The sequence below is a fragment of the Anoplolepis gracilipes genome, chromosome 1 (assembly GCF_047496725.1).
Source record: "Anoplolepis gracilipes chromosome 1, ASM4749672v1, whole genome shotgun sequence".
Lineage (NCBI taxonomy): Eukaryota > Metazoa > Arthropoda > Insecta > Hymenoptera > Formicidae > Anoplolepis > Anoplolepis gracilipes.
Window position 1 is genome coordinate 21,207,680 of NC_132970.1, and position 273,021 is coordinate 21,480,700.

At 29.2% G+C, this 273,021-nt stretch overlaps 14 protein-coding genes and 1 non-coding gene across 26 annotated transcripts in view; 8 read left to right on the forward strand and 7 right to left on the reverse strand.

Annotated features, from left to right (window-relative positions):
• The window catches only part of Rpi (Ribose-5-phosphate isomerase), a 1,846-nt gene extending 1,810 nt beyond the window's left edge, over window positions 1-36 (forward strand). The window contains exon 6 of the mRNA XM_072890258.1: window positions 1-36. This exon is cut by the window's left edge and continues 209 nt beyond it. The gene's annotated coding sequence lies outside the window, so the exon portion shown is untranslated.
• Window positions 37-1,161: 1,125 nt separating this feature from the next.
• Trnak-uuu (transfer RNA lysine (anticodon UUU)) lies at window positions 1,162-1,234 on the reverse strand. Its single transcript has one exon. It is a non-coding gene; the product is annotated as a tRNA-Lys (tRNA).
• Window positions 1,235-5,289: 4,055 nt separating this feature from the next.
• Window positions 5,290-8,499, forward strand: LOC140669066 (uncharacterized). Its single transcript, XM_072898553.1, has 4 exons — window positions 5,290-5,470; window positions 7,525-7,602; window positions 7,911-7,989; window positions 8,242-8,499. The coding sequence occupies exons 1-4, from the start codon at window positions 5,465-5,467 to the stop codon at window positions 8,448-8,450; spliced, it is 372 nt and encodes a 123-aa protein (XP_072754654.1). The 5' UTR covers window positions 5,290-5,464; the 3' UTR covers window positions 8,451-8,499.
• Window positions 8,500-9,334: 835 nt separating this feature from the next.
• On the reverse strand, window positions 9,335-14,327 carry LOC140669421 (uncharacterized). Its single transcript, XM_072899262.1, has 5 exons — window positions 14,160-14,327; window positions 13,367-13,501; window positions 12,560-12,781; window positions 10,224-10,468; window positions 9,335-9,586 (listed from the first exon to the last, which is right to left on the reverse strand). The coding sequence occupies exons 1-5, from the start codon at window positions 14,284-14,286 to the stop codon at window positions 9,335-9,337; spliced, it is 981 nt and encodes a 326-aa protein (XP_072755363.1). The 5' UTR covers window positions 14,287-14,327.
• A 15,855-nt stretch (window positions 14,328-30,182) lies between these two features.
• On the reverse strand, window positions 30,183-36,079 carry LOC140668085 (uncharacterized). The gene is made up of 8 exons (XM_072896677.1): window positions 35,928-36,079; window positions 34,397-35,014; window positions 33,068-33,532; window positions 32,457-32,646; window positions 31,814-31,957; window positions 31,500-31,578; window positions 30,897-31,288; window positions 30,183-30,464 (listed from the first exon to the last, which is right to left on the reverse strand). Exons 2-5 carry the CDS (start codon window positions 34,981-34,983, stop codon window positions 31,871-31,873), a joined length of 1,329 nt encoding a protein of 442 aa, XP_072752778.1. The 5' UTR covers window positions 34,984-35,014; window positions 35,928-36,079; the 3' UTR covers window positions 30,183-30,464; window positions 30,897-31,288; window positions 31,500-31,578; window positions 31,814-31,870.
• A 6,183-nt stretch (window positions 36,080-42,262) lies between these two features.
• On the forward strand, window positions 42,263-44,074 carry LOC140665158 (nucleoporin Nup43-like). The gene is made up of 7 exons (XM_072890917.1): window positions 42,263-42,470; window positions 42,596-42,700; window positions 42,778-42,902; window positions 42,987-43,108; window positions 43,217-43,368; window positions 43,495-43,741; window positions 43,836-44,074. The coding sequence occupies exons 1-7, from the start codon at window positions 42,357-42,359 to the stop codon at window positions 44,006-44,008; spliced, it is 1,038 nt and encodes a 345-aa protein (XP_072747018.1). The 5' UTR covers window positions 42,263-42,356; the 3' UTR covers window positions 44,009-44,074.
• A 371-nt stretch (window positions 44,075-44,445) lies between these two features.
• On the forward strand, window positions 44,446-49,540 carry LOC140665150 (putative pre-mRNA-splicing factor ATP-dependent RNA helicase PRP1). The gene is made up of 9 exons (XM_072890906.1): window positions 44,446-44,629; window positions 45,167-45,525; window positions 45,759-46,453; window positions 46,558-46,788; window positions 46,898-47,117; window positions 47,350-47,472; window positions 47,560-47,750; window positions 47,840-48,002; window positions 48,113-49,540. The coding sequence occupies exons 1-9, from the start codon at window positions 44,577-44,579 to the stop codon at window positions 48,238-48,240; spliced, it is 2,163 nt and encodes a 720-aa protein (XP_072747007.1). The 5' UTR covers window positions 44,446-44,576; the 3' UTR covers window positions 48,241-49,540.
• An 811-nt stretch (window positions 49,541-50,351) lies between these two features.
• On the forward strand, window positions 50,352-53,103 carry Rangap (Ran GTPase activating protein). Its single transcript, XM_072911578.1, has 5 exons — window positions 50,352-50,816; window positions 51,045-51,464; window positions 51,536-52,347; window positions 52,428-52,655; window positions 52,732-53,103. Exons 1-5 carry the CDS (start codon window positions 50,711-50,713, stop codon window positions 52,951-52,953), a joined length of 1,788 nt encoding a protein of 595 aa, XP_072767679.1. The 5' UTR covers window positions 50,352-50,710; the 3' UTR covers window positions 52,954-53,103.
• A 271-nt stretch (window positions 53,104-53,374) lies between these two features.
• Window positions 53,375-57,404, reverse strand: LOC140676483 (phosphatidylserine lipase ABHD16A). 2 transcript variants are annotated; one of them, XM_072911588.1, is made up of 11 exons: window positions 57,032-57,404; window positions 56,889-56,942; window positions 56,393-56,703; window positions 55,820-56,001; window positions 55,615-55,729; window positions 55,406-55,541; window positions 54,986-55,150; window positions 54,785-54,912; window positions 54,132-54,328; window positions 53,887-54,038; window positions 53,375-53,805 (listed from the first exon to the last, which is right to left on the reverse strand). In XM_072911588.1, exons 1-11 carry the CDS (start codon window positions 57,119-57,121, stop codon window positions 53,701-53,703), a joined length of 1,635 nt encoding a protein of 544 aa, XP_072767689.1. In that variant the 5' UTR covers window positions 57,122-57,404; the 3' UTR covers window positions 53,375-53,700. The 2 variants fall into 2 exon arrangements, with proteins under 2 accessions (XP_072767689.1, XP_072767699.1); XM_072911598.1 differs by lacking the exon at window positions 57,032-57,404 and having other exon boundaries at window positions 56,794-56,919.
• Window positions 57,405-57,944: 540 nt separating this feature from the next.
• On the forward strand, window positions 57,945-61,049 carry Mbf1 (multiprotein bridging factor 1). Of its 2 annotated transcripts, none has more exons than XM_072911624.1 (4): window positions 57,945-58,509; window positions 58,633-58,684; window positions 59,333-59,496; window positions 59,595-61,049. In XM_072911624.1, exons 1-4 carry the CDS (start codon window positions 58,435-58,437, stop codon window positions 59,748-59,750), a joined length of 447 nt encoding a protein of 148 aa, XP_072767725.1. In that variant the 5' UTR covers window positions 57,945-58,434; the 3' UTR covers window positions 59,751-61,049. The 2 variants fall into 2 exon arrangements, with proteins under 2 accessions (XP_072767725.1, XP_072767734.1); XM_072911633.1 differs by having other exon boundaries at window positions 57,969-58,509; window positions 59,336-59,496.
• A 184-nt stretch (window positions 61,050-61,233) lies between these two features.
• Prosbeta6 (proteasome beta6 subunit) lies at window positions 61,234-62,548 on the reverse strand. Its single transcript, XM_072911610.1, has 4 exons — window positions 62,358-62,548; window positions 62,014-62,203; window positions 61,686-61,922; window positions 61,234-61,583 (listed from the first exon to the last, which is right to left on the reverse strand). The coding sequence occupies exons 1-4, from the start codon at window positions 62,453-62,455 to the stop codon at window positions 61,398-61,400; spliced, it is 711 nt and encodes a 236-aa protein (XP_072767711.1). The 5' UTR covers window positions 62,456-62,548; the 3' UTR covers window positions 61,234-61,397.
• A 3,340-nt stretch (window positions 62,549-65,888) lies between these two features.
• Window positions 65,889-72,324, forward strand: LOC140668228 (nose resistant to fluoxetine protein 6-like). The gene is made up of 11 exons (XM_072897060.1): window positions 65,889-66,268; window positions 68,094-68,320; window positions 68,634-68,851; window positions 69,190-69,460; window positions 69,930-70,090; window positions 70,229-70,397; window positions 70,472-70,668; window positions 71,071-71,209; window positions 71,296-71,491; window positions 71,794-71,936; window positions 72,060-72,324. The coding sequence occupies exons 1-11, from the start codon at window positions 65,944-65,946 to the stop codon at window positions 72,186-72,188; spliced, it is 2,175 nt and encodes a 724-aa protein (XP_072753161.1). The 5' UTR covers window positions 65,889-65,943; the 3' UTR covers window positions 72,189-72,324.
• Window positions 72,325-73,570: 1,246 nt separating this feature from the next.
• Hrb27c (Heterogeneous nuclear ribonucleoprotein at 27C) lies at window positions 73,571-137,660 on the forward strand. Of its 6 annotated transcripts, XM_072897136.1 has the most exons (9): window positions 73,575-73,770; window positions 75,314-75,521; window positions 75,713-75,899; window positions 78,625-78,707; window positions 79,364-79,754; window positions 83,041-83,241; window positions 86,303-86,458; window positions 110,984-111,174; window positions 112,816-113,985. In XM_072897136.1, exons 1-8 carry the CDS (start codon window positions 73,733-73,735, stop codon window positions 111,106-111,108), a joined length of 1,389 nt encoding a protein of 462 aa, XP_072753237.1. In that variant the 5' UTR covers window positions 73,575-73,732; the 3' UTR covers window positions 111,109-111,174; window positions 112,816-113,985. The 6 variants fall into 6 exon arrangements, with proteins under 6 accessions (XP_072753226.1, XP_072753237.1, XP_072753245.1 ...); XM_072897125.1 differs by lacking the exons at window positions 110,984-111,174; window positions 112,816-113,985 and adding an exon at window positions 106,098-106,537 and having other exon boundaries at window positions 73,571-73,770; XM_072897144.1 differs by lacking the exon at window positions 110,984-111,174 and having other exon boundaries at window positions 73,578-73,770.
• On the reverse strand, window positions 115,085-144,409 carry LOC140668235 (uncharacterized). 5 transcript variants are annotated; one of them, XM_072897093.1, is made up of 14 exons: window positions 144,206-144,408; window positions 130,172-130,379; window positions 127,932-128,035; window positions 127,669-127,767; window positions 127,292-127,390; window positions 126,407-126,613; window positions 121,580-121,777; window positions 121,168-121,266; window positions 120,846-120,944; window positions 120,517-120,615; window positions 119,096-119,191; window positions 118,499-118,733; window positions 118,045-118,185; window positions 115,085-117,326 (listed from the first exon to the last, which is right to left on the reverse strand). In XM_072897093.1, exons 2-14 carry the CDS (start codon window positions 130,275-130,277, stop codon window positions 117,241-117,243), a joined length of 1,668 nt encoding a protein of 555 aa, XP_072753194.1. In that variant the 5' UTR covers window positions 130,278-130,379; window positions 144,206-144,408; the 3' UTR covers window positions 115,085-117,240. The 5 variants fall into 5 exon arrangements, with proteins under 5 accessions (XP_072753194.1, XP_072753204.1, XP_072753174.1 ...); XM_072897103.1 differs by having other exon boundaries at window positions 118,045-118,173; window positions 130,172-130,411; XM_072897073.1 differs by having other exon boundaries at window positions 130,172-130,411.
• Window positions 144,410-149,626: 5,217 nt separating this feature from the next.
• Window positions 149,627-178,179, reverse strand: LOC140665889 (neuroendocrine convertase 1). Its single transcript, XM_072892477.1, has 14 exons — window positions 177,953-178,179; window positions 177,289-177,454; window positions 163,391-163,492; window positions 162,898-163,116; window positions 162,388-162,534; window positions 161,856-161,916; window positions 159,601-159,872; window positions 158,049-158,258; window positions 157,160-157,260; window positions 155,968-156,033; window positions 154,908-155,060; window positions 152,808-152,974; window positions 150,534-150,667; window positions 149,627-149,746 (listed from the first exon to the last, which is right to left on the reverse strand). Exons 1-14 carry the CDS (start codon window positions 178,021-178,023, stop codon window positions 149,627-149,629), a joined length of 1,989 nt encoding a protein of 662 aa, XP_072748578.1. The 5' UTR covers window positions 178,024-178,179.
• Between the last annotated feature and the right edge of the window lie 94,842 nt (window positions 178,180-273,021).

The following is a 273,021-nucleotide window of genomic DNA, read 5'->3' on the forward strand; positions in this document are numbered from 1 at the left end:
ATGTATCAACAAATTACTATCATCTTTGGGCAATAATATTTTGTCTATAGCCTTATATATAATATTAGCAGCAAAGAATCTTTAATAATTTTTTTTTTAAATATTTTTATTGCATCATATATATATATATATATATATATATATATATATATATATATATATATATATATATATTATTTTAGTTGCATTGTCATTTTTTTATATTGTTTTTATGTTTTTCTTATTCGTTTATTATATATATAATCTCTATATATATATATATATAATAAACAATATATATACAATATATAATTATATATAATTATATATAATTAACTATATGTAATCTATATATATCTATAGATAGACAAAATTATCACAAAATTATATATATATATAATTTTGTAATAATTTTTTCTACATATCTATACATATGAATAAATTGTAATTATTTCTATAGTTAATCAAAGTTTGTCTTCTAACTTAATTGCTCAATATTCTTAAAAATATGTTTTGTGACAATGATACACATTGTTATGTATGAAATATGAAATTTATAGTACAAAATGATTACCTCAAAGTATATATACAATATACATATAATTATTTTAGAATGTGTGTATATATATATATATATATATATATATATATATATAATTATAAAATAAAACTTTAAATAAAATATGTACATGTTTACAAAATATATATTTGTTTATTTAATTTTATGCATCTAAAGAGATAAATGAAGATACACTCTATGATGTAAAAAAATAACATTCGGATTATATGTATATATATTAGTTTGCATCCTATATAGCACAAAAAGGTCAAAAGCATCTGAAGGATGATAAGATGTCTTTAAATTGTTTTCTAGATTTTTAGGAATAGGTGCTATGTGGGATCTCTTAGATTATTATTTAGATATATAATTTTTCAAGCACTATTGTATTGAACAGATGAGAAAATAGAATATGATAGCTGTATTTTTTAAAAATGTTTTGATGGGTTAAGTGAGATTAAGTGAATTGTGAGAAACAAACTTTAACATACTATTTCTTATTTAATTATTAATATTTAAAGCATGAATAAAGTTTTTAAAAATATATTACAGAAAAAGAAAATATATATACATCTACTGTGTAAATAGTATATATATGTTATTAGATATCACAAAAAATAAATCGCCCGAACAGGGACTCGAACCCTGGACCCTCAGATTAAAAGTCTGATGCTCTACCGACTGAGCTATCCGGGCGAACTTGAAAACTGTGTCGTTAATATTGTATTGCTAGTTTTGCTCACGATCGGTTATAGATAAATTATATGCATATATACATATATACATTCAGAATATACCAATTAACATTGTAATATTTTCTCTAATATTTGTACATATGTCATTAATATATTTATATTAAGTTAAAATAAGAACTGATATATATATATATATATATATATAAAGATTGATAAATATAAAATTCAACATTTTTACAACAATTTAATATTAAAATGACATTAAATAATATATTAAATGGTAGAAATTTTTTATATTGATAATGTACATACGTTGCTTTTTATATTCTATCATGTAAAAATAAAGTTTAAGAAATTGATAACAATTTGTTTTTTATAAAATTATAATAAATTTCTAATTTTTGAAATTAGAGAAATTGTTTTTAAAATTTTATTATTTTATTATATAGCTTATATTTATTTTAATTCTCTATCATCAAATAAAATAAATTTTTTTTTTCTGAAAAGTAAAAAATTTGATATTCCAAATTTAATAAAATTCAGATATATCTTTATTGAAATTGTATTCTATTTTTAATTCTATTTTTATTATTAAGTCTATTTTAATTATATTTATTCCAGCAATAGCTGTCAGCAAATGTTTTGAGAATCATCTCGTGTTTACGTATAACGTATAGACTGCTATAAATGTATGTATTTATTTTCCCCTTTATGTGAGATAGTTTATATATGTATTTTACATAAGGCACATTTCTTATTCATAAGTGATCTATTATGCAGTAAAGTGTAAGGAGCATTAAATGATTTACCGTTGTGCATTTACTTTAGTGGTGGCAGCATTTATATCTATCATAAAATTAAACGTCACTATTTATTTGAATAAAGCATTTTGGCTTTTCACATTATTTAAGCATTTAATCACAGCAATATACTATACAGCTATATATATAATATCTTGCGAGAATGATAATTTATAATTAAGTATTAAGAGAAGTTACTCTTTGCATAAATATGACTTTAAATATGTATATTGCGCATATGTGATTGAAATGAGTAATGTTTGAAATGTTGAACAAAATTACGAAATTTAATTCGTTCTTCCTGTCGTTTCATCTCTTTCGCAGTTTTCAAACATTTATCGTCGCGTCAGATAAGCATGTATAGTCGAAAATTCCAGCAAAAGAAAATAAGAAAAAATGGACAACCACTGGCGAACTAGGTTGAACGATTTAATCGTAACTCAGCGGGCTCTGATGTGGAAACGGTGTAAGTACTTAAGCTCGATTGTTTTTTCTATGATTTTTACACGAGGACTCTTACCCGGCCGACCTGTTATACTTCGCTTCCTGGCATCGATTTAATTGATAACTCTAATCCTCAGTTTCGATCACTTCACTTTTGACCTTTTTTGCATAGTCCAAATTTTTGTTTGTTGTACGCAAGTACTTGATGAATCCTACGTATATGAAATATTAGAAGAAGGTAATATTACATTTATTTATCATTCCTGTAAAACGTTTATTTGCATATCAATCTCGAGATATTATATGTACATACATCATACATATGGCCAAAAAGATCTCAATATGAAGGTAGTGTTTGATGTTTTCGTAACAATTATATAAATTATCATCTCTTTTATTTTTAATTTGTGTACCTATAATTATCTACAAAATATATTTTATAGATTTAATAATATATAATGCAGTATATATATGTAATTATATTATATACATTAAAGTAATTATAGTATAAAATATAATTGCTTTTATAATATTTTTAAAATTTACGTTACGAAATTTATCTCTGTTTTATAATATCTGATACAGTCTACGCACATTACATAACGTACAGCATGGACAGAGCTGATTTAATTTTGAAAATTCGTAAACTAACATTTCACTGTAGTATTAATTTTTCATATGTAAGAGAGTGACTTCGTTATTTATGATTTTATTTATACGTATGCGTGTACGATCCCCCGTTTCATCTACATTAAATTTTAATGACAGCCTCTTTGATAATTCCGAGTAAATTTTTGTAAACGAAATGTTCCTCCTTTTTAAGGGAAGTCGTCATTTACGAAGTGCAATTTTTTAACTCACAATTAAACAGCTAAATATAGTTAAATATAGTTAAATATAGAATTAAAATTGTATTAATATAACAAGTTCACTTAAATATGTAAACAAAAAATAAAATTTTATTATCTATTGACGTATGTTAAATTTAACGTGCAAAATGCTTTTTTATTTTAAATGCTTAATTCGAATCTATGAAGTATTAAATTGTCTCAAAATTTTTGGAATATATTTGATTTCAAATTGTCAGAGAATTTGATCAATATTTAGTACAATTAAAACGAATATGTTATATATTTTATCAAGTACTTACGCTTATATAGTAAAAAATTGGCCATGAAAAATAGATTAAAAATAGATATCGAATTGAAATCAAAATTGATTAAAGTAAAAGCAGGAAATAAATTCAGGAAAAATGGTATTTTAGTAGTATAGTGTTTCAATAATATAGTGTAATAATAATAACGTATAGTTCAGAAGGTATATTGGTTAAATGACCAAACTGGCACAATTAAGCTTATATTCATTTATTTGATGTTAAAACAAGCTTCTCATGATAACGACGACATTTCGACCTTTGGTTTAGGTCCTTATCAAGTCTTTTCAGACGATGAGCAATAATTATTACATAGTTATATATTACACATCACAAGCACACGTCAGAAAACCGACAATACGTATAGTATAATAATAACGTATAGTATAATAAAATTTTGAAATAACGTTTAAAATTAAATCACATTTGGAAACAATTAATATGTTATATGTGTACTGATACACAGTATGCTCTCAACAATTTATACAATATACATTGATTTTTATTTCGTATATTCTTTCAACATATAATTCAATTTTTATAGATTACGCGTTATATGAACAAAAAAAATCTATCACTCGTTATTGTATTGCAAAATAAATTTAGATGCAGCGTATCAAATTGCTCTGTAATTTGCAACCAATTAGTATAGTATCATAACGAAGTGCGAGAACGAAAATTCTCTCACGGACGATATATAGTAAAATAGTAGGATGTCAATATACTGTTGAAATTTCTGTTAAATCGTGTGACTTATGACAACTTATGATCCGTGAATCTTAAGGAGCAACATGTTCTGGATCTACCTAGGAATTGCATAAGATGCATATCCCGTGAATAGTCACGAATACAATATAATCTAATATCTAATAATAGCGGAAAATTATGCGAACTAAGAGAGTTATGCAAATATATCTTCCGACAAACAGAAATAGAAAATAATTTAATATCTTTTAAATATAAAAAGTTTTAAAGTCTTTTAAGTAATGGAAGAAAAAATATTCTTTTCCTTCTCTCTCTCTCTCTCTCTCTCTCTCTCACACACACACAGAAAAAAAAGAAAATAATTTACAATTACATGAGGTTAAATATTTAAATGTATTAAGAAAATTCCAATAAAATTTAATTTATTTATAATTTTTTCTTAATAGAGAAAAAGAATGAGAGAGAGAGAGAGAGAAAGAGAGAGAGAGAGAGAGTGAAATAATGACTTATTCTGATTATTTATATTCCAATTATTTAAATTCTCCTTTATTATATAAATTATATAAATTCTAGTTATATTCTGATAATTATAAAATAACCATTATATTGTTATTAATATTGTATATTGTTATTAATATTACACTTTATCTTCCTCCTCTCTGACTCTATGCAAAATTTCTGTGCATCTTTAGCAGAATTTAACAATGAAAGAGGAGGATGCTTGCGAAGTTAAATTAGAAGTACATTAGTAAGTCAGCTACAAAATCTAGATGCATCCTTGGTACAGAAGAGTGTTTTGAAGTGTGAAATATGATCGTTGCCCGCGCTCTTGCGGTCATGCGTTCTCCAGGCTTGCATTCACCCCCGTGGCGTTTATCGCAATGGAGGGGTTAACGGGGTTTGTATTTGAAGAGCAGCCGCGCGATTTTGCCTCTCAAACGAGACGGAGAAGCCACGGCTTCAACCGCGCGTAATAACCTTTTGGCAAACGAAATCCGTGAAATCCGTACTACTGATAGTAGATTGAGAACGTAATTTTTGTCGAAGAGTTGTCGCTTCAGGGGTGCGCTTCAGAATCTTGAAGAATCTCAAGGTTTTGAAAACTTTTCGGTCAAAAGAAGATCTCAATATGAAGGTAGTGTTTGATGTTTTCGTAACAAGTATAAAATTGTTAAATTCAATTTTACACATTTTTATATAGTGACTAAAATTGATTTTATTCAATATTGTATAATAATACATTATTTCTAATAGAAATATTTCTAATAGGAAATGTGTCATATGTTTCAACAATAAAAATAAATTTTAATATATTAATTTTTTAAATATACAGGGTGTATCGTGCAGGGTGTATCGTGCAGGGTGTTACATGATGTTACTAACCGATATTCTTTTAAAGGCAGATTGCCAAATCTTTAAAAATGATTCTTCCTCAGCGAAAATTTTGTGACAATAATTTTCGAGTTATAAATGATTGAAAAAAGGGTTTCTTGAAAACTAAACTTATGGAATTAAAAGATTAATATATTTACAGTCTTCAGTTAATTTCAGGTGGAATATATAATAATTTACTTTAATATAATTTTATTTTAAGGTTTATTATTAGTTATAAAGATATATAATGACAAAAATTAAAAGTTAGTTTGCAAGAAATAATAATTATGCTCGACATTTTTGCTAAAGAAAAATCGCCTTCAATTGATGAAAGAATCCGTTCTTAAAAAGATATTTGACAATTATGGTACACTTTGTATATATATGTTATATATTTCCTTGAAAATATTTTTATTAATATACAAAATAAGATGCATATATATTTATGTAAAAATAATTTGTGAAATTTATTTCTTTATAAAGATTCTAGAAAATACATTTTATTATAATCAAAAATGTAGAGAGAAAGTAGATAAACACATAAGTATAATTTAACTCAAAAAAAAGAATTTTTTTAATAAGAAAAGAAAAATATAATTAATTAATTAAATACATATTAAAAAATTTATTTATTTTTATAATTGATTCTATATATATAAAAAAATTGAAAGGAAACTCACATACTTTACAATGTAATTTTGAATACTCTTTCACGTTTTGCGAATGCAATGCCTGCAGTTCTTTTGATTGCTAAAGCTATTATTTTCGTGATATATGTATACATATATATAAATTATTTAAACACCTGTCAATAGCACAAACTAATTATTTTAATCAAATACATAAATTTAAATGCATATACAATAATTGTTGTTTTTATTGAATATTTAAACTTATATAACACAATGACTATCAGTTTCAGTAAATATAAATATAAAAGATCATATTATTTTTAATTAAATAATTGAGAGAAGTATAGTAAATTTTAAATATAGATAGACAATAGTTAGACAATAGTTAGAAAAAAAGAAAATTATATTCTCGAATAATTAAATAAAAAGCTTTTACATTTTAACAAAAATTCTACATAATTGTGACTTATTTACTAATACATTTAACATTAGTTTTAAAAAATACTAATAGATTTAATATTATTTAAAAAAAAATAATATTTGCAATGTATTTTAATAATGTTGTAAGTAAAAGAAAATCATTTCCGAACCAAAAAAATACATATTTATTGGAGCATAAAAATGCTTCATACATATATATATATATACACATATTACTATTAGAATAATGTTTAATATATGTTTTATACATATTGTGTGTCGATAGTTTTACTATGAAATAACAAAGATTTCCGAAAATTTTTAAAAAAACAGACGCATATTTAGGAATAATACTAGAAATAATAATAACTTTATTTTTTCATTCTGATATTGTACAAATTGATTACTGGGAAATTCGCTTGTATTACATTAAGAGATATGCAAAGAAAATTATTATCGATTATCTTCTTTAAGTTAATTAAACCAAATCAAGTGTGTTTTGTATGGTGTGTCAAATAATGCTATAACTTTACTAATTGTTAATTAAACATTGTGTAAATTGATCTAGAAAGCCTAAGCAGCTTAACAGTCGGATTTACGGGATCTGTGTGATGCTTACATAACTAAATATTTGTTACAAACGATTCACATAAATGCACTGCTTGCCTCCGTCATTATTTTTATTACATCATTCGCAATATTATTATAAAAAATACCAAAAATAGTTTTACATTTATTAATCTCTTTTTTTTTTGTTTCGCAGATTACTGAATATCTTTGTTGCATGCTGGCTTGCATGTGTCTACTGCAGATGGTAAATACTGAGATTTCGAGAGATAAGGTAAGATTTTAACGAATAATTTTTTCAATTTATGTCTGTTTAGTGCATCTTACAAAAATATATTTCAATCAATTATTATATACAGAAAAATCTTTTAAAATTTAGTAAAATATGACAGAAATATCGCGAGAGAGTACTAAATTTTATTTTAAAACATACATCTTACATTTAGATACATAAATAATTTAATAGAATCTGAGAAACATTTTGCATATCAAAGATATCGAATAACAACGATTGAATTTGGCGTCTCAAAAAGATAAAAGTATTGCTAATAAGGATGTGATTGACAGAAATCACTTTTGCAGATCGAACGTCAGCTTTTAGATGCTCTTATGATGGAGAATACAATCAAGCCAAAGAGACCGTTTTGCAATGCTTTTACGGGTAAGAATTAATTTAAATTTTTCAACAGCTATACAATAATAATTTATAAATATTATAATTTTGTAGTATAAAAATAATTTATGTTATAATATAAATATTATTAATTATTTTTTATAATAACTAAAATTCTTTGCTAGAGTTTCTATAAAAATACTTGTATAAGATGAATTATAAAGTAGCATACTCTCTCTTTTTCCATACAAACTTTAGTGAATAAAAATTTAGTAATCAAGTACTTTCGGTTTCTTGTAGGATGTGGCAGATTTGTTTCGGAGAAGAAAAGAGAAGAGACGAAGGAACGTACTTCTACGCTGCTTCATTTATTTAAAACGCTCCTGAATACCGCTAAGCAAAATAATTGGAACGCGATTGATCGTGAGGAATATGACAATCAATTACAACAGATGCCGCAAGTTTATTTCTCGAATCGAATGCCCCTACGTAACAGACAGGAAAGTTAATTTTGATGGACACAACTCGACGCTTAAGTGTCGTCAGTATTCTCTAAAAGACAGAATTATATATATTTTTTTATTTCTAAATGTATGTTATATATATTCATTTATAATATTAATATTATAAGATCAAAATTAATATTTATTTATTAATATTAAACATATTCAATAAAAATAATGTTATCGAAATAATATTATTGGTTTTATATAAAATTTTTTTTCTCGAAAACATGGATGTAATTATAATTATGTATAGTTTCTTTTGTAGAATATAGTTATATCTCCTTGCATTTATTTTACATCTACCTCTTAATGACTATTTATTATACATATTTAGTTTTGCTTCTGGTTATAATTAAACAAATGCAAACGATAGAATTATATAATTATGTCATTACATTTTATTTTATTTTACATATAACTTTCAGGGGAATTTTATCGCTACAAAATGTATTGTCCACAAAAAAAAACAAACATGTAATCATTATAGTATCGGTGCGCTATAGCTAGAATAGAATTAGAAATATTTATTTACTCTATTAAATATTTATTTCTTTATAGAGGCTTTTAAATAGTTTATTTATATATATTTGTATGAATCTTTTTAATCATCCCTTTCAATTATCTCTTCAAATGAAAGCTCTTAATTAATTTGCTGTTAGTAAGCCAGATTTCTTTAATAATTGTTAAGTTATATGGTTTATACTCATTAAATCCTATAAAATCTCTTATCCAGTTAATTAATATTTAAAATAATTTAATTAATTAATTCGTTCTTTTCTAACTTTTTTTAAAATAAATTATAACACATTTTTTTTAATAATAACAGAGTATACTTGTTGTTTAACAAGTGTTATTTTTTGAAAATTAAGTAACTTATCTTAAGTAATTTACAGATAAACATTAAGTTTTATTAGCACGCTTCCATTCCACATGTATTTTACATTCTTTAAATATTCTTGCGATATGGTTGATAACGATTTTGATCGAATAACTTGTCTGGAAATACTCAGCCCGACACATTCTGGATTATCTGTCTCTCCGGCGGGTCTACCCCAGAAATATTCTGTGCAAAGTGTAGCCGGATCCCATATTCGAGATCGTCGATCTTCGCGCACGCCTTCCAGAGAATGATCCAAAACCTGCCGAATCGCAATATATCAATATATTTAATACATATAAATTATTTTAAATTAATTAATTAAATTTTTTTTACATTTTATCCGCGTTGGCTCTCACTAGACTATTTTATCATTAGGTTGTAATATTTAGAGCCTTATTTGTATTGTCAATTATTTTTTATTAATTATTTTATTTATTAAAGTACATTGCGAAAAATGTCACATCTAGATAGAATATCTTGGGAAAACAAGAGAGTTATCATTGACTTTAATTGACTAATTTCTTTAATAATATTTAAAAAATTATAAATATATATATATATATATATATATATATATATATATATATATGTCACAACTTTTTAATTTGTTTTGAAATCATTCGATTGCATTAGAAAGTTTTGTTTGAGTTTGTTCTTCGACAGTCTTTCGTACCGCAACCGTGATAAAGATTTGATACGACGTCTCGATGGCCTCTTCCTGTTTTTTTTCCCTATCGAAGAGCTACCCACTCGCAGACTCTTTCTCTTTTATGCTTCGCGCAATTGCATTACTCACAATCCCTTGTGAAATCTTACTTTACTCGGTCGCATTACCGATTTATTTCCGAAGTCGTCCAACTCGGGAGGACATTCATTCCCGTTGTGCTCTTACGTACCTCGAGACGGATCCTGTGTGGAAAGGGCCACGTGAGAATGGCATCATAACGACCGCGTGTTAATCCGACCCCCACAAAGATCGTGCCGTCTGGAAAATATTTTGGCGTGATTTTTAGATACATGGCATAACCGCTTCGACCTGTGTAAAAAGTAGAACTGCGTATCGAGCGGCCGGTTTGCCAGTTCATCAACATCTCGTCAAAGTTTTTTACCTGCCAATAATAGACGAAAGCATTTGCCGGACCTGTAGATAAGAGTTGCTTGTTAATTTTGAATTTTACTCTTAACAGTCTATGTTAACGTAACGTTTGACAGTCCTCTTCCCTTGTTTATCTTTTTTTAACTTTCATACGAAGGCTTTTGTGATATATATCAAATAATGTATTTTCTAATATATCTCTCGTAGTTTTTTTTTTTTTTTTTAGTAAGTTGAGACTAACTAAGCTTTAGATAAGAAACCTTTTCAATAAATTTGAATTAATTTGAAGAATTTGACTGGCAAATTTATTTAAGATTAAAAGTTAATTTAAAGTCAGTCTTAAATATTAAGCAACGGCAAAAATCAAATATCTTAAATATTAAACATTTAATCAATTAATCAACTTTTTATTTAAAAAGTCTGTCTAAATATTAGAAGATTTTTCATTAAGCTATACAACATGTATGTGAATTTTGAAATATTTATATACGTAATGCAAAAATAATTTTTTATGTTGACATCAATGTTTTTACCACAATCGCCCATATTTATTTATAGATGACATCTAATAAATAATGTTTATCAAATATAATAACGGTTATAGTTTAATAATGTTATTATTTACAGTAATTATACAATGGCTTTCACAGATTTCTTAGTGGATTACGTTTTTCCTCTTTTAAAACAATAGAAAGAGAATAATGTAAAGTTAATCGTATACTGCAACTCGAAATAAATCTGGTACTTTGTTGTACCATTCATTTCGATTGAATCATGTTTATTCTGACTAAGCTTTAGCTTTGTCACGTGGGCGCTTTCTACGGACAAGGCGAACTTTACGCAACGTGCCTCCAACAAATCCACATTTGCATGAAACCACATATCTCTTACATACAAATGCTTAGCTTAGACTCGGAAGTAACAATGCATATTATGCAAGAAATGCAAGAATTCTACACACGCAGAATCTCCATTATATTTTTGGTCATTATTCTAGAATGACATTTACATTATGCGATAACACATGCGAAATTAAAATATGTTTTGTAATGTGCTTAACTTTAATTTCTTAGAAAATAGATTATATATTTTTATTTTAATTATAAGCGATTAAAAATAAAGTCTAACGAAGCAAATATAGAAGCATAGAAACAAGAAAAATAATCCTAGGTATGAAAATAATCCTATAGGTATGAACAAAACAAAATTTTGAAAACATAAAAACGCAAAAAGTTAATAAGAAATAATAATAAAAAAAATTAACAGAACACTCTGAAAAAATATAAGTTATAATAAGCTCAGTTTACGTCTAAACGGTCCTTAGTGACGAAAATATAAATTTAAAACGGTATAAACAACGAAAACATTGAATATAAACGATAATTGAAAATAACAATTAAAAACGCAGATATACAATATAATTAAAACAATATTAAAACTAATAAATATTATTAATTCATGTTAAATTTTATAAAAGTTTTTTTTTATTTGAAAATGAACTCAATTTAGCCTTTTGTACTTTTGGAATGCAATCATATTACTAAACTGCTTGTCCACTGACAATTTTAACTCATGTTTTAATGATCATAACATTTCATATTAATTATTAAATTTTTTGAATAAATGATATTTTGATTTATATTTAAAAAATATTTGCAAATTTCTTCTGCAACATATGCAAACATTGATTCTTGCAAAATCAAATTTCAATAATTAATATAAAATAAAATTTTAAAAATTATTTTTAGTTCTTTTTTTTAGATACTATACAATATTACTATATATTTAATTGTAGTTTAGGCCTATTATAAAATGGTTATTTGTTCTTTAGCAATCAAGTTTATTTACGTATGTAACTACTATCACTTATATGTGCGTTACAGAATAGAATGTTACATAGTAGCAGAGGCACTTGCAAAGTTTTGAGAACTTTAGACCCACCAGTTGCTGAAGAACTACTCTGTGCTTAGCTGAGAGCGCAAAGTTAACTTCAGGCTACTGTTATTAAGAACTGCATGTTAATAAACAGGTGTTTTTTCGTCTTCAGAAATTTTCAAAAATTTATCATATAGTAATCTTAATATTATTTTTATTTTAAAATATATACTAGAATTAATTCATAATGATTGCACTAACCATTTGCCGTTGATAAATTTTGTACAGTGTTGTTGAATTTATCGATCTCATCTTGCCTCGGTGACAAATAATCATCTAATGTTCCTTCATAAAAATTAGCGTTTTGCACATTTTTTAAATAATCTGGCTGCTGTTCCAAAATATTGTAAAGTAACCATTTAATATCCGCAAATTCTTGGATTAATTTTTTTTCCAGCCTCGCAAACTTTTCATCCATCGCCTCTAGAAGCATATATTTTATAAATTACAATTATAAATTATAAATTACAATTAAACTTTCTCCGTGTATACTAAGGATTATCTTTATTTTAATAAAAAAATGTAATCGACTTCTAAAGTTCAATTTGGCATTGAATGTGATTGTCTTTATTGAATATTGTATTACTTATTATAAATTAATATTTTTCTACAAACAGTTAATATGAAAACAGAGCGATTAAGAGAATTAATATTTAGTTTTGGTACACAAGGTTAAATTCGTGCCCGGTGCGCCAATCAATTTCGCAGAATTTAATTTCTGCAAAACCGATGCAAAACCATCCACGTTTGGCTCTTAATCACTTTGTTTTCATATTAGTTATTATTTGTAAACATTAAAAAAGCCTTATTAGTTTCAATAATTTAATATTTTTTTCTTATTAGATACCAAAATTATACAATATTATTCTATAATTCGTTCTTTTTTATCTGATATCATATGTTAAAATCGGCTTGGGAAGTCATAAAGATTTTAACGCAATGCATTAAGTATATACATTTAATATATTAATTAAACTATATTTAATACTTATTTTGATTTTCACTCACTTGCCTTACAAGCTCCAGTGAGTACTGTTGTAACAGTAGCACGTGCATTCGCGACTACATCTTCCGTTGCAATCTTACAAATAGTATGCTGCGTTTCTGTGACATCGTCGTTGGTGACATTGGCCTCAATCGTGGCTAAAAATTGCAGTAAAATGTATCGCAGATATATTTACTAAAAAGCAGAAAGAGAGAGAAAGAGAGAGAGAGAGAGAGAGAGAGAGAGAGAGAGAGAAAGAGAGAGAAGGAGAGTGCACCAAAGATTAATTAAAAGAAGTTGTGGATAAATAAATATTTATTTTTTAAAATTATAAATTGTAATTGTGTGTAAAATTATTAAATATACTATATTTACTATATTTTATTATATTTACTACAATTATTTTTCTCAATATATTTTCAATATTTTGTATCTTTCTCTATTTTTATTTTAAATTACTGCGAATTAAACAAACTTGTATTATTTAACATAGATGTACTATATAATAATATGTTAGGCATACACAGTCTTCTTCATCTTAAAATCTGTTTGAACCGTTTATGAAATAAATGTAAGGAATATTAAAAAAAAGAAACAAAATTAGTTATAATTTTTATTCTATTATTTTCATATATCAAGTTTTAATTTAACTTTGTAAATTTAAAATTAAATTATTTGTCAATGTTTAAATTATCTTTTTAGTTTTGAGTTACAGCACAATATTAAGATAAAAAGTTTTCAATTAAATCAATATTTTATAACATCGATTCTAATTGAAAATAAAATTACACAAGATTAATAACATTTCACACTTACGTATTTTTTGCAAAGATTCACTCGAACCACTGCATGTCAAGTAAAACGTACCAAGATAAAACAATAATATAAAACAATGCATGATCGTCGACATTTTATCGCACGTAATTGCACATTGTGAATTCATCTTCGATGAATCGTTCTGTGACTGAAATTAAAAGCGTTTGACTCCGAACGATGGTAGCTTCGACTTGCTCTCAAAAATAGATTTTATCGTCTTTTTCCCATTCGATAAAAGCGCAACGAAGAAAAATTATGTAGATAATGTAGATGATTAAAATTTTTCATTAAACATATTTAATATATTTAATAAAGATTAATTTTTATTGCGTGACTCATATGTGTGATAAAATTTTATTTTTTTAATAATAATATTTTTGATATTTTATAATATTTTTATGTTTAATTTCTGAATTGTAATGTATTAAATGTATATTTTTAATTAAAAAAGTAAATAAATATTTAAGCTAAAATATTTTTATTTAAATATTTTTATTTCATTATTTAAAGAAACGAGAAGTTGAATAAATTATACATAAAATATCTTTTCTAACGAAATTGTAATTTACAAATTATGAAATATATTGAATGAAGAAAAAATCCTTAATTATTTTAAAAGTTTCACGTATATATCAGATTAGATCTATTTACATTTGAGTTATATGCTCACTGTTTTTGATCCTTCATTCTATTTGGATATTCTTTCTTTATCCGCATCTGTGTTGCTAGTTGTTAAAATCTGCGATAATTGACCTTGTTGATTTTCATTGTCTTCTTAATTTCTATACATTAAATATTGACAAAAATAAAATTTATTATTGGATTTATCACATACAACTGAAATTAGAAATAAAGAGAAATACGACACACACACATATGTGTGTGTGTGTGTGTGTGTGTGTGTGTATATATATAATACATTAGAGAATTATAAAAAAATTATATAGATATAATAACAACAAATTCTCTCTAATTAATTTTTTGCTTAGTCTATAGCTAATTGTAAGAGATTCTCTGTAGAACTCTTGTTTGTCATAGAACACTAAACTTCTTACATTGTACCTTTGTAATAAATCTTTTTTTTTGTAATTCTAATCAATTAGCCTCGTATAATTTTAGTGCAATTAAAAAATTTAAATCGATTTTTGTCATCTTCCTGCAATCATGTTATTGTTAGTCCAATTTACAGTGAGACTTAATAATTGTTAAGTCTCACTGTAAATTTATTTTGTGGAATATTTTGGCAGGAATATTGTATACTTTTAAAAATAAATGCCATAGTTATTATACTCAAGACCCAAGGCTGTTTTTTGTTTTAATTAATATAAATAATAAAATTTATAATTAAAAAATTTAAATCGACAATTTTGTCATCTTTCTAAAATCATATTATTGTTAGCCCAATTTACAATGAGACTTAACGATTATTAAGTCTCACTGTAAATGTACTTTGTGGAATATTTCTACAGAAATATTGTATACTTTTAAAAATAAATGCCACAGTTATTATACTCAAGACCCAAGGCTGTTTTGTTTTAATTAGTATAAATAATAAAATTTATCATAATACTACATTCTTGTTCTTAAAATCTTTCGTTAGTCAATCGATAAATCATTGAATCCTCTGCAGTGGACCACGTTTTAAGCTGCTGCTTCCATTGTCCGGACACGTCGGAATTGCACAGTACTAAAGCGCGGTGTTTACATACTGTATGTACAACAGGCTGTTACTCCTACTAAACTTTTACCAGTGTCTACATTTAGAATAACAATCACAATTATTATAAAAATACAGTTTTTTAAGGATTATATTATATTGATATGACTGGATAAGAATTTTATCAAACACTGATAATTTCGGATCTAGCTCGTCTGTTTCTTGTTTTTACCAAATATTTTCCGTAAACTTTTTTCTTGATAAGGTCTTAGTAAAGTTGACAGTTTTGAGTCGACATTAGAATATATTACAAAGCTATTTTAATAAAGTTCTCTATTAAACCAATAATAAGTGTGAATATTAAGACTACTCAACACCTAATGAAGACTATGGTATGATATTACATATTGACTATATTCCCTGACGTTTTTAATATTTGACGTAACTTGATGTATTAATTAAATTTGTAATCTTGCGACTCTCATCTTATTCTAATTTGCGCTGAAGATGGCTTGAAAGATCAGCCCGAAACGTCCGCCGGTTTATTCACAGTAACTTTATACACTCATTATTTTATCTAATTGTGTCATCATTTTGTATAAACTTATTGTATCCTTTGATTCAATACGCGAAATTATTTTTCAATAAATATTAATGGGAATTTTGAAAGCGTTTTTGGTTTTTATAACGTATATACAAGAAACGAAATGTATTACTTTTTATTATTATTAATATATATGACAGAAAAGGCTTTAATAATAATAAACGAGACATAATAGAAAAGCAAGTTAACAGAAATCTAAATATAAAGTTAAAATTAAAAAAACAAAGAAAACGAACGTGAAATTTAATAAATTAAATGTCATACAAATTTATGAAAATGTCGAGAAAAACATAAAAACATAGCGAACAAAACACAATGTGATTTTAAAATTATAAATGATAAATGAAATAATAGGCATATAAGAGCAATTTTAATGAATTCATTTGAGTACAAACAATAAAAAATCGATATTAACGGTAATATTATATAGAACACAGAACATATTAAATTGTTAAGAAAGAATAGGCCTGAACGTTTCGATCCAATTTTTTGGACCTTTATCAGCACAAGCATATAGTACATTATCAATTAAAATATATTAACAGTATTAGGTCAATTATTAAAAATGAGGTTGAAAATAATTTTATACTCTAACGTTTCTTAATAATATAACACGTTGGTATCCCCAGACGTTCAATTAAAATCATGTACGTATAAAGATGTGAGTAAAAACGTTATAACAACGTGAAATAAAAATAATAATAAAATGTACCGCTCGATTACATAGTCAGAAATAAACTGTATAAAATTGCTCTTTTATACCTATTATTATTATTATTTTATACCTATTATTATTATTTATACTTATTATTTCATTTATTATTTATATTGAAAGAGCTATTCTGTACATTGATTAAAATTATAAGTCATGTAACATTCAACTTTGTTGATTGTAATTGAACATTAAACCTTTATTAAGACCTATCAGTGGAGCTATTCTGTATATTGATTAAAATTATAAGTCATGTAACATTCAACTTTGTTGACGGGTAATTGAATATTAATAAACAAGTACTTTTGAAAACGGAAAGACTAAGAGTCTGATCGTTGTGCGTCAATTTCTCCGAAAATAATTTTTCTGCGAAACTGATTGATGCACAGAACACGAAATTTACTTGGTGCTTATATCAAGCTTTTATATTCTCTTACTTGAAAATTTTGTAAACTTTCTTTACCCCCCTAATGAGACGTAAGCGAGAAAAATACCAGGGTGATTTTATAAACCCCTTTAACCCCCTAATGAAACGTAGGCGAGAAAATCAGTTTCGCAAAAAAACTATTTTCTGCGAAATTGACACACAACGATCCGCGTCAGGCTCTTAGTCTCTCCGTTTTTAAAAGTACTTATTTATAAACATAAAGGGCCTTATCAATCTTAATATTCTGTGAATTGAATATTAAATCTTTATTAAGACATATTAATTTAGTATTATTAATAACTAACATTACTTATTGTTAAACGATAGAGAGTTTTCTTATTTTTTAAATATTTTCTTATATCTGTATCTTGACCTCTATTATATGTATTTTATCAGTATTAATCTAAACACTGAAGAGAGTCCATTCAAGAACCGAAACGCGCTTTTTATTTTATTTTATTTTGTTATACGTATTTTTTATTGTGTTTTTTCGAGTTTTTTATTAATTTTTTTTGTAATCTGTGTCTTTTTATTACATTTCCGTTAAATGTTATACATAATTTTAAATTCACATATTTTGTTCTCTGCGTTTTTATGTTTTTCTCGACATTTTCATACATTTGTATGACTTTTAATTTACTAATTAAATTTCCGTTATATTTTTTAATTTTAACTTTATTTATTATATGTATTACAAATAATCTATTTATACAAAACTAAATTAAAACAAATAGAGGCGAACGTTTAGGATCGTTTTTGGGCTTTCTTCAGCGCAAAGATGGTGTCGTATTAATATAATGTTAAAAATGAAAAATAGTACAAATTTGAGAGATGATACAATATAATAGCTGTTAAACTAATTTGAAATAAATCAAATACATATATAATAAGTAGTAAAGTGAAAGAAAGTAAAGAATCAAAATATAATAAAGCTCAATAGAAAAATACTTCGTAGTTTATAACCCAGGAAGTATGTATATTGAGAATAGTGACGTCCCAGATAGCACAGAGAAATCAAAAAGAATTTTTTTTAAATTCCCAAATGTTTCCCATTTTCAAAAATTCCCATTTCCAAAATTTCCATTTTTAAATGAATTCTTTTTCCATCCACTTCTGTTCTAATAATTAAATTTAATCCCATAAGATTTTTTTATAAAATAGCCCGAGCAAATTTCTGGCACTAAATATTTGTTATTAACAAGACCGTTAGTATAATGCATATTTACATCATGTTAACGCGCAAATTTATAGAAAAATAATATTATTTAAAGTGTATGTCAATATTTGCTAAATTGTCAACGCTATAGTACAAGAGATTTTTAAAGCCCTAAATTTTTTATGGTACCAATAATGATGCGAATTTTTGATTAGCTGAGATTGCAACATAAAATATTTCAAAAACTTGCATTTTATTAGCACTAGCATTCAGAAAATATGATTTTATTGAATGATAAAAGAATATTATTTATATAATATATTATTTAAATGTATTATTGAAATAAATATTATATTATATTGTATAAAAGATTAAGACAATGAGATTTTTATGAAATAGTTCGAATAATTTTTATGGCGCCAAATTATTATTATTAGGAAGACCGTTGATATTAAGGCATATTTACATCTTTTTAATAATTATATTGTATGGAAATACTAATATTATTAAAAGTTAATGTCAATAAGATTTTTTTTCAAATTTGTTAACGATATAATAAGTACTTGAAAGAACGCGGACTCTACCAGCATTACACGTTTTTCATAACTTGATAAAAACAGTACATAAAGGCTATGCTTACACGCTGAAAGCGTCATTCTATCTTTCTTTGACGTATAATAAGCAACAAAGATAGAATAATGTTTTCAGCGTAAGCGTCCAAAGGGAACGCAGTCAAAGTACTTTAAACTCATATTTAGCACAAGAGAAATAATTGTGTTAAATAATAAAATAATATTTGAATAATGTATTAAAAGATTGAAATAAAGAGATTTTTTTATGAAATAGCACGAGTAATTTTTATGACGCCAAATTTTTGTTATTGGCAAGACTGCTGATAAATAATATGCATTTACATCGTATTTACAACAATATAAGTTCTAAAAAGACATCGTTTTGACGCTACAAATAACATTTTTTTCGTCAGTTGAGATTGCCAGGAAATGACGTATTTAATATTAGTAATAAAATATTCACAAGATTAGTATATTTTTTTTCAAAATATTTTTGTTTATTAATAAATTATTTTATCCTAATAATCTTTTATTAGCTTAATTTGTTAAAATCTTAACGCTTCTGTGATACATCAAATATCTTTTGACAATATATTATTTATGAAAAAAATCTCATAATTTATTTCTCAAGATCAAGCCAATATTTTATTAGATATGAACGATAATGGGTATCACGATTTAGAAACAACAAAAATTTACATCATGGAATTTAAAAGCTGCGTTCCTATATTTTATTATTTCTATTATTTATATACGTTTGTGTGATGATCGGTAGATTTCTACATTTTCGTTGATAATTTATTTAAAATTTTTACCAATTTTTTTAAATTTTGGTGGAGAAAAAAAAGTTTTTAAATGTTTCTTTTTCTCTTGCTAGCACTTACAATTAGTAAAAAGTCAATGTAGTGTCGGTGTACAAAAAACCAACTTTTTGACAATTGATTTTATTTTCTATATTTTCTAACTGAAATTAAGCAATTTTACAAGTTTTTGTTTAACATTTTGCTCGATAAAAACGTAGTGGCCACCATAAAAAAATTCTCATAGTTATTCGGCGATTTTTTGTCAAATTCGGTGTACTTTGTTAAAGGTATAAAAAACGTAAAGAACGAATTTTTATTGTTGTTTCATGCAATTGTTTTTTAGGTTAAAAGGAAATATGGAAGAATAGATAATTTTTACGTTATTTTTATCTATTAATAGCATGTTTAAATGTTTGTTTAAAAAAATCTGACTATTATTCCATTTGATAGAGTAAAGTTTCAGCTTTAAGAATCTTTTCTGCTTATTGCAGGACGATAATTTTTAACAGAGTTATGAGCAATCAAAGTCAAGGTGCTCACTTTTTATTTAATCGAAGGTAACTCAGTAAGAAACAATCGTAGACAAATTTAAAAAAAAACGATTTTTTAGGGAAAACTTCAAGCTTTTAGAAAGATTAGAATTGTCGCAGAATTTTTTAGAGACGTGACAGACCGACAAAGTGAGAAAAAATTTCGCATTTGGTCTAGCTCGTAGTTTTCTGCATATAAAAATGATCAAACTCACAGAAACATGAAAATAACGGTAAGCTAGTAGAGATTTCAACATTTAAAACGCTTTTTTTTAAATTTAAATTTTGTTCATTTTTAATGAAGTTGCAGTTGATTGAATTTTGCCTATTTTTCAAGAAAATTTAGGTATTCCTTTAATTGTTGTGAGGAGTTTATACCTGACAATATTCTTGCTCTCTAAAGTCTATTCACATTTCAATTTTACGACCAAAAGAGCAATTTTATATATTTATTCTCTCTTTTTAGTCCTTTCCTCTTGTTTAGAAAGTGGTGTCTTTCATATATATCTGCAGATGTATCCGCAGCTATATGGAATCTACTCCGAGAGGTGCCGATCGAATAAATTCGATGTTTCTTATCGGATTTGAAACCGGAAATTTTCAGTTTACAGAGAGCAGACACATAACTCACTACATTATGATTATACACATTTATTTATTAAATATTATACATTTTAATAATTTTGACGCGCAATTTTTTGAGAATACCTCTTTATTTTTTTTCCGTTTCGACGAATTGAAATGATAGGAATTCGATTCTAAATTTTGCAATAAAACATTTGTGTTTTTCTCTCGTTATAGAAGCTTTTATACTTAAATTTAAGATAAATTGCACATTTTAAGATGCGTTATATTTTGGGAAATATACACAACTTTATTATGGATCCGTTTTCTGTAATATCTCTCGCTTTTTATATTATATATTTATAAAATGAATTATATGTGAGTTTAGTCAGATATTAAAAAGAAAAAGAAATGATAAAAAATTAAAAGAAAAATAGAAAAAAGATCAAGACAGAGTCAAAAAAGGAACAGAGATTATCTATTGTAAATATATTTATTTTATTATATTATTTATTATTTTCGTGACGGATGCTGAAATTGTGTATCTGATTGGTGAATGTATATTGGCGGTTTACAATTATTCTTCAGCAAAAATTTATTCGATTGCCCGACAAGCATTATGTAAATATCATTTATTGCATTTCGCCTAACAAGTAAGTAAACTATACATTGAGAAAAAAATAAATACAATAAATTTTAATTAATTCAACCTTAATTAATAAAATATACTTGTTTGTAACTTGGTAATCTAAGCGATAATATAATATTTTAAACGCCCGACCGTTGTACCGCGTGTTTATTTTGATAGCGGAGTTCTTCCTTTATGTTAGCTACTTAAGAGTCGAAGTCAAGATGTATCAGAGGTCACCCCCACGGGAATCTCTTTTCGCGTTTTGCGGATATATATAAGAGCGGAATACGAGGGTCAGGGATGACTCGTTGCGAAAAAAAAAACAGTCGAAAGAAGGAAGAGCTTTCGAGTTTATACAATTAGTAATAAACCGTTATATTACAAATTAAACCAAGAGAAATAAATAGCTTTCCGACCTTCCGAAAAGAGAGAAAAGAATCAACTTTCCTTCTACAGTAAATAATTTTTTGTCAGAAAAGTCTGCGAAAATTTACTACAATTTGAATTTATTTACTTGAAAAAAAATAAAATTTATTTGTTATGTTTTTATCCAGTAATCTATTATTAAGTTTAATACGAATACTATTGGAAGAACATTCTTAACAAAAAAAAATATTTTTTCTCTTATAGAATACAATTTAATGAATTTCGTGAATCGATTTCAAATAGTGTATGGTGACCGTCGTGAAATTACTGCCAAAAGCATCACTTCCAGAAACCGTGAAGAAAACCTGAGTTTAATTCCAACTCTACAACGAAAACTTATAATTTTTAACGAGGCATCTAACTACAAACGTCGCAGATACGTCCCACAAAAACCGACGAGAAATAATGCTTCGCGATAAAGATTGTTTCGATTCCCCGCCAGTACAAATTGCACATTCGGTAGCGTCCACTTAATGAGGAACAACGATAAGTTCTTTTCGTCGAGGCAATCGTGTCCTAAAAGACAGAAAGACTGCAATATTCGTGAATGTAATTTATCGTTCAGTGAATATTTAACATAAAATTCACGAAGTGCGTCTAATCAAAAATAATAATCAAATTATTTTGTTTTGCAAATTTTTTTCTGCACGTTACTGATAATATTTAATGACAAACTTTGCAATATTTTATTTTAAAATATACTAATGTTTTTGCAATATTAAAAGCGCAGTTGACAAAGTTCACGAATAAGAAGCTAATATTTAATCGAAAAATGTAATTGCATATGATACATTTAAGTTGCGTTAAATTATATGTATATCTATTATACATATATTTTGTATAATTTGTATATCTATTGTAAAAATCTATTGTATATTTTATATTTCATATATCTATTGTAAATTACACGAAATTAAAAGAACACGTAGAAAATTTGTCAAATTAACATTTGAATTAACAATTGAATATTTGATAAATATTCAATTCTATCGTTTTCATTGTAGAATTATTAGGTTACTTTTTTTATACCAAACAAATATTAATAAATTCGAGAAAGATTATTCTTTGTGTGGAAAAATTTTGACAATATTTGCAATTACAAAATTTTTAAATAAAAGTTCCTTGAATTTATTAATATTTTTAAATTTTTATACGTAATTTATATTTAATTTATTTTATATATTTTTTTTAAATATTACATTTTTATTTCTTTTTCTCTAAAAATAAATTTAATTTAATTTTAATTTTATTTTAATTTAATTTAATTTTAATTCTTACCTTTTTTACTTTTTTTAATAGATTTTTTAGCTCTAGCAGACTTAGTTACTTTATTTGCTGGCTATGCTAAAAAACCGTGATAAAGTGAAATTTGAAGAATCTTAAGTGAGAATTCGAGATAACGCAAGATTTGGAAATTTGTGCTCACACATATCTTTTACCCATTGTGGCCAATATTAACCACTTATTTTCAAGCCAGTTGGACCTACCTTTCGATGTTCCTGACTATTCATTCTGATTCGATTTCTACGAGCCAAAGGTCAAGGAAAAAGTATAACTTTTTCTTGCCGGTTAATTACACAGTAAAAAATAAAATGTTAATTTTTACATTTTTTGCATGTCTCAGAAAGTCTATTCTAAATTTTAAGTTAAAATAACTCATTTATTGTGTATTATTTATTGACAAATTAGAAATGTTAACTAATTGACACAAAATGTTACATTTATTTTTGTTATTGTAACTTGAATTAATTACTAAATACATACTACATGAAAATGTGAACAAAAATACATACATACATACATAAAATCCTACACAATTGTAATTTAAAGTAATATTTATATTCATATATTAAGAATTATTGATTGTGAGATATTTGTGTATTTTATTTTGTGAATTTCGTATACATTTAATAAACAAAAAGAAATCAATTTTCATGTTTTCTTATATCTGTAATTATTAATTTTTAATCTTTACACGTTAAAAAACCTCCATATCAGAGTGGTTTTATATATTGTTTTTATGTAATCTGTAAATAATAATTTATGATTATTCTAATTATGATTATTTTAATATAATATATTAAAGTCATTTTAATTATGTTAAAATCTCCTGTCGTTGTACGATAACAAAGCTGACAAAGAGAATATTAGCGCACTATAACGTAAATACATCACTTTATTTTTAATTTATTGTCAAAATATTTGAAGTACTATTACATATGTGTTTATACGTGAAAAATATAAAATTATAATATTAAAATATGTATTTTAAAGTCTAGATTAATTATCATTTGTTGAACGTAATATGTTATGAGACTTTTTGTTACTTAAATTTTAATTGCTTGAATATTATTTGATTGCTTATTTTATTATTATTTATTATTTAATTGTTTTGCGTTCTCACTTTGACTTAAACTTAAATCATTGAATAATACAACATCAAACAAAATATATTTAGTCTAAATATTATTAAGGAATTATATGTGACCTATAAGGAAATAATTATGGCAAGTCACAACAACTTAAGAATATTAAAATTATAACTTAAAAATATTAAAATTTCTAAAGCTGTATATGTAACTGCAATATCCATATTATGATTGTTATATAAGTAAATTAAAATTTTATAATTTTGTGTTGAAAAATATTCTAAAACAAATTAATTTTGTAAAATATTTATTCAAGGATATATTTATTTCCGAATTTATATAACAAATAAACATACTATTTGTATAGTGAAAATAATAAACTAGATAGGAGAGATATTGCTATTATAAAAATTATAATATTAGATAATTTATTATAAATGGGAAAATGCACACATGGATACATATACAGAAATTTAACTAATAATATTAAAAATATAAATAAATATTATTAATTCTAAAACAATTATGTTCGTATTATAACTATTAACTAATTAATTAAATATAAATTATGTGATAATATATGTATATTCAAAATAATATTAATAAAATATATTATATATAATATTATTAAACAGTTGTCATTGCTACAAATTTATTATTTTATTTATTATATACACATAGATAATAATTAAAAGTAATTCATATAATAATATATTAAGAATAATATTAACAAAATATTATGCTTAATAATATTAAACTGTTATTATTGTTACATGTATAAGTATATATAATAATTTAATAGTATAAATATAATATTATATATATATATATATATATATATATATATATTGCTGTAATTATGATTATTTACGATTAATTTCTTTTGAAAAGTTCTTAATATTTTAAGGAAAGAAAAACTATATCTTAAAATATTTTTTTATTTCTTCGATTTCCTTTAAACGTCTGTGTAGTTTTTGGTCAGCATTCAACATCCATTCTTCTACAAGATTTTTATACTCGTCAAAATTAATTTTAATAGTTGCCTAAACCAGATTATTTTAAATTAATGTAATAATTTTGTGCCATCTTAAAATTTCACATAATTAAAGGACAAAATACTTATGACATATATTACGAATATAAATATAATAGAAAACTTAATATAAATCTAATTTTGAATAAAGTTTACCATTTTAGGACAAGTTCCATTTTTCTTTCACATACGTTTATTATAATATTTGAATGCTTCTCTCTCAATGATATTTCTCAAAATATCTCTCATGTAGTTCAAGTTCTATGTAGAATAACTTTATTAATATTTTTTGTCAATAAATAGTAATTTCATTTAACAAAATTTTTTTAATTTAACAAGAATGTAATGGAATAGTATTTCGGTAATTAGTACAATAAAAGCATAATATTTAAAAAACCCTTCTTAATTTTTGCCAAAATAGTTCCTAAATTTTTGCCAAAAATTTCTCTTATTTAAAATCATATGTATGTCTGTGTATCATATATACGTATATTTTATTTTAAATATATTGAAAATAATGGTAATTATATATATATGCATAATAAAGGGTGACTTCAAAGATTTAAATGGCTTTGACATATATTATGATCTCACAGATTTGAATGATCTTAACGTATAGTGTTATGACCTTGAGTAATCAATAGATTTTAGGCATCGGTTATTGTTTATTAAAAAGTTATAAAGAAAAGATTTTTACAAATTATAATAATTTCCAGATTTTAGGGTACAGTTTTAAATTGTGAAAAAGGTATATTAAGCTCGATAATCTAAATTTTTTCAGGTATGAGACCATCATTTTACGACTCCTTGTACATTTGAGAAGTAAATATATGATGTGTGTTATACAAAAATATATGCAACATAACTCAACCTGTACATAACTGTTATACTTATATACGTTAATAATTTTGATCTCGCTTTGCGTAAACAGTTCAAAACTCATATGGAATCGTGCAGTAATAAATCTAGTTTTGCACTGAAAAGAGAGGTGACGTCGCAATAGCATTCGCTCCGCTAAGGATTTTGGAAATCCAGAAAGTGAAAAATGTGATAAAATTAAGAAAGGTTCATTTATTCATTTGTAGTACATACTACTATATATTAAAAGCACATTTTATAAAATGTACCTAGCGTCGAAAATTACATGAAATTCGTTAAAATTACTTATTCTTTTGCTTATAATTTTTTAATGAATAACGAGCTACGAAAAAATCTTTTGGATGTTATTCAAGGTTTCTTACAACATATTTCAAGATTATTCAAATCTCTGAATATGCTTTTAATATGCTCTTAATATGCATAATTATCATTATATCTTATTTTCAACATATCTATAATAAAATATTATATATATATATATATATATATATATATATATATATATGTAGATATATAGATATATAGATATATAGATATGTAGATATATAGATATATAGATATATAGATATATATATATATAGATATATAGATATGTAGATATATAGATATGTAGATATATAGATATGTAGATATATAAATATATAGATATAGAGATATATAGATATATAGATATATAGATGTATAGATATGTAGATAATAATTCTAAATGAAAGCAATAAATTTTAGAAGATAAAACGTTGAAAGTTAAAAGGGGTTTTTATACATATAAGCGTATATTCCTCTCTCAGCAGTTATATTCCTTTGTACAGAAAAGTGAAAATTAGGTTCTTATTTTTTTCCTCAAATTTTAGACAAGTTAAAAGAAATGAAATTTAATGGACAATTTTTACCACTAAAAAAATACTTATTTTTTTTTTAATTCTCTCGTATTGTTGTAAAAGAATAAACCTATGTTTTTTTATTATTAAGCAATCCTCATTCAATTTTTTATTAGGAATGTTTAGCAACCTAGAATGTCATCATTTAAAAATAAACGTTAAAAAGTTTGATTTCTTTAGAAACTTCTTATTTGTTTTATTATTTTTGTAAAATCAATAATTCAAGTAAAAATTTTTTAAGTAAATAAATAAATACAATATCATGCACAATATTATTCTTTTATTTAATAATACAGAAAATTTCAAATATATAATAAAAAAATATCCTTTTTGTTAGTGAAAAATTACCATCAAATTTAATTTTTTTAATTTGTGCAAAATTTAGGAAAAATAAGTAAAAACTTAATCTTTACCTCTTCTTTTAGAAGAGTGTATTTCTCAAGAGAGCGATATAGGAATATATGATTATATGAAAGATCATTATTATTTTTCAACAAAGAATTAACTTTTAAAGTAGTGTGTTACAAACACTTTGTAAATCTTTAAATGCTAACTTATAGAGATTCGGCGTTTTATAAAAAAGCTCAGTTTTTTATACAAGCCTTCAATATATATATATATATATATATATATATATATATATATATATATAAAACAATTAAATGTGGTAAATTTTATAGATCCGGTTAATTTTTTTATTATTAAGCTTATTTGTATCTAATGTATACATGTGTATATATATATATATAGATACATGTTTACATTAGACATAAATAAGCTTAATAATAAAAGAAATAACGGGATCTATAAAATTTATCACATTTATTTGTTCTTCTGTTTATATATATATATATATATATATATATATATATAAACATTAGATATAAAAAAGCTCAATAATAAAAAAAATAACCGGATCTATAAAATTTATCTTTTTTAATTGTTTTTCCGAATACACATGATTAATAATGACAATAAATATGACAACTCCATTGACACCTCTATAAAACAACACATATAGTTATTATAAATAATTAATTTTTGTAATAGTAAAAAGTATTTGTCCAAGAAAAAAATATTTCTGGTTATTACCTTGGTTTTAATTTATCAAAATTTTCCAATATATTCAAAAACAATTTATCGTGCTTTACATGTTTTGCAATAATAAAAAGGAAACTAATCATATCTCTTGATTTGTGTTTTATTATATGTTTCATTTTGTTTGAACATTATTGATTCTAAATATTCTTTCATAATTTTACTTGAAGCACAAGCTAAAAATTCTAAATATTTATCATTATTATAATTTTTCGTTAAATGTTTCTTCACATTGTGCCAATTTTTACTCTCTGCTAATATCAAACTTTTACTGTATATTCACTCTTTCCACCACGGTAAAAGTCTACAACATTCAAAAATAAAAGTTTGATTAAACATATTTAGCGCTATAATATATATTTATCTCTTCATGTAAAAAACAGTTAAAAAATTTGTATGTCTAGCTTTGTACGAACACGATTCGAGTGGAAAATTAATTTGTAGAAAAAGAAATGAATCTCGTTTTATTCTCAACATTATCCAATTAATGTATTAATTTTAATCTCAAATTTAGGTGAGAGCGTCATATGTTAACGTAAAAAAATTGTGTTTATACGTATAAAAACTATTTAATTTACTAAAAAACGTTCGAACAAACAGAATAAATGTATTTCACTTACTGAACCAATATGATTTAATTCAGAAAGTTAATTTTTAAAATTCCGGTAGTTTTTCATAAACATTCTGAATACATATATTTATATGTGTGTGTGTGTGTGTGTGTGTGTGTGTGTGTGTGTGCGTGTGTGTGTGTGTGTGTGCGTGTGTGTGTGTGTGTGTGTGTGTGTGTGTGTGTGTGTGTGTGTGTGTGTGTGTGTATATATACAGTGCTTGACAAAAATTTGAGCATAGGTGTTTAAAAAATAGTTAAAAATGTTTAAAAAACGTTCAGTCAATTTTGCAACATGGTACACTCGACTTCTTTTGTAATATAATTAAGTGACCGTATAATATACATCTTTAACGCTCAAATTGGCATATCGCAGGACCAAAAGTGAAATGGCAAACATTATTTGTGATATTTCAAGCTTATAAAACTTTTATAATATGTAAAGTATTTACATTAAGTCGTTGTATTTATTTCAAATCACAGCGCTACAAATTTTTTTATATCGAAATAGATATATTTTAATAAAAGAAATTATACATATCTCTCTGTTCGTTAATACGGATAGCTTTAGTAAATATCCACTATATTCACAATACAGTTTAGTTTGAACCACAGACATACATACAGACATAGCGTACGCGAGCGAGAGAGAACGTGAGGGCATAGTTCAGAGTGTGTCTTTTTCTACGTTTAGCTTACTCGCACGTCTTCTCGAACGTCCACTTTAATTTATTAACAACATCTGATACTCTTACAAAATTACCGATCTTTTTTATAATACTATACGTACATTTTATTACTATACGTACATATTATTTTAAATTAAAATTTTAATAGTAAATTACTTTAAAATACGAAAAAAATAATTATTCAAAAATCTAATGGATGTTTAACAATTATAATATAAAACTGAAATAAAAATTTTTCTTAAATAAAAGAGATTTTACTTTATCTTAAACAAAAATACAGAAAAACATACTTGAAACTTTTTAGCTACATATATTTTATTTTCTTAGGAAATATGATATAAAATAATTTAAAAACTCTTCAACTGATTAATTTTATTATTATTTACCTTGATATTTTGGACTCCTTTATCTGAAAATGGAAAAATGCTCGACATGTGTTCAATAGCTTTTATCATAGGATACCATGCTATATAATTTGTCTCTTGTCCAAGATAGCTCGTCAAGGTCCAGAATAGGGAAGAATTGAGTTGGCCATTTATCATAAAATAAAATGAATCGTCGATGATTTTAGCACGATTAAGAACATGTATTTTTGTATATTCTGTAGAGTTCAAATATTCTGCAATTTTTTGCCAATTTTCAGGATCGTAATTAACGCGATAGTATCCTGTAGTAAGTAATTTTTATATTATTATATTTTCACTTAATTGATTTATTAAATTTATTAAAAAATATTTATAATTATCTGCATTTTAAATATTTGAGTAATTCAAAGTATTAAAAAAAGCAAATTATAATAATTTAGAAAAACATTATTTTGGAGTGATATTTGTAATAATATTGCGTAGAATAAAACTGTATAAGAAATTATAAATCCATTAATATTTATTTTTGCTTAAATAATAATATATGCAAAATTGAATTTATTTCATGTTAATCGATAGTAAAATGCAGAGAATGCGTACAATATACAATATTTTTAAAATATTATATAATGTTACTATGTATTTATTCATAAAAAAGAATATAGCTAACATTATATATTGGTTTAATATTTTAATTACGTAGAAATGAAATAAATTTATTAATCAATATTCACCAGTTTGTCGTAAATTGAATATTATCCAGCCTTTATCTTTTATTGAAACTTGGTAAGTTGGCTGGGACGACGACAAAACTATTAATTTTTCGTCGTAAAGCGAAGTTCTAAGCTCTCTAAAATCTGGATTATTCTGGGAGGCATATGTTACAGGTACCCAGAAAGCGTATTTTTTAACTATTTTATAATTTTCGATTGTTATATTATATACATTTTCTTTATTTGAAAAATCTTGCGTTATTTTCAACACAGGATAATTTATAGATTTCATCCAATCATTTAGTATTGTTAAAGGAAGCATGTGTCCTTTTTCAACATTTGGATTGATTGAAACGGACTGCCTTATAATCCACAAACTTTGGAGATGACTGGGAGTCTTCGACTTAATCTCACTATATTTGTTAAAATTTGACATTATTGACACAGTGAAAACTATACTAATTGTAAATTACGTATCAAAAAATATCAAAGTTTTATTTAATTTATACACTTTATACAGCTAACGTAATTGCAGTATTTAATATTTTATATACTACATTCTATAATGTATAAGTAAATAATATATTAAAATAGTATATACAATATATTTCATAACATACTCACGCGCTTAAATATTCATAAACTCTTCGTTGAAACATTTTATCTGTAATTACATACTGCAGCGTGCGTAATATTAAGGGTGCTACAATTCAAATCATACAATGTCATTTATATATAAATTGGTTTAGAAGTCTTTCAACTACATTTTTCATAAATTTTTTAATTTTAGTATACTATTATATACATATGTATATACATATATACATATATATATACATATGTATATACATATATACATATGTATATATATATATATATTTATATTCAAGTATATTTATTGACCTGATTCATTCAAATAAATTTATTGATTTTTTTACCTTTAACGTAACGGTAAAAAGAAGATAATTCATTATTTTCGGAAAAATTGGCTTCCTTTATAAGAAACTGATGTGTGTCTCCCAACGAAGTGATTCGTAATAAACCTGAACTATAAATAACTTTATTTGGGAATTTTTATAATACTAAAAAAGAAAGATTTAATATGATAGAATAAATATTTTGTCGAATGAAATATTAACGGTACACACTTAATGCTTTTATTGAAATAAATAATATAAAATTTTTTATCAACGTTACAAATTATAGTAAAATTTTTTGATAAAGTAATGTGTAGAGTGTAAAATAGTCATGTCATTTTTAAGACTATTTGATATAATTGAAAATTATGGTATTATTTCTCTCTACATTGTAAATTTTGTAACGATTTGATAATATCGAGAAGCAGTATCAAATTTAGTTTTTTCAGATATGACAAAAATTTATAAATAGCTTTAACATTTTTTATACAACATATTTAATGTTAAAAATAGTGTAAAAATTTTTTATTTTCTTATAATAGCAAAGATTATATCTTCTTATATAAATAAAATAATATTTTATTTAACATAAAAACATAAGAAACATATTAAAATATATAATTGATAAATTAAGAATGTTACTAAAAAGAAATAAAACAATTACCAAAATAGAATCGATAGCATCAATTCCATACAATGTAGTAAGACCATCGATTAACCATAACTCAGATGACCAAAATGGATTAATTATATCAGCAAACCAATGATATGCCATTTTGCGCCCTATCAAACGCGCTACTTCTATTTTATGCGCAACAGAATCCAGATTTTCATCGTAAATAATATCTGTTTCTCTAAAAAATATAGAAATTAAAAGCTAGAGTTTAGAAGTTACATAAATTTGAACAAATAATAATAGTTTTAATGTATAATCTGATTTTTAAAATTAAAAATTCTAAACGGATGATATACCCGATGTGGTATAATTGTATATTGTTTTGTACCGAATATAAAAAAATTGTGACATAAATTATTGTCATATACGTGATATATATATATATGTATATATGATTGAAATCAACTTATAATTAGTTATAAAAATATATGTATAATAATGTTTATGTATAAAAATTTTACATTGAAACAATTATATTTTAATGTATGAATTTCTAAATTCTAATTTTATATTTTTAATTTAATTTAATTATTTCTAATTTTGCTTCATATATAAATTGTATTTAAATAAATTGATATTTTTTCTAATTTTTGAATTACCTATTTAACAGAAGACCCCAGTTCTCATTGTCATATAGCAAACTATGGATTGCAACAAATTGCACTTTTGGTATTTTCAATTCTTTCCATTCATGTTTAAATTTTGTCATTGTTTTGGTTGCTATCATTTCAGCAAATTCCATATGATCTAAGTCGGGTCTACGCCATATAATGATTCTAGATTTTTTCGTCTCAAATTTAATGACATCTGTTGACGATATTACAACCGTCACGATATAAGTGGACATTGGAGGAGTAGTATTAAAGCATGTCCATTTCATATATGTTTCATTTTCATGCATTTCATGTTCGCATGTTTTCTCTTCTTGTACCGGCATATTTGAAAAAACTTGGTATTTACGATGATGCTTTATGGAAATGTTGAAAGTGGCTTTGATTGTCGGTTTTTCCCAGCATGGAAACAATCGTTGGGCTTCAATCGCTTGAAAATGTATTCTGTCCGACCTACGACATTTTAATAATATTGATTTAAATAACCATGATTTTTAATAATAAGTAGCATTATATATACAGAGTGTCTGTCCGTAAATGCCCAAACAAATGTCGCAATTGATTGAAGTTAGAAGAAAGTTGAATGAGAAAAATTTACATGAGTTTGAGTCTGCTACAAAGTGCATATAAAAATATTTTCTTTACTCGTTACTTTTTTGAGTTATAAAAGTCATTTTCATTTGTTTAGCGATTTTAATTTTTTTATATTATTGGATTATTCGCAATATAAACTTTTTTACTTTAATTATACATAAACTATAAAATATTTATTTTTCGATTATCAAGCTTCAATATTTACGAAAAACTTTTCTTATTTAATCGCTTTTAACTCAAGTTATTGAACTGATGTCTCAGTATTTTCGCTAAGGGAAAATTATCTCTAACATGATTAAAAAATTATGGCTCACATAAAAAATATTTAGTTACGATTTACCCTGTTATATATATATACATATATATATATATGTATATGGAGCACTTGCGCGTATAAAGGTACAAAGAAATTCTATATTTTATTTCATGCACATACGTAATAAAACAAGATAAAGTATAAATAATTGCATTCCCATCTAAACTATTCAACTTTCCATGATATATTTTTTATATTTATATATTTCACGTATTTAATAATAAATAAGATTAATTAACAATTAAAACATAGTATAAAATGTTATGATGACATTTTTGAGTAATATAAAGTAAAATAGAGATAGTGATGTATAGTATTATCTAATTAAATATTATAAAAAAAGGATGAAAGATGCGAGAGCAACAATGATAAAAATTTATATTTATTGTACTCTTAATATTACTCACATTTCGAATGATTTTCCTCTTTCGACTATAGTCTTCAAAGAAGTAATAATGTTTTCCGTGTTATTAATTGCAGTGACAAATTTTGTATTTAGTCTGTAACGTCCACTTGATAAAGTTTCATTGAAATATAAAATGCAAATTTGCTTTACATGAACACAATAAATATTTTGCGCAAATAAACGTTTAACATTGGTATCTACAGTCTTATTTTGTAAGTCTGCAGTATACATAAATAAATCAATTGTCAACACTCCAGATAAAAGAATTATTAATGCCGTTGAATTTAAAGCTATTTTTGTAAATGAACGCGAAATATCGATAATGGCACTTAATTCGCCGTAGAAAACAAAGTTGCCCTTTGTTTGATACTTTTCTATATTTGTTTTATAGTCTTCATATTTATACATTTCATGCTCCTCGTCTTCTTTGAAGTATGGTATTAACTTGACGTCGTAATGCACTGGTGTTATATCATCAAAGTTATCATTAAACGCAATCGATGAGTTTTCCGTATTTTCACCAATTGAAAATGTTATTATAGTGCTAAATATAAGACCGCTATAAAATAACAGTCTTAGAAATGCCATGTTAATTTTTAGGTATCTGTAACAACTGTCCCTGTTGAAAGAAAAATAAATATAAAATAAAATTTAAATAATAAATGTTACAGCAAATAAATTTATAAAGTATTTTCTAAAATTAGTTTTCTTGCGTAATTTCATCCGTGATGAATAACAGACCGATCTATTTATATAAATATGTTATTTTTAAAATTTGTTGTTTCGTAGATGATCATATTTTCAAAAAACTAATAATAAAAATAATCAACGGAATAGTCAACGGAAAATTAAATTTTTTTCGACTTTGTTGGTATGTCTCTTCAGGCATGTATACACACATACATATATGAGAGCGGGGGCTCGCGCGTGTGTGTATGTGTATATGTGTGTGCGCGCAAAAGGTCAAAGACAATTTGAATGTTTTTATATGTCTTATATATTATACATATTTTTTTAGTAACGAGAGAAACATTTATCGTTTGTTCATTATTTGCTTAAATAAATATATCGAATCAGTAATCGATTTAGTAACCTCTCAAATTATTATTAATATTACAAAAAAATATAAAACAAACATATGTACGGTATTATATTAACATTGTAATTATCAAATTTTTATTATTCATTTACAAATATTTGGATTAAATATTTAAAAAATTTAAAAAATATTTCTTTTAATCCTTAAATTTCTAATTCAAAGACGTTCTATAACAATATTATAATAAAGAAAGATTTATGTTTTTGTCAGATATAGAATATATGTACATAAAACTTAAGAATATGTATAGGTTTATATAAAAAATGAAAGAAAAACAAATAAAAAATTAATAAAATGTTCAACAGTTTAACAATTTTGAAAATAATTTTAAAAAAATATACTCTTATCGTATTTGTTCATATTTTAATACAATTTAAATTACGTTTTATCTTTAAAGAAAAAGTTATATAATATTCTGTTTCTAGCAACTCACCTTGTATACTAAAAATGCTATGTTAATTCTAATACAATTCCTTTTCTTCTCAGAACTAGTTAAAGTTGATACTTTATCACCGTAAACCGTTAATCTGTACTATCGTAATCTTAACGTTTCAAGAGGTAATCGAAAACTGGCAATGTCGAGGTAAGAGACATAATAAATATATATAGAAATACAAACATATTTACAAGTTATATAAGGTCATCATATCCTACAAAATTTAAATTTAGAATTATATTTATGATATTTTACTTAATATTTAAGATATTTTAAGATTCATTGAATATCTTAATTTTTGACATTTATTTATTTATTATATATTTTGTTAATTTTATATACGATTTAATAAGCAATATAGAAAAATAAGTATTTATGTCTTTCTACATCTATAAATAATAATTTTTAATCCTTACATGTTGAGAATTAAAGCATTTCCATATCAACGTACTTTCATATATTTATATTTTATGTAATACGTAAATAATATATTATAATTATTCTAATTAATATAATATGTTAAAGTCATTTTAATCATGTTCAAATGCTATATATTTATCTCCATCATCTATATTAATTATAAAAGTTAAGTACCTATTCATTAATCGTACAAACATTTTTTTAACAACGATTGAAAATAAACATTTATCGTTTCTTTTTCACTCGTTTTGAATAGGTACATTGAAGCAATATTCGAATTAATCTTGCAAATCATTGATTATATGCCATTACGAAAAAGTATATAGAATATATGTGTGCACGATATTAAAAATTGTAATTTTTAACATTGTAATTTTATTATATCCAATTTTTTATTATTTATTTAAAAATATATGAATTAAATATAAAATATATTAAAAAAGTTTCCGTTCTTGAATCTTTAAATTTTTAATTTAAAGACATTTTATAACAATATGCAATATTATAATAAATGAAATTAACGTTCTTGTCAGATGCACACTGTATGTATGAAAATTTAGAAAATTATATAGGTTTATGAAAAAAAGAAAAAACAAACGAAATAGAAGACATTATTAATAAAATGTCAACAATTTTGAAATTGATAACTTAAAAAGACTTAAGATAAAGATTAAGATTTATTAGAAATTAAGATCTCCATAAAAAAATTATAATAATTTACAAGTTATTTATGTTGCTATATAATTTATGAGTTACTATGGATATAAATATTAAAAATCTTCTAAACTAATATTTTTTAAAAATATACTTTAAATAATATAATTTAAATATACTTTAAATATATTTAAAAAATATAGATGTTATAAGAATATATTAACAAATAAAACACAAAAATCATCAGTAAATTTATTTTAATCTATATTAAAATATTATTTTATTGTTGATCATTACAAGACATAAATATATAAAACAATATCGGTACGTTTTTTGTTTTAGTTTTTATTTATGCGTATCAATTTTACAGAGAAGTCGAGCGATGCCTTATTAGAAATAAGAGATAAAATAAAGCGAGAAAGATGCAAGCAGAAAATCTGAAATTTTTCTTTTAAATCAAAAATCGAAAGAATTATGATCATTGACTATCGAGTCAGTGTGAAGTATTTAGCTCAAGACGGACATATAAGATCGAAATAAGATGTATTCGCGAAGAATGCAATAAATATTTCAAGTTTTGATTTCCTTACTGTGTGCGAATAAAATGATTATAATTATTGTTTACATCTATGGTTCCAGGAATTAATTACTCTACATGTTAATACATATATGTACAAACTAAGAATCTTTGCTCGTTTTTTGCTATCTCTAATTTTATTTCAATTTTTATAACAAAGAAAGAAAACACCGAATTTATCACAGCGCGAACTTGCATCTCACTGCAAAATTAATTCCTCACTACAGAAAAAGTCACAAAAATAATTTTTATTAATCTAGATACCTTTCTTTATATCTATATATAACTAGTATTAAAATAAGCAAAATACAGGGTTTAAAAAATATCTTAAACTCTTTCTTCATGTAAAATATATGTTCGAATTTTCTTTCCATTCTAAAATTTTTCATTTTACTTATAGTCTTTATAGTAGCATAATATTTGCTATATAATCTAACTGAATTATAAGAAATATAACATAATATGTAACACATTGAATTAATTTTATTACAAATATATATTACAAAGTATGATATAATTTTGATTTGGATTTAATTTTATTTTTAATTTTAATTTTGATTTTAATTTTAATTTTAATTTTAATTTTAATTTTAATTATAATTTAAATTTGAATTTTAATTGTAATTTTAATTTTAGTTTTGGTAATAATTCTAGCCTTCAAATCTAATTTGGGGGTCACGTTGTTGCGTTAATGTTTTTGCAGTTTATATAATTTATGATTTATGTTTTATAGTTTATAATTTGTTTTATTATTTATAATCTTGAGTTCATCCTCGCACATATGGACACAATATAAACACAAAGTAGACACAAAGTAGATACAAAAGAAACAAATTTAACAAACGTAAAAAAAACTATAAAACATCCAAAGACGAAAGGTATGGATTAATAAATAAATAAATATTGCAAAGTATGGTACAAAATTAAATATAAAATATTATACAAGAGAGTATACTACAAAATGTATTACAAAATATATATTATGCAATTAATTCTATTCGTTGCATAGAATTAATTATATTATAAATATATTTTACAAGATAGGATACAAAATAAAATTTAATACAAAATATTATTTATTATACGAAAACATCTAAAATGCGTTCAATATAAAATTTATTAGAAACTTTTAGATCAAATGTAATTGATAGTCTATCAAAAAAATTATTAACTTATCGTCTCTATCAATTAAAAAAACCGAGAATTTTTAATGCATTTTGTAAGACTTTCTAAAGAAAATATCAGATGGCGTGAAAAAATAGATGAAGTCTCGATGTTAAATCAAAGGATAAATCGCGATTTAAATTACGCAAATGTACAAGACGAATAAATAAATTGACAATAGTTATAATATTTAATTGTAATACTATAATAATCAAAACATAACGTGCGCGTATATGGGCGATATATAATTATTATTTTATGCGCGATAAATAATTATTATTATTTGCATCAATAAAAATATTTCGACATTTGGAGGATATTTCATAATCTGTATATGCGTGAGAAATTGAACGCAGATGTAGAATCCGATTTATTTTCGAATATATGATTTTATATTCGCGATTCGCGAATTCGCAATCAAAACTCAGATATGTATCTTGTTTCACGGACAAACAAAAACAATTTTGTAAAACAAAATAAAAGATACTTTATAATCTTTAAAATAATCACATCACCGCATTCTAAGGATGATAACTGGCCTTAACGATTAGATCAGGTCAAGATCTCTCTGCCGAATGGTACACTGTGTTAATATTTTAGAGAAAGAAAAACGATCCTAAAAATAGTAAGAAAGCGGCTTTAATTTGTCCCATTTATTTTTATGTCAGATTTCGCAAAATCGATTCACAAAGAAAAAAAAAAAGTGATTCATTAAACGTTGGAGTCCCGCTACAGAAGGGAATGAATCTTCGAACTTCCTGATTGCTTCCAATAACAGTGATTTTGGCAGCGAGTTGATTGTCGCCGTAATCATCATTTTATTTAATACACAAGATAAAAATTCGCGTGAAAAAATATGTTCTTTTACTTATTAAAAAATCTCTTTATTGAAAAATGGTTGGATATATCGATTTTTATGTACATGTGGTTACAATCGAGTATAAGAAAAATAAAATACATGCGCTTTATTTGTTGTTTGGTTAAATATGTGAATACAAATAATATAAGAGTACCAAATGTATTCGAGACGAATTAAATCCGATAACAACAAGATTTAAAAAATAAAAAATTCAATTTGAATATTTAGCAACCTCAAATGAAAAATTATCAATCAATTAATTTTTTTGTAACAAATAATAAATTAATTTGTCGACATCTTACTGATATCAAAGTATCTATTCAATTTGTCTCAAATTTTTTAACTACTCACACATTTTACATTACATTTATGATATAATATTATGTGTAATGTAAAAATAATGTAATATTAAATATAATTTAAAAATGAATTTTGTTAAATATATATATATATATATATATGATAAAATTTACGTATGTATTTTATTATTGTATGTATATATGTATAATCATCTATAAACTAATCTTAATATTCATATCCTGAAATAGTGAAACGCCTAGTGTCTACTGAAAAATGAGGTGAAAATGATTTCAACTTCAATCAATTCAAAATTAATTAATAAGATATACTTGTTTGTAACTTGGTAAATAATTTTTTATCAGAAAAGTCTGCGAAAATTGATTACAATTTGAATTTATTTACTTGAAAAAGAATGAAATTTATTTGTTATATTTGTATCCAGTAATCTATTATTAAGTTTAATACGAATACTATTGAAAGAACATTCTTAACAACAAAAAATATTTTTTCTCTTATAGAATACAATTTAATGAATTTCGTGAATCGATTTCAAATAGTGTATGGTGACAGTCGTTAAATAACTGCCAAAAGCATCACTTCCAGAAACCGTGAAGAAAACCTGAGTTTAATTCCAACTCTGCAACGGAAACTTATAATTTTTAACGAGGCATCTAACTACAAACGTCGCGGATACGTCCCACAAAAACCGAAGAAAAATAATTCTTCGCGAAAGATTGTTTCGATTCCCCGCCAGTACAAATTGCATATTCAGTAGCGTCCACTTAATGAGGAACAACGATAAGTTCTTTTCGCCGAGGCAATCGCGTCCTAAAAGATAGAAAGACTAAAATATTCGCGAATATAATTTATCGTTCAGTGAATATTTAATGTAAAATTCACCAAATGCGTTTAATCAAAAATAATAATCAAATTATTTTGTTTTGCAGATTTTTTTCTGCACGTTACTGATAATATTTAATGAGAAACTTTGCAATATTTTATTTTAAAATAAATATACTAGTGTTTTTGCAATATTAAAAGCGCGATTGACAAAGTTCACGAATAAGAAGCTAATATTTAATCGAATCTCGATACTCTTACTAAAAATGTAATTGCATATGATACATTTAAGTTGCGTTAAATTATATGCGTATCAGTATATCTATTATACATATATTTTATATAATTTGTATATCTATTGTAAAAATCTATTATATATTTCATATTTTATATATCTATTGTAAATTACACGAAATTGAAAGAACATGTACAAAATTTGTCAAATTAACATTTGAATTAACAATTGAATATTTGATAAATATTCAATTCTATTGTTTTCATTGTAGAATTATTAGGTTACTTTTTTCATACCAAACAAATATATTAATAAGTTCGAGAAAGATTATTCTTTGTGTGGAAGAATTTTGACAATATTTGCGATTACAAAATTTTTAAATAAAAGTTTCTTGAATTTATTAATATTTTAAAATTTTAAATTTTATATGTAATTTATATTTAATTTATTTTCTATTCTTTTTTTTAATATTACATATTTATTTATTTAAAAATATGTGCACTTTGTGTTATTTACATTATTCTTTTTTATGAGTTATTTTAATAATTTGACTTGAATTAACAGAATAGTAATATATATTAAATTAACAAGTAAATATGTTAAATTTTAACATAAAAATTTTAACTAACAAAATTTTTAACAACAAAACACAAATTTTCCAATAATAAATTGTTTTGTACAAGCGTGTACCATCAAAAGTTGCAAAAGACGAATATAAAGAAGAATATAATGTATACACCGAAAAAATTTGTGTGCTAAATGTATACTTTTTATAAACCCTTTTAATAAATATTTTTAATAAAGGAAAATAATTTTCTTTTTTACATGATATTTTTTGAAACACCTTATTTATAAATTAAATTAAAACTATTGTATATATTTAATTTGTCAAAGTCTCAATAAGTATATAACAAATGTCCATTTGTAAAATTGTTTTTTGTCATCATTAGGATTAATAATATCAAATATTAAATAATATAATGATAAGAAACTATTCCATTCAGTATATATTCTTAAGAACAATATCTAAAACTACTCTACTCTTTAGAGGATTTCTCTCTTGAACTAAGAGTATTCTTTTGGCGCTTATTTTAAGGAAACATATTATAAAGGTAAGTAAAATATTCTATATTATGATAAAATGAGAATATAATTTTTTCGGTGTAAGTATAAAATATATTAACATGCATATTAACTCCTCTGCGGATCATTAAAGATGAAATATTTAATATAAATATACATGCATGCGCTTCACGGATCTGATCATCAGTGCGCAATAGTGACGCTTTTAACATTTGAGCGGCCAACTTAGTCAGCTGATTCAATAGTGAGGTTGTCAGACGTTCGACTCTTGTTTAATTTTGATTTTATCCAAAAATGGGCGAGAATGTACAAGGGACATTTGTATCTGAGAAAATTTCAAAAATAAGATGGCAACATAGAGATTTTACAGAAGCAAAGAATTTCTTAACCGGCAGTTGGGATAACCCGGTAAACTAATATCTGATACTTAACCTATAATATATAGCTTTTATTTAATTTTATTTAATAATCAATAACGATAATAATAATAATAGATAAATCGAGTAATTTTATTTGTCAATTTTATTTTATAGGTAAATAAAATAACGTATTGGACATTTAGGACAAATTATGACGAAGAACCATCGCCTGTAATTCTATCATCATATTCATTCCTTGGAGATGTTACTGAATTAAAGGTACTATGTTATTCTTTTGTGAAAATTAGTAATTTTATCTTATACATTAAAAGTTCTAATAAAATATAAATTTTTAGTTTATCAGCAAAGATTTCTTTGTAGCTTCTTCATCTTTAGGTTCAGTAAGATTACTGCAAATTGATGAAGATACCTGTACTGAATTTAAAGAACACATGGCATGGGAATTTATACATAGTTTTAAGTGAGTAAAAAACTTAAATAAATTGGTTTTATTCAACTTTAAAAATAAATTATATTATTAAATTTATTTTTAATATTTTAACAGAACAACAGATTATGCTTCCTGCACTGCGTTATCTACTTTTGAACAAGATGTAGCTTCTGTGGGAGAAGATGGAAAGCTTAATCTTCTTACAGCTGCAGAGAAAAAACCAGTGAGGATTATTGGTAAATGTTACAATATTGCAAAAATATATGTACTATGACAGTATATCCTTTCATGATATATAATTTATTTATTATAATTAAAAATACATTTTATTATTTTTTTATCAGAAAGTGCTGATAGTTGCTCTATATATTGCATCGATTTTTTAAAACACAATGAAGTACTTACGGGTAATTCAAGAGGACACATGAAGGTTTGGGATTTAAGAAATGATCGAGATATACCTGCATCCACTTTTATGCTTTCTGATCAAGTTAAAGTAAGTTACAAAAATTGTATGTTATTTTTTAATTTTCTATATACAATATACAAATCTCTTTAAATACTTTAGATAATACTTTAGAAATCTTAAAATACTTTAGATAATGACGAGACATTTTTATAGACAGCAGCTACGAGTATTACACATCATCCTACACAAAGACATATTGTGGTTGCTGGTGGAGATGATGGCAGTTTAACTGTATGGGATTTGAGGCAAAATACTTATCCAATGTCGCAACTTAATGCACATGCGAAAGCTGTTAGTGAAATACTTTTCCATCAAGATAGACCTGACAATCTTTTCACTTGTTCTATCAGTGGAGAATTGTGGCATTGGAATAATGCACAAAGTTCAAAACTGAAACTTGGTAAGTTGTAATTAATTATTATATGTGATATTATATTTAGAGCTGATTCTAACATTTGTTTTTTTTTTTTTTTTTTTTTTTTTTTTGTAATCAGATTCTACAGATACACATTGGTTAAATACTATTAGTGCAAATGGAAAAGTTAATGTGACTTCATTATGTGCTGCTTTGCATAAACCGATAAATAGTATCGATATCAACAGATCAATGTTACTTTTTGGATGTGACAATGAAGCAATATATGTTGTAAAAAATGTCCTTCTGTAATATGTGTATGAATTTATATTGTTCTTTATATCTTTGTATTATCCTTAATAAACAACTGTCAACATACACATACAAATATTTTTGATTTTTTTCTTGTTAGAAATTTAATTAGATTTTTTAATTAGATTTGTTTAAATTAAAAAACATTAAAAATCTTTGTTATCAAATGTTAAAAGATATTTATTCACATGAAAAGTTTACTTTGAAATTTATTTAAAGAAAACAGCATTTAAATCTATTTTATAAAATGATTGTCTATTTTCAAAATGATGGATATAATTTATAATTTGTTAATAAACAATTTATAGAAATTGCTTTTTTTTATTTCTAAATTCTCGGTTACACATTTTATTCATATATGCACTTCACGAAAAGAACCTGCACTTTTGTAACGCGCCAATCGACGTCGATCGCAACAGCCATCTGCTGTCACCTACCGTTACCACAAAGACAGGAAGCTTCGGGGCCGCTGCTGGCGCTTGCTTGCCATTTTGACTGACGCCTTGTCTGAATTTTCGTAAATAGTTTTAACTTTTGCTTGGCCGTTCTTAGAAGTGACGAGGACGCTATGTCGAAGCGTAGGATCGAGGTTGTGGACCCTTACGTCAAGCGAAAAGCTACGTGAGTGCACCAGCGTGTTTTTCCTTATTTCGGGCGACCTGATGACGGATCATCGACAGTCCCCGTTTGCCATGTGCAATATTCGCGGTATTATCGGGCTGTGCGATAATTTACCACGCGCGATCGCGCACGTCAATTTTTCTGTACCATACGGCTTCGGTCGCACGCTTAGATATTGTCTACACATTACAAATCGCGAGCTCCTCTCATTATTTTCAACGACAAGGAAGGCTCGCACACTTCGTTCTCAACGGTTCTTAATGTGGTCCACTTTGAAATTTTGCGGTTGTAAAAGACGAAAGACGTCTTTGAATAATTACTTTGTCGATCAGTGCGTAATTAAAAATTTGGTACCCCCCTCCACATCATCATTAATTCATCATTGATTTTGCACATGTATCTTAATATCTAAAAATTACTCCATTTTGTACAGGAAATCTTTTTTCAAAGCGTTTACAATCGATCTGTATGCGTCTATTAGGAAATACAAATTATCATTTATGTAGAATAAAAAATGTTGAAATAATCATTTTACAGAGACAGCTCAACGTCCAACAATGCAACGACTGCAGCATCCACGGCTACAAAGAGCCAAGTGCAATTCAATCCGTACACTATGCTGCCATATACGCCGAGATACTATGAGCTGTACAAGAAAAGGATAACTTTGCCTGTATTTGAATATCGTGCAGATTTTGTGAGATTGTTATCTCAGCATCAATGTATTGTTCTTGTTGGAGAAACTGGTTCTGGTAAAACCACACAAATACCACAATGGTGTGTAGAATATTCAAGGAGTATTGGACAAAACAAAGGAGTTGCCTGTACATCTCCAAGGAGAGTAGCAGCTATGAGTGTAGCTCAAAGAGTTTCAGAAGAAATGGATGTTGCCTTAGGTATGTATATGTCTGAATATATATAAGTATATATGTATATAATTGTGTATTATATTAAAAATTAAGAAATATTTTACTATTGATTCTTTTATATTTACAATATATGTATTTTCAAAGTTTATAGAGATATTTTTTCTTTTAAGTTTATTTTATCTGTTATGAAGATTGTGTAGTATTATATCAGAAACAATACTGTGCAATAATAATTTAAAACTTATATAATTTATTAATAGGCCAAGAAGTAGGATACAGTATCCGTTTTGAAGATTGTAGTTCACCAAGGACTGTGCTGAAATATATGACTGATGGTATGTTACTTCGTGAAGGCATGTCTGATCCCATGCTAGATGCATACCAAGTGATATTGCTCGATGAAGCGCATGAAAGAACATTAGCTACCGACTTGCTTATGGGTGTTTTAAAAGAAGTGATCAAACAGAGACCAGATTTAAAACTTGTGATTATGAGTGCCACTTTGGATGCTGGAAAGTTTCAGCAATATTTCGATAATGCACCACTTATGAATGTGCCTGGCAGAACGCATCCAGTTGAGATATTTTATACCCCAGAGCCAGAAAGAGATTATCTGGAAGCTGCAATTAGAACTGTCATTCAAATCCAAATGTGTGAAGAAATTGCTGGAGATCTTCTATTATTTTTAACTGGTCAAGAGGAAATTGAAGAAGCTTGCAAGAGAATTAAAAGAGAAATGGATAACTTGGGACCCGAAGTCGGTGAATTAAAGTGTATACCGTTGTATTCGACGCTACCACCGAATCTTCAACAAAGAATATTCGAACCAGCTCCGCCCACTAAACCGAACGGTGCTATAGGTCGCAAAGTTGTAGTTTCGACTAATATTGCAGAAACATCGTTGACTATTGATGGTGTTGTTTTCGTGATAGATCCTGGTTTTGCTAAGCAAAAAGTAACTACAACATATTAATTAGATTATTAGATTTTTATTTAGAATTCTTCTATAATTAATTCTATCGTAAAATTTATTAATATTGAAATATTTTTTGTAAATAGGTGTACAATCCCAGAATTCGTGTCGAGTCTCTTTTAGTATCGCCTATTAGTAAGGCTTCGGCACAACAACGAGCCGGCCGTGCTGGCAGAACAAGACCTGGAAAATGCTTCAGATTGTACACAGAAAAGGCATACAAAAATGAAATGCAGGATAATACTTACCCTGAAATTTTACGTTCTAATCTTGGCAGTGTTGTATTGCAATTGAAGAAACTTGGTATTGATGATCTGGTATGTTTATTAACCGTATTGTATTATTAAAATAATGATTGATGATTTGATTGAGAATAATGTAATTTTATAGTTTTAAATTACTGATTTTATTGGACGTGCTTTACAGGTACATTTTGATTTTATGGATCCACCTGCACCTGAAACTCTCATGAGAGCTTTGGAACTTTTGAATTATCTGGCAGCTCTGGATGATGATGGAAATTTGACAGATCTTGGAGCAGTGATGGCAGAATTTCCATTGGATCCCCAATTGGCAAAAATGCTTATAGCTTCTTGCAATCATAATTGTAGCAATGAAATACTCAGTATTACTGCTATGCTCTCAGGTAACGTACTGAGGTTTGCCGTAATTACGTGATAATATCGTATAATTATTTAAGTCTAATAATATTTGGTCTATATTAATATTTTTATCTATTTAAATTATTAGTCTTAATCAGAAGTTTGCTATAAAAGTTATATGTAAAATATATGAGAATTTTAAAAGAATAAAGTATAATAGAGTCAAAATCGTGGTAAGATGACATGGTAATATATTGATGATTGACATGGTATTAGTCCCACAGTGCTTTGTGAGACCAAATGAATCAAAGAAGGCTGCGGATGATGCAAAAATGAAATTTGCACATATTGATGGTGATCATTTGACGTTACTTAATGTATATCATTCTTTCAAACAACGTAAGTATTTATTATTATTTTATAAGATAATCTTAATACTTATACCACCTATACCACTTTACCCTATACACTTATTTTTATTTGCAGATATGGATGATGTCCAATGGTGTTACGATAATTATGTCAATTATCGATCATTAAAAAGTGGAGATAATGTGAGACAACAATTGAGCAGAATAATGGACAGATTTGTATTAAAGCGTACTTCAACCGACTTCAATTCAAAGGATTATTACATTAATATTAGGAAAGCTCTTGTTAATGGGTTCTTCATGCAGGTAATTTAATATCAGCTTGTGTATCAATTTAAAAATTTTTTATCATACCCGTTTCGGCACCTTATATTTTATTTTTATTATATAAATAGGTAGCGCATTTAGAGAGAACAGGTCATTATCTGACTATTAAGGATAATCAAGTAGTACAGCTTCATCCAAGCAGTTGTCTGGATCACAAACCAGAGTGGGTTATTTATAATGAATTTGTGCTTACTACTAAAAATTATATCAGAACTGTCACAGACATCAAACGTAAGTTTTCTTATATAATTATTATAATGAGTACATATTTATATTTTTTCTCAATTTATTTACCTTTGTTAAGATAATCTTTTTTTTATTAAGTTTTCATCTCTTTTCAGCCGAATGGTTGCTCATGATAGCGCCTCAATATTATGATCTACAAAATTTCCCTCAGTGTGAAGCAAAACGACAACTGGAAATGATTCAAGCAAAACTAGATTCAAAGCAATATCAGGAAGGCTTCTAACCTCTATACACTTTAGACATGTTTGGAAATGGCAAAAAACTGTCAAGAGTATTCGGTTAAGCATTCTACTTTTGTCATGCATAATGAACTTTGGCACTTTTTCACTATCAAAGTCACATCACATAAAATATTGTGAAGAGTCACTTTCTATTCATCACTTATGATACAGAAGAAATATTGAAACCTTTAGGTTTTTATACAAGTTTAATTGCTTGTATAATGTAAAAATTAAATATTTCAATAATATACTTTGAATGCATAAAAGAAAGCTTGAGAAAATGAAAATGGACAATTAGCTTGAGACACAGCAAAAAAACATAGCATTAATCAATAAAAAGATTATTTATGTACATTTAAGAGAAGATTTAGTTTTTAAGTAATTTTTAATATAGTAGAGTTCACATTACTCACTATTTACATTCGGACGTATTTGGAATGTCGCTACAGTATAGTTTAATTTACTGTATAAATTTATATCTACGTACAGACTGTAGATATAATAGGTAATTTTTGTATTAAATGTTGACTATATATTGTGAAGGATATACATATAAAATGGCCACTCTATAAAGAGACAAAAAATAGTCTTCTCATATTTGCTTAAAATTCTCTTAAAAGGTTTGATTTTTGCTAATAGGCGATTTTTGGCGATTATTTGATACATGTACTAAGGTTGCTTTTGGTAAGTTTTGAACAAACTTATTCTGGTATTATATATCACAATCAGTATGCTAAAGCGTACGTTCTTTTCTATTCAAGTTGATTCCTGCTTTCATTGTTTGGTATAGCTTGATATCAGCCAGTTGAACACCAAAACATCTAGACATGCTTATATTACAAATTACTAAAAACGTTCTGATATGGCTTGGTACACTTTGCTATACCAGAGTCACGCCAAAAATCGCCTAATACTATTATTGCGCTCTCTATCTCTCTCACACACACGCACATGCTTGCTACATAAATAGATGTTTTGGATTTTATTTCCTTAATTTATAGAATGTGTCATGGTCAGTATATGGTGACATATTTTAGTAAAATGAGATCAGGATAGAGAGAGAGAAACTATACATGTTTAGTATAAATTCTGATTTTGCAATAACTTTTGTCTAAATTGAAAGATAGAAAGAGCAAATTTTAAAGAGATAACGAGAAATATTTCTGAACATACACTACCATCTAGATCTAAAAAAATCAAATCATGGAAAAAAATATTTATGATATGTATTAGTATAATCAAAGTAAAAACAAGAAAAAACCCAATGAACTGTGGCCACACACAGATTATGAAAAGCAGCGTTCAATGTAATAAAATACCTTTATTAGCATCTGTAAAAGACCATGTGAATTTGATTCTATATGTTCATCGTTGATATTATTCAACACATTCTACCCATACACATAAATAATAAATACATGGATATCATTTTAAATAAGAAATTCAAATAATTCGCTCGAATGTTGTGAATTCTCTGTAATTAATCGTAGTTCTTATAATTAGCATTTCTATTTCTTTTGCTGGGGATATAATTACATACTTTTCCGATTTTGTAAATAAACATACGAAAGATTTAAAAATTTCGTAAAAAGCGTGAAACTAATTATTGCAAATGATGTTTTATTACAATATATCATTTCATTCCAATAAACTGGAAATTTATATATATCTTAATATAAATTATTATCTATCTCTCATATTCTTGTTATCTCTGTCTTAATAATGTTTGACGAAAAAGAAGAAGTAGGTAGAAATTGTCAGAAGAATTATAAACTCGCCGAAGCTTCCGATGATATATAAACAGGCACAGATATCAGAATATAGTTATATGAGTATATAAAAGCAATTTTAAATAATTAAAAGTAGTATTTTCTATAAAATACTGATTTATATAAAATATTAAAATGAATAAAGAAATTTAAAAAAATTTTCAACTTTTAAAAGTTGTACATAGCAAAATATTTAGAATCTTTAAAAAAGTCATTAAACTATATAATTATTAACATAAAACTGAAATGTCTATTTGAAAATTCAATATAATTACCAATTATTTTTGAAGATCTTTTGATTCAAATTTACATTTTTTTTAAATATGTGAAAAATGTCAAGTGTATTCGAAGAAACGCTAAAAACTTTGTTCTATTTTTGTTCAACTTTCAGTAGTATGATTTTCTGAACACACCTAGTGAAACTCCAGTTTCAGGATTGCCAATGTTGAAAAATTCTCGGTCTCTATGTTTTCTTTCCAATGTGGCGTAAGTTGGTAGAGGTTTCCCGCGCACATACATATTATTTACGTTGTTTACTACTTGTGGAGACGTGCGATGTATGTGGTGATTTGAAAGTGATATCAATAAGAAAATAAACCTGTCAGTCTATCAGTACCTTATTACTATTATAGCATACGTCGAAGGATTATCAATAAGGATCATTAACAAAATTTTAGTGACGCACACAATATATACGAACAATATGTTTAGTCTGGGTGAAATTAGCGAGCAACTGAAAGATGTCAGCCGAAAGTCGGTTGGAGTCTCCTTTGCCGGTCAGTCGCTCGTATTGGACACCGCAGATAATGGTAAGCAATAGAATTGTTTTTTATATACATATACTTTCCGACATTTTCTTCACATATGCACAAAGCGCACGAGGTTATATAAAAATTATGAAAAAAAAAATTTTATTTTTTTTACAAAATTTTAGCTTATAAAGTACAATCATTATTTTTATAAAATTTTACTTGCTTACAAATGTTAATTTTAGCCCAATTTACCGGTTTATTATTATATTTTTTTTTATACTACAGCTCTTGAAGTGATAGAAGCGATAAAGGCATGTCCTTGCTTGGAGTATTTGGATTTAGAAGGGAACACGTTGGGTTCACCAGCTGCAGAGGCTATAGCTGAAGCATTAAAAGAAAAGGGAACTCCATTGAAAAAAGCTTTATGGAAGGACATGTTCACTGGTCGTTTGAAAACGGAAATTCCAAAAGCATTAGAATATTTAGGAGCAGCATTATGCGTAGCCAATAGCCAGCTTACTGAACTCGATTTGAGTGACAATGCTTTTGGTCCAATTGGTATTCAGGGATTAGCAAATCTATTGACATCAAGCCCATGCTATACGCTTCAGGAATTGAGATTAAACAATAATGGTCTTGGTATATCAGGTGGAGAAATGTTAGCTAAAGCATTGGAAAAATGTCTCGAGAATAGTGCCAAAGAAGGTGAGATATTACAGAATATAAATGTATAATCACATATCTTACAAGTATTAACAAAACAAATTTTATTATAGGTGCACCACTTGCTTTGAAAGTTTTCATTGTTGGTAGAAATCGTTTAGAGAATGAGGGTGCGCAAGCATTAGCATCCGTATTTGAAAAACTGAAGACGTTAGAGGAAGTTGTAATGCAACAAAATGGCATATACCACATAGGTATTGCGGCAATTGCACAAGGATTATCCGCCAATCCTAATTTGCGAGTATTAAATTTGAATGATAATACAATCGGGTTGAAAGGAGCTACAGCACTTGCTAAAGCTTTACCAATTTTCCAAGATCTGGAGGATCTAAATCTTGGAGATTGTTTATTAAAAACTAAAGGAGCTTTAGTTTTAGCAAAGACGTTAGAGATTCACGGCAATCATACATCTCTTAAATATCTAGATTTAAGTAATAATGAACTACGTGTCGACGCTGGGATTGCTATTGCTAAAGCCACACATGATAAAACACTTTTGACAAATTTACAGTTAGATGGCAATTGTTTTGGAACGGAAGGACGCGAAAAACTTCGACAAATTCTTACAAAGTTGGGAAGAATTGATGCGTTAAATTCTTTAGATGAAGATTATACTGAGGATGAAGAGGAGGAAGATGATGATGGTGATAACGATGGTGATGAAGATGATGAAGAGAAAACGAGTGAAGAAGAATGTGAAAGCGATAATAATGAGGATGAGACAAGCGACAAAAATAAGAAAAAGCAAGATAATGTTGCACAAAGCACAGTCGTAACAGTAGCAGAATTTTTAAAATCACCGACGGGTGAAAAACTATTGCTACTACAAGATGATAATATGCAAGTTTTTACTGACCATGCAATGGTATGTATTAATTATATCAATACCATATTTAGGTGTAAATACCAGTATATTTCTAACAAGTTTTATATTCTTTATTTTAGAACTTGGCAAATCAGAGTAATGTAACTACAGAGCAGAAATATATAGAAGAGCTTTTACAGATAATCATGAAAATATCAGCATTATGTGATAGTGGCTACATGAATGTGAGAATAAAAGCAGAATTCTTATCGGATGCTTTGTATGCAAAGCTATTTTCTTATGCACTAGAGAATAATCAAATCTTGAATTTGAATAATGCTCTACTAATAAATCTTGGCTTAATAAAAGTAAGACAAAAAAATGAGAAATTATTTATTTAGAGAGAACAAATAAAGCAAATAATAATTTACAATTACCTTTTAGGCTGAAGACAAAAGCAGTGGTAAAATTGATTGGAATTTGGAAGGATGTTTCAAAGCTTTGGAAAAGATTACCCAAAGGGACTATTTTTTGGCACAAACAAGAAGTGTGTTAAAAATATTTCTAGAGCGACCAGTGAAGCCTGGTCGTGCAAATGTAGTAGATCCGTTTCAAAATGCTAAAGCTGATCTTAAAACTGTCCTGAACAATATTCAAGTTACATAAATTTATCTGGAATTATTTTATTAGGCATGATATATACAGTTATTTATTTTAAATCATTTGAAATATAGAATATTTCGTGTAATCAATTCGAACTAGAACTCTATTATAGAAAACCTACAAAATCTATAGATAAATAATCTTTAGTGATTTTAAAACAAATTTTTTTTTACTTTTAATATTAATTTTTTTAATACAAATATATATACTTATAACTTTTATTATCTTTATGTTATGATAAGAAGTTTAACTTCTTTAAAAAAATTAGATAATTAATATGAATAATTATATAATTATTTATGATTGAAATAAAAAATACATTTATTATATCTTACATTGTGTATTTATTTCAGAATTCTATAATTCTCAATTTAATAATAAAATAATACATAAATTTTAATATTTATATTGTAATAGAAATAATTTTTTATACAAATAGCAGTATTTGGTGATGTACCACTTGTATAATTAATTTGAAAAATACAAGTAGTCATTAATTCAGTCAGAATGTTTTTACTGTAAATAAAAAATGAGCCATCTAGTACATAACATTTTTTTCAATAATTTCTCAAAGATTAAGTATAAATTAATGTGGAATAAATAATGCTTGTGTACAAGTGCTAATTAAAACTTAGCAATGAAATGCATTGAACATTGTTACCGCTTTTGCTCGTTCGTATTGTACTAATAAGAATTTCGTATTGTACGAATAAGGATTTCTTGAAACTTTTAGAGACTATCCAGAGAAACCTACTTCACAGTGATTGTAGATGCTGGATCCCAACCTGGATGAAAGAGATCAACAGTCAATGGGACGCAGTGCGATGACGATTGGTCTTTCATGTACATTGTTGCCTAGAAACCATGAAATAATAGATTCAAAATACAATATTCTTATTTTCTTTCATTTTAGATTTATCTTCGTGTAATACACACAAGAAAAAGGACCAACTGTGATTTTGTTTTAACATTACAATCTTGTCCTAGAGTAGACGGATAACTTATTATCCCATCGTTTTTTCGTATATCAGCTGCTATCAGCTCTATGCAACGCTTTTCGTCAACTCTTAACGATTCCAGTATCGATGCTGTAATAAATGTAATAAATGTAAAAATCAACTTAATAACTATATTTTTTTTAGTTAAGATCCATTAGCATCATCATTATTCAATTTTTTAACCTCTGTCAGAAGCTTCAATGGATAAGAATCTCGATAATACAGTTCCAGATTCGGAGGTTTCAGAAAATAAATGTGGATAACGTCTGAGAAGCAGTTTCGTCAGCAACATATTACCACGATTTCCAGCTAAGCTGTTACTAGGTATACAAATAATTTCGTCATCTGTTCTTCTCACTAATAATACAGTTCCGTTATATCTATCAATTTAAAAAAATACAAATTATATATATATATATATATATATATATATATATGTACACACACATACACGCACACACAGGGTGTCCCAGACTTATCATATCACCTGCTAATGGTGGATTCCATTTAGAGACGAAAATCTTAATACCAAAATGTCGAGGCTATAATAGTTTAGAATAAATTAAATACATAATTTATCGATATCATTTCAATGTCGATAATTAAATTTAGTGTGAAGGCGCTTTCAATATGCGACGTGCCTGAGTGCGCCAAGTTTTATCATGTTAATTGGTCAATTTTAAACCCTTACCATTTGAAAACTTATAGCCTCGATATTTTGATATTAGAATTTTCCAAATGACCTCAGGAATCCATCATTAATAGGTGATATGGTAAGTCTGGGACACTTTGTATATCTCTGTCAATACTTAAAATAATATCATTGTAGAATATACCTATTCAATTGTTCTGCTATATTTAAATTGAAATAATCTCTGATTATATTGCGGACTAAGCCTTCTAAGGACGGTGACATTGTTTTAATAGCTAATGGAAGAATATCATCAAATGTTGCATCCAGTACCTGCAACAATATATAATCATATTAATTTATAGAATTGTATGTATGGAATCAATTGAACTACATAAAATACTACCAAGCTTTGAATGGAAGGGTAGTTCATAGCAGTCCAGGTAGCGGTATACCCTCCGATGCTCCATCCATATAGGATAATACGTTCCTCGGGAAACTTTAGACGTTCGATTGCAAAACGCATTATACAATCGACAGCACTTTCCTCTTGGTCTGGATATGGTGCACCCTTTGTGGTTATTACTTACTATTACTGTTATACGAGATACAAATCGGCCCCGAAGAAAAAGGCTTGCCATTACTCCATTCATAACTTTGCATTTACTGTCTTATACGTGAATGACAATAACTGCAACATTTTGATAAAATTTTAACAATAATTGTTGCAATAATATTAAGTTTTTATAACAGAGCAATAGCAATTCTTCCCCTCGGATTGTATAAAATATATGTAAAGTTTAATTTTTTTGCATATATTACTTACAGTACTGCTGCCAAAACCCGGATGATTCCAACCTAATACCGAATAGCCCTTATTCAGAGGAGTAGATATAATGCCTGTTTCATAGAAACCACAGTTTCCTTCACAAGTTATGACTAATATATCGCCATTAGGATTTCTGCGAAAACTATACATTAGAAAACGGTTCGTAAAAATTCAGTAACTATTGATAAAGTTATTGTTTACATTACTTGTTGCGTCGATCGACGAACATTGCATCAATTTGATTTTTATCAGCTGTCATCAGCTTAAATCTTTCTCCACCTTGTTTTATCAAATCTATTCTTCCTTTTATTAATGTAGAGCCTTTAATATACGTTATACAAAATTATCTCAGTAGAATAAAGATAAATAAATATATATATAAATACAATATTAAAATAATAAATGTTTTACCAAGTGCCCAGCTGACAATAGATACACTGCCAGGATAAATCAATTTGATCGCAAAAGTATGTGCTACTACATAAGAAAGTAATTTACATGGTATGGCAAATAAGAAATCTTTGCCACTTTGACGTCTCGGACGTCCACTAGCTTTTGCAATCTTTTCTAGTGTCAATTTATCTGTTCCATCACTAAAACAAATATAGATATTTTATTTACATATATATATATATATAAGACTATCTTAAAATCTTTTAGTTTTGATTTGAAACATCTTTTATATTTGTAAACTTAATCTTTAATTAACTTCTTTAATTAAAATATGCAAGCATCAATTTTCCAAGTTTTTTCAAGTTCTTAAAGAATAAAGATAAATGAAATGTTATTATTAAAATTAAGGTAGATTTTACTCTCCTATAATTTTTAATCTTAAAAAATATTTTTAATATTAACTATTAAAAGTTTATAGAATTTATAGAAATTGATGTAAAAGTTTTATTAAGAATTTGATATTGAAATAAATATTTGGAATTGTCTAGGACATCCTATATAATTATTATTAAAAGAATATGTGTATCTAACCCTTTTAATTCCGATATATCAAAATCCACAGGCCATGCCCAAAATTCAAAGTCATATTTATGAAGCTCTTGTTTTATCCTTTCATTATATTGTAAATTCGCCTCATTTAAAGTTTGTATAAATTTTACATATACTGGATTGTTAACTCTGGAATAACCACGTGCAGCTAACGAAGCAATGAGAATTGCACCAGCACCAGCTGCCAATTTACTCAAACAAAAAACATTGTCTGTCAAGGAATAGCTACGGTGATACATGAACGTGGCAATAAGTGGTACAGCATAAAGACTTATGGACCATATTGCTGCAAACTGTAAAATGCAAAAACAATTTATGAGCTTCTTACAATGTAATATAGTGATATATAATATGATTATATTGTGATGAAATTTGAAGATTACGTTTGCACATAGAAGATTTACTCGTACAACGTAGCAGTAAAATTATTTAGCAAACTTTCAATAACATCTTCTGAATTATTTTGTGAAACACTTACGGAAATCACAATTTGATCGCCCCATCGCTCCAAGTTTCTCGGCTCGTAGGATTTCTGTAATTACATACGCATAACCTCATCTTAAGCAAATTCCCACTGACAATGAGAATATAAAATAAGTACATACTGTACGAAGCACTTACGTCAACCAGATGACCGATCCACGTTACCTCGTAAATCTTGAAAAGCCGTGGACTGAATGTACACCTCCATAAAGATCTGATTAAGGACATTTCGCGCGATTTTCAAGCAATCAGTTCAATCTTATCGTTTACAAATACCTATATGTTATACTGCGGAGTCGCGATGCGGATCAAGTTCTCACGACATCAAATCGAAACATATCTGACGTCTGACTCTGACTTCTACCACGTCCGTCGAACAAGCGCGTCAGCTAGATAGACGACGAATTAATTCTCGTCGAGAGAAATTTTTTTCCCATTCCAGATTAGCACAGTCATTGTTATTGTTGAATTAAAAATCTATCCTTTTCTTTTTTAAGTGCAATTTTATAGTACATGACATATCTGTGATTGTGACAAGAAGTTTAACTAAAAGTTTTAACATACTAAAAAACATTGATATAATCGAGATATATATATATATATATATATATATATATATATATATATATAATATACATATATTTATATACTGGAACAAGTATACAAATATATATATTTATATATGCGCATATCAATTTATATATGCATTATGCATCTTCTTCAGATGCCTTCATTTTTCAGATGCCTTCGTTTTCCAAGAAACGTCATATACTATTTCTCTCCGTCAAATTAACAAAATGCCAAAATTCGATGAATTTTCATAAACTTTGATGAATGTAAATTATCTATTTATTTATCCATCAAGTCCAGTAGGTAAGTTTCATTTATGTCAATTCGGACCTTCAATTCTGCTATCTTATTTTCATGTGAGAGATTGTTTTTATTTATATATAATGTATAATCATGATGTAATAATATTTATTATTTATATTTTTTTACATTATAATAATGAGAGCAAGACGATTGCGCGAGCAATGTAAGTTACATTTTTCTGTCTATATATAGCATCGAAGAATTTGAAAAAGACGTTCAGGTAGCCGGCGAGGTTTATTTTTCCATTATTATGACCGAGTCTGTCACCTGTCACAAAATTTTAATCTCAAATTTCGCGGTTGACAGAGCTCGAAAATTTCAAGGATGGCGATCTATCGATCGAGAGCACATGGAAAATAGCGACGTGAACGTAAAATGTAAAATTCGACGGAATAACGGGTATAGTTTTGCTTCGAAGCGCGATCCGAGATCCGAGGTGATTCAAAGGCTCTGAGGTTCACAAAATTGTAGCTTCGCGCCGGTCGATCGAGCGGCCGCGTCGCATGACTTTCGGAACGTCCGTGAGAAGGACGAGAGAACTTGTGCTGGAAAGCGACACACGGCACAGCAAGCAGCAAGTAGGCGAGCACAGAGTGTAAGGAACAGCGGCTAATACTGGGAAGACGGTTCGCGATAACACTGAACGTTCGCAGCGGTTTTTGCACAACATGTCAGATTGGGACACGGCGCCTATTACGCTGCGTAAACGCGCTCCCAAATCGTCGACGCTCAAAACCGAGAAGGTCTGAAAATTCTCGAATTCCCGGTGCGCGGTTATCACGTTTATTAGCAGGAGGGATCGCGATGTCCGTATTTGCGTCGCACGCGATCTTGTTTATTTTCTATAGGTTTATTATTATTTACAGGCGGTGAACGATGCGCGGCGACAGGGTTACACCGTGGAAACACAAGCGAAATGTGAGTAGAAATATCTTTCTACATTTTTCTCCGGCTCTTTACTTTTTTCCTTTCGGTCGTTCGCGATACGTGTAAACAAAACGATGCTCGCCACTTTAGGCGACAGTTTTGCACATTCTTATCAATGATAACAGTAATTTCAAGTTACATCACACCACACAATTTTCTAAGAATAAAATAGAATTTTATTGCAAAGAGAAATAATAATTATCATGTTACTTTTTTCCTTAAAAATGAAAATATTTAAATTTTACCAGATTTTTCTTCTCTTTTTTATGTTTTTATTATTAAGAAGTAATATAATCAGAATTATTGTCATGTCATCATACATACACAGATGTTATATCACAAATAAAAATCTCAATTTAAAATTGATATGTTTATGTAGAGATTAAATACACACAAGTGTGAAGAGTTATTATATTTTATTACTATTAAAAAACAAAAAAAAGGAATCAAGATTTATATGAAATATTTTTTACATTCTGATAGACTATGTTAAATAATATGCTAAAGATATATTTACTTAACAGAAAAAGATCTATTATGTTTTATATATATATATATTTTTTTTTAAATAATTTTATTGAAAATATAATAATGAATTATATCTATGATATAATAAACTTTCAATTTAAAATTTTTGAGTAGGGGGTGGTGGTGCGAACAGACAGCATGTAACCACAAAGAACACAGCCAAATTAGATCGTGAAACAGAGGAATTAAAACATGATCAAATTCCACTTGAACTTGGTAAACTTATCCAACAAGGACGGCAAAACAAAGGATTATCGCAAAAAGATTTAGCTACAGTAAAGTATTTGTGTCTTTATAATTAGAAATTATTTATTATCAGAGAAATAAAAAATGCAACTATTTGTTACTAATAATTTTTGTATTTTCTTTACAGAAAGTAAATGAAAAGGCACAAGTCATTAATGATTATGAAGCAGGACGTGGAATACCAAATCAAATGGTCATTGGCAAGATTGAGCGAGTGCTTGGAATTAAATTGCGTGGTAAAGATCGCGGCAAACCGTTAACGACCCCCGGGACGAAGAAGTGAATCTCGGGGGGAAACAACTCTACTTTCGATCCTTATATACTATTTCCAAGAAAGAACTATGAGAAAGATGGTAGAATGGAATGCAACAAATAAACCCCTAACCTTCTTTCCTTTGATTACATTGATATTGAATGATAAAAATGGGTTATAATTAACTTGCCTTTATGGTAAAAGATATATTATAATATAATATATATATTATATATAATTATACTATAATATATATATATATATTAAGATATCGTGAATACGTGAATTGTATGCGAACACAACATACAACACATACGATGCATACAATAATATAGTAGTATAACAGTGCTGTTCTCAATTTGCAATTTTCAAATGATTCACTCTTACTGCTACCTGACTTATTCACATATTAATGACGATATGTGGACCGTATATAACTAAGAAGCACCTATTATTAGAAAGTCATATTACTATGTACCAATGGGCCAATATGTCTCCAAACGTCACAAAAGTTTCCAAATTTTTTAAATATTTTTGTATCTTATTAATAATTAGAATTATATAATTAAAACAGATATTACATAATTGAAATTATGTTTGATAAAATATATTATTTTTGTAATTCTATCTGATAAAGTAGAATTGAAATTATGTAAAATTATATAAATTTTTTATATTGAATTATAGATAATTTTATTAAATTTTATATAAAAATACAGTTTTAATTATTAATAAGATATGAAAAAAATAATATATCAATATTATATGAAATATTACAAAATAATGTATTTGAAAACTTTCGCAGTGTTTAGAAGAGGTATATTGCCCTATTGCATTTGCAATATGGACACATGAAGCTAAATGCCGCGTACCTTAGCAACAACTCTATATATAATTTTTTTTCATAATGTCCAATTGGATTGTAACTATATATACATCCTTTTCCATTTTCATCTAATCCAACAAGTATATTACTGATATAACAAGGAAATAATCTTTTATGATACAGCATTATTAAGATCGTCTGTGCTGCTACTGGAGTTGTCATTTCTTTTTGATGTTTATGTTTGTACATTTAAAGTAACGAGTAAGATAAATTCGGCATTTCATTGTAGACTTGTAAGAAATTGGAGCAGTAGTAGGCGTGAACGAAATCTAATTGAACGTTGCAAATAGAGAACAAAACTTTCTACATTAAACAAGGCTTATTGAGTTACCTTTGCGTAATCATTATTATAGATTTTCAAGTGTACATTACTAATGCTAATTATGAAAATAAGAGCGAAATGTTTGAATGACTAAATAAAATTCTTAATTTATGATAAAGTACCCGATATTTGTTCACTGAGCACCATAGTACAGAGAAGTTGTAATGCAAGATTTATTAAAAGTATAGAATAAGTATAGATAAGGTGTCCACGTATATAGAGTAGAAAATATTGTGTATAAATATAAAGAACGCCTATTCAAGTAATACTATGTATATTTTGTATCTTTTACATTTTGATGCATATGTTTTTTTACATCATTCAGGTATTCTATATATTTAATAATTATTTCTTTATTCCACAAAAAAATATTATAATTAAAAGTACTTGAAAGAGAGAAAAGTTTGGATAATGAAAAATGTGTTGATATTGAAATAAATTTACACGATATAAATGCTTTTCCTCCTTTTTAATCTTTTCTCAAAGCAAAATTGGATTCTTTTATTCCATCCTTGGTAATAATTTTAATATTTATTCCATCACCTGTATATATATCTCTCTCAGCTGCAGAAGTGAAAACATCTTTCAAGATTGCCACAGCCTTTTCTTCAGTCAAGACTGTAGGAGTGACTCCTTCTTGATTTTTATATCCAATCTAAAGAATAAAAATGTTACACAATGCAATGTATATATAAACTATCTAATTTTCTTAAATATTATATTATAAAGATTGATTATATCAGATTAAAATATATACCTGATTATCAAGAAGTGGCTGCAAAAGTGCACCTGCTGAACCACCAGCTCTATATGTAGTTTTTTCACAATGTCCAATTGGATCATAACTATATATACAGCCTTTCCCATTTTCATCTAATCCAGCAAGTATATTACTGACATAATAAGGAAAGAATCTTTTATGATATAACATTATTGACAACATCTGCGCTGCTGCTGGAGTTGTCATTTCTTTTTGATGTTCGTGTTTGTACATCTAAAATAAAGATAAATACCGCATGTATATCTGATAATTTATCATCATATATCTATATGATTGCATTTAATTGAATTTATAACATTTGTACCTGCATACGAGCAGACAAGAGACGAGTTAAAGTCAAAGTATCGCACCAACAGCCAGAGCATCCTAGAATGGTGGTATTTGACAAAGGGAATAATTTATCCTGTTCTCGAGTATAAATTGAAAATCCCGTACTGAGACGTGTATCCGCAGCTATGACACAGAAATCATCTCCTGCGAGAGCCACTACGCTCCTAAAGATAAGTTAACGTTTTAATAATATCCTTCACGAGTACAACGCACTTTATTCGTGGGAATAAGAAAATAAAAATTAAAAACATTAATTATAATCACTTCATCGTAATAATTAAAATTAGTAGAGGTATAGGTTACATTTATTTTACTCACCCTCCATTATCGGAATATGGACTGAATCTCACTTTTCTTGCTCCCGGTACCTCGTAATCGGGTAGACATCCTTTTCCATTTTCTGTTAATAAAGCCATCGTTGTATTTTGTTTATAAAATTTCAAATGTAATCACGTTACTCGTCACATCAATTAGAATGACACTACAATTTCAATCGAGACAAGCTGAGACAAGCATAAAGGTGCCTTTTCATGTTGACGCTCGACTCTCATTTTTGGCGTCAAAACAGATCACGTGATCAAAAATAAAAATACCAATTCGTCAATTTTGATCACGTGATCTGTTTTGACGCCAAAAATGAGTGTCGAGCGTCAGCATGAAAAGGCATCTTAAGGCCATACACAAGGCGCGTTCCGATATTCACTGCCAGTACTAAAAATCTATAGTGTACGTGACGTAAATTATAGATTTTCAGTACTGGCAGTGAATATCGGAACGCGCCTACAATCTAAATATATGGGTGCGTTCGAATCATATTCGATTATTCTTCTCTAAAGTCAACTGTAATTGGTCAACTCTGTCGACATCCGACTTACGACAGCTATTGTGGAATCACCCTTAAGAAATTAATCAATCACAATTGAGTTTAGAAAAGAATCATGAATATGATTGGTTAATTTCTTAAGTCTTACGTCTTAAAGTCTCATTGTAGATTACGCTTTAGGCCGAGTCTACAATAGCTGTAGTAAGCTTTAAATCGTAAGAAATGAACCAACCATATTCATTATTCTTCTCTAAGGCCGGTTCTACAATAGCTGTCGTAAGTCGGATGTCGGAGGAGTTGACCAATCACAGTTGACTTTAGAGAAGAATAATCGAATATGATTGTTGTAGACCTGGTTTTAGGCCGGTATTCAGCAAGAAAAAAAAACCGCAAAAAATTAATCAATCACAATTGACCTTAGAGAAGAATATCGAATATTATTGGTTAATTTCTTACGGCTTACGACTTACACCTATTGTAGACGGCCCTTAGGCCGGGTCTACAATAGATGCAGTAAGCCTTAAGGTGTAAGAAATTAACCAATTACAATTGACTTTAGAGAAGAATAATCAATATGATTGGTTCATTTGTTACGACTTAAAGCTTACTATAGTTATTGTACACCCGGCCTTATCCTACGACATTTTCGGTCCGGAATCTTCCCCTTAAATCTTTGATCCTATGACAAAAATTTGAGAGTGGGGATATAATTCCTCTTTCGCGATCGTAGCATGAGAGGATTTTTTGTCGTAGGATTAGAGGTTTCGTAGCATAAGAGGGTCGTAGGATAAGAGGTCCGACTGTAGTCTATAATACGTGAGAGTAAACTTGGAGTAAGTAGTAAGAGCGACGTAAAAAGAGCTGGAATAAGCATATGAGCGAATAAAATATTTTTATTTCCTTACTTCTACTCCTATTCTAAAGCCCCTTACACAATGTGAGGCAACAAGAAATAGGAACAGGGAATAACGTAGGAAAAAAAGAAAGAGAAGATATTTTTCGGGGGCACCAAAAGGATCATTTTTTTGTAAATAAATCTAGGGTCGTCACTAAGGTCAGATCGAAATCACCTTGAATTTTTTAAATAAAACCGCCTAGTTTTCATTGCATATTTTTGTAGCTCTCTTCGAAACCTTTTCAAAACATTATTATCTACTTTGGATCAGCTGGTTCAAAGTTATTCAGTTTTTCTTCCGACCTTTTTCGAACACTGTGTGCCATAGTGCTGTAACGACACGTTTCCGACCCTAGGTTCATTTGCGAAAAATGATTTTTTTGGTGCCACCGACAACCTCTGAAAGTTTGTTGGTTTAATTTCCGAACATCCTACATATTGACAGCAACTTGACGACATCTTGTTGTTGTCACCAATTTGTTTTATATATATTAAGATTTGAAATCTCTTGTATTAGGATTGTATCAGACATTAAACTGATGGAAAATATTATATTGTTACTAGCTATACTTTGTAAGCTTATTTATATATTCTCATAAAAAAAATTTGATTATAAAATAAATAGCGCATATGCGACTTGATAATCAAATAAACTTTTTACACGAACTCTTAACTTATATGTATTGTTTTTTGTCGTCAATGTATAATAATTTTAATAATTCGTTAACAACTAGTTACGATCAAAAAACTTCTTCATAAGAAAAATATATTTATTGCATAAGGAAATATTTGCAATAACAAATATGGTTTTCATTTCAAATATTTCTTTATACAATAATAAATATATTTTCCTTATACAATGAATATAATTGTGCCCAGATAGCATGCATATCCAAAAAACATTCAGAGGACATTTTAAAGATATTCTTGAACGAGAAGATACTTTCAAAATAGCCTCTGAACAACTTTTGAATATGTATATGCTGTCTGGCATATTTGATCCATTTATTATTTTATTTAATCATTGAAAAAAAACATTTGCCAAAAAGCATCAGGGAATAACGGTAAAATATATTAATATCTTCCGTGACATCCATAAATTGTTAATACATTAATCATGAATAACAAATCGGTGACAACAATAAGTTGACGTCAAGTTGCTGTTAAGTTTTCTGTTTGCGGGTAGTAAATCGATCTTAACACATTATCAATTTTTATTATATAATTTTCGATTTTTTAATTTAATTTAATTTTTAAAATTAAAAATTACATATGTTTAACACAACAAACATAATGCTGTCGCATTTTGTATTCAATTTTTTAAAAGTAGCTGCTTCAAAAATTGTTGGCAACATGAAGCAACTTTATAAACTACTGACTATCTAGGAATAAATTACAATTAATTTTGTCATCTAAAAGAAATAGTTTATTAGAATTTTACTTTTTATTTTTGTATAATTTATTTCAGTGCTCGGAGTTAGTTGCCGATTTCCGAGGCGACGCCTCCTTTCTCCCACTAGCGCTCGAGACTCGACGGCCGAGCCGCCGAATCGCTTCAGGTGCATCTCTGTAAGAAATATATTGGGATCCATATGTTAGGCACACAAATCGTCACATCATGAAAGTTTTTCTCGCTAAATAATTTTTTTTTTTTATAAATAATTATAAATAAAATTATGTCAATAAATAATAAATGTAATAATAATAAATAATATAACAATAATATATGTAATATAAAATATATAATAAATTATATATATATATATATATAATATATATATATATATATATATATATAATAGCTTTACATAACATATTAATAATAGAATTTTTAATATTTTTACTTATAATTTATGTGTGACGATTTGTGTGCCTAACATATGGATCTAAATATATATCTTACAAAAACGCGCCTGAAACGATTCGGCGGCTTGGCCGTCAAATCGCGAGCGCTATTGGGAGAAAGAAGGCGTCGCCTCGAAAATCGGCTCGAAAAAGGCAACTCACTCCGAGCACTGATTTATTTTATGAGATATGTTCTTTGAAGCAAGAATATAGGTGCAAGATATAGGTAACTCTGGCTCTTTATGATGTAGTGGGGTAAGGTGAATAAATAAGTAGACATAACAAAGCTAGAAGCTTTAGTTTATCGTAGTTCGTTCATCGTTGACAGTCATTATTTGATAATGTTCAAACAAACTGTGCTAATTTCTGTTAGCACATTATTGTTGAGAATATCAAGTAGTTTTGCCGAGCAGGGTCATTCTGCATCAGAACAATGGACATTAAATGAAAATAATTTGGATCAGCCAAATCTAAACAATATTTTACATACCGGTGGTTATAATAATGAACAGTGTTTTGCAAATACGGAATCACTAAATCCTATCAATCTACCGTTGTTACCTATAATCTTCGCTCAGTCCGAGGATTTGCCAGATGGAAAATGTAAAGAAGACGCACAAAGATTTTTAAAGGAATTACAAAATGGTACACTGTGGGCTGTGCAAAGTAAGTATGTCGAAAATTACGAAACTAAACTATTAAAAAATTTGTATTTGTAAAGAATTATTGCAAGGAATATTATATCATAATTGTATATTCTTTTATTAAATATTATGCGGGAAAAGAGAGATTAGTTATTAGAGATTAGTAGAAAGTAATCTTGCGACAATTCCATCTTGAGGTTTTATTCAAGTCTTCACTCACTTCACGATTACTTTTAAAGCATTATCGGATTTAATAATTTTACGAAATTATCTGAAAAAATCTCAAAATCTTATTTACTGGTTTATACCAACTTTCTCAAGCGATATTTCATGTACATAACAGAAAAATGATATTCTGAATATAAAATATTTAAAAGAAATACTAACCATCATCAAAATGTAAGTTCGATCATAACAAAGAAGATTAAAAAAGTAAAAGTTAAAATTAATTTTTATAAAATGTTATAATATTTTATGTAAAAATTATAATTAATTAAATAATTCTTTTGACTTAAAAAAGTAAAAGTTAAAATTTATTTTTATAAAATGTTATAATATTTTATGTAAAAATTATAATTAATTAAATAATTCTTTTGACTTAAAAATAATAAAATATGAGTTAAATTGTCATTTTTATTTTTTTTTTCGTGTTCCACGAAATCGAACCAGTTTTTGTATAAATAATATAAAACAAGATTTATCTCAATTTTTTTAAAGAGAATCACTCGAAAGATTCATTAAAAAAATTTATTTATTTTCTTTATTTTTTTGTGGATTAGTTTACTATATAGACATCTGAAAAAAATATATAATATAAAGTAAATATAAAATATTATTATGTTCCCCTTTATGAATATTTTTTTATTCAATTATTTGTAACCGATCGTGAAATATAAAATATTTTAGTTTTTTAACTCTGGAAAGCTAAAATGTTGCACAACACATTTATTCATTATAAGTTATTTTCAGATAGCTACTATTACGTTAGATTATCTTCGGGAACAATTTTATCATAATACAATTTTATCATAATTATCCTACTTTTCTTTGTAATATTTAAGAAATATATGTTATCGTTTAAATACTATAATTCCTAACAGCACATGTGTATTGATAAGGATTCAACTACTTTAGTTTGTAAAAAAATCTATAAACGGAAGGAATCCGTAAACCGCATGTCATAAATTCTTTGAGAATGCGGAAGACATTATTACTCTCGCGTGTACCCGCAAGTACAATCAGGTGGTTTCAATCTTAAATTTTAAGTAATAATCAAGATGTATGAGCAGACACATTAGAAATTTATATTTTATTTTAATTTATGACGATTGTTATTAAAAATATGTGGTTACATGGTAACTAAAAAATGTAATATCTACACATAATGAATTAAAAAAGAAAATTGGTAATAAAAATTGAAATAAAATATAAAAATTACATCCACAAGTAGAAGCAGATTAAAAAAACTTCAAAATTGTTATAAAAATAATAAATTATATATAAATATATCAATGTCAGAAATTTACATCTCATTTTATTTTTTATGATGATTGCTATTGTCTATAGTTAAAAAGTATTACACACATAACTAACTAAAAAAACAAAACATTAGTTGAATAATAAAAATATTAAATAAGCAATAAAAATTAATAGTGTGATTGTTATGCGTACACATACATACACACGCACGCGCGCGTGTGTATGCATAATTTTTATTTTTAATTTGGATCGTTCATAATTCTGAAGCGTTTTATTGTTTTAATATTTCTACGTTAGAATTTTTGGAAGAAATACACAAATAAAATATCCCATTTTATTTTTAACTTAGTAAAATTTTATTTTATTAGTGTTTGATTCTTCATCGAAATATCCTGATGGCATATTATATGGTCATACTAGACATTTGGGTAATTTTGATGAATGTTACAATTTGCAAATTGATGCCGGGGAAGAAAATGATATTGCTGGTAGATATTGTTTAGTCGATCTTGAGTATAAAAGGAAAGATACACCGATTTCTTATAAACGAACTATTGATTACAATCCAAATGAGTCTTTTTGGGAAGCAATAGAGGTATAGTATTATAGACATAGATTAATTGTAAGAGTAGTATTACAATATTTTGCTAATGAAGAAGAATATTTTACTAGAATAGAAAAAAAGAAAAAGAAACAGAAAAGGAGAAAGAATCAGAAAAAATTTCTTCTCTCTTATTCGTATCTGCATAATCTTTAATATATAAAAGAAGATATACTTTTCTGATTGTTTCTCTTTTTTTCGTTTATTTTTTAGGCATAATTTGTTTATATATACGTATTAGGTTTAAGAATGTTATTAGTATAATTATTTTTTTTGTTTGAAAAATTGCATATATATATATATACAGGAACGAGGAAATATTCATCGCGTTCGTCGCTATTTGTTGCAATTAGCTATATGTGTACCATCAACATGTAGTGCAAAAGATATAGAAATAGCTTTAAAAAGACCTCTAGAAAAGATAGGTGCAAATCACAATATTTATATAGAGACTGCAGTTCCGACAAATTATTGCCAAACAATTGAGGAAGCGCCTAAATTTACTCTTGCTGCAGCAATATATTGGTGAGTAATATTAATATCAAGACCCACAAGTTTAAGAAAATTGTTATATAAAAAGAATCATTGTTTTTTATTTAAAACTATGAAAGTATTAGATAATTATTAAAAATATTATTCAGATTTTGCAAAAGTTATTTATTTCTTTTTTTTTGTTTCTCTCTTGTTCTTTTTCTTTTATTTTTTATCGTACACATATCTTTAATAAAATGTTTCGTGAAATATTGTATATATTATATTTTTTATAATAAAGCATAAATATATATATTTATTGTATATAATAAATTTACAAATTTTAAAATAATACTGATGTGTATTATGATAGCATCTTTATAATTTTCCAGTATCATACTATTAAGTTTGCTGATTGTAATATTTGTCAGTACTTGGTATGAAACTGAATTAAGTAGTGGAAACACATCAACTATTCGAAGTGCATTGCTTTGTTTTTCACTTCGAAGAAATTTTAAAAGTGTTCTTCAGGTAAATTACTCGAATCCGGGACTCGACAGCATACATTTTATACGATTTTTCTTATCAATTATTGTACTAAATGGTCACCGTGTTATACAATATTATGCTAATCCAACGGTTAATGTCATAGATTTTGAAAGAGTAAGTATTGCAATTTTAATGGATATATATATATATAGTTCTAAGATTTTAGTGTTTTATATTTAGTAACATGTCATTTTATATTTTATCAATATTAAAAATAGGGCTAAGTGTGCATGAAGAAAAAAGTTGTGATATTATATATCAATATTATTTTCAAAATTATTCTCGCGAATTTTTGCGTTCAAAATTCATCGAAAAGAATTTATTGTATGCAAATTTTGTATAAACAATTATATAACACATTGAAACATTTATAATATAATAATATTTGAAGTCGATTCATAATATTAAATTGATATTTTGCTTTATTGAATAAAAATATCTGCATTTTCCATTTAATATATTTTTAAATACTTCTCTCTTTATTCTCGCTTAGCCTTCAATTATAACTTGAAAAAGGATTCTTAATTATTTATATAAAGTTTACATATAAAATTTAATTTGTAAATTTAATATTTTTTTGTAGTTATTTGCTCTACAACCAATAGTCTTTTATTTAAATGGAAAAGTTGTGATAGACATGTTTTTTGCTTTGGGTGCTCTTCTTGTTACATATCATATGTTAGCGGATTTAGATCGAAGGAAGCAATTCAATTTTTTCAGTGATGTTATAACCAGATATTTAAGGTAAATATGAAAAGAATTACACTATTTTTCCTCGATACTTGAAATTTTTTTTAAGTACATGTATGCAAATTAGCATCTAAAGACGTATACCATTGTTTGAGACTATTAAAATACATATTTTGATTTATAAATTAATAGATTGACACCGTCCTATGCTGTAATAGTCTTCTTTCATGTTTGGATTTTACCGCTTCTCGGTTCGGGACCCTTTTGGAAGCACGAAATCATACAAGAGAGCGAGGAATGTGCCACTAATTGGTGGACAAATCTATTGTATATTAATAATTATGTAAAATCAACAGAAATGGTAAAATTGTTTATATCGATCGATATACAGGTAAAAGAATCGTGAATATATTATATATCTATCTTTTATTTTAGTGTATGTTTCAAACGTGGTATTTATCTGTCGATTTCCAATTATTTATTCTTAGCCAATTTGTAATTTACGCATTTTGGTGTATGCCCCGTAAAATTGGATATTCTTTTCTCGGAGCGTTAACAATCATCAGTTGTGCTATACCATTCTTCTTAACATATTTATATAATGTACCGCCTGTTTTTCTATTTACGCTGCGGTGAGTTATGCATCTATTATTTACATTTTACATGGTATAACACGTTTCGTAAAATATCGTATATATTTTTTATGATGGCATAAATAAATAAATAAATAAATAAATATATATATATATATATATATATATAGAATATTATAAAATATTATTTTTATATTTTTATATCGTATATATTATGTATTGTATACACATATATACATATATATATATATATATATACACATATATGTATATATGTGTATACAATACATAATATATACGATATAAAAATATAAAAATAATATTTTATAATATTCTATAAAAATAATATTTTCTATTATGTACACACACACACACACACACATATATATATTTGTCATTAGATACAACGTATATTTTACTAAATCATAATAATTTTTCTAGCTTGCAACACTTTAGCGAAACACCGGACTTTGCGACAAATTATATACACACATATATACGTTTTATTGCATATCTTGTTGGTATAACTGCGGGTGCAATACTTCACGATCATAGAGGAATAAAAAGACAAATATCGACGGTATGATCTATATTATTTTGTATGACGTTTACAATACATATCAAACAAACAACACATGCCAATTAATCGCATTTTATATTTTATAGTTCCTGTCGCATGTATTGGTCTTAATACTGCCTCTAACTTTGACTGTCACATTTCAATTGTGGGCGCATAGATTTTTTATGCCATATTTCGAGTGGTCACCTTTAGAAGGTGGATTTTGTGCATTCTTTGAGAAATTATTATTTGCAGTTTGCACTTGTGGAATAATAGTTGTACTATCCATTGACAGTCGTTTAAGTACGTATATAATAAAATGGTTTAATAATTTACACACACTTTGTGAACTAGAGATGTTTAATTACAGTGTATTTACAATAAGAAATATTATCAAGAAATTATAATCTCAGTTTAAATATTTATAAGTATTTCATAATAACTCATTAATTCTCTGAGGTAATAAAAAATATATTTAACATATTTTTTAATATATTAATTGTAAGTATAAATATGTAAATATACATACTTTTCACGCAAAGTGTTAATATTAAAATATTATTTTTTTCAATCTAATATCTTTAATATATATACATTTTTTGTAGCATTTTACCACAAATTTTTGACGCCTAGTTGGGTTCAAATATTAGGAAAATTAACTTATGGAGTTTATCTTATAAGTGATATATTTCACATTTATAACAACGGACGAAGAAGAAACCCTAGAATGTTTTCAATTTTTGATGTGGTACGTATATGAGGATTCTTTTACAAAATTGCAATCGTATTAATCATATTTTTTTCGAATATTATCTATTTAAATAATCTTACAAAAGTAGCTGTTATTATTATATAAATTTTTTTCGTCTAGATATGGGATTCCATTCCAGACGTAGTCTGTTCCTTTTTGGTTGCTTTAATTCTTACATTATGTGTCGAGATACCATTTAGAAAATTAACGCAGATACTTCTTCCTTCCAAAAAAGCTGTCAGTAAATAAGTATTTATAGTACATAAAAGTACTTTCCGATATTATTTCTTATTTTTAAACAGTATATAATATATTATAAATATGTATATAATATAACTGTGTTATGTAATTATTAAACAATTAAATGATCTGGTTAAATAATAAATTAATTGCAAAATTCATTGTGTATATATATATATACATATATATATATCTAGTAAATATTTCTTGTACTGTAGCAATTCGTCTTTTAAAACATTTTCAATACACTAGGTTAAATCAATGACTATATAATATATATGTGATTACGACTTATGATATTAGGATGGAATAATATAGTCATTACAAAGCTAGTCGTTTTATTATATTTATTCCAACTTGCCTTATATTATAGTCATCATATCATGTAATAAAAATAATCTGATTTTAAAAATCCAAGATTTGTATAAAACTAAAAAAAAATAAATAAGAATATGAATAATATATATAGTTTATGTTCTTGTGTAATATTTATTACATTTTATCGTTTTTTACTTTTATTAATATTTATGTACAGTGTATTTTAATTGTATTTAATAGGTTAAAACCTTCTTTGAATACTATTTCATATGTGAAATAATTTTAATGTAAATAGATCAGTTTAGACTATACTGAGATAAATATACTGCACGAGGTGAAATCAGTTGGCGACATCGGTCTCGTGAGACAAGTCTGAAGGTGCACATTTAAATTTCCCTCCATTACAGTCTTACCACTTTAGGTTAAAAAAAAGACATCATTGCCAGATGTTAGGTCACCTCTTGTATTTTCGAGAATCATATTATCGGTAGTTAATTTTCATCGATATCGATAGTCTTTATCGTGGTTACCTTAGAAATTTACATAAAAAGTATTTAGCTGTTAGAAAGTTCTTTCCAGGAACTCTGTGACGCAGCATACCCGGCGCATAGTGTGTGACGACAGATCGTTGAACTCCAAATAACTGACGTGTTCAGGTAACCTTTTAAAACATGTGCTTTCGATGCGTAGACATCAGATGGTTTTGAAATTATAAATTATTATTCGCCAGTGTGCAATGAATATATAGTCTAAATGTCAGATAAAATGTCCGCGTGTAACGAATGAACGTTGTTCCACGCAGTGTCGTACGTGGTAAGGGAGATACAATTCTCTGCGATTTGTGCTTACATCAGCAAGGTAAAAGATAACCCTTTTTCGATTTTTATGCACATTTATTTGTTGATTTATGCAAAGTTACATTTTCTTTTCGCGACGGGATGCAATATTATGCTGTGCGAGAATTAAATTCGATTTGCAAAATTATATGTATATAACATAGAATTTTTTTTTTTACAAAACAGCCATCGATTGAGACGCTCCTGAGTGATTGGTTGCTGATTTGATTAGCGGCGCATCGACGGCGGAAGTGACGCGCGTCGCTTCGTTACGTTTACATTCTGTTCTCGACGTCGCGTTGTACGGAGCCATTACCCTCGTCCGCGCTAAAGCATCGTGCCATATTCCCACTCGCGCCCTAAAATAGACAGCATTCTCGTAGTTTTAAGTGAAATATTATGAGAGTGAAGACCGAAATGGACGACGACGAAAAGGGGTAAGTACCTATGTTATATCGTGATCCTATTATATTGTGGTCGTTTATCGGAAAAACTGCGATGTGTCGTGTTCGCGGGGCCATCATTTTTGTGCGGGAGCTCCATTTTCGCGTCATCGTGATATCGCTCGATGATTTTTTTCCGCACGTTCTTTCTTATTTTCGTTCTCCTGTTCGCGTCTTCTACTCGTCGCTAGCTGTAATACCCTCGTCGTTATTGAAAGCTAAGACATATCTCGTCGAGAGATGCGCTGGTCTTTTTCTTTCTTTTTTTTTTTTTTTTTTTTTTTTTTTTATGGTAATGATGATGCGTGACTCCACTTTGTGAGATTCGCCGGTTAAAGTCGACTCGGCGTATTCGCCTCGACCGATTTTGCTTCGTTCAATCTTCGCTCGATCCTCCAAAATATTGTGTGAAAATCTAGATTCCCCTCCCTTTCACCTGCCCTATCGTATAAGCACATTCTTTTATGGCAGCACCGCGAAAGCGGTCTCACTCGCGTTCGTAGCCTATTCGATTCTCTATTTTTATGCTCTAATTCCCGATAGAGACTGGATAGTTTGCTTTGTTACTCGTCTCTGGAAGATTTATGTGCCTTTATAATTAAATAAAGTAATACATATGTAAATAAAGTAATAAGCAGATGTCTATTGAAGTAAATTGAGTTGCTTTGAGTTTGATTGAATTTTTTAAATAGTAGGCAGAGAAAAAAAATGCAAGTATTATTTGATTTTAATATTTATACGCATTGTTGATGCTTTCACTATGCTTTATATAAGTAACATATACTTTTATTATTTTCTTTTTTTTTAGAAAAATACTTTTCTTAAGAATTAAATACTTAAAACTAGAAAATTCTTTAAAATAATTTATTTTATTATATATACATTTTAAAATTTTTATTATGGTATTATGGTATTCATATCTGTGTATATGTATATGTATATATATATATATATATATATATATATATATATATTATATTATATTATATTATTTCTATGATTAAATTATATTTTTTTTAAGTTGGTCACATGTATATATATATTTATATAATAGATTTATTTATTATTGTAAAATATATATATATAAATTATTATGATGAGTAGCTATAATATATAATTGTTGTATTAATGTGTTTGTTATACTACAAAATTTTTTATTAGAATGTTAAATTGACTTAGCACGAGTTTGAGGAAATGTAAAAATAAAAGCCATATATTTTTTCTACAATTAAATATTTTTAAAGAAGCTTAAATTAAAAATTAAATTAAAAATTTTATTTTTTTATTTCTAAAAATATTTCTTTTTATTGAAAGTATGAAAAAAGATAAACATACTGAAAAATATGATTCAAATGTGATAAATGTGATAAAATATTTTTGCTTCAATATAAGCATTTAAGTGAATTTATAAGATTTATAATGATATATCGCTCACAGATGTTATATGTTATTTATTATTGCTAGTGTGTTTTATGTTTTTTTAAATTATGTAATGCATATGTTAACCATATTAAAGAAATATTGTTTCTTGTTTTAGTAAATTGTTCGTTGGAGGGTTGTCATGGGAAACAACCCAAGAGAATCTCCAACGTTATTTCGGCCGTTATGGCGAAGTTATAGATTGCGTCGTTATGAAAAACAGCGAATCTGGACGCAGTCGGGGTTTTGGATTTGTAACATTTAGCGACCCTGCTAATGTTTCTCTGGTTCTCCAAAATGGTCCTCATCAACTTGATGGACGTACGGTATGTATTTAAATTTCTTTTTTATGAAATACATATGTATTTTTTTCTGTAAACTAGATTTGCAAAATAAATTACTTATATAGCACATTTAATAAAATTGTAATGACATGATTAAAACGGACTTATATGATTTTATATGTACATAAGAGAATTAGATAAAACATGTTTTGTTGATGTTTTTCATATTATAGATTGATCCAAAACCATGTAATCCACGCACTCTTCAGAAACCAAAACGCAGTGGTGGTTTTCCGAAAGTTTTTCTTGGTGGATTGCCAAGTAATGTTACGGAGACTGACTTAAGGTCCTACTTTACACGGTTTGGCAAAGTTATGGAAGTGGTTATAATGTATGATCAGGAAAAGAAGAAATCTAGGGGTGAGTGTAAATTAATTTTTTATCAGAATATATTAATTGATATGTTTGATAGTTTTCATGTCCTTATTTAAATAATATTTCTGTCAATATTACATATATTTGATTCTTTCTCTCTTTCTTTTTTTTTTTGGAGTAGAAGAATAAAATGTATGTGCTTTAAATTTAAGTTTTAAATTATGTTTTTTTTTTTTTCAATATTGTGTATTATTTAAGAATAAACTATGAAAACTATTGAACAATATATCAAAACAGCTTTAAAATAAGTTTCTTTTCATAGTTTTTATCTATGATATTATCAAAATTATAGTCAGAATTCTTGAATTTTTCATTTTATAGAAGAAATAATATATAAGAGATTTTCCATATTTATTTCATACATTCTAAATCTATATTATATATGTGTAATAAAAAAATATTAGGTATACATATGTGTAATATAATTTAAAATAATTTTATTTTGCACATGTACAGAATAAATATGAATATGAAAGGAAATTAAATATTTTTTTTTATTAATTAAAGATAGTTTTATGAAAGTACAAGTTTTTTTAATCAATAATTCTGACTTTACTGCAGTACCATATCTATTATTATGATATAATAAAAAGTGATATTAAGATCTCTCAATAAGAATTAACAATTTTTAATGATTTAAGCAGTTTATTCTCTAATTTTATAAGATTAAATAATAAAATTTAAAATTATCTAATATTGCGCAATTATGATATCCAGCTTTAATTTTTCTTTTGTAATATATCTTATTCTTTTGCGAGGATTATGTTACACATTGCAGTACTTTACATTAAATTAAATAAAACAGTTTATGTATAGTGCGTTTTGGCTAAGTTTTATTACATATAAGGCTCTATCAAATTACACTATTGTTAGTTACGCATAGCTTAAGTCTGCTATGTAATTAGTAAGCAATCCCATTTTTTAGATATGCATTTGTGATTCTACTTTGGAAACTTATTAATGTAATTATATTTTCATTTATAATTATTTATAGAGTTGTGTGTAATATTATTTATATTAAATTTATAAAATATAACCTAAAAATAAAAATAATATATTGATAATAAACATAACATAATAAAAATAATGTATTATAATATATAATATATAATTATAATATATAATTATAATATATAATATTATAATATAATAATATAAATAACGTAATAATATACTGTATTTTAAAATAAAACTAAATAATTATATTTATAGCTGAAAACTATTGGCTAAGCATCACTATTATATTTACAAATAAGGTTGTGACTACTCCTTTGTTAGATTAGATACAAACATTAATTATTTTTAAATATTTTCCAACTACATAATAGCTGTGTTTATGGTGGTTGCATTCAAGAAGTTGAAATTTTGACTTTGTGTGTGTTTGCTTATCTATTGAAATAAAATACTTTATTCTTGCTAAGCTTCTTAAAGTCAGCCATCATTAAGATTGTAGAAAATATAAGCTATTAAAATTTTATAATCTTATAAAGAAGTGACAACAAATGCATTCATTGTTTGATTATTATATATATATATATATATATATATATATATATATATATATATATATATGTATATTTTATTTGCTTCATAATGCACATTATATAATATTATGACATATTATATTCTACATAAATGTCGTTCTTGACAGTGAATGCATTAAAAACGATTATTATAGTATCAGAATTTTAATACACATAAGCATCGGTTATAAATCTAATGCACACAAAATAATTGTATTTAAGCTTAAATCTTTTTTTTTTTTTTTTTTTTATCAAAATTATCATTATTTGCGGCTATTTATCAAAATTTTCGAATAATGTAATTTCATCTATTTAAGATATATTATAACGATTATAGATTAAGAATTAAAGATTATAGATTAAGAATTACAATTATCTCAGTTGCGTAATTATTCATACTAATTAACAAAGATTAGAAAAAATAAAGAATTAATTTTTATTTTATAATAAAAAATAGAGACGAATACAAATTTTGAACTAGATTATGAATACATCACAAAATATGTTATTATGGATTTTCATAATCTGTAAAATAATATATAACTTTTCGCATTGTTTTAAATGTTTGTATCATTCAAGAAGTCTAATTGAATTTATTAATAATAAAAAAAGTCACAACATTATTTTGATCTTATTGTGAAATATAATTTTGTTGAGAGGCGAGACAACAGGCTCAGCCAATAGTCGTACAGCACTAAAATTTTTCTTTCTTAATCTCTTGTCTGTTTTTAATAGTTAATCTTTTTTCTTTTGTAGAAATACATGCATTAAATATATAAATTAATATATATTATTAATATATACATTAATATATATTTCTAGCATTCTAAATTTTATAAATTAATAAAATTTTAAAATAAATATTTGAGAACAAAATTTTGATTTGTACTGTAGTGTACTGTACTGTACTGTACTGTATTGATATATAATACAATAGACAATCATACACTCAATGAATTGTAAAAAGATTTATATTGCGCAATATAAAAAGCGATTATTTTATTAATTTTATAATATAAATAATAAAATTAATTATCTAATAAGTATTATAAGACTGAACACAATATAAATATCTGTTTGGGTTTGTGATTGCATATATTTTACACATATTGTATTGTAAAAATTGCTTTCTCGCATTGTTCTGGCGAGCATTTTTTTGATTATACTTTCTCACGTTTGGACGACAGGATTCGGCTTTCTCAGCTTTGAGGATGAAGAAGCAGTGGACAGATGCGTTGCGGAGCATTTTGTCAACCTAAATGGAAAACAGGTATAACACATACACCATCGTCATGTAACTATGATGCTGCATAAGATCATGTATTATTATCATGACATATGATCTTGTGTGGCAAATAGAAAATGGGTACATATATATGTACATTGTTAATATGTATTGTTCCCTTGCAATTAGAAATATTACATAGGAATTTTAGTCACATAAATTATTTATTCAATAATTATTAAGATTAATTCAAGTATTAGCATATATATAAACTCTATATATTGAATTGATAGGGAGATACTACTTTTGTAATTTGAATAGTATTAAGTGTGAACTGCTCTTAATATGTTACTATATAAGTATATTATTATTAAAACATGTTAGTTTATGATATAAGTATACCATTTAATTAATGACTTTCTATTTTATAATTAGAATTAAATCTTATTTTTATTTAAGAAAGCGAATATTATATGAGCATTATAATGTGCAGAATATTATATTTATTAATATAAAGTAATTTATTAATCTAAAACATATACAATTAATAAAGATGTTTGTAAATGGTATAATGCGCGTATACATATATTACTAAACTTTATTTCAAAATTTTAGTTTTAATACAAATTTAGAATTTTTCTCATCATTTTTAATAAAAAAATAATTTAACAATACATTTGCATGATATCTGTGTTTTTCAGGTTGAAATTAAACGTGCAGAACCACGAGACTCTTCCAGCAAGATGAATGATAGTCATCAGGGTCAGTGGGGTCCACCTCAACAAGGTGGCCCGCCGATGGGAATGGCCGGGAATATGGGGCCTATGGGTGGCCCGAATGGGCAAATGGGAGGACCTATGATGGGAGGACCGATGGGTCCGCCTGGGAATATGATGCAACAATATCAGGGTTGGGGCACTAGTCCCCAAACCGGTGGATATGCCGGATATAGTACCCAGTACAATGCTCAAGGCTGGGGTGCACCACCGGGACCACCTCAACAACAACAAATCCCACCGCCGCCGCCGCATCAGTGGGGTAGCAGCTATAATGTTCAGCCTGCTGCAGCTACCCAAGGCTATGGAAGTTACGGTAATTTCCGAAATAATTACTAAACTGTTAATCACTTAAGATTGATCAAGATCTTTCTTAATTTGATTGATCGTATGAGATCATTGAAAAGTAATTTAATATTCTAAAATAATTCAATATTTTTCTGATAATAATAATAATACAAGGTTCAGCAAAGAAACCAGACCTTTTTAAAATAACTATAATATGGCCGACAGTAGTCAGAGGATCACGTGCTCGATGGCGTTGAACAGTACATACGACGCCATTTTGGAACACCATAAAATAACAGTTTTTATTTGATGTGGGTAGTTTATTGATGAATGCTTTTCTTTTAGAGTAAAGGAAATAATCGCAAACAATCCTCCAATAGAAGGAAATAATAATCCTCTCAAATAATCTTTTTTAAAAAAAGGACTGATAGATCTTTATTTTCAACATTTTATGAAGATCCTTATTTTCAACATTTATCCCCCATATATATAATAATGCTTCTTATTACACTTTTTCTACACTGTTTTTGCTTTTTTAATCAATTGCTTTTTAAACATTTTTCTTTTTAAACATATGCCTAAAGTGCTTATTAAGCACTATTAATATGTGAAGACATGGGCGGATTCGATACTGAGATCCTGCACACGACAAGTTTGACATTCTACCATGGAGCCATCTTGCTCCTCCAAGAAAATAATCAAAAACAGAAAAGTTAGGCACCCGATCAAGCAGACCATGGCAAATAGCGTTAAGAAATGACATGACTGGAAAAACATTTCTTTAATAACTTTTATTGAAGCTCTTGTTGTATGAGCAGTCGCTATGTTCGAATAATTGAGCCATTAAAAAAAATGTTTTGATTACAAAAAGTATGATATTGTGCGTTCTATTGCTCCAAAGTGACGTTGTGTGTGCTGTTCAACGCAATCGAGCACGTGATCCTCCGATCACTGTCAATTAAACTACAGTCGTTTTAAAAACGTCAAAAGAGTTTTTCTGCTGGATCCTATATTAATAATATTTGTTGGCCGAGGTACAAAATTTGATAATATACATATTTACAAAGAAAGTTTGTTTCTCTCTATTCTCTCTATATTCTTTCAATCCTGTTGACGTAAAAATATTAACATTGATATTTAATTAGCAAAAAATAACCAAAGAGATTTTTATAAAATTAAAATTATTGATCATGTTTAATATACAATAATTTTTTATTTGTATCAATTAACAAATCAAAATCGAAAGGTCTTCGAACTCTTTATATATTAAACTTATAAAATTTTTAACATTTTATGAAAAAAAAATAAAAATTATAAATATTATCTTATGATACAAAAAATCATATTAAGAAATATTAGAAGATATTAAGAGAAATTAGCATTATTATGAAATATTGGAAAAATTATCGCTGTATCTTATCATTTATACAGGGTACATGAGACAGTGAACGAGGTTGATATCAACTTTGCGTTCGAAAAATACAATGACGATATATATATATATATATATATATATATGTAATTATAAAGCGCTGTTGGAAAATTTTAAACTTAATTCGATTCTTTCAAAATTATTGATCTCAAGTATCAACTTCGTTTATATCATGCTCAGGAATAGTAGTGATAAGGTCTTAGCTAAATATAACTTTAATCCTGCTCCACTCCTTTCCACCTCCATCCTGCTTGGAGAGGTTAGAAGAAGAAAGAAAAAGATAAGAACATGAGAAATCTACAAATCGCATATATAACATGATCAATTTGCACAATGCCCCCTGGAGGTTAATTTCGAATGAAAATACAATAGGTCAATTTTAACACAAAAAAAAGTTAATTATGTCAGTCCAGACTTATATGCGTTTTACTTAATATTATTACATAACAAGTATAGATTGTAACTATTTAATTTAAAACAGCAAGTTATATACATATAATGTTTCAAAACCCTTGGATGTTTTTTTGATAAACTCTCTGATCAATGTGGAGTAGATTTTTCTTTAGTGAAAATATCGAACAATGTAATTATTTTTTGCAAACTTTCAATTTTTTTTATTATCTTATTACATATATATTTTTATAAATCTCAAGTTAAAATTTTATTAAAATCAACTATTATATAATATTACATATTATATAATTTTATTTTTAATATAATTATATATATTCTATTAACAAGTTTTATTTGAAATTAATTCTAGAATATAATTTTATTAATTACAAATTTTTCTTTTATAAATATAGTTTGTTTCTTTCAATCACTTCCAATTATAATTTTAATTTGAAAACTATTGATATCTTGACATTTAATAAACAACTTGTTACTAAATTGGTCAGAGAATCTGCTATTAAAAAATACCTGATGTGTTGAAAAACTCTGTATGTATATACACATATATACATACATACATATATAAACACACACACACACACACACACACATATATATATATATATATATCTATATATATATATTAAAACTCTTTGAGATTTGATAAAATATAATATTATGTTTTTAATTACATATATATGCATTTATAATAACTAAAAAATATGTATGTAATTATAATTATTATACATCCTTCATTAAGTACCTTAAATATTTGAATAAAATTTTATCATTTAGTTTGGATTGACATAACTACATATTTCATATACATATTCGAAATATTGGACCTCATAATCTTATCTATGTTTATGCTTGATTCTCTTCAAGTTTAATCCTTTTTCTTTGTATTGAAGTTTACTATCCCAGATTTTTATTCTGCTTTTCTCACTAAAATGGTACTTACAGTTTTCACTCTACTTATCTATAACATTATAAATTATCTCAAAGCACACAAATTGCTGTGTTAAAATGATATGCTTAGATAGCGAATGCTAACATTGGGTATGATAACATGTTGCTTATATTTTATAATAAATAATTTTATAAAAATAAAATATTATACCCATGTATAAAATAAAGAAGCTACACAGACACACTCACACATATATATGCTGTTATAATTGATATTATAATTGAACACAGCAGCATTTTTTGCAAAAGCAACTTTTATATACAATTATCGTCTATCTATCGCTTTCTTCTTCTTCTTCTTCTTTTTTTATACAATATTAAGAGAACCAAGCATGAACGTTGAAATCGTGCAAGAGACATTCTTATGCAACGTTAAAAAAATAGAGACACATTTTAAGACACTTTTAACAGTTAGAAATAAAGATAATAATAATATAAATAAAAAGAGCGCTATAAGAAAAGTGATTTGAGGTATGACATGCGGTCGGTGACACGTATTTTGTGTGGTTGATGATCGCAGGTGGGCCGGCGGCGGCCGCTTCAGGGGGCTACGGGCCCACGGCGGGTACTGGCGGGGCTGCGGGGGGCGGGCCCGGGGGCTCCTGGAGCTCCTGGAACATGCCACAGAATGGGCCCCCTCCTGGGACCCAGCCCCCACCCCAGCCCCCTCAGCCCAACTCCTCGCAGCCCAACTCCAACTCGAACCCCTCTGGCCCGCAGGGTGAGTCTTCAAGCTCAGTCAAACAAACTCTCCTCTTTCCACCCTCTGGCATCGCAAAATAGTTCCAGTTTGACCTAATTTTGAACCTAGCTAAAGCAATGTAATCTTTTTTGTTTTTTTTTTTTTTTTTTTTTTTTTTTACATCAACCTAATTTTATATGTCTAGTGCCTTCGGAAAAATTAATGCGCTTCCAATGGCAGTTAGTTTATCATTATTTGCTTGTTCCTGATGTAATAGTTCTTCAAATGTCGCAGCTGAATTTTGCTAACTGTGTGAACGATTTTCATAAATATTATAATATTAATAAATTTAACAATTGTAATTTGAATTAATTTAATAATATTTTTAATATGGAAGAATCAAATGAATTGATTTGATAACATTACATTTATTAATATTTTTGCATAAAAGATCTTGCGAACGATGACTTTTGATAATGTAACTACATTAAAAGAAAGGTTGAAAAATATATATTAATTCTGTGCATAAATTACATTTCATGTATAATAACTTTATGATATTGTGACAAAAATGACGTTAGTATATTGTGCTTAATTGATTTCTTTATAAATATTCAAAAAATTAGATACATTTGACCTATAATGTGATATCTGTTACTGTGAAGATTGAAAAGGAAGTAGAATAAGATACTTGTATTATTGTATTACACATTTATAATATGAAATAATATATAGGGCTATAAGTCACCGTATCTTACGTGAGACGTAATTTGATATTCTGGGAGATATCAAAGTGGAAAACGGTGCATAGATATTAGCTTCTGCTCGAAGTTGAATTGTAGGAATAATGGGATACGTTCGTTGCATATTTTTCAATCCTTAAAATCGAAAGCAACGCTTATTATATATGCTTGACGCACTGCCGCTTGCCGCTATTATCTCCGTATCTGCTTTATTATCTCATGTTTTAATTCATTGGACGATATTATATATTATCCTTCGAGCATGAGACGATAATTTTTCTGAGCTGTAACGATAAATTAAGATTATCTTTTTTTTTTTTTTTAATCCAAGAATCCTTTATATCCCGATACTCCATCTTTGCAAAATTTTTTATTGTTATTATTTTTTTACGCTTAATTTTTTACATGTAGATAATCGAAAAGCATGTACCCTGCTAGTACATATTTATTGGATATATATTTATATAATTACATTTATAATTGAAGTATTAGCATTCTGTATTAGATACAACAGATTTAGAATAGAATTTTCAAAATCCGAAGAGACGAAAGAATTCCAAAATCCGAGCATGTTATAAAACATAATAATCATTATATTTTATAAATATTAAAAATATATTAAAATTATAAAAAGAATTAATATTTTATGATTATTTGCCATGTAGGATAGTATTCACATGTTCTCCGACCTTTTATTTTCTTTACCGTTGTCCTACCTAATTAATGACGAATTAATGTCTTCTCCATTATGGAATAACAAATATGATCCATTGTTAAAAATATTAATCACGACGACTTAATTGCGTCAAGCGATAAAAATGAATTTTATTAATTATATTAATTAAAGAAAATAAAGGTTATAACCGACATCAATTCGTCTTTGAGATCCTGAATATCAGTATACTGTTAATATCTTCGCTTGTGTGTAATACATGTTTGTCTCACCTTAGTGCTTTTTATTGTTAACACACAATATGTGTGTGTCATTATATCATATATAAAACATATATGAACTGAAACTTTAATCTAAATTTATTGTTGTGGAAAAATGAGTTACTTTGTGTATTTGTGAATGTTTTTTTTACTTGTTATTTACTTGTTATTTAAGATAATTTTTTTTACAATCACTGAAAATGAAAATTGTATGAATAAATGTATAATAGTTCGAGAAACTTAGATGTTAAAAATATTAAAATAGTTTGTCTGCACCATTTACTATTATATTAGATGATTTTATTATCTGATATAAAATGCATGTGATTATGTCTGAAGCATACATTGCTTATTGATTGGTTTAAAAATTGTAAACTTTAGTAAAATTTATATATTTTACCAATTGTGTATTTGAAAAATCTTTGATATTGTGTTATAATTATACTTTATCATTATCATTATAATTCCAAATTTCTATATAAAAATCAATATTTGGAGGAAATGAGATTAATTAGTCAAATATGTATAAACCAATATATGAATATCGATTTTATTATTTTGATATTAAGAATAGCAAAGTTAAATGTTGTATATATATGTTTATAAAATTTTCATATACTGGGTGAGATACTCTTTTTACACACAAAGTAACAAAATTCACAAAATAAAATTTTACTGTTTTCGATATTTACAAGGATATGTTGATATAAGTAGTGTTCATATTGTTTAAGGCTGAATTCACATCTTGGCAGAAAAGCAGAAGCCAATCAGAATTTGTATTGGAAATAAGGAAAAGTTTTTCGTTGTATTGCTTATTTCCAATACGAGTTCTGATTGACTTCTGTTTTTCTGCTTTTTGCTTTTCCGTCAAGGTGTGAATTCAGGCTAATAATAATTTTATTATTTTTTTATTATTATTAAATTTTCTAAAAATTGCATTTAATTATAAAGACGGACATCTTTAAATAGATGATTGCTATTGTATTGTTTCAAACAAAAAAATATCAAGAATATTGATATAATTGAATAGTAAAGATATTTTGTTATTTCTGTATCTTTTAATTGTAATATTGATAGATATAGGAAAATAAGGTAAATATTACACATAGAAAACAAAAAGATATATATATATATATATATTTATTTTTATTTTTTTTTAAATTTTATATTAACTATTCTTTTTAATATTAGATTCTTTGATTTTTCAAGATAATAATTTTTAAATAATAGTACAAAAAAGAATATGTATTGTAAATTACAGATTGGAAATAATTAACTGCAGTATTTTCTTAAGCACAATTACGTTTTAATTTACCTTATTTTTTTTATATCTTTTTTTTAGTCGTTAAGAAATTAGTCCTCTCTTTTTTTAAGCTTTTGATTAGATGAATGTGATGATTTAATGTTACGAACGAATGTTCCAGGTGACATGTACTCACGGCAGAACACCGGGTCAGGTGCGCCTGGATCCAGCAGCAGTTCGGCTAAGACTCCAGATTACACTGGGTACTCCGCGTATAGTAATTACGCGGACACCACTTATCCTCAACGTTCGTATCAAGGAGGAGAAAGCAACCAAGGTGGGTATGCCGCCAGCGCTCCTAAACCCGGTCAGCAAGGCTTTGATTTTAAAGAGTGGCCCACCTCATGACCATTTTAATTGACTTATGGTGGAGAAATGCGCTGAATGGCTTGGCCTTGCTCGTGGGTTATTTCTTACTTCATATTCAAGAAAACCGCAAATGTATTTGATCGTGAAATCTGCGCTATGATGTGAGACATTCTTTGTCGTTTTACGTCACTTATCTACTTACTATATATGCGTTAGGAATGTCATTATTTAGAAAAAGTATCTTGTTTAAGGAATTATGCGCTACATAACATATTTTTGTAGAAACTGTAAATTAGAATTACGATTAGAATGGTAAAGTTCTTGCTGAAAAAGTTGCTAAAATTCGCAGGCGTAATTGACGATAGAATACCTAAAGAATGTCTCTTGTTCAAGCCAGTATGTCGTTCGCGAGCGGTCGTATTTATAAATATCTTTTTTGAAAATATCAAACTGCAAACTTGGAAAACGGAAGCGTCAAGGAATAGAAGGGATGTTTAGGAGTTCTCTTTCCAGATATTGATTTTTTTTATTGATCGCTCGCGAGAACGGCCCATGATCTTATCGAATAAAAAAAAAAGAAATTCTCTTAAAGTTACATTAAATAAAGTAGAACGAGCACCTCGACAGAATTAGAATAGACACCCATGATGCAAGCGAAGTTTGTATGACACTAGGATAGAAGGAAGAAAGCGCGATATAGAAGTATATTGTAATAATACGTCTAATATCAGCAAACTCTCTATAGAAGAGAAAAATAAGTGAATAAAATAAAAAAAAAGCGAGCGTAAAGAGTCAGGAATGCTAATCATTTAATCGATATAATGGCATTTATTATGGAGGTGAATAAGATCTAAGTTGGAGACTATTTCTTCTCAGGACAGGCATAAATTTCGATGCTTGTTCACCTCCTGATCGTTAGCAAGCACTTCGGTAACACAAACGATAAGAATAAACGAAAGAAATATTTAAACTATAGTCTCTGATGGAAAGTCAGCGCGATGACTTGCACATTCGAGACACTCGTCCCTCCACGATCTTGTATTTATTAAAAAATAGTTGTTATATCGGATATATAATTGAAGAAAAAAAAATAATAACGAGAATAATTAATCAGATAATTAAGTAAGATGATCACAGGCTGACCTACGACTGTAGAAAATAGTGTAAAATATCTAGATCATTTTAATATGGTGTTTGTATAATCTATATAAATCTTGACATTCTCTCAGCAGGATGCGGTTTTTGCGGGCGTCCTTTTTTACTTTTATGTCATATCACTAGTAGTATCTTAAAAATACGTATTTCTTTCTCAGTTCCTTTTTTTCTACTCTTTCTTGTTTATGACTAATTCCTTAAATTAGTTTAGCGACTGCTTTCCTACTCTTCCAAATAATTTGGAAATAATATCAATGTGCGAAAGGGAAGGGATAATAAGAAAAAAAAAAAAACAAACAATCACAAATATTTTTACAAATTGTATTATAAGAACTTAGTGTGGTCGTCGGACTGGCTTCTGTTCGGCCATACCATAAAGCACGTAAAAACTGGTTTATATTTTACCTCCGATTTATAATAGCTATTATTAGGCACGTTTAAGGCTACGATTATTATTGTTACTATTATATATAATTAATTATATATTATTACTACTATATATACAAATATTATTATACTCTTATCACTATTGCTATTGCTACTATTACAAGTACTACAACTGCACTATTACTATTACACTATTATTATTGTCGACGATAATTACGAAATATTGTACGATGATGTGCTTATAAGTGTTTAAATTTTAGATGATTAGAACAAGATCATTGATGGATAAGGTGGAGGGAGGGGTATATTGTAATCGTGTGGCTATATCTCGGTAGGGGACATTGACCTGAAAAGTTTACCTGATTAAATATATGACTTAATTATATTTACTCTGTAGGATTTACCATAGATCTAAACGAGGAATATTTCGGAAGAGTGCTCTCGAAATGCTCATGTTTAATTACCGAACGGGTCGCGTTGTGTCTTATTTTGTCGATGATGGCGAGTATTACGCTAATATATTATTAATATATAATTCACCAAGTAACTAGACTTTTTATTAAATAATTACAAAGACCCTTTATTACATATAAAACTATATAATTAATAGATTACAGTTACAGAGAATCGCAATTTCGTTAAGTATCGCAAATCTGATCTCATATAATGTAATTTATCATTGTCCATGTGCTTTTTCTTGTTCATCAATATAAATACAACAATGTAAGATTTTATTATTAAGCGCAAGACGATCGACTGTTATTTTTCTTTTTCTTTTTCGTATCTTTTATTGTACGTCTCCCATTCATACGTCACATTTTACTTTATTTGGTATATATAATATATATATATATATATATATATATATATATATATATATATATATATATATATATATATTCTGACAATAGTATTGAATATTATACATTCAAAGCTGTAGTATAAGCTAATTTTGTTTATTATGATATTTTTTATATTATCGGTATATCAATTGATATATCGAGTTCAAATATAAAGTCAATTTGCATTTGATTAGAAATCATGTATAATGTAACTTGTTTTTCATCTGCGAAAAATATATCGCGGAGGGAAAACCAGTGTTGTAAATCGGATGATGAGAAAAGACGAGCGAAACGTTAACAAACGCGACTCGTGTAAACTTCTGGGATCAACGCAATAACACATTTAATTAAACACATAATAAAACTAAAATGCGATTAGAGAGCTCAATCAAACAACCAATTTTACACATTAATTATTATAATAAGACAGAGGAAACACATACAGATAACATATACACTTAAAAAACACTTATTCACACGTACAACACTTCTACGCGGATAAAAAAAATAAATTAATTAACTTTTCGACAGCACGTAAAACTATTTTTTATTTCAAGTCACATAGAAATGCATTACAATTACGACATACTGTCCAAATTTATTCTGATTATATATATATATAAATAGCCGTAGATATAAAAGACATTACTATTATTTTTCGCTCTATTTCTTACAAATTATTTACTTAAATTTTTATTTGATTATACTGTAGAGAGAGAATTCGCAATTTAAAAAAAAGATTATGATTATTCAGAACCAAAAAAACTTTTAAGTAAATTATACATTAATTAATATTAATATATAATATTAATATTAATATATAATATTAATATTAATATATAATATTAATATTAATATATAATATTAATATTAATATATAATATTAATATATAATATTAATATTAATATATAATATTAATATTAATATATAATATTAATATTAATATATAATATTAATATTAATATATAATATTAATATATAATATTACTATTAATATATAATATTAATATTAATATATAATATTATAATATTAATAGTATATTATCGAAACAATAAGAAAATTGATAAAAAAATACATAATTGAAAAATGACGAAACATTTGATTGTCCGAGATAAATAACACGTTTAATCAAACTTGAAAGAGAGCGGCAAAATAATACGACGTGTTTTATGTCTATAACTGTTTTTTGCAACTTATTTCATAAAGTAATACCAATAAATAACGATGCAAATTAAGAAATAGTATATTAATTATATTATTACTACTAATATATGTATTTCTTACTATTATCTCGATTTTTAATGACTGAAGTTAAAGCAGGAAGCGTGTGCTAGTGATTGCAAAACTGAACATCGATCGCTAACGTATAGAACTGAAGTTAAAGTGTGAATTTTAAAGTCTTTAAGTGTACGCGAGGTATTAAAAAAACGCGATTATTACATTTAATTTGTACAGAGCACGTAAATATAATCGATGCGTTTGTTGAGGATTGGTATATAAATGAGCTAATTTATTTATAATATTAACGAGTCTCTCAGACGGATAAAATAAATTTAAATATCTACTAGAGCGCGCAAGGACGGGGAAGGGAAAGAACTATAAAGATTTAATGGTTGCCTTTGGCAGGACTGTGTATATACATACATTTTAGACTATTACGATAATACAGTTTTGAAAAATGCGCAGTGGAATTTAATGGAAGACATATATATAAAAAAAAAAAAAAAAAAAAAAACAAAGGCAAGATGCTTAGAGCGAGGGGAAATTTGCAAATTTTGTTTTAAGTAAAACGTAGTAAAAAAAAAGTTTCGGAAAATAAGAAAGATATTCCAAATATTGCACAAGACGCATTACACTCTCATTAGAAAATTAAATTTAACTCTACTTAGCAATAAAGACAAGACTCTTGTTATTCAATTTATCGTCAAACGCGAATAGCACATCGACTGCGATAGTGGGTACCTCAAGATATTTGATTGTTCGCTTGATCAGAAAGGCATGCACGGTGAAAAAACTCGTATCATGATTATGTTTGGATTTTTTTACGAATCGGAAATTAAGAGAATGCAAAAAAAGTCGTCTTTAAACTAGAAAGGGCAAGATTCTATTCGAATAATATTGACGATTACTCTAATTGTACAACAGATAATATATTTATATTTAACGCAATATTATTAGTATTTTTAAATACGAAGATGACGCATCTAATTAATGTAATAGGTAGCATATATAGAAAAGATATACTTTGATTCTAGCCGTTGTTACTGTATGCCTCATTCGCGGTTACGCGAACTGTACGGCTTGCTCTCAGGGTTGTTGTTGTTCTCTTTCTTTATTATTGTTTTTGTGCGAGTTCTTTTTTTCCTCCTTATCTTATGTTCATCTATTCTTATCGAATCGTATATATTTATTTATTTATTTTTTTTTGTCTTTTAAGCAGGCACTTACACTTTACGTTATTTGCCAAGTATCTCGCCAAGTATCTCGTAAAGAGGTTCAGTATTAAAAAATCTTTTACGCGATGCTTTCCACAGTTTGTTATCTCTGTTTAAATAGACTGAGGCATCTCTCATTTTTTTTTTCTTTTTTTTAACGTTAAATGTATCTGCAAAGAAAATCAACGTATCCGCTGGAGACTGTTATCCTGTATACTAATAATGACTTTGAGAAACAAGGAAAGAATATGTCAAATATTGAAATATTGTCATATTTTCTGTTAAAGTTTTCATTAAAAATTGGAAGCTAGATTATTTTATATGCTCTCTTAGAAAAAGAGTAGATAGATTATAAAATTCATCAAATTGTTTACTTTTTTACGTTTTTGATATGTGTACACGAAAATCAATTATCTATACTAGTTTTTGATACAATTTATTATAACTTATAAGCTGATGTGAGTGCATCGCCGATTTTAAGAAACATATTTATAGTTCTTGTCTTTTACGTTAACATCTCGTTTTGCAAGTCGCGGAAATAAAAAAGTTTACATTTACTTTTCATAAACAAATATGTATGTCTGCCTCTCTGCGTTTTTCATGCATTTCGTGTTGATTCATTTTTTTTACACGTACGATTAATAGCAAAATATAAAAAGGAAATAAATTAATAAATTATGAATATTACAGCCACTAAGTTAAGTCGTTGTTTTTTTTTCTATTAACTTAATTAGGTAATGCGTGGATTGATCTTGTTTATTCTATCACTAAATGCATAGTATGCGGGTTAAGTTTTTGCAAGACACGTTAAGTATTTCGATATTTAAATAAATGTCCTTAAATATATAAATATAATTCCCGGGGACGTCGCGAATTGTCTGTTTTAACGTTAAGCGTATATTTTAGCGTCCCGCACACTAAAGACTGGTCGTATAATTAAATATTACACTTAACTCTTATTATTCGTATCGTAATCTATTATGAAAAAAACACTTTTTATTGATACACATGAGTTTCTCCTGCCGTTTTTAACTATTAGTATATGTCTTACAATTAGTTGGTATCATATAATGATATGTAATCATTGGCTATTGCATTTTTATCAAGCGATTATTGACCTTTGAACATCGCGCAGTTCCTCTTCTTTATTATTTATAGTATTTGTATCACAATCTCGGACACAATCGCACCTTTTGAACAGTGAGACCGACAGACAGGAAGATGAACTTACTACCAGAGAAATTAACCGTGATAATAAAAGTTCTAATTGAGAAAAAAAAATAACATTCTTAGCAACAAGATTATCAAATCTAAAATTTTGTCAAATTATTTCGAGCAATTAATCGGCAAACAATTTGATGTCGCTTTTTTGTAGAGAATAAAAAAAAAAAAAAAAAAAAAAAAAAAAACAAAACTCGACATATGATTCTCCGTCTGAAATTTCGATAGATCAAACTTTTATTAATATCTTTTTTTTTTAGTCACATTTGTAAGATGATATGATCAGATAATAAAGAAGAGGTCGCCGGTATATTGTACTCAGGTAGTGTGATAATCGCCCGTGCGTGTTGGGCGCGGTATAAGGCAGTAAAAATAATGATTTCAAACGGAATTAATATAAGAAATAAATGTGTTACACATACACACACAAGATATTCTAAATTACGTTTATATAGAAGCAGTTAAGGTATTAAATTATAATTACAAAGTGATTTTCTCCTGTGAGTCTGATAGAGCAAGGTAATCATTGTCTTAAACAGATATAGTAATGCGAAAACACAATGTAGGGATTTAAACAAAAGTGAGTTTCATATAAGGAAAATTCTAAAATATATATTTATGTTAAGATTTGCACAGTGAGCGAAAGATATTTCAATGTTACGAAAGAAAGAGGAAAGAGCAAGGAGAAAAGGATGGATTAGTCGATTAGCGGGATAAAACACACATACAGGTACACATCTATCATACATTATTCTTTTATACCCACACACACACACACACACACACATATACACACATACACAAAGAATCCGTAAATACACACAGTACTAAGAAGAAGTGAGTATATCGGGAGAGTGATTAGTGATTTTTGATAAAGACCACGAGTGCATTAGTGAATTGGACAAATTAGCTAGAAGATGAAATAATTAAATAAAGTTCTATAAAAAACATGTAATTATTAATTATTTTGATCATCAAATCTCGAAACATATGATCGAGAGATTAATGATTCTCAGATACTACTAGATCGTTATTTGAGAGCTGCTAAAAAGGAAAATAATATAAAGTTGAATATTTTTAATTTTTTTGAACGCGAAGGGAACATCAACGCTACCGTTTACTTCGCTCGAGAATGACCGAAAGGTTATTTCGATTTTAGTGGAATGGAAAATTCCTACAGTCGTTGAGATGCTTTAAAATAAATATCTCGCACATGGTACGATGAGAGAATCGATCGATCTACTTTTATCATATTTTAGTGTGAAGTAATAAGGTAATAGACGTAAAGTTGGTAATGATTGTAACGATAATAAATGAAATTATTAACTGTAATAACATGACCTGTATACTTGTAAACTTTTAGCATTGTATTGGTAAGGTCGTGTGTCCCCTTACGAGCTATAAACGTGAATAGAATAAAAATAGAGAATAAAAAAAAATGAGAAAAATTTATGGTAGTAAGTTTAGTAGTATCACAACTGTGCCGCATTTGGCTCTATTTGCATATGCGATATGCGATTTTTTGGAAAAGAAATGCGATGGGTATCTTATAACGCCCGTCTCGAATATTAAGGATATACTTGTTAAATGACATCTTTACGCTCGCGCGCTTTCTATCCGTCTTATTCCCAGTGTCTCGAATTTAATGTCTCTTTGTGTTGAGAGAGGATGTTCGACTTTCCGCTTTGACATTGCATCGAAATATTGCTGTTAAATGCGAAAAACTTACAATTAATGTATCTGATTAATAATAAATCAAATTGTTACGAGTAACAATCGATGAATGCAAAACAGTATGTATGCATAAAAAAATAAGTCTAGAAACATTTTGCACAATAAGGAAAATTTATGCTTGCGATGAATATGCTGCCGAAAAAAAAAAAAAAAAATATTCCATCAGTCTATTCCGCTGCAGTATCGGTATCAAAATTATTCTCGACTAACTTGTGCTGCAGACAATACGGTAATAATTATATTTCGCCTTTTGGCCAACAAAACTTGGCATATCTATAACACAACAGCAAGTATATAAGTATATATAAGTATATAAGTTTTTTTAATAAAGATATTAAACTGATATAAAATTAAATTTATTATAAATAAAGTAATATCAAAAATGTTGGATCTCTAGTCGCAATTTTGGACGACACGTTTCAAACGTTGTGCAACCACATTGTCGAGTTTCATTATTTATATTTTAAGCTATACAATTAAACTTTACATTAAAATTAAAATTATTATTTAAGGAGAGATCAGTCACTTTGCGGGAGTGGTAAGAAGGGAGAAGATGTCTATGCTTAGGTTAGGTGAGATAATTTTTTTTGTGTTAGGTCCATGTATAGATCTTATCTTTAAAATTAAATTTCTCAGACACTAAGTGTCAAACCACTTGAAATTTAAACATTCTATTCAGCATTATTCTGTTAATAATGTTTGGCAAAAATTGTGTATGATTCTGACTATTTTGATACAACTGACCAACCTCCTTAAATAGGTTTTATTATTTAAATAAACTTATATATAATAATTATTAAAAACCAAAGAAGACTTATTAAAAAATGAATCTTTTTTTTTTGTTGTTTAAAAAGTGTTTTTATCTGTTTTTTTTTTCTGATTATTACATTATCGGTTTTTGGCGAATTTATCTTGTTTTTATCTTGTTTTAACAAGAATTGTTGTGTAAAAATATTTATGAATTTAGAAAAAGCTTTAAATTTCTCCCTGTAAAAGTTTTTAAAAATATTTTAAAGCTTTTATGTTTAAAATAAAATTTGTATTTAATTATGCTAAAGGCTTAAAAATAATCGATATATACATATATATAAATATACATATAAGATTCTTATGAGATGTGAAGTCGGACATCCTTTAAACAACACTTAGATGTACGTTCCAGGCCAAAGCGCATGGTCTCTGTTTAAATCTTTTTTTTGCATGAAAAAAAAAAAAAAAAAAAAACCAAAACAGCTGCGAACTGAAAAACAGGATAGGATAAAAAGAGAGGAAGGAAGGATGTAGAAGCTTGAAGAGAGAAAGAGAGAGAGAAAAAGAAAGAGAGAAAGAGAGAGAGAGAAAGAGAGAGAGCGAACGAGAGAAAGAGAGAGAGGGAGAGAAAGAGAGTGTGAGGATTAAAAAACACGAAAGATATTTGAGAGCATAATTTTTTTCGCACTTGTATTAATGATAATGATTAATGAATGATGAATAATCAACATAGAGATTATGTTGACAAGAACACTATTTACATGCTACGATATATACTCTATCATGTATCTATATATATTCATTACGACATATGTGTATGTACACGCACTCGTATGTCAGTTCGTGTAAATGTATACCTTTAAAAATATATGCGTATTTCGGTAGGGGTCATAAGTATTTTTTTAAAGGTATGTACATTGTATGCACGATTATTTGTGCACGCGTATGTTCGACATATACATATATGTATATCACACACATACACAAACATACACAGGTGCGTACATATATATAATATCTTGATACATACACACAGTCACCACATACCAAATACATACACTATATTTTTCTTTTCGTTTGTTGAAAAGAAGAATAGACGAAATGTTACTGCTGTTGTCGGAGTAATGTTGGTTGCAAGAATATTTCTCGTCAATCGTTGTAGAAATAAGGTTTAGGCTATTCGACGACGCGTTATACGATCAATAATATGGATCGATAATATGCATAAATCGAGACTGATGCTTTCAACTTGCTTAATCGTAGACGATTATCCTTGTTTAATTATGGAGATACAAGATAGGCAGGTCAGGATGTATTTGAAATTGAGATTTTAGTGACTGTATGCGTAGGATAATATGCATATATAATAGAAGAATAGGCAAATATAGAGAAGGAATTATCGATCTTTTGTTAGGAAAGTTGGATCCACACATCTGTCGTCTTTTCTATATCTTTACACCATGAATCGCGTCCAAGATATTTCTTGCAACTGAGACTACTGAAGTTTGAGGTAGAAGGAACGGTGACATAATTATATTTGGAAATAACAATCGATACAATTGCCATTGTCCATTATAAACATTATTTGTTTTGGCATATCTCGTGATATTACTTGACACGTCACATTTGCGATCGCGTCACGTAAACCGCGAAAAGAGATAGGTAGATATATATACGTATATATATCTCCCAATCGATCTGTCAGGGTGTATTTTAAGCAAAACTCGAAAATAAATTCCTTGAGAACCAGTCGGAAAGTCTTAGTAACATGCAGTTAATCCGTTCTCTTAAGTAAGCCAGTCTCTAAGTCACTTGGGACCCGAAAAGAAACACTTTCTTGTTTAAGTACTAGTTAATTAATTAATAGTAACTCTTAGAGGTATCACAGGGCCGAGTGGGAGTATCACGTGTAACACAATATTCGATTCCGTTTGAATGAATAAATAATTAAGTCTGGCACACATGTTTGCTTACGTAACATTGCCAGAACGTATAACAATAGCTCGATGTAAAGCATACATAAACTAGTTGTAATTCGTAACTTTACTAATTGACGAAAGAACTGACTGCGCGACGAGGGTTTCATATAATTATTGGATTTATATTTAATTAGACTTTGGTTATATTATATATATACTATATGAACTTATTCGAGGATAGAGATATAATACGTGTAAATTTTATTCTATGATATATAATCGTCAAAAATGTGCGATGTAATGCATTTTACAGCTTAATAAGAGAGAGGATAAACGAAAACTTGTGTGAATCAATAGTTCATCTTTCGTATAGAATGTCATGTTAGATGGTACGTTCAATCAGTAATTAGATTATGGAAACTTAATTAAGGAACTAATGGCTAATTAAATGACCAATCGTGATTATATGTACGCGAACAAGAGTCCTATATTATCATACAATGGTTGGCAACTCTTTAAATCTTTAAAACTACTATATCTTTAAAATACTTGTATATTTTCATAATAATGTAATGACGTTCTCTAAAATAAATTTTATACACATAATATATATTTATTTTGATTTTATTATAAAACATTTTTTCAAATTTGTTTTATTTAATTTTACAGATACACTTTGGAAAAGTGCCTGATTCAATTTTTTTTTCAGGAATTGTGTTATTCCAAAACTTTGGAATTGCACAACTTTGCAGTTAAACATTTACGGCGAAAGTTGTAACAAAGTTTTTGTCAGAGAAATAATAAATATCATATATATGTATAAAGGCCTATGCGCAGATGTTGCATAAACAATTTTTTAAATTTAAATCTTCAGATTATTGAAAATCATTAATTTTAAATTCCTTAGCGTTCTAAACTTTTCGGGAAACTCAATTATGTGAATAAAATTTTATATTCTTTATGCATGTATTAACATTAATTTCGACGTATTGTTCTCGTTTGCATTAACGTTGCATAGACTTTTAAATTAACGAACTATTTGTGATGCAAGTGATGCAAACGTTTATCAAAATATCTTCGTAGTATTTTATTTTTATTTACGAATAAATTGAATTACGTTTATAGATATGTATAATTAATTAATTATTTTTTAGTTTTAATTATTAGTTGTAAAATCTATACATGTTGCCGACCATTTACCTAGCTCGCTAATACGTCGAACCTTTTGCATTTAATGAGAATTCTTTACACTTGTGATTCGGACGCGACGCAAATGTGACATACCATACGGGAAATCGATTACACATATACAGCGTCCTCCTAGATGCTTTTTAAAGTGGCGCATATATGTGAAGATTTATATACAAGCAACGCTTGAAGAACTTTACTGATTAGGATATCGTGTTTTCTCCTATATTGGTGGGGTCGTACACATCATTTACTAAGCAAACAATAGCGGATACATTAAGTCGAACTACACTGACAATGAATATAAATAATATTTACGAATCTGTATGCGCATGTACTAACTAGATAACTGTTCGTATTTTAACGAGTAATATTTAATGTTTGATGTTTTCATCCATTACACACACACATTATATATGTGTGCGTAAATATAGAAAAATAATCAGAATGGAGATGTCGAGTGACCCAGCTAGCCTAGGGTCGGTTGGTGGTTGGAACGCATTTTCGGATATTGTGTAGTGCGCCTTGTGTGCATTTGCTTTTTTTTTTTTATCAAAATTTTAGTTCGTCCAAATTTTTTTCATGTGAAAAACGGTTTGAAAAATTTATCAAATAGGAGAATAGTTGGAATTGTTGTTATCAAAATGGTTCGTATTGCAATCTTCAGGTTTAATTATCGATTACGGTATGATAATTATCTGATAATTGAGGTAGAGAAAGTTCACAGTTTGCTCATTCCAGAATTTTGGTTTCGTCAAAACGACGAGAAACTAGATTTCGCTTGTAAAACTAATATATTAGTTCTTAATTTACGTTTTAACAGGATATACGCTAGAGTTATTTAGTTTAATGCATTATTTCGCTAAGTGAAATACGTCCAACGACCACTGCCCTTCGTGGAGAGACACAAGAGCGGCGGGGCCCTTTCCGTGTCTGGTACTTTTTGAACAGGACTAGTTAGGAGGGTCGCCGCGAAGTGCATAATATGACAAGTAATCAGCGTATTTTATCGAGCTGAATAAAAGAAAATCATTAATAACAATCGTGCGTTTACTGTTTCTTCTCGCGAGTCACGTGCTCGCGCGCTTCAATTCGATTTGGAAATATTGCTGTGACACTTAGGCTTAGGATAAAAAAAGCGGAAAAACAAAACCTTATTAAAAGATAAAAGAAGTGTCAAAGAGAGTACTGCTACAATTATCACTAATTAACTATTAACTATTAACGCGTTAGTACCATTAAAACGAGAGGACGGAAGGATAAGAGAGATAAATAGAGAAAACTGTACTGATGTTATTAATTTCTATTTGTAATTAATTAATTAATTGTCAACAGCCATGGCTTTACTATTTGCTTAATAAAATACTATATTGACAGCTTCTTGAGGCTACGGAGTAATAAGGCGCGTGTGACGGGAGAGCGTAGCTTAGATTTAATAAGGTGGGCGTGTTTAACGTTAACTAAGACCGATGAGAGTGAGAAATTATAATTGGTATCGTTATGCTGGGTAAAAATCCTGTACAGCCAAATGCTGCGTAAGTATCGTGTGAGATGAGAGATGGGTGCAGTAAAGATCTGGACTCGGTTAGGTAGATAAATAGACGTATATAAGACGATCTGGAATAAGACTGGGAATTAATTAACACACATCCTCGGAATAATTAATTAGGGAAGCTGGCTGTAAGGTCACAAACGACTGTTCGCGTTTATTGTTATTAATAGTTAATGAGCTATCTCTAATGTCTTACGGTCTAGTTTACTCGATAAATGGACAAAAAAAGTTGTTTAAATAAACTCGTTACCTCCGCCTAAGGATGATAGCTATTACGAAAAAGCAATCGTAAGGTTAATTGAGTAAGGTCGAAATCACGTTAAAATAATACGAGGATAGAAAATACACACCGAAAGTGCTACACACAGATTTATTTTTTTTTCGGATGATGTAAGCGAGATAGTTACGGAGATAAGATAAATGCGAAGAAAATTTTATTCCTCAATTAACGATTAATTTGACGTACAATTAATTACTTTTTTTTTCGAGTGCGGTTCTCGACATTGCATCACGTTGGGATTGACGGTAACTTCAAATATTTAGCTGGAACATTGGAAAATAAATAAGTTTTTGAATATTTAAAAGCAAGCATTAAAGCAAATACTAAAAATAAATTGCTCTAGCGTGAAACAAAGTTAACCGCTTATTTTCGTTCTCTCATATCGATACAAATATTATTTCGATAGCATGGGCTCTTTTCGAAATCGTGTCTTAAAATCGTGACGGTACCGGTCGTTGTGTGCTCCCTTAACGGAGGTGCGACGACGTTAGGCGTCGCGATCAGGGGTGGCAGAAGACAGATGGAATGAAAGATGAATGAATGAAACTTGTGGAAACTTGGGCGAGATGTCATAGGAGTAAACCTCACAGATATAATTATTGATTAAGGAATAAGTTGTGTACAAATGTATTATAAATTAACGATTATATATCTCAGAGTACCTTAACGCAGAAAGGAAAAAAATAATTAATGAAACTCACTTGACTCGTTTTAATTATCATAAATACAATATTATATATATAGAGGCCCATCGCCCCGCTTCTTTCGACTGCGTGGGCGAGGGAGAGTACGGCGCATATAGGGTCAATAATTAAGGTATCGATTATTATCTAATTAATTAATTAAACTCGTAACTCTCGAAATAAGGCCGTTGTAGACAAGTATTAAAATAGGGAAAGTGAAATATTTTTAATGAAACAACAAATGCCAACCATTGTGTTCTCATGAGAATCATAATTATTCCATAATTCTTAAGTAAAAAAGGAAAGCGTATCTAAGTCGTTGATTATATAAGTCGTTGTAATTTAATTCTTTTGTTAGAGAGCAAGATGATGGGAGAAAGTAAAAGGGAATATATGATAAATTACAGGCAGAACGAATTACGAATGAAACGAATAATTGTGTGCGTGAAACGAAAGAATGTTAGAGTGACTGATGGGATTTGAAAGATTATGAATTGGTAAGTGCGATGACCGAGCGACTGATGAGCGATGGATTGGAGGAATCGAATAAATTCGTCTTTTTTTAAAGAGTTTTTGACAGGAAAATTTATTAAAAAATTAATATATATCGAATAATTTAATGAGATCTATTAATTGATATTATGTCACTATCAATTATTATTTTTGTATTTTTATTACAAAATTTAGTGAATCTTTTCATTAATTAAAATCTTCTCAAATAAAAAAATTGAAAATTGTAATTACAAACTTGAATTTCATGTCAATTATTTAAATTAATAATGAAAATAATGCATAGTTTACAATTTTTGAGAAAGAGTTTATTGCAACAATACAAAATTTAAAAAAGACGTATAAATTTAATTTTTCAATAGAAAGGTTGATATAAAAGAATTATAGGGAGAGAAAGATCGAGCAAAAGAGGCTGTATGATTGCACGAATGATTACGAGATGACGAGTCAGCATAAGCGTAAATATTCGACAACCAAACGACAGACATATACAGTTGTTTCACATATGCAGAAGTTTTATTTTAATTTCCTCAGACAAATATTTCGAAAAATATGGAAGATATAAAAAAACTTTTCAGGCAACAATTATTTAGCTTGAAGGGAGACATAAGATGGTATACCATTAGTTTGACCTTGTGTAGCGACGCCAAGATCGGGGTAAGGTCACCTTGAATTTTTCAAGCAAAACATCATTTTTTATGGCGTATTTTTATTAATTTTATCTATTTTGAGTCGCTTTGAACGATTTTATCAAATTTTTTATGGTAAGATATAACCCTTATCGAATTGTTATTATCGAATAGAAGTCTCGATAGGAGTTTTACGAAGATGATATAAAGCGAAACATAAAATAATAAGATTTTTACTAAAAAGTTAAATAAGTTAATGTATCCAGTATTGAATACTGAAAGAGAAAATAATTTAATGTCTATATCATCAGCGTGTAAATATGTTTATACTGGGAAGTACTTTTGCCAAAATCGAAATACCACAACGGACGGTGAGAAAGCATCCCTTAAGAAGCTTACATCGTACAAAGAAATTGAATGCCATTAGGAGAGTCTACGAAGGTGAATCGAAAGCGTCAATGGCACGCGATGTCAGAGGAAAGTACGAAACTTTCAAGACCTTTGTGTTTTCTTTGACAAAAAGAGAACATAAGACACAAAAGAGAAAAGGAGAAAACAGCGGAAGATTCAGCAATGCGATCATTGTTGTCATTCTTATCACCGTGAAAAACTTTCGCCTGAAACCTAAAAGCAAAATAAACTTTGTCAACTTTGTCTTACCCAAGATTCGGGACGAGGCGGAATTGATTGACTTAAGATTATAACAAAATAAACTTTGCATAATGAATGATCGCAACGGACGGCGGAAAAGCGAGCACTAATGCCGTAAACAAACTCGTTAAGAGGGTTCACGAAGATCAACCCAAAGCATCGATCACGCGGGATATCGGAGTCTCGGAATTCACTTTGCGAGAGTGGTATAAAACAAAACGCAAAATAATAAGATTTTTACTGAAGAAAAAAAATTGAATAAGTTAATGTACCTATATATCATCGAATAACTGAAAGAGAAAATAACTTAATGTCTCTACCATCGATATCACGTAAATATGTCCACACTAGGAAGTACTTTCAAAACGGAAATACCGCAAAAAAAATGGATACCATTAGGCAAAAGTACTAAAACGTTCTTTCACAGAGAAGATATCTCATCTTTCCTTCGATTCGAGTTCGGTTGATATACTTAGAAGTCGGTGGCGAGAAAAGTATCATTGACCCGATGGTTCCTTTCTTTTTTCGGTCACTTTCATTTCACCCCTTTAATCTGTCTATAGGTACCATCAAAGGTCAAATTAATGGTACGATTTTATGCCCTCTTCAAGTCAAATAATTTTTCTCTGAAACCTTTTTCTATATCCTTATTTTCTTATCCTTATTTTTCGAGATATTTGCCTGGGGAAATTAAAATCAAACATTCTGTGTACATGTGTGTGTGTGTATATATAAATATATATTTATATACACACACTGAGAGTGACGCTCACACACACTTTCTAGTAATACAGGAGCATAGATTGTACGGGGTACAAGTGGCGCGCGACCACGCGCGTTCAGGTTTAAGGTTTGCCAAATCTTACTAAGTAAAAATCCACGCGAAACAGAGTAAAGTTTATTAAGCTGCATTACGTATAGTATGTAGAAAGTATTTGCATTAAAGGAAAAAAAAACATAGCTAAAAACCGTTAGTGCTTATTAAAACGAAGATGTGATGAAGAGTGCCGGCGCAATATTTCCAAATCGACGCCCCTCGAACCTGCCGTTCGTCGGAAGGAATCCTCTTCCAATCTCGAACGAATCCGCGTATAAAAGAGAAAAAAAGATTCCGATCACCAATCAAATAAAAAGAGATCCTCGATCATTATTGCATTTCTCTCGCGATCGTATCTTTGTGTCTCTATTTTTTTTTTTTTTTTTTTTTTTTTTTTTTCCGTTACGTATCTTTTTGTCGATAGGACATTTCGTAGGTTCGTAGAGGGCATGTGCGTGACGTTAGTCGTCAAGAGAGGGACAAGGAACGGTTGTCAAATCGAATTCGACTGTGTCGGGACGCTAGCGTTCTGTGTACACAGGCAAGAACATGGCGAGAGCGAAGAAACGGAGGAAAAGAGAGATAGATTGGTGGGAGAGAGAATTACGAGTGTAATTAAAAAGTAATTAAGGATCGTTATCTAATTTTAGCGATGTTATCTCTGACTCGATCAGTGAGGGGGAGACGGCGGAGGATTGATGTGGACAAGAGGGAATTTTTAGAGTACACAATCTTAATTAATTTTAACTATTTCTTGCGAATCTTCATACGCCATCGTATTCAGTGATATACGATCTATAGATATTGTAGACATATGAGCGGCAAAAATATTGAATGCGGATGACTTAATTAGGATGGTAGTGGAAAGAATACGTTATGTGATGTAACAATAAAATCAGAGTAAACGAGTTATTAAGTGAATCGTATCAAAATAGATCAAACATGAGTAGGAATGTGAAATGTCAAGAGAAATGTGTAGAAATGTTGACGTTGAAACAGATACTACTTTGAAAAGTAGATCACATCGATGACTGGTATAGGTTAGATTCGGGTTAGGGATAAAAAGGGGTTAGGGGTAAAAGGATCGATGAGAACATTCGGAGGAATTGAAGGTCGAATGATTAGATGAAAAAGTGCGAATCAAAGATAGGAATACGTACTCGAGGGAAAGAAAGTGTGCGAGAAAAACATGCGCATTTGTCTCTTTTTACGACTGCGGCGAATCTTTCATGTAGTTTCGACAGAAAGATATCAATTAGGTTGATGTAATCATTAAAGGTTTCATAGGGTGATTTCAGAGAACGGGAAGGTTGATGTCGACTCATTTCGCTGATTTCCTCTCGTTGTTGCCTTCTGTTTTTGACACATACCGATACACTTGCCGAGAAAAATTAAGAAACAAATAAATTACTTACGAATTGTTTAATATATTTATTCATTTGCATATGTAACTGATTGTATCAAGTACGAGACGTATGCACTTTTTATTTTACATGAGACATATTTCTCGTACTACGATCAATTAATTGCATATATAATTGAGCAAATAACATGTACATAATAATTCCTAAGTAACTGTTTCGTTTTTTGATTTTTTTTTCGGTAAATAAGTACAAATAAACACAAACACATACCTCATACATAAGACGAACACATGTTTTTATCACACCCTATATATCATACGAGTACGTCATACACCATAAGCTCTTACTTCCTCCTCCCACTCTCGACGACACATAAAATAACAGTACTATTATGATAGTTACTGTATACAACTTATTATTACCGCTATTACTATTACGACTATTACAACCTACTACTTATATTATTATTATTATGATTATTATTACTGCTATTATTATTACTATTATTATTATTCTTCATTAAATACACACACATATAAATATATATATATATATATTAATATGCTTAATGGTGTTTCTAGTGGATTAATTGATTTAATTGATACTTAAGATATATTAATAATATTAATATAATACGATATACAATATTATATATATATATATAATATACATAAATCTATATACATATATAATGATATAATGATAATAAGTTGATATGCTGATTATTATAATATAATATAGAGAAAAGAATGGATCATTATTCGTAAAAATACACACTGGTATAGAGATTATGAAAAATGAATTAAATAGAAAATGATATTGATGAAAAAAAAGTTCTATTTTATAAATCGAATTAATTTTGATCCCTTCACTTAAATTAGATCGCACCTTACGTAATTACTATATAATTATTAATTATTAATTATTTTCCTACTATGCGCCTGAAAAACTTAAAACACTGCACAGCATAAATTTTAATTTTCAGTGGCGATTATATATAGAATATATTTGGAGTTATTATCGCAGGACGCTGTGTGTGAGGGCTAGTGCAACGATTAGACTGAATAAATTTTCTTTCTTAAAGGGACCCCCTACTGTGACAGTCCGAAAGACAGTTTTTAGATGCGGATCATAAAAAAACTAAGCAACGTATTAAATTGCAGTTTTGTATTTCATTTTAGAACATTACAAACTAAAACATTTTTCTAAACGGTGTACCCGATTTCTCAATCTCTATTGATCCGATTCCAATCTGATTTTGCACGCATCTTTGTTATTATATTCTTGAAGCATTAACGGACGATTTTGTTAAATTTTTTTTTTTTTACGAAAATTATAAACAAACTAGTGACAAAATTTTTCGCGAAAATCGGCATTTTTTTCAAAACTTTGTTATTCAGTCAATTTTTAAAAAATTAAAAAATGGCTCTCTTAATGTTTAACAATTGAAGTATAATTAATGGAAACAATTTGGATTTTTGGTTTCAGATAATCCAAAATTGAGTTGTCAGGTACACCGTTTGGCCTTTAGTAAAAAGAACCCATCAATTTGGAATTGTTTTAAGTTGGAGTCATTTATAACAATTCTTTTCTTAATTATGACAATTGTTTTTTATAGTTTGTAATGTTCTAAAAATGAGAAATACACAGCTGCAATTTAATATGTTGCTTAGCTTTTTTATGATCTGCATCTAAAAGTTAGCTGTTTTTTCGGACCGTCACAGTAGAGGGGGTGGGTTCCCTTAATCTTTTTTTTAAAGAAACAGATTATTAATGTGCGAATGACAGCAAGCATGGGAGAGCGCGGGAGAAAAGAGATTATACGAGTTTGCTTAGAATCTTAATTATACGGCGATGATATATCTGTTCGCCGATCAATTTCGTCGATTGTTCCGGATCGGTGCATTCGACACTGATATATGAGGTGACCTTCTACTTTCTTTTTGCCGCTTCTGTTTTGCAATTACCTCATGCATTGTGATTTCCACTGTGCATACGTAATCGTGCGCGCAATCAAAAAGTCACTCTTAATATTGTACAGAGGATATTTGATTAAAAATATGATACATATCTCTATGACAATTTGACATAAATTTTTAGCACGTGCCTTCTAAATTAAAAAAAAAAAATTATGTATTGATATCGCGACAATTTTCGTATGCATGGTGTTTCTATTATTAACGTGAATAAAATTATAGAGGTGGTCCACTGTTAAAAAATGTCAAATATTTTTTTTTTTTTTTTTTGAGATTTTTTTTGAGATGCTGACGGTATCGGAAACGGTGGAGAGAAGTTTTAAATTGGTGCAGTGTTTTATGCGCGTCCCAAAATATATCTCACCATGTTCTCTCGAATCTGAGACATGCAATTTTATAGTGAAAATAGCTACTATCCTGTAAATAATTTGTCTTACTAACGAGAATTTCTTTCACATTTTTTAAATTGCAATATTTTTTTTGCATTTTTCAAATTGCAGAAAGTCTCAATTTCGAGTTGGCTTGGTATTGACATGTGGATGTCAGTACTTTTTTCGTATATTTATAATTAAAACTGATTATTTTACATACAGGAAATTTGAAGTTACGTAAATGAAGTAAATTTTTAGTTTTTTTAACTTTATAATATAAAGATTTCATTTTAATCTTTAGTGCTGACATGACCATAAATCGAAGCTTAATAATAATAATAGCTCTCTAAGTATACCGTAAAAATTAACCCATTAACCGGGCAGGTAATTAAAACATTTATCTGACATCCGTAATTTTAATATATGTGTAATTTTCATACATTAGAATATATAGTTTCATATTAGTTTTGTATTAGTATATAGATATAACTTATACGTATATATAGATGTAGATATACGTATGTAGATGACAGTCTAAAGACCGTCTAAAAATGCATCGATATCAAAATGGCACGAAGTTAATTTCAGTTAAGTAAAATAAATTTTTCGATAATACGATGTATTATCTAGAAATTTATAATCTGCAAATTATTTGCTACAATAACAATTTGTATATTATATCGCGTGGTGCATTTAAATTACCTTCGCGTCATGATAATATACTTAAATAATAATTTTAGATAAGACTTAGACTAATAATGAATATATAATATATAGTATAGCGTAATTTATATAAAAAGAAAAACTCGGTTAAAGGGTTAAATTAGGAGCTTCGAGAGACCGTGTTCAGCCACTTGGACTAAGACCGTTCTCAAAGAGAAAAATACCCAAATCTCTCTCCCCTTTAATTCCTTTTCTCTTATTTCGTACTACCCTCGACTGTTGCGAATCTCACTCGGTGTTTCTCAAGTGAGGAAGTGCCACTTGAGAGAGAAAAGTGCATTTCCAGAGATGAAACGAGCTTTAACGATCTCTCCTTCCTTTTTCCTCCGCAGACGTTCTCCCGATCCCCAAATTCAAAAACATCGAAACCGGAAGTCCGACCTTCATTCCCAACGGAGACGCAGCCCCGGGTCCCCAACGGTTTTCCTTGACCCAGCACACGAATTACCATCCTTATAGACGTTAAAAAAATGCCGATGTCATCTGAACGGCCGAGAGAAACGCACAAGAAAAATAATAAGTTTCATAAGTGCGCGAATGACAAGAAAGAGAGGAAGAGTGATAGAGAGCGAGAGAATGGATGCAAATAACGCGTGTAATTTCCGGCCGGAATTTCTACGTCACGGGTATTACATATATCCGTAGTTTTGATTATATATTACGATTTGTTAATTTTATAGAACGGTGACTTTTTTCAACTCGTGTCCAGCAATCGAGATTAACGCGCAGTAAGATTACTGAGTAAGGATTATTAAATTAACTTGGAATGAATGCGCTCGCGCGGTTTATACAGTAAGATTAGCTAAGCCACCGTGTAATGTTAGCTGTACGATTTCATTATTAAGCTAACATTAAATTTTATCACTTAACCTTTAGAGTGTAGTAGCTTTTTTAGTAAGTCCTAAGATGTGTATCGCTTTTTTTTTTATAGATATACATGTGTTACTTTTAATCGTGATAATGTCTTTATAAATGTCTTAAGAAATTAATAGTTAAAAAATAATTTAAAAGTATATAATATATAAGTTATTTAAAAAGATAAAAACGTAAGGTGTATCCATTTAACGCTTTTTAATTGCAAATATTATAAGTTAGCAAATTTACGACTAATATATCGTGAATATTTATTGCAATATCTGACGAAAGAAAAGTAAAAAAACTCGACTTGTTAATTATATAATTATTTGTATTATTCTTAATATATGTAATTATATATTTACATATATGGAGAATGATAGATTCTCTTATTTCTAATATAAAATTTAAGTTTTTTATTCTCTTCTCAGAAAGAAGATTGAAGTTAGATAGACTATCATGAGCACACAAGCTATCAATTGAATGAGTTATTAAATAAGATATTTTAATTGCACGTTTCACACCACTTTATTAAATTTGAGAAAGTTCTTCAGATTTAATGACTTCTAGTCGAGATATTTTTGTACATGCGAAGATGTCATCTTTAATATAGGTGAAATTGAGTTGGAAAGCGTTAAAAGGAGATCGATAAATCGCCGACGTGGTGATGGTGCTCCGGTTTTGTGCCTGCGCCCCACTGTGAACGGAAAGGTCGGTGTGCGACCCAGTTGACCCGTTTTCGGGCGTTCCTTTTTTGCAAATTAGTCGAAGCACGAAGTCGTCGCGCGATTCAAAAATCGTTCAAAAGTTCCTATGAGTCAACCGCTGTGATGCACGCTCGGATCTCTCGGATCCAGCAAGAAGATGTATGTAAAACTACTTTCGAGACTCTAGATGATCGGTGAGATTAGTCTGTTTGTTCTCGAATTCAAATTATTCCCCGCAAAATTCTATCCGTTCCACCTAACCATCCATTCATCCATCCATTCTGCGGCCCGGATCGTTTCATGAGAGATATATACCCCAAATAGTTATCCCACACATAATACTACCACGACTACGTTTTCAGTCTGCTTCCTTCTGATTTCACTTTAATTCACCCTGAATGAAATTCGCTTCGATGACTTTAATTTTCTACCTTCCTTTTTTTTCGTTCTGTGTTTTTATTCTGTTGCCTCTTATTTTATTTTATTTGCCTTTTTTTTATTTGATGCATATATGATTGTAGAAGAGTGATTTTGGAGTATATTTCACTATATAAAATTTGACAATAAATATTTATAAGTAAAAAGAAATATATCTCTAATAAAAAGAAATAATATTTTAATTAATTTTTTTTGGTTTGCACATTTTTTTATTTATTATCTTACCTAATTTTGTTGCGAACGAATAATTTCTAACATTAAAAAAAAATTTATTATGAAAATTGGTTCATAGTATGTTCAAAAATCCGCGGTATATTGTCAACTTATAAAATATAGCTTTACATATTGAAGTTAAGTGCAATCTATTCTTCTCATATTTTAATTCTGAAAAATACATAAAAAATATATGTTTGAAGTTTTTCATCTAACTTTATATCATGGATCATACTTTTTGCTTGTTAATTTGATCAATTTCACTACATTCTATCTTCTTAATTTTTTTAATAATATTGTTTTTTAAATTAATTTTTCCAATTAGAAATGTCTTTATAATTACAATAAACTGTTATTAGTAACAAGATATAAATTTATATATCAAATAATAAATTGTCTCTATCCATTATCTATTAAATCTTACAATTAGAGTTGTGGAAGCCTTTTAAGGGCGATTGTTTTGATTGCTTTTTCCATTCTCTTCTCTAAATCGACTTTGCTTTTTTGCAAATTTAATTCTTCAATTTCAACTCTTTGCAATTTTATATATCACATTAAGAATATTATTGTATTTTATTTAAGCACCTGCGATAATCCCATAATTAATGATACATTAATCTCTCTTTTTAATAATAATCTTGAATTAACATGGAAATTGTAAATGTATTTAATCACTTTAACTAATTGTAATAAAAATATTTAATTATATATAATGTAAATTTAAAAAATTTAATGTTATATATATATATATATAACGTTAGATTTTATTATTAATTTTATTAATAATATTTATATATCAAATTTATGTTGGTGACTAATGTAAATTCGCGAAGGGATTAAATGTGCAGATATATGAGAACATTATTTGATTACAATTTATTTTTAATTATTTACGTATTCATGTTACTTCAGATTGCAAAGAGTTAAGCTTCCTTTACTTTCCACGTTCAGTCATCAGATTTCCTATCAAAGATCAGTCTTTTGAGTTATTGTAAAGTAACACGCGCCACTTCTGTACCACCTACTCCGGTTTCGTCCTCTCGCCACGTCCTGGCACGTAGTACTATGTTCTTTTGTGCGATTCTATACAGGATACGGATCTTCAAGCGTTCCTGCTGCACCAGGAACAACGGACAACTACAGTGGTGGGCCCCAAAGGGGGGGTTACACAGGATCTTCGTCCAGCACCAACAATTATCATCCTTATCGTCGCTAGGGGGATAAATAAGACAAAATCAACATAATAAGCTGCAGTTCGAGATCTCTCACCCCTTCTTACTATGTGCATATATACATTTTATATATAACTAACTATACTTATTACAATAAATAGTTTATACTAATGATAGAACTCGTCTAATTTTGTTTTCATTAATCTTCTAATGCACCTCAGGTCTGTGTTAGAGGATTCGTGAAAATAAATCGGTATCCGTTTATTTGTAATACAAGCGCGAATTAAGAATTAAGCGCAATAATAATTGGCAAATAAGATACGATATTACTTGAGCTTATTCGACTTTGATAAAGCGATACATGATGATTGATAGCGAGAAAGAAAAGATGAGAAAAACTGCGGAACTTGCGATGGTGTTAATGGAAAATAAATAGAGAAAGTTTGCGGATAAAAAACCGCAAAGTTGCTCCATCTGTTTTTCGTTTCACGATTATTATGACAAAATGGAAAAAAAAATTTGCGTGAAGTAGACTTAGAGCTAATATTATATTTCATTGATTGGCCACTCACGAGGACATATATCGTGAGACTTTATGTAGAGCGAGCATTATTCTTATTGAAGTTGAAATCACCTTTCTACTGGACTCTTCTTAGATTTCACATGAAATTTATCATCTAATTTTTTGAATAGAATTTTAATAATAATCTTGATAACTTGCATAATTTTTTAAATAAAATTTGAATACTATTTACTTTTATTCAACTTTAATGTCTAATTTTATTATATACATTATATGTGTAATAATCACACAAAGATTACATATAAAATAATATATCTAATAAAATTTGAAAAGTTTTATAAATTATATAATAATTAAAAATTATTATATAATGTAAATATTACATATATCTATACATATATATAGCAATTTATAGATATATATATATGTACTATTACAAATAATAACGATAGCTTTTTTACAAAAGATTAAAATTTTTCCAATAGTGAGATATTTAATTTTATACGTTTGCAATGCATATTTATTGAATACTTCGTAAGAAGTTATCAATGATTTGTGACTAATGACGTAAATTATATAAAAATATTAGTGTTTGATTTATCGATTATTTTTCTCCATTTTGAAATGCGCGCGCACATTTTTCTGCATGTTCGAAATAAGTAATTGACACAATATTCGACATAATATTCGACAGCTAGACATTTGATTTCTACGAATGCAAGCAATCTGAAAGATGGTTTTTGCGAATGCACGTTGACGTGCATGATCGCGGATGCGATGGAGATTGAATGTACATAAATTAGCGCTATGTTGCGAGTAGAAATGTCGATTAGGATAAGGAGGAGTAAGCTAATTTATCATTAGTGAAAATATTGCATAGCAATAAGGAACCAACCGATTGGACAGACGACAAATTTCATTTAGTTTTGTTATAAAAAAGACACGACAACGATAACAGAAATATTTTTTTATTTATAATCCGAATATTCAAGAGTTGTATAACAGTCGTATAATTCAAGAATTTCAGTTTGATTTATTTTTAGCAATTAATTGTAACGACTTTTATTAACTTAAGTCTCTTATGAATCTTTTTACTTTCGTTTGATTTGCGCGAGATTAAATTGTTATTTCAACCTTTCGTGTTTCCTTCTTTTTTTGTCAATTATAATTGCCGCGACGACATTAAAATATAGAACCTAATATTTTTTTTTTTCGATTTCTGTCGTAGGAAGTTTAATTCCTAGACGTCCTGTTCATTTTACTGACTGGATGACGCGAGGCTTGTGGACTTGAGGTAAAAAAAATTTACAGACGCGAGTGACGTTTAACATAGAGCAAAGATGTGCCCCGATCTCGATGTCTTTTTTCCTTTTCTTCTTTTGCAATTCGACTCGCTTTAACATTTCGGCATCCGATATAAGGGAATATTTGAATTCTTTATTACAGTTAAAATTATATTTATGTTAGAAAATTACATTACATACATGTCTCTTATTAACGAGAATGCAGTGATGCATTGATTTATAAAAAAGTTACAGAATTATTTATTTATTATTTATTAATTAATCATTTTTAAGAAGACATTCAACGTACATATAGAAATACAGAGAGATAATCAATCTTTATATGTCACTTTGAAGTTCTACTTGTTCTACGAATTGAGCCGAGATAAATAAAAAATAATTTTTCATACAAAATGAATAAAAGTTTATAATTACTTGAATGCACAGCATAAAAATGTATTCGGATTTACGTTTATTAATCTTTCATCATTAGCTTGTAACTGAAAAAAGAGTCATGACAAAAACGAATACGGGCAGGTTTGTAAAAAGATAGATAAGATTAAAAAGAACGCCAAAACATATTTAATAAAATTGCGATAGCGGAAAGGGATAAGTATAGTGGTTAGATACGGAGATATATATTTATATGCATGTACGGCTGTATCTTATGTTAAAATGTAAGGCTCCGTATATATGTCACGGATGCATCTAAGAGTCGTATTGATTTATATTTCGAAATGCACTTGCGTCCTGGCATCCGTACTTTTTATAATTTTTTTTTCAAAGTTCTTTTAAGGAATTTTGAGAAAAGAAAATTACAACAACGAAAGAAGCGCGAATCAACGCGTATGGTATATGTAATATTTTTAATGATAATACTAGTGTTATTGATTAAGATTAAGTAATTATATGGAGTTATTCAGCGTGGTATGATTGCTGTTGATGGCACCATCTCCATTTTTACTATCCATTCTCGCCTGACGCTGTATTATTGTTTAAAATATTTTGTTACATATTGCGAACCAAGAAGTCAACGACACAAATGCATTCTTTTATAGCATAGAGATAATTAATATTCCGTACGGATTAATAAACGTTCACATTTTTAATAGAAACATTTAAAGAGCGAAGTTAATTATTCAGATTATCTTATCATAATTTATTCCTTTCGAGCTTGATCCTTTTCCCTTTCAGCTTTTTTTTTTTCAGTTTTCTATTCATAATTTAGGAATAAGATATATTTATTTATTATTTTTTTAAAGAAAAAGATATATATATATATAACAATTTTTTGTTTATAATAAATAGGTTAAAAGTTATGTTGATCACGCTCTTAATAGACAGATTGTATATGGAATTTATTATTGTTCAAATTATTAAAAAAAAAAAGTTACACACACACACATACATATAAATATATATATATATATATATGTGTGTGTGTGTGTGTGTAACTTTTTTTTTTAAATAATTTGAACAATAATAAATTCCATATACAATCTGTCTATTAAGAGCGTGATCGACATAACTTTTAACCTATTTATTATAAACAAAAAATTGTTATATACTACTCAATCAGTATTACGACGCTTTTATATTTACATGTCGTCCAATCATCACCGTTATCAATTATTGCCTGTCATCTTCAATCGAGGCATGCTTTCTATCAATTTTACAGCATATCCTCGAGATAGGGATCGCCATAACGAACGAATCTATTGAGATAATTGTTTTACGTATACACTTTCTTTATGTAGGTACATCTTCATTCATTCCGCAGACATTTTTAATAGAATTTGCATCCGATGATGGCCAATTTAATGTTTCGATGTCATGTTGTTCTTTTCATTAGTAAAGACGGTCCGATGTTTTAGATCATTAGACTTCAGTGATTTTTGCTTTGACTTTTCAGCAGATGGTATTAATGCTCTTTGGTAAATTTTAATCATTCATTTAAATGCTCTGTAAATAAAGTTACAAATCCTCTGTTTAAAAAGCAGATTCAGATATGCACTTTTACTGGTATTTCACGTTCCGCTGGAGAAATTTGTTTGCTGAGATAGATCCAGCTCGATTGGTAGTACTTAGGGTCCAAAAAGAGGATTAATCAGAAAAATTATATTCTTTGAATCGCGATTAATATTTTCATACGCCTGAGCCATTGTTTTTTCGATGTATTTTTCTAGGAGAAACGGTTTCTTTATTGTCCTTCGATATTTGTGGTTGGAAGCTTGTAAATGAATTGGAATATTCTCATTAATTGATAAATTAATACCTTTTTTCAATTCAGCTTGTCCATGACGCAGTGATAATGTAGGATTGATAAAAAAACTGTATAATTTGTTTATCCTTTTTTTAATGATTTCCGCGATCTGGCAGCGAGGCATTTGTCTCATACTGTTTTATCACTTGTTTATGATTGCTTTTGACCTTTTTATTTAGTAGCCGCTTCTCGCGACATTTTCTGTTCTTTTGGACGCGCACAAAGGAAGACAGCTTTGACTCTTTTATTGTAAGCGACACTCACCGTTAAATAGGTTGTTCTCGAGAAAAATATGGACAATGACTGGAGTTTCTTTTATAATGCGTAGTAGGAGAAGAACTTCTCAAATTATTTAACTTATAATAAGTCATACAGTAAGTCATAATTTCACAGATTCGAGTTATTTTAGACAATTGTAACAATAATTAATACAACAATACACAGAATATGATGATTTATTACATCAAGACGAGATATGTACATTGTTGTAAAATCGTACTTTCAGAAAGCAGCTTCGCAAGTCCATGATTTTTTTATCAAGCGGTAAGTATTTAGTCTATCTACATTTTATACATTATCTTTATCGCTATTCTTATGCATTATCGCTACTCTTTGTTAATAATTTGTTATAATTTTATTAAGAAATCATAAATACAGAATGCAGATCATAAGTACAGAAAAAATATTTTTATACTTATTTGTAATTGTAATTATTTTCGATCTTCCATTCTATTTTTAATGATATGACTCTTTAATCTTTTAGAATTATATAAGTTAAATATAGTAGAAAAAGAAAAAAAATTTGTGTTTCTTCTCTTTTTCTCTCACTTGAAAATTTATTGTTACGAACTCGATTTTATCGAAAAAATTTTATAATTTTTTTAAATTTATTAAATATGACACGTAATAAAGTTAAACACGTAATGTTATTGCCCGTAGTTAATTAAATATAGCTTTGTAAATTTTGGATATGTGTAGATTGTCTCTCTCGAGAAATGTGCGTGTGATAGTCGCTATCGAGATTTTTTAAATATTTTTTATCGAAATCTAACAATAACTTTGTATCACATCAAAAGCCCTGCAAAATTTATTTTCATACTTATTCTATGCGTTATTATATCTATTCTGAAGAATTCCTACATTCGATTGTTACTTTGATTTTACAATTGTACCGTTTTTTCGATGGCTTTTGTATACTAACTATAATCTTGTTTCTACAAGTACGGAGGCGTACTGCGTTTCTCTATAAGAGAATCACGAGGATAACGGAATTATAATAATTGTCTAAATTAGGATCAGCTTAGGACGGCTTGGTTCCATACGTATATAATTGTTCAAGTATCTCGCGTTTTCTTTAAATATTTTTTTTTACATAATTTATGTCGTATGTGTTTCAAATATCTTCTTCACTGTTAGGTTCTTCATTGTTACATATGTATATATATATATGTGTGTGTGTGTGTGTGTGTGTAATGATATTTAACCTGATAGAATAATTCAGAGAAGTACATCATACTTTGTAGAATGATTTATTCTAGTCAAACTATATCTTCAGTCAATTTTTCATGCAAGATAAATTATGCAATCTGTTTGGTTTGAAAAAGTTACGAGAAAGTAATAATTTGTTATTTATGTGAAAATTTATTTCTATAATTTCTCCGATTTTTTATTCGCATATGTAATTTTCTATCGAAGCACTGACGGATTAATTTTTATCATAACAATGCGTTTTTTTGTTGAGTGTATTAGACTGCATTTTAAATTTCGATTTGGTATATAAAATTTGTCACATAAATTTTGTCAAGTATGATCATAACGTAAAGAAAATTCTGATTGTTTTAAATCAATATGATAATGATATCTGCGTATCATAATTTAATAATCGTATTTCTAGAATTTACGAAACATTTTGTGTATTATTAGTACAAAAGATATTATTTATCATATGTAGTTTTCATCTCTATCATAAATTATGTTTGCCAATTTCAAATTTTTTTACTATAATTTTGGAAATTTCCAACAGCAACAGTTATTACGTGAAAGTTACATTCATTCCTTATATTTTATGTATGTGCAGAATTTACGTGTGAGTTTGGCACTTGTAGATTCATACGATGGAACATTTGTGACATCGTTGACCTTTCGATTTCGCCTTGCTGTCATTTCTCTGTTCCATTTGCTTATGAACGGAATCTGAAATAAATGCAAGAAAACAACTTCCTTTGCAAGAAATTTCATTCAGAAATATTATATTTGTCATTTTTATTGTCTTTGCAAACATCACTGTAATCCATTAGCTTTATAAATGAGAAAAATTTATTTTGCATTTGGTATATATAGGGTAAATCACTAAAGTTTTGTTACAAGCTAATTTTTGAAATTGAATGAGATATAAAATTCTTATTTTCCATCGACTGTTTGGTATCGAAACGGGCATTATAATAAATTTAATTTTTTTAAACGAAGTTGTTAAGGTTATTTCAAAAAACACTTTGCTTTTTTGAATTAACTACAATTATTATATAATTTTTATTGTGCGCAGTCTCTTCACGAGTAAAATAACCACACATAATCAAAGTTATACCAAGATAATATTAAAAAAAAAAAAAATAGTGTAAAACGGCAGAAAATATTCAGTTCTTGTTGCAGTTTTTAAAACAAATGAAATTATTGCTATTCGCAAGTAAACATGCATTCGATCGATACTAAACAGTTGTTGGAAAACAAAAATTTCATAGGTATCTCGTTTAGTTTCAGGAATATTAGCTTGTAACATTTTTAATGAGTCACTCTTTATAGAAAATTTGTTGAAATATAAAATAATAATAAAAAATATTATAATAATAAGATATAGAATAAGAATAAAATATATAATAATACATACATACAATAATAATAAAAAAGAAATTACCAGCAAGTGTTTTCTTATCCACCGCTGACAATGCATCGCAGAGCTCTTTTACTAATTGTACGTCGGGATTTAATCCGGAAGCCCAAATCATTAACATTCGGAATCCGTGCTCTTTATAACTCGAAGAACCTATAATTGGAGCTTTATCGTCCTTTTTATAAAACTGCTCTAGGTGCACTATAGAAGAACATCGAGGCACAAACACATGTGTAAACCGAAATTAATTGTATGATTTTAATCATCTCTTATATTAGTACAATGTGTGTTATTTATATGTTCTTTGATTAATATTTTGCGATTCTTACTTTTGCGCCCCGATTATGGTGAGACCTATGTTTTGATATAATTTTCAAGATAAACGTCGAGAAAAAAAAATTAATGTTTTTATTTTAGAATGGCGTAATGATTCGCGACAAAGAAACTATACTGCACAAAACACAATGCCTTGATTTACCTGTATATTGGTGCTCGATAGCTTTGATCTGTTCAGGAGTGAAAGCCCAGTGAAGAGCTAATTTTTTCCAATCACCGGGTTGCAATTGTTTATAGGCCAATTTCCAGAGAATAGATCGAACATGTTCAGAAAGACGACCGTTGTTGGTGGATATGTTGCTACTGCATGATCCTTCTCTCCATCGCCTTCGCGCTGGAGTCAACTCTCGGACCTCTTTGTCCGAATTCGATATTTCCTAAGATTCGTAGTAAATTTCCATAATTTTTTTGATTAAATCTAATAAACTAAAATGGCGATTGGATTTTTAATATGAATTGATTCTATCTTTTTGAAACATGATATTTGCAACAATATAAAATTTTTCGTACACGAATTTAATAACAAATGTCACAAATACTGGAATTTTTGCACATGAAAAATATTATTTAAATCATGTAGTTTAATTATTATCGAAGCTTCAAGATTTATCGTAAAAATAGGAATTTTAAGCATTAAGTTAGAACGAGCTTTACATAAAAGGCGACAAAATGTATCAAAACGCAAAATAAGAAGACAAAAAATTTTGACGCTAAATGAAATTCTTGTCGGCGTACCTACCGGAGTCGGATAATCCAATCTCGCAGTTTTAATAATCATATCCACAATGGCCGTGAAACTGCCTCTCGCTGCAATATAAAGTGGCGTTCGACCGCTCTGTAAATGTCAAGATAAACTTTGCTTTAACTTTATTATCAAATTTTCGATAGGCCATCAATCCGGCACCCCTATCGTGTTAACTTCAGTGAGATTAAGATAAAGTGTTCGAAGCTTTTCTACAAATAGCACGAATCAATTTCCCGTACCATGTGTAATATTGTTGACAATTCGTGTCGTATAAGTCCGATAAACCTTTCGCCAAAATAAATTAAGATCATAATTAGGATTAAGTGAGATTAAGTGTGTATTATAAGCGTATTATTATATTAATAGCTTTACACACACACACACACACACACACACACACACACACACACACACACACACACACACACACACACACACACACACACACACACACACACACACACACACACACACACACACACACACACACACACACACACACACACACACACACACACACACACACACACACACACACACACACACACACACACACACACACACACACACACACACACACATAATAGAGATCATATTTTTTATAATGTATTTTTATGAAAAAATAAATCTTATTATCTCCGTTTTCATTAACGAAGAAATAAACGAGTGCATGAAGGAAATTTATTTTTTCAAAAAATTTCGTATTATTATTAAAATTATGAGTATATTAGTTTCTATTTATTCATTTTATATGTGTCATATATAAGTACTTTTATAATCAATTCATAACGTAACAATATTATTTGATTGATATAACGTTATTCATTTATATGAAATAACGATAATTACGTTGTTTACATGAAATAATAATAATTTGTTATATTACTATTTTGATTAGATTTCAAGTATTGTAATGTCGGAAGTTAATATTAAAGTGGATCTATTGATTACAAACTGAATAATATTGATTGTTACATTGTTGATATAATAATATACAAGCAGTATTTACTTTGTTAATTTATGATAATATTTTAATGTTATTTTGATTTACGTAGATTTAATTATAAATATTCTTCTTAATTAGCTTATATTGGCATCCGTGAACTCTTCTTTCACATTTCGCAAAATATAATTTTATTTGTTAAGCGTGAATAATTAATTTATGTAAGCAAGATTTAATTGCTTAGCGACTGATTTGTGTTTAATATTATTCGAGCATATTGCGAACTTCGAATTTATATCATTTATCCGCAATTGTTTAATGGTGGATTTGTTTAATAATGAAAATAATAATGTCTATAAATAATTTAGTCAAGCGTTGATAATATGTTTAAAACATAAACGGATTGAGTTAATTATATCTTCAAAGGATAACATCCGATTTCATTTTTAAACATTTTGGATAGTATTTGTACCTGTTCTTTTTGTTCGATATTCGCGCCCGCTGCAAGAAGTAATTCACAAATATCCGTATGTCCCATCTCGGCTGCAATATGTATCGGTGATTGAAGTCTCTAAAACAAATCAATATAGAAAACGAAGAAGTTAACAGTATAAATTTTTTTATATCTTTCGAGTGGAAGCAGAAAGAATCCTTGATAATGTGAATGTGTATTATAAAAAATTTAAATCTTATTTTTGAAAATTGATATGTAATATTATTAAATAATTTAAAACTTATTACAGTTTATTTTTGATTGAATTATAATATTATTATGGGTACAGAAATATATATTTTACGTACCAGATTCAGACAATTGAGATCGACACCTTTGTTAATTAATATTTCTACCGTTTCTACTTCGTTGTTTTGACAGGCCAGATGCAAGGCTGTGTTACCATTCTATAACAGATAATTGAGAAAAAAAACTTGTTGACATATTTTTCAGGAAACATCTTTTTGGATATCTGCTTTTTTTTTTTCAATATTTTGATTAATTGAACTCGTTGCATCATGCTTGCATGGCTATCGAACATTCATGTATTTCTATGCACAAATAATGCGTCGACAAAATATTGAGAACTATCGTTATGCATGCAGCAGTTGTCATGGATTATATCTGTACCTTACACTGCTTGTTAAGATCAGCACCGTGCTGAATCATGGAGTCGAGTATTCCTTTGCATCCTTGACTCGCGGCAACGTGAAGGGGAGTAAAACCCTCCTGAAAATATAGAAAAATAGAGATAAGTCGATACAGATTAATCAAACATGATATAAATGCGTCTGTTATTACGATAAAATCTCGTTTCTATGAAATATGTCGATCCATCCAATTTAACAAAAAAAGCTTTTTTTTTTACAATAAATAAAAATTTAAATATTTTACGATAGATATTCTTACATATATGTGAATTTAATATCGAAATTTAATTGATATAAATATCTTATTTTGCTACGTCTTATCTTGTTCACTCAGTGAATTATATCTTTTTCTTTGTCAAATGAACGTAACGTTGCTCGATTATTCAATTTACCGCATCGGTTAGCTCGGTATTCGCTCCAGCTTTTAATAATAATTGTGCTATCCCGGTATGCCTTGTTTTGGTGGCTACGTGAAGTGGGGTATTTCCATCGTTATCCTGGGCGTCTACATTGACGCCTAATCCTATAAGAACTTCGATCGCTTCCAAATGCTCCTCAGCACAGGCATAATGCATCGAGGTTTGCCCTTTCTGAAAGTGAATTCAAATTTATTGCCAGATTCGATGAACCTTGAAAACATGATACACTTTTATGCATTTATTATAAAAAATATGTTTATGTCATTATCTTTCCATATATGTCACTTTCATGTTCTAGCAGTGACACGTATCAGTTATTTTTGGAGCTAAATAAAGAATATTTTTTCTAAAAATAACAATTACATATAATTTTAATTCGAAAATACTGATTATAATATTTGTGTGATGTAGAAAGCATAAGATTTCTACATTACGTTTTTACGTTTTACACTGGATGAGACAGCAAAAACCATGTTATTTTAACTTCTCTTGCTACGGCATTGTAGAATATTTATTTAGCGAAAATGGAAGCCATGTAAAATTTAAATAATATGTTTATTACATATACAAGAGAGCTTATATTCGTTATTACAATAATTATTATAGCTTTTACATTGATTATTATAGTTTCATATTGGGGATGAATGTGTTACTTAAATATCTTTTAATCTGACTTTTAAAATTTGACTTTAAAATTATTACATTAAACTTGCTTAATAGATATTTTAAAATTCTTGAGAGATTTGGTCATTACTTGTATTGTTAGAAAATAATGATACGCGATATTATCTTTTTTTCTAAAGTGTACATATGTATATATGTCATATGTGTATATTTGTCAAACATTCATTATTCTAATGGATTGTATGATTTTCCGTAATCAACATCAAGTGATATTTTTATAAAAGATAGAAGGAACGGATTGTGCCCAAGAATGATTATCTGACACGCACGGGCAAGCCATTCTGAATGTAAAAATGACACGGATATCTCAATGAAATTAAAATTCCCCGCACGTTATCCATGCTCGAAGAAAATCGAGAAAGATTGAATGAAAGAGAATAAATTGAATGAAAGGGCAAGAGTATCCGGCGGAAAGAGATGTGGAGGGCTTAGAGTTTGTTTACAAAGGCTCTCCTGTAAAATGTGTGTGCTCGAGTTTGCAGTCGAGTTTCGACTTGAGTCGGGGGCTCCTTCCTTGGGGGATTTCATTTATCCTTCCGGTAGGGAAAAGGAAGCATACACGTTAGCAGCTGACATCGGAGACGCACACAGAGAGAGGAAGAGCGAGAGAGACTCACTTTTCAGAATCTAAATTGAGAAAAGGAAAGATGCTTTTTATAACCTACTTACCTCCTCCTTATTTATTTCCTTACCTACCTAGTTACCTGTAATGGATGATTTTAGAAAAAAATCGATTTTTTAATCGATATTGAATTGGAAGAGTAGAATCGATTTATTAAAAAAAAAATCGAACTAAAAGAATTAATTTCATAAAAATAGGTAAAAAAAAGTCACATGTAACGAGTAAATGTGTTTCTTTTATTTTGTAAATATATTTAAATAATTAGCCATACAAGAATGATTCAATTCATATGGAGTTTTAAAAAGAATGAAAATTTTTGATAGGTGATTTAAGGATAAAAACAGCACTGAGATTTTTCATCACAATAATTTAGAAGCTCACGTACAGTCAATTTTCTTTTTACTTTTTTCATCAAAGTTGCAGCCTTAAGCTTTTTATATGTTATGTATATTCAACTAGGTAGAAAGAATAAACTTTTTCCTTTTTTATTTACTGTAAATCTTTTTTAAAAGTCTTCATTGACAGTTAACTCAGTTATCAAAAAGTGGATAAAAATTATCGCGTGACAAGACGTAGTCATTAATAACTAAACATTTTTTGACCGATTGAAAATCGGCTCTCTATTGAAAGGATCAATTCGCACAAAAATCGAATAGAAAAAAATCGATTTAAAATACTTGACTTTTGAAAAGAAAAAGATCGGTTTTCTGGAAATCGAACCGACATCACTACTATGAGCATATATATATACGATTGCACATGCGAAAATTCGAGCGGTTCCTCTTATCATCTTTAAAGGTACGGTAGACAGAATGTGTGTGTGTGTGTGTATCTGTATGTGTGTATAGGAGAAGGGGAGAGAGGAGAGAGGAGAGAGAGAGAGAAAGAGACATGGTCGATTGTTCCTGTCGATAAATTATAAATTCCCCCTTTTCTGTCTTTATTCACCCCGCGCGATCGATACCACAATGCTCCGTAGCCGTGGCATTCATTATTCTCGGACGATTGTTGATGCGTTTTCGCTGTTTCGCACATTACAGTGTATAATATATGTGATACGTGAAATGCGAATGTTGCGATTAAAATTTAATATTCCGATAATATCATGTAATCCATACAATGGGAAGCAAAAAGAATCTGTTAAAATCCAATGTTGTTAATCTTCATATTGGAGAAAAATATTTATATAAATACGATATGAAGGGAGATTCATCTCTACCAACAAGACGTAATCTGGTTTCCGACTATTTGTCCATGCGTACGTTAGATTTTATTCGTATATAACGGAGTATTATAATAGCTACATTTATTCATGATTGTAATTTACATTTAACAAAAAAATTTTCTATTTCTCTAATTTCTTAAATGAAATCAATATATTATTATTTATAAGTAATGGTTTTAATTAAGATTATAAGAGTATGATACTGTATACGATAAAATCTTATTTGAGAAGGATCAGCGATAGCGGTTGATTTTTTTCAATGAAATCTTATTGTCATAATCAATAAAAGTTGGAGGAGCAATGTGTAAGTGTTTCACTAAAGATGAATAAAATACTTACTGATTTTCAATGAAATATCACTCCTTTAATCAGTGAAATTTTCACAGATTCAGTAAAAGATTAAATAATCTCCAAAAGAGATCTTTACTTAAAACTTAACTTAAATTAAATATACATATAATTACATATTTTGAAATGATTATTATTCGAAATATATTCGAAGTAATACATTCGCGTCGGCTCTTTATTGCCTAATTGTTTTTGTATTTGTCTTACTTACAATTAGTAATATTTAGAACCTTTAATTTATTTAATTTACATTGGTATTTGAAATTCTTAATATAGATAATTCTTTTAATATCTTGCTTTTTGCAAAATTTTATTACAAAACTGCATATTTGTTACATTATATTTATGATAAAGCAAAAAGCTTGCGATCAAATTCATTTTTTAGGAAAGAATGCGTTTGCAAGAATGTGTACATATTTATTGAAGGAGCAGTTTGAAATGTTCCAGAAAGAGTGTCCATATTACACATCTGATCTCGGATTATGGATAGATGCTTATATATCGTTGTTACGGTGAATAAAAGATACCAGATAATGCATCGATTGGAGATGGCGGAAGGGGAGCGAGAGAGAGAGAGAGAGAGAGAGATTTATTGTAGAAATTGGATTGTCAAGTGATAACTGATTTTAGATAAGGAAATGTCTTTCTTTCTTTTAGGAAGTGCACTTTATGATATGTTAGCTACCAGACATATTATATTATTATATTGTTACTAAAATTCGAAAATATAAATCTTAATTTATGCTAAATTAGACAAGCCCATTGTCTTTCCTTTTACTTGTGTAACAACAATGTATTTATAATCATTAAAGCATCAAATTCACATAAATTTAAGGATTTACATAATGCATATACATTCTTCTTCAAATTTACATTTCTCTTACAAAAACTAAAGTTTGAAATATGTCGCAGTATACTATATATGTTCCAAAATATTGTTGCAAGCAATTATACAGTTTAACTCCCGTCTGAAAAATGAGATGCATAAAATTATGCATATTTCGTGTCGGTATGCAAATATTTTTCTGAGAGATAAGTGATTAATAATTTATGAAAGCTAAACTGTGTACAATTACGTGCAATCATTCAAGTGAATTTCCCGAAGTGAAGTTTATGAAGAAATGGTCGGTTTTCGATTATCAATGTTGTTATATGATGATACTTCCTCAAAGTGGAATTTGGGCAACTAATATGCTAATGGACGAACGGATGGATGAATATTCCTCGAAGCAGCGAATCAGGGAGAAATGCGGGAATCAGATTTCCGGATGTGGAATATCACATTGCACCGCCGCCAAGTTCGAGAATCTGGGAGCAAAGCACGCCCGTATTGTGAGAGAAGCATATTAGCGTATGTATTTCGGCATACACGAGTTGCATATACACTAATAAGTAACATCGAGACAAGATAAGCCGGTTTGCTGTGTATTATTTGTTCGCTGGTCTAATAACTTGTATAAGATATGACACGGATTACGGGAAGTATTGGTTTTACTGTTAGTGTGCTTACGCGATTAAATTTAATTTAAAGGATAAAAAAATAATAAACGCGATACACACACACAAAGAACATTTTATAGATTATATTTTATCGACAATAGAGAACTAACTCGAAGCAGTCGTGATTTCTCCTTTGACATCTCAAATCCATATTTCCTCTGTGCATGAAACGTACGTTTTTTTTTTTTTTTTTTCTATTTTTATATCTTTTTCTGGCAATCAAATTTTTGAAAGCTTCTTGTCTCACAATCAGTTACAGAAACTGAAGATGATTGAGTTCTTTTGTTTGAAAATGATGTTAAAATAATATTGAGAGACGGAAAACACGTACTCTTTTTCCGCAAACGTACTGACAATTTTTTTATAATAATGATTGAAACAACATATTGAAATAACATATTAAAAAAATGTTTGCGCTTACCTTGTCCGTGGCGTCGAGTACGATCCGTGGAATATTAGCGAGTGCTTTTATCACTGCAGGATGTCCGGAAATGGCTGCATGGTGAAGTGCTGTCGCACCGGTCGAGTCGGTAGCCTCGCCGTTTAATGATTCCACAGCTTCCGCGAGATATTCGACCACGTTTACGTTGCTGCCTCGAGCACCGCACATTAACAGGGTGTATTGTTTCTAAAGCAGAAAAAAAGATCTTTTGTTTACGTAGCTCTCGCTACGAAGAGATAATGTCGTGAAAAAGAAAGCTCGCGGCTTTTTCATTATAAGGCCGGGCGTAATATGTTTCTCTCGCGTAATTTTAATTAATAAAAGAACTTTACCGTGTCACCTTTTCTCGTTTCGCGTGCTTTTTTTTTCTTTGTAATTCACGTGTCTTACTTTCTCATTCCGTGAACGATTCGATAGGCCAGTTGCTGATCAAAAGTACCGGAGAGAAAGTGCACGTTATTATTTAGGACTGATATCAATGTCAATATTGACACTATTGATTTCAATTTCGTCGCGGTTTCCCGACGACGTATTTACTTTTTTTTTACAACCTTCGTGAGAGATTTCAGTTTTAATATTTTTTTTTCTATCGTATCCGTGATCAATAAACTTCAATTAAACGCACGATTGAATCCTGTGCAACATGTTTCGCAAATTTCCGTTGGACAAAACTTTTGCGTTCTTCCCTAAATGAAGTTTTTTTTACGTGATAATTATGTATTACATAATATTCTTTACGCAAGTTTTGCGGATGCTTAATAGATTTCGTGACATTTACAAACGTTATTTTCTCAAGGAGTAGCAAATATTTGCTTTGACATGATATATTTGATGAAACTTATTGTTAAAGGATAATTAATGTACCTTATTAACCGCGGACACGTTTGCTCCAGCATTGATCAACATCTTCACTGCGTCTCGATGCCCGTGCTGAGCAGCCATATGTAAAGGGCGCATTCCATACTTGAAAGAGAAATGAACAGCTCGGAAATTAATGTTCGATGAGGAATTTCATCAAGTCAGCAGTTGTCTAGATTAAATTCCGAAAGAAGTCTCGTTTTAAAAAAAACATGTAAATAAAATGTTCATTTATCAATTACTATTTTTACATTAACTTTTCATTTACTGTTGAAATTTTATTCGAAATCTTTAAAGAATCAATGATTATGTTAGTTTTCCTCGTTAACTTAGTTTGCAATCATTTAATTAGTTTCTAATCTAATTTAAAAAATATGTCATACCTTATCTCTCGCTTCGATATCGCATTTGGCTTGCATCAACATTTCAATAATTTCCGTATTTCCTCTAGACGCTGCCCAATGAATCGGAGCGCGACCATACTAAAAAGATGATCTTGATGTGTAATGAATGTTTAAAAAGTGTTTATTAATTTTAATATAATCTTTAATTAAATTTTTTTTCTCAATATAAAGTACATATCAAATTAAATGAAAAAAGTATTTATTTTTATCTTTAAAACATTTCTAGTTAGGACCTAACTTACATTATTTCTGGAATCTACGTCAACAGTCTCCTTAAGTACTTTACGAACGGTGTCCGCTTCGTTTTTTATCACAGCCTCGTGTAGAAGAAGATCATTCTTAAGGACTGATGATGAAAAGAAGATATAAATAATTTACATTTAATAATAAAATGTATCTAATAATAGTCTTTATTTTTTAAACAATTGCTTATAAAATTGTTTATTTTACGAAGTCATTAAATTATTCTTCTAAATAAAAATATATGTTTTAAAAAAATATTTTTACTTTAAACTTTTTCATTAAAATGTAGCCAATTACTTTTCTCTCTTGTAGCAGGAATATATATAAATTAATTTTTCAATTTCCCTGTATATAATATATTTTAAAATATACTTTTAATATACCTTTAAAATATGTAAGATTATATCAGTCTTTTTTAATGTAACGTGGGCGTATATTAAATGTGTAGATTAGTTTCTCGATTACTTTATTGCGAAATTATTGAAGCAGAACTTTAAACGAAAAATGCGAAAAAGTATGGATTTAATTAATTCGTTACAGACTTTTCATTTTAACTTTTGACAGTCACATTGTAGCGCACACGTGCTGTCGTTACCACTGCACACCGTTTTTTATAATTTCGAGTTGCACAGGTATCGATCGCATGGAGAATCGAGGCAGAAAGAAGAAAGAAAAGTTAGATTGAAATATGAAAACATAGTGTGTTATTAATTAATTGGTTTCGTAAACGTTTGGTATAAATTGAATATTTTTTCGTATTTACATGTTGATAGTGACTGCACGGTACAAAAGTATTTTTTGTAATAGGAAAAACAGGTAAACACATACACATGCAAGACATTTTAATTGCAAAAATGCACATAATTATTTCTTTCTTTTGTTTTTTTTATAAAGGTATCAAGCACTGTGAAAAATATATTATTACATGCAGGTATGGCAATTATTCTTAAGAAATTATTTTTATTTTGTTTATATACGTAAAATAAAAGAAAGTAATTAAAACTTTTCTACAATATTATTGCTATTGTTTTTGTAATAAAGTTTTACTTTATTGAGAGAGAGAGAGAGAGAGAGATAGAGAGAGAGAGAGAGAGAGAGAGAGATATTGATAGTGCATAATAAATCATCAGAAATTATTATATAGAAAAAAAAAAGATTAATTTGATTTGAAAATGAGAGGGAAAAATTGGCAGTTATAATACAATAAACTAAATATAAAGGTTATTAATTACTTATTAAAAAGAATCTAAAATGTGAAAGATACATAAATAAATTTATTAATAATAAACGAAAACATATTCAAGTGATCGATCTATCTTGTATCACTAGATTAGATGAATTACGTATGAGAGATGGGCTTGCATAAAACATTAGTGATAAAAATGTAATGCTCGTTTTAGTGTACTTTAGGTGTTTTGTAAATACATTTTAGCTGACAGAACTAAATATTACAAAAAATTTGCAACAAATTTTAACATTAGTAGAAATATTTTATTGAAAAAAATCAAAAGAATAATTTTTCCATATATTTTATGTGGACAGTGTATTTTCTCAGTATTGAATATACGGAAACAACATTACTCCCATATATAGACATTTATTATTCTTATATAAAATTATTAACGATTTGTCGAAAAAGTAACTTTTTATTCATATACAAAAAATAGTACATTTCTCTCGTTTCGATCTGTTCCATCATTCAAATGTCAGGGAGAGATATGGACCAAACTGCTTTATGCCCTTATCGGGATTACCACTACGACTCACTATAATGATTGATTGACATTATTTTCATCGCATGGTGGACGCTCGTTTAAAACTTTGATTAAATAACGTGTATATTACCATAATAATCTAAATAATGAAAAAAATTTTGACTTATTCGATTCGCGTATTATTCGTATTATAGGGTATTAACTAAATAATTCTAGCAAAAAAAATCCACAATATTAATATTATAATAATAATGCCTAACACTCACGTCTGTTATTGCTAGACAAAATTGCCGCCGGTACATTCTAGCGGCTCGATAAATAAACAATTGGTTCATTTCACCCTCCGGACTATCTCTCTCGGACTTATCCTAGATCTTGCATATTTCGGTCTCCTCTCTCTTTCTTTCTCTCTACATTTCTCACATATATACATTTTATTTAGGGAAGAGGGATCGCCGAGATAACCTTTAATCTTGTATGCTTCGTAGCACATTCTGTATGGGGTGGACTTGTATTTTACTCACTTCTAGCAGTCTTTTGGTTCAGTACTTCGTCTTCGATCGCCTCGTTGAGATTCAACGGTGGTGGGGCCTTAGCCTTAGTTATATTCAATTCTTCCTTGTCCACCATCTTTCACTGCCGTTGTTTTGAGCCTAGCATTGTCATCGACGTCGCGGTTTCTCGTCGTTGCGCAATGCTTCTCAGGTTAATGCATCTCGGGTTGCAGCTCGACTGCTAATTATCAAAGTCAATATTATCTATACCTAGAAAGTCAAATATTATCAAGATGTTTAATCACAGAAATCGCAGTTGAAAATACAAGTTTGAAAGAAATTTGAGTAGACGCAATTAGCAGCGCACAAAAAAAGAGATTGATCAATGGCTATATATTTAGATTATATAAATTTAGAATAACATTTGAATCGAGAGAGAATGATAATTTCATATAAAAGGATATGACATTTTATATAGAAGGATATTTTAAAATTAGAATTTTTAACTTCAAACAAAAAAGAAATAAAAATTTAATAGCTTTTTGTTTTTCTTGAGTTATCTGAGTAGGTAATTTGTAATACGGATAGTTTATTTATTGTTAGCTTATTGCAAGCGTAATTTGTCTTGTCTAGCGATTATCCAAAATATGCTGAGTACTTGTTATATTGGAACTTCGTTGAAATATGGTCAATTAAAATTTGCATATATTTTTTGCAATTACAGCTGTAATTACAATTGGCGAAATACATTAATAAAATACAAATGAATTATCACGAACATTTTTCTGCCTCTGTATTTCAATTTGTCATTTAAAATTTATTCGTTTCATCATGGTGAAATCTGTTACAATTTGCGAAGTATGTGGTTACGATATGAGTGAAATGAGTGATATATACATTTCGCAGTTTGATTAGCAGAATACAGCATTTAATTTGATTTGATTAATTGGACGCAATTAATTCTGCGGACTTTGATTTTCGTAATGACACTAGAAATATATCATAGTATCATAGATTTTCTGATATATCTATATAAATTTTAATATTTTAAATTAGCCTACATCGTAATTATAATATATTTTTAAATATTCCAAGTTACATATATATTTTTTTAATTTAAATAATATAATTTGTTATATAATTACTGATTCTGTAATTTTGAAATTAATATGAAAATATACACAATGATAGAAGAATATGCATTCAGTGTTATAATATGTATATAGTTAATAAGTAGCTATTATATGTATCTTTCATTATTTTAGGCTATCTTTTTTAAATTTCAATTTCGATATATTTTTATTGCTAGTTAGTTTGCACTTTATGATAACCCACACACATATTCCCACGTAATTCGCACCCACGTACTTTCCACATTCGTTTAAATGCAGTTACTTCTCTTCACAGTTATTGTATATTTAACCTATTGCTTTTCCAGAGTTAATTATACAGTAGAGTTCGTTCATTTTGTAGAAACACACGTAAAATCACAGTCGTAGATAAGTCTAAATTTCTCACATTACTCAGTCGCACTGCAATAAAAAAAACTTTGACCAACTCTTTCCCTTGAAAAACATCTCCGGTTCGCTTAACTTTTATCTTTCAGCTTATCCTTTTGACGTTTTCAACCGTGCTCCATTTTCATGGATAAATACGGACGTTTGAATCAAAAGCGGTAACTTTATCAAAGCGGTGGTCTCATTAGTTCTGCACACATTGAATGTTCACGTGTGCTTTCAAATTGATGTCACAGTTATGGCCATTTCACAAATTGCTTAATAAGTGAGCCAGCGAAAATATATCAATTACGTATTACCATCAAATAGATAAATGTGTAAAGTGTGAAAACCACCTAATATTTAAAAAAAATACGCATTTTTGAAAAAAATGTTTTACACAGAAGTTGTAGGGTTTTAAGTGGCACGTTACATAACAATTAGTATGAACTGTAATAGCGTTGTCAAATAAGCCACGTAAGTGTATGTCATGTAAAGATCACTTTGAAATTTTTAAATAGGGGCCCCATTTTTATTACATACTCTTGTTAAAGCTTACCTGCGGAGAATTTTTTAAAATACTATAATAAAATAATTTCTCATTAAATACTTGTCGACTTATGAGGCTTGAAAGTTACGATCTCGTCAACGTCAGCATTAACCAAAGTGTACCACGCGGTAATTGCCGAATCTAATTTATATTTCTTGCATGTGTGGGTGCTTAAGTGTGCATGCGCGCACACGTGGGTGTATAAATTTAGAAATTAGAGCTATTACTTTTGACAAGTTGGAAGATTCGAAGTTGTCAAAAATCACTTTGAATTTTCAAAGATGTCAAAAGTCATAGTTCAACTAGAAATGCAATTTTAAGTTTTTATAATCGACATTTTTTGTTTGGCATATTATCAAACTGTAGAGAGATGGCAATTTGAATATTGTTCTAATTCTTGTTCTTTAAAGCAATAATTGTAATGTGCGCAATACGTGCACACACACACACACACACACACATAAACGCGCACGCACGTGCAGCCACATTTACACACACACATACGCACACATAAACACGTAAGAGACGTAAATTCGATTGGGCAACCGCATAGTACACCTTGGATAATGCTGATGTCAAGGTATTATAACTTTCAAGCCTCATAACTCATGACAAGTACTTAATGAGAAAATACTTTATTATAGTTTCGAAAAGCTCTTGAGATAAGCTACAAGAATATGTAATAAAAAATGGAGTTTATTTAAAACTTCAAGATGATTTTTACGTGACTTTGACAACGCTATTAAAGATCATACTAATATTGTTATGTAATACACCACTTAAAATCCTAACATTTCTTTTAAAAATGCGTTTAAAAATATTAAAAAATTTCCATATTTTTGATAAATCCTGTGTAAGCCAAATTTGTAAAAAAATCATATTTTCTGTTCCTTAAAATCATATAATTTTTTGTATAAATAAAAGTCATGAATTGTAGAGTTTTATTTTACAACATACTATAAATTGTCGATTATAACAGGAATTATGAACTTCCAAACGTGGATTAGGCATATTTAACGCGGAACGATACTGCAAGAACGAATACATGCTGTTGATCGAGTTACTAATTTCTGATTTCCATCATATTTGCGGTATTCGCGGCAACATCTCATAGATCTAACAATATTCTGTAGCTAAATCGGAGGCTGACTCCGTGAAATCGTGGAAACTCCAATAATTACGCTCAAATGAGAATGGAAATTATATCAAACGTCTTAGTGTTTACGGTAAGGACTGCAGGCTGTTAATAGGAAGTTATTTCTGTTTACAACCACCCTTAGCTATGTAATCGATATTCATTCTTTAAGCTTTATTTTGGAAGCGAACGTGGCTATACATAATGTATAACGTTTAAGGGGAAATACGATCGTGTACAGAATGTGTTGTGCACAGAATACATATTTATCGATAGCTATATGGAACGAAAATATTTTTTACAAAGAATGTAATGTAATAGGTGTTTAACTCTAGTATATAATATATAAGCATCATAATACAATATAATATTTATATGTTTAATTCAAGAAGAAATACCTTTTTATCCGTCGGGAAATGCAGGAAAGCACACCAACTCGTTAGTTTCCGAGTTGGAGAATGCCTTTTATTATACTTCTGTCGCTTGGGAAAATGTGCTTTCATCTATGATACATTCATTCCTACTATAAGTTAACAGACTGCCATCTCTTTAATGATTGATTATGTCTGATTTTACTGTACATCAAGGGATTGTCAGAGTTTCTCGCTGGAGTCATACATAATCCGTACTGAAATTTCCGGGAGTTTATTTGCATTTATTTAATTCTGTATGAGATCTTGTCGTTTCTATCTCGTCACGTAACAACTTGACATATTTTAACCGTTATTTTCAGTGTGTACATTTTAAATATTAAGAATATTGTTAATATTAATAACGCCAAAAATTTTTTCAGCTCTGCGTTATATAACTCGAAATACATATTATGTAATAATTATTGTAAAATTATTATATGATACACGGTACTATTTCAATATTATTTAGCGTTATATCAGACTCTTAAGAAAATAATCTCATGATAAAGAAGCAAATGTTATATGTAATTATATTAAATAAATATTCTGCGCGGAGAGAGAGAGAGAGAGAGAGAGAAGGTCTACATATTAAACTTGGTGGTGAAATGTTTTTAGTATGAAAGTGACACATATTTTATCAATTAATTTTATATAAATGTAGGACGTTTCAACACTGACTTGTGTCTTTTCAGTCCCTTTAAAAAAGTAAAAACTTACATATGTAATGTCTAACTTAAATTAATTAACTGTCACAAGCCTTCGTCTTTTTACATTTTATACATATCTATACATCATCCTCTTTTCATTACTCATTCCTTTTTTTTGTTATTCACAAAATATCTTCCCGTATTAATCGGCTTAAATTCATTCATTAAAAATAAAAATTTTTAAATGATATATTTGTCAATTATTCATAATATTGATATGTAAAATAAATCTTTATTATTATTATTATTATTAGTTCAGAAATTAAATGTTTGTCAATTATGTCGAACCAAGTAACACACATCTTATATGTTTACATTATTATTAACACCGGTACAATGCACAAAATATTCCACCATCAAGTTTATTGTTTGTATAGACTTCCCGCAGAGTATATTTATATAGTTTTAACGAAACGAGCTAATTTATAATATATTTATTTTTATATATAATGTTCTTGCTAAACAAAAAATATATACATTTGTCACATAGATATATTATAATTATTAACTTGCTTTTTTTCACCTTTTTATTGGTTATTTTGTTGTTTAGATACAAATATAGTTCTATTTAATACATTGCGTAATGTACATTTCATGATTATATCATCAGAATGAGTTTTCAACGAGATATGTCGTTTCGTTAATAATGTAATATCAGAGACGATGTTTCCCTTTCCTGATCATCCACTGCACAAACATGCATTTATTCGCTTGAAAAGTAAATGTGTTATTCACGTGCAATATAGTTCTATGTAAAATTAAATAAAGCGAAAGTAAATTACTGTTATCGAAGTTTCTGAAACAACTTATAATGCATTATTATTCGAACTATTAAATTAAATTAAAATTAGATTAAAAGTAATATTTAACTGTAAATATGATACTTTTTTATTGTCAATTAAAAAGTAAAAAATCTCTGAAATTGTAAACTTTCACAGTTTTAAGTTAATACGTAGCTCTTTAGGCATTAATAATTAAAGTTTGTAAGAATTAAAATATAAAAATTCTCTTTAGGGATTATTTGATTAAACAAAAAAAAAATATAAAAATTCTAAATTAAAGAATTAATGATAAATATTTACATTAACAGATACCTTAAACCGCCGATGAAAGACAAAATCCTTCCCTATGAGAGTTAACAAACAAGGGAGTGAGCGAGGAAGGGTTTTATCCCTCTGCATACATCCCCATCTCGAAGAGAATAAACCTATCTTAAAAGGAAATCAATCTATTTTTTATTTTAATTTAAAATTAGAGATGGGTTATTCCTTTCGAAGGGCTCCATCCTTCAAGGGACTTCCCTGCGTTTACTTTATAATAAATATCTTGAAAATATATGTATATCAAGATTGAGGTAATTGAGAATAAATATCTTTTTCTAAAAATATAATTTTTTTAATATTTCAAAATCGCGTATCTCTGAAGAACCAAAAAAGAACGTCACAAAATTCAAAATGTGTATTACTAAAAAATGTAACTCTCCCACCATATGAAATAAAAATGAAAATGATCCGTGAGTAATTAGTTAAATACGTATACACATAGAGAATGGAAAGGCTTTTGGTAAATATCTCAAGAGTTGTAAGAGACCGTCAATTAAAACAAAGTAAACATTGATCAGCATCCTTAATCCTACAACATATGTTAAGGTCAAGGTCATCCGTGAGGTGTTCGTACTGTAAACATTCACCAAATTAATAACTCTAGATTTAAAAATATTTTTTAATATTTTAATTCTTATTAAAAATTGTATTAAATTTACATATATTAAAACTCGTATTTTGTTATTAAACTGTAATTATTAAATTGTATTCATATTAAAATTTGTCTTAAAATTAAGATATTAAAAAAATTAAAATTAAAATATTAAAAAACATTTTACTAGGAATATAGGACAAATAAGAGAAATTATTCAATAAAAAGTTAAAAAGATATACAGTTAATTATATTTTATAAATATTCTTTCTTTACTTTATAAAGCAAAGGAAAGGCTTTATTATTTGTGTTAGTATTTTACTGCCGGAATAAATACACACAGTTATTAAATTCCCAAAGAAGAGTGAGCAAGCCTTGAGCAAATATATACTCATCAATCTTTATCATCAAGAAGCATTACTTTGAAATATATTATCTTCGGCTACTATCATTTTTCATATTTTGCCATTATTCTAGTGTAAGTAATAAGACATTTTTCTCTAAAGTTAAACCGGAGAACGACGCTTAAGAAGTTTAAGAAGAATTTCATACTTTTTCGTATTTTTCTAGAATGTGCTTTATGAAATTTTTCATGACGTTTTTATCTCATTAGATCTTCATTTTGCGCCATATTGTATCTACAATCTCGTTGTTGCATTTAAGCATTTTGCTTTATAAAGATCATATGTACTAGAAACGTAAAATTTCTTTTTGTAACGTAGATAATAAAATGCAGTCGCTTGAGAATTTTCTTGGAGAGAAAAAAAAAAGAGATTAAATTTTATAAGATTGTAGCGACATTCATTATCTTTTCTACAAAGTTACGTTATTTTTGCATGTTTTTTTTATCTCATGTTTATTTTTTATTGATATGTAATATATGTAATGATCTTGATATGAGAATTTCTATTATTTGTTACGGAGATATTGTCTGATGGAGTACAGCGAATTGGTATATGCACAATGTCAATACATATTACATAATATTTTAGATATAAATAAACTAGAACATTCTGATATTTATAAAGTTTATTTTAAATATAGAGGCATTTAAAACAGATCCCATAAATTATATGACTTTCACTATTTTCATACTTGAGAATTAAATCATAATTTTATAATAGAATTATTATATTTCAAAATTTTGATAATCGCACGATTAGCTATAAACTTTACTTTATAAGATATAAAATATAAGTTTTTTTAAAATAAATCGTTTTTTGTATGCAACAACTTTATTATATAGATATTATATAGATTTATTTTCAAGAAATAATGTAACGATTAAAATCTGTCTTTAATAGATAAGCGATGGTAGATGCACAATTGGATTTCGAGGAATGTTTTGGAGGTGTACCATTGTTCTCCCAATACAATCCATTGTCAACACGTGTGGTAAGATTTTGGTGCTTTGCAATGCGATGGTGCATTGATCTCTTGAATGTGCATCGGAATACGAATGTCACGGCCAGATATAATGGACGCATACCAAAATTGAAGATGAAATACGAGCGAAAAGCTGTCCTTAATCCGAGAAATTACATATATTTGATGTATCTTTTAATTAAAAGTAGAAGGAAAGTTATTTGATACTAATAAATTGAAATTGAATTAAAAATTTCTATTTATCGTAAATATATTTAAAATTGAAATATCTTAGATATAACTTTACATTAAACTATATTCAGTATGTTTTAAAAAGAGTTTTAATTATTCACATTTAATATGTCATTCTCGTAATAAAAGTTCTAATATTTCTTTTTTATAAGAATAAATATCTCTTTGTTTTATATTTTTATTTTATATGATATATATTAATAAAAAGGTAAAAATATCAAAAGCTATTCTATAAAAACGTCCAATATATAAATCATTAAACGATATAATCTAAAAGTGATATACGAGAGGAATATTATCAAGTATGATGTAAAAGAAACAATTGTGTTGTGATTTACAATAATATAATTTTGTTCTTGAAATATCTGAACGCGCGATAAATATTGAAATGATATTTGATTCAATATTGATGGAAGAGTGCTTCGATACGATATTCGAATTTCTCTCGTATCGATTGATGCACTTAACCGAAGATGCAGCTTTGATGGAGCACACGTGGATGATGCTTTGTACGATTCGCTGAATATAATCTGCTCAAATAAAGTGCATATTACACTTTATTAGTAGGTTAATTGCGAAATTATATGCATGTAGTTATTACATGTTTCGATTTTTATGAAATAATGAAATACTCTGACGGGATTTCAAACACGAAAGATATTGACGTTTTAAAATTAAAATTAAATATGAAATTTTATTTCCTTTCTTTATATATATAAATATATATACAGAGTGAAAGAAACTGAAATTGCATTTGCTTGTACATATTAATAAATGTTTTTTAATTTTTCACAATCTTTCACAAGCTTTATACAGTGTATGGGCCTTTGTTATAAAATTATAATAAAAATTATTACCTGTCGGTGTACATAATAATTGCGCAGTAATATTGCTTTATACTATAATGAATTAAAATTTATAAAGCAAAATCTTGAATATAAATACTTATAAAAATGAAATAAAAAAAAATATATGTACTCAAACTTTGACATATATAGTCTTCTCAAAATGTTTTTTGAAAATTTCTAAATTTTTTGAATTTTTAACTTTGACAGAAAATAATATATTTATTTATTCTTTCGAGATGGTTCATCCGTTTTAACTTTTGTAATTTGAGTTAGTAATTTATACATATACACACACATGTGTATTAAAATAACCCGGCAAAGTCGATTTTTTTATTTATGGTACAGATATGACGATTTCATTTATATAGCGAAAAAGGTAAAAAATTTCAGATGTTATATAAATCAAAGTTTCTGTTGTTTTGAAAAAAAAAAACAGTAAAAAAATTATTCTAAAAACATAACTGTTTAATATTTGTGTCCACGGTATTTTATTAATTAATCGTAATAACGTAAATTTTATATACGCAATAAAAAAAATACAGCTCAAAAGAAAATAATCGTTTTACTATTATGAAATTATATCAACGTCTGATCGCACGTTTACTCCATTACTCAGCCGGTGGTTGATTGATGAAAAATCGTGCTTCGAATGTTTGTATCTCTCTGAAAGCGAGGTTCGCGTGTTTACTCTTTCCCGCGAGTATGGCCAAAGAGAAACGAGCTTAGCCGGCTAAAAGAAAAATAGAATACTCATGCGGCTGGGAGAAAAAAGTGTTCAGGACTTCATTAAACTGATGTTACGATATGGTACAGTGACCGCACTCACGTTAAAAATACGCGCAATATAATCAACTGGTACGCCGATAGCGATTACTTTGTATTTCCCGTATCACGAACCCAAGGGAATTTTCGTTAAGTTTATTGCAGATAAAATAATAATATTAATATGTAATTGCTTTTGTATACCCTTTATACGACATAAAAGCTAGATATAATATAATTTTTAAATCGCACTGACAATGAGATTCGATTATAATTCGAAATTTGCGCAGAGAATATTCATCCATTTGTCTTTAAAAGTTATAAATTAGTAAATTAATAAAATTACTTTTATATATCGTATGTGTGTGTGTGTGTGTGTGTGTGTGTGTGTGTGTGTGTGTGTGTGTGTGTGATATACATGTTCATACATGTTTATAAAAAATAAATAAATTTTAATCAAGCGGGGCATGAATAATTAAGGTTTAAAAAAGTGTTGCGTGCTACATGATCTTGAGATACTACAGTTATCGTAGAAATAAATTATGTTAAATTATGATTATATCGGGGAATGTTGCGTGAGATCGTAGCGAGGAAGATATAATAATAACAGTATCGCGTGCGCGTGTAGAAGAGGCTCAATAAAAAGGTTGTAATGAAAAGGAGGTTAGTAGCTTTTCTTCCGACTCATTGTCAGAAAGTGACTCGACTAGTAACGAACGAAATTCTCAAGTCACTTTGTCACTTGCCGTCACTTTGCGCGAAAGGTGATCTGTTTGGATAAATAATCGTTTTCAAACTTCCGTAATTGTAATTACGACGCTTAAGCCGTCTGTCTTATGGCGGCAGTATAGTTTCCCCGAGTAGGAATTCGTTCACGCGTTCCCAATAATTCAAGCTTTCTGTCGAACGGAACTTTCCTCGTATCTAGCACGCTCCTGAATATCGGCACAAACATATATCAAGCCTCCAGAATTTCCAGGGCGAAGTATCGGTTACTATCTTCTATAATGTGTACCAGGAGTTACACGAGCGAATTATACCTTCCCCGAATTGAACTTTAATTTATTAACTGAAAGTGTTAATTTTGGTTAAGTTTGGTAATAAAAATCATACACAACACGAACTACGAGAAAGTTTAGAAATTGAAATAAAATCCAAATTTAAATGTAGAATTTCTTTGAACGTACACGATTCTTAACTTTCTTAACTTTGTTATCTCTCAAATATTTTGTAACTTTAAGACTGGCTAAAGAAAGTCAGAAACTAGGCTACGCTATATTTTTCTACGCGATACATGATATGCTTTTTTAATGAATTCTCGATAAAGATTAATGCTATAATAATTTTTAAGCTGAAATAAAAATCCATAAAGTCAATAAGTTTTAATTAATCAAAGTTAATAAAAATTATTTAAACATTAGAGAGGTTTTAGAAGCATATTAGAAATAATAGAAATAATTGAGTAGCCAATTTGTGTATAAATTTAATTAGCTGGATCTCTCAATCTGAATATATATAAGTATTAGTTAGTTGTGATTGTTTTAATTGTTGCTGCCTTTCAATTATAACTTTTACTAAATACAGACCAAATAAATGTAAATAATGTACATTGTTACTTAAAACGATTCAAACGTAGAAAATATTATAGGAAAATTTATAATATAACTTTTTTAGTTGCGGAACATACATATCAGAAAAATTATATGTTGTGTAATATTTATATTGTGTAATTAGTCAAATATTTTATATATACAAAACATGTGCATAATTTTTGACAAATAAAACATACAAAAATGCATAATTTACAATTTTTATAATAATAAATATTTTAATGTCGTTATATTCCAGCTTTAAAATAAATGTTCCAAAAGGTAATGTATTTTTTATGTAATTTGTACTGTAAAATTTTCTTCGTGTAGAAATTATTTTTTGGAACAATTCTATAGAAATGAAGCAAATGCAAAAGAGCAATATTAAAAAATTTTAAATATTCTATCATACATGTTAACTGTAAAATAGAAAAACGAGAAAGGCAGAAAAAAGGAATACATTTGAATATTTATTTACGGTGTACTAGAAAATTTCTCGCATTCAGAATGTTTTTTTGAAAATGCCGACCTCTCGATAGGAAAAGCGCTGAGAACAATCTATATGATGTTTTTATTTATCTCTCACGTGTGCCTCTCTATAAAAATATACTATAAAAATATACGCGTCTCTATTAAGAGAAGTTTTTCGAACTTTATATATTTATTGAGCAATGTGATGTTGAGCAAAATAATTTAAGATAGTGATTCGCTCTTTCTAATAATTACAAAAATTTGAATTTGAATTTTAAGTATATAAAGTTTGTAAAAGTTTTCTCGATAACAGTAGTGTAGAATCCCTTGTGCAATTCACTCAGATCACTTATATGTCTTCGCTAGTTTCAATTTCCGAGTTTTCGTGCGCTGTCGATTATTGATGTAAATGTAAAATGACAGGTGAAATACAAGCGTCGGTCAGTTTGGCAACGGATCGTTCATGTATCGTGTGTATGTACGAGCTGAAGGGCGGGAGCTACAAATTAGAGTATGTATACACGCAACCCTTTTAAATTATTTTAACACTACTACCACATATTATCTCTGCTCGTTAGCTTCATGCAGATATATTCGCGCAAAATATTACTTGGTTGTTCCAATACCTAAATTTTGGTCGCTAACTTAATTCTCTGTAACCATATATCCTGATATATCCTGATAAAATGAGGATCGATCTAGTAAAATATGTACATATACCTGAAATGGGACAGAGTACAGTTTTGTTACAGATAATTTGAAAATGCGGGCTATTTTTCTATTACAGCGAAAAAGGAATAAAATTATGTTTTGTTACAAAAATAAAATCTTTCTTTTAGAAAAGTTTAGCGTTATTTCTAATTTAATTTTGTTTTTTTTTGTAATTTTAATTTTTAAATAAATTAATGTAATATCTTGATAATATGAGGCACAATTTATTGACTTGCTTCGTTGTGATAGTCTTTTTTGTTATTATGCTAATCTTCAACCTATCTGTAGTTATAAAAGGAAATATTCAACTCTTAATCTTTTTATTAAGAAACATTTTTCTTTGTAAAAGATATATAATGTTATTGCAAATAATCGATATCCTCACAAGCCGGCTGTAATAATATAATATATAAAATAGTGTTATATAGTATAAGTAAATTGAAAATATTCAACATTTCAACAATTGTTTTTTATATTTTAGTTATTCGCAAACTAAAGTCATTGAAATGAATAATCTAAGGTAAAACTTAAAGATTATATATATAATTTTATTTTCTCTTAATATTTTTACGATTTATGGAATGATTTCTGCTTTTACATTATTTAAAATGACAGAGCGTACGCTTAATCTCTCTCTTGCGACGGAATGCATGGAATTTTCAATTTCAGGATTATCATGCTGGGATTAATTCTCAGGAATCATGGTTTGCGCTTTTACCAAAAGTTTGATATTCTGACTTTATAAATATACTTCCGTGTTAAAGCGTTCTAACAATAACTGCCGCTTCCAAAACTAGCAGATATTTTATGAATCTCTTAAGAGATTATAATTTTAAAGTTTGTGCTTTTTTCACTACGCGTTATATATATTTCATTTTAAAATAATGCTAATATGTACTGCCATATACACAGAATATCTTTTGAATCAATGTCTATAAATTTGTAGATGTATTTATTGATTGATTTAAAGTAGATTTTTCCTCCGTCGGAGATTTGATAATACTTTACAATTAATTTTCCACATTAAATGATTTGATAGTCTTAAATAATTGTGTTAAAATAAAATTAATAGACATTTAGTTCTCGGAAAACATTTTATTTTTAACCGACTAAGAAATATTAATAGAATGATATTGAAAAAAGAAATAAAGAATCAGATAAGTTTTCGAGAATAATAAGAGGAGTTTTTACAAAAATAATATCAGATTAAATAAAATTTTATGATTTATATTTTATAAAATTTTATTTTATAATTATTTTTGAGAATATTTAAATTTATGAGAGAAAATATAATTTTTTTTTTATAGGAATCTTTACATATAGCTCATAGAAGAGATTGTTTTCAGATTAGAGTTTGTCATTTTCTACAAGTATTTAGACTTTTTCAGAATTTTTTACGATATGTAACGGCAAGGAAGACAAGTACGAAGTTGAGAAGCGCCATAATATAGATTCTAATTATTTCGTAAAGTCACATGACATGTCACCTGTTACAGAATCTGTTAAATTGAGCAGGGTTGTTTCCTGTGACGGTTAATTAGTTTGGCTTGAACATGAATGCTATGCGAGAATGTGTGAGAAAAGGACGTGGTATGACTAACAAGTGTCACATGACGTCTTCAATAGTCTTTATGTTCTATCTCTTTGTACTCTAATTAAATCATAATTATAATTGTAAAATGCACAACAAATTTTTCTGTCACAACTTTTCATTTGTAGAATACATAAAATGTGTATTCGAGAACATTTTTTTTCTTTAATTATCATAATAAATAAATAAATAAATAATTAAATAAATATATATATATATATATATATATATATATATAATATATATATTTAGTATACAATTATATTTATGAAATAAAAATATAAATAACGTAACTCTCAAGTTTCTTTAGCTTGTCATGTAGAATTCATTATAAACTAAATTCTCATGATATTCCTACATTTTAGCACAAACGCTCATATATATATATCAACTAATTAATTAAGTTTAGTTCTGTCACTTGTCATGTGCATTTTTAATTTAAACTTTGTATACATATTTTCTATTAAATATTCACTTACGTGTTATTTCTTTCTCAAAACTGTTCTGATAACGCAGAATCACTGTTCTAAATCTTTCTCACTGATATAATGGAATTGAAAAATCAGGTGTAAGCAACGAATGCTGCGTCACGATAGAAGCGACGAAAAGCTCGACCGAGATTCATGCTACGAGAAGCAGCATGCTACTGGCCGAATCATCCTCCGTTTCGCCCGCGAGGCAACCCCATTATTAGGTCGACGGCAGCGCAGCCACATGGAGGGTTGGATCACTATTACAAACACTCACAAGTTGGCTTGTATTCAGATTTGCTTTGGAAATTGTTTGAAATTGTCTTGAGATTGAAATATTTCTTTCTTGTTTCTCGTTCGATCATAATATTCAATATCATAAGTGCAGTTTAAAACAATCAGTTGCATAAATGTAAAAGTTCTTGCTTTAATTAATAATAATGATGATATTATAATTGCACTTGTAATTTTTTTGCAATTTTGTAATTTCAATCTTTCTTAAAATATTTTTTTATATTTAAAAAAATTTTTTATTAGTTAAAAAAAATATATTTAATTTTTGTTGACTTTATATATATACTTAGAAGAAAGTTTATTAGTATTTTTCATATGATAATCTTTTTTTTAAATTAGATTATGAAAATAACTATGTATGTTCTATTAGAATATCTGTCTGAAGCAACCATATAACTGTTAAATCAATAGGCAAGCGTGAACTATAAATCTTTTTATTAATTAATTTTTGCTCATAATTCATAACTAGAACATATCTACTATAATTCAAAAATATTGTCAAAGTGTTAATTCTAAAATTAATTAATTACATTTTAATTACAAAAAATTGTAAGCTCTTTTAAATTAGTTATTTTTTAAATTATAAAAACCTGTATGCTTTTTTATTATAGGTATACAATTATTCTTTTGCTCTATTTCCAATCCAACTATTTCTTTGATGTTTGTTAATAAATCAAGTTAATGACCAAGGATTTTAAAAAACATAATGTTCGATTATTCATGTGAAATCAAAAATATTGTATATAGTTCATAAAGTAGGAAAAATAACAAAAATTATAGTTTTCACTGTAACTGAAATAAAGCTCAAGATTTTAACTGGAAAAAAATAAAACAATGTCAATGTGTATTTATTTGTATTTTTTTGGTACATTTATCTTTTATATCTGCACGATTTACAAGGCTTATGACTGCCACTATTGCAAAGAGATTTTACAAAATACGTTGAAGGCAACAAAATGAAAAAGAATCAAAGAGACTTGTTAACTCTAAATGTATTTTAATGTGTAGGCGACGATAACTTTTGCTTGCGCTTATTAATATGAAAATAATATTATTATAAATTTACTATTCGTGATCTTATCAGCGTCGGTCATATTATCATGTAATTGATATTACTAATCGAAACTTTAGTAATAATGTTTAAACATAGAATAATTAAGTAATATTGCATGACACTCAATTTGTTTCATATGTTTTTTTTTAATCAAATTGTCTATAAGATATAAGTAAATTAAACACGAACAAGATAAGATGAATTTAACATAAATATTAGTTTTTTAGAATAGCATTTTTAATATGGAATAATAGAGCATTATTTAACTGTTTAGAATAGAACTTACGTAAATATGTAAGAGTATTTTTGAAATAAATTATAAGCATTTTTATTCTTTTGATGACTTCCAAGAAATGATACACATACATTGACATAATGCAATTTTTTATTACGAATCTTATGAATTTATTTATAAAATTCAAAAAACAACATTACTGCAAAAAGTATACAAAGTATACAAAATTACAAACCTCTCATGCTATAAGCAAATATTATATGATTTATATGTATATATAAATTATATATGTATTTACAAATGCATGGGGGAATAATTAAACAGTTCTAATTAATCTTGTAATTTCGTTATCAGAATTTCAAGGGGATTAGGGCGGGTAAATTTCTTGAGAATTCATTATAATTTGTTACACTCACGCGTATTTTTTCTAAATGAGCTAAAATTTAATTTTGTTTTATTCCTAGCACTAATTTATATCGTTTAGATCTAGTTTATCCAATTTACGCGTAGTGTACAATTTAGTAATATAAATAGTTTTTCATTAATTTAGTGAGAATTAGAGAGAAATACATATTTTAGAGACTACGCAAAATATATCTAAATCACTTTCTTTTAATGAAAATTTTGTTAACTGTCATTTTTTTTCAAAGTTTCTGAAAATTCTCAATTGTATATAGATAAATGGGGAAAAAATAATTATAAAATTAAAAATGTAGTTAAATAAAATTTATTTTGAGTTAAGATTTTTAATTGTTTAAATTATTAAGAAAAACAAATATTTATAAAATATATATATAATAAATATATATAATAAAATATATATAATAAAATATATTATAATTATCTAGTTTACAAATCAACTTTAATTAACTATCGTAACTATACATATCGTTGGTCTTATAAGCGTAGGTGTGTATGCCCAATTAAAGAAAAATGAGATAATAAATTGAGAAATTAATACAGAAATATTTAAATTCTTCTGTATCTTATATATCAAATGTGAATTTTTTTAAATCGGTTTTTCTTATTTCTACAAAGTTCTCTAAAGATTTCCAGTTTACGACCTATGTTATAAAATCCTCCATGTTATATTTAAGTAATATTAAAAAGGTTAATACGAACTTTTAAGCACTGGTGCACGTGCTATAAAGTACCTGTCTACCTTTGGCCGAGAAAGGCTTTGAGTTAAGGTTAGAACTAATATTTATTAGGGGATCAGTTTGCTACGAAGAGTGAAAGATATATTACGATAAATATATGATAACTTTTTTTTATAACACGTGCGCCAATCTTTAAAAGTTTGTATTGATTTATCATCTGTTTGGATTTGTTCTAAAATAACAAGCTGAAAATTATTTTTTATAAATGTACATAATATTGATTGTATATTCTGTGAAGATTGCTACCAGTTTTTTTATTTATTTAAACATTAATTGTTTGAAATTGTCAGTTTTATCATTGATAAAGCTTTTAGAATCAGGAACTTAATTATTGTGATTTTCAATTTGATGAAATATGCTTTCTTAGAATATTACTACGCAATTTCAATATTATTAAAACGATACGCACAATTTTCCTTGTTTGAAGATTGTTTTAGTGCAATTTCTCATTGTTGAATTAACTCATCGTAAAACTAAATTTTCCAAGCGCTAAATTTCGTATCAAAGCAAATAATTTTAGTAGATAGTCGTCAAAGCTTTGAAAGATACGGATGCCATGATTATTACGAAACAAGGAATACTGAAAAGGATATATTGAAGTAGAATATACTGATCACAATAAATAATGCTTTGCAATATTTTGCCCCTTTTTGCGCGCGCAGTTATATATCACTGCAAAATATGCCCGTGAGCTTGTGTAAGTTCAATTCCTGCAGCCTGGCATTGCGAATGATTTATATCCAAAGCGTGCAAGTACACAATGGGAGCACTTGTAAAGAGAGAAATCTATTCTTACATTAAATAAAGCCAGATTGTCTTCACAAATTGTTACAAAAATAAATTATAAGTATATGTATATTAAAAAAATAGGTTTTAATTAATAAAATTTAGTAGTCATATTCAATACGTATTTGATATATTATTCTTAAATTGCATTTCCAACACACATGACACATGTTGAATGTTATAAAAATAATTTAACCTTCAAAAATATACTATAAACAGAAAGATTTTTCATAGTTTCATAGTTTCGTCTTTAATGTTATAAATATGTATATATTTGTATTTGTTTTACAATATTTTTATGTTTATTCTAAACATGAATTACATACACACACACACACACACAAACACACAAAGATGTATATTAATATACATATACATACATATATATATATATATATATATATACTAATATGTTTACACTAATTATAATATTTTAAATTTGTTATTTTATTACTATTATATTGTTATAATATAATAATAATATTCTACAATTTTTAATTTACTATAAAATAAAATTTTGAGATTTCCCATTGTTCATATAAAATTTACATTTTATAAGAATCGTACTTTTTTTATAATTTCTCATACGTGCTTTGTTCCATTAAATTCACAAAGTTCAGATGTTATGTATTGTAAAGAGGATTCAAATTGTAAACCCAATTTATCCATCTTCCTTTTCCGTTGGTTTCTTATGGTAATCGTTGGTATATGTAAAAGGAAACATTTGTATGTATCCTTGGATCTATACGACATTCCACAATTGCAAAGCCGAATATATGTAGATTCTTAAGATGGTGCATAAAAGATTGCATATCTAAAGCGAATATTTTCGGAAAAGAAGTTTCTCTTTAAAATTCGAATTGGAAAATTCTAAAATAAATACGTTTTTATTTGTATGCTTTTAGCAAAAAAAATATTAAAATCTTTAATTTATTGTACAAATTAAAAAAATTTTCAGTAATCTGATTATGTTTTTGATGAGAGAAAATAATCGAAAATATGTGGCTTCCATACATCAGAGATGTACTATAACACTTTACAAATGAAATCTTGATTGCTGTAAATATATCTACGTAATTGTACCATTGTTTGATGATAGTTACTGAATATTCTCTGTACGTAATTGTAAAAAAAATCAATGTTTGCGATCTCCATTTTAATTACAGTTGTTGTAATTCACGCTTTACAGTATACTCTGTATATACGAAAGCTGCTATCTCGTTTCGTGCAGTTTCGAATTTCGGAAATGTTCATTACCACTAACGCTAGTTGTTAAATGAGCCAGTTGGCCACAACAAAGGAATATGAGAGTAAGCTTTACTTTGTGTAACAAATTAAAGATATATGTGTACTTCAAATGACACACACACATACATTACCATACTTGTTTCACAGAACTATCTCGCTGGTATACATTGGGAAACTGATCATTTCATTATGTTAGTACTATCGATATCGAAATGCAATTAACTACCTGTTAATACATATGTACAAATTCTCATAAACGAAATGCAGTCGTGAATATATCGCAACTTCACATAAATTGCAATTGTTGTTAATCCATTGTATTTTTAGAATGGAAGATAAATGTAATGAAGAAAGAATCGATATTAAATAATATTAGTTTATTCCAAAAATATGATTGCATGAGCTTGCATAAATATTAATATAAATATAAGTTTATTTATAAATATCGCTATTAACTATTCGTAGTAATATTGTTCAAGTATTTTTAATTTTACTTAACATTAATTTCTGATTATATTCTATACCTTAATTTTATTTATACTGTACAGAATTTTTTGCGATCGACTTTACATTGTACTGAAACAAAAGCGAATATGTTAATGAAATAAATCCAATGTGTAATAAAATTCCAAATGTTGTGACACTATTTACGGTTAATTGTAAGTTTTGTTGTAAATTCTCGGTCCATTTCTGTGGTAAGCTGGAATTTGCTCCGTGCCATGCAGAATCAGTGTAAACTCTCCAATTGTACCATAATTTTGCTCCGAGCTTATCTGCAAGCATGCAAATATATACTATCAAATACGCGTGACAGATGCAACATGATTGTTGTACAGTTCGCGATTGCCGATATGCAGAAAGGTAATTTGAATCAATCAATATTTGCTTAATTAGCTGTATTTGTAATCTACATTTTTAGAAATTTGATGGAATTGAAGGAAATACGATGTATAATGTATATATTATATTACGTTTAAAAAAATGGCTTTAAAAATTTGCAATATTTTTATTTATATGCAGATTTTACTTTATTTTATATGTAGATTTTATTCATATGAATATATATTGTGTCAAACTTTTATTTATAGGTTGTGATTAAAACATTTGATGACAAAGAGAAGAAATTCTTTTATCTATAGTACCTTTATATTCAATTTTATTTTAAAATTTTTTATCTATATTACTAATATTGCTAATAAAAATATATACTCGTGTGTATACACATATATTTTAATATATCTATGTAAGTAGAGGAAGTACCTATATCTTGCGAAACACTTATTATAATAGAAAATTTATACATTTTGCGACAAGGATAAATCAAATATTATATTACAATTAAATTTATATTCCATATTTATTTAATAAAAGTACTTATATCATTATTTTTTTCTTAAATAACATTGATTATAAAAAAGTTACAGATTTCTTTTGTAATTAATATATATATATATATATATATATATATATATATATATATATATATATATATATATATTGATATATAAAAAATCGATATAATAATGAAATCTATGCGATAAGATGTTTTCAATGTCTCACTTTGTCAACTATGTCCAAGTACCAAAATCCTTGAGGGTTTTCGCCCCACGTCGCGACGGACATAAACTTCCACTTTCTAAAACCATCTTTAGATTCATCTTGCTTTCTTGAAGTTAGAATCTGAACTGTGGTACCTAAGAAATTAAACATGTATCATGCATGAATGCAATTTTGTATTATATATATACATTATATATATATATATATATATATATATATATATATATATATATACGTATATATTGCTTTATAATAATATTTTTATATTATGTTTGCACTTATAAAGTATCGCGATGCATTCTGTTAATATGAAAGTGTGAAATTAAATTTATATAAAGAGTGCATGTGTATGTATACACACATATACATTATGAATAACTAAACATTTCTGGTTTCGCGTAATGTGCGAATATTAATTATAGCTGTATGAGAGTTATCGATTTTTTTCTTGTAAGCATGCGTAGCAAGCATGCAACTGTGAATAATAGTATGTACATACGACCTAGTTAACATTAGATTTTGTAAAATGGAATCTTACGTTTTTGTTTTTTAAGAAAAATTTTTATATACTATATAGTAAATTATTTTATTGTAATAAATTTTTTAATGACAAGATTGATATATATTTAATGTATACAATCTGATACGAATAACTACTAGTCTATATTATTAGTACTATATTTTTTTGCAAAAAATTAAAATAGTCTTGAAATAGGTTTACAATCTTGAATTTAATGAATCCATTGAAATTTAGAAAAACAAGATAGGAAAAACAAGATTCTAGATATTTTATTACAAAATAAGTATTTTATATATGATTTAGAAATCATAGTAAAGTATGTGATAAACTCCAAATTTTCAATATTATTGTACTTCGGATGCACCTGAATTATTTTATCTATTTTTTTATGTTTTAATAAAAACATTTGGAATATTTTTTGATATTTTATTTTGTATCATATTCTGATACAATTTTATCTGTCAATAATAAGCATCAATCAACAAACGTGCACAAAATTAAATAACGCGACGCATCGACTAAAGTGATAATTGCAATATACTCTTGTTCGTTTACGTCTAAAATATTTATTTGATATGAAGCCAAAATATGTATTTTTCTTTTTCTTTTATTATACATAATTTATAAATTATAAATCTCTTATAGAGTAATATGTTTTACTAAAGTGCAGCAATATTCGATAATTTTTATATTAAATAAATTATGTTTTAATAAATTAATAAATATTTTATTTCTATCAAATTCTATCCTTTTCCGAATAAACAGATCGCATCCAAGTAGTATTAAATTGAATTTCTGCCTATAATTGGACTAAGAACGTATTCGTTCAGTTAAACGCATTTGCGACACAGAAACGTGACTTGCAATATTAATGAAGGTATTAATTCTGTTTGAGTTATACGTTCATTTTTATTTGCTTTTTTTTGATAGGATTTTGTTTACCTTAAACTAAACAATATTTATAATTGATAAATGAAAAGAACGGAAAGACAACAAATTGGATAATGTTTATTTATCAGACAGAAAAATTTCTCTAATAAAATTTTATTTTGTAAAAATTTATTATGGAATATATTTAATCTTTTTTTTATGCATATTATTTTAGGTATTGCACAATTTTCACGAAAAAATGTAAAACGCAGTTCAGTTATTACAATTAATAATATTTATCAAATGTTTTATTTTTCTTTACATTTTTTGACGTTTTATCTATTTGTTGTTGAGAGAATTCTTTTTCTCTTCATAAATTCAAATACAGCAGCAAACAGAACTCAATAAATTTGGTTGGCAAGCGGATTTCCATGAATGCAGCTAAATGCATTTGCATTTAGTTTCCGAGAATATTCTCGGAGACTTCAGCGGAGATATAATTATAGAGTATTTTCCTTACATGATATTTTTAAAGATCTCTTATTTAATAAGTATGTAAAATGGCCTATTCCGACAATTGGTTATTCTCTCGTTTTTCCGTTTCTTTTTTCACGTCTATAAGTCGGATAAAAATAAAGATTACCAACTTTTTCAGACGTGTATTTAGATGAAAAATCTGCTGAAAAAATTTGTACGAATTTGCATTAATTTAATTAAAATTTTATTAAAAATGCTGTTTATATTTTTATTTCTATATTTGCTGCTAGAAGATACATATGGACGAGACAAATTTTCTCGCATACGCGCGAGCTATTTACCAATCGATGCATGTAGGAAACATTGTGAATGCATGATAAATGGTTGAAAAATGACAAAATGTATACCTAATGGTGAAAACAGCTGCATTTCTAGTGCGCCGCGACGAGAGTATTCGAGATTCACCTCGATCTCCACGTGTTCCAAAAAGATAATTTCACTCCCCAATATCTGACAAATGTTAGTGGCATCGAACAGCAGACGCTTCTTTCCATAAACTATCTTGAAGTTATCGCTGTAAAGCGAAACATACGTGTATTGCAACATTTATGCATGTGTAGTGTGTTTATGTTACAAGAATATGAATATGAAAATAAACGTTCCCCGAAATATTAGGATATTGTCATGTTTTCAACATCGATAAATCACATGAATGTGTATCACTTTGGTACATTTTGCTTTGGTATATTATAGTGTATAATTAAAATTTGCAAAATTTACTTGCCTCTATGAAACAATTTCTATCTCTATTTCCGATTGCAAAATAAATAATATTATAAATAATAAAATAAAAGCTAATTTAATTATTAATACTAAAAGCTAATAAGCTCTTAATAACAGGACTTAAATTAATCGATAAAAGGGGCTTTAAGAGCCAAACGCAAGATGTAGGGGCGTAAATAAAAACAATGTTTAAAGAAAATGAATTTAAATTTATTCAGACGTTTCGGTCCTTCTTTGGACCATCCTCGGTAATACAAAAATAATAAATAAACAGTGTAGTCACTTATAATTGTTCGATTACATTCGATATAATAAGTCACCCAGCGGCCTCCCACTACGCAGTTTAAAATGTAAGAGTGCATACTCAAATGTACTCTCTCAAATGTAACGCCATAATGGCGAGATTAAAAAATACAAAGAAGCCGAAAAAAGACCCATCACAAACACAAGTATGTGAGACAATGCGTACACAACCGTTTGCACCAAGTCAAAAGGAACAAGTGAATTCATTTGTAAGTGACCCAACTGTTTAATCATTATTTTTATATCTCTAAGGATGGTCTGAAGAAGGACTAAAACATCTGATTAAATTTAAATTCATTTTCATTAAACATTGTTTTTATTTACGTCTCTACATTTTGCGCTCTTAAAGTCCTTTTTATTGATTATATTATAAATTATTCAACATTTTATATTATAGGTTATTATTTTATGTGTTTCATAAAATATTTATTTTATGTGTTCCATATAGACATTTATTTTCTCACATAATTCATTTTTACGGCACAAGTATAATTATAAGCGCGCGATTAAATTTTATGTGCGCGAAGAAGTTACATGAGAATAATGATAACAACATCGTAACAACATGTAAGAAACAGGAATTAATGAAGCTTTGTGAGCATTCATAGTCGAATTCAGAAAATAATTGCAGACGCGACTCGATGTGAAGTAAAACACGTAGGGATATGAAACACAGGTGAAATTTCAAAGCATGCGTGCATGCATGTACTTAAATTACAGCAACTAAGAGGAGACGGTGTAACGAGATTAGCGCGCATTTTCGGTTACATGCACTAAAAGCTATTTCGTACGAAATGATCATGTACATTCGCATGTTTGGCGATTTAACAATAAGTACCAAGAATTCTACTCTTTTTTCCAGAATGTCGACTAAACTGCTTTTTCAAGAACATGCTTTGGAAAAAGTCCTCAACCGTTAGATGCACCGTTTTCTCGCTTTGCTTGCGTTATCGAAACGAATGAGAACTTTTACGACCTTGTTGAATTTAACGATGCACTTCTTATCTCGTGCTTCTTCGAGCATCCGGAAATGCTCTTTGAAAAAGGAGGTCATAGTTTTCGATTGATATGACGTCCGGAATAAAAATCAGGTTGAGTAGAGATCGTGAGTTTTTTAATGGAACACATAAAATAAAATATCTTGTATAAATATGGCTAAGTATAAAATAAATAAAATAAATTTGCATATGTGATTTTGAATAATTAAAATCTGCAAAAGTTATAAATTAAGCATTTAATTATTCTAATATATAATTTAACGCCAAATTGCGTTAAATTACGCAAATATATATTTGCTTGTATAAAAAAAGAATTTAGATAATTTTAATCATATTTTATCATTCGAGCTATCATATTTTGATACGACGTTAACGCACCGCGTAATTAAGCTCTAATATTCTAAATTCCGCAAATTTACTTACTTGTCCGTTTGAGGCACTTCGCAAATAGTTTTCTCCGGTACTGTCTCCCAATTATAGCTCGCCATTACCAGGGCTTCTCCGTTCATAAGTCCAAATCCGAAAGCCGAGTTAAACCAAAATCCAGCCGCATTCTTAACCCATCCGACGTTATGGCTAAAAATTTATTTATTATTCATTACTAAAAACTCATTTCGCGTGTAAGAAAAAATTTTTTATAAGTGTATAAATACAATAAAAAAGTGATGGATATGTCAAAGAAAAAGAAAAATTATCCTTTTTACTCTGACATTACAATTTCTACTTTTTGTCAAAATTTCTGCCGTAATGGAAGTAACACAATATTTACACTGTAATTAGAATTCTGTAATAACAATCGCGTTAACTGGATTTCTGAAGAATATTATTACATCAAAGATTGAAATTGATATCTCTCTGTGGAATGAAAATCGATTCTCTCTAGCACTATCTGTCAAATGTAATTTATTTGCATGAAATATGACCACGATTAATATTCTCGTCAACGCAAACACGATACGTTCTTGTGGAAACGATTACAATCGCTTCTATAATTTGAGATGATAATAGAAAGCAATTAGCATGAGATATAAATTATGAGGTAAAGCAATAACGAATAGAAATGTGCAGAACCATCTGTATGCACGTATTTCAGCACATTTAATAGAACGATTAAATAGCATTTTTTTCTGTTATATATAATTTTTCTTCTTTAATAACTATTTAATAAAAGTTTATTTATATATGTATATATATATATATATATATATATATATATATATATATATATATAAAGGAAATAATGCTTGAAGAAAAATATACGTTTCAATTATCACTCAATCGGCTCATAAACTTTATTGTTAATTACGATCGATTATATTAATAATTATTTTTAATGATAGATTGAGAAAAATCGTTTTCTTTTCCAATTAAAGTTATAATTTTACATTGCGAAAGTGTCGCAACCTATTCTGTTAAAGTACGAATAGGAATTTAAGCTGACACAATTGCAGATACACGTGACCTGAATTCGCGAAATGCTCACCTGAGAGGATTGTACTCCGATGTCCAAGCTATCAAATGCTGAACGTCCCTCCACGTTAAGTTTTTGCTGTAAAAATAAAAGAAGCTGTCAGTACGAACTTTGATTAGAATATCGATAATTTCCTGCTAAAATAACGTTTTTATTTCGAGTCTTGAGTTAATCGAGGATAAATTGAAACTCAATATACTGTGACCTCTAAAGAGCAGATGTGTATCAAATATTTGACGCCGTCGTACATCTTAAAATGTAATGAAGGCCAAGAAAACAAAATTCGGGGAACAAGTATTTCAGTTTTAAGCATGCAAATTTCTATCTAGAACATTTTAGTTTCAAAACTGTACACAAATCCTGCACACTTCTATTTATTATTCAAGAATAGATATAAAATTTTGTTTCTAATATAATATTAATAAATATAATAATGAATTATAAATATAATAATGAATTATAATTATAAATTAATAATAAACATAATATTATTAATAAGAATTTTTTTCTAACATAATAAATATTAAAATTATAATTTGATGTAAGCTTTTTTATTTTGTGACAATATAATTTAAATATTCCAGAGAATTGTATTTAATGTTTTGCAAAATTACATTTTTGCGAAATACGTTATATTTTTACAATGAGAGAAAAGAATTATACAAAATGGAAATTAAAAACCAACAAAAAGGTAAATTTTAATACGAGAAATGCAAAGTTTTATAATAAAGACATTATAATGTAAATTATATGTTTCAAAGAATACGACCAAATCCTTCTAAAAACAACTAAAAGTAAGTAATTAAGAGAACGCGCTCTTTCATTTTCTTAATGAATTTATTATTATTTTAATATACTTCCTTAACTTATATTTATTTCTCTGTATATATTTATCTCATTTATAACATATAGTTCTTTCTCTATATTACTTTCATAATCATATATTAATTATTATATTATTTATTATAATTAAGTTTCACATTTTAGTTTCTTATTTTTTGAACTTAAAGCAAAAGCTGTAGATGTTAAAAGAGAGAATATTGTTGCGGAAAGGGAAAAAGTTTCAAGTAAGAGTAAAATAAAGCATCCTTTTTTATCGATTGCATAATTAAAAAAAGAACATAAATTGTAGCATAATCAAGTTAATATTTTCTGATTTCTTAAAGAAAAGTTTCAATAGAAAAAGATTGCTACTGAATCGTACTTTACTTGCAGTACGAGAGCTAATATCCCGGCGGCTAATGGGGCAGAAGCTGAAGTACCTGTATGGCTGGTTGTGCAGGTATTCTGTAGATCTGTTGTTACCTGCAAAGTGTAAATAAAAAAGTTAGCGAATTATGCGCTAACTTTATTATTGCAGATTATTTTATCATTAAATTTTATTAATTTATTTTATTAAATTTTATTATTGTAAAATATTTATCTTAAGAAACGCGATTTGTTTATATATTCTCCCTTCTTTTGTGACACATTCTGAGTGCCTAATAATAAAAGTATATCGAGAGGTGATTGATGAGAGCTTGATGAGAGAATGATGGCTGAGAAGTCGGTTTTATTTTTATCACCATATATAAACCGATGCTGAGTCAGTATTTTCTCTCTCTTATCTGAATTTAATTGAGAATCATAATAAAAACATCATATAGTTCCATGTAAATCTCTTTCTCTCTTCTCTGAAAATTCGCTCGCAAAAGCTATTAAATTATTCGGTATTTTCTTTGACGAATCTCGCTTCTTCGCGGATACTAATAATTTAATCTCAGATGTGAAGAACCGATGGTAATTAAGAAATATCACGTTAAATTACAGATTAGATTCGAATGACTCTGAGCAAAATCTTATAACATTTTAATCGTATATTACATTTATGATCCGGACATTAAAATATTTATTATTTTCTAAATAAATTTGACAGAGACACATGTGCAATTATAATATTTATGCAGTGTAAATTTTGTAAATATAGTACATGTTCAAATTAATAAAGCTTTGCATACACTCACAACTGTCAACATTTTTTTCTCAAGCTATTAAATTTAATTAATGTAATATATCGAGCTGAGGAAAATAGATACAACATATATATGTCTTACTATCTTTTGATCATTATGCGCGCCGCTGCTGAATGTCGTAGCAAATATCGAAGCACATCTCTCTCCGTACCAAGGAAGTTTTCCAGTTTGAGTAACTGATCCTACGGCTATGGTGTATATACTTCCAACATATCCGTCGCATCCGCAGTTGTCTGAATAGCCACCATTCCCAGCAGCCCATACGTAAATGTTACCTTTACCGTTACGACCCTGTCAAATATTTAAGTATCAAAAGTTGCCATATGTAAGTAATATGAAACAAATGATGACTTATTCACTAGACGATAAAATTTTCATGTTACATATCAGATTACGTAGAAGTGAATATTTGTAAATCATGAAAAACCACCTTTGGAAGATAAAAATATAAGAAGAGAAATGTAAATCATACATATAAGTATTTAAAAATTCTTAAAAAAATATTTTAAAATGCAAATTATAATTTTGTGTAAAAGTGCAATGTTGTATGTAAGTGTGTTGTTTTTTGTACAAAAATTACTCATAATATATAAATAAATCGTAATAATAATAATATGTAAATAAATGTAAATAAGCAAGAAAATCGTGTCTTACTTTTTCACACTAATGTTAGACACTTCTTGTTGATATTTAATCTTAAGAAAAAATGAGAAAGGAACATTTTATAAGAGCATCTTGCTAAAATCTCTTTGAAGCTGGGGTTAGCCTTTGCAACGATAATATTAAAAGTTGACACACTTTCGTAATCGTACAAAATAGACTTACTAAGATAATAAAGTCTGTGATAAAAATTAGAGCGTACAAAGAAAGCTTATGGCATGGCCGAGTTTCAGTTCAGCTATTGCAGCTACAACAATGTTGTGTGAGTCATTCTCCGCTTTTTCATTCGTACAATTTCTCAATTTTCTTTAATTTTAGTCAAATTTTTAAGCGCAAATACACTCATGGGTTTATTAACAAATAAGAATAAACTTCATTATCACGAGACATTTACTTTGCTAAGCGGATCTGTTTGTGGATCATACGTAATAGTTATTACAAGATATGACAAAAAATGTTATAACTGAAATTTTGTAGTAAGTGTAAAAAAGTAAAAGAAAAAAAAAGTAGGATTGTCTGTTGTCTGAAAAAGCAATCACCGTGGAAAACATAGTTAAAGTTTAATTCAGTTTAAATAAGCTTAGTCCAGGTGTTATAAAAGCACGTTTGAATATTATATTAAATGACTAAAAACCCTGTTATTCTAAAATTAATCCACTCAATCTTATCTGATTAAAGTCTCACAAAGTTCATATTTTATTTCTTTCTTATTTGTCCAGAAACTTTCAGAAACAGAAGATATAAAAAATATAATATCGATTCGTGGAGGCAACAATATTTATTATGAATTTCACTGTGCGTTATCTGCAAGTTGCTGATTACAGAATGTTGATTATATGATGGTTTTACCTTTTTAAAGTAATTTTTATTATTTGTTTCACTTCTCCCTGAACTTCAAATTTAAATTGTTTTTGCAGCTATAACCTTTTTTTTTATTAAAAAGAAACTTTTTTTAGAAGTAAAGCGAACTGACTTTTGTTACACCACGTTCGAGTGCCTCGAGGGCGAGTTTACGAGGTCCGTCTACGGTCTTCCCATCGTCCAACGGTCCCCAGGAAGCCGAATAGATGTCGATGGATTCTTGTTTGTAGCTTAAAGCCTCACCCTCTACACGATCGTTCATTACGCCGTCGAGAAGCTTGATGCCGCCAATGGACGCCTCGAAGGCAATACCGACACCGCATTTTCGGTTATTGGCTTCCATCGCTATCTCGCCAGCACACTTGGTACCGTGAGCGTTTCCCCCTAAGGAGCAGTTGAATTTCTAATACGTTTGTGAAACAGTAATATTCAATCCGATCGACAAAGTTTACCAAGGTCCGCTTGGGCAGAAGAATTAAACATGTTCTACAGGGAATTAATTCTGTCAGGAAATCTCAAAATCTCACTTCGTAACATTACGCATTTATTTGAATTTAAAACGAAGAATTCAGTATAAATTATTTCATTCGAATTGTAATATTAATTGGTAAAAATACGATTGGACATATTTATGTAATAAAAGGAAAGAGAAACAAAACAGCAGTCAACATTTATTTTTATATATAGGTATATATAAAAGCGTATTATATGAGAATTAGAAATGGTATTATACTAACTTTATTATAAACTTTTTGATTTCTTCTTGTATAGATAAAAGATATTTCTATCGATGGAATATATTTTTAATCAGACTCTTTAAGATAAATTAATAGAAAGTTGAACTAGTTGAAAGCCAATTGGTAGCTGGATAGCAAGGACCACATTCCACAAGACCTCTTTAAAGAATACAAATCTTTTCTATCATTTTCTGAATAACAGCTTCTAAGTAATAAAAACAAGAAGGGCTTAGTACTGCTTTTATTAACCACGGATTGATTATACAAACAACAAAAATTAATTATTATTTATCTAACTTTATTACTTCTTTGAAAAGAATAAAAAAATTTTGCTTTTAATTTTCTACTGATTCTCAACTTAAATTTAATTAGTTTTATTAAATTTTTATTTTATCTAGATATATAGTAATTAAAGTAATATTGTATTACATATTGCCTAATTAATTTAGTCTATGTAATTATACAATGTAATATATGTATGTGTGCATGAAACAATAAATATATGAATGTTACAATTTTAGGACAAAATGCCTGATTGTGTTTGATCTACTTTCACGTGCATTATATTAATATCAACGCGTTAACACTTCTACGAATATGTAAATTATTTATTAAATTTTATTGATTGAACTCTTATGTAACTGTTATATTATTCGAATGACCGAGTTACAAATGTCGATCTTATGTTTTAATATTTATAAAATACAAGTGCAAAATAATATTGACTATAAGTTATTATTTGTAAAAATATTTATACATATTTTCATAAGCTAATCATTATCAATTTAATTTAAGATTCAGTTAAGTCAATATCAGTTCTGTTTTTTAAAAAATTTATTATGTGCCAGACCAGATGATTTTAATTAAAATATATCACGTGAGTATATATTTAATTCTTCTCAATAATTATTGATGTTTAAATATTTTAATTTAAAAAAATAAAGGCAAAATATATGTAGTAAAGCGATAATAAAAGCGATATTAAAGCATCATAAAAGTAACATTAGGTTGAAAATTGGACATAATGAAAAAATAACGTAGTCTAATTTGCACAAATGGTGCAAAATTAATTTTTATTATAGGTATATTAAAATTTTTATCATGGTCTGAAAATTTGAACAAGAGCAAAGTTTTCTGCAGGCGAGTTTTAAACTAATTGTGTGACCCATCGACAGTTTATGGTTTAAGTGCATTACCGAATGCGCTGGACGCGCGTTTCTCTGCTCGATATCCCGCAATTTACACGAGAGTTTGACACGTTCATCACGTAGTTTCTATCATAGTTTGACCGATATATTGTAACGTAAGTACCATGTGCGACCGCACAGGAATGTAATTTTAATGACGTATACATTTCGTCACGTATTATGAAGTTATTATAAGTATATTAGATTATCATAATTTAAAAATTACATGTGAATATTTTTTTATTTATTTTATTAATCGAATGTGTAAAATATATGTATATAATTACGCAAAAATAATTTTTCTATAAATTTTATTGTATTATATAATATTAATATTATATCATTTTATGATACTATTAATTATTATATTGTATATGTATTGTTTTAACAGAGAACAATTTAATATGTAATGTATGTGTTTGTGTTTATAGGAATTATCTTACCGTTATATCTTGGGAGAGGATTATTGTCGTTCTCGTTCACGTCGTAACTAATGGACGCATCCTAAATTTAAATATTATAATGATAAATAAAGCTAATATATAAACATATTTGAAATAATATAATGCACTTCTCATTTTTTATTATTTGTCAAAAATAATTCTTTATCCATTTTAATGTGTAAATTTTAACAATATTATAAAATTTCTATAAACTTCTTCAAAAAAGACTACTTCTTATAAATAAAATTGTTTAGATTGTTTTAGATTCTTTTGTAATATATATAATTTAAATACAATATATTATGCATATTATAGTAATATATATATATATATATATATATATATATATATATATATATATATATATATATATATATATATATATACAATATGGAGAATATAATAATGAGCATATATAACATAAATATAAAAATAGAATAATACTCTAACTCTAAAATCTAAAACAAATCTTTGAGCTACATGGTTCGTCATCTGTGAGATGAAGAGAAAACTTGAAACAAATATTACGTACGTAGTTGCTCCGCAGATCATCATGATTGTATTCCAAACCATCGTCGAGAATAGCAATTTTCACTCCGCGACCAGTTATCCCTCGTCGATAGAGAGGCAGGACGTTCAAGTCGAGCTTCGGTAAAGCTTTTTCGGTCTTCGCATCTTGCTACAATTGATAAAGAAAATTTCAAGAATCTCAACAATATAATAATAACAATAATAACAATATATATCAAAGCAATTAATATTTTACGATATCATTTTTCCGAGCTTGATATATTCAAATGTATTGAAATAAATTGAATTTTTAAAATGTTTAGACGTTTTGCACAAATGTATAATATTTTATATAAATTAAAAATGTATTTTATAAAATTACGTACATATTTTTAATACATATAATTGGTATTTTCATTTGCAATTTATTTTATCTTAAAACAGTTTTGTTATCAATATTTTATTCTGCATAACCTGAGAACAGAATATTATTTAATGAACGACACTGAGAAAATGCGCAAAGCATTATTACCAGGTACCATTGTTGATTCCAAAGCTCGTCATTAAATATTATTCTATATAATTTAGCGTCATTTTCCACCTCGTTGTTAATGGCATTTGATGCAGCTTCGTATGCATTTAATTGCAAACGCTTTTCTCTCGTTAAAGCTTTTACAGATTCTAGATTTTCTAACCGGATGAAATCGCGTTTAAGTCGTTTCACCGGTTTTTGTTGACTCGCCCAGATGATCTTTCCTTGGCAAAATGTGAATTATTAAAAAACTTGCATTTTCTTTGTATATTATTTTGTAACGTAACATGCTACTACAATTGTTGTAATTAATATTTATTGATATAATTTTTATGTACGAAAAAATATATATATTAATATGATATTAATACATTTATATGCGTAAATAATATTTGAAGAAAAGAGAAATTGTAAGAGTTAATTCTACAGTTTGAATTTATTTAAGATATATTAAGATAAAATAATGTTCGCGTGTAAAATATAAAAACGTTACCTTGGAATTTGCATTAAGATCCTTCATTACGCAAAGATCTTTTTTCTTCCGGCTCGGATTATCATCTATAATCCATATATATGTGTCGTTGAATCCTATAACCTGAATAAGCAGATCCATTACATGTAAATTTATTTTCAAGAGGACTAGTGATGTGTGCTGTATATTTAATGAACTTGAGGCCGAATTAAAATTTTATTTAAATTTTTGCTTAAATAAGTATTAAAGCACTAGTTTTATTATCATTTTGCAATTTTTTCTAAATGTTATCAACGTAAAGCGTAATTAAAATTGAAATGTATAATGTATTTATAAAGTTATAAATGTGTTTTGTATCAACAAATTAATTAACGTTTTTTTTCTTATTTTTTGTCGTTATTTCTCTTCTTTATTAATTATACATATAAGCTGAGAAAGAGATTATTTAGCGCGATATTATAGATTACTTATCATAGTATTATGTATACTAATATATTTATCTCTCTTTTTTTAGCTAATAAAAATGAATTAAAATGAAAATAAACATTACATAATAGATAATAATAGAAGAGAACAAAATCTAGTCATTAATAAATTATTAAATTATTGAATTAAAACTTATTAGATAGAAAAACTGTAATAATAAATATAAATTTTAAAATAATAAATAATTATTACATATAATCCTGGAATTGAATCAATATATTTGAAATGGTCAGAATATTGCATCTGAAGAATGTGTACCTATGGAAGGGTTAACTACCCTTAGGGTGATTGACTTAGGGTGAAAGTAAAACTAGACGTCCCGACGTTTGCGCCCTTCGAATGAGTAAAAGGGACGCTGGGATCAGGATAACATACGAAAGTAGTTGGTAAATCGAGCGATTCTTTTGGGGGAACTATCGAAAGTGTAAATGGGGTATCGCACGTGTGTGACGTTATTATTATCCATGGTGTCACGTGACTGGTTTGCCTTCATTTTTGTATAGCATCTGTATGCGATGTGCTGCATTGCATGGCGTAAGTAGTATGACAGAGATAGAGTGATGGGGAACGTAAGAGAGGGGGGACCACCTGGTAGGAAAATGGGCGTCATTCGTGCAGGGGGGCAAACTATGATATTTCCGTAACATCAGGCACATATTCCTGTTTCGAGATACTTCCTGACTGTCTCTCCTGATAATGTTGGTGCGATACTTTATTTATGTATGTACATACATGTTATGCAAAATAGAACATGTATTTTAAAATTCTGACATTAGGAAAATTAATTTATGTGTATATTACAGATTAATTGTTGTTGGTTAATCCATTGGAAATAAAAATGTTAAATACATTAAATTTATAAAATATAAATTATATATAATTTATACATAATATTGTGTATAATTTATTATTTGTAATTTTTTACTTTAAATGTTTGCATAACGTTGTTCAATTATTTCTATATGATTTATTATAATGTATTTTAATATTCAGCTTACGTGTATATTTTATATTTTTGTGTAATTGACATTTCATTAAACATTCATATATTTATTATTATTGGCATTTTTGTGACAGCTCGAGAGATCAACTGACTGTTATTTTCCCAAACAATATTTTGGATTCTCTAACGCATATATATATTTTAATTGCTCAAGTAAAATAACAGTTAAATAATAATAATTGTAAAAAATTAATTTCTTTATTTTCTCTTATTTTTTCGCGAAATAAATATAGCATAAAACGCATATACATATATTGTTTAACACATACATATATTTTAATTGACCAAGTAAAGTAATAGTTAAATAATAATAATAAATACTAAATATTAATTTTTAAAATTTTACCTTTCACGAAATAAATATAACATCAAACGTGATTGTTCTCCACACAGAATTGAAGGAAATATTTAGGTCATTGGGATTTATAAAACAATAATCGTTTTGTCTGTTATCCTCTTAACCCCATACAACCGTGAGCAAAAATCCTTTAATCCACTATCCATCATATCTGTTGTGCATTCGGTTAGAAGGAATAAATTTGATCGTCAAAATGCTTCGCTGAACTCGCTGATAAACTAGTGAATATCCGGCGGGATATACTTTTCAATACAGTGGCGCATAAATGTTGCATGTTTGCGTATCCGTGATCACGTATGCCACGCACGCCGCGTTAAGCATTTAGGATTTTACATCACGATCCATGGATCGATGGAAAACGTTTCTACTATTTGCAAACTAGGTCCACAAACCTACGGAATTTGATATTAAATACGGGCAAATAAAATCATTGGTTGGAATAAAGATTTGAAATCTTTTTGTCAAGTAATTTAATTAAAAAGAAAAAAAAAATAAATTATATTGCAATACATAAATTTATATTAATAATAGCTTTATCACATTATAAGAAATTTAAGTTGTCACATTTTTTAATTCCTCTTTATAATATAATCAATGTTTGTTCAATCAGTTCTGAATTCATTATTTAAGAAATAAAAAAAAATTCAATTATTTCAGGGATAAAGTTAACTCTATGTAAGACATTACATATATATGTGCGTATGTGTTGTAACTGGATTTTAGGATAAAAACTTTTAAAATAACTAATAATTAGATCTCGAAGTAATTTCAACTTTGTAGGTACGTGAAAGAGGTTAATTCGAGAGATCTTGCGGTTCAATATAGTTTTCGCAAACTTCACTGCAGAATTCTCAAAGAAAGGATTCTTAATTGGTACGTGTATGTGAATCCGTTTTTTTTATTCTTTTTAATACTTGACAGTTTCAAGGTCGCTACTTTTAACACAGAATAGTGTTTGACGGATAAAGCACGTGCCTTTTAGTTGTCACGCGACTGCTTCTCTTAAATTACTCGTGGAAACGTTTCAAACTCGTCGACTACGTGATAATGGTTTTCTCTCTCTGGTTCCCTTCGGTTGTAATCGGTAAGCATAGTAATTTGAGAGATGCACATTAGGAAGGTTACACGGACGTACACGTGAGAGAAACATGAAGAGAAAAGACGAGGACCGTCATTACTTTGCAATTAGCGAGTGAGAGGGCGAATATTACGATTATTGTCGAGTATTACCTTGATCGCAGTATTAATTCGATGTACGTGAAATGCAGAAAGGTTAAGCTGTGTAAGCAGGTTTTTATATAATTTTTTTTTTATCTGTATACGAAATAAATGCATAGTTTGCATTAATTTGTATTAAATTTAAAGAGTTTTAATTTTGTAATTATTGCCATTTAAAAACAATTTTTATTACTATTAAAATAATTTTTATTAAATAAACAGAATTTTTATAAAGTTTTTAAATTTATAAAGAACCGTTAATCAGTCTTACAATTAGTCAGAGATAAATAAATAATCAATATTTCTTAGTGTTTATTCTGAGATAAACTTTGCATTAATAGAATTTCAATTTAAATTTAATAAAAATTTAATATATATATATTGATATTTAATAAAAATTTAATATACATATACATATACATATATTTGATTTTTATCAAATTTTATTTTATTTTTGCTAAAAAATAATTTTATATAAATTGTCTTTGTTTGACAGGTTGGCAATGCTTTTTATAGTACATTAAAAAAAATACTAATAATATTATTGCTAAAAAGATATTAAAAATTGATTTTTAATTCATACATATATGATTGTTTAAATTAAATTTTCAATTTTGTACCGTTGCATTATCACATCCTGTTATCACTCGGCTAATATTCGCCGAGTGGTGAAGTTTCGCTCAATTGCATCTTGCCTGACTTCCCCGCCATTTAACGATTCCTCGATACAAACTCTCGGAAAAGGATTATACTATCCTTGCCGTGTCCTGTACATTTCCTATCCAATCGTCTTAAGTTTGCGCGAAGACATTTCGGAACTCGAATATCATCACCATCGACCGTAGTATTTCCCGCGCGAATGTACGAGTATTCTCGTGCAAACGTTTCCGTGCGCGTAACTGGAAGGACAGATAGAGACGAGAAATCAGAGCCGGTCATTACTTCGCGATCAGTGGGTGATCCATCTTATCGGTATTCAGATTGCGCTTTCCTAATACTGCTACGAAGGGAATGTCTTCGGTAAAGATACAGAAAAATCTGTGGCAATCCAAGTCGCTTGTAACCCCCTTCGGGCAAATGGCAAGCGTGAGTAAAGATGAGAGAAATATATAGAGAAAGAGAGAGGTGAAATATTTTCGCAGTCCATTTGTTTTGATCGGATTTCCAACTGTCTCTCGTAATCTCGCCCCCCTAAGCTCCCGCAGGCGTCGTCAGTTTCCAATGAAAACCCTAACGTTTCTATCCTCTTCTTCCCTTCATCTACCCATGCCCGCTATGCAATCCTTGTCGATGTTTCCCGAACACATCTTCGTGCTCGTCTCTTGGATTCCTGCGAGCATTCTCCGCGTTCTCCATGTATTCTAGGTACATGAGTATGTGCGTATGTACATTTGTACACAATGTCCTATCTATCGTGTGTTCTTTTGAAAATTTTACAAGTTGTTTTAAATCTAACGAATCCTACAAAACACATTGGAATTGATATTTTCTTAACAGAAATATATTTTAAAAAATACGTGAGATAAATTATTAAAATGAAGATTATTTTAAAAACAAGAAAGAATTAAATTAGAAAAATGCAAATACACATACCAATTGTCAAAACTTTAGTCTACATTTTATTTTGAGTTTAATCTAAGAAATTAATATCCAAAAACTGTTGTTTCTTTTATTGGTTATGGAATTTTTTGATTTATTTTATAAAAATGCAAGCACTTTTGATGTCAAGATTCTTTTCGATGTAATTATAAATAAACTTACTTACATAGAAAGAATTTGACGCTTACTTGTCAAAATGTCTAGCACAAAAAATTCCGAAGTTGCGAAAAAACAAACATTCAATCAAAGTTTATCTAATGAAAAATCGACTTCAAGTTCGTTAAAGTATTCACATATTCACACATAGAGAAACTCAAAGTATTTGAATTTATTATATTACTATAGAGTTCTAAAGATAATAGATGTGATAATAGATTTTAAATGTTGTATCTATGTGTGTTAACATTATTTTAAATAAGTATATACAATTGCTATTTTCTGCTCTATCTTATTAATGTATACATATATATATTTATATTTAATTATTAAATACATCTCATCTTTGTCAATCATATAAATAATAGTGTAAACAAATTTTATAAATGATATGAATTTAAAATATATATTTTGTTAATAATATATATATATATATATATATATATGGTCAAAAAAGAAATTTAAAAGCTAATCGATTAATTATTTTTTACAAGATTACTTTAAGACTTCAAGGCTTTAAATTTTTAATCATACTAATAAGGTTTTACATTTTAATCATATTAGACATACAACAATACGTAAAATTCCTTTTCTAATAGCAGAACGTGTCGTGAGAAGCAGCCCGTGACATTCTGGTATACGTGTTACTTGGGATTACACGATGTCTGGCACTTGTGGACTATAAATTCAATTACATGCATTGAATTCAGCAGATGGTAGAAGTTTCCGCCGCTCTGCGTATACAAGTTCACATGCAAACTGGCAGAACTCACACTTTAGGCAAGTGCTTATGGGCGCAACCGTGGTGACATATAGCAATAAACACTTAAACTGACAATGATATTGTAAATTCAGTTACGCCACAAGTAAACAGAACACGTTGTTACCGTAGTCTTAATTTTTATTTTGTTATTTTGGAAAGAAAATGCGCGAGTAATGAAAAAAAATTATTTCAGACTTTTGATTTACTTAAAATATATTAAAAGGCCCTTTTTAACACATATGTTGAGAGATTCAAAATTATTTAAATATATACATATTTATAAAACGTCTATCTATTTAAAATACAACGAAAAATAAACGTATTTACGATTAAAACAGTGTTTTATCACAAGAACATGGATTTATCAAATAAAATTAACGTGTATAATATTAAGACATAGAGTAAATATTTAATATACGTTTTGAGAAATATCATATCTAAATTGCATTTTTGTAAATAATTTTTCTCATATATCTCCATATGTTTTTTTTAAAATAAAAAATATCTTTTTAAGAGTTTTGAACATTTCAAAGGCTGATGTTAAGAAACTTAAAGAGGCAGGGAAAGTATCAAACTTGGCAATCTGTATAATATAATAGTTGAATTGCAACGGGCGTGTATAAGCAAGGAGAAATTGCATTAATGCGTTTGACCTTTGAAACTTCATCATCTCGAAGTCGATGTCAAAGTTAAAGTTTTAATTGAAATCAACGCTATAACTAGTATCACGTGAATTTGATCAAAGAGTTCCAACTAGTTTCGTACAATCAACCTCATTCGGCTGTTTTAAACCGATTAATATTATATTGATTATAGATTCTATCCTTACGTCTGAAACAAATCATTGCACCTCCAATAACTACTTATACTGATAAAAGTTATAATAGTATTTTATGTAGTAGTAGTATTACATGTATATAAGTACTATTATTATTTTATTGTAGTTTAGCTATAGTAATATTAAAATAATTGTTGACAGAAATTTATTTAATAAACGTCTCACAAAATTTAAACTTTTTATCTACATGATTGAAATATATATATATTATATTACAAATGCAAAATTATTGCAAGCATAAGTGTTGTAAATATCAGAACTGTAAGAGCCATTTATGATATCGGAAATTTTACGATTTCAGTTTGGAAATATTATGAAATTCAATGAGATACAAACATAAATTGATACGAATCGATTTTGGCAACGTTTTCGAAACTATGTGTTCGCAACTTTTAAAATAAACGATTGACATAGTTTTCAATACTTTATACATGTACAGATCTTTAATGATATTGAAAAATTAAAGTAGTTGAATAAGCAAAAAAGAAAAAAAATAAAATGATAAAAATTATGTCTAATTAATTATGCCTAAATGTATCAGATTTTACAACCAAATTACACGACCTGTAACACTTTGCATAAATTACGTAAAACTAGATTACGGTGATTTATGAAGCGCTATCAAATATTTATTAAGCTCATCGGCCGGAATATCAGCGTGGACGGATTCACCTTGAGATTAAATCTTTTTAGGGTGGAAGGGAGCAAGCTATATATATATATATATATATATATATATATATATATATATATATATATATAAAACAAAGGTAAGCTCCGGATAGCAAATCGCTGTGACATCTGTCAACCGACATAACGGGAAGTTCATTATGGCGTTCAGCAGGGTGCCACGCCATTTATTTCAATTATTGCAAAACGCTGAATCAGCAAACTACGGTATCGGTAGTTATCGATAATTTACGAACGTCATTAATACCCACGTTGAACAAGTCGTCTAAAAATACCATCATTACGGGAACTACATATAGATTACAAATCATTTTAACACGGTTTTACTTGATAGTAGGTTTTTTCTTTTTTTTATTGAACCGTTTGTACAGTTATAATAGTTGATTATAATTAATAATTCCTATAATTTATTAAAAACATTTATACTTTATAACACAAAGAATATTGTATAAGAAAAACAAAAAAAACTTTTTTTAAGTATCAAGAATACTGTTATTAAAGATTTAATCATCACAATGTTGGCAGATTCAAAATATATATCAAATATAGATATTATAAGAATTACTTTAGAAAAATCGAATTATATTATTATTATTTAATCAGAGCAATATATCTTTTCATTTCAAAGAAAATATCAGATATGATAAGTATGTAAAAGATAAAGATAAATTTAATATAGAATATAATTTAATAAAATATAAATTGTCAGTAACATCTATTTTATTAAAATACATTTTAGGTATTCGCTAAATGTTTTATTTGATATAGATTGATATGAAATTATATTTAATAAAATATAATTTTAAATTATATTTTATTAAATTATATTCTATATCAAATAAAACATTTAGCGAATATCTAAAATGTATTTTGATAAAACAAATGTTACTGACAATTTATACTCGGATGATAATATCCTTATCTCCTTAAATATCTACAGCTGCTATACCTTTAAAATAAAGAAACGATTTCTGTCTGTCGGCAGGAAAATTAATGTCAGGAAATTCATTCCGACAGTTCCATAACAGATTTTCGATAACCGAATTCCAATTTGCCCTGAAGCTCGAGCTTGATTGAACAATCTTGGTCCTTTATATATCAGAAGATTGTGCGTAAGATATACGATAATGTAAAGCAAGTCAAGGAGACTTTCAAAATTCCGGTTGATTTGTAAGATGATATATTGCCATCTGCTCGTTTATCGAATGTCACAGAGTTGCATACGATATATTCTGACAACTTAATAAATTGCTATAATCGCTTTAACATGAATACAATTACGTTGTTAGTTGACGCTACGATATTAATGCTTCTCGTAGATACATGTATAAAATACGATCGATTGTATTTAAACAGTTTAATGTGCTGTCTAATAAAGAGCTAATTAAACGAGGCAATGAGTAAATATATCGTAAATGGTATTTACGTAATATAAATGGTATTTATATACAGCATACACTCTTTAATTAGGATTTGCAAAGTAAATTGAAATTCGTACTAATTGTGAGTCTAAAGTTTAACTGATATATCAGTCGCAATTTATTGTCGTCATCGAAGAATGATGGCCCGATGGGAATTGCCCTTATCTTATGTTCTGCCAAATCGACGATGCCAAGCCTCATACCCTAGAAAGCTCGCAATCAGTTCTCTCTGTCACTGTTACGCGCGAAATAGTGAGACATATGCGTTTTACTCTGACAAACGACATCGTATTCGTTTCTCGAGAGATTTGGAAATCTTTCTGATAATGGAAATAAATGCAATAAGATGATATAAATGTCTTGTTACATAAATTTCTGTGAGGCAATGTGTTTCCAAAAAATTATATTTCTTTGAGAAAGGCTTTATGTGTGATTTCAATCTACAATACATTGCACCACTATTGTTTTGTATAGATTGCAGTAGCATTCTGTGTAGACGCATCAGTTATTATTGCTATAAATTGTATGTTCCCTCGACTCAATTTATGCAAATTGAAATGCTTGGAATTTTTCAATAGTAATGCAATAAAGTATAGCTATTATCGATTAACCACCAAACATCCTGCGTGACTTCCTGTGCAATTAAGTCCGCTCTTTAAAGTGCACTCATCACTTTTCCATCTGGCCTGTTAACATCGCGGCTATATTGCATATTCTTGGTTGGTCGTTACAAGTGGGCTTAATTATATAAAATAATTGCACATCGTAGAGCCACGATGGATATACGCGCTTAGAGACAGCCTAAGAGCAATCTCACATATCGCGCTCGCTTTTGCGGATTGGGGTTTACCACGTGCTCTGTAAAGCAACTGCAGAACTGCTATATACGGGGTGCTATCCTTTCGTGTACCTCGTAGTTTCCCTGCTGAAAATCTCGCGCCTGAAGATGGAAACATTAAGATTGAAAAAGGTGCTACGATTACGTTTACGTAGTTGTAGCCGTATAAGGCCTCTACAATAGAGTCGTAAATCGTAAGTTGTAAAAAATTAACCAATCACAGTTAAATTTAGAGAAGAATAATCGAATCGGATTGATTCATTTCTTACTGATGAGGCTTAAAGGGCTGTTTATAATAGGTTTGTAAGTCGTAAGAAACCAATGATATTCGATATTTTTCTTTCAGGTCAACTGTGATTGGTTAATTTCTTACGGTTTATAATTAACAATACTTTTTATTGTAGACGGTCCTTAAGCCTCGTGCGCAGAAAACGCAATAGCGTGACAAGTGTAATGACGGCATGACATATCAGAAATCTAAAATGTAATAAATTTTCTACAGAAAAATTTATATAAATTTATATAAATAGTAAATATTTTTTTTCTGAAAAACGTACTTAGAATTAATTAATACTTTAACATAAATTTAATATTTGTTCCTCTCTGTAATCAAAACTAGAAGGTAAATAAAGATTACTTAATTTGGAACTATTTGATAAAACTTATAAAACTGATAATCTAACGTGTTACTAGGCTGATTTTGTTTTTATGTTGTTATATAGAAAAAATGTGCGTGCAGATAAACAGTCATATCAATCTTTCACGTACATATAATATTTTATTCATTACAGAGCCGTTAATTTAAATGAGTGGCCATTATCCAATTATATTGTATGAAATAATTATATCATATCTTTGTAACAAGACAGTAATGTTTTCTAATGTATTATGAATGTTATTAAAGTGCATATACTTTATATAAAAATTGTTATTTTTTTCCATTTTGATCGTCGTGGAAATAATTTGCAAAATGCTATTTTTTGCAGCAACATCTTTAAAGCACCCTTTATAACTTTTTTTTCGGAAATATATAGATGACTTGGCGTTTCCGACGCAAACCACGTATCGCGAGACAGATGGAAAGCATCGATTGCACTCGTGCACTCGTCAAAGCTAAGGGAAAAGGTACAATATCGTTCTTCCCGTCGATACTTCCTCCCGTGGCGAGGTAAAACTCGTTGTGTAAAGTGCACGATAACTATACATATATATCCTCTATTTGTGAATTTAGACAACGTATCTTAGTAACTGCAATTCCATTTTCAATTTATTGTGTATACGGAAACGTTAAGATTTATATAAGGATATTCTTAAGACGGCTGAAATTATCATATTGTAAACGATTTAATTCACGAAATTTGAAATTTTTCATTCCTTTAGAAAGCACTAATATTTTAAAAATATTAGATTACATTTTAAATCAATAATAAATATTTATATATAAATGTAATTTCTTTCAAGCATCTATAATTTTATATTTTCAATTACAATATATAATGTAATGTAACGCAATATAATAGAAATTTTCATTTCTTTCTGCAAATCTATAAAATTTTTGGTTGGTATGTATTTATCAATTTTCATTTTTATTTTCGGGATATCTATATAAATATTTCAAAATTTAATTATTCGAATTTTAATGGATTATTGGATATATTTGCGTAGAAAACGCAAGATATTTTAAACCACATATTACGAATTTACATGAAAATCACTCTGTGGTATGCTGTTCAGTTTAACGCACGATTAACGAGATATTCCTAGGAGATTGTGCTTATTGCTGATTCTCCCCATACGTCTTCCGATATTACGCATCGGAAATTGCGGGGAGCACCCGACGCGACGGATGAAAATAAGGCGATTGCTCGAGACGGTCTTGTCAAAGGGAAAAAGATACGATATCGGCTCTTATTCGTCGATATATATTTTCTCTGGGGTTCTCGGCGAGAGACAGAGAGAGAGACAGAGAGAGAAAGATAGAAATTCGTTTTGCAAAGTACACCGGGCTCTAGGATCCGCGTGAGATGTCTGCGAGCGGCAAAGGCAACATCAGCGGACGCGAACGGAACGGAATGAACGAACGATCAAATGGTTCGTGTGAGAGGCCTCCCGCTTACGGGGATAATCTCTTTGCAGTCATCCGTATGGCAAAGGAAACGATTTGGCGAAGCCGCCAATCCAACACTCCCATCAGCTGCTGTCGAAACTCCTAAACACGTTTCACGCTTCCCGGTCAGATTCAGGATGTTGGAACAGGTATACACATAGGTATATGTGTATAAAAAGTGAACACCTTCTTCAAAGACCCTCGGCCGAACGGGGCAAAAATTTCTTCACTTCCGCGACGCGGCGAATGTCCCTTTTTCTCGAGTTGTATTTGCGAACTGAATGGGACCCGCAGGGCGAAAACTTTTCGCAGGAATTGGGATACTTTTTACGGCGGAAATGTCGCCGGCCCCCGGGATAAGGTCGACTTGTTTTGATATTTATGTATTTTCAGATATACCTACATTGCGAATATTTATTAACCCCTTTCTCTGGTTAGATATTGAAATTATCTGACAAGAAAATCCTTTTAGTAAAAATTGCGAAAATGTCTTTGAAAGAAATATTTTTACTAATAATGAATATTTTTATTAATAATAAATATTATAGTTTAACATAAATAAATTAGTAAAAATCATCTATGTATATGTGTTAATATTGTAAAAACTTTGAAAATTTGTCTGCTACATAATACATTATCTGTTTATTATATTATTGTCATTGTTAACTAAAGAGATTAGTTTTCTTTCATTGAATATTTTGCCGAGTCAAGAAATAAGTTTATGATACATATCTGTTTTAAAAGTATACAGAAAGTGAGATGCAATTAAAAGTTGAATAACTGCTTGATAACTTATTGTTGGCTACTTGTACAATGCTCAAATTTAGTTTAATTTTTTTGTTTTGTTTACGTCAGAGTATTGTAGTTCCATTTTTATTTTTCTTAGATTAAGACTATTTTTTAAAAATAATTAAATGATATATACACACACATACACACACACACACACACACACACACACACACACACATATATATATATATATATATATATATATATATATATATATATATATATTCTAAAAATTTATTTTTCACATTTTTATAATTTATTATAATTTATAATTTATTATAAAAATGTAAAAAATAAATTAAAGAATTTGACTAATTTTTATAAAATTTTAAATTAAACTAACTAAAGGAGATAATTTATTCTTAAACTGAAAACAAAATTTGTAAAAATTTGTATTTACAATTATTTATAATATTAATATACTTTTAGGTATTTGGCATTATTATTTAGGCGATTTAATGCACGCCATATGTCAAGCATCTAACAGACCATCATCTTTCAATGCGCGAGATAATCTCCGCACAAAATCAATCTATTTTTAAGTGTTCGTTAAACAGTGACACATGTAAAATAATGTACAAATTTTTTCTTTATAAAATCTACACATAGAAAGAATGTGAAATTAATAACATATGTATAAAGTGAAATTATTAACGTCAATATATATTAAAGCGAAAATTATTTTGCAATATTGAGTTTTAAATAACCGCACAAAATAATAGTTTAAAGAATACCGCGAATGTTATGTTATGCCTTTTGTTATAACTGATCTCATATTTTTTTATTCATACACGCAAACTAATACGATCCGATATTTGTATATGATTATGAGATTACAGATAAAAATAATCTAATACCATATATAAATAAATTAAAACAAAATAGCTTTTACAAGCTAGCGGTAAGTAAAGTGAATATTTTATTATAATCATAATAAATATTAATATAGTGTGCATAGACGATCACATGCAGCGTATATTAACATTAAACTAAGTAGGCTTTAGTGGATATTAACGAACGTTTCGATTCTTTTTTGAGGTCATTCTCAGCGTTAAAACAAGCAAATAGATATAATATAAAGAACGGTACAAATATCGCTTATCGGCAAACATAAACTTAAAAATTAATTCGGACGAGATATAACGGTGAGGTTAAAAACGGAACCTAATACAAAGTGTCAGATTTTGTTAAAAAATATATGTATTAGCGACATGTATTTGGTCATGAAAATAAAAACTAATATAAATTGTCAGATTAAAAAAAAAATATAAATATTAACAACACATGTTCGGTTTCAGTTTTATGCAGTAAATTAAAGATAGATCTTGTGACCTTCAATCCACGTTATTTCCCGACTGACAGGCTCAAAAACGAAGTATTTGCAGGCTAACAAATAAATCAAAGCTGAAGCCGGAAAAAAACGTAACTAAACGCTTGTTACGATATAAAAAATATAAATATCTCTTAATGACTGTTACAAAAAATGATTTTGACAAAAAACTCGATGCACAAAGTATTTCATTAAAACCAGCTAAAATATTGGACCGAACGTTGTCTGGCATCGATTGATTTGATTATGATTTTATAACGAGCCGATATATTTTATAATTTTATTTTAGAATCATATTTAAAATTAATAGAAGATCTTACCGGGCCATAATATATGAAACCGAGTTGAACTGCCAATAGGGATGCCACTTCCTGTCCACCATTCACCATGACGACCCATTCTTTATATTTCTCGCCGATAATATTGATCGAATTCGATGGGGTTATAACGGTGCCAAGGAGTTGCATAATAATTAGCCCCAACACTCTGTGGAATAAGTAGAGTTTCGAATATTAGTGCGACCACATTTTTTTTGTTCGCGTTCTAGCGTGGGGGAAAGAAGATTGCGGTAAACCTCCTTCTGTGTAAGCCGATTTCACGAACAGTTCCGATACAGATATATTAAGAATATTCGATCGCCGTAGATATAAAAGTATTAGGGACGCGTTTTATTCTCGCAAATTTCCTGCGTGATACTGCGTTTAATTTCCGTTTTTAAAAGAAGCCGCACTTTCTGGATTAGTCATCGAGATATTAAAAATGGAATTAATGTAAATTAAAAAAGCTATTTAGAGTATCGTATCTTTTAGTTTTGATAATTTGCAGTGAAAATCACCTGACCTGACACATAAAAACAATCACTTTGCAGGTTGAACTATATCTTATTATCTTTATCACTTGCAATTATCATTGCATTTATCGGTACAATTTTTAAAGAAAACACACGCCATATTTCTACCGGCATTTCGCGTACATGACACGTACCTGACCATCAGGGTAATCTTCTTCTCGCGTAGTACGCGGGGGAGGAAAAACCAATAAATAGCGACGACCATGCAATTAATTAATACTTTCACCGCACTATACTCCCGAGGAATTGTCGTCCTTTTTCTTATCACTTTCTTCGTGATACTGCTTCCACAAGTTCTGATGATTCCGTTCGATTTCTCTGCCGCACGCGTATTGTCTACGCGACTGGAAAAACAACAGGAGCGAACGGTTTCCGCCGGCTCTATTGGATCGCAAGTGACAAGGGATCGGACAGTGTGCGTGACAATTAGCAACTGTCTTTTTGTCTGTAAGGGGAGGGAGTTTTGTCGTCACCCTGTACGCTATGGTAGACGATAATCCGGTCGGTGGGGATTGGAAGGGTAGCGGATTAAACAAACATGACGTAATGGACGTGCGTGGGATGAGCAAGCCAATGATAACGATTTGTAAATGATTCTCGATGATGAAAGCTGCTCCGCAATATGTTGCACTGATATCATTTTCCATTGTTGAACGGACAAAATATTATTTCAAGAATTTCCGGAATATATAAGCATATTTTCTATTTTCTCTAGAGAGAAAGATAACGCTTTCATTTTTATATTTATTTGAATTAAAAAGAGTGTACATATATTTGATTTGTTATTTTAACTTTAATTTTGTTGTACTGCTTAAAATTATCCCTGTGATGTTTAGGGTATTATTTTCTATAGAAATAATTGAAGCAGCGTATTAGAAAATGGATGGATGGATTAGAAAGAAGAGAAGCCGTTTATTACCAAGGCAAGTGTGCGCAGATAATCCGAGCAATAAAGTTCACCGGTCGAGCGACAACAGGTCGTAACGTGGACGGCAATTAGCCCCATGCTGTTCCTTTTTTATCTGTAGGGAATTCAACTCTTTCTGCTTTGCTCTTATCATGGTTTGACTATGAGAGAAAAAGGGAGATGGAACTTTTGAATATATTTTTTTAATTAATATAATAATTAAAGAAATTGGATTATTAATAATTTTAAAGATACGCGACGGAGAAAGATTAGTACAAAAAAATCGAGAAAAATTACTGCAACTGTCGTGTCTACTTTATATAAAGCATGCTAAAATATTTTTTGAGTTCTCTTTTTCTCTCTTTTATTACGTATAATATTTATATATTATATTACAACAATAAACAATGAAACGCGTTGCGCACTCTAGCAATACTTTTCAATTTATTTTTTAATTATAATTTATTTCCCTGTTAAAAATTTAACAATATTGAACTACAATGTAATGTCTGCAATAGAATGCATTAATTGTAGTTAATTATTGAAGAGCATTGTAGAGCTTCTAGAGAGCCAGTTCGACATAAACTGGACGTATCTACGCGGAATTTAATGAGAATTCGGTTCGACACCGTTTGAAACAAGAAGACATTCGTTGTCGAGTCCCTCGGGAGCTCGCGAAGGGAAATGGCGTGCGGCAATTTTGTTGAGGGAATTATTCCGAGCCATTGCCCCACGAAATGGGTTAGTTGCGATGTAATTGAGACGCGAAATAACAGCATCAAACAGATGCTTCACGTTGCGCTCGCCGGGTTATTCCCCATCGTAATCCGAATGCTCACAATTGTATGGACGTTTATGATGTCAAGAATTAATCGCGCTTCGAAACTCAACTTTCACGGAACTTTTCTCTTTGATTGTTAAATTGAAGATCAATATACTTTAATATTCTTGGCTCAAAACTTACTTTCCTACACTCGATTAATTCGTTGCGGCGCATTACATTTATACTCGTAATCTTTTAACGAATAGTTGTTTAAGCATAGTATTTAATGTCGGTTATTTCCTTCTATCGTCAGACATTTGCGCGATGATTAGCCTGAATTAATTCTTTAAGTTCATGTTGGAGGATTATAAGTCAGACAATGCATCCCCTGAGTACTTTAAATATTTAAATTTTATTGCAAAAGCCCGCATCGGAATGATTTTAAATATTATAAATTTAATTTTTAAATGTTTGTGTTATTTTATACTCGTTATATTATTATAAATTATAATTTTTGCATAGAATACTTGCATACAAATTCTATTTTAATTAAACATGGTCTGCATTCTTTTCTCATTTATATTTTAGAAAATTAAAAAACTAATTCTCTCTCTCTTTCTCTTTCTCTCTGGGAGATATGTGTGGCTCATACAATTACTTTTTCCAAGTTATAACTTAATTAATAATATAGTTAGAGAGAAAAAGAAAATGATAAAAAAATTTAATTAAAAATGTAACTAAATTGAAGTAACAGATTCTTACACATGTACGTTAATGATTAATGACAGTAATGAAAAACTATAGAAAGACTTTTTTAGGTTATAACATGTAAATTAAAATATGTGCACTACGTACAAATTAATTGCAATAACAGATATATTTATCTAATTGTAAGACATTTTACTAATAATGTAGTTTAATGAAATAATTTAGTTTATTGAAATGTAACTACTCTATTTTTGCGCGCAAAAGAATAAAGAGCCGAATTGGTAAATATTAAAAAACATTACGAATCGTATAACTGGAAGCTATAAATTAATCTGTAATAATTTGCTTTTTCAAAAAGTGTGTGTAATATTCAGAATAATCTTACTCGTAGATAATTCTATTTACATGATGTAGTTTTTCAGTAACATCTTATATTTAATCGAATAACACGTTGCGTGCAATTGTTTATTGTCCTTATTCAGATGCAATTGTTTTTTGTTATATTTGTAAATGATAATTATCTTTCATGATAACTATATCATTTTCTAATTTTTTGAATATTTCTTTCATATTCAAATATGTTATGTAAGACTTTGTAATTTTAACGTTATTCGAAATATTTGCAAATTTTGTTTCAAAAGATGTATGTACGTTTTTGAGTGATAAGTTTAGTTGTAAAAAATACAAAGTAATTGAAACATTGTAAGACAAAAACCATAAGAACAATCTTATGTATTATTTTACAATGTATCTTTTCTGTCACATGTCGTCAGCAAATGAATATTCTCATACAAAATTTCTTTATCAAACATTAATTTTCTATTATTGAAAAGCCGTATGTAATACAAATGTTCGCAAAACGAACTGTTTTAAATTTTATTGATAAGGCATCACGTGTGTAAATGTAAATTTAATAATGTATACAGTTATCATAAATAATTCGAGAACATTGACTTGCACAAAAATCCATTTAGCTATCTATAGATAATTTTTATAAATGGAAACTAACAACTTTTGTTAAGCATAACTTTTGCTGTAAACCAGATTTAAGTACTTTAAATTCCTGGTTTTTCTTATCAATTAGTAACATTGTACTTCGTTGCCTGTCCGCTTCTGTTTACAAGCAGATAAAATAGATAGTTTGTGCATAGTTACCTGATATTTTCAGTAAAATTTGCCTTTAATTTGTAAATATGTATTATTTTGTAATAGTTACATATATATATATTACTTTATAATTATATAAAAGTAAGTTATTTAAAAGTATATTTTATTTATAATATAGAAATATTCAAATAATATGAAATTCTATTAAATACCCTGCTAATATTATTTCATATACTGTTTTGAAAATCTTTAATTTTTTCAAAAGAATATTGATTCTTGAATGTCGGTAAATACAATCGGACAAAACGTTTGAAATATCGTAAAGTGAAAATTGCGAGACTAATCTTTATGATTTTTATGATTGACCTTATGATTCTAACAATATATTTTTTTTATTACTATATCATGCTTATAGCATGTTAAATTATTTATTTTATTTTGATAGGTTTACAATATCCGATATCAGACAAAAGATTTAAAATCATTTAAAATTGTGCGAGCGGCTCGAGCCAGCAGTGATAGAAATTTTAAATGAAAACGAAGCCGTTACACAAAAATATGGATTTGATTCTGAAAACTGTAAGAAGCAAAAAGTTGACATATTTTGAATCAAAAAATAAAATAAAAAAGAACTTTGAAGCTATTTTATAAAAGAATATTTTCAATTAATATTATAATAAAACATAAAATTTCTGTAAAAAAATTAAATGAACGATATTAAAAATTTATAGATTCACCAAGTACATATGTATATGACAGATATACATTACACGATGGAGTTTTCCTATTTACTGAAGAATTTTCTTTACTGAAAAGATTAATTGATTGAAAAAAAAATCTAATAATTGTTACCGTTGTCGTATTTGTGCGTTAGAATGTGTACTCATAATCAGTCTAACTTATGAAACTTCACTCAAAAAATAAGCGATTTCCTAATTTATGAAGAAAATATAAGAAGGTAAACGAAAAATGACTGAAGATGTTTAAAATGAGACATAGCATAGACATTTCTTAAAAATTCTTATTTGAGAATAAATATGAAAAGAATAAGCTTCTAACATCGACCAGCGCATTTCAATCCTTATAACTATTCGATAAAAAAAAAATTTCGAAACCAAGTGCTTCGGAGACTCGTCTGAAAAAAGACTAATTCTTCGCAAATTTCCAATGCAAGAATTATTTTGTATCAATCATATTACTTCATAATTATTTAAAAAATTTCTTAGAGAATAAAGAGAAATTCAAATACACTGTGTGAGATTCTGTGCAATATTAATGTTCATATACTGTTTTAAAAAACTTTGTTTCAAAAAGAAATATACGTCTCTAAATGTTGTTAGATACGATCGGACAAAACGTTTGAAACATCTTAAAATGAAAATCGAGAATAATCTTGTGATTTCTATCTTACAACATATTCTTTTTATTCATCATATTACATAGCATGCTTTAATGGTTTATTTTATTTTTTTAATTTTATTTTGTTTATGTAAGATTCAATCTCAGACAAAAGATTTTACATTATCTAGAGTCAAATTGCTTCAAGCAGCAACGGAAAAAGTTTTAAATAAAAGAGAAAATGTAGATTCTATTGCACAGGAATGTAAATTTTTTGAAAAGAATCATGAGGCTTTTGACAAAAAAATTGACATATTTAAAGAAGATAAAAGAATATTCATTTATATCAGATAATGCAATTTTTATTGCACTTACTAAAAAATTGTCATTAGTGCAAGAATTACGTTTCCAGAAAAAAAATTGATCAAGAAAAAAATTTTGTTTTTGTTACTTTTGCGGACTAAAACACTTACTTTGTCTAATTTATAAATTTGCCCCGAAAACAAAGAATCGATATCCTGATTCATAGAATAAATATAAAAAAACGGACGAAAAATGGTTGTTTGAATTCAAAATGAGACACAGTAAAAAAATTTCTGTATTCTTGTCTTCTTGCATAAAACATTGTTTTTCCTTAGTACCGATCAACGCATCACAACTTTCGTCGACATCTGAAAAAGAAACTTTAGAACCATTACTTAAAGTTCCCCGTTTAAATTAATAATCAGTCTTAAAAGTAGAAGTAAATATAGATATGAAGAAGAAGAAAATATTTTTTAAAAGAAAAGCACACATAATATTTACGTTCCTATTTTGAAGAAACATCACAGATTTAAGAATTATTTTTGAACTAAAAGAAAACATAAAAAAAATAGTTAAAATATTATTTTAAAAAAACGTAAGATTAATATTTTGCGTATATTTTTATGTATCTTCTACGCGGATAATATTTATAACAATACTTAATATACTTAAGTAACAATACTTAAATGAGTAAAAATAATCAAATAACTCCAAAAATTAATACAGCGATAGATCAACAAACATATTTAATTATCCTATTGTGTATAAAAGAATAAGATTGTTTTTTAGTCTGCTTTAGTCTGAATATTATTCTAATTAATTGCCAAATAATTGCCAAAACTGTGAATAATACATACATGTACAAAGACAAGCATAATTTAACTATATTAAATATTGTTTAATTTTCAATTTTTATTGCAGATAATACAAAAATCGCTCATAACTTACGTGAACACGTTTTTACGATGCATCAATTGCCATTTTTCATGTCGCTGAGAAAGAATATATACTTTTATTTAGTATTTATATATAGAAATCGCCTTTGTATTATGTTTCGCAAATTTAAACATATCACAATTTTCAGAATTTGTCTACTTTGATATATTTAAGTGTGCGGCACATGATGCGATTTTTGGTGTTAAATCGCATGCAAGGCGTTTTGCTAGCAATCATGCTAGCTGAGCAGCTAAAAATTTAACGCGATGCTTGCTACCATGCATGCTAGCATGTTAGCCTTTGATGATGGGTTCGATGCTTTTTTTCTTGCGTGTTTTACTGCTAGATGTGGCTGCAATAATATTCAATCACATAGTATATGTATATATAAAACCGTTCTATAATAAAAAAAATTCATGAACCTTCTCATATATCAAAATCTAGACCAAATGCTTTTTAATTTATTATTAGTAATATTTTATTATCTTATTAAATTTTTAATAAAAAATAAAATTATGTATATTTAATAAAATAAATTTTATTAAATTTTATTAAATTATTTTATTGTAATGTCATTTGGATTCTTAGTTGCTTACAACACTCATTATTGTATCGATCAATTAAAAAATTTTACAGCTTCCTTTGTCTATATAATCATATCTTATAGAAATTTTTTCATATAAAATCTAAGAAACATATACGAGAGTATTTAGCGTGTCAAGATAGATAATAAATTTAAGAATATGAATAGCAAATAGATTTTTATATCTTTATCTCTTCTTAGAAGACTTTTTGAAAAATTTTAACCTGTTTTATGAAATGTTATTCTAAAGCAATGTTACCGCAAGGCAATCTACATATATGTATACATATGAAGGTAAAACTAACAGCTCTCCTCTCATAACACCATGTGCAATCAACAAAACAGTGCGTAACAAATCTGTTAACAAAACTTGCATCCTGTGCCGCGGGCTGTAGTTATCTCATAATCAATATATCTGACATTGAAGTATATAGGTTTACTAAAAGCGTAAAACCCTTTTAATATTTTGACAAATATGCATTTTTTAAAATAATGTTTCATACAAAAGTTATAAAGTTTAAAAAGACGCATTCAATGACAGTATGAGTTTGACCATAGGTAACGCCGTCAACCTCAGGGCAAAGTTACTTGAAATTTTTTAAATTGAATTTCCTATTTTTTATTCATATTGCATATTCTTAAAGCCCTTCTTGAGATTTTTTTCACAACACTATAATTTTATCCAATTTGGGTTAGCCACCATTTCATAGTTATCGAGGTTTTTATAGTAAACTATTATGAAGGAAGAGGGTGGCTGTAAGGCAGTTAAACACGAAAACTGTTTATTGTTTAGCTTTGAGCTTATTTCATTTTTTATTCAGCAGATCATAAGCTACAACATTTGAAAAAATCAGCCAATTTTATCTAATTTTATATTACAAAAATTTTTATAATTAGCATTATTAATTAATGTGATTATTGATGTAATTTCATAATTTATCGAAATAAGCACATCATTAGCCTGCAGATTATTATTATTAAACTTCTACAGCCTAAATCGAGCCTTGGCCTACATTACTACATCCCTCTATTGCGAGACCGTAGTAATGCTTTCTTGACAAGTTTTGTTAGATAGGTTGTCAGCTCTACGCTAACTATGGTAACTATGGTGGCTCTTCTGCATCTATCTGCGGTGTATCTTTCCGCAGTTATATGAGACTTATGGTTTTAACGCCGCTTCCAAACGGCTTAAAAAGAAGGGTTCTTGTAGCAAGATACTGTCGGTGATTTTGCCATTGCCTTACGAGAGGTGGTAATCGAATAAATTCGAATGAAATTCGAAGTTTCTTATCGGATTGAACTCGGGTTCTTTGGTACAGAGAGCAGACACACAACTCACTGCGCCACGATCGTACACAGCAGATTATTAATCTTAATAAAGGAAATCATATGATTTAAAAAAATGTGTAAAACAGATACATTTGTCATATTTTTAATGACATTTATCTTAAATAATTCCATTTATGTGTCGAGCTAAACTAAAGAAATTCTTCAGTTTAATCGTTCGAATGAACTTTTCAATGACCTTATTTACAATCAAATCAAAACAACACGTTCCGCGCGTTGTTCTTTTTCAAATATAATTGATTTTGTTATATTTGTAAGTAATAATTATCTTTCGTGATATGTATATCATTTTCTAATTTTTTGGATATTTTTTTTATATTAAAATATGTTATGTAAGACTTTGTGTAATTTTAACGTTAATCGATATATTTGGAAATTCTGTTTTTAGAGCTGTAGTACATTGTTGAGTGTTGATAGATATATTTGTAAAAAATAGAAAGTATAATTGAAACATAGGCAAAAATCAATGAAACAAACGTATAATCTTACAATGTACAAATACTTTTTTTTATCAAGTAATAATTGTCAGCAAATAAACTCTCGCACAAAGTTTTTTTATTAAACATTAATTTTCTATTAGTGAAAGGCCGTATGTAGTACAAATGTTCTCGAAATGAACTGTTTTATTAATCACGTATGTGTAAGTGTAAACAAACATAGTTAATAATAGAGAATTAGTAGAAATAATGCGGCAATATTAATCCAACGTTAATTATATTACTATATAAGTATTTAAAATAATTTTTATAATATAGAGATATTCAAGTACACTGTGAAGTTCTGTGTACTGTCAATATTATTTCATATATTGTTTTGAAAAAATATATTTCAAGAAAATATTTATTTTGTCGATAAGGTCGATAGATACGATCGGATAAAACATTTGAAGCATCGTAAAATAAAAATCGCGAAAATAATTTTTATTTTACAATATATTTTTCTTTTCATTACATCACATAGCATGCTGTAATTATTTGCTTCATTTCATTAGGTTTATACAATATCCGACATCAATCAAAGGATTGAAAATCATTTAAAATTGTGCGGACAGCTTAAGTCAATAACAATAAAAGTTTTAAATAAAACAAAAAAGAAGCATTAAATTGGTAAAATGGCAATAGGAGCAAATAATCGTCAATATATTTAATCAAATTGTTAACATGGTCATTTAATGATTTATATAAGAAAACTTAAGAATGTATTAATATCTAACGTAAATATGACAAAATCAAATATAAAATAAATGCGCAAACGTTTCTATTTCCTATCGAGGTTCTCAGCGGTGCTAATAATAAAATTCTATAATAGATGAGCACAAGATTGACATACATGGAAATATACAATATAATTTGATTCTTTATGATTTATAATAAAAGTACAATCTTATAATAAAAGTATAAATGTGTCAACGAAATGCGAAACGATGATGATGTGCACAATAATTTTAGCAAGAATACTATCGGCCATCAGCATCTTAGACGTTGGCTGTAAATTATGATAATGTTAAGAGAATATGAAATAAAAAAGAAAATTAATATTGTGATAGAAATAAGATTGATATTATGAACAAAGAAGAAATTGTAGAAAAATGGATTTGATCCTGAAGATTCTGTGAGACTTTGAAGTAAAAAATTAACATATTAAGAAATAAAAAAAAATATTTTGAATCAAAAGATAAGATAAAAAAAGACTTTTAAGCTATTTTATCTAAAAGAACAAATATCACTAATATAATATTTTTTTTAAGAAAATTATATGACAACAATATTAAAAATTTCAAGATTCACCAAGTGCGTATGTATATGATACATATATATATATTATAGGATGAAATTTTCACATTTATTGAGGAATTTTTATTACTGCAAAAATTAATTGATTGGAAAAAAATTCCAATAATTGTGGTCTTTGTCGTGTTTGCGCATTGGAACGTTTTATTCATTGTCAGTTTCGCGTAATCGAAAATTAACATTAAATTAACGTGAGTAAATAGACATGTATTTCGTATTACAGGTTACGCCCGAAGTAGCGTAACATGTAAGCGCGTTTAGACGAAGATTATTATTAAGTAAACAGAATTTAACTTTTGAGATGTGTGTCACGTTTAATCGATTTACGTTTAAACTGTAAACTCGCTGTCAGCGCGCACATCGGTTCATTGATAACTATCGTGTTTACTTATCGCTTTTATCTCGTTCCGTTTTATTTTTGCGAGACGGTAACTCGGCAATTACGAACGATCGGTTAAGTGCCGTTATGTAGTCCCGACTGTGCAATTACGTGCATTCTACAGGCGCACGTACCACGAATGTGTACTCCCGTATGGATTTAACGTTGATATGGAATTTCACTAGCATATTGCTTGCCCCGCCGGTTTCTGGAGTTTCTGGTCGTCGCCTCGTGGGAACCTTCCGCATATGATTTAAACTGCACCAAATCCTCGATATAATCCATTTAGGGCCGTCTGCATCAACTTCGCTTAGAACTACGTTTCATTAAGTTAATTAAACTATTCTCTTTCTCGTTCTCTATATTATAGGAAATGTTATTTAAGAAGTGGCGAACTTATTAAGTTGGATTTATATATATATATATATATATATATATATATTTGATTCAAAATGTCGATGAAAACAGTCATAAATCGTATGTATTGATAAATTTATCATATATCAAGTCAATAATTAATTTCTATGATACATATACAAGATAATAAATATATGCGTGTGTATTAATTTTAACTTTATAAAAGCCGATATAAAATTAATCTAAAATTATGGCTGCATTTTGACTGATTATTTCAGAGATGTAAAAAAGAGAAATTCGTTATATGATATTAATAAAATTATTAATAAATTCAAAGTCAAATTATTATACAATTCCTTTCACACCTGATTTTGAAACACATTAAATATTCTAACATTATATTTTGACATTTACTTCCAATATCGTTCTCCAACTAACTCCACCAACAATGGCTATCGAGGCTTTTCGCGCCTCCAAAATCCCCGACACGAACAAAGCATTTCCTTATTTGAGTAATGAAAATGACTACGCGGCATACAAATTCGCGTAATTGAAATATATAAACGTGACTGAGCAACTGAGAGCCGTTTTACAGTTTTCGGTTGCCGAAACGACTCCACTTTGTCGTTTTCCCAAGGGTAGCGCTTATAAATAAATTCGGTCCTTTTTTTTTGTCTATCTGTCCCGTATATCGCAGAGACAGATATACACGGGAAAGACGGCTATAAAAGCCTAAACAGAGATCTGGCGAGCGTCGTAAAGTCTGTGGGAGAAGAAGACAAGAATATCTATCGATAAAAGGGATACTCGTTTTGCTTCAGCTCACGTCGAATTTGGCGATAAATCCTTGCTCCTCTCCCAGTTTTCTGCTTCTCTTTCTTCGTCTCTTTTTTTCCTTTCTTCTTATGCAAATTTCTCTGCTCAAAGGAACAAGAGAATTACGACGGTGTAACTTCTGTTTTTTATTAGACACTTCTTGGTAAGGATATCGCATTTAAAACGACGACCAGGCCTCCAGAGTGCTTATACAAAAACTTTGACGATTGTAGCGAAGAATATATCAGATCAAATTCGTTTTTTTATTAGAAATAACAATTGTTGTATATATATATATATATATGCGTCATAAAATTTATTTTAATGACTGTTAAAGCAAAATATGATTATTAGACTTGATCTCTTTTTCAGTTATATTCTTCTTTGTGCATAATTGTTATAAATTTGATATGCGTGTTGGTTATACCAATAAATTATGCCGCACACGCACACTTGTAAATCCGGAATTCCGATATTTCAAATTTTACATTGCACGGATTTGCACCTAATGCACGTTTGTATTTAACACCGTCAGTAATAAAAAAATATAACGTTACTACTTGAAACTGTAGGATTTATACAGCGCAGTGTATCCTATAGATTTACAATGCAAATTAAAATTTGTTCGCACGTCAATAGCATTTTATTAATATTGTAATTTTATACGTGATGTTGTAATATTAACAATGTTAGCATTTTTTTTTTGTTTTATTTCATCACACATTATATAATAAAATAAAATTTAAACTTTGCATGCTCGAGACACCTATACAGTAATTTCGTGATTTGGCAAGCAACATGTATAACGTGTTCTGTCGCGCTTTAGTTTTGTATTAGTGCATCCCATATATATAGTATGCTTCGACAGTTTTCAGATAATTTCATTACATTAGTTATTGGAAGTTCGTATTCCATTAGATAACTCTGTATATTTTGTGCATTTCCATCCTCACGTCTCCTCTTGCACTCAACTCCGCGTGAGTACAACTTTTCATGCATCTACCTATATGTATATCTTCAATTTTGCATTGCGAAAGTTTTGCGAGTCATTAATACGAAAAAAATAAAATCGAAATCAGCGATGTTCGTGGAACATGTGGAAAGAAAAAATAAATCTTTTCAAATTATCTTATTGTTAAATTGAAAATACGGGAGCGTGTAGTCCTGTAATTCCTCGAGTGTACTTTCTGTTTGGAATTTCTCATCACTCTTTACTACTTTTTCAAACTTACACGATGGTTTATAAATTGCAACAAATACTAAAGTAATAGAGTTTAGAATTTGATCTTATGTCTTTTTCTAGGACAGTGCACAACGTTATTTAAAGATTTTATTTATCTTTTTTTGCAGAAATATATTTTTTCTTGTTTTCCTCGTATCTATTTTTGAAAAGTACTTACAGTATTTTTATCGCTTTTCTATGCATGACTGCTATATTTTAAAGATTTATTTATTTTCGTGATAAACGCAAACTGTCACTGTTAGATCACATCAAAACGTTCAGCTGCTTGGAAACTACTGATGAAAAATCCTAGGCAAGGATCTCTACTTGCAGCTGTTGAATTTAAAAAAATAGTCCACCTTTAAAGATTCTATGGTACAAAACCGGTATTCTATGTATAAAAGGACATACGTATGCATAACGTTTATTCCTTTCTAACATCCGGTAGTAGACTAAACCTAATCCATTGGCAACCACTAGCTAGCGGCAAAGGTCCTTTTAAGGACCTAAGGGTAAGGGTTTTTTTTTATACCCTCATCAGAGTCTGGACAGATTATGTACATAAGTATAAGTACATTATATATACTAAGTACATATTTTAATGTGTTATGGGAAACGACTGCTGTAAGAGGTGGTTGTGCCAAACCTGCCCTACTTTATTTAAATAAAGTATTTTTGCCAGCGTTTATTTGTAAAGTGTACATATATATATTTTATAAAAGTTTTTTATTTTGTATAATATATATTATTTTAAGTTTTATTGGCTCTAACTCTTTCTCTCTTATATATATATATATATATTAACCCAATATAATATTTATAAAAGCAGATTGCAATTTCCAAATATCACCTTTTTTTAAATCGCTTGACAATCTATTTGAAAAATATTTTATCAATCTTACAGCTAGGTAGCTTGTTTTTGCAAAAATGATGAGAAAGGTAGAGGGAAATATATGTAGGGGAAAGAAGTGAGAGATATGAAAGGAGATAGCGCGAACTAGACGGAAGGAAAGTAGGACCGTTTATTAAGCACTCCGTCGGCTTTCGTCACAAATTCCTCCCGGCCGTCGAAATAGAACGCGAAAGTAAGCGTGGAAAATTGGAAACTTTCCGCGCGATAAAATCGGACTTAATTTTCAATAAATTCACCTTCCACGAAGCGCGGAACGCGTTCGCTCTCGTACGTGGTTCGACGCTAACTGGCTGGTGGGGTGCCGGAGAGGAAAGGTAATTTACTTGGTAATTATAAAGTTACTGGCTTCCTCCTCTTTCCCTACCTTCGGCGACGCAGTGCATAGTTGTGAATATTCAAATGCGATTACATCTATGATCGCGTAAATTATTACGGCCGTTCGGCCCTGTCGCCTTCTGCGCGGCACATTTTGGTGCTTTCGGTTTAACACTCGTGAAAACTTTAGCGTTTGGACTCTCGTCTTTCTCCTTCCTACGTCTTATAAACACCAATAAGGCAGCACATGGAAACGTTACTCTCTCTTTCTCTCTCTCTTTTCATGTGTTTCTTTCCTCCTGTCGGAAACTGCACCATGCGATGAAATTCGCCATTTCACCCCTAGTTGTTGAGCGTATCGAACGTATGGCCGTCTGCCACGGAAAGAAAAAAGATGAAATTGGAGAGATCAATGCGATAAAAACGATATTATATCGACGTGTCAGTCGCCCGTACTGTTACATTTTTATTATGTGCCTGGCGGACATGAAGTAAGCTCCTACGAGTTGGGTAAGGTAGGTCGGATAATACCGGAAAAATTTCGGTAGTAAAGAGATGGGTGAGAGGGTGTATTTCAAGTTTCTTGCGCAATAAACCCCCGCCCGTGGGTTCCCGGAACGTTTAGTACTTTCGTAAACCCGGCCAAATAGAATTTCTCGACGAAAGTGATGTAGCGTAAACAGAAGTAAAATGTACGCACACGCCAGTCGAGAAGCGTAATTGTAAGATTAGCTTTTGAAGAGAGAAATTTCTTCTCTTCTTCTGTCTTTTCCAAAACGTTGCCTCTTTAAAGAATTTTCGAAGGAAATATTGAGAGAACATTTTCCTAAGTTTTCTCCATCTTTTGTAAGTTTCTATTATATTTTTCGGAACAATAATGGAAGAGATACGTCGGCGAAATAATAATTTCAATAACTACGAAAGTCTTGTTCGGTGTGAAGAATACTTGTCGTGCATTTTGCACTGCCAAGATAAGGATGCGCACGCGGAGAGAAAACAAGTAGCTACTTACTTGCGTTATCTCTATCGAATAATTAAGAATTGTTTAATTGCTCGCGCGGAACTCCTTATCGCGCGGTAGAAAGAAAATTCAACTCATAAATTCTGCGGGCTTGTTTGGTCTTAAGATAAATCCGTACAGTCGTGATCTTATCCTGTATGTTTAATATTTAAAGCTTTTATCTACAATTGTCCTGACGAACAATAATGATATCTAAATGTTTGCTGAAGTCGCAGGAAATGTTCTGTCTTCGCACTTCTCCCATATTTATATGTGAACGAAATTAATGCCAATGTTAATATTAATCTCTTTCCGCGTTATAATAGGTAAATCTGTTTTGTCATGTGTTTAAGAATTTTTATTCATTATTGTAAGTATTATAGAGTTTACGTTATAAAATTAAATTTGTCAATTATTTCATTAAAAAATTGATTTTAGTAGCGATGGAATCGTACATTTTGACACAATAAATCACTGTATATAGGGTAAACTAGGATATGATGGCCATGTGGAAAAGATGGCTATAGGCTGTAATTTTTTCAATAATCGCTACATAATGCGCTTTTTTAGTCATTATCAAAAATAATCGATATTTACAGTAGTTTATGTGCATACATTGTTCGAAATAACGATATTGTGAATCTTATATCATATTTTTGCAAAGTTTTTCATTTGTCCACTAAAAACTGTTATAACGTCGAATAAATTACAGTTAAGCTATCGTAATTGACGTTAGACGTATTATAAAGATATGGAAATTGTTATATGACCTATAATTTTTATTTTCGTTTTTACTATTTTTTTATAAATATTATGACCATCTTTTCGTCACTATGGTCATCTTTTCCTTAAAGGTTGGGTAAAATGGCCAATGCTTATGTTGTACCATTTTGATAATATAATATTTCTATTAAATATTTTCCTTTGAATTTCGATAATATTACGTAATTTAAGCTTCAGTGAATATGATAATGTGCTAAACATTATTAAAAAAATAACAAAAATAAAAGTATGTTTTTTGCATTTTAAAAAACTATAGCCATCTACCCGAGTTTATCCTGATTATTAACAATCCATGTTTGTAAACTATATATATAAACAGAAAAAGATAAATGAATTTTTATATATAATAGAATTATAAAAAATATTCTTTTGAAGCTATTTTTCGTACTTTTTTTTCCGAACAGTATCATCATTATTATTTGGTAATCGTATTGATTTATGCGTACGTTTAATGGATATATTATGACATCGATGGCAACAAGGGCCTTTGCTTCCCTCGCTCGAGCCTTCATAAAGTAAATTCTTTCTGGATACTATCGAAGAGATTAAGCGCCCATAAAGCACACGCGGTCAACGTCATTGCTTGTATCTGGCGGATGGCGCATTTATGATATAGTTTATATAAATATATTAATATTATAAAGTATATATAATAAATATATATATATATATATATATAAACTACGCAAAGAATTTAAAAAAATGCAGTCAATTTTAGATATTGTCTTTATAATAAAAATAAAAATCAGAGTTGCATTATTAAGTCTTTTTAATAATTATATAAGTAATATAGATATTTTATTTCGTTAATTGCGTTTGTGTATATATTATAAAATAATAAATTCTAGCAGAATTAGTATATTAAGATTAAGTAATTATATATATAATTTCTAAGAAAACTGTATTTTTTGCTTTTTGGGTGCAAATTATTAAATACAAATTATTAATTGTTGTATTGTTTGCTCGAAAAAATTAATCATACAGTATAATTCAATAATCATACTTAGGGGTACGTAATGAGAAGCACGTAAATGCTGCGATGATTGATTTCGATACGAAAGCATAGGAAGGTCAGCTTAAGAGAAAGGTCGGTGGGTGCCCTATGGGATGTTCCCATAAAATGCACCCTTCGCTCGCATTCATGACAGTAAGGGTGGCGGCGCGGCGGTTTCTCTGCGAGCTATTTAGCGCATCTGCCTCCGTCTTCGTGCGGAGCAAAGAGATTACGAGCGAGAGAGAAAGAGAAAGGGAAAAACGAGAGGAAAAGAGAGAGAGAGAGAAAGCTGGTTGAAGAAACAGTTAAGGATAGCCGATGGAAACTGAGGTGAAAAGCAAGGATGTGCTCTTGCTACGTGAATAACAAACATGGATTTCCATTTCTGAGATTTTAATTTGCTTGTTAATTTATAGTCGAATGTGCAAAAATTGATATTGCAATGTATGCGCAATGTCTGAAAGGATATTTACATAAGAGCAGATAACTTGAAAAGATTTTGTTTTAAGCGATAATAAAGAAAAAGATTTTAACGAAATTAATAGTAAGACAAATATTAAATATTTTGGTTTGTTTTCTCCAGTGTCACGTAATGTTAATTTTCAGTTTTATTTGTCTAAAGTTGCGTTTAAGAAGATAGAATAACATCCAGATAACAGTTTACGAACTGAATATGCAGCAAGAAGCTCTTTTTTATTTATTTAGTAAAATAGTTATTTACTATATATTTTCTAATAATATTTACACGTGAGTTCTCATCTCTTCTCTGTTTATAATCAACCATTTCTCAGTCATCTCGAGTCAGTTATATTAATGTAAACGGAGAGACATACGAGTGACCGCGAACGCGAATGCGAAACTGATGTTGCGGTCTGAGCTTGCAACGATATACATAATTACCGCATCCGCGAATCTGTATTCACGTACATATTCTGGAAACGTTCATCTTGCACAAAGCTTAACAGGTCATCAAGTGACTTCGGGTCGCTCTACATTCTCTATAATATATTGGAGCGTATGTATGCGTGATCTTTATATATACATATATATATATATATATATATATATGCGTACAATGAGATTCGCGAATAAGTTTTATCTCACCAGATTGCTATACGAGATATATCATTTGTAACTTCTCCGTCTCGCATATATGCACGAGCGCACGGACCATGTCTGGATTTTCCATTCTATGTTCATCAAATGGATATTAAGAGCAATTCCGGGAGTGCTCGGTGGAACAGGAAATGGAAAAGGAGGTGACCCTTTTAGTAGAGATACACCATCGTCCCGCGAGTATCGTTGACAATCGTTCGCTTTTTGCAACCTAGGCTTTTAATAAAGTTACAAATTTAATGAATACGCCATTGCTGTTGTTGTTGTACGTCGCGTCGGCGTGATATTATTGTTATGCGAACGTTTCCATGAGTGGAACGCCGTAAGCTCGGATTATCCAGTAATTCACGATCGATGCGCCAAACGAGTGGCAATTCTGCGTAAGTGTGTATATGTGTGCAGTTTGCGAACAATTTGCATTCGTAATGTTCCCGCTGCTTTTGTGTCGAGTGTATGCCTGAAATTTATTTTCGAGACGGTGCGCCACGCAGCTGTTTCGATGGTATTCAGATTATCAAATCTCGTTACGAGAAATTACGTCTCTGTAAAATTTGGTTCTTTCGGCTTTAGTTTGCAATATGTTGCAAACTAACCGAATCCGATTGAATATCGAGGGTTCTCTTGTACAATGTTAGCACGTCCTATAATTTTTAATAAAGACCACTTTTGCGAATTATTTCGTAGAATATATATTTGACATTTGATAAAGATACCTATATTATATAATAAGTGAAAATGAAAAAGATAGATCTGAAACTATATTTAAAAAATCGTATGGATAATAACTTATACAAATAATACATGTAAAATAATTGTAAATAATTTCTTTTACAGTGCAAAAAATATTGATGCGTTTGATCGATTTATTAATTTCTTGGTTAAACAGATATACAATTACAGTATATTTCAAATACAATTTCATCAGGTGAGTGTATTTCAAATACAATGTTTATTTTGTCCATTATTTGCCGATTTAATGAATGTTAAGATTAAATTTTCCAGCACCAACAGGAAAGAAAGACATACACTCTTTAGGTTCACAGATTTGGGGCAAAAAAATAATGTCACTCTTCTCACTGTCTTTCATTGATGTGATTCATAAGTTTAATCCTTTGTGAGAGTTTACGTGTGAGAATGAAAAAAATGTCGGACACTTGAAAAATGTAAGATATATTTTCAAGACTAATGTTACTCTGCGTCATCAAATAAAACATTCGGCTTAATAATCGTCTGGTGGCGGTTAGGTTTATAAAACTGTAATAATCTTCCATGTAGAACCGATTAGGTCTCACGTGACTATCTCTCTCGTGTTCCATAAAGGCAAAAAGTGCAATTCAATTCCGATAGAATGAGATTGAAGAAACGGTTCTGACTACTGCATCAGCTAAAAATCTGCTTTGATTCAGAGGTCACGTAATTCACTCACTTGCTCAAAAGTTTAAGAAAAAGGTCATTACTTAAAAAATAGTCATTACTAAAAAAATAGTCTTTTGATATTCAAATATCCATGTATTTTGCAATCTTGAAGCTCTTATAAATTATAAATTTGACTTTTTTTTTATTTATTTGAAGCGCTTATTTTGCTATCATTATTTTGCAAGCTTTCCGATGTATATTAGAACAATAAACGTTTGATACAGTAATATAATATCTTTATAAGTCTGTTGTTGGTTAATCACCAATGTCAATTATTGGAGAAAGTTTACTTGTTATTATGCAAAATTCCGTTGAATTTTGATGCAGCGAAACCTCTGGATTCCTTTCGAAGACTTTCATGGAGAATCGTGGAGGTTGGTATTAGTGGTACGCCGATTTCCTACGTATTACATTTCAAAATCCCTTAGCATTAGTGTGGTGGTTAGACAAGAGGCTATTTGCGAGAATCCGACTGTAGGATCGACCGGTAGGAAAGGGTTGGCGAGCTTTCAGGGATAGAACGACGAATACCCCTTGGTAAGCAAAGATGCGTTTCGGGTAACTAAGCGGCAAGAGAGGAACAGGACACGAGAAAGATCGAGGATGGAGCGGGAAGCATTTACTTTCGAACACAAGTCTCTTCGGGGACGTTGAAGTGTCCGACGTGGAAATGAAAGCAGGTTGCCCGCTCGCTGAAAGTTTCCTCATAGATATGTCACAGTGAGAAGGACCCAGAATATTCAGATCAATTAATTTTACTCTTATGCAAAATCTGTCCGAATTTTAATGCGTGTACTTTTACTCGCGGTTTCATCCTGTTATATAAAAAATATTTCTGTTATAAATGATAGGCCCATTAAACGACAAATTTTTTTCTATTTAAAATTATAAAGGAAAACAAATTTTATTCATATATCCATGATATTTTACATAAAAAAATATTTTTTTTAAATTTTTTGTTTTGTCGAATATTGACGTTACACATTGTATATTTTCAGAATATATAAAAGTCTTTATATTTGCAATAATAAAATGTATTGAAAAAAAATTTACGATAACTCTAAAATCCTGTCCGTAAAGTTTACATGAATTATAGTATACATTTTGATAAAAAATGACAGTTTACTTCCTGATGGCCGCATTCTGTTCGGAATTGTAGCAGCAAATTTTAAAATCATTACTTCGTACTGTAACGACATACATTTTTCATCCAAACTACAAAAGAATAGTTTTTAGAGTGAGAAATCAGTTATGTTCTGCTATATACAAAGTGATTTATTAAAAATTACACTTGTTTCTTAAATATAATTTAAATATGTTCTTTATACATATACAGAGTGTTTTGTAATTGGTGAAAAACCTGCTAATGACAGATTCTTGAGATCATTTGACGATTTTTCCTCAGCGAAAATGTCGAGGCATCAATAATTTCCGAGTTATAAGCGATTGAAAAAAGACGCTTTTAGAGAGAGAGATTATCAAAATTACATTCTTCTAGTTAAATTCAGATAGAATTTTTACTTTAATAGAATTTTAATTTAAGGCTTAATTACAAAGATAAAAATTATAACAGACAAAAATTAGAAACTTACAAAAAATGATGCCGTCCCTCGATATATATTCGCTGAAGAAAAATCGACTTCAAATGATCTCAAGAATCTACCATGAGTAGGTTTTTCACCAATTACGGGATATCCTGTGTTTTAGATTTTTCTTAACTATGTGTTTTTTATAGAAGATATAAAATCTTATAACATTTGTTGTGTGCATGTTATGTATGTGTGTTTAACTCGAAAATATTATTTTAAAACCAATAAACACGATGATAACTAAAAGAATTTAATACGAGATCATCTACAAACTAGATACACGATTAAATTTTTTATCTTATCTCTTGATTTTATTCAACATTAATCTCAAACGATAAATATAAAATAGTTAGAAATTATGAAAATTTTTTACACGCCTCTTGCTTTGGAGTTTGGAGTTAATAATGGAAATTTTAATTCTCAATATTCTCGATATTCTCCATACATCGCTAAATAAATTGAACGGCACATTGAGCGCAAGTATGACAATTAAAAGGACTGGTATGTAACGCGTAATATGTCGCTTAGTGTCCATTCAAACGATGATTATTATCCAGTTATGCATCGCACGTGAAATTATAACTTGATAATAGCAATATCAAATGTAACAGATAGTATTGTTGCATTATTCGTGTTACATTCGCGTCATACGAACTAGCTGTATTTGATTCAACAATTTATAAAATAATATAATAATAATAAAATGTAAGTCACTTTTGGTTTAGATGGTAATAAGTATTTGTGAGAATAATATAACGGCAATATTATGAGTAATCGCAAGAAGAGGTTTTTGCTTTTTAATTATAATATGACAACAAAGAGTACGACATTTTTAATCCTTTCGATATTTTTCTAGCAATGATGCGTACTGCTTGATTTTACGTGTCCTCTGGTGGGTTGAATTCGCACTCTCGCGGAAATACGATAGCTAACATAGATTCCTGTCTGATCATGTGGCTTTAGAAAAAAATAATTGTAATTTATATGTAAAAAAAATTTCTTGTTTTCTTTTATATTAAAAAATAGGAATTAATGTAAAAGAAATGGATATAATAATTATATAAAAGTAGTAAAAGGAGTAGAATCAATAATAACAAGTAGAAAGTTATTTATAGTAAAAGTATCGATATAAATTTTGAGAATAATATTGTACGATAATCTTTAGAAGTAAGAGAAATCTTTCTACTTAATAAGAGAGAAATCAATTTTTTAAATATCATTTTAAAGATTAGTCTCTTTTCACATTTTATAAACGAATTCTATCGCACAATTATGGTTAATAAGATATATCTTGCCAGATTTTTTGCTTACATAATAGTCGCATAATGCTGGTAAATGATTAACAATTGCCGTAAAACAAAATGAAAATATTATTCGTCTTGAGATAAAGTAAAATTGAAGAGCGAGTAAGAAGAAATCTTGCCGTTCGACAACAAAATATATGCTGTTTTTTCCCTACATTGCGGAGATGAAAGCAGTCGCTTGCAGCGTATAATGTAGAGCGAAAAGTATCATTTCGTACCATCTGCGCTGGAGAAAATCGCGAATTCTATGCTGCCGGATCTTTATATCTCCTTCAGACGTCGTCTGCAATGCCTTGCGAAGCTGCACTCCGGGAAACAAACGGTATATCCGTTTAAAGTTCTACCTCATACGTGGAAAATTATTTCTTCAATCTATTTCATTGCGAGGCTCTGACATTGTCGCAGACCGCTGAGACATTCGTCGAGATCATTAATATTTCACGAGTCGGACGAAAGAGTAAAGATTCTTCTTTTAAGGGCAGTATCATTCCTCTGAATTAATTGGATTCTGGTATTACATTAACTTTATGAATAATAAATTCTAACGAAGATCCGCGTTAAGCAGCTCTGTTCTCTTGAAATGGATTGTCTAAAGTCGCAGCAATTTCTACCGACGTCTCTGCATTTCAACACGTAACTTTAAATACGTTTTTTGCATACTGATTTCTTGAATTTATATTTATAAATTTATACAATCACTTTTGTATAATTCTTATTCCTTATTTCTTATAAAATTATATTTGTATTTTTAACAAACGTTGCATGTGTGTGATAAAAAATATTTACGTCATCTTCCATGTGTATTCGAATAAAAAAATTTATTTTTTATTAAAACATATATTTTTTTGTAAAACATTTCGATAATTTAATATTGTTTAATCCTCAATTTTAATCAAGAAATATGTAGATAAGTAAGTATAAATAATAATGCTTTTTCACATGTACTTACATGCTTGTACATTTATCTCTTTGCATATTATAAATTAATAATTTTTATATTTTATTGTTTCTGTGTGTGTGTGTGTGTGTGTGTGTGTGAACTCGAGCTATTTAATTTTTATAAAATTAAATTCATAATTCTACATTTATTTTTAATGTACATTCCAGAAAATATTTATAATTGAAAAGTAAGTATTTTAACATGCAATTTAACATTTTATTTTACACATTTTAATTTATAGCAATAACAATCCAATTTTGTTGTGATTGCTAATTTGAGACGTATTATATATTTATATGTCAAAATGAATAATAGAAACATTATATTATATTGTAGATTAATAAAAATATTATATATTACATATAATAAATATAATAATAAATTTTAAGAAGTTAATTTAAACTTGATATATACAAGGTGAGGAAAAAGTATGGAAACCTGAAAAATCTCGAAATATAAGTTTTATAGAAAAAAAATCTAAGGCAAGATCGAGGAAAGATCCAACCATCTAAGGCAAGATTTATTCATTTTTTTCATTTATTTCATATTTTATATTAAAAAGTATCATAATAAACTTTAAAATATCTAAGGAAATTCTTAATCAAAAAAAGTTTTATAGTGTTTTAAAAAGCTCTTGAGCTAAGCTACAATAATATGTAATTAAAAACATGTTCCATTTAAGAAATTGAAGGTGACTTTCACAATCTTCAAGCGACTATTGAAAGTCAAATCAATGACAACACCTTATGTCTCTCTTGAAATCATACAACTTTTGTCTGAAACATTTTTCTATAAAACTTTCATTTTTTGAGATTTTTCTGGGTTTCCATATTTTTTATTCCTCACCCTGTATATACATATATATATATATATATATATATATATATGTATACATATCGTGTATGTACAAAATATAAAAATCTATAATTCTCTATAATACTCTATGTAATTAAAGATAAAACTAAAATTGACGTGCACGCACGTTTACTTGTCAAAGTTTAAACACTAATGAAAACAAATAATAAAACAATTTTGGTAAATGTTGCATCTTACATAAGTATATGTATTCATAATTTAAATCTTCTAAACAGTTACGGTGTGGTATAACAACCTCTGCGTGTCTCTCGCGCCATTTCATTGAATAATTATCAGTACTTTATTATCCAGTTAAATGAATGCACGCCACACCCTCTTCTTCGCTCCGCGTCTCTTTAAATGTCTCGATGTACATCGTGGATTTACATTAACCCGGCTTTCGTTACACGCAGTCTTATTTACGTGAATATTCATCAAGGAGGTTGAAACACGCACAGGTTGCGTTCGTGCTAAAAGTAGAGGGTTATAAGAATTGGTTTCCCAACCGAGGGTTACCCTGAGACGCGCGTTTTTCCTCTCGTGTTTTCAGAAAGACGAACGAAAACGGATAAGAGAACTTGGAGATAGGGAGGGGGGGGGGAGGAAGAAAAGAAGGAAACGCAAAAACAAGGCTGCACGAATGGTCGCAAATTCAAAAATGAAACAACAGGCACATCCGTCGGCCATTATTTTTCGCGGGGGGGTGAATGCGGAACGGATGCGCGGATCGTTGCAAAATTCTGCCAACAGTCTGTATCTTTCTGTTTTTTTTGTCCCTTTTTCGCGCATGTAACGTTCTGTCCTACTCTCTCTCTCTCTCTCTCTCTCTCTCTCTCTCTCTCTCTCTCTCTCTCACTCCGTTCTCTCTCCCGATTCCTCTTTCGTATCGTCTCCCTCTTTCCCTCTCTCTCTCGCGCTCTCATTCTCTCTTCAATTCACCTCTGTATTTTAAGCTGCCTTCCATTTTCCATTCTACAACCCTCATTTCCATTTTGTTGTCGGGCACAATTTAAATCTCCGTTGAACCGATGACACTCGGCGAGCGGATTCTGCTCGGCACGAGCGCGATCGCGAACGGCTCGGAGCGAGCTGTGCGAATAATGTTTGCCCGTGCCGAGGAATAATTTAATCAACTTGCGCGTACCTGATGAGAGAATGAAACGCCGATAATGATAGGATATTTATAGCAAAGTAGTTAGAATAATCCGCGAACGCGGTCGGGCTCTCGCGTTGCACGCTCATTAAGCTAATTATGTGTTTGGTGGTCAAATATTATTTCCAAAAAACTTGTATGCTTCGAGTTGACTCAGCGGGAAAATCAATTCGCGGTCACGAGTGCGGTTCTTGCCTTTGTAAATCAATCTATTGTCTACGCGCGTGTAATTTATGGGAAAACTATATTTGATAATTTGTATTGCCATAATTAGCTATGGAAATTATACAATCTATTAATATGTTATCCAATGTGATTTCAACTATTGTAACATTCTGCATAATTAGATTTAGTTCAACACCTTGTGTCGAAGAGGCAATAAATTTAAATTTCAATAAAATATATTAAATATACTACTTTTGCAAAAGACAATCAATATAAGAATTTATAATGAAACAAAACACCATGATCATTTTTTATCGAGCTATTTTATTTCTTAATTTTCACTTTTCTTGTATTATAAATTATTTTTTTCTCTTATCTATATTTCTAATATAATCTTTTAATTTTTAGACAACTTTAGATATTTTTTATACAATATATTTTAAAATAAGGTAATGAAAAAGCGACCTTCAAAGAATTTGGATCAAGTGTTTATCTTTCGTTGCATTGATAAAAAAATAATAAATGACTTTCCTCTCTCTCTCTCTCTCTCTCTCTCTCTCTCTCTCTCTCTGATCGCGATAATGTACCTCAACTAAACCATCGAGTAACCAAACTCCTAATCGAAAATACACCGCCTTATTCTCGCCGGTGCAAATGATTCATCAAATTAGCGATATATTCGGCAGATTGAGCTATCTCCTAAGCATTACACAGTTAATAAGATTTATCGGTAGCTTTAGGAAGAAGCAAGAGAGAAAAGGATGGTTCTTATCGTTTCGCCATGGCTGAAATACTTATTCGATGGAACCGCCTTATCCCGAAGGTTATCGTGAGCGACCCTGTGAGACTTAAACAAAGTTGGCCAAGGTAAGAGGTAGTGAGAAAGTGGCAGCGAGAGGGTTGGCGGAGATTGCAATAGCTGGACGTGGTACTCCTTTATTGAATCATGGATCTAACGATGAGACCAGCCACTAAATCCCCAAACGGATATCGGGTTACTCGTTAGTCGAGCGCTGTTCCGCTAAGATTTATACGATTATCCCTGAATTTCTTGAAAATAATTTGCCAGACTGACAAAACTGTATTAATGAAAAAATTTGCCAATAATTATGTTAGTGTTTTATACTAATTGCGTAAAATAATAATACGAAAATTAATGTTTATTTAATTTCTATAATTTTATGTATTTGGAGAAAAAATCTGTTTAGAAAGATTGAAACTATTATTTTCGTTGTCTTGCTTTAATTTTTTTAAAAATATTTTTTCAGTATTCCGAGTTGTAATTGAATAACAGTGTAGACTGTTATGGCTGTAAACAGAAAACAGGTCAAAGTTACGGCAGTTTTACAAACAGATTTTGTTCAATAATACAGTGGAAGAAATACTAGAAACAATTGTTGTTAAAAAGAACTTTTGTTTCAAAAACAGTATATTAAACAATCATTTGTAATAAAATTTTTAAGTTGCCTAAAATTATACTAATATATGTATGTATATATAAGAAGAAGAATCAAAGAAAGAAAAAAAGAGAATTGGAATTGGAGATGAAAAGATTAAATATATATTTAATAAAAAAATGGATGTGTAAGTGAGCTTAAATCATTTCATGTTTGCCGACGATTCCGCTGAATTTGAGTTTTATACGCAATGTAATCAAGATTTCCAACTGACTTGCGGAGTGAGCTGAATAATATTTGTCCAACAGAAAATTATGCGTTTGATAGAAGTGTAGAATATAATTTTAAAAATTTTATATCCATTTTTCTTCCATTTTTTGTTTGCATATTTTTGCTATTTTTGTCTATTTGTTTATGAATAGAAAAGAAAGCAAAATCAATTAAATAAATAATATTTGAATAACTTTTATAGTTGATGAAAAATTTTTATTAAAATTTAAAATTTTCTTCTTTTTTTTTCTCTAAGAACGCAAAACGGTTTATTTTTTGTAATTTTCTTTTTTTCAAGAACACTTTGGGCTAAATAAATATATATTTTTGTACGTTTATAATTTGTTATACATTTTTCTATGTACATAAAGATCGATTTTTTGAAAGTTTTATTCCTATATGAAACGGTCAAAAATATAAATATTAAGTTAGTAATTAAAACATTCCGGTTAACCAATTAATTTTTACAATAATATATATATATATATATATATATATATATATATATATGTATTACGTGTTATGAATTTATTATATGTATATATAAATTACGTTTCTCCACAATTTAAAATTAAATCGTAATTTTTAGTCACGAGATCCTCTTGCAAATAATTATAAACAAAAGTAAAATATTCAGAAGAACAAAATTGGCAAAACATTGTATTTGCATTTATATTGAATATCAAAGATAGTAGTACACCCAAACCTACATACATTAAGAAATTCTGACTATGGCATTAATACGTCATTAAAAGTTTCGGAAAAAGGTTCTTTAAACCATTCATAAATGGGGGAAGAAACAAGTTTTGAAGTTTCTACATTATAAGCATTTTGCTTTATCTAATCGCTTCTCATAAAAGTAATAAAATGTCATGTTGTGTATTTCTGATGGCTTATACGCAAAAACATTAAGACAACATCTCGAGTATTAGTGTACACTTACAATTTGAAGATAATATGTATATTTTCCGTTATCGTTTACTTACAACAGATTTTCATGCGCTGTCAAATGTCATGCGACAAGAAGGATCGATAAAGATCCATATGTCGCGCGTATTTTTCTTATCGCTATTTATTTCGTTCGATATGTTAATTTAATGCGCGATATTTTTAACTTACGAGAATAATCCTAACTGAATTCAAATAATATAAATGTGCTTGAATCCTGAGCAATACAGCGCGTTAACTAGCGTTTTATATTTTGCACAGTAAATACGTTTTTTAGAGCTAAATAGCGAGATTAAAAACTACTCACACCGTCGGTTCCACTTTAAAGGCGATTCGGGAAATCACCTTTAAGCAGAGGAAATGAAAAACGTAACGTCTTTCTCTCCACTCAGGATGGGTGGTATCCCTCGATCTCTTTCTATCGTCACGTTAACCTCCCTTCGAAGGAAGGGAAAACTCCCACCTATTCACTTTCTCCTTTCTCTTTGTTCTTCTCTCTCTCTCTCTCTCTCTCTCTCTCTCTCTCTCTCTCTCTCTCTGTCTATTTCATTCCTTCTCACGCCGTCTCTTCACAATCAGGTAGCACGGAGGTAGACGCTCCAAAATGAGGACAATAAAGTCATTCTCATTTACTTCCCGCCTCAGCCTCAGTGTGCTCCTCTCCATCCCGACCATCCTTGCCGTTCGGTCAATTCCGTCGCGGAAAAACGATACGGCGGGGCGAGCGGCGGGTGCTGCAAAAAGCTGAGAAAAGTAGCGGCGAAGATGGCAGGTGGGGGGTGAGGCAAGTGTTCGCACTTGGCTTCTTACAGAACTGAAACATAAAGGCGGCGGTGTATAGGTGCGTTCGTGAAGAAGGATGGCGGCTCATAAAAATGTAATTAACTTCATATAAGATGAAAGAGGAGGAGCGGCGAGGGGGGCGCGGAAGGAGAAGGGTCGGTGGAACTTCGGTCGGGAAGTTTGTGCGGCCCTGCAACCACACCAGGGTGGATGTTAGTGCGGGGGAACAAAGATGGTGGAAGGAATTAAGACGGCCGTGCTCCGACGTTACTTACTGTCCCTCAGGTTCCGCGGACTGTCCCGCCATTTCTATGGGAATTATTATTTCCGCTGGAAAATTCTCCTCGGGTGATGAACGAAGTTCCCTGTGCCCCGTCACCGTCATCGTATCGCAATCAAACTTTTCGCGATGAGAGAAAAACCGCCTGATCTTTCGTCTTTTTATTTTTTTTTCTTTTATTGCTCTTTAGAGTCGCGTGGGAACTTTGGAAATTATTTCGTTCGTGCCGCGCAACTTGCTTTCCGTAACAAAAAGTACGAACTCATGTATCTGATTAGATTTCTTCTCCTAAATTTTGCTATTGTTTTTCAAAGATTAATTTTATTTTTATGTTATATTTTGCTGGAAATGTGAAATATTCAACGTTATAATCATCTAAACCTCTAATTAAAATAGCAAGATTTTTGCATCTATTCGTTTTATTTTATATCTCTTGATTTGTCGGCTAAACAACACAGTCATTAAACAGTCAACAATCATGTCATTATATTTATAATTAAAATTAATAATCAGAATATATAAAAACAATTTGAGCAGCATTATTTACATTCAATGACCGAGAGACATATATTTAATATAATTGTGCAGGATATTGTTAGCTATAATTACATATTTATTGCCAGCTATCTTGATAGCTGCGAAATTTAGTGAATTTCTAACACTATTTTACCATGTAATGTACAATGTAATGTACGCAAACTCGTGTCGATAATTTCGATTGGTTTCTGACACAGGAACGTCAACGCCGCGTTCGCATCGCCGGAATCCCTTTAGGGGATGGCAAGTCGATCAAATGACGCCTCTGGCTGATGTTCTCATGCCAGGACGATCGCCATCCACCATCGTGACGAGATTCGATCTTCGTCACGTAGTCGGACCTGGCAACGCGATAACGTCGTGACGGATGAACCTTGTCGTATCTAACTGTAGCTTCTCGAGAACGTATAACTGGTCGACCGACGTAAGGTACTTGACCTATCCTATGAAGTTACCTTTGAAATTTCTGTTCCGTAAGGTCAGGCACATTTCCAGGCTCCTCTTACGTTTATTTGTCGATTGTTCTGACAGTAGTTTTTATTACATTTCCTACGATAAACATTCTCCACGACGTAAACATTCTTCTCTCAAGAGAATATTGCTTTAAACGGGAATTTGAAACTAGTTGTATATTTTTCTATTTTTATCTCTGTACCGCAAATTTCAGTAGCTATTATTTCACAGAAAAAATTGGTTATTCTTATAGTAAATAAATCTTATTTTTTAAATAATAATAGTTTTTAATTTATTTAAAGAAACTGGTAAGCACAATATAAATATCAGTTTTATTAATTTCTATTAATTTTAACTACACATTACACAGAATTACAGTTTTCTCGTTTTAACTTTTTTCAAAGAATTGTCTGTTAAATAATGTAAAAATAATTTAGCATATAACCAACCGTATGCACTTCCGTATAAATGTAGCGCATAACAAAACGGAATCTTGTCGGGTACAGAATTCATTGGGTGTAAAAGCGAGACAGAACAAGCGAGACAATTCAGTAATCTCAAAGCCGGGTGAAAAAACTTCTGATTAAGTCGCACATGAGGACAAGAGGGCGTGAAGGAAAGCCGGGAATGGCGAGAAGAAGAAATGGGAAGGGTAGGAATGGCGCGCGATCGTCGAGTGCTACCGCTCGAGGGGGTTGAGGCAGAAGGAGGGGGGTGTTGGAGAACACGGGGTTAGCGCGGGAGAGTTTCTCGTTTGTTTCGCGCCGGAACAAAGGAATCTCGGATGACAAATGCCAAGTGTGCACGCGGTCAACCGGATCTGTGCAAGCAAAGAACGTTGCGGGGATGGGGAAAGAGGATGGTTGGGAGTCCACCCTTTCGTACAAAGAGAACCGCTCGCGAAAAATAATACTCGCTCTAGCGTCGTCCCCGCCGCTAGACCGTTCCGATTCCGCGAATTGCAGCTTTTTGCACGGCAAAGCGTAGCTGCTGCGAGACTTCGTATAGCGGCACATATCTAGCGGTTAATGAAGCTGGCCACAGCACGCCCTCCACTCAGCCGCCTGGCGCGCTCCACTGTCGCTGATAAGTCTCGGTTAAAGTTGATTGCTTTTAGCGGCGGGTCGCGCAGCAAACAGATTTTACAACAACCATGTCTGCGGTGCGCTCTGTAATCTGCGCTTGACGGCTTGTGCAAGAAATGATGACTCGAATCGCGGCAAGATAGACGAGCTTTTGTTGAAAGAGAACGACCGGTTTACCGCGACCCCCTTCTACTTGAGAACAATCGGTCCTTAAGAGTGAATCAGTTGCCGGTCTCTTGAGAGAGTTTAATGTAAAATCTAGAACAATATTTCGTATAAAATCTAGAATATAAGAATTGACATCGGAAAACGAGGAAGTAAGATAGTTGATTGGGAGATTAATTTCTACAAAATTAGATAAGCTGTGATAACTAGATAAGCTATATGATGGTAACGAGGTGATCCTCTGAAAAGTTGGAACAATTTATCATTTCTAAAGAGAGAGATAAGGTCACTCAAGAAGTTTCGCTGATGGAGCGTGTATGCCATTCTTAACTGTCAATGCATAGAAACAGTACGCTGAAGGGGTGAATAGCGCTAACCTGACTTACAGTCGGGTATTCGCCATTGACCAGCCAGAACAGTCGGGTGTTCCTGATATGTCTCCGTCCGAGGTTGATTACTTTCGGTATAGGGTCACGCTATACTACGAGCCGATTTCGAAAGAGCCTCGTTCTTGAACGACAAAGGAAGAACAGAGCTGACAAGATTTCAATGCGGCGAAAGATTCAACTTGGCAAACGATTTAATCGGATTGAGGCATCCCCTTCTGGGATAGTAAAATGACCTGGTTGTAATTCAATGAAAGCTCGTCTGCCATTGCGCACAGTGGTTTTTCCACTTTTATGCTGTTACTTTTATTCTATAATAACTCATTACATTATCATAATTGTCGAACTGGAGATGAGAATCCAAGTACGATAGTATATTAAAAATTAGACATTTATCAATGTGCGAAAAAGTAATTATATATATATATATATATTTGTAAATAGAAAAACTTTTTATATCTAATAAACAATATTTTATTCGATTTCTTTAATTTGTCTAAAAGCTGCTTAATTTGATATTTTAATTAAAATTGATACGTTCATTACACCAGCATTGAGTGATAATTTCAAATTACGGGAGATCCATGCAATTGTATGCGTCCACGTAATATCCCTTTAACTTCTCGAAAGTGGGAGGAACGACTGGCATCAATTCTATGCAGTATTTACATTTCCTCTCACAGTATTGCTCTCGATACTTATGTCACCTTGAAATTGCGGTCTGGAACCGGGCACTGTTTCAAGAGTGCTCGCCGTGCATGCGGCTTGGAACTGCTGCGATTTGGAACACGCGGCAGCGGACGTAACGACAATATTTTGGTACGATCCAATCTTCTCGAGCATGCTGTAGCGATCAGGTGGATGGAAAATATCACGGTTGTATGGAGCGAGGTAGTCTACTTCCGCTTTGGCTCTCTTGTACGTTTGCGCGTAGATGGAATGGCAAATACAAAAAAAAAACAAAAAAAAAAAAAAAGACAAAAGGGAAGCAATGGAAGAGGAAAAATTATTAGTCATTTAGAGAAGTGCATAGAAGGGTCAGTAAATGTTTATATATGTGCGAGTATATCAGTAATTGTGAAATGTATTTAAATCAATACATATGTGACGTAAAAGTGTATATGTTAATATTTTTAATAGACATTAAGAATTTACGTTCAAGTTTTTACTCTCTGTATACAATAAATCAATCATTTGCATATCATACAATATAAGATATAAATATTATAATCTGTTAATATTGAAACCATTTCTATTGGTTACATTATGTATTATTTCAATTTGTATTTTCTTATAATTGTTATTAAATTATTTTATTTAAATTTGTAAATATATAGTGATATGATGTAATTTTGTAAATTTTTAAATTCAAGATTTTTCGCAAAATAGCGTTATAAGCGTGTTACATATATTTATGTAATTAATCTAATTAAAAATTAGAAATTAGTCAAATCTAATATATAATATATATATATATATATATATATATATATATATATTATATATATATATATTATATATATATATATATATACATTATTATAATTTCTAATTTTTAATTATTTATATTTGTGTAAATAATATTTTTATAATAACAATAATAATAATAATAATTATTATTATTATTATAATTATAAAATATTATTTACACAAATATGAATAATATTTATCAGAAAAAATAAAAAAGATAGAAAAGAAGATATTAAAGGCGAAAAGGAAGTACGGGGAGTCCAATTTAAGTACTAACATCTGGTGCAATGGCGGTTTTCCGTTTTACGGTGATTCCAGCCGCTTCTTGTGTTCGAAAGTCCAGGTTCAGTTGGCACTTGCCCGGTAAATTCCCTGGGAAAAGTTTGGGGAAAATACGATTCCGTTCACGTTTTACTCACACTCTACGAGTTTCTCATGAAATCCCCTTCCTCTCATTCGGCGTCGTACGTTTCATCGATACTTCATTATGATCACCGCCACGACATAATATCCGAAACGTGTTGCCCTGTACGAAGAATGCTTTTCTTTCTAACTTTCTCTTCTTTTGTCATAACTGCGTCTTGCCAAGGACGCCAAGAAGTCAATAATTTACGTTCAGCTCGGCAATAAGTACCAAAATTCAAGATTTCTTTTTGAAAAAGTTATCATTGCTATAAAATGCATGTATATCATTTATCAATTTTATTCAAATTTAATGGCAGACTCTTTGAAAATTTTATAATTAATTTTTCTTCAGCAAAATAATTTTCTTATACAAAATTAATTGTAGAGATTCTAAGATTCAATTTATGAAAAACATTTTCATTTTTCCTTAATTATCAAATGCATTAATGCTTTTTATATTTTTATTGAGATCAATTCTAAACTAACAAAAATGTGACTTTTTTGGTATATATTCTATATTTTCAATATATACAATACACACAATTTATTAATTAAATTAGCGATTATATAAAATTTAATCTTGATTATTTTATGGAATAATTGAAATAGAGATAAAATGATACTTCTGCAAAGGATGACTATTTTTTTATCTTATATTGAGTGCACGAAATTGCGACCTTCAATCCAATATCCTATTGGATATTAAAGAATAACATTTGAGGCCAATATATTTCGATTTGCATTGATATCACTAACGATTCTCGATTCATCGCAAAATGAATTGCACAAGAATAACGTTTAAAATTCTTAATTATTCTTTAAAGTGTCAACATTTATTATAGATTTAGAAATATAACTTAAAAATTATATGTTAAAAACTCTATAATTTCTTTTTTTATTTTAAATATATCAAAATAGAATCTTTGTAAAATATTTTATTTGCATTATGTAATACAATAATATGAAATTAGTCCTACTGGAGAAAAATAAATAATATTTTACAAGTAATAAATTCAATATTTTATAAACTCACTTCACGATTGATGCCTTTTTGAGCTTCTGTCATTCTCTTCATTTTTTGATATTACATTATAGTACTTGCTTGTGACACTCATTCATAAAAATATGGTTAATTATAATTATATGCACACTAATTAGAAAAATATTACAATCGCGCATTTTGCATGTTACTTCTGTTAACAGTACGCGCGATGCGTGCTGTCACGTGAAATCACGTAACGAAAATTAATTTCGAAAGATAATGTGGCGACGTATGAGATGTAATCGTTTTCATTATTACCATTAAATATTATTAGTTTAATCTACGAGTCATTCATTTGAACGATTAATCCTGCAACAAACGATTCTTAAGAGTATCATGACAACTCTATTTGTTGAAATACATACATAGATATTTTATAGATATTATGATTTTTAATTTTAAAGTAAGAATTGAAATGTCCGCGATATAGGATTGAAATTATAAGTTACTATTTTATTTCAATATTTAGAATGATAATTATTTTTCAATTAAAAACAGTACATGAATCATAAGATAGAATGATTCAAATAATGAGAAAAATAGAGCCGTGATATATTAATCGTTTATTAATAATTAATCTGAAATATAAGATGTATAGAATACATAAATTTATTTTGTAATGCATTACAATATTCAAACTATCACATTTAGCTATCATAAGGTGTTTGGTATTTTGTTTTCACGACGTGTAGAGCGCATATTTACAATGTGGTTTTAATCTTGTCATTCGCATGGCGAGAGTCAAGCACAAAGACTATGGCATAAAGTGCCCTGCGTATTATCGTGATTGCATCTTGAGCTACTATCGGAACGTGTACTAACTGTGATCATTTTTTACAGATTAAAGATTATCAAGTCGTGTGATTAATGAACTGCCTAGATTAACGTCTCGAAACGATGTTTATTATTAAAGAAGGTATTTCGTGCGTATTTTTCAAATGGTGATTGAAGCGACAGGGGATAGAAATTAAAAATTGCTGTTTTATTGGGAGTGACACATACATTATTTAATTGCAGTGAATTTAACCATGTAATTTTTGGATGCTGAACGAATCGTAACTTTGCGATTGTAGCTTTCACAGTGTTCTCTTGTCGTGTATATGTATACATAATAGAATGCGTGTTGCGTGCGATTAACGAGAGTGCAGTGCAAAGTGTCACGCGATCGTAATCAACCATGCTGTCACGAGTGAATGTTACGAGAGTGTCATGAAACAAAAGGATAAAAAAAGAGTAGGAGGTCCGGGGAGACATTAAGCGATGACGGCGCAATCGTATGATAAGCGATTTTTAATTTGTTATTTATGTTACTTTTGAATTTAATTATTTCTTTATTTTTTTTATATAATAGTAATCTGTTTTATATCATTGTCTAATAAAATGGCACATAAAAATATATTTTTTTAAAAATACATCTTATTTTTTTTAAATACTTATATATTTAAAATATTTATAAAGTAACATATTTATAATACTTTATATATAAATAAATAAATAAATTATATAATACTATATATGTATAATTCAAATATGCTTATTTATAATTATTTAAACACGCACATATATAATCGGTATATATATATATATATATAATTTTTTTAGAATAATCCAATTTTTTAATTAAATGTTTTTATTTACTTAAAAATAAATAAAAAATTTGCCTGCAATAATTACAATTTTAAAATATTTTTAAAACTGTTTTATATATGATTTAAATGTTTATATGTTACATATCAACATTTTACGTATTACAACTCCATGGTTGCGTACCTCATTCTAAATTATTTTTATTTAAGTTTTGAAAAAAAGTTTGATTTACAAGATTTGTGAATATTAGATTGTATATATGCGAATAAAAAAGGATATAATAGATAGTATTGTATAATAAATATCTATATATAAAATTATACAAAAAATAATAAAAATATAGATATAAATGTACATTTTATAATATTTTTTCTTTTTTAGTAAGAATTATTTTGTTTCACATGAAATGCGAGAAAAACTATTACAAATTTTTAAACGGGCATTTAAGTATTTCTTTCTAAATGGAATTTTTCAGAGTCCTGTTATTTTGTTGTTTAGCGCAGATAGTATTTTTATCATTTTATCCGTACAGTTACTTGTTAGATACAATAGTTTTACACTGGTCTATATCAGCAAATTTTTAATGATTTTTTATCTAGAACGTTTTAAATTTAAATACCAATGTGATTATATATTTATATAGATATTTATTTGAAAGAATTTTTAAAAACAATTCTATGCAAAAGGAGTTAATACATGTTAATACGTCGATTAATAAATAAACAATATAATGTGTAGAATCTCACATAATATCATTCTAAAACAGAACAAAGTAAAGTTTTAATCTGACATGTCCCAAGTTGCACGAAATTGCATAATACAGCCGTTTGCAGGAAGTTACACAGTCATATATGAAACTACATTGTATTATGTGTTTTATGTTGATCGTAATACATTGTACGTTAGTATGTAGCAAGTGTTGAATTATGTAATATGTAATATAATTGAGATATTTCCAGATTAGGTTATGTCATAAAGTAAGAGTATTTAAATGACATATGCATATGTGTGTATATATCGTTTTGAAATACGAAAGCCTTAATATGTTTTTTTATAATTGATATTAATTCTCTATAATTATCAGTTTTCTATAATTAGTTTTCTCATTGGTTTTCGATAATTAATATTTCCATAGTATTATATTGCAATTTGTTAGCTAACATTAAAATTTATCAATGTTACTTCTAATTATAAAGTATTATTTCAAACAACATACACATGCAATAATTTGAAAATGCAATATATTATAGGTATAGTGTAAATATATTAAATGTATTTTTATTATAGTATCATCGTTTCTTTCATTTTTAGATTTTTTTAAATTTGAAATCAATCTGTTTTTACAAAAAATTTGATTTGATTGAGTTTTATTTCTTTACATAATTCCATAATATTCAATAACTAACGTTAAATACGTCTAATATAATATAATGTGTAATATAAAAATAATATGTATGGTCTAATATAAAATAATATAGGGCAATAAAATTGCAGCCATTTTTATTGGCATTTTTTGATACTTTGCAAACTGTATCAAGAATTTATAGTTATTCAATGAGGAGAGGTCAATATGCACGCAGTGATCGAGACCACGATTTCCGATTGTGACGCAGTAATTATTCAGAGTCGACTAATATTTCCAGGCATATCGTATCGTGTTGCATGAGTATGTGTAACCGGGTGCTACGCCGCGAACGGCACGTCGTATCGCGCGACAGCTGCTCTGATAAATTGTTGAAAACGATTTGATTAACTTCTCGCTTATACGTCACGCGTGTCGATCGATGTCTGGCGGTTACGCGGTTTACACATGTCCTTATCTAACTGTATACATACTCACACTATATATATATATATATATATATATATATATATATTATATATATATATATATATATATATATATATAGTGTGAGTACTATACTACTATATTACTATTATATATATATATATATATATATATGTTTGTGTGTGTGTGTGTATAACACGTGTACACTCATGAATATGATCGGTCGATTTATGGTACTTACATCCACGCGAGTATAATCAGGCTGTTATATACGGCGTCTACGTCACACTTTTATTTCATTGTTCAAGAGGCAATTTCATTTTTCATTCTTAAATCCACGCCGGGAATAGCAACTTGGTCATCACATCAATTGCGGAGATTTGTGATTGAAAACTTGGAGCGCTCGTAGAAGAAAAATTTAAAATTTGTTAATATTCTTTTTAAACAGAACTGCAGAAATAATTATAAAAGTCTTAGGAATAAAATGACAAAAGAGTAAAACTAATTGCAAATTGGCTGATTTAAAATTAGCTTGTTATATATTTTTATTTTACATATTAAAGTAATGATCTCAATCTAGATATATTCAATTATTCAAAGATGGTGTATATCAAATTTTTTTAAAGAAATAATCAAGTTTTCTCTTTTATATCGCGTCGTATCTTTTAAAAAAAATTCCATGCATTAAAAATGAAAGTAAGGGCAAAGGTTTTATTACGACAAAGTTTACATTATATGTAGGTACTTCGACAAAGTTTATATTATATTATATGAGAATATTATGTACATTAAAAAATAGTGTCAAATAAAAAAATATCTATCTCGTGTAATATGCATATTGTGAGCCTTTTAAGTATTGTTAATGGTGCTTTGCAAATGTATATTTTGCATAAGTATATATATTTGTGTGTTGAGCAAAATTGTCATATAATTATCATGTATATTTACACAGCAAAAGTTAATTTATTATTTTATATAAAAAATTATTATATATATGAATTACAATGTTTGAGATAATATAATTATAATATTTTTTGCAAAATTTTACAACACAATCTATAGTTAAATTATTGTCAGTAATTAAATATTTTTAATTATATATTATAATTTCAAGTCTAATGATATTTTAATTTCAAATTAATTATAATTTCAAATTTTGATAACACTTTATTGAAGAAGGCTCGAAATGGAAGGGTCCGAAACATATAGAATGAAAATTTTTATTTAATTAATGATTGTTGAAATTATTTCACACGTTATATTATATATCCGCGTATATCGGCTTTTTAGTGCCTATTTCTACTAATTTTATTATTTTGTAAGTTGGAGCTTTTTACCTTATTGTTAAATATTTTTAATATGAATTTTTCACATTGCAGTTACAATGTTAGTGTAATTTCTCTAATTATAGTGTTGAGAGCTTACAACTTATTATACACACGTAACGTCAACCGCATAATAAACATCATATTCTCTCGTTTAATGCACGAGAACAAATTTGCATTCACGATGCTACAAAGTATCGGTCCACGTTGATCCCTCAATGTCGAAAACAAAAGCGAACGAATAATTCAACTCCGGCTCAACGTGCGTGACACACGTCACTGACCGGCATTACGAATTCCGCGTATTCCGCCTATATTCCGGATGCGTTCCATTTATGAATACATAACGAATTCTCGAGAAAACTGAATTGGACGTGTGAAAGCCTTTCCTCGCGTAAAGGAGGAAAGGAACGGTTTTCTCTCTCGTCGAGGCGCACGGTATTAGTAAATGCTTGTCAACCGTCGCTCCGCCATCGTTCTTCTCGCTCTTGGCGCGCGCCATTGCGGTTTTGTCATTAGCGCAATTGCGGAGTTCACCCTTTGCGTTGTCCCGACAAATATTGCGGAAGCTCGTGAAATCCCCGGAGCAAGTTCTAGTTCAACCATGTTTTCTGAAAAAAAAAAACCTGATGTGCCGACAATACGATATTTTAGCGGACAGTTTATCCCAATTTGCACGTCGCAGTGTTGACTATTTCATATAATTCGAAATGTTATTGTAATATAAACCTCGTTTAGTAATGCACGATCGTGACAAAGATTATTGCACACTTGCCGTAATTTAAAAATAATTGAAATTAGTAATTTGATAAAAATGTAGCCTTTTTTAATTTGGCTCTTCGTGGCCTCCCGTGATTTCCAATAACAATTCTATGTGCAGAGAAAAATAATTAACATTATTATGGTTATATGTATGTGATATAAATGGTTATTTCCATATTTTATACTCCTGCTGTGATCGTGTGTCGTCGTTCGGTGAATAACGTCATAGTTTCGTCAAAGATGTATTTGAACCAATATCAGGCTGGCACTAATTGAAATTCCTCGACAAAATTGTTGAAAGCTATGACCACATCAGAGAGAGTGAGATGCAATTTTGCCACGTTTCCTAGTTAAAAGGATCCTGCTATACAGAGATGTTGCTGTGTCGTTGCGTAACCGTCATTATTAATAAAATAAAGATATATTAATAAAAGTAATAAAATTATCGAAATGTTGATATTATACAAAAAAGTGTGAACTTTATTTAGTCTTTCCTTTCTTTCAATTTCATTATCGTGCAAGTCGCTTTGAGATTTAATATTGCAGATTAAATCTTATTATTCTTTCATTATGCTCTTTAAAATTCTTATAGTAAAATCTAAAACTTGCCATAATATTGATATATTTATATATTTGTAAGAAATATAATTTCTAAATTAGTTTTACTTTTTATCTTAAACGATTATTGCAGTTAATTAGAACATTATCATTTCTCCCTGTTTTTCCCGGTTTTTTCTACTTTATGAGTTTTACCGACGTCCAATATACAACCTGCGGCAGTATAATCTCGCGTGCATAATTACTCGCGTTCTTCGCGTCGAATAGCGCGGCCGGTATATCTTGCGCCAGGTCGCTTTAATCGCACATATTTTTATGAGTTTTGCTTTGGTGTCCCGCGAGAGAAGAGCGAGGATTTTTCACGTCACGCTAGAATCCGGTCGGGGACTGGAGTCGCGAGATCGCTGGCCAGCGGGGTGATCATCGAGGGGAAAACACGCGCGCGGAGAGAAAGGGACGGGGAAAAAGGAGGGAAGGAAAGAAAAAAAAAGCGTTTGTGAATACGAGCAGAAAGTGATATAAAATATATCCGTATTTTTTCAAGGGATTTCCGCTGCCACTGCGGCCGCCGCCGCCGCCGCCGTCGCCGCCACGCTCGGTCCGAATCCTGGATTTCGTTTTGATGAGTTTTCCCATTCCGCCTACTTCTCCATTTTAACCCTCCCTGAAAACCCACAGTTCAATCGCAGCCATTGAATACCAATGTAAACGCTTTCGGTTTCTAGATTTTTTACTCCTGCATTTTGCCCTTCTTCGCGTCCCTCGGGACAGACTTTCATGGACGCTTCTTTCCAAGCTCTCCTTGAGAGAGGGGCGGAGAAGGCGCGGTGTGGCTTTTTCGAGGGTGCTTCTTCGATCGCGGAGGAAATTGAGATATTTGTCTCGTACGTTTTCACAGTGGCCCTTTTGAGCGCATAAATAGGCAGAAGCTGGTTGCATTTTAAAGAAAGAAATTTTTGCTCATATGCCAGTTGCAAATACATCCTTAAAAATGTGTGAAATATATATAACTTTATATATATATATATAAAAGAATCTGAAGTCTAGCTGTTTGTTCTCTCTATAAACTCCTAAACTCTTTACTCTTAAATTGATCTGGATCAAATTTTGAATAGTTACTTTCTGGAACCCTGCGGAAAATATAGGCTACCATAAAAAATTTGGACGCTCTACTCCCTTATTTGAGCCTCTTGACATTTTGTGATAGGTAATTTTAGAAAATGTATGCTTTTCCTGTGATCAACTATATGTTTGCTCTAAAGCAAACACGCTAAAATATTTATAGATTTTCGTCCCGGAGGAAAAAAATATTGTGCATCGCAAAGAATAATAAATTAGCCATGTTGCAATAATACATGTATATATATATTATAGCAAAATAAAGTGAGACATTAAATGAATTTGCAAATTACATTACTATGAATTAATTTCAAGATTGTCCGAAATTATTGTTTAATTTTCACATTTTCACAAATGTTGATGAAATATAAAAAGTCCGGGCAATACCGAGTTTAAATTAGTTATTTATAAATTTTTTAATCTAAGAAAAAATAAAAAAGAGAAAAATGTTTTATATTAGCATAAAGAGAGCTATGCTATAAAGAGAGTTACATAATCAACTAGTTGCATCAAGTCAGTGATGTGTTAATATTTTAATTTTTTAATAAACCTCGATAAAAATTCAATTTTATAACATTACTATTATTATAATAAAAAGTTATAATTGTGCAATATCGCCAGAAAATCGCTATTCAAGGTTGGCATATAACGTTCAAATAATTTAAAAGAGTATGCGTATTCAAATAATTTACATTAAAAGAATATACATATTGAAATAATTCAAAAGAAGCTAATAATGCGTTTGTATAATAAATATCTGTAGTAAATAAAAGGCTTCTGAAAAATAAATCTCGTAGCGACGATGCAGTGAATACAGGTGGATTTTTCAAACTCTATCGCTGCTTGAATAGCAAGTTCTGTCACATGTGTAGAACAACATGCGTAATAATATTGAAGCAAAATTTCCTTCATTCGTCGTGTAAAGAGGCGACTACTGATTTAATTACCGGCAGTAACACAACGAGAAAGAGCCGGGGTTCAAGGCTACTCGAATCACATTGTTGGCAGATTCATTTGGCTTGAGAGGATTTTATATCGCTCTATGGTTAGAGAGATAGAGAGAGAGGGGGGGAAGCGTTGCGCGGAAACGTTTCTACGAAAGAATTACTGAGAGCCGACATTAATATGTAGCAGTGGAAAGCGCGGGAGTGACGACTTTTAATGAAAACGCGAGAGACATACGTGCCGCCGCGTAACGGATGCAACCGAGAGATAAAAAATGATGAAAACCGGGGGAGAAGAAAGAAATCCAAACGTTGCGTAATGTGTGTTACACGATGGGATGCGATGTTGCTCCCATTCAAAAGCGATTCCTTTATTTTCCGTGAAAGTTTAATTATTATGGACGTAATTATTATCATGCAAAGGTATTTCCATTTTCTCATTTCTTAAAACTTTTTACGATAAAATGTATCGTGCTGTTCTATTTTTAATCGCGCGTTCATTTTGATAAAAAAATTTTACTCCTTGAGAACAATTGTTAAGCTTTATTTTCTGAAAATTAATATTGAAAAAAAAAAATATACATATATATATATATGTGTGTGTGTATATTACATTATTCTCTCTTTCTCTCTTCACATTTTATAATTATTATTCGCGTTTAAGGCGCAGTTTTAGTTTCACCTTTAGAGTCGGGTATTGTTAGCAACAGACAATAGGAATACTTTTGATGTTTCAATATCTCTCGTTCACGAAAAGGAAAATAATAAATATCCAACCAGCGTCAACGGGTATAGGATATAAAATAGGATATGAATATATTTCACGAGATACAAACGCGGTCGCGCTTCATATCCAGCTCCGAGAGAGAGCTACGATCCTTCTCAAAATAAACGGATGCAAATGATCGAACCGCACAGTTGCATCTCGCGCGCATAACGTATTCCATTGTCACGCTCGACAAAATAAACATACCTATAGCAGGGTTGGTCGCATTTAAGCTCGATATCGTCGCAAGTTGACGCGGTGGAGTTCGTAAGGAAAATACGCGGGGGCGAGAGTCGTAGATAAAAGAGCATCTCTCAGATCACTCGACAAACTTAAATAACGTTCGGAGCAACGAGTAGTAGTCGTGTCACGAAGGCACACGAGCGTCGTCGGAGAGAAGAGGTGGGTCCGTGGATAAGAGAGGATACGTGACTTCCACTAAAGGGAGATATAAGATATGAGAATGCGGATCGATGGCAGGATAGTTCCGGTCATTCTGTTGGAAATCAAGAGCGAGGAGTAAGCCTGTGCGAAAGAGAAAGGGCAGAGAGAATGAGAAACTGCGATACCTTCGCAATTCGTGTGAACAGCGTGGTTGACCGATCGATCAATCAGTCGCGGTTCTCCGTGTTGATTGATCAACGAGTGCCAGTCGGTCGACCACGACGAGCGACCGCGCTCCCTCACTCGCGGAAATTCGCCGGAATTATAGATTCTCTCCCGTCGTGTCGGCGACCCGCACAGGCCAAGGATTATATCGCTCGGATAAGCGCAAAGCGATTTGAAATCAAATATAGGAGCGATCATCTTTCTCTGTACATATATTCGTCTTCCATCATCCTAGAATGTCACGGCCCTATATGGCATATAAATAGTAAATATTGCATAAAGTGATGTTACAAAGGAATGCTATGAATTACGTGGTAATATGTCATCTCGTAAGATGACACATCTTCCAAAAACCTAAATGCATGCCGGGATTATAAAGTTAACAATACACATTCATGTGTTATATAATATAAAGCCTATTTATAAAATATTTTATAAATGTTTAAAACATTAATTTGAGACTACAAAGCGTTCAGAATAACTCTAGTTATTCAATTATAAAAAAATAATGATTAAAAAGAAGTCTTGAAATTTATCGGTAATAAATGTCATTTTAATGAAAAAAACAAAAAAAAAAATTGTAAACGATCTATACAAATACACTTTTGTGATAACATTTTACGTTCGGGAGAAAATAGAGGGGCAGTTCTTTCAAAGAGAGCATAAACAAATAGGTAGCTATAGGTAGGAAGAACGGCAATGCCTTTAGAGAAATATGTGACCTATATATCTCGCCGCGCGCATACATATCCCATCGCTCGTAGGTATCAAGCGACATTTGAATAACATCGTAACGTGCCGGGTAGAGTAGCGAGCTTCTAGTTTTGCTATCGTCCTGGTGTCTTACCCTGCCCTTCGGTGGCCGCGAACTCGTTCTTTTTCCTCAACCGCTGCGACCCCTTCCGCGCGATACCCGCGCCCCGATGATGTCGATTTAAAATTCTAATGCTTCAGCACGGGCAACTTTGTTCCTAGCACGGTCATAGACGCGGCTACGCGTTGTGGCATCCGAAAATGGGTTACCTTTTCGCATCGCGTTCCCGAGTTACGCTCTCTCTTTCTTTCTCTCCCTCTCTCTCTCTCTCTCTCTCTCTCCTTTCGCAACGGGAGAACGTTGAAACCGGAAGTCGCTGACTGACGCGGAATCAGACTCGGCGGAGTCAAAGGGTTATGAAACACAGCGGGCCCGAGCTCTTAAATGTCATGCAAACTCGATTCCCCTTCGTCCTCGTTTCCGCCGCCGCTGCCGCTCGGTTCTGAACTTCGTGAGCGACGAAAGGAAAATTTTAGTTGGGGGCTTTCGCCTTTTTATTGCCCGATACCTCGCCTCGTTCGAGGTATGGTGCTCTGAGCTGAGACGAAGGAAATTCTCGGTAGAGCGGAATAAATATGTATGCTAAGCTCGAACGGGAGAAGGCTTTCGACCGCAGTTGTCTCCTGGGTGCGATGGTCGGCGCGCGTTGGGTTGTCTCGGTGGCTCTATAAGTTGGAATGGCTATCGATCTCGACGATTGCTTAGATTCGACAGCTATTCGAAGAATAGTAGGCAATTTGTCTCTCGTGAAGGGAGACATGCACATCGTAAAGTATTCGCGCAAGTCTAATCGTCGTGTTGACTCAAACTTGAAGTTTGTCACGGAAATGTGAATTTCCACGCACGTGCTTTAAACGATCCTTCATCTTTTCCGCTATCATACTCTGTGCCCCTGAGAAAATCGAGTTGCAGCCCGGCACGACGATAAACTCAATCCCTTTCGCCACTATCCGACCTGACGTCGGCCGGAACTGTAATCTTGATACAATCTTGTAGACGACCATCGCCAAAGGTTACGCGCACGTTCGAGCGACTGCAACTGCATGCCGAAGTGCATCTCGCCGGTTTCTTTGATCTGGGGGTGATACGGTGATCCTTCAGAGCGGATAACTCTGATTTGATATTCCGTTTGGTTATAGCATAAAAGTATTTCGCAGCTGTATCTTATATTCGCCGATAAATATTTTTATAAATCATAAATTCCGTTAATCTGTTGATTCTATATTAATTAACAATTAATTAAAAAAAAGATTAGATAATTTGTATATAAGAATATTGAAAAAAATAATAGATGTACATAAATTAAAATTAAAAACACGTTTTTACTCTTAATCATAAAATTGAAAGACGAAGCACTCGTTGCACAGTTTTAGTAAGTTATTGTAATTTAATGCGCTCTTGGTGAAGATATCCCGATGGAATACATAGTCGTGACTAACCAATTATCGTAATAATAACGGAAGCTATCGAGCACGAGCAACGAAGAGAATCAAGGAAGCCAAAGAGTTAATGGAACAAAAGGAACGCGACCTCTTCTCCTCCCCCTTTCATAGACGTCCTTTACTCCCGCAAAGTGAGTTCAACTACCCGAGCATGCCCGAATAACTCGATGATTTAGATGGAAAGATAGTAAAGAACCCAAGTTTCTTTTTCCACTTTGTTCTAAAACTCGAAGCGACATATCATTCGAGCTGTTTACCGGATCATACCGACATATCGATTGTTCCTGAGAGAACACTTAACTAATCTCGTCTGCATTCCCATATTCCTCCGCGTGTTCTATTCGTTCCACATTTTGGGTCGTAAAGGCTGAGACTGTGTAACGTGTTCGTTGATGCGAGTTTGCAAGTGCGAAATCACTCCGATTTCGGGCCCCCTCACTCGTGTCGGAACCGAAAAGTGCGGCGATTTCGACACTGGATGCGCAAACGAACCGATTATCCAACAATCCACGGGCAAACGGCGAGCAGTTAAGCTCGCACCCTCGTCATTATCGTGGGACGATGGATTCGAACTTGGAAGGATCGCGATGGGAAAAGCGCTTGAAGCCTCTCTTCTCCCAGAGATCCCTATTGCTAGAGATGCGTCCGACTAATTATTCGGACCCCTCTGACGTCTGTCCTAACTGATGAGATGGCGAATTAATCATTTACTTTAAGAAGCTGACATCGTCACTTTCTTGACGCACAAATTCAGTTTGAAAATCGTAGCGTTCGAAGGATCTGAGGTGGAAGATCAAATAGATTAATAGATAATAACCCGTTGAAAATGGATATTAAAGAGGCGGAATTAAGTAAAATTTAAAAAAAAGTGTGACAGTAGGCATTTTAAAAATTTCATTATTCGTTTTCATCAATATAGTTTGATTCAATATCATGTTTCGCTCGCTTACGTTTATTTCGGATGAGAAATCCGCTATTTTGAGCAATAATAGGAAACTTCTGATAAATACGATTCATTTCAAAGTGTTTACCGCGACGAGATTGAAACGCTTCGCCGTTGAGCGTATTTACACTCGGGTGATTTTGCCGGATATTTTATATTAAATTCTTCTTCTTCTTGAAACAGCTCCATCTTCAATTATTTACAAAGAACAAATAATAACTCATTTTCTTATTTGATTTTGTGACCAAAGCGTTGATTTAGAATTTATCCTTTAATCCTTTAATTAGTTTTGTGATTGTTTGTATAATTCTTTTATAATAAAAGTGTCAATTATTGTAAATTTTAATACATATATATATATATATATATATATATATATATATATATATTCAGTTTAACCATAAACCTAAATTTATAATTTTGTTATTTGTGACAAAAGTATGAAAAAACTTTTCTCTCAAAATAAGTTTCTATTTATACAGATAAAGTTCCTTGACTTGAAAATTCGCCCAGTTTCTAAAAATATTAAATCTTTATATTTTTCAAAGTACGTGCTACTTTTCGGGTCCACAAATTGCATTAAAATTATGAGCAGCGAGCAAAAGAGCCGCAAGTTGCTTTAGACGCACATTGGGAATGCGAAGGCGAGGACAGCAGTGCGATAAATTTGTTTTCGAGTAGGGGCGATCGACCGGGAAACGGAGCCGCCATAAAAATAAAACAGCGGAAACAAGGAATCATCTTGCGAGATGAAGCTCATATTTTCCGGACGGGGTGCGCTGGGCTCGATTGTCGCAGGCATCTCGCCGTGGATACGTAATGCACTCCGTGAGTTCGAGATGCACGAACTGCGGAGATGCGGCTGTCGATAGCGATGTTGAATTCCGGATTCTTGACACATCCACGCGCGCGCGCGCGCGCGCAACAGTAGTAAGAATAACGTCATGACAAACGTAAGACGCGAGCTTGCTTCAATCTCTGTGAAAGTGCACATTTTGCGAGATTGCAATATCAGTGACATAATCACAATTTTTGAAATTTATTCCTTCGTCTTTAGATACTTAAAAATATTCACAAAAGTTATTGCATTTTATCTACAGATTAAAAAACATTAAATTTAATCGTCTAATAAAGTATTTATTGTTAGATTTCTCTTAAAATAATCTTTAAAGTATATTTATAGTGTGATAATTTTGTATATTATTATTTTTTTTATACTTAATATATACGTATTATATATTATATAGATGCATATTTTCTTAATATTTCTTATTTCATTTATTAATGAAAATTATAAAAGTATAAATAATTATTAATTATTCACACAAATCACATTTGTGTTAAAAAAGTTTAAAAGGTTGTAAAATCTAAAAACATTGTAACTAAAAGAAATAATCATTCAAAATTTTCTCAACATACATACAATATAATTTAGATAAAATTTCACATAATATTATATAAATAAAGCAGTTGTTTCGAGTTAAGTAGTAAGAACTTAAAATAACATCGACAAAAGTACGAGAAGATAGAACAACGTCGAGTGAGGAACAAATAAAACAGGAAAACGTGTAGAGTTTGACGAAAGAAGCTACAAAGAGAGACACAGCAAATGAAAGAGAGAGATGAAATCGGCTCAAGTAAAAAAGGACAGTTCCGACGAAAGCAAGAAGACTGAGCAAGTGAATGTAATTGGCTTGAGCTGGCGCTATCTTGCCAGTCAAGCAGTTTCTCAGCTCGGTCGCTATCAGTGCGAATATAAATTCAGATCCTTTTATTTTACCGCCCATCTCGTTTCCTCTCTTTTCCGCCACCCCCGTCCACCGCATCCATTCCGCACCATCGCGCCAACGGGCCCGGAATTAACGGCGTTAATTTGTTTTAAGTACGCTCGAGGAAAGTTTTGGCGAGGTCTGAGTATCAATGGTGTTCGTTGACCGTCGGCATTCTCGAAGACGTATACCTTTCATGAAACTCCGATACTATCTTGCGATTTCGTTGATAAAAAAATCGGCATTTTGGTCTTCATAAAAATAATTTCATTTTTTTTCATAAATTATAAAATATTTCTAAAATATTAGAAAAAAAAAAAGATATTTATAGGCGAACAATATAGAGATAAATCCATAAAAGTTTGTAGACAATATTGCAATTTTATTACTATGTCTTAGTATTCTAAGGATTTATATAATGAGTATTGAAAAGAGGACTAAGCATTTTTTGTTCACATGTTTGGCCAAGTATAAAATGAGATATTCGTTGAAGTAAAAAGTTTAGATATCTCGATATAGACGATGCAAATTAGAATTTCTTGCATATAAATCTTTCCTTTCGGATTCAGCCTTTTATTTTTTTTTAGCGTGGGGGGGGGAGAGGGATAGCTTTCGATATCTCGGATTATACTCCATGTCGGTTTACATTATTCCGATCTAACAACAATGCCACACGTTGGCGAAATTTTGCATACGATAACGAACTTTGCCGTTCGCGATTTGCTTTCGCATAATATGTAAATACCAAACTCGTTCTGTGTTCGTTTTATCACGATCCTCATCGGGCAGGAGCCGATAGTCGATCCGAATTGCGATCTTCGCTTGTATTCATCCAGTTTGGCATGCGCTTCCACGCGGCGTACATACATTAATGGGATTAACGTGTACGAGGCAAGGAAGTTTGCTCTTTATTCTCGAGCAGAGTGAATTACCGATCCGGCATTTCAACTGCGGCCAATTGCGCAGGTGTGCGACGTGGAGTGTGTTCATCTGATGAAGAATGAAGAAGCTGTAATCGCTTTCATCCATATCACAGCGCATAACAAAATTTCGTGCGGTGATAAGTCGCTCTAGGTCTTTCACGATAGAAGGATTTTATTAAAGACACAGATTAATTGTTCGCCACTCGATCGTGTCGCTCGATATTTCATGACAATGTAACTAACGTGACTGAGTGAATCAAATCCGGTTGGTAACCGCAAGGGATGAATGCCCGCGCTCCCGAAATTCTGTCAGATCGATCACGAGAATTTCGTCGATTTTGTTCTTCGGGTTTTGCTGCAATATTTTAAGTGAAAACATAAAAATCTCAAAAAAATTTCGTTGGTTCGTCTATCTCTGTGTATGTACCGCTTTTAAAATTGTTAAATTTATTTTGACAAGGTAGTTTTATTTAAGAATATTATTGACTGTATGTAAAAAAATGCACATACTTGAATTTAATAAAAATTTAATATTTAAAACGTTTTATTTAAAAAAAAAAAAAACATTATGTTAGAAAAGATAAGTTTATTTAATAGAGATTTTTAGTGAAAAGCATGAAGAAACATAGTAACTGTTATTAAAGAAATTTTATAACCAACTCGTAATATTAAAAAATTCTTCTAGATAAAATTTAGATGAAAATAATCATAATAATAACACTGCAAACAAAAATATCTCTTTAAAATATCTGCCGTCTCGCTGCCGCATATTACGCTACAATTTAGATTTATACATATATATATATTATTATGCTCACAGGACAGTTTAATTTATATCATGTTGCTTATATATTTAAATGCTTTAATTCTTGCAACAGTAGCAAGAAATTTTTAAATATTTATTAGGCAGAAATTTATATAAACTATTTAATCAAAATTGAAGAACATAAGTATGTTTGGAGCTTGCTTTTAATTGTTGTGTTATGCGCGCGTCACACATTTTCAATTTAAATGCCTGTGATTATTTCACGAAAAATTGTTATGTATTTTTCTGGACGCATATGTAATTACGTAAACTACGTATCCACGACGTTAGCGCTCGTACAAATTTTTGCATGTTTCATCGTGGCGCAAAGGCCAACGCGGTAGCAATAATAGTACCTGGTAATTGCAGTTGGGTTCCCGGATTTCACAAAGGTGAACTGGATCTCCGTCTCACTGGAGTGTTCTCTCCAACCTTCCCTCCTCGTGTTGCACGGACGCTTCAGCGAGGATATTGCTAAAAATAATATTGTCGCGTTCGTTGTAACAATGTCGTAAAAAAGTGCAGCGTATATCTCAACTCAGCTCCGATTTTTATAAGCCTCTATCTAGAGGAATTCGCGAGTTAGCAGGTACCCGGGGACAAACTGGCAGTAAAATCAACTGGCATGATAGAAAAAAAAAAAAGAACGCATTTTAGGTTAAACGCTTCCCCAGGAACGAATTAAGCCGAAGTAGGGTAATCTGCCTAGCTGGAATATCGAGATTTTTCCAGAATGAGGTAACCATTTGAAGTAAGCTTGCGCGTTACGATACTTTCTGCTTCATCGATCGCGATTTGATCGCGCTAAAGAAGAAGGGTAGCATTTATCGGAAAAATAAAGTTTTCTTATCTTTTTCTCATTCTCTTAAATGAGGATGTAATAAGAAGCTTGCATAATAAATTGTCAGAGTACAATTCCATTCTACAAATTCAAAATATAATTACGAGGATTTATTAACAAGTATTTTTTCTTACAAGAGCACGCAATTAAAGTTTCATTCAGTATTTAATGGATCTAACCCCTTTTTAATTTTTCTTTCAAGCTGAAGTACATGTCATTAATATTCTTTCAATTTCAGTTGGAGATTAATGTGTCGAGATTTTTGTCATTTCATGAAAATCGATTATTGCGTAGAGTGAAATTATCTGAATAGTTTTGCTTTTTCTTTTCGCCGATACGCATCAAAAATTATATTATTATGCAATTTTATGAAGATTATTATTTATCAAAGATTTACTTGCAGGATGGAATGAAACTATCTTGGCTAATAATGCAACCCGTAATATCTAACTATTTAGATACCCGAGCACTATTCAGAGCATTACATGGGTAAATCAAATCCGGATGTTCGTCTAATATTCATGCGGTTAGTAAATGGACTGAATTGTGGCGACAGATGTAAATTATACGGTAGTCGAGAAATTCTTGACTTAATAGCTTAGAGTTCAAAAATTTCTATTATTGTTTCTGTAATATTTATTAATTAGACGTTAATATTAATATTGTAACTAGGACGAATTAATAATATTCAGATTGTTTCTTGAAAATGGATGTAGAGACAGGAAATATAGTGTCTATAATATTATTTGAAATATATGAATCTTTTTTGTTTCATGTAGACAATTATATTCCTTTATTAGATACCATGCACATCCAAAGAATATAATGTGACAATCATTATATAATAGATGTATAAGGTTTATATTAATACTGTCGGTTCAGTTTAATTTATCCATGTTCTCTTATGGTTGTGGCAAGCCACATATTAGTACACCGAATGTTTACTAACCGCATAGCGGTATTTCATCAGAAAATTTAACGAGCGTATCAGGCCTCGAATGACCTCCTCGGATAAGCGTCTCGCCTCGAAATTCCGTTTTGCATTCCGCAGTCTCATCTCTTTGATTCGTGGCGTGCGAAGATAATGCGCGAAACGTCGCCGTTAGTTCCGCGTCGTTCACGACACATAAAGCACGCCCGGCTTTTCCGCATTTACAGTCGATCAATCGCGCACATAAAAAGTTCGTCGTCGAGATCGGGTCTGAAATCGAGGACGTCGAAATCGCTCGTTAGCCCGCCAAGAAAATGATCGTTTCGGCGATATCGACGGCGACGCGCCGGAATAGGAACTCGCGCCAAAGTTTTATACGCGCTGCCACATCGCTGCGACACAATTTAACGTCCGTAAATTCCCTTTCCCTTTCTGGATGAGTCAACCTTCCCCCTATAGTAGAATGTGGCAACGGCGATGGTGAGAAAAAAGTAAGGACGAAAAGAAGATCGGGAAAGGAATATTAGCGGGTAAAAACGTTCAATATTCCGCAGACGTATTCGCGTGCGAGGTGACACGTGCGAGGAACCCTGCCCGGACTAAACGGAATTCCGGAGACGTTGCACCCTCCATCGAGGTAAATTTTAACCAAGATTCCATCGACTTAAAGGGGCTTAACGAGCCTGCGGATATTTTGAATAATGTGGTTTTACGATGAACTGTGAATAGATGAAGCTTTAACTAAATTTTGTTAGATTTCAAATTTAGGAGATTGCCGAATTATCTTATAGCTTAATGACCGTGAAGATTTCATTAACGTCGATAAGAGATATGACAATATTTAATCAATATTGTGACTTACTAGTATTATATATTATAAAATATATAATATATAAATTTATATAAATATTTATACAAATATATATATTATATTTAATATTATAAAAAATATTATAAAAAAATAAATAAATAATATATATATATACGTGTATGTATGTTATATCATACAAAAGAAAAATGTCCCTCTCTAAAAAAGGCATTTGGTATTGTCATCGTTTTTCCGCGATGCTGATTGGTTGTCTCGATGTTTCCTTGTCAAGTGCATTATTGTGATTTGCTTCGCGCGTGTCGTCTGCAGCTGTCAAATTTTGACAGTTTGTGCGACAATTTGTAGAAAATTTAAATTAAAGAAAAGTTATAGAAAACGAAGAAGAGAAAAAGAAAGACAAAAGAAAAGTACATATATTATATATGCATGTATTGTATATGATAAACCTATGTATAAAATTTTCCCATGATATTATATGTATATTAATTATGTAATTTATAATTATTGCGTAATTAATAGAAAAAAGAAGAGATGGACGAAAAAAGAAGAAGGGATATAATATTAAATAAAGAAAAAGAAAGAAGGATGCTTTTTTAAAGCCAACCGTAAATATTAAAATTAAATATTTAACAATCAATTAACATTGCAAAAAAAAAACTTTAACGCTTAGCTTTAACATACACAATATAACCATACAACACAATATAAACATAAACAAAATAAATAGCGCGCGCTTAAACTGTTCTAGTGTATTAAAATGCAGATGAAATAAATATTGCAATACTTGGTCAGAAATGATTAGTGACTTTTTGAATACATTTTTTTTTAAATATACTTACACATTTATAAAAAAATATTGAAGTTAAAGTAATAATTTTTATTTTTAAAATCATATAAAATAAAAAAATTTGTTTTATCATATATTATTTATTATTTGAATATTTTATTATAAAGCTAAATTAAATTTGCATTCATAAAAATTGTAGTATTGATCATCAAATATGTTTAATTATAAACAAATAGAATAAAAGAAACAGTTTAGACATAGTTAACATCCTAATCGAGTTTATCATAGTTATATTTCGAGGTATTCAACTATCTCACGAAGCAATTGAAACGGAAATCATAGCAGTTTTAATAATATGACGAATGTGAAATGCGGTTTTCCGATACGTAAATAGATTTGTTCCTCGGAAACAACAGTCTTCCTCGACACGGTTCTAGAATTGTTATCGAGTGTAACATACATTCCAAGCTATAACGTATAAGTCTCTCCATTTCTTGTTGAGGAATCAATTTAAATACCATAAACGTAGCACCGATCGAGATATTATGCAAAAACAACGCGCATCCAATGTGCATTGCTCAACACGATGGATGCTTATGCAAAGCGACGCTCGCTCCGTGCGTCTTTATTTTTCGCGTCGTGTATAACGCAGGATATTGCCGTTTATATTTTCTTTATATTTTCAAAAGATGCTGCGCTCTCCGGGATGTACGAGTATAAAGGAAGGAAACGGTGAACTTCCGTGCATTATATTATGCGTAGTTTCTGTGCTACATGTCGTAGGCGTGCATGTGCATAAGATATTGTTCATTCGGTCCTGGGTGTTGTCGGAGGTTGCAACCGGTGAAAGATTCGTGCGAGAAGAAATTTATCATTCCTGACGCAATCCGTCGCATTTGCAACACGCATAACGCACTTCTCGCATCCGCGTTAAATATGAGCGAAAACGCACAAATTGTTTATTCATGCATTTTCGCCGCAGTAAAAGCTTCGCTCGGCCTGTTTTCAATTTATTCACTTGCTCTACTCCACGAACACTCCAGAGATCACGAGCGAAATGTGTTATAATAAGATATATACTATATATGCGTAAATGGAATATTTTAAGTGCTTTTTGAGAAAAACATTTTTTTTGCACTAACTTCCACAAATTTATTCCATTTAAATCACACACAAACGCAATCATACATTTATTATATTAAAATATTTATGTAATACTATCTTGACTATTATTATATTCAATACATTTAATATCCATATTCATATAAAAATTCAATTGACTATAAATTTAAATTACAATTTCCAATTATAATTTGTTTAGAAGTATTGCTAGAGTAGAATATCAAATTTTTATTAAAGCGTGAAAATGTTTTAAAATATCTGTAGTTTGCAATATAAAATGATATAACAATATAGATATATGGATATATAATTCATTATTTATATAAAATATTACAATGAGAAAGAGAAATGTATTATTTAATAAAAGTTTGTTAACAAATAGGAATTTAAATTTGATTATTAATTTTTGATATTATTACTTTCCGTCCCGTGTTAATTACGATATTGCAGTTTTTATTTTAAATTTTTACTATCGCTTTGTTTTAAAATCAAACAATGCATTATAAATAAAGTAAAGAAACAAAATGTATAAACCATAACTTTTTGCACGTATTACTATCGATATTTATTATTGCAACCACCTTTTCGAGATATAAATTGTGAATTAACAAAATTTTGAACAAAAGTTCGTTTGCTTTTAAAAATTTATGGTTTTATGCAAATCCCCACTATTCTCCGAAACCAAAAATTTACATACAAACGTAATTCTCGGGAGTATATCTGTGTGTTTATAAAGAGAAAAGATATATTATTCTTCTTGTTCTCTGTAAAGATATACTTGAAGCTGTTTATGAAGCAGCAGTAAAATTGAAGCAGCGTAAAACCATCCAAGACTGCGTTATGATAACGCGAATGAAACATTGACGTTCATTCTCACCTCGATTCTCTTCTTAATTAAAAGCTAGAAATGAAACTTTTCGATACATAAAATAAATTACTATAATTGAATTAAACTAACTCATATTATTTTACGCATTCGCAATATTTATTAACTTTATATACTGCGATATATCTAGATATTAATTAAGACTCTGAATATAAAATTTTATTAACTTCTACTGATTTACTTTATTTATTTATTTTAAAAGAACATACAATAAAAGTTAAGTATTATAGTATTCATTTGCGTACAGTACCATCATATACATTGTTGACAAAAAAATGGTAATCTCCACTTTAAATTTTAGAAAATTAGGTATATCGCTTATACTGTATTCTTTTACATTCTTATTTTAATTTAAAAAAATATATATATAATATATATTTTCCTTACTGTAAACTTCTTTTATGAGTAAATTTAATCGGATTTTATTTTCTCTAATTAATATTTTTATCTAATTTGTATATATATATATATACATATTTATAACAAATTATAAATATATTTAAATCTCTATAATTATAAATCTCAAAATTGTTTAAATATAATTTAAAAAAAATTTATCATATTTATATATATATTGTGATTATAACATTGTGATTATCCCATGTATAATAATGTAGAATAATTTCGACACATTATTTTGGTAATTATGATATAAAAAGACAAAAGTATAATTATAATATAAAAAGACAAAATTTTGTGCGATCGAAACTTGTCACGAGATTTCTCATAATGAGAATCGACACGATGTAGCGAGCTTCGAATTGGGCGAATGCCAGTGTCAGTATTAATCTTCGGTTGTTCTACTTGGACTCGAATTGTCATCCAGCACGATAATCGAAATGTTGAAATTTGGCGAGCTTCTCAGATAGATTAACACTTCTAATTTGTCACTTTTAAAAACTATACGTATAAAAAAGTATGTTTAAAAAAATAAAGATTTATAGAGACCATTGCATTGTATAGTACACACATTGTATGGTACACACTTTGGTTTTCAAATTATATGTGGCTTTTGCAATTCAAGTGAGCATATAAAACATCTTTATAGCTTTTTTACTATTTTCAATCTTTATATATTTTTATATATTCTTTGTCTAAAACTTTTTTTATAAAAATAAAATCCTCCTGTAAATGTTGAAAATGTTAGAATTATGTATTGAGTTTTACAAATTATATACACACGCGCGCGTACTTATGCATATATATATATATATATATATATATATTACATATACATGTATATATAAATATACATATTTTACATATATATAATGTAATTTTACATAATTTCACCACACTTCAACAATTTCATATAATCGAAAATAAATGTAGACTATTTTTTTATGTAATATTTTATTAATAAGATATTATGTATATATATATATATATATATAATATTTTACAGATACATGTAAAATAAATAGTAAAGATAAAATATATAAAATAATATCTGAATTAAATATTATACTTTATTTGTACTTAATTATTCATATATCAAAATAATAAAATTACACATTTATATTAAGAAGCTTGAGATGTATGTACATGTACTTTACTAGCTCATGATTAAACATAAATTCTCGACCGTTTGTTCTGCATTATTAATGAATAATTTATTGTACAAAATATAAAAGAAATGTGTCAGCGTGTATGAAATGCGATTGCAAAACGTTACATTGAATTGTATTATACTACATACGTTGAGACGCGATTTGTACTTACAAATGGTTTTAATGGCTTACTGTTTGTCTCGTGTGTGACCACAGTTTGTTTGTAACAGAACAATCTGGAAACAATTTGCGGGTCGCATATGTACTTTCCGGAAAACTGTCTGCTACGCAGTAATGCACGAACGAACGAACGAATCTCCGCTCGCCTCCGGCTTGCCACATTTTGCTCAAGCTATCTACAAAGTCGATATTAACTATTTTGGCGTACGGGAATAATTTGTGTCAGTTATTATTAAATATAATTTTGATAAAGGTACGAGTTTCTAATGGAAACCATTAGCAAAATGAATATTTTTAAATTTTACATAATTTTACATAATTTTACATACACTTCAACAATTTCATATAATCGAAATTAAATGTAGACTATCTTTTTATGTAATATTTTATTAATAAGATATTATATATATATATATATATATATATATATATAATATCTTATTAATAAAATATTACATAAATAGATAGTCTACATTTATTTTAACAATATTATTATATAATTATTTAATTATTTATTATAATTATTATATATATATATATATATATATATATGTGTGTGTGTGTGTGTGTCTATTTCTTAATATCTTCCTACTTAATATTTTATTACATCTTTCTTTTCTTTTTTGTTTTATATAAAGTGCCCCAAATTTAGTAATTATTCTAAATTTATCGATTTTTTATTAATTTAATATAATTTTAAATAAACATATCAGTTCTCTGATGATATTGGAATTAGGCTAAGAGAACATTTAGACATCGATTACTATTCTCTCACATAGCTGAACGATTTGTATATATACAGATAATCGATTAGTCGGTTTACTGTGCGTGACCCTCCACTGGATTATGTCTGCAATCGATTAACTGGACAATCGATCGACCACACTCGGTTAACAGATACCGATACATCCTACTACAATTAACCGCTTAGCAGTGTGTTCAAATTACCTAATGCTGCTTCCTAGTTCTCTATCGTATTGACTTCTCCTGCAGTTGAAGTAGTAATCTCACTTCAAGTTGTAGCTTAAGGGAGAATCAGCCTAATCAATAAAGATCTAAAATAAATCTATATAACGTAGACTATAACGTACCTAATGTAGATAAAAAAAATTTCATTTACAATGGAATATATTGTAAATGTACGTTCAAAGTAGAAAATATAATATATATAATATATGTGCGATAAATTAATTTAAATTAAATCTTTGCGATAAGTTTTCTTGTATTTACAACAAAATTTTCATATTTATCGAGTTAACAACTATCGGTCAATATTTACTAACACAAAGCCATTTTTCAAAAAACGAAATAATCTTGTTGATGTACTCCACTGTAAAGTAAAAGGTCAAAGAATCTGTACCTAATAAACTAATATAATATTACTGTTTAAAACGCAGTGACAAATTGAGGATCGCTTGATAGAAAAGTCTGAAATAAAATCGACTAAACGTTGTCTGTGAATAGATGAGATGAAGCAGAGATTGTATCTTACAGAAAAAAAGTAAACATAAAAATAAATGCGTTGTTTTGAATTTTAATATATAATGTCACTTTATATTAATTAATATATCATAAATATTTAATTTTTATGATAAATAAAATTTTACGAAAAGTATGATCTAGACTTATTTTTTAATCTGGTTAGAAAGGTAAAAGAAGACAATACGCTCGCCGTCGAATTCTTGAGGTGCTCTTGATTTCGTCGAGGCGAATCAGCGAGCCTGTTTACTCGGATCTCGTCGTACAAACTTTAAACTTCATAGGCAAGGCTCGTCGTAAATCAAGCGTTTCAAACCGGCCACCTGTGGCATCGTACGGCCAGGCGATCCTGCAGGCGGTTCTTTGCCTTGACTCGACCTCTTCACTTTCAAAATAAAAAAGCAGGTCCTGATAGGGAATATTTAAACGTCTCTTTTTGCTTTAAATCTTTTTACATTTCTTAATTTATTATAAAATTGCAACTAAACTAGATTTACCTGCATTATTTATTATCGAGAAAATTATTAAATATTTAATATTTTAAAGATGTGTAAAGAGTCTTATTTGTTTCTCTCTCTTTTTTTTTTTTTTCTCTCTTTTTTACTGAATAAATTTTTTCTTGCGAATGCAACTTGAAAATAGATATTTAAAATTATTATATCTAAATTCAATGATTGATGAACGTATCATGCGGTAGAAATTTACGAATATACAAGACACAATTCCTTTTATCTTTTCAAAATTTTTTCTTTTCTCTTTACATGAATATAGCTAAGAGTTAGATTTATCAAAAAATTGTAAAGCAAAGTTGTAGAAATAGAAGACATTCATTAATTCAATGAAAAAATAAATTGTGACAGTACAGTAGTCATGTCACAAGTGGCATTTCGACGTAACATAAATTACAGCACGTACGTTATATAATCTGTGAACGATTTCAGAGTAGTGGCTCGTGGTGAGATTCGACGGAGCGTCGCGTTGCTTACGAGGTAAGGGACCTTCTTTACTGACATCGTCTGACTTGCCATTGGGAACGAACTGGACTCACCGTTAAGGGATTCCAGTGATGTCCGTCCGTTCGAATGACGACTTCCAGCGATCCGGAAAATAAACTCAGCCCCTTCCCCTTTTTTCTTCCCCTTCTTTCTCCTAGCTTTCTCCAGCCGTTCCAACACCACTCTTCCGCAAAGTTATGAACCCTCACTGACGTTCCGTTGCTTTTGCAACCGCGCAAACGAACTCGTTCGGCTCGATTTTGTCGATTTTTTCGAGCAGTAAAACAGTCATACGACGTCCCGCGGCAAAGCCGATGTTGGATATCCGATATGGGCCTTCAGCAAAGTATTTCCGGATCGAAGTTATGAGGTATTCATGGCATCGTAGAAGACTTTATCAATGCTCTCGTCGGCAAATTTTAATACTTCCGCTCGATGAAGTGGACCTTGGTTAATATAGACATGTTTAAATGTTGCTAGTTCGCTGCACACGTTTAATATTTCGCCTATAATTACACTTCTAAAGATAAAATATATGAGATATATGAGAAATAAAAAAAAAAGTATCTTTTTTAATATATTACTTGATACATATATATATATATATATATATATATATATATATGTGTGCATACACACGGCTGGATCAAATGTAAACGAGAGGCTTTTTCAAAAATATTTATTCGATTAACGCACTTAAAAACTAATACTAAGTTATTTTTCTATATCCAATAATATTTACACAGTTTTTATACCGGCAGTTTTTTTTATTCTTGCTTCATAAAATATAAGACGAAGCGCATAAAGTCTTCGTGCAGTGATTTTCTGAAATCGTAACTCACTTTGAGTGGTTGTTTGCACATTTCCATAACTTATGTCAATCGTGTTACTAATTTCACAAATCGTTATTCGTCGGTCGTCTTCAATAAGTTCGTGAATTTGTTGAATTTTCTCAGACGTATTGCTCGCATTTTGGTCGAGACGCGCATAAGTCAAGTTTTCAACTTCTTCACGATCTTAAAGAAAAACTTATGTTGTTTGCACCCTTGGAACTTTGATAGAGTCATTATAGAACTGTATGTGTAATCTGTGTAAAATTTCGACTGATTCAACATTTTCGCGTGTTTCATAATTATGTGTTGCGCAATCGTGATAAGCACTTTTTGCTCACTCATCGTGATTATTATTAAACAAACGACTGTAGGCACATACAGACAATGGGAATCGATCTAGAGATGCCTTCCAACAGCCAACTATTGTTACAACAATAAACATTAAACACCGTCCTATTAAAAAAAACTCATTAATATTTGTAATCAACCTACTATATATATATATATATATATATATATAATTAAATAGAAAAAGGAATAAAAATATCTTGTATGAATTTTTATAATATATCTTTATCAAAAATTATGTAAGTGTATTACATAATCATAAAAAATTATAAGAATGCATAATAAAATTTTGATTTAATTATATTTAATCAATTTTTATAAGAATTCTTAACTTACATAAAATAAAAACTCTGTCCCAGAAAAAAATCATAATTTATTTACTTATATGTTCGGTTATGCAGTTTTATTTACTGAGGAAAACATTATAAAGATTGCAGAAAGATACAGATAATTCTAGTAAATACAATAGATATAATAATTCATAATGATTTATAATTCTCTTTTAAAATTGATCACCAATCACAATACATTCCATTTCGCTTAGTATCTCTTACAACTATTTTTTTACTATAATAAAAATATAAAAGTCAATAAAATAGATAGTGAGATTGTAGTAAATTCAAAAAAATATTATGAAAGAATCATTTAAAGAATTTTTATGTTCAAATAACAAGCTTTGTCGCTACAGAAACGGATGTGGTTTATTGTTTGTTGTGAAAACGCGTATTTCCGCAATTTTCGTAATCCACGACAGTCATTTAACGTTTAGTTCGACGACACTTGACTTTCTACGCCCTGTTTGCACGTTCGAGTAATAACGACGTCTTTTACTCTCCGTATTTCGATTTTGTGTGCCACTAAAACGGGAATTGTTCTTGAAATAGCAGCGGATAATATATAGCGTACAATAACAAACGCGAAAATTGTACGAAGTCGTTTTCTTTGTGCTTTATGTTTTAACTAATTTAAAGATGCAAGATTAGATCAATATTTAATATTTACAAACAATTATTTTCTTAATGGTCAACTTAATTATTCATTTATTTATTAGAGTTACACACGTACATGTTTAAAAAATTCCATTTCATATAATTCATAATTTGTGACAAAATTTATAACAAAACATCACAGTAATAAATAAAAAATCGTGAATTTATATTAGCGAAAAAATCCTCGATTTTATATGCTTATTTATCATAGAAACAAGAAACACTCTAATTTTTTATTTGAATAAATATGATTAAAATATTTTTAGTATTTTGTCTCATGATTATCTCGCAAATTATAAATTGTATAAAGAATATTTAAGATTTAAATAGGTTTATTAATCTTTGATCTTTGTTTTATTTTAATTCTAGAAAATGGTGCTATGTATTATAGCACCGTTAATAGCATAAATTAATTATATATAAACTGGTCTTCCTTTCATCGCAAGTATAAAGATGAGCGCTTGTTATTATTTACTCAGTCATCTGATAGAAAAGAGAATGTCTTTATAAAGGAACTGCTACGCACAACTGTAATGTTGGACAGAAACTTGCCGTGCATTATTTGCGTACTTTTTAAAAGACAAGCTTTTTATTGTATTATTTATACTTGCATTATTTGCCAAAGTTAATTATTTGTTTTACTGTTAAGAGGATAGTGAGAAAACTTTAATAAAGTTTTTATATTTTAGATATTTATTTGTTTGTGTATGTTAACTTTCGCAGTAGATATAGACGTTTTTAGTCAGACATTCTTTTAAGTCTTCACATAATCGTTACACACAAAATATCTTTCTTCCACGGGAAATTGAAATTAATTATTGTCGTTTTGAAACGCATATAACGAGGAGGGAAAGTAAAATATTCTCTAATAGAGGCCATTTGGCAGTTTTATTTATACATGAATTAATGATATTTATATCATATATAATGATATCATATATTAATGATATTTTTGAAGTACGCATCGTCAGAATGGAAATAAAAAACTAAATCTCTTCCGAGAACTGGAAAGAATTTTATATAACCTTTCTTTTGAAATGTCTTTCTCACGGAAAAAACTTAATTTTTGTTTCAATTATAACGATATGCACTTGAAAAATATTATAAAAATCAATATATCGAGATATTTGACATTTTTTTTTACAAACGTTTATTAAATATCTTCGATTGCCTTTAATCCATATGTAAATAAAACTGTTAAAGATTTTCTATTAGAAGATATTTTACTTTCCTAACTCCCTATATACGTTTAAAAGTGATAGCTAATTAACTTTATGCTAACAATTTGCTGCAAGATATCATGTATATATATTGTTAGGCAAATGCATATTTTTATTACACTTATTACTTATATTGCTTAATTTTATTACAGTAATTTTATATGCAGGTTAACAACCATTTATATTTGTAATATTGTAATAATATTTTGTAAGTGTATAAAAAATATCTCAAACATATTTTATATGGATTTTTATATTTATATTTTTTTATATTATGTTCTTTTCTTGAATGTTACACAAGTCAGTATAGGTATATATGTACATATGTACACTTGCAAGACTTTAGTTACCAAGACTTAAGAGTCATGAAATTTCCAACTATATAGATCATACGCGCAGGTACAAGAAACTTGAGCGAAATACTTGAAAGCATATGTTTGCATTATACTCGTATTGTGAGAAGAACTATTACAGCGCTCTCAAGCTCATTTCCATAGACTCGCAACTTCGAACGAAACTGCTTTAGGATTCGTATTTTAGGACTACATCCCTGAAGCAGACACAATAAAGCTGGGGGCGCAAAGTGAGAAACGAGAAATGTCGGATCTTTTCGTTCGTCGCGATGTTTCGTTCCTCGGGCTTCATTGTTTCAGTTTGTCCTTGAGCGAGAACGGAGGTCCTTTTCTTTTTCTTCTTTTTAACTAATTGATACCCCTTTTGTCGATGAACGGCGACGAGGAGAGCGTTTTACCGTCGCGGAAAGAGCCGTAATTAGGGGCTATTTATCGCTGGCCTTGAGGAAATTTCTTCTGCATCTCTTGGAGCATCTATCTTACTTTCGCTTCCCCCGTTCCCCAGAAGCAGCTTGTCCTCACCCCCTCCGTTTCTACAGCTAACCCCCGCCGGAACGGCTCTCGCGCGAGATTTAGCAGTATTAGCGTCAAATGGAGGACCGGGTCGTTTAAGGCAAATTGCGGAGATATCGTTAAAAGGGTTCGCTCTCTGTACGGCTTTTAAGCGTATTTACGATCTCTCGACCGCTAATTAAACCACGAAACCTTACACGACGTGCCACGGAAGAACGAAGAATCTCCGACTCTAAATAGTAAGAATTCCCGCACCTCGAGGAAGTAATAGCCTTCTTGATGAATCAAAGCAATTGAAATCGTCAAGATTTTCAGATGTAAATCACTTTTAAATATTGAAGACGTGGAATTCTGCGATATTGCGAAAGAGTTTAAGAGCTTTAAAAGGATTATTCTATAAGTATTATCAACTTTCAATAATTATCTTGGACGAATGATACTGCTTACTTAATTCTCAAAGTAAGAAGTACCTTACAAATAAAGTATTAAATTTTTGCGGTAACAAATTTTTAATTTAATGCGATAATTTTAAATGATTATTGATTTAAATTAAAATTAACATATATAATTATCTCGAAACGCTTTATAAATAAAAATATATCGTTTTCATTTATCTGTTCATTTATTTTGTCAAAGTTACGCAATACATAATATACATATTTGAATATTAATATAATTCTATTACAGCACTTTCTTTCACATATAATGCATTAGAATTCTCAATTCTATGCACTAGATTTTGAAATTCTCTTTATAAATTTAATAGTTGTTTTCAAATCAATAAGTAACTAGCATCAATTATATATTTACAACATGCCTGATGTACCATATTAATGAATAAAAACTATACTTGCGCATTTATCGCATTAATTGGCAATATATCAATTGCGATTCTTTTTTTTCTCTTTGTTTCCGATGCTACATAATTTTTGAAAGTAAATACTTAGCAGGCAAGCAACGCTTATATCATATTGAATATTAAGATTATGCAAAATATATAAGCTTATTGAACGCGAATCTTATTAAAAGCAAGTATCAGGTAAAAGATCGAAAGTGAATAAGTGTTTTCGGTAATAAAGATGAAATTGATCGATTAATAATTAAAATAGCGGCAACTTTTGAAATAGCGGTCGACACTAATGTAATTGCTTTTTCGATTGTACGATCCTCTAGTAGCTAATGACGTCATTATGGCATGCTAATGGGTACTTTCTAATAGGGTCTCTAGACTGAAAGTTGGAATTTCTAGAGAATGTGCTTATCGTCATTGTCGGTCTGTGCATAGATTATTATCAATCTAAATAATGTATGTAACATTATTCAATAACCTTTTTAATATCCGAAGATTTATCGAAATGATGAAAACGGAAATCAATGGATTTGTTATCATTAATTTTACGTTCATGGATTTAAAACATGGAATATTAATGAAGCATATGTGTAACATTATATGTACATAATATATATTATTTATTATATTATATATTATGTATGACAGAAAACCAGGGAGATTAAAATGGCTTTAAAACAAAACTTAAGCTTACAATCTTGCTTTTAAAAAATATGAAACCTGAGATCTTCTTACGTATATCAAGTTTTCTCGCCATACGTCATTTATAAAGTTTAGTAGAGAAATAAATATGGTTACCTTCGAAATATTACGATATAAATTATATTTAGAAAAAAATAATATAAATTATATATATTAGAAGAAAATTATATATACACATAAATATATAATAATCTATAAAATATAAAAAGCACATATATTATGATAGAGCTGTATAATATTTGCAGAACAGCGTAATATTATAATTATTACGAAATCTCTGTAACCACTACTGTAATATGTGTGTGAAATAGTTTCACAAAGTTACAAAAAATGCATGTGAATGGATGTGTAAATTAATTCTCGCCATTGCAGTCGATTATTCTTCTTGGAAATATACTTTGAGAAAAATTAATAATCATATAATTTGCAATTTCGTTTCGTGTGCAATTTCGTGTGGAATTTCCACCACATATCCTTTGCTCATCAAAGATACACTCGCGTGCATCGAGAGCACTTTAATGCGTCCAGTGCATTCGATAATGCACGTTTGAGCTCTCCTCGGATGGCGGGATTGCGTAATCGTTGCCTATGTAAATCGTGGACTCAAGAGGCTTGTCCCTATTACATGACAATGAGTCTTTGAACTCAAGTTTGAGGATACGACGCAATGTATGTTATGTGCAAAGCTTATGACCTATGAAGGGAATAGCTCTATGCAAAGAAGCAAGATGAACCGTATGTAATGCAATATGATTCCATGAACTTAAAGAAGTTCAAGGTTTGGGATGTGAAGTGACTCTCTCGAGATAACATCGTGTTTCTACATTTGTGAACGAGAGATGTGCCTGCAAGCATTTTATTAATTCAACTCTTGATACATTTATACATTTTAATTCTATATGAATTATATATCCTATACAAAATATTTTATTAAAAATTATATTAATAAGGCATTTGGGGGTAGAAAATTCGATACATCACTTGGCTTTTGAAACTAATATTGTCTCTCGTTTTTAAAAAGAAAAAAGTTACAATAATTTATTAATATTAATTTAAATATATTATAATATATTAATATTAATATTAGTTTTAATATGATTTAATATTATAAATGTATTATATAATATATTATTATGAATTAATAATTCAAGCGCCTGTTTCTCTTTTTGCTCAATAAACTTACAAAACAGCAACAACGGTAAAGTTTTCCTGCGAAAGGAAAATCTATCTCGATAATTAGCTTGCAAATTGTACAGCCATAAAATAATAAAGATTAATTAAGCCACGATCACGATGTCAGAACGTTTTATTATAGTAGCTTTATCTGCAGATAACGATGGAAACGACTTTGGGATGACGATCATTTGTACAATTTCGAGGTCCTTTCGGCGCGTAAGACCGCGCATACTCTCTATATCAGCTTTGTAATCATCGTGCTCCTTTCAACCATGCTGCTTTCCCTGTTGTAACGCCCGAAGGGAAGAGCCATGCTTATCTGAGAAACAGAAACAGTACATCATTATTGCCGAACGCAGATTCACGGCCGATCGCTCGTCGAAGGCTGCCGATGCAAGCTTCATCGAGCGCGTTTAGAAAAGAAGACAGCTTCATTGTTACTACCTCGTTCAATGCTTCTCGTGTTACGCGTACACGCCCGAGCTTGAAGTTTTTTTAGTTTCTTTCTCTACCTCTCTGGAGCTTTATATCCACCTTCACTGAAGATATCGTAATGATGTAACAATATCTCGCGACTTTCTGCTGACCCAACAAGTGTTCGTGAACGACACCTGCTGGTCATTACTCGGCGTGTAATGAGTCAAAGGTATTTTACGCGTGGAAAGGTAAAGTTAAGACGCAGAAAGCAAAACTTCTTTGTACGAGATTGCACAATAAGCGAAGCTGCGAAGGGGACCGGTTGCATCATGGATCGATTAAGGCTTCTATTGTGACTTTTACTACTGTGCAGCAAAAATTTCTTTTTAAGACCTTTCAAAGGTATTATCGCCAATTATATATCTTTTAATTTATGATACCGCATATTACAGTATAATATTATTATACTGTATATATATATATATATATATATATACGCATTTATTTGCACGTAAACAGGGTAAACTAGGGTATGATGACCTGTAATTTTTTCAATAATCGCTACATAGTGCGCCTTTTTAGTCATTATCAAAGATAATCGATATTTACAGTAGTTTATGTGCATACATTGTTCGAAATAACGATATTGTGAATCTTATATCATATATTTTTACTTTTGACTACCTGCAAAGTTTCTCATTTGTCCACTAAAAACTGTTATAACGTCGAATAAATTACAGTTAAGCTATCGTAATCGACGTTAGACATATTATAAAGATATGAAAATTGTTATATGACCTATAATTTTTATTTTCGTTTTTACTATTTTTTTATAAATATTATGACCATCTTTCTGTCACTATGGTCATCTTTTCCTTAAAAGTTGGGTAAGATGGCCAATGCTCATGTTGTACTATTTTGATAATATAAAATTTCTATTAAATATTTTCCTTTTAATTTCGATAATATTACGTAATTTAAGCTTCAGTGAAGATAATATATCAAACACTATTAAAAAATAACAAACATAAAAGTATGTTTTTTGCATTTTAAAAAACTATGACCATCATTACCCGAGTTTACCTTATAATTAGAGTAAAAGTGGAAGAGAAGAGAAAGGAAAAATAATTTTTATTAAAGGTTAGTCTTTAAACAAATTTGTTAACAAATGTATTTTGTGAAAAAGGTAAAAAGATTAAGGAGAAAAAAAAGAAATTTAAAAAATGCGTTATTTTTCTCTCTCCTATTTTCGCGATACGCTTCTAAATCGATATTTGTGATTATTGCTGGGTCTATCAACCTATCTCGGTGAAATGTATTTTTCGATTCATACAGACTCAAGGAACTTCGCTACTTCCAAATGAAGTATGCTTGTTCCCAGGAAAGTCTACTTTCTCGCATGTACGTGAGCACAGATACCGATGCAGCGTTTGCATCATTCTTCGGACTGATTAAACTTCTTTAAGTTTCTTTGTAATTTCCACTTCCGTCTGTTCTACCCAAGTACTCTATTTTCTCGGTTTGTTACTAACTCTTGGTGCATTCTGTCGAAATTGGGATAAATCAATCGTAATGAGTAACGCAAATGACAAACTGTTAGTGCAAACGGAAAAGTCAAATCTTCTCATCTAAAGAGCTGAATAAGAATCGATTTAGGAGCTCAGCTCTGATAGAGAGATGTGCTTTGCATTCGTTAGTTTGTCGAGAATCGATAATGTAGCTTATACATTATCATTTTAAATTCTTTTTCGGATTATTTCCAGATTAATATAAATAAAACATATATTTGAGAGTTGTGTTACAAATAAATAAATTATAAAATATTGTATTTGCAAAGAGAAAAAGTATGAGGAAATTTAAAATATAAGCTAGAGAGAAAAAAATGGCAGTGGGTTAGTTTCTCGAAAGTGGAACGTGACTTTAGATGCGCAAACGTTAGTAGGTTGTTTCTTTTTAGTCTACAATTTCTCTCTGGGTTCTTTTCTTTTTCCTCTTATTAAAATACAAGCGTATATTTGTATATTTTTAAGTGTAAGGAACATAAAATAGACACAAAAATTTTCCTTCTCTCATGACATATTCTTATCTTATCTCCTTACAAAGAAGAAATGCAAATTAGAAGAAAGAATTGAAAGAAAATGAATATCGATTACGTTCGCCTTACGCGCGGCTTTGTTCCATCGATGTCGCAATTTCATTTGCTTACTTCCGGTTGACTGCTTGAATTTGGAGTCGCCGAAAGATCGATATTGGAGAATGCAGACCATTTTGTTCTTACGTCTGGTTAACGAGACCGAAGTTGTCTAAAGTATAAAATATTTTTTTCACGGTTGTCCGCCTTATCTTATAGATTAATTAGCTTGCAAGTCTTTTTTGCGCTTTCTTATTTTATTATAAAATTTTTCTCTCCGCGATTTTTTATCTACTATCTTTTTTTTTTGCGACATTTTGTGATTCTCCGCATTGTGGCGCGTAGATAGATTAAACAGTCCGGACTTGCGCGCTCAGGAGAAACTGTAAACGCGGGTGCATTATCTCGAGATGACAGAAAAGTTTATTACTATGTAACTTTATCATTTTCAATTTAATTATACCTCACTATGTTAGATGATTATTCAAATTAAAAAATTGTGTAAATTTTTTAAAGCTGTTTTTTGAATATTAACTTTCCAAATGTAATTATTGCAATATAGTTCTGCCGATGTCTAAATGAATAATATGACAATAAATTATAAGTTTATAAAATAATTAGCATTAAATCATATGGATTATAAAATTGGCATGGTTTTATCCATTGCTTTGACTTCTGTAAAAAAATCTTGTAACTGTATAATAATAATTATTAAAGGCGTAAAAGAGCCGAGTATACATGATATAATTAGAAGTAACTGTATATTAAATAATTTATTATTACATAAATGAGCTATAATATATAAAACGATATGATAATTTAATAACTAAACGGGCGCAACAGAAATTTTTAAAAAACCCAATATTTGTACAGTATTAGTGAACTAACAATTCATTCGAACGTTTTGGCTTAATTTTTCAGGCCCTCTTCAGCGCAACAAAAAGGCGAAAAGTCAACGCAAATTAAATAAATTACAAAGTCAAATTATTATTATCGCAGAGTAGTCAAAGGTATAAAAGTCGGTATGCGCGGTGTTTAATACTATGATAACGTGCAGTAATCATCTTAGAATAGATGATAAAAGAATGACGCGCCAAATTACTTTATTGACGTAAAATTTTGAAAAAGATGGAATCGGTAAAAATAAGCGCTAATCTACATACAAGAAAGGTATAACATTCAAGCAGAACAGCAACAATATTTTGCAAGTTAAACGTCGAAATTCAAAAGTTAGAAATTTAAAATTGAAATTAAAAATCAATTAGCTTGAAAGCATTTGAAAAAATTGTAATAAATAAATGAAATTGAATATAAATTAAAATTGAAATAATTCAAAAAACATATTATAGCTCATTTATGTAATAATAAATTATTTAATATACAGTTACTTCTAATTATATCATGTATACTCGGCTCTTTTACGCCTTTAATAATAATTATTATTTATTTATTTATTGAGCCATTTACTAATTATTCTTGTAACTGTATTTTTTTTTATCTGCATATCCAACATATTCTTTTATTCTGCATATATAAGGCAGAAAGGAATATATTATAGAAAGTATTTTGTGTCTGGCTTATATATAATAATAAAAGAAAAAAAGCAAAAGGAACGATTTCTTCATCTCTGTCTAAATTCAAAAACTCGTTATAGTCGCGTTTTATCTTTTCGTTCGTTTGGTCAGGCGTTGATTGGTTCTCTTGACCGATAGGTCACTACCTATGTCCTCGTTAAACTGTACCGATCTTCGCGTTAACCATCACGCTTGCGTGTACTTCGCTAATGACGAAACTGCACGAGCGCTAATTGGATACGCTCGAGTTACTTTGTGCTACGATTGGTACCTTGATTGTCGAGGTTAATTTATATAAAAAAAACGCGACATAATAAAGATATATTTGTCTTTTAATATAATTCTCTAATAATTATTTAATTTAATAATTATTTAATTTAATCAGTTTGAAAATTTGTTCTTATGAGAAGTGTTTATATTTTAATTATGATTATCTTAAATTATTAAAGGGAATTACTTTATAGGTATACACATCTAATTCAATATTCATTTTACATAATTATTTTTTATTTTATATACTGTACATATATATATATATATATATATATACACAGTATATATGTATATATATATGTATATATATATATATATATATATTGAAAAGGAGACTTTTGTAGGACAAGTTTAATACAAATATTTCGTTTACCTCTCTCTCTGACATAACTTTCGGTTAAAGCTCACGATGGTACAGTAAAATTCGAATAAAAAGTTTGTAGAAAACGAAGTTTAAATTGCAGGAAAAATTACGAGCTGTCAGAAGTTGTTTTGAAACGTCGTAAAAAAAAAATTTGTCCATTTGCTGTGGTTGAAGCAATTTATCTATGAAAAATTTCTGAGAAAAGTATTAATGTAAATTGTCAAACGGTGTAAAATTCATTCTGTAAAAATGTATTTTAACAGAGTCATGCCCGCGCATATCGGAAAACCATCTTCGAATTTCAATCGGAGCAATCTCTTCGGCCAGTTTTCTTTTTTTTCACATAACAAATGCAATACGCGACTGCACAGTTAAAAGTGCCCGAAATGCGCCGATTCGTCGAAGAACACGCTGCATTACGTTTGGGGAATTAAGGAAATTCTCGTTGGAAGTGCGAGCACCTCCTCGACGTGGCGAATGAATTTTCGAAGGCGATCTCGGCGTATCTGATCTACGTGCAACTGCTAGTTGATCGCGGATCCCTTTATCGGGTCTCGACGTTGAGCGAGGAAGAAGGAGAATGATAAAAATATCTACGTGCTCAGAAAACTTTGCCGACGAGGTCCAAAGCCGATGGCGAGTACCCGTCGAAACGCCTTACACATCTTAATTGCGCCACCCGGTATAAGATAATGACATTACCGCACGCCCCTTTGAACTCGAAATTCAATTATTTTATAGCTCGACATGCCCAGTTACTGGCACTTAAGGGAAACGTGCAAAGTGCTAAGTGTCCAACTTCTTTAGGTGACGGAATATATAACTTCTTATTAACGTTTTGAACTCATAACTAGAAGTTACTCGCGGGTCTGTAAATGTCCATGCGACGTCGAGCGTCGCGATATCCATTTTAACGTCTCTCAAAGGCGTCGTCGCGCGACGAGAACGAGTTTTTACAGGGTGAGCGGCCTCGGCGGGGTACGAATTAAAAAAAGCGGTACACGGAATTTCAATTGGAATTTCTATTACCTACGAATACCTAAATGCACCTGTGAGGATACAGAGTTAAAGTATTTAAATAAGCAGCCAAGTCCTTCGATTTATTACGTTCATATTGAAATTCCAGTGCTTTTATTTCGACGTTGTCTGCTGATCACATTCTTGCTTTGAGCAAGTAAGTACATGCTCTCTACGAGCGTAGAGCTTAGAAAAACATTGTTGACGCATAATTGCTTACGCTAACGAAAAAAAGCTACAGAAATTACATGGGGATGAATTTTATAAACGTTAACGAGCGTGTGACATCAAAGTAGTTTGGTTGCTAGGATTTCTTGCTCAAGAATGCGGACGGAAACGGGAAAGAAATTCTTTTGTATCTTTATAACGTTCCACTCGATAGTTATCGTTTAATTAAGTTTTTCAGATACTAATTGAAATAAATTTCATTGATAATTGGGTTACTTGTTTTTTCGTTGTGGACTATACGATATTAAATCTAGTAAAGAGCGTAAATATTTTATGATTCGGAGATTTTTAGTAACAACATGAATTAATAATTTTATTGAAAATTATTTCCAATAAACTATATATTCATAATCATAATTTAATATTTGCAAGCATAATTTATTATTATGTTTTATAATTAATTTATTATTATATTTAATCATAATTATATTATATATACATATATACGATTTATATAAAATTGTAATTAAATTTTGAAATTATACATATATGATATATATTTAATGTGATAATATTTTTCTTTTTATAAAAGTTTTACGGATGAAATGGATGAGAACTCATTTATGTATGCAAGTATTGAGAAAAAGCAAACAGTAATTTTGGACCACCTTATATGCACCGGCATGCAATTTTTTTCTCTCTGAAAATTAGCTTCTTAGATAAATTTTCTCGTGAAAATTTATACAAATATTCGCCCCGTTTAAGAAGCGGAGCGGAAAACTCTGCGATTATAACTGGGAAACTTAACAGAGCTTAATAATGCGCCGCGGAGACAGATAAAAGAGAGGGACTATTTTCTCCGTCGGCTGTCTTTTCATATACCTTTATATATTTCATGTATATGAGGCTTAATAGACACTTCTCAGACACCTTTATCTTTCGCAGACTCTAAAACCAGCGTAACTGGACAAACTGACGTGCAAACTTAGCCGACGTCCGCGCGCCTAACTTTCCTCGTTCACTGTTACCGTGGACGCTGCTGGAGTTTAACAGCCAGAAAGAACAATACCGAGCATCACGAGGTAAATTTGCGACACGGTAAATATCACTTCCAGAAAGCAAATCGCTAAGTTTTGCGATGGCTTTTGTAATCGAGAAATGTTTTAGAGTTATTAAAAAATAAAAATAGAAGAAGATTGAAATTTGGATTGCGGTTAGGTTACTTCGAAAAAGTTTAAATATTAAAATGTTTCTTATATATATGGTGAGATAAGTCTATCAATTAATAAATAAACATTGTAAAAATAAATTTTTTAGAATGTGCTATTTACGCAATATAAAAATGTTAGATGTATTAATTTCTGAAAATTAGTAGTAAAATAAAATCAGCTCTAATTATCAAACATTTAAACTATTTTTAAACAGTATAATTTATTTTTACAAGAGTTTCTATAAAAAAGATATATTTGAGATGTATTAAAAAATCAATAATATTTTTTTTGTTTAATAAATTTATAAATAGTAATAAAAAATTTATAAATAACATTTTTCTTGTTTTAAGTTGAAGTTTCTTTTACACAATGAAACCGTGTGTATCTACGTATGTGCCAAATCAATTCTGACAACGTAACAGATTACTTGAGCACTTTGTTTTGGGAATATTTACCATTGTATCACAACTCTTCCAATACACTTTCAAAAACGGTGTGAGAACCGCATCCGGTCAGGCACGAGCAATGATTGCGCAAGTCAGTGTCTGGTGTTTCCAAAGTTCGGAACACTCGTCTCTGATCCCACGAAGTCAAAGCTCAAGTTTCACGCTTTCGTCGTTCTCAAGAGTGGGCGGAATAAGTAAGGGTGGAACGTCAGAGAAGGCTTGAAGGCAACCAGGAAGAATGGACTAACGCGAGTTCTTAGACAACGAGTTCTCTAGGAAGAAACCGAGATGTCTCAGAGACAGAAGGACCACCGGGATGGCAACGTATTCGCTACAAAATCGCTATATCCGCCTTTCTTCATTGCAAATACCTTATGAAACTTTCAGTCAAGCTCAAGTTCCACCTGGAAGTGCTGCTCACATACATTAGATTCTTGTTAAAGTAATATACATTATACTAAATTAACTAAATATTGCAGATACAATTTTATTTAAACGTTATATATTGATGAATTGGTATAAAATTGTGCTCAGTTATTTTTTAGGAAAGATACAATAATATCATTAATAATATAATATTTTTTGGATTTTATATTATTACATCTAAGAAGAGTTATATGTGAACTTTAATTTAAAAAATTATTAAATGCAATGATTCCAAATAACTATTTTGAATAAAAATTCAGCTGTGATTAGACTATAGACAGATAACAATTTAGATAAATAGCATCAGCCAAATGAACCAAGAATATGAAACATCTAAAAATATTTAGAACGAATAAAAGCTCGTGAATATGTAGGGTGATTCTAAATAAATGTTACCAATTTTAGATAATTTTTTGTCAAAAATTAAGAAGGGAATCTTTTATATAAACATATACTAGTGTATATTTTTATTTTTTTAATTTGTCCAAAATTTGAAAAAAATATAAATTTAATTTTTATCTCCTTTGCAGGAGTAAATATTTCAGAAAAGGGGACATGTGCTTATACAAAAGACCGCTCTTAATTTTCGAGAAAGAATTATCTCCTAAAACTTTTTGCACTTATTTAGAATTACCTTGTGTAAAAGACGTTTCATATTTGATATCTTAAATTTAATATCAAATTTTAAGAATTTAAATATGCATTTTTTTCGCTTTAAAAATATCTAGTTCTCATTAACGTCGGAACGTGCATGGATTTCTGGGCACAACGCAATTATTACCGTAAAAGTATTATATCTACGTTTTTCTTCTCTAAATTCCTTTTATAAATTGCTGTCGTCTTTCTCGAGTCTTTTACGCTTGCGGAATTATTACGTATGTTACACGACTGCTTTAAAGAATCTGTATTACATAAAGTACGTTGGAAGAGAGATCTGGAAATCGTATATCGTCAACTAGAGTTTATAAGCATTTCGAGACGTGATCTGGAAAGCAAGTTTTGCATTCGTCATTTTGAAGTAAATATCGAATATATTAGTGCGACAGCCTTGTAAATTTGTTTCTATTCATATAAATTAATTTTGTTTCTAATTTTACTGTTTTACAATTCTATTGCATTATTTTAGCATAAAGTTAGCCATTATTCGAGAAGATTATTTATCTAGATCTAAAATGTTACGTTTACATTTCTTTCTTTTTATAGTCAATTTTTTTACTATCATAGTTATTAAATGGATAAACTTTAGTACAATATATGCGAATAAACATTGTAGCTAATAATATTGCTTACAAATATAAAAATACAAGATATAGGATATATAACTCGATGATCAAAAACTATCAAGCTCGAGCTTCTTTAGATGCAAACGGATTATGCGTTTCTTGAGGATTAATCGTAAAAGCTTTACGACGCCAAAGTATCGAGTGCAACCTGAAAAGCAATTTTCCCGTAGGAAGTGCCTGTGCATATTTCACGGTTAGGTGAAATTTTACTCGTGTTACTCGATAATTCGAGAGATCTGAAAAAAACGCGATGAAAGCGGTAATATTTTTTAGCTAGGAGGGTTGAGGCGGGGTGCACATCCCTCCATCGGCGTTGAAAATTTTATGTTGCTGACGGGTGCGTACGCGTTTCCGATATGCTTGCTTATCTGACGGCGGGCGCGTCAAAACCTGACAGACACAATTGCGTTAGAAGGGCCGTGGGTTCTTATGAAAGATTGGTATTGTAATTGAATTGCCGCGATCCGTGGCTGCTGGCCGGACGCACGCGAAGAATGTCTACGATTTATGAGATTCCGCAGGATATCCTCGGGCTAAAGGCGTGCTCGGGGTATGAAGAGCGATTCTACGCTGCATGGAATTTTTGCAATAAAACGAGCACGGGTGCCGGCTATAGTAACAGGTGTTGGAGCCTTTGTACATTCTGACAGATAATTTGAGCGCAGCACCGAGACACGGTAGCATAATAACGAGAATCTTTTTCATGGGAAATAGATAGTCGTTCAGAATTACGTGAAAAAAGTTAAAATGTGCTCGTATAAAAACTTCGTTTAATGGGTGAACTTGAGAAATTCACTGATTTTCTGAGCGTTAAATACGGTTGTTATTTTCCAGCTAGTGAGTAAATAATGAAAAGAAGCTTTAAATAATGAGAATACCGGATATTAATTTATGCATAACGCGAAATTTATTTATGCAATTTTTTAGCTATGATACGCTTTTATATACTCATAGAGATTTGCAGCCTGCACAGCTTTTTAATATATTTTAAATGTATTTTAAATGTTATTATACAGTTAGTATATTTTTATGTCTAAATATTTATTATAAATAAAAAATATTTATAACTTTCAAATAAAAACAATAAGAAATTATTTATAAATGTTTATCAAATATGCAATGCTGCGTAAAAATTATCGTACGTGTTGACTACTACGAATATCGATCAATTTATTATAAAAAGATTAAAATAGTATATTCAATCACATTTCATTCTATAAATGAACATTTGGCTTATTTAAAAGTTCTCATTAGCGATTATAAGATTATTACTAGATTTTATAAATGACATTTAATTTAGTAAGATATAAATTTTTAATTTGATTATATCTAAAAAATTAAAGTAAAAATAATCTTTGATAAAAATATAAACTAAAGAAAAGTAAAAACAAAAAATTGTCCAGAATAAAAAGCATTAAATCTTTTAGATTTATTTGATAATATGCATATAACATTCTTCTTATTGTTAGTGTTATTTTTTTATTTAAAGATTATAAAATAAGAAATAGTTTTTGATAATAAAATAAACAGTTACGTCTGTTCATTTTTTTTTGCTTGAAAACAAAACTATCCAATATAAGCACAACAAGGCTTTTCTTTAGGAAAAAAGAGAAAGACACTTTAAAAAACTTGCAACTTCTCGTTGCAACTAAGTTGCGCCATAATCTGAAAGTGGTAATTCGAATGCTCATCGTAAGAGAAGCAGGTAGCTGTGTCATCATCTTGATCCTGATTGCCGTTCCGCTCCGGGCTCTGGTCAAGCGTTCATGCCATTCTAATTAGCGTCTGCAGTTAAAAGAGGGGAAGGGGTGGTAGAGGGCAAGGACGAGTTGGCAGTTGCGCCCGCGGGAATTGTTGCCGCGTTGAGTGCATCTCGGTGCTACTAACCCGATGAAATTTCTCCGTTATATGACCGATGAATCCGTTGGCAAAATCCGTCCAAGTTTCCAGTTAGAAATAGAAGCTTTGGGCACTTGGTCTATGATTTACAGTTCGGTGCAAACATAAATAATCGATATTAGAGATATTTGATAGGGTGAAAGAGTGAGTGAATTAGCTAATAAGCAAACACGCTAATAAGCTTTGGAGGAATACAAGTGGAAAATTACAGTAATTACACGATGGATTATTCAAACAGTTAGAGACGATCTTTAACGTTTATCTGCTAATTATAGAACACACTATTGTATTTTAAATACGTGAATGCTTTGAAGCACTTATTGATTTTTATGGACAGCATCCATTAAAAGAGTAAAAATTTGTTACCTTTTTTTGGAATATTTTCCAAAAAGTATTTTATTTTTAAGAAAGATAAACAAAATAACAAATAACAACTGTTATTTTATTACAAGAGCAGAATTATGTATTATTGTGAAATATAATTACGTATGTATATGTGTTTCAAAGCAAATTACTTACAACTGTAACATACATTTAAAAGCAGATTATACGACATTGTTAATAAAATATATGAAAATTAAACAACATGATTTTTTAGCCGATAAAATAACAATTCAAATAGTGTTACGTATATATTGTACACATATACACTGTAAGAATTATTGCGTCGTTTCAAAAACTTTTTTTGTATATGACAAAGACAATCTTGAAAAGTCTTTGTTCAGATAAGAAGACAATCGCATTATCTCGCACCTTAATTGCTCTTCGTCCTTGGCATTCTAGTTACCTTAATTAGCAGCTTCATTCACCAGCGGAAATTGTCATCGCGCAACCGTACACGTGAATTATACGAAATTCTCACGTCAGATAATTAACTCGGCTCTTAGACTGCTCGAAATTGATCCGACAGTTTCTGAGCAAAAGCAATAATGTTAACGAAGAAAAGTATTTGGATAAAATATCTATAAAAGTGCGCATAAAAACGCGGAAGAGACAAACAATGATAAAAGGAGTGCAGTGCGATGAAAATAAAAAGAAAAGCAAATGTAACGTAATAAATAGAGAAAAAGTACGAATATAGAAGTTACGGAAGTAGAATATTGTCGGAACAAAGCAAAGCATGACGTCTTAGTTTTCTTTTGAAGTACGAAGCGAGAATGATACGTTCTTTCAAGTTTTTATTTTAAAATGTCACCTTATAAATGTTATATAGAAAATATAGATCAATTGTCTATCACAAAAAATATTACAAAATATTGATTTATTTAATATTAAATTTTAAATATGTTTTCTGTTTTAACGGAAAAATAAAAATATTTTAAACTTTTTTGAACAACTTTTGAATTAAATGTTAAAAATAAACACAAACAAATTAAACAATGATAATTATGCAGTTTATCATATGATTGTAATAATTTTAATTATTATAGATGAAGACAATATATAAAAAAATATTATATATAAATTATGTGAGTTTAGCTCACAAAATTATTTTATTTACTTTCAAATTTTTGATTTAAATATATTTTAATGTTTATCTCAATTTTAATCAGTCTATTATATTATTATTATTAATAAATAAGCAAATAATATCCCTTATTGGATTTGTAAGATACAAGTTTTTTTTTTATTTAGTAATATATCAGATGACAAGTTGCAAGCTATTATTTTTTAAAAGCAAAATAATTAAAATAATTACTTTTAAATTGAGATTGTGATATACATCTAATGTAATACTCCCTCTCCTCCATTGAAATTAATATAAATAAAAAGTATAACTACACAAAGGAACCTTTGCATATTTATTTCCATAATGTTATTACAAATAAAGTATTTTATATGGTGATAATTTTTATTATTAAACTTATATCCAAAAGGATTTTCATTGAGCGTTGTCGTCACCCTAATTAGTGGAGATAGAAACCCGGCTGCAGCTGAGGTCTTCTTGTTAGTTTGCTGAATACATAGATGCACCTGCAACGGTTACCCATTTGGCTTTCCTGTTTTGCCTTGTATACTATGAGTGCAGCTCTCTTGATGGATTTGTCAACGTCCGTCAATTTGCTTTAAAGTTTGAATCAATAGCGCTCCCATTTGCATATTCGTTGAAATTTTTTGAAAATGGCAGCGCTAAAGAGAGGCTAAAGTTAAATAATTTGCATATGCCTATCAAGCATTCTTTTATATCAAGTTTTCTTTTTTCTTTAAGTGCAAAAGTTTATAATCACATCAAGATTATATTAGCTTTGAATTTGTTTTTTCAATGTTTTTGTTCTAAAAGGGAAAATATGTTATCATTATTTATATATATTTAAAAGAATTGTTTTTATCATACACTTTAAATAATTATACATTTTTACATATTACTTTCTATTATGTAATAATAAAAATATTTAATGTAAAATGTTATTACATCGAGTATAATACGCGTATAACAGAAGTCCATTTTTGTTTAAACGTTCAATTGCTCTTTTTAATAACTGTAATGTTGATTATAGCATCAAAATACAAGCGATTGAATCCGTTTTCGATGAACTATTCAATAGACTAACTCTGGTTGTAATTAGAAGCTGCAGCTCCGTGAGTAGTGTACGAAACGTACATACACGCGCTGGCGGTCCAAAATACTCCTAATTCTCTTGCCTAAGTGAAGGCAGCGTGTAAATATGAAGGCAATACAAAGCGGTGAATCTGCATTTCGGTGAAATACAATTCGTAATGATAGTACATAAGAAGTGACAAATCATGCATTGTAATAATATAAAAATTCATGTTACTCTAAAAAAAGCATATTAATCAATACTCGATTGTATCGAGTGTTGCCTTTTTCGCTGACTGATTTATTGTCGTGCTTATTTCATAAGCAGCTATCATCGCCGAGATCGCATTATTTTTTTACTGTAAAGAAAAAACTTAAAAACATTTTACGCATTTAATGAAGGTCTAATATACTGCTTTAGCAGATCGTAAAGAAATTGTAATATACTTTTCTCCAGTTTGTAAACATTACATTGAATAATTGTGCCACTGAGATTGCATATTTTAACAGCTCGTATGTTTAGGAGTTTAGCACTGAGTAGTTCTATATGATTTTATTCGTTACATATCAATTTTATCATATTAAATTTATCTCTGAAGCATGAAAAAGATTGTAACATATTTTAAATTCTAAATTAATTCTTATATAAATTTTATTTTTTAAATCAAAATAAAAGTTAGATTTTGCAATACTTCATTGAAATTAATTTAAAATGTAACGTATGTAAAATAATAAATCTAAATTTATATTATAAAATGTTGAATATTTTGAAATGATAACAAATTAATTGTCACGCGGTATTTGACCTTCGTTTCTTTCAGCTTATGTACACATGTATACGTAATGCGTAGTAACCTTGCTGTCATTCGCTCGATACGATTCGAGTGGCAAGGTTTCAGCGAGCTGTTTCGTGTGTTCTCGTATTATTATTTGTCGAGACATAATGGTAACAGGTACTAACAATAAAAAAAAATGCGATTATCCTCTACGATAATTACTGACAAACAGCTTATATTAATAATTCTATGATTAACCTTTACCGTGTATAGCTATTTTTGGTATCTTTAGGATGTACATATGGATGAGTATTTTATTTCTGACGCGTTTATGAATGACTAAAAATGTTGTAAGAAATCTGAAAAAATTCATATACCTTCTTTTATCTTTCTAAATAAAAATTGAAATAGTAAATCTGAAAAATAATTTGTTTAAGTATATTATTATTACAATTATATGAAGTAGAAAAAAACTTAAATGCACTGTTATGGGGAAAAAAATCATAACTTTTAAATAAATGATTTAAAAAAAATGAAACCGTCAGGGAATTGAAGTTAAAATCTTAGAGAATGATAAGGGACATGAAAAGTCGTAATTTTTTAATGGTCGCAGTCAAGTTTTAAATAATAAATGTTTTTTTTTGTATATTACAACATTTTTATTACTAAAATTTGTATCATTTATCATATATATATATCACATACAATAGATAATATTTCGATATTTCTTCTGTCGAACGTATCGACATATTGCATGCACTAAAAAAATATACCATTTTTTTAAATTTAAACTAATGAAAACGTTTTTAAAAATTCTTAATAAGTAAAATTTTATAAGAAAATAATTAAATAAGATTCATAAGAAGATAAAAATTAACTTACCTCCAAAAAAAATATACGTAAAGTGGTCTTAAATATCTTTTGGAAAAAGTATGAGTTGAGTGTATATGTGGGTCTGTACGATATTTATTTGTTCGCTGTGAGGAAAGCGACTGCCACAGGAGGCGGCTCGCTCGTGTTTCACTTCCCCTATCCAATAACTTTTTTTAAAGCTCGGCGCGGCTATTCCACGATCATTCGTCTTTGAGTAATATTATAATTTAAAAAATTGCATGGACAAAATTGATCCACGAGTACATCGTAAGGATTAAAATAAACGTAAACGTTATTCGTAAATGCGTATCTAGGTGGCAGCTATATTTATCGAACCAAATATGTCAAACAATTTATTTATTTGAAATAGAAATTAAAGCAATAGCGGATGAGAATTATAAATGACCACTCGTTTTGACATATTTACAAGCAATAATTATTTTCCTATTAACAACTTGTATACACATTTCTCGTATCCAAATATAATCTCCCATCGTAAATAACAATCGATTAAGTAACTAATAATTAATTTTTTGATGCATTAAACTTTAAAAATATCAAGCATTTGGGACATTTATATTATATAATTGTACAATACATATAATATATGTATTTTATAATTTATTCCATACTTAAAAAAAAGCGAGTTAGTTGGTATTTGCTTTTTTAAAACATGTTTATATTAGTTTATTTTTTTGCTTATTATATAAAAGATGTAAAATTAGGTATATTTTTACATCTTTACAAGAGAAATGAGAAGATTATAAAAAAATTTATGTACGTGTTAACAATATTTAACATGACAAGTGAGATCATATGTCAATGCTGGAACTCTTGCATAGAATTATAAAATATATATATCAATAATTTGCTGACACATTCGTCTATATAAAGCTACCATAAAGTCATATCAAATTAATAAACATAGCGTATATATGTATATATTCTATGATTTGAATTATAAACAGCCATGATTTGAAAGCGTGATGATGGTGCGCGTCAAACGAATTTTTGATGGCTGACCGCATTTGGCGTAACGCACGATTACACCCTGTTCCTACCCCTCGCGATAGTACATAATGCGATGTAACTCGAAGACCGCAATCACACGGTCCGGTCATCAACATAATCCGGCGCAGCCGGTATAATTAAAGCGCGCCGGACGATCGGCGGACAAACCGCGACGTGGCGACAACCGACAACTCGTCATATGATGGCGTTTCGGGGGTGAATTCGTGGCGGCGCGAGCCGCCGAGGTGGATCGTTGATTAACCGTTAGCGCCGGGCCGCAGTTGCATGCTCGACAACCAGGTCGTTTACCAGAAAGCCAGTGCGCTCGCGCCGCGTGCTCGGTCTCCCTCCAAAAGGGGTGGTGAGGGGTGAGGACGGAGCGGGGGAGAGGGGGGGGGGGAGTAGATTGTTAATCAACGCAAATATTTAGCGCGACTAAACGTAGCACGTTGAGCGAGAGAGCGGGACGATCTCGTCACCGGCGCGAGCCGATCTACATCGGGAGAGTGGGAGGGTAGCGGAGAGAGGTGAGGGAGGGGGAGGGGTTGGTTGGCGTAGAAAAGGCCGTGTGCCCGCGTCGCGTCGGTCCGGACTGACAGCGACTGGGATATACGAGGATAACGCGAAAGCGTAGAGCGAGGATGGGGATGAATGCGGCTGTTTAGATATTATTTAGCAGTAAATCGCAACGGGGGTTGGCAGGGGTGTAACGCTGACGCGGCAACACGTTAAAGGCGGAACCTAGGCTCACCGTACCAGATGCCCGTCCACCCGTTCGCCTATCCGCCATTTTCCATCCTTCTCGGCTGATCGACCTATCTCTTTCCGGATTCTGTCGTCGGTTTATCTGGTGTTACCCCGGTGTTGGAAACTACCGCGGAAATCATACGAAAGATGTCCGATGACGTGCGCTTAGTTAAGTTTAGTGGTCGTTGAAGTAGTGCGACGAAGAATCAGAATTTGTGAGCTAAGGTAGTGTGTGTGTGTGTGTGTGTGTAGTGCATAATAACATGATTGGAATTAAAATAATTTTTGTCTCTCTTTTTTCGCCTTAATTTTTAACGAGACTAACACGTTTTATTTCGACAGTATTATATAAAAATATTGTAAAAAAAGATTTATATAATAATTGTATGTGTTCAATTAAAATACAAATAACTAGAGTAAAATAATAATTTTTTTGTAATACAATGTATAATTTAAAAAAATTTAAACAAATAGTAAGATAAAGAAAGAGAGATTTACCTTTGATTTATTATGTATCATAATTACATTATTGTTAAACCACCAGTTTCAGAGCGACGATAATTTTATTACTAGTTACAACAAAGGATTCGGCGGTTATAGTGATTTAACGTAGTAATGGTGCTAACTGTACCGCAAGAGTGTCAGTAATAGGTAATTAATGATCTACTCCGGTTCGATGCCACGAATTCAATGAAACTGTGGATATGACGCGGCATCGCCATGACGCGGTTATCAGCTCATCTCATGCGCTTTAACTACATCGAATTGCAGATTAGAGTTGATTCTATAATATATTGATATGACATCATAAGATTGGATTGCGAAAGTTTCAACACTGGCAGATCATGCCTCAAATATTAAATCCAATTTATAACATTCAATTACTGTTAATTTTTGCCTCAATTATTTGTAAATGAAAAGAGTAACAGAATTTATTTGATTGAGTTTTAAGAATGTAATATAAAAGATAAAAATACTAATTAGAGAGGAAAATAAGTTACAACATATAGTTGAATTTATTAGAAAAATATTGTTTTCTGAGTTTTATTTTCATATGTATACTAGAACAAAATAATATTTTAAAGATTTTAATTATTATTTATAACGTGAAAAGAGCTTTTTATAAAGTATTATAAAAGATTTAGTAAACAAAACTCTCAGTTCTCCATCTGTTAACAAATTGTATCTCTAATTACCTTGTACAGAAAAAACTTACAGAGAAGAAAGAAAATAATGATTATTTTATGTTACATAAAAATCTTAACAAAATGTAGAATAATAAAAATTTAATCTTAAAAAAAACAATCTTTTGTATTGGATGTCTAATTTAATATAAGATTAGACAGATTCGTAAAAACATACATAAATATATAATTAAGATTGCACACACACACAAACACATATCTATATATATATATATATATATATATATATATATATATATAATTGTTTATTTTAATATAATTAAAATATTTTTAATTTAAACTTTAATAGGTAGTAGATAATAATGTTAACAAATAATAATTTCAAATTGATTTGTTCTTTTATAGTAATATGTAATTAAAGTACTCCTTTATGTTTCGCTAATGCTTTCGTAATAATGTAGCGTTAATGCCGAATAGATATGCAGTAATATCAAAATACGCTAATAGGTAATCAGTGATCTATCTTGGTTTGCTGTTCACAAATTTGATTATTACATGTTAGTACGTTATGTATTTCATGTTAATATGTATATGTTGTGTTGCATTATTTACTAATTTTCGCAAAATACAGTTATGTTTATATAATCGTCGATATTATCGTTTCTATGAGCATTGATTGCAGGATTTAGGGAAACCGAAACTTGTACATTTGAATATAATTTGAATTTACAATTTATAAGAGTCTTTATAAAATTATTATAAAGTTGCAAATATATTTACATATATGTAACGTATATTATTTATATATACATATAATAAAATTTTCAATATTATTTATAACAGCTACATATGATGAAGAATATTTAAAATAATTATTTTTCAAAAAATTACTAATTAAAAATACTATTAAAATACTATTAAAATATTATTAAAAAACGAAAAATTGTAATATTGTAAATATTGAGAAATTATTGATTACTGTTATTAACATTTATAATTAATTTATAATTAACAATTAATAATTAGCTGCTTATTAATTTTGTAAAATTGCTCTTATAAATAAGTTTTGTTGCATGTGATAAACGTAGTTACATAAGAATGATAAAGAATATTTAAAATAATTATTTTTCAGAAAATTACTAATTAAGACTACTATTAAAATACTATTAAAATATTATTAAAAAACAAAAAAATGTAATATTATAAATATTGAGAAATTATTGGTTACTGTTATTAACTATAATTAATTTATAATTAACAATTAATAAATAACTGTTTATTAATTTTGTAAAATTGCTCTTATAAATAAGTTTGTTGCATGTGATAAGCGTAGTTATATAAGAATGTGGGAATTATATTTATAAAGCTTCAGAAAGGCGATTATAATAGCTGTAAAAAAATAGCTCGGGATTTACCTTCCAATGTTTTTTGTCTGTTCTCTTACCCTTTCTTTCTTTTATTTTTTCTTTTTCGACGCTTATCTGAAGATTTTTACGTCGCGGGCGTCGCGACGCATCGAGAAACAAACGTGGCCGACGGCGGAAGCGGATTTGTCATTACGAGCGATGCTGTGATGCATCATACCAAAGTGAATAGTAAACGGATTGCGCGACCGCCATGGTGTCAAAGCATTTTTCTCGGAAATTGTTGCAAAAATACGTTCTATCGTGAGCAACCTTGCTACATATGCCATTCTCGGTCATAGCAAGGATAATAAGCAAAATAAAAGATATGACAAAGATGACAATTATTATAATCTATTAATTTTGCAAATGATTATTTTTAAATTGAATCGACAGTAAAATATTTTTATCAAATAGTCTAATGATGTCATTAATATTTTTATCTTAACTATTGAATTTCAATCGCAATGAAAGAAATTGGAATTTTGTGCAAAAGATTATTAAAGTTTATACATTTTGGATAAATAAAATCAAAGTTTTATGAATTATAATTTATAATCATAAATGATATTACATACATATTTTGAATTAATACATTTCCCTATCTTCTGAAAGGACGGTCGTCTGGAATAGTTCGATAGTATAGAGTTTCATCGTTAGTTGAGTAATATCGTTAACCTATCAGAGAGCAGTTGTGCCTGTGCTCCTCTAATGCGTAACTACGATATTCCCCGATGACCCTAGCCATTTACCACCAGGCCACCCCTTACTGTCACTTTGCGAACCCTCATTCTCCCGCGGGATGCAGATAGATAATCACGCTATCGTTTCTAATGAACTAACATAGCGCTTTAATATCTAAATATTTTACGTCACATTACGATAAACATTTAATCTAATTTGAAAAAAATGCTGCACATGTAATAAGAAAAATCTAATATAAAGATACATATATGTATAAAATAGAAAAGATCTAAATGTTAAAAAGAATTGACCATAATTATCTTTACTTGTTATAAACAAATCATATAAAAGCCAATTTAATTTTAAAAGAGAAAAATGTTACCGAGACATTTTATTATTGGTTAATAAACAGAAATTTTATTTACACAATAAGGTATTTAAAAATCATTTATAGTAAGAATCTAAGAAAATTATTAGAGTGTGATGTTGAAATAAATAAATTTTTGCTACTTATTGTATCTATTTCATTGTCAGTATAGTTCTTCAATCTAGTTAGCATCCAGTTCAGTTGAATATGTTGAGTTTAATGTATTATATTTGTCATGCGAAAAGAGCAGTAGAGAAATGTGTGCACGATATACATCTATATATAAATCAATGTGTGTATATATATATATATATATATATATATATATATATATATTATATGTACGTATACATGATGTATTGAGAATAAAGTAAGGTTGTAAATGAAACGCTACGGTAAAGGAGATGGACATATCGGAGTGGCACGTGGTCATACGATTGGTGATAGAGAAGATTCATGTATAAATCATGCTGTGAAAGAAGAAAAGACGGAGACAAAAACGAGGAAGAAACGAGCAGTCTCTCTCCTATCTTTGACGAGAGATTATTTGCCATACCGGACAAACGTATTGTTGATCCGTCATCGAAATTCTTATTGACTGCATTTCATGAGCTAGCGTTCATAGACGACGGAGCAATATTTGACGAAGAACGGAGGAGACTACTAGAAACTTCAAATATGCTCAGCGGCATAAAACGCGGCCACTTACAATCTCGAATGCCATGGGTAGCGAGCTAGTTGTTGGTATAATGTTGTTGAACTTGGACTGCACCGGAAAATTTATCGATGCGATGTTGCCACGGAATGATTTATAAGCAGAGTGGAGTAGAATTTATTTTATGCCCTAGGATTAAATCTTTTGAAAACAACTGTACATATATAACATATGACCAGTAAATAACAAGTAAAAAAGAAAAAGACAAATGAATGTGACATAAGAAAGTTGACTGTTGGCGATAAACAAATAATAAATAATTTTCTTAATTATTTATAAATAAAAAAAAAAAGAAAATTTTATTTTTCCTACGTAGAATGAGATATATTAGTTGCGTTTGATTCTGCAATTCCGTCACAGAAATCATATAATCACGATACAAATCAAACGAAACTTCCGTCTAACTTGACACAATGACAAGATAATACGCAGCCATTGCTTTTCCGTGATACATCTATCTGACCACCATTTCCGAAACACTTCACTTACAATTCTGCTTTATTCTCGATCGTCACATACGTACGTATCCTATATACGGAAGTCACGTATAAGTCCGCAGATATGATGTATGTTCCCGATACTATGCCCTCACGGACTGTCCAATTCAATTTATCTTCGTGTCACATAGATACGAACGTAGGTATACTCATAAACAGAGTTACCACCGTATATACAATGTTTCAAAAACGTATTGGCTTAAAGTAGATTCTTCAAGTAAAGAAATTTGCAGTTTTCATTATAAATTTTAGTTTTGCAATCGACATAGTGTACGAACAAATTGATTATTACATTTAATTAATTAGTTATTATAATATTGATTACATCTATGAATGGAGTGTTATATGATTAAATGCGATTTGTAGCAACACATTTCTTCTCATATATATTAAGCTAGTTTGTCATTAGAATATATTTTGAACATTTAATGTACGTGGAATATATACCTGATAATATTTTTATTTTCGGAGAAACGTTAATTTATACATTATTGGATTAATGCAAAGATAAAACGTCATTTTTTGGACATGCATTGGATCACATAATTTATGGTTACTATATAGTTAAGTTAAAAATTAAACTGAAAATTTTTGTATTAAAGTATAGTACGTATCTTAAATATCTAAAAAAAAATGTAGACAAAAGAATTAAATTTTACAAATGCATTATCGTTGTCTCGTGACTCATTTTCGAGTTGAAATGCAGTTTCGCTTCGGAAAAGAATCTTGTTACGTTGCGCGCGCGAGAGAGTGAGGCATTTTCATCTGAAGAAATTTTAATTAAACCTTTCTTTTACATGAAAACGGCGTCTCTATAATTACAAGAAGGGCTTTCAACGTACGCAGCGCGAAAGGAATGCAATGATGTCGCGCGCGGCGTCTCTTGTTATTTCCTAAAGCGTGCTTGCCGTGCAGCTTTCTTGATTAAGCGGTACATTCATTGACAATATGTCTACGCGATCGTATTCGGCGACAAGGCAACGATGACGAAATAAAAGAGAGCAAAGACTCGGAGGGCATGTGCGAACATATGATTCGACATGACAGAAGAGAGTACATCAAAGACATATGGCGAGCACATGCGCGATGTACCTACCTATCTACCCTTGTGCACTCGAGCACACACAAGCGTCACCATCTATATCTGACTTCCTGAGAAACGGGTAGGTAGGTAGGTACATGACGATCGGGAAGTAAAGCAGGCCGTCTAGTGAAACACGCCGGAAATGATGGTCAAGCGGAGCTACAGCGTGAACAGAGTGACAGGCACGGAAGGAACTTGTCTACAGAACTTACGGGATACTATTGCTTTATTTGCAAGTAAATGGAACTTTATAAAAGAGCCACCTGCTTTGATGGATAAAGAATGCTTAAACGGTCCTCTAAAAAACTTCGATTATTGCACGTAAAAAGGAAATATTAATAGTAACTTTGTGTAAAAGTGCAAGTGGATCACATACCGTGTATGTACACATACACAAGCATACACGAACCTTTTACGGATTATTTTTTTAAATATTAAATGATTCTAAAGTCTTCTTCTACGGTGATGCACAAAATTATTATTCGTATTAATACAATGTTATTAGGTCTTATTACAGTACAAGAAACATCACAAAATATCTAAAGATAAAAGGATAGATAAATAATAAAGGATAACAAGCAAAAAAGATGTAAGAAAACTTAAACATAAAATTGGTTATTTCTTTAATGGAATCTAGACACAACATTTTCTTATTTAGCTATATACTTATATTTTTTTTTAAACGTCCATGTTACATTTCTTCAAGAAAGATATCAATACTCACTAGTAATTCCAAAAAAAAAGAAAATAATAGGCATGTACTTTTTTTTTTATTCTACTTAATTATTATTATCGCATAAGTACACGCATGAACACTTAAGCACGGCACAAGCGTGTTATTATTCATTATTGGAAATATTCGATAGCACAAGTAATTACCTTAAGCTATCCATATTCCTGATAATGTCATCTTTAATTTTCTGTCTGCGGATAATGCACCAATTTCGAATTCCATGAGCTGAAACGATTTATTGCTGATATTATCGCAGTAAAATTAGAAGAACTTTTTGTCATTTGAAAACTACTATTATAATTTTACCTATACCTATCATTTTAAATCATTCGATTGCAAAGAGAATCGTAAACGTCGTTTAAAAATTGTCATAATTTGAGTTTTTTGTTTTAAGATAATCTCTCTTGATATTTTCTTATAATTTTTAATTATACTTTTTCAAATAATTCGATAAGCATTTTTCCAATTATTCTCTAAGTAACAAACTAAGATTGTCATTGTTCGGAAGTCTCGATAAGCTGCCGTTACTTTGATAGTATGTGCCCGAACTATATATGATCATGGAGCATGTGCGGTATATCTATATATATAGCATAAAAATCGCTAACTAGTTTCACATTATTGGAAAGTTTTGTCGCGATTGAGCGGGCGGTCTCTACGGTCTTGCCTGGATAGCGGACCAAAGTTAAGCTCCAAAGAAAAGTAAAGTGTAGCGACCAATTGATGGTGGCTCTCACGGTGAAATTCTCACGCGATAAAAAAAAATACTTATGTTGCAAGTTACATATTTGCGGGATTTTCTTTTTGTAAAGAAATTAAGCGAAGAAATCATTTAAAGATTTGATTATTGCAAACAGTGTTGAGAGAAAACGTCTTAATGTACAATGAAAATATACGTTTAAACGTAGAAAAGGGATTTAAAGTAAATTGAGAAAATCCGGAGGCTGAGAATAGTCTACATGAAGGAGAATTTGAACCAAAGTACAAATTGAGAGAGAAAAATGCAACTGAGAGACGTAACTTATTTCTTTACTGTAATGCTGTTTTCGCAAAATAGTATCCTTTTATTTAAACGGATATTGAATTTGTGCACTAAATGCAAAAATGCAAGATGAAAAGGGATGATGATTTTCAGATTTAGATTTTTAAATTTTCAAATAAATTTTTATACTGAAAGAGATTAAAGTACAGATTTTTTTAATAAAAAATAAATGATTTTCAGATTTAGGTTTTTAAATTTTCAAATAAATGCTTTTTATACTTAAAAAGCATTAAAATATAGGATTTTTTAAATAAAAAAAATTGCATGTAAGGCTTGCGAAACGTGCACATAAGAATTGTTTTACGAACATGGCATATACAAGAGCTCGTTTATCATTCGTAGATAGGATGGCGAATGGCATTATTTATCTTGTTAGAACAAATGTATTTCAAAACTATCCGATTAAAGAGATTTTATTTTGATAAATATTGGATATCTCGGTCAAAAATTCTCTGCGTCTAATATAATGGTACAATCAACTTAACTTACCGTCGAAAGGAGCTCTCATCTCGAAAAACGTTTGAAGTTATATACTCTACTGCAACTCATTTCCTACCACCTGAGAAGTTTCATCCAGGTTAACTCGCTAATCCACTTTGACCACGAAGTAGTTTGCTAAATACTTTCATCAATTCTTCTTCTTGGCTTTGATCGCGGCTTGATACTCATTGTTCTTGCTCACGTCAAAACGTTTTTTTACATTTTTTCTTTCTCTCTTTTTTTTTCTGGAACAATATTATAAAGTTATATATTCCTTTAATATATTATAAATTTTTAAAAATTATTATATAACTACTATATGTTATTTCAATTAAATTATATTAATAACTGTTAAAATACATATAAAAATAATTTAAGTTTTTAATTTTATATAAATTAAAGAAAAAATTTAGCTTTAAAAAATATAAGATTATTTAATTTTGAATCTATTGAGAATTTCCTACGTAATCACTATGCTGGTTTACTTCTTTACGAATATTATTAAAACTTTCCAACATTTTCCAAGGGTAATTTAACCGACGTCAAAGAAGACAAAGCAACAGGGGAAGTTGACTTAATGCGAATAAACTGTGGAATTTGCCTTTCTCTGTATATAATAATATGCTCTCTTACAAATATATTTAATTTTATCTAGTTTATATAAGTACATATATATATATATATATATAAAATATATAAGTATATAAGTTATATAAGTATATACATATATTGTATATAGAGTAAACTCGGGTAAGATGGCCATAGATTTTTAATATGGAAAAAACATACTTTTATTTTTGTTATTCTTTAATAGTGTTTGACATATTATCTTCACTGAAGCTTAAATTACGTAATATTATCGAAACTAAACGGAAAATATTTAATAGAAATTTTATATTATCAAAATAATACAACATAAGTATTGGCCATCTTACCCAACTTTTAAGGAAAAGATGACCATAGTGACGGAAAGATATATTTATAAAAAAATTGTGAAAACAAAAATAAAAATTATAGATCATATAAAACTTTTTTATAATATGTCTAACGTCGATTACGATAGCTTAACTGTAATTTATTCGACGTTATAATAGTTTTTAGTGGACAAATGAAAAACTTTGCAGGTAGTCAAAAATAAAAATATGATATAAGATTCACAATATTGTTATTTCGAACAATGTATGCACATAAACTACTGTAAATATCGATTATCTTTGATAATGACTAAAAAAGCGCCCTATGTAGCGATTATTGAAAAAATTACAGCCTATGGCCATCTTTTCCGTATGGCCATCATATCCTAGTTTACCCTATATAGGATGTCTGGTAATAAAAGAGAAAAAGAGTTAGTTCTATTTTTAATAATATAACAGCGATATTCACAAATTTAGAAGGTATCTATAAATGGATTTAGTTTTGAAACTTTTCCGAAACTTTGCACTACGATTGAGGTGCACGGGTTTCTACCTTACAGCTTTTGGCGAACATTATTAAAACTTCGTAACCTCTTCTACAACCAATTTCTATTTTTCAACATATAAAGTTCAACTATCGGTTGAAGCGTTGGCGACAGAGTAAAAGTAATTCACCGTATGCGCCTCCAAGGAGAAAGAAAGAGGGATAAAAAAAGATCGGATGTGTATGTGTGGTGTGTGTGTGTGTGTTTGTGTGTGACAGGATTGCGCAGTATTTTTTGAAATTTTCTTTCATCTATGAAACTTTGACAAAATATAGTTGTGAGAGAGATACTGGTATGTTCTTAAGAATTTGAACTGTCCTCTAGTAAAGCTCACAACTATTTCAAAGCGTTATGTGCGTGTGCGATACCACATATCATTTTTTTTCTAATCAAGTACCTCTAAAAACTGTCAAAGGTGTAAAAAAATCGATATTTAAGTTTAAAATCTATTAATTGTTTATGTCCTGTTACTTATCAAAATTTCTTCCCTTGCCATCTTTTGCTCACGACTGAGGTAGTGATATGGCTTAAGTGTGTTTCTGGCCGTTGCATTGTGCTATCCGCGCACAGTACGGTGTTTAATATTGGGCCGTTTAAAGCCAGCTTGTGGTCGCAGAACATCGGCACTGTCGGTCGTTCTCTTTAATGGTTATTGGCTCGCAGTAATTCTCTAATCTCTGCTGTCAGCGGCCTGTGTGTTTCCGTTTCAATATGGCCATTCTACGGATTACGAACGTGGGCCTTGCTACGGTCGCAGGCAACTGCCATCAGAACTTGATTACTTCGAGGCTTATCGAATCATCTGCTGGAAAATCAGAGGGAAATAATGTGTTAAAAATCCTTGTACTTGTCGGTTTTCAAAAATAGTGACTTCACTAAATTGTGCATGTGAAAAAAGCAGATCATGTACAAGACATGTTTGCATATTTTTGCGATAAAATTTATTTTTAAATGTTATATAAATTTATTAATTTTTTCATTCCTAATTTTATTTACTATAGTGTCGCGAGCAACTTTCATATTTAGCTATGGTTAACAATAGCATTTTTAAACTTATTTAGTTGAGCAACAATCGTATAAAATTTGTGATTGTAATTACATCGTATTTTTTCTACAAAGGAATAGAAAACATTTATTTATAGTGCAGATGAATTAATATAATCAATATGTTAAAAAAGGAATATATTAGAGAGAGAGAATATTTTAGAGAAAATTATTATTAAAATACATTATTATTAGAGTAACACTCAAAGTGGTTAATAGTTGTATTATTGTATTATGTTGTAAAAGCAGTTTGACCTGATATCGGATGTTTAAGCGTACACCAGTATTTTCAAATATAATACTGGATCCTTCGCTAAACATCGCTTAAGCTAGCTC

Coding starts and splice junctions, on each gene's coding strand:
- LOC140669421 (XM_072899262.1), bottom strand. CDS start 14,286: ATGAATTCACAATGTGCAATTACGTGCGATAAAATGTCGACGATCATG. Junction 12,782..13,366: donor CACTGGAGCTTGTAAGGCAA/GTGAGTGAAAAT, acceptor ATATGCTTCTAG/AGGCGATGGATGAAAAGTTT. Junction 10,469..12,559: donor AAATTTATCAACGGCAAATG/GTTAGTGCAATC, acceptor TCTTATCTACAG/GTCCGGCAAATGCTTTCGTC.
- LOC140668235 (XM_072897093.1), bottom strand. CDS start 130,277: ATGGTGGACAAGGAAGAATTGAATATAACTAAGGCTAAGGCCCCACCA. Junction 128,036..130,171: donor GAACCAAAAGACTGCTAGAA/GTGAGTAAAATA, acceptor TTTCATCATCAG/TCCTTAAGAATGATCTTCTT. Junction 117,327..118,044: donor GGATAAGAAAACACTTGCTG/GTAATTTCTTTT, acceptor CATTTATTTCAG/ATTCCGTTCATAAGCAAATG.
- LOC140665158 (XM_072890917.1), top strand. CDS start 42,357: ATGGGCGAGAATGTACAAGGGACATTTGTATCTGAGAAAATTTCAAAA. Junction 43,109..43,216: donor AAAACCAGTGAGGATTATTG/GTAAATGTTACA, acceptor TTTTTTTATCAG/AAAGTGCTGATAGTTGCTCT. Junction 43,742..43,835: donor AAGTTCAAAACTGAAACTTG/GTAAGTTGTAAT, acceptor TTTTGTAATCAG/ATTCTACAGATACACATTGG.
- LOC140665889 (XM_072892477.1), bottom strand. CDS start 178,023: ATGGTCGTCGCTATTTATTGGTTTTTCCTCCCCCGCGTACTACGCGAG. Junction 155,061..155,967: donor TCGGAGTACAATCCTCTCAG/GTGAGCATTTCG, acceptor ATAAATTTTTAG/CCATAACGTCGGATGGGTTA. Junction 150,668..152,807: donor GCAGCTGTTTTCACCATTAG/GTATACATTTTG, acceptor TTAATTTCTTAG/GTACCACAGTTCAGATTCTA.
- Rangap (XM_072911578.1), top strand. CDS start 50,711: ATGTTTAGTCTGGGTGAAATTAGCGAGCAACTGAAAGATGTCAGCCGA. Junction 51,465..51,535: donor CGAGAATAGTGCCAAAGAAG/GTGAGATATTAC, acceptor ATTTTATTATAG/GTGCACCACTTGCTTTGAAA. Junction 52,656..52,731: donor TAAATCTTGGCTTAATAAAA/GTAAGACAAAAA, acceptor ATTACCTTTTAG/GCTGAAGACAAAAGCAGTGG.
- LOC140669066 (XM_072898553.1), top strand. Junction 7,603..7,910: donor CTGAGATTTCGAGAGATAAG/GTAAGATTTTAA, acceptor TCACTTTTGCAG/ATCGAACGTCAGCTTTTAGA. Junction 7,990..8,241: donor GTTTTGCAATGCTTTTACGG/GTAAGAATTAAT, acceptor GGTTTCTTGTAG/GATGTGGCAGATTTGTTTCG.
- LOC140665150 (XM_072890906.1), top strand. CDS start 44,577: ATGTCGAAGCGTAGGATCGAGGTTGTGGACCCTTACGTCAAGCGAAAA. Junction 45,526..45,758: donor AGAAATGGATGTTGCCTTAG/GTATGTATATGT, acceptor ATTTATTAATAG/GCCAAGAAGTAGGATACAGT. Junction 47,118..47,349: donor TATTACTGCTATGCTCTCAG/GTAACGTACTGA, acceptor ACATGGTATTAG/TCCCACAGTGCTTTGTGAGA.
- LOC140676483 (XM_072911588.1), bottom strand. CDS start 57,121: ATGTCCTTAATCAGATCTTTATGGAGGTGTACATTCAGTCCACGGCTT. Junction 56,943..57,031: donor GGATCGGTCATCTGGTTGAC/GTAAGTGCTTCG, acceptor ATGTAATTACAG/AAATCCTACGAGCCGAGAAA. Junction 55,151..55,405: donor CGGGTTTTGGCAGCAGTACT/GTAAGTAATATA, acceptor ATAACCACAAAG/GGTGCACCATATCCAGACCA.
- Mbf1 (XM_072911624.1), top strand. CDS start 58,435: ATGTCAGATTGGGACACGGCGCCTATTACGCTGCGTAAACGCGCTCCC. Junction 58,510..58,632: donor CGACGCTCAAAACCGAGAAG/GTCTGAAAATTC, acceptor TATTATTTACAG/GCGGTGAACGATGCGCGGCG. Junction 59,497..59,594: donor CGCAAAAAGATTTAGCTACA/GTAAAGTATTTG, acceptor TTTTCTTTACAG/AAAGTAAATGAAAAGGCACA.
- LOC140668228 (XM_072897060.1), top strand. CDS start 65,944: ATGTTCAAACAAACTGTGCTAATTTCTGTTAGCACATTATTGTTGAGA. Junction 66,269..68,093: donor TACACTGTGGGCTGTGCAAA/GTAAGTATGTCG, acceptor TTATTTTATTAG/TGTTTGATTCTTCATCGAAA. Junction 68,321..68,633: donor CTTTTTGGGAAGCAATAGAG/GTATAGTATTAT, acceptor ATATATATACAG/GAACGAGGAAATATTCATCG.
- Prosbeta6 (XM_072911610.1), bottom strand. CDS start 62,455: ATGGCTTTATTAACAGAAAATGGAAAAGGATGTCTACCCGATTACGAG. Junction 62,204..62,357: donor CCATATTCCGATAATGGAGG/GTGAGTAAAATA, acceptor ACTTATCTTTAG/GAGCGTAGTGGCTCTCGCAG. Junction 61,584..61,685: donor AGCCACTTCTTGATAATCAG/GTATATATTTTA, acceptor TTTATTCTTTAG/ATTGGATATAAAAATCAAGA.
- LOC140668085 (XM_072896677.1), bottom strand. CDS start 34,983: ATGGCATTTCTAAGACTGTTATTTTATAGCGGTCTTATATTTAGCACT. Junction 33,533..34,396: donor AGAGGAAAATCATTCGAAAT/GTGAGTAATATT, acceptor AAAATGTCGTAG/GTCGGACAGAATACATTTTC. Junction 31,958..32,456: donor ATGCTATCGATTCTATTTTG/GTAATTGTTTTA, acceptor TTTCTTTTTTAG/TATTATAAAAATTCCCAAAT.
- Hrb27c (XM_072897125.1), top strand. CDS start 73,733: ATGAGAGTGAAGACCGAAATGGACGACGACGAAAAGGG. Junction 75,900..78,624: donor GGAAAAGAAGAAATCTAGGG/GTGAGTGTAAAT, acceptor TTTGGACGACAG/GATTCGGCTTTCTCAGCTTT. Junction 78,708..79,363: donor TCAACCTAAATGGAAAACAG/GTATAACACATA, acceptor TGTGTTTTTCAG/GTTGAAATTAAACGTGCAGA.